The 288358-nt window shown below is 46.0% G+C and overlaps 2 protein-coding genes and 2 pseudogenes across 4 annotated transcripts in view; all 4 read right to left on the bottom strand.

Moving 5' to 3' along the window:
* The window catches only part of LOC147453724 (uncharacterized), a 3685-nt pseudogene extending 1570 nt beyond the window's left edge, over nucleotides 1-2115 (bottom strand).
* The window catches only part of LOC147453722 (ran-specific GTPase-activating protein 30-like), a 101955-nt gene extending 17596 nt beyond the window's left edge, over nucleotides 1-84359 (bottom strand). Inside the window, exons 1-10 of one of the 3 annotated variants that reach the window (XM_086515828.1) lie at nucleotides 84062-84359; nucleotides 63191-63229; nucleotides 63035-63097; nucleotides 62816-62896; nucleotides 62359-62417; nucleotides 29138-29246; nucleotides 28848-29030; nucleotides 28698-28764; nucleotides 28532-28599; nucleotides 28246-28281 (exon numbers count right to left, since the gene is read on the bottom strand). In XM_086515828.1, coding sequence (XP_086371954.1) covers nucleotides 28246-28281; nucleotides 28532-28599; nucleotides 28698-28764; nucleotides 28848-29030; nucleotides 29138-29246; nucleotides 62359-62417; nucleotides 62816-62896; nucleotides 63035-63097; nucleotides 63191-63229; nucleotides 84062-84193 — 837 coding nt within the window. In that variant the 5' untranslated portion in view covers nucleotides 84194-84359. Of the gene's footprint in view, nucleotides 1-28245; nucleotides 28282-28531; nucleotides 28600-28697; nucleotides 28765-28847; nucleotides 29031-29137; nucleotides 29247-62358; nucleotides 62418-62815; nucleotides 62897-63034; nucleotides 63098-63190; nucleotides 63230-73048; nucleotides 74429-84061 lie in introns of those variants that run through there. The other 2 variants (XM_086515826.1, XM_086515827.1) reach the window with 2 other exon arrangements.
* On the bottom strand, nucleotides 69871-70636 carry LOC147453723 (chlorophyll a-b binding protein 1B-21, chloroplastic pseudogene; annotated as a pseudogene).
* A 43015-nt stretch (nucleotides 84360-127374) lies between the features above and the next one.
* LOC147453721 (acetyl-CoA acetyltransferase 2-like) lies at nucleotides 127375-281576 on the bottom strand. Its single transcript, XM_086516962.1, has 11 exons — nucleotides 281444-281576; nucleotides 281287-281348; nucleotides 275132-275269; nucleotides 274780-275047; nucleotides 258389-258495; nucleotides 222033-222099; nucleotides 170915-171159; nucleotides 170660-170803; nucleotides 170399-170581; nucleotides 170197-170307; nucleotides 127375-127914 (listed from the first exon to the last, which is right to left on the bottom strand). The coding sequence occupies exons 1-11, from the start codon at nucleotides 281574-281576 to the stop codon at nucleotides 127654-127656; spliced, it is 1719 nt and encodes a 572-aa protein (XP_086373088.1). The 3' UTR covers nucleotides 127375-127653.
* Nucleotides 281577-288358: the final 6782 nt, after the last annotated feature.

Below are 288358 nucleotides of genomic sequence, written 5' to 3'. Positions count from 1 at the left end.
AGGTCATGCCCCAGGTCTTTGCCCATTCACTTACCTTGTCAGGCTCGTTTGTAGGCTTTCAGGAGAGTCAGCAAGTAGAACCAGGTCGTCAACAAAAAGGAGTCCTTTAATTCTCTTGAGGAGGTTAGGTACTCCCAAGACCCATGTTTCCCCATCTGCGTCTAAAATATCGTTAATGTATATATTGAATAGACAGGGCGATCCCGAGCATCCTTGGCGGACTCCCCGCTGCACCGGAATCGAATCCGACAGTTGTTCCACGTGTCGGACTTTAACAGAGGTGGACCTGTAGAGCGCTTGGAAAAATCTAAGTGCTCGACCTTGCAGGCTAGCCACAACGAGCTTTAGGAACAACGCCTCGTGCGGTACTATGTCGTACGCCTTCTTGAAATCAATGTAGGCCACATAAGTTGGTTTCCCATCCTTATGACGGAGTTTCACGATCTCCTTCAAACATGCAACTTGCCCTATGCATTCCTCATTAGTACGGAATCCTGCTTCACCGGGATTGAAGAAGTTCCTCTTTTCAAGTATCTTAGTGATCCGCCTAATCACAACCGTAGTGAGGACTTTTATGGCAACGGAGATTAACGCGATCCCGCGATAGTTATCAGTATTGGTCAAATCGCCCTTCTTGGGGATTGACACAATCACTGCCTCGCTAGCGCCGGCCGGGATGTCTCCGGTGTCGTAAATGCCATCAATCATGTGCAAGTATGCCTTGCCCATCTCTGATCGTGGCTTACGCAGATCCGACCTAAGCCCCTTATCTTTCACAAGCAGCTTAAAGAATTCGGGTGGTAAAACATTGCCACCCGCTGCCATGTGCCTCTTCAACCGCCGACAGGCCTCCCGTACTTCATACCAGTTCAACGGGTCACATACCTTGGGCATACCAGGCCAGATGCGCACGTGTTTGTCATACCATGCAAGCGGATCCTTGTTGGTACCGTCCGTATCGGCAAATACCTTGGAGTAGTGACCCTCCCATACTTGTAATTGCCTCTCTGGTTCCATTACTAGCTCCCCATTTGTGTTCAAAGGTTGATTGGCAATAGTTCCTTGCCCCTTCCCAACTATTTTCTTGAGGTGGGTAAATAATTTCTTCATTTGACCCTCCCTCAGGAGCTCATTCCCTTTTTCCACGAAGCGCTCGAAGGATCTTTCGTTACTGTCACGGACAGCGGCCTTCGCAGGAAGTGCTATTGCCTTGTACTCCCTAACCGCTTGCCGGCCAGCCCTAGTGTTCGCAGCTTTGTTCCTCACCTTATTCAAGGCTTTTCGGCGCGCATTAATGAGTTTCCGAGCTCGAGGTTCGAGTCGACAACCTGACCTTGGCCTCGGCGGGGGCTTCGTGGTAAGAGCTCCTGCCTCCTTGGCAATTGATGTAGCAACGGAAACAAACTTGTCATAGCATTGTTGGGTCGCACGTCCGTCCTCATGCTCGAGGTGCAGCAGAGTATTCCATCGATTGTCATCGAGGAACAACCTACAATTCACATCCCTCTTACATGTGTCCAATTTGGGTACGGATGGCAAAGTAGCTTTGGCTGCTACTCCCGAATCCACAGAATGTAGGTGGCACACTAGTGGCCAATGGTCTGACAAGTCTATCCCCCTTTGTACTGTATTGTTGAGAAGTTGTCTCGCGGTGGACTCGTTCACGATAAAGTGATTGATGTCCGACTTTCCCTTCCCCCACCTGGAATGGTATGTGAGGTTCGAGCCTCGAACCTTTAAGCTCTCGAATCCTCATCCGCATCTCAGTAGCCACTTCTTCAGTGCCCCCGTCTTCATGTTGAAGTCACCTCCAACAATTACCAGTAGGTTTTTGTTCGAGATGGCCCCCAACGTTCGGGCGAGGGTCTTCAAAGCGAGTGTCCTGGCTTCGCCCAACTGGCACTGTGGAATGTACACGTTTCCATGAACCCAAGCCCCTGAACCTTTGGGAAAAAATTGTATGAAAATCTGATTCAGGTAAGAGAAGTTGAGCTCAAAGAGCCTGAGCTCAATTGCGACTAGAGACGCCATTCCATGTTTTCCTAATTTTGTGGTGCCTAGGACATTAAAGACCACGTGACCGGGGAGTCTAAGAGGCCAACATCCTTGGAACATTCGGGTTTCTTACACCCCGACAATGTTCCATTTTCCGGTTCCCATCAACGATCCAAGCTCGCTCCTTTTATGTCTGAGTCCGTTAACATTGAAGGTGGTTACCTTAACGTGGTTGACGGACTGGTCCCCGACGGCGGAGGTGGAACTTGGTCTACGCGCCAGGTCTTGGTACGGTCTCGACAGTCTGCATCTCCATCTGCTGAAGCGCTGTTCTGCACCTAGCTTACCTACGAGCGCTTCAGTTGCGCTAAGAGAGTGGGTATAGAGATCAAAGCGTACACTCCTACATTACATGCTGGTAACTTTTCTAACTTTGATCACACTAGCTCTCACTCTCGCAATCTCCAACTGCCTCCAAAAGCTGTGGACACTATGATTGTCTGCTCCCCAAACACATGCTAAACCGAATTCACCAAAGGCTACCCCACGTTACAACGATGCCAGTGTCAGACGTGTCATGCACACTCTTTCCATCCGTCTGATGTCACTGGCTCGGGCCTCGCGGGGTGGTCTATCCACCCCAAGCGTGGGGGGTCCAATCCCCCCACTCGAGGCAGCCTCAACGGAGGCTAAGGTAAATTCCCCCACCCTATGCAATGATTTGATCCCCTTGCTTGAGGTGCTTCGCAAGGTAAGGTCCCCCACCCTGCGGGGTGGTCTATCCACCCCAGGCGCAGAGGGTCCAATCCCTCTGCTCGAGGTGCTTCGCAAGGTAGCAACTAACTCACCTGATTGTTCCCGGGGTTCGTGCCTCTCTGGTACCCTACCTGATTGCCTCTGAGGTTCGTTCCTCCCAGTAGGCATTGTCCATGCTTGCGCTGGAGTTCGTTCCTTCCAGTAGAGGTGTGCAGTGTGCTCATAGCACTCACTGAACACAAGTTCTTCATCGCTTTGAGAGTATGGATAGCTTTGAGAATAGTTGAGAAATTTGGAGAATTGAAAGAATGAGCGCTAGAAAGTAAGACGTTATATAAATGGTTGTACTTTCATGGGGGGTCCCCTAAATACTCTCTCCCGTGGGGGTTGGGAGAGAGACCACTTGCTTCCCATCCCCTCGTGGTGCAAGGGTGGGCGCCAATTATTCTCATCCCCTTGTATGGCCGGCAAAGGGGAGGTTTACACAACATACCCCACTTCCGCACTTCGAAAAGTGGAGTTTGGATCTCACCATGGAGTGAGTCCTTTTACTTTTTATGGTTTACGACACACCCCCCTTTCGCACTCGATTGGGGGGTACTGCTCGAGACTCATCCCTGCGCAGCTCGAGGGAGCCGCCACTCCTCCCCCTCCCCCCGTGGCCCTAAGGGGGAGCACCTCTGACCTAGGTCTGGGGAGAGAGAGGCTTTTCCACCTCTCTCCCAAGCACCCCGTGAGGTGGGCCCGAGATGTCCAAAACCCTCCCCTACGGGGCTCTTCGCCAACTTCAGGAAGGTGAGCTGCCCCACCCTCCTGAAGTCCTCAAGAGACTTATCTTTAGCCCAGGCACAAGGCGTAATGCATTCCATACCCATAGGACAAAGATCCGGTGTAGTGCGCTCAAAAGCCACAAGGGATGAGTTACCTCATCCGCTCGGAAGTTAGATCTTCAAGGGTTGGGAACCACCCCATCCGATGGAAGATCCCAAAGAGACTTACCTTTAGCCTAGGTACAAGGCATAATGCGTTCAATACCCTTAGGACAACCTTTGGGTGTAGTGCGTTCAAAAACCACAAGGGACGAGTTACCTCATCCGCTTGGAAGTTAAATCTTCAAGGGTTGGGTATCACCCATCCGCTAGAAGATCCCAAAGAGGCAATAGAGAGTTCTTAGTTAGAATCTAGTCCCGCCACGTGGAGGCGAGTGTCATAGGACATAGGTGTCGAGAAAAAATGCACTACGTGCAAAAAGAAATGTACTGAAAAAAAAACCAAACTTCAGTTCGCACACAAATGCATTTTGATTGTAAAAATTAACTGTTCAACACACCATGTAATCTGTTATGCGTGTCTCTCCCCAAGCATCCACTATTTGCGCTGTGAAATTATTGATTACAAACTTTAAGGTGGATATCTCATAATCATTGTTGTAGTGCTTTACCCACTATTTGTTCGATAGGTACACCTTTCACAGAGTTGATTGTAACTTTGTCACCCTTACTATTACCACTTTTGACTTGCTGGCCTTTGCACCTTTGCTCTTAGTTCCCATTGAGACTTTACTGTGGCAGCAATAAAACCAAACTTTAGTTCGCACACAAATGCATTTCGACTATAAAAATCAACTGTTCAATACACCATGTAATCTGTTATGTGTGTCTTCCCCCAAGCATCCACCGTTTGCGCTGTGAAACTATTGATTACAAACTTTAAGGTGGATATCTCATCATCATTGTTGTAGTGCTTTACCCACTATTTGTTCAGTGGGTACGCCTTTCGCAGAGTTGATTGTAACTTTGTTACCCTTACCCTTACCGCCTTTCAACTTGCTAGCCTTTGCACCCTTGCTCTCAGTTCCCATTGAGACTTTACTGTGGCAGCAATAAATGCATGAAAAGAGGGTCATTGCACCTCGCTTGCACCCTAATATACACTTGAGTGTTTTCAAGTCTCCTGCCAAATGCCACTCAACTTGGAACGTTCCAAGACCTGAAACATGGAATCTCTGTCCTTCTTGTTGTTGTTGAATGATGTCAATAATTGCGGTGTGTTTGAAATACCATTTCAGGGCCTCATGTGTCTCATGTGGCAGATAAAAAGCAGCCAGCCACCAAATATTCTTCCCTAACTGAACACCTAAACACGTGTTTCCCTTCTCATTGGCATTTAGCTCAACATCGACACCTGCCAAGGCCCTGGTCATCAACGTAACGCTTACCCTTTCAAGCCGTTGACCTTTAACAACCTGGCACTCATCAAGCTTCATAACAAATATCACTTTGCCATCACACTCTTCAACCCATAAAATCTTATCATTGACTCTTGGAGCTTCAACAAGTCAACATACACATTGTTGAACTCGTTGTACCATAAGGATTTGTTGTCTTCTAATGGCATGTCATCCTCCACATACTGAAATCCGCCCAACAAGCTTGCAACATCATTATTGACGCACTTTTTTGCAACACTGACACTGTAAGGCGTTGCCAAAAACCTAAACAAACCTTTTGTCCGATGACCGAGTATAACACTTCTATACAAAGCTTCATAGGCCTTGAAGTTTATTCCTGCATTGTCACACACCTCCATCATCTCTTGAGGCGACACAATGCTCGTTAGCTCACTGAAATACTTCTGCCACAAAACATTAGCAATGCCAACATTGGATGGATCATCCAGTAGCTCAACCAACTCCTTTGGCTTGATGATATGCTGCAGCAGAGCACGTCGTGTCGTTTGAGCATCGGAAACGATTCCCATTATCATTCGAGCCAAGTTCCTGCATATTGAATTAATGTTACACCAACCTGCAGAAAATGTAGAAAATCGGAAGCTTGTATCCGTATTCTTACCGAGTTTAACGGACAGGTTTCTTTCAAGCTCCACCACTTGAGGATAGTAACGACATCGCTTGTCTCTTGTGCTTGCAAAAGAGGTAGCTGAGGGGAACGTGTGTGAGATGATCGATTCGCCGACGCATATTCCGTGAAGTGTGCTGTAGTTGAACATAATTGTCTAGTCGACGCTCCTGCTCTTCTTTTTGCTATTGTACTTTTTGATTGAGATTCGTCATCTCATCGTTCAGTTGCTTCATCTTCTTGTTGGCTTCGTCTCTGACTTGTTGTAGATCTTTCGCGAACTTCTCTTGCAATGATAAATAGGCAGCAAAGAGATGTTTACTTGCTTCCCTTTCATTGACAAAAGCTAAATACAATCTCCAACAGTAGCCAAACAGTCCGTCTCTTCCATCTTTAATAAAACGCAAAAGCTCAGTGACATTACGAAAGAGTAGTGGTGCATTGGTGATTGGATCACCAGGATAAATGTGGCCATCGATCCATAAGTTGATTGCCTTGCACCCAATGCTCCGTAGCAGATCTGCAGCATTAGGATTCGATGTGCCAAGTCGCACAACAATGTACTCCTGCTTCAAATCAACATTTAATTGATATCGTTTTGGCCTATTAGTAATGTCTTGCAATGGAGGTGGATTGAATGACATGTTTGTTAGCTAATCAAGCAAATTAGAGAGAGAATGTGTAATGGTGACTGCTGCAAGCAAGGAAAGCTGGCTATGGAGGAAAAAAGTGGAGAGTACTAAGAGATAGTAGAAAAGGATTATGTTGTGGAGGGAAGAAAGAGGAGTGCAACTCAATCATCTTCGAATTCAAATTGTTAATCATAAGAGCTTTAGAGAGAGAAACACTGCTACACACACAGGTAATGGAGTTTTCCATTGCTCTCACCTAGAGCTGGAGAGGGAGCAGCATGAGAGAGAGAGAGAGAGAGAGAGAGAGAGAGAGAGAGAGAGAGAGAGAGAGAGAGAGAGAGAGACATTAAAGAAAGAGAGTGGGAGAGAGTAGATCTGCAACCTTGGAGGATCTGCACTTTTTGTCAGATGTAGGCAGCATAGAATGTCCTCTTAATGATTGGGAGGTGGAAGTGACGAGAGAAAAGGGAGGGAAAAAGAAAGAGTTGGCTCACATTTTAGAGAGAGAATGCAATGAGAGAATATACAAAATCTGCTTTTTTGGCAGGGGGGAGCTGAAAAGTGATTCTTTTAATGAGAACTAAGTGAGAGAGAGTGTTTTATATGTTGTAGAGAGAGGAGAGAGATGGGAAAAAGACATTTTAAAATTCAGTTACCCACCTCTCTTTTGGATTAAATTAGCCTATTTTCAAATACAAAATATACAAATGGTATTTTAAAAATTTTCAGCATACGCCATTTTGCCCTCTCTTTTAGGCTTGGTCAAACTTGGCTTAAGCTTTAAGCATTTCCTTAAACTGCCAAATAAAGAGACCCTCCTATACCCCATTCACTTCCTAATGAACTCATGTGTCGGTTGTATCCATGTGCTCTTAGTATCTAGATGAATCAAATCCTGACGTATGAGTCTAGTGATCTCTGTCCGTGTGAGAGATAGGGAGGGTGCATCCAAGGAGTATCGAAACGGAGGCAGTCTATCCATGTGACTGAAACCATGATGTCATCTGCCCATACCAACATGTTGTGTCCCCCTGTAGTGCTAGCTGTTGAGATGACTCAAGGCCTAGCCGAGCATATCTGTCTCTGGGAAGGTCCCATAAATTATGCATGAAGGACAGTAAGGGCCTCGACCACCAGAGGGGGGCAGCTAGCTCGCCTCGAATAATCTCATGTGGCACTGAGGCCTTAGCCCAAATCATCCGAGAGACCATACAGACTAGAGGCCTCTCCATACATCTCCAACCATTAGTGCTACCAGACCTGCCATGGTGGTCCACCAAGGGTCCCCAAATCTTAACCCCATAAAGCAGAGCTTATGCAGCCTTGGAAGGACTGGAGAAGATGTGTCGGCAGAGTGTCAGAAAGCCACAACTTTTGTCGAGGTTCCTGAAACTGAACCTAGTGGCTTCAGCTTAGTTTTCTACTACTCTCCTCAATGAAAACAACGGTCTATTGAAGACTACCCCAAGTTAGGTGTATGCATCTGTACACTCCACCATCTCCTCGCCATATGTAGAAGTGGGTACTGACCTCCTAACCCACTGTGGTGTGGTGTTAAACACCATAACCTTGGTTTTCCCTAGGTTAACAGACAATCCACTATCGTGGGCAAATGTGTACAAAGCATCTAAATGCGTTGCATCCCCTCCAAGGAGTCAGAAATCAACACCAATATCATCAGCATATAACAATAGTGGGATCCATGTCCCTGCCAACTGTGCTCCTCTATCACCATCCCTCTCAATGTAGAGCAACCTCATCCACATACATGCCAAATAGTGTAGGAGATAGCGGGCAATCCTGTTTCACCCCAATAGTGGAGTAAACCAACTCAAAAATCCCCTCTAGAGTACGTACATGCCCCACTAGTGACTTATATAGAGCCATGATCCCCCAAATCAACTCTTTGGGTACCCCCATCTCCTACAGTCTACGCATCAATCTAGCTCTGCGCACTGTATCGAAGGCTTTGCGGAAATCCACAAAGCAACAATAGAGCCGTCTCCCACGTGATCTCCCCTCCTCAATAATGGCTCTGAGTGTCAGAATATGATCAAGAGTAGAGAAATCTCTCCTGAAACCCGCCTGTCCTGCTGCCCGTACACCCACTCTCTCTGCCCATCTACTCAACAACTGCTCAAGGATGAATGTGTACAACTGTGCCAGAGTGTGCCCAATCATAATAGTGCAGTAGTTCCCAGACTCCATGGGATCCCCTGACTTGAAGATAGGTACGATAGTGGACAAAATCCAGGTATCAGGTAGACCCTCGCACATGGCACGATTGAACATCACTACCGAGAGCTCTGCAAGCAGATCTCTGGCATGTATAAAATGCTCTGCTACTAGGCCATCGTGATCATATGCTCTCCTAGTCTTCATCTTGTCAATGGCTTTCTTTACCATCTCAGCGGTAAAGAAAGCACGTGTGTGTGGGCATGGCTCTGGCGGATCTGGAAGAGGTGGCTGCCCCGAGACTGTGAAGAGGGATTATGCATACTGATCCCATACCTCTGTAGAAGTGATGACTGGTGGGGGAGAGTGCTCATGGCAGAGCCGCCATGCCTCGCCTGAATCCTGACGCAAAAACAATTGATATAAATCCTGGTCTAGTCGAGCTAGAAACGCCCTCTTCTTTCGTCGTACCAAACGCCGAGAAGCAATCTGTAACTGCATGTGAGTAATGGCTCCTAGAAGTACCTTCCTCTGACATCAAACTCTGGTCTCTTTGCACTACTCATAATACCAGCTATTCTGGGGTATGCTCTTAGAATGTAGTCGCTGTCCAGGCTCACTGTGGGTATGCCTCCGCTGCTGCATCCTGTAGTGCCTCTGTCAATATATAAGTGAGCTCCCCTAGAGGTCTCCCCGGATCCTCTGTGCATAAGCGTCTGTAGATACCATCTATGTAGACAGAATCAATCTCCGAAGTAAAAGTGTATCGGGTATGCATAGATCTCTATGCCAGTTGAGCTGTGCTAAACTCGAATGAGACGGTAAACGTCATGATCTACTGCTACCGCCATAGGCCTGGGCCAGATTGTAAAGTCATGTATAGAGGGTATGAAACTGGGCTGATCCAAAACATAATCCACTATGCTAGCCCCATGCGTATGAGAAAAACAAGTGAACCCACTCAACATTCGAAATCTCTGGAGGCCATTCAAGATGGCCAGTCCATGTATAGTCCCCAAATCTGTCAGATATCCCGCGTATCCAATGTGCTCTTCATCCTACGAACACATGGCCAATCCCATATTACTAACATCCAATTCTCCCAACATTTCCTCTAAGGTATCGTAGAAAGCTCTCTGAGACTCGCTTGTCCCGGCATTAAAGTCTCCCAAAAGAATGACATCTCCATCCCTAGAGAACTTCCATATGTCCTCATCCAAATCATGTAGGGTGACTATCCCCTAGGCGATACATAATGAGATGTGCTGGAGGCAAAACAACATATTGCAATGTAGAGTGGCCTCCCTGTCTCCGCTCTCACTCTGACCCACATATATCTAGCTGCTCATCTCTCCGAACAATACGAATGAGGGGTTGAAGCTCCTCACTAAATAGGACTGCCACACCTCCTGACCCCCGTCCTAGAAGTGTTGATCTCATATCTTGCCTACAAGTAGCCTCCCAATGGTATCCCGTCACTCTAGGTAATGTGCCGCCAGGAGTCTGATGCACTTCTGAGTAAAAAATAATGTCTCTTCCATTAAAGCTATCCTCAAATGCGCCTACATCCAACTTCATTGATCTAGTACAATTCCATGCTTCCATTTTAAGGCTGGTCCCATGCGGTGCGCTTTTTCAACTCCACTACTCTCCCTCCCCTGTCGAAAGCAATTTTCCCTTTCTCCCTCGCCACCTTGATCTCTGACATCAACTCTTGCATGTGTGCTACCTGTGTTAGAGTGAGGTCATCACCCAAAAATATCCCAGTTTTCTTGATGTTAGGCGCAGCGTACAGAGCAGCGCAACAAGTAGGCACACTCCTAGCAGGTCACGAGAGAGAGAGAGAGAGAGAGAGAGAGAGAGAGAGAGAAATTGTTTTTGCCTGTTGCAGAAAGCTCTTGATGTCGGGCGCCCGTGTCTGACTCTTGTCACACGCGTTGTTTTAATTTCGCCTTGTAATCTTATGCAGAAGGATTATTGTGCGTAAGGTAGCTGCACGTTGGTTCCGCAAAGGTTAGCTGCATTGCCATAAAAATGTTGCCCTCACCAGCTTTCCCTCGCCACAACGTGCCTTCGGGTCATGCGATACGAGAGAGAGAGAGAGAGAGAGAGAGAGAGAGAGAGAGAGAGAGAGAGAGAGAGAGAGAGAGAGAGAGAGAGAGAGAGAGAGAGAGAGAGAGAGAGAGAGAGAGATGAAATGATATATTAACGTCTTCAAAAGGCCATATTGACCTATGGGACAAAAAAGTTTACAAATGGTGAATCTCACACAATGTCTGTGTAAAAGATTGACAAACTGAAAACTGAAACTGAATTGAGCTAAAGCGAAATGGAACGAAAAGGAATGGGATGAAATGAAATGAAATGAAAGGTTGAGATGCTCGAATCAAGATCCTATCTTATGATATCCAACATCAGTCTTTGGCGGAGTTCATCAATGTCCTCCTCAGTGAGTACTCTGACTGGGCGTCTCCCATGTCTGGCCAAAATAGTCCGGACCCTCTGATGGAGCTTGTCACAAAGTGATGACGTGGCTGCCCGCTGTTGGAAACCCTAATTGCAAAAACCCTTATTGCAAAAACCCTAACCCTAACTGGAGAAATGACACGTGGCAGCCCGTGAAACACGGAATTTCTGTACACTTGCTAACGTGGCAGCCCGCAAAACGCGGCGGAATTTTCGGCAATCTTTGGCAGCTTTTTGGAACTGCTTTTTCTGCGCAATTGATGGTAGAGAGAGAAAAAAAAAGTCTCTCTACTTTATCTTAGCGAGAGAGAGAGAGAGAGAGAGAGAGAGAGAGAGAGAGAGAGACTCTTTGCTTTAGCAAGAGAGAGAGAAAAAAAAGAAATTCCTGCTTTATTTTTTAAAAGCTTTTGAGCTTTTGATTTTCAGCTTTTGGGGCTCTGCTTTTGGCATCCCTTGTAACCTTTAAATACGCGGGTTGGCCTCTCACAACTCAGAGCATTTGGATGCAGAGTCTACGTGTGAGCGCCTGCCCGCACTTTTGTACTTTGAACTCAGATTAATACAAAAAGAAATACCGAAAGAGGCGCCAGTCTTTGGGGCCAATATGTCTAGGCACGGCGGGCCAGTGTTGAATCAATTGTGAACTGTGAACTGTTTTGAAGTAGTTATTTGGTGCTGTCGCGGTCGATTCTTGACTTGGAGTGTCCAAGTCTATTACAGTGGTATCAGAGCACGGCCGATTTCTCTTCTACGGGAAATCCGATCCCAATTTTTTTTTTCCGCGGCACCTATGGCTTCACGCAAGGATCAGTCGACTCCCTCTGCATCCGGAGATGCGGGAAGGGATCACAATGAAGATTCTGGCAAGGAGTATGGCCCGCCTCGGCCTACTCAGGCGGAGCGTCGAGAGATGAAGCATCGTCAATTGATCGGCGATGCAACAAAGATGATGCTCAGTTTTGTGAAGGACCCAAAATTTGCAAAATATATGAGCGAGACTTCTTTTCAGGAGGTGCACGAGCAGTGGCAGAAAACCACAACACCACCCCCAAAACCGCTCTCAAGAAACCTACTGCTCACAAGAAATATTCAGAAAAGGAATTAGAAGAGGTGGTTGATGCACGGACTGCTCAGCTTTTTGACGAGCAAAACAAAGCTAAAAGGCACGGCAAAAAAGGAGAAGAAAGGCACTAACTTCCCGGGCTATTTGGGTCGTCAGTTGATATTTGAAAAGGCAAAGAAACAGAAGAAGCGTGTTCGATTTGAAGAAGTACCCAGTTCTTCTTTTTCTTCTTCTTCTTCTGACAGTTCTTCTAGCTCATCTGGCTCGAGCGAAGAAGACCGAAAAGGCAAAAAACGAAGAAAGAAACAACGCTTCAGAAAGGGCAAGAAAAAGGCAAAGAAGTCTAAATCTCCCCCAGTGAGTGACAGTTCTACAGAGGACTCGTCTACAGACAGTTCAGACTATGACGACATCAATTTTTATGCAAAGAAGAAGAATTTTTACAAAGCCAACCAATATGACTTTCTCGAAGACAAAAGCAAGAAAGTCCAAGAGTTTAAGGAAGGTGGACAGTCAATTAAATTTGACATGTTTTCGGGATATACAGATGCTTCGAAGGCTTTGCCTTCTGTACAACAGTTTGACATCGCTTTCGCGGGAGGACGTTACTCAGCGCACTCTAAGATTCGGAGAGCTGCCTCTTACTTTAAGGGGAATGCTCGAACTTGGTGGTCCACGCTTCTATTAAGCAAGACTGCGCCAGTTAAATGGCTGAAATTCAAGAGGCTTTTTATTTCTTCATGGATGACTCGAGAGTATGAACGTGATTTACGGAACTGCTTGGAACCATCTTCGGATGACCAAGAAAGATACAGTGGACGCTTATTGCAAGAGATTCTAGAGCTCTTTTCTACCCGCCTCTTCATTTAAGAAGATCTCGTTCAAGGAACAGATTGAGCCGTTTACCTTGGGTCTACCTACAGAGATCCGAGATCACTGCTTGGAACAGAAGTCGGACTTCCATTCAAGAGTTGATGAGTCATGTGAAACGGGGTTTTGCTATTCACTCTGGTAGTTTGACCTACCCCACCGATGAGATCATGACACAAAGAGCCGAACAGACTTCGACAAATGAAAGTAGAAAGAGAAAGAGCAACCCAAAAAAGAAGGATGCACGACCCAAGCTTACTCCTCAATAGCGGGCTCGCTATATCAGGGAAGGGAAGTGTTTTGGATGCGGGGAAACTGGACATATCTCCGCGAAGTGCCCTGACAAGGCACCGAATGAATAGGATGAAGAAAGGCCAGAAAGTTCGAAAGCAGTTGAGCGACGTGGCAGAAAAGGCAAATAAAAGCAGATCTGGTACCACATTGCGTGGGACCAGAACCGAATTAAATAAATGAAAGTACAAACTTTGCCGTTTTTAGGGCAAAAGGAACGATCAGAAAGCTCTTTTGAAGGAGCCAAGGCCAACTTCTTGATTTGGCGGCTCGATTTGGAATTACGTTCGATAGGCTCAGGCCATAGGCGGAGGTAGTTCGAGTGGCACCCGGACGGGATGTTGCCATTACACCGAGCATTGGCAAACTTCGTTTGCAATGACAGGAATGTTTGGGGCAGGAGGAGTTTTACGTATTTGCCTTGGAAGGTTGTGACGTTCTACTCGAAATCCCTTGGTACCACAACAACAACACCGTGGTTGACTACCGGGCTGAGAAAGTGACTTTGACAAATGAAGGGCTCAGAGATTGTACTTGATGAACTTCAGTTTCTTTACTCACTTTTTGGGAGAGAACTGAGCGATGGATGAAGGTCGAATATGTTTTGACCTGAACAAAAGAACGCCAAAATTTTCTCCGCACTCATGCCGATTGCTTCTTAGATGGCCTGCCAGGCGAGTTACCACCTACTCGTCCTAAAGATCATACCATTGATCTGATTCCTGGAAGCACACCACCAAACTGGCCACCTTACTGTGTGAGCCGAGAACAAAATGAAGAGATTATAAACCAAGTGAAAGACCTCTTCGAAAAGGGTCTTGTCCAGCCTAGTACTTCACCGTATTGCTCTCCAGTGTTGTTGGTTTTGAAGAAAGACGGATCTTGGAGAATGTGCAACGATTATAGAGCTCTCAACAAAATCACCATCAAGAACAGATTTCCGATTCCTAGGATCAATGATATACTCGACAGATTACAGGGATCCTCGTGCTTTAGCAAGATTGATTTGAAGAGTGGATATCATCAGATCCGAATTGCATCGCGAGACGTCTACAAGACAGCCTTTCGGACGACTTTTGCATTATTTGAGTTTTTGGTGATGCCTTTTGGCCTAAACAATGCTCCTGCAACATTTAACCGGATGATGGACATGATTTTTCGAGAGTACAGGCTATTTGTTGGCACTTTCTTTGACGATATCATTGTTTTCTCCAAGAATGAGGCAGAACATAGAGATCATCTGCTTCAGGCTATTCAGGCATTACGACATCACAAGTTAGTGATTAATGCGAAGAAAAGTGAGTTTTTCCTACCAGAGATACACTTTTTGGGACACATTGTCTCAACAGCAGAGTGCAAATGGATCCGGCCAAGATAGAGACTATCCGTGATTGGCCCGATTTGAAGAATGTCCATGAAGTTATAAGCTTCTTGGGATTGTGTTCGTACTATAGGCGGTTCATTCGAAAGTTTGCAAAGGTTGCTTCCCCTTTGCATATCTAGAAACAGAAAGGAGTCCCTTTCTCGTGGGGACCCACAAAGGTGGCTGCCTTTCGAACTTTGAAAGAGAAATTGACTACGGGACCAGTTTTGACTTTGTCGGACTTGCAGAAGTCATTTGAAGTATATTGTGATGCTTGTGGTCGTAGTTTCGGTGCAGTCTTAATGCAAGAAGGCCATGTCATTGCTTACGAGAGCCGATTGTTCTCAAGGCTGGAATTGACAGCACAAATTTATGAGAAAGAGCTTTAGGCGGTTAGCCATGCTCTTACTCAGTGGCGGTATTACCTACTCGGAGCGGATTTTATTGTCTTTACAGACCGTCAGAGTTTACGCTACTTCTTGTCACAGAAGTAGCTTTCGGAAAAGCAGATGCGATGGGCGAATATCTTATCACAGTTTCACTTCCAGATTGTCCATGTTCAAGGATAGAAGAATTTGGTGGCAGATGCTTTGTCTCGAAAGCCGTTGGTTCTGGCTATTTCCGCGATACATCATAGGAGCTTCGAGGATATGGTCGACCAATATACCACAGATCCAAATTTTGCAGACGTTTTAACACGGATACGGGATAGGGAAACAATAGCGGGATATTCCATTCGGGATGGCTACTTGATGAGAAAAACCATGTTGTGCGTTACACAACCGTTGAGGGAAAAGGTTATGACTGAATGCCACTGTCCACCCTTTACGGGTCACTGCGGCATTGCTACAACCATGAAAGGGGTAGAGAGATACTTCTTTTGGCCGAGACTCAAGAAGGATGTGGAAGAGTTTGTGCGCAGTTGCTTGGTATGCCAAAAGGTCAAGTTTGACAGGCATAAAGCACAAGGATTGTTACAGCCTTTGCCCATACCCACCCGCCCTTGGAAAAGTATTGCAATGGATTTCATTTTTTATCTCCCGAGAACACAGAGTGGTCACGATGGTATCTGGACTGTTATTGACAGATTTAGCAAGCAGGCTCATTTCATTCCAGTGAAGAAAATAGTCAAGCCGGATCACTTAGCGAGCCTGTTTGTGGCCCAGATTTTCAGATTACATGGCATGCCTAAGACGATCGTCTCCGACAGAGACCCCAGATTTACGAGTTTGTTTTGGAAGGCAATTTGGGAGAACATTGGCTTGCGGTTGCAGTTCTCGTCATCCTTCCACCCGCAGACTAACGAGCAATCTGAGATTGCCAATTCAGTGGTTTTAGATTTATTGAAGTCTTATATCTCGGATCAAAAGACTCAATGGGAAAAGTATCTACCATTGGTGGAATTTGCCTACAATAACACAATACACTCTTTGACGGGGAAGGCTCCATTTGAAATTGTTGGAGGTGCTGCGAAGGTTCCACCATTCCTAAGCACGAAAGATAAGATTTTTGAAGCGGATGAGTATACGCGCGACTTAGACACGGCTGTTGCCAAGGTCCGCGAGGCTTTGCAGAACTCTCAAGAACGACAGAAAAAGGCGGCGGATCGCCATCGTCGCGATTTGAAATTGAAGGAGTGTCACAAAGTGATGATGTGGCTACGGACAGCAGAAACCCTACTTTCTGCCAGAAACCCTAAAATTCCTGCAAACCCTAATTTTTGCCAAAAACCCTAATTTCCGGAAATCGCGGAGGCTTGTTAAAAAACAAAACAAAAACAAAAAAAAAATTATAGAAAGATGAGCGACACAAATTTTGCTTTTTCTCTACCTAATGAGAAAGAGAGAGAGAATGCTTTTGCTTTCAAGTTTTGACTCTTTGTGAGAGAGAGAGCAATTGCTTTTGATTTGAAGCTTTCGGGGCTCTGCTTTTGGGCATCCCTTGTAACCTTTAAATTAGTGGTGAGGGCCTCACTTCTAAGGACATCTGGATGCAGAGTCTGAGAGTGAGCCACTCTCTTGTACTTTGATGATTGATTAATACAAAAAGAAATACCGAAAGGGGCGCCAGTCTTTGGGGCCAATATCTCTAGGCACGGAACTCCGCCGGGCCAGTGTAAATCTATTGTGATCTGTGACTTGTTTTGAAGTGGTTATTTGGTGCTGTCGCGGTTGATTCTTGACTTGGAGTGTCCAAGTCTGTTACAGTGGTATCAGAGCACGGCCGATTTCTCTTCTACGGGAAATCCGATCCCCAAATTTTTTTCCGCGGCACCTATGGCTTCACGCAAGGATCAGTCGACTCCCCCCTGCATCTAGATATGCGGGCTGGGATCACAACGAAGATTCTGGCAGAGAGTATGGCCCGCCTCGGCCTACTCAGACGGAGCAAAGAGAGATGACGCGTCGTCAATTGATCGGCGATGCAACGAAGATGATGCTCAGTTTTGCCAAGGACCCGAAGATGGCAAAATATATGAACCGGACCTCTTTGGAAGAGGTACAGATGGAGTGGCAAAGAACCACAACACCACTCCCGAAACCCGCTCTCAAGAAACCTTCTGCCTCCAAGAAATATACGGAGAAGGAACTGGAGAACGTGGTTGATGCATGGATTGCTCAGCTTTTCGACATGCAAAAGAAAGGCAAAAAGCACGGCAAAAAGCAGAAGAAAGGCACTGACTTCCCGGGATATTTGGGTCGTCGCTCGACATTTGACAAGGCAAAGAAATTGAAGAAGCGCGTCAAGTTTGAAGACCTACCCAGTTCTTCTTCTTCTTCTTCTGACAGTTCTTCTAGCTCTTCAGACTCGAGCGAAGAAGACAGGAAAAGCAAAAAGCGAAGCAAGAAACAACGCTTCGGAAAGGGCAAGAAAAAGGCAAGGAAGTCTAAGTCTCGCCCAGTGAGTGATACTTCTACAGAGGACTCGTCTACGGACAGTTCAAACTCTGACAACGGAAACTTTTATGCGAACAAGAAGATTTTTTACAAAGCCAACCAGTATGACTTTCTCGAAGATAAAAGCAAGAAAGTCCGAGAGTTTAAGGAAGGTGGCCACTCGATCAAGTTTGATACTTTTTTAGGATACTCGGATGCTTCGAAGGCTTTGTCATGCGAAGCGGGGCTTTGCCATTCACTCTGGCAATTTGACCTACCCCACAGATAAGGCCATGACACAACGAGCCGAACAGACTTCTGGGAATGAAAGTAGAAAAAAAAGAGCAACCCAGAGAAAAAGGATGCACGACCCAAGCTTACTCCTCAGGAGAGAGCTCGCTTCATCAGAGAGGGGAAGTGCTTTGGATGCGGGGAACATGGACATATCTCCGCGAAGTGCCCTAAAAAGGCACAAAAAGAACAAAATGATAAAGACGACGACAGGCCTGAGAGTTCAAGAGCAGCTGAGGAATGTGGCAGAAAAGGCAGATAGAAAAGCAGAACTGGTACCACATGGCGTGGGACCTGCACCGAATCTAATGAATGAAAGTACAAACTTTGCCTCTTTTGGGGCAAAGTGAAGGATCATGAAGCTCTTTTGAAGGAGCCAAGGCCAACTTCTTTTCACTTGGAATTGGCGGCTAGATTTGGAATTACGCCCGACAGACTGATGCCACAGGCGGAGGTAGTTCGCCTGGCACCCGGATGGGATGTTGCCATTACACCGAGCATTGGCAAACTTTGTTTGCAATGACAGGGGTGTTCAGGGCACGCGAGTGACGTTCTACTCAGGATCCCTTGGTACCACAAGAACTACGCCGTGGTTGACTACCGGGCCGAGAAAGCGACTTTGATAAATGAAGGGCTTAGAGATTGTACTTGATGAACTTCAGTTTCTTACTCATTCTTTTGGGAGAGAACTGAACGATGGATAAAGGTTGAATATGTTTTGACCTGATCAAAAGAACGCCAAGATTTTTCTCCACACTCATGCTGATTGCTTTTTAGAGGGCCTGAAGATCAAACCATTGATTTGATACCTAGAAGCACGCCACCGAATCGGCCACCTTACCGTGTGAGCCGAGTACAGAATGAAAAGATTATGAACCCAGTGAAACACCTCTTGGAAAAGGGTCTTGTCCAGCCTAGTACTTCACCGTATTGCTCTCCAATGTTGTTGGTTTTGAAGAAAGACGGATCTTGGAGAATGTGCATCGATTATAGCACTCTCAACGAAATCACCATAAGGAACAGATTTCCGATTCCTAGGATCGATGATATACTCGACAGGTTACAGGGATCCTCGTGCTTTAGCAGGATTGACTTGAAGAGTGGATATCATCAGATCAGGATAGCGCCAGGAGATGTCTACAAGACAGCTTTTCGGACGACTTTTGGGTTATTTGAGTTTTTGGTGATGCCTTTTGGCTTAACCAATGCTTCTGCGACATTTAACCAGATGATGGACAGGATTTTTCGAGAGTACAGGCTATTTGTTGGCACTTTCTTTGACGACATCATTGTTTTCTCCAAGAATGAGGCAAAACATAGAGATCATCTGCTTCAAGTCTTTCAGGCATTACGAGATCACACGTTAGTGATTAATGCAAAGAAAAGTGAATTTTTCCTACCAGAGATACACTTTTTGGGACACATTGTGTAAGCAGCAGGAGTGCAAATGGACCCGGCCAAGATAGAGACTATCCGTGATTGGCCCGATTTGAGGAATGTCCATGAAGTTAGAAGCTTCTTGGGACTTTGTTCGTACTACAGGCGGTTCATACGAAAGTTTGCAGAGGTTGCTTCCCCTTTGCATACCCTGACACAGAAAGGAGTACCTTTTCCGTGGGGACCCACAGAGGTGACTGCCTTTCGAACATTGAAAGAGAAATTGACTACGGGACCTATTTTGACTTTGCCGGACTTGTAGAAGTCATTTGAAGTATATTGTGATGCTTGTGGTCGTAGTCTGGGTAGGGTCTTGATGCAAGAAGGCCATGTCATAGCTTACGAGAGCCGTTTGTTCTCTAGGCCGGAGATGACAGCACAGATTTATCAGAAAGAGCTTTTGGCGGTTATCCATGCTATTACTCAATGGCGGCATTACCTACTCGGAGCGGATTTTACTGTCTTTACAGACCATCAGAGTTTGCGCTACTTCTTGTCACAGAAGCATCGTTCGGAAAAGCAGATGCGGTGGGCGAACATCTTGTCACAGTTCCACTTCCAGATTGTCCATGTGCAGGGACAAAAGAATGTGGTGGCAAATGCTTTGTCTCAAAAACCGTTGGTTCTGGCTATTTCCGCGATACATCATAGGAGCTTCGAGGATATGGTCGATCAGTATGCCACAGATACAGATTTTGCAGATATTTTCACACGGATACGGGATGGGGAGACAGTAGCTGGATACTCCCTTCGGGAAGGCTACTTGATGAAAAAGACTATGTTGTGCGTTACACAGCCATTGAGGGAAAAGGTTATGACTGAATGCCACTGTCCACCTTTTACAGGTCACCGTGGCATTGCTACCACCATGAAAGGGGTAGAGAGATACTTCTTTTGGCCGTGACTCAAAAAGGACGTGGAAGAGTTGTGCGCAATATGCCAGAAGGTCAAGTTTGACAGGCATAAGGCACAGGGATTGTAACACCCTTTACCCATACCCACCCGCCCCTGGGAAAGTATTGAAATGGATTTCATTTTTGATCTCCCGATTACACAGAATGATCACGATGATTTTCCGATTACATGGCACGTCTGAGACGATTGTCTCCAACAGAGACCCCAGATTTATGAGTTTGTTTTGGAAGGCAATTTGGGAGAACATTGGCACGCGGTTGCAGTTCTCGTCATCGTTCCACTTGCAGACTGACAGGCAATCTGAGATTGCCAATTCAGTGGTTTTAGATTTATTGAAGTCTTGTATCTCGGATCAGAAGACTCAATGGGAAAATAACTTACCTTGGTGGAATTTGCCTACAATAACATGATACACTCTTCGGCGGGGAAGACGCCATGTGAGATTGTTGAAAGTGATGCGAAGGTTCCATCCTTCCTAAGCACGAAAGATTAGATATTGGAAGCGGATGAATATTCGCGAGATTTGGATATGGCTTTTGCCAAGGTTCGCGAGACTTTGCAGGAGTCTTCGCGAGACTTTGCAGGAGTCTCAAGAACGACAAACAAAGGCAGTGGATTGCCATCGTCGCGACTTGAAATTGAAGGAGGATGGTTGGGTGCTCTTACATTTTGAGAAGGCACGCCTACGAAAGAAAAAGGGAAAGGAGAGGCTTTTTCCAAAGCTTAGTATGCGATACTACGGATCTTTCCAGATCACTGACAAGATAAATGATGTCTCCTTCCATTGAAACTACCAGATACTTGGAGGATTCACAATGCATTGCATGTGAATCTCTTGAAACCTGTTAAGGGTGATGTGCTTGATGATGGGGAGCCTGATGAGCAACCCGGAGTGGAAGAAAACGAGGAGATCCTTGTTCCTGAATAGATTTTGGCACATAACGATACGAAGAAAGGTAAAGTCCGAAGGCGGTTCTTGGTTAAGTTCAAGAACTTTCCTGCATTTGATGCGAAGTGGATGGAGGAGGAGGACCTAGCAGATACTCCTCGGATTGTGAAACTTTACCTCGATGTATTGGTTTAGCATAGTCTACTCCAAACGAAACCCAGAAATTCAGCTTGGCCGAAGATCTGGTGCAGTGGGATGCACAAGAGGGGAGTTACTCCGCTCCTTTGTCAACAGATGCCTTGATTTTGATACTAAAGTCACTGATGTCTCTTTGAGCTTCAGGGATACTGAGAGCTGACAGTATTCTGCTGGATGACTTTATGAAATGGAATTCGTGATAATGATACTGATTTGTTCTCGACTTCTTGTGAGTGCAGGAACTGACAAACGAAATGACTGCAACATTTTGGTCTGATTGATCTCGAATAGACATGATTGCAATAGGGGTTAGTCAATCGAACATCGATGAGGTCCCAATTGGACCTAGATGTGATTGCTAGCTACATTGCCGATAAACCATGCTCTAAGATCCGAATGAATGTTGAATGTCATGTGATGTCCTGTGATGTCTGGTGATGTCGTGTGATGTGACTGTCGATTTCGTACATGTGCTAGATGTGTGTTCCTAGTACGTAGGTACTAACAGTCAGTGTCTGCTAAGACGGTTTATGGCTTTTGTCGGTTTTGCAGGCGTAATCGCCGTGGATTACAATGCTTTCAAGAGGGGGGTATGTCACAAAGTGATGGCGTGGCTACGGACAGCAGAAACCCTAATTTCTTCCAGAAACCCTCAAATTCCCGCAAACCCTAATTTCTGGAGGCTTATTGAAAAAAAAAAATTATAGAAAGATGAGCGACGCAGATTTTGCTTTTCCTCTACCTAATGAGAAAGAGAGAGAGAATGCTTTTGCTTTCAAGTTTTGACTCTGTGAGAGAGAGGGAGAGCAATTGCTTTTGATTTGAAGCTTTTGGGGCTCTGCTTTTGGGAATCCCTTGTAACCTTTAAATTAGTGGTGAGGGCCTCACTTCTAAGGACATCTGGACGCAGAGTCTGAGAGTGAGCCACTCTCTTGTACTTTGATGTTTGATTAATACAAAAAGAAATACCGAAAGGGGCGCCAGTCTTTGGAGCCAATATCTCTAGGCACGGAACTCTGCCGGGCCAGTGTAAATCTATTGTGATCTGTGACTTGTTTTGAAGTGGTTATTTGGTGCTGTCGCGGCTGATTCTTGACTTGGAGTGTCCAAGTCTGTTACAAGGAGGATGATTAGGTGCTCTTACGTTTTGAGAAGGCACGCCTGAGAAAGAAAAAGGCAAAGGAGAGGCGTTTTCCAAGCTTAGTATGCGATACTACGGACCTTTCCAGATCTCTGAAAAGATCAACGATGTCTTCTTCCGACTGAAACTGCCTGACACTTTGAGGATTCACAATGCATTTCATGTGAGTCTCTTGAAACCTTTTAAAGGTGATGTGCCACATGATGGGGAGCCCGATGAGCAACCCGAAGTAGAGAAAACGAGGAGATCCTTGTTTCTGAACAGATTTTGGCACACAAGGACACAAAGAATAAAGGTAAAGTAAGAAGGCGGTTCTTGGTTAAGTTCAAGAACTATCCTACATTGGATGCAAAGTGGATGGAGGAGGAGGACCTAGCAGATACTCCTCAGATTGTGAAACTTCAACTCGAAGCATTTGGTTTAGCATAGTCTATTCGAAATGGAACCCAGAATTCAGCTTGGCCGAAGATCTGGTGCAGTGGGATGAACAAGAGTGGAGTTACTCCGCTCCTTTGTGAACAGATGCCTTGATTTTAGAATACTAGAGTCACTGATGTCTCTTTGAGCTTCAGGGATACTAAGAGCTGACAATATTCTGTTGTATGACTTTATGAAATGGAATTCCGGAATACGAAACTGATTTGTTCTTGACTTGTTTTAAGTGCAGGAATTGATAGACGAAATGACTGCAGCATTTTGGTCTGAATGATCTCGAATAGACATGGTTGCAATAGGGGTTAGTCAATCGGGCATCTATAAGGTCCTGGCTGGATCTAGATGCGATTGCTAACTGCATTGCCGATAAATCATGGTCTAAGATCCGAATGAATGTTGAATGTCATGTAATGTCCTTTGATGTCGTGTCGATTGGTATATGTGCTAGATGTGTGTTCCTAGTACGTAGGTACTAACAGTCAGTGTCTGCTAAAACGGTTTATGGTCTCTGTCTATTTTGCAGGCGTACAATGCTTTCAAGAGAGGGGTGTGTCACAAAGTGATGACGTAGCTGCCCGCTACTGGAAACCCTAATTGCAGAAACCCGAACCCTAACCCTAACCCTAACTACAGAAATGACACGTGGCAGCTCGTGAAACGCGGAATTTCCATACACTTGCTAATGTGGCAACCCGCAAAACGTAGTGGAATTTTCGGCAGACTCTAGAGTCAACAAGGCTCTCTCTCTCTCTCTCTCTCTCTCTCTCTCTCTCTCTCTCTCTCTCTCTCTCTCCCTCCCCCCGTCCCTCCCCCCTCAAGCTCTCAAGTCTATACGACACACGTTGGCCATAGCAAGGTTGGGTCTTCAAATCAAGTTTTTTGTGAGTATTAGAGTCAAAGGACTCTGACACTACTATTGTTCAATCACAGAGAGCTTAAAATTGCATTATTTGGGTGTTTTTATGCCTCCCATTCCGTGCCGTTCCCGTTCCGAACCCCTCACCGTTCCCCCGTTCCACAGGGGATCCCGTCGCCGTTCCCGTTCTGCACATACCCGATACACATATACCCGATACAGTTTCATGTCAAAGACTGATTCTGTCTACATAGCTTTCTGTGTGTTTCGCTTTCTTTGAGCTTTGAAACGAAACGTTTCAGAAACCTCGAAACCTCGAAACGCTTCATGTCACACTGGCCCGGATGCTTTATACAGTGAGGCCCCATGGCCTCCTTATAAACAACACAAGGGTTGCCTAAAAGCAGAGCCCCAAAAGCAATCAGTTCAATAGAACTAAACCCTAAAAGCATCTGCTCCTAAAAGCTAACGCTAGAAACTTAAAGCAGCCAACAAAAATTGCGGAAATCCGTACAGCCTGCCACGTGGTATCAGCAACACAAAACGCAGAAAATCCGTCTTGTCCTGCCGCGTCATCGTCCGTATGGACTACCACGTCAATATGTTAGCGCATTTTATGGAAAACCTCCTCAGAGTTCAAGCTTTGGGCTTTTAGGGTTTTAGGCCCCACGGTCGGTGCTCAAAAGTTCTTTAAGTTGGTCGGCTCAGTTTCTCTTGTCCACTTGGCCATTTCTCTTCCAGTTGGTCATGCCACGTCATCACTTTGCGACATTCCCTCCTATTAAAAGAATTGTAATCGCCCATGATTACGCCTGCAAAAACAACCAAACGACAAACTTTCTTCAGTAGACAGTGACTTTATGCATGCACCAGACTTTATGTATTTATGTCAGGTGCAGCAGAAGTGTTTAAGGATTTAGCTCGGATCTAGTACTCCGCACAAACACAAGGTTACTTTACTTTACTTGAAAAGAGAAACTGACCTGAACACAAAGAGAGAGGCAAAGAGAGACGACACCCCATGTCGGGTCCCAACCACCCTTAGGGGCCCACTTGCTCTATTGCCAGAGCAAGTACTTGCTTTATTACTTGCACAAAATGCTAATATAATGATGCTAATGCTAATAGGTACTTGCTGTAGATGCTTGATGCTACGATGTTAAGGCTGAGATGCTTACAACGCTAGACTGACTGGATAAAGTCTCCGACTACGACGAGGCTATGGACTGATCTACTATCGCCGGTGGCGGCGATGGGCTGAAAACTGAAAACACTGGCTGATTTGAGGGCTGAATGCTGATGACGATGCTAGGGCCGAACTGCTGTAAAAACGCTAGGTACTGATACTGGCTGATCTAGGAAAACGCTAATGCTGAGGTAGGCTGAGGAAACGTTGGCAATCTGGGCTGATTGCTGAAAACACTGATGAGGTATGATTGGAAACGCTGGTATCGAGCTGCAAGTACTTTGGTGCTTGGTACTGTGGATCTTGACTTCCGGTTCTTCTGCTTCTTCTTGCCGCAAGCAATGACCCACCAGATCACTTATGCAGTAAAATGATGCTGGGTCGAGCAATATAATCCTAGCCCCCACCATTTGGAAAATAATGCCAAGAAGTCACTTATTGATAAATTGACTGTAGGGGCTATTCCCACGCCTGAATGCTTAAATGATTGTACTGTGCAAGAGAGGGCATGCAATTACGACCTGCCTGGACATGCACGTCCTGCTAGAGGCTCACAAAGTGCCAAGCTAGATCCTAAGCTAAACCAGGATTGACGACTGTAGCCGTAGCTTGTCCACGTGGCGCAACTGCAGTGCGCACATCACATCCCCCCCTGTTAAAGGTGAGACACAATTGTTGACCTTCCACCTTTGGATACTTTCTGTACTTCTGATGTTAAATGCTTCTGATGCTTGTGGATGCATAAGCCGATGAAAACTCCTCCAAACTTGTGGATACTGCGGATGTAGGTACTGCTACGATGTAAACACCAACCATACGAGTTACTAAGTAGCCTTACTATTGTCGCAGAATACTAGCCTTGATGTTGACTCTGCCCTGCGAGCAAGTACTACCACTCGAATAGCCCTATTATGAAAACATTGCGGGTGAAGCTGAAAGGTAAGGGTGCTCGGAGGTATTTCCAAGGGTTGTCGGTCGACGGAAGTGGATGCACATTACATGCGAATGAGAATGTAGAAGAGGGTTAGGAATCCTTGTACCAACTCCTTCCAAGGAGGCAAGTAGATCTTGGTACTCGGGATCTAGATTGTCGTGTATCCGATGTTGATCTTTGTTCAAAGACTTAGCGATGAAGACGGGAGCGTGCCCGATGCGCGATGGACTAAGGGGGGAGTGGCTAATAAGTCCGGGATCGGGACACGAACATTCTTTGAGAAAAAAAAATTGAAAGAGGTTCTTTGGGTTCTTGGTTTTGCTTGAGTTCTTGATTGAAGATTCTTCCCTTGAGTTTGCGAAGCGGAAGCACGCACAGAGCTCTCATACCAATGTCAGTTGCAGCGGAAGTGTTTAAGGATTTAGTTCGGATCTAGTACTCCGCACAAACACATAGTTACTTTACTTTACTTGAAAAGAAAAACTGAACTGAACACAATGAACGAGACAGAGGCAGAGAGAGACAAAAGAGAGACAACACATGTCGGGTCCCAACCACCCTCAAGGGCCCCCTTGCTATGTTGCCAAAGCGAGTACTTGCTTTATTACTTGCACAAAATGCTAAGATGCTAATGCTAAGATGCTGATAGGTATTTGCTGTAGATGCTTGATGCTGCGATGCTAAGGCTGAGATGCTAAAAACGCTAGACCGACTAGATGGAATCTGCGACTGCGATGGGCTATGGGTTGATCTGCTATCGCCGGTGACGGCAATGGGCTGAAAACTGAAAAACGCTGGCTGATCTGAGTGCTGATTGCTGATGACGATGCTAGGGCTGAACTGCTGTAAAAACGCCCGGTACTGATACTGGCTGATCTAGGAAAACGCTGATGCTGAGGATAGGCTGAGGAAATGCTGGCAATCAGGGCTGATTGCTGAAAACACTGATGAGGTATGGCTGGAAATGCTGGTACTGATCCTGCGGGTACTTTGGTGCTTGGTACTGTGGATCCTGACTTCCAGTTCTTCTGCTGCTTCTTGCCTTAAGCGATGACCCACCAGATCACTTATGTAGGAAAATGATGCTGGGTCGAGCAGTATAATCCTAGCCCCCCGGATTTGGAAAATAATGCCAGGGAGTCACTTATTAAGAAATTGACTGAAGGGGCTGCTCCCACGCCTGAGTGCTTAAATGACTGTACTGAGCAAGAGAGGGTATGCAATTATGACCTGCCTGGACATGCACATCCTGCTAGAGTCTCACAAAGTGCCAGGCTAGATCCTAAGCTACACTAGGACTGACGACTGTAGCAGTAGCTTGACGCAACTGCAGTGCACACGTGACACTTTACGAATCCAGCACTTCTACAAAGACACAAAAGCTGAATTTTTTAAGTTAAAAACATTTGATTTTTTTATTTGTTTTTTGAACAACATGTCTTATACTTCTTTTAAGTGTTCAAAATGCACCCTTGGATGGTATCAAACATTGGAGGCCAATAATGATCCTGAACTCAGCCTATAAAACCTGAAAGCTCTGAGTTTGAATATCCATTTACTCCTTGGAAACTTGATTCATGCTCAAACTCGTTTTGTCAACGAGTACAGTATCCTAAACAATGTCATCAACTAGCTTTGGCTCATATGCGCGATGAGGATCTGATGGTATTGCTCAGAATGCTTACGATCAGGTGGGTTGGAGCTTTCTAGACTACGCTGAGGATGGGCTTTGCACTGGGGCATGGACCAAGCTTTGTATCGTCTAGATCTGTCAGATAGGGCTGTCCTCTTGCGCCTTTCCTACTTTTTTCTTCAGAGGCACTGAATAGCTATCTAACAGCTCAAGCTATTTGGCTTGGACGATGCATATGCCTATTTGTGACAAGGAGTAGTTAGATGAGGAGTTTGCTGATGACACTGTGCCATATTTGCATGCCAACAAGCTCTTGAGAAATTTTGTGTGACATTTTATGAGGCCAATTTACAGAGCTTCCAGCACGCTCTTGAGACATTTTGTGCCTTCGGGCACGCTGATCAACTAGCGCAAGATGGTTTCTTTTTGGATTGGTCAGTCACCACCCCTGATTTGTCTTCTGGAGAGGGTTTTCGTTGGATCCCTCCTAGGACATCTGTCCAATACTTGGGCTGCAAGTAGGCCTTGATCTGACACTGGAGCAGCAGATTGCACCCCTCCTCTCGAGCATTAGGAGGAAGCTTCTTGGCTGGAGCTCACCACACATCGCTCTCACAGGAGGATTTTGGTGGGCAACCAGGCGCTCTTGGCAATGATGTAGTACATAACACCTTCTTGAATTTTTTCGAGCTCCTATAAAGGTCAGAATGCATCCGCCAATGGCTCCCTCCTATGGTAGAGACTAGGCCCCCAAATCTCCATACCATGTCATTAGCATATTATGATTTAAGTGAAACATTATCTTTATTAACATCCCCAATGCTGAATAGAGAAAGTCACTTCTACACTTTTGGTACTGCACCTTAAATTAAATTAGCAAATTAAAAACGGAAAAGAAAATACAGATTGACAGAAATAAGACTGCCAGTAGGCATCATGCTTCTCAATAACTTAACAGACAAGGCATGAAGAGCTTATAGCTTACTTGCAGCGCATAATGTGATAGTTTTTGTGAATTGTCCTGCAAAACAGAAGCTGTAATTCTAAGGAATAGGTGTTTACACATTCAGAACAAACTTGATCATTGAATAAGCCTATCAAACCATAAGGACATACAAGCAAAACTAAGAACATGTGAAGTGAGTGATTCGGAGTACCATCTGCAATTACAATAAACAAGTGTCAATAAATTTCTGGTAAGTTCATACATCCATTTAAGGTTTTGTACTTAGGGGCTTTTCATTGTTTAAGAGTTGTCGCAAGGGATGTACCAGATCAAGAAGCAAGACACCCTCGAGATTGTGCTCCCCAAGTCCCAATACATGCAGAGTTGATGACCCTACAATTTAGAGAAAAGCAACATCAAATCCCATCCAATGCAACTAGATTATCAGCTAGATATGCTAAGACGGAAAATGACTTTTACACGGTCCTAACCTATAGCTGCTATTTTGTCCACTGAAAAACTTAAGAGCCGCAAATCATCCTCCTCTGATGATTTTTCCTAAAATTCAGTCTTGTAGATAAGAATCGACCAAACAGTAGAACAAATTCCTAAGTTTTCAAGCTTAATAAAACAAATCTTACATCACTGAAGAGAAGATCAAACTCATCGATTTTATTGCCTACAGTACTCGCAGATTTTCGTAAAGAGGTATGACATAAAAGCATTTTCTCTTGCCATCTAGGCAATGTCAGCCTGGTCTCAAATTTATGAAGCTTAGAAGTCATGCTCATTACTAGCCCATCCTTCTCTTCTGCACAGCGTATCTGGATTAAATTGAACATGTTAGCATGCTTGTCAGGTAATAAAAGTGGAGTGTGATACATAAAGCAAATTGGTACAAACTTCAAAAGGAGAGCAAAAGAATACATGCCAGATGACTGGCTTCCATCAATCTCGAGGGCGACAGCTCCACATGAGCTGTTCTAAGAAGTGATACAGCATTCACAGCTAATGCAAGATATGGTAGGATTGAGTCCAATCTGCAATTGAAATACAGGAACAGACCAATAGCAATTAGTCTCCTCTGAATATTTTCTAAAAGGCTTCAACACACCAAAGACCTACTTGATATTTTTTTCCCCAATATAGATCCTCCTTTTATTTAAAACACTGCCAAGCAGGCTACATCAACCCCACCAAAGAGGAAAACATGTCCTATTCACGAGAGGCTAAAGAAACTCTTGGGGACCCCTCTCAGCTCAGTCTAAGCCACCCTGCATGTTATCATACTGTCCTCTGAGAAAAATGGATCAATTCAAGCCGGAAGGCTCAAACGGTCATTGTTGGTGACTTGAGTCGCTCCTCAAAAACTTGGAACCTTTGAGCCCTCCAAATAAGCCAGATGGCAAAGCTGTTCATCAGCTGCCATCATAAATCTCTCTCCTGGTCCATGACTGTGGAAAAAGTCTAACGTGGGGCATTGCAGAAGACGCCAATCCTAGAGCTGGATGGCCAAGCTGCCCGGCTCAGTCACGTATCCAAGTGCTGGGCCAAGAGAGCTCACCAAACAGCTACTCCCCAAGTATAGGTTTGTTACAGGCTTGGACACTCCAAGCGAGAAATCAATAGCAACACACGAACAAAAACTGCAAATAACTGAAATGAACTTGAGTAGAGAAATGAAAGGAAATGTTATATTAACGTCTTCAAAAGGCCAAAGTGACCTATGAGACCAGAAAGTTACAATGTGGTGGATCTGATACAAAGTCAGAGTAACAAAAATAACAGCAATAACAACATACCTAACAAAATAAATATACTATGGAATCCTAAGCCGCTTGATGTGAACTAAGCAGCTGGGTGGGATAGCTAAATAGCTAAATCACAGGAGATCCAGCATCGGTCGCTGGCGGATCTCATCAATATCCTCCATGGTCAATAGTCTGACCGGGAGGCGTGCATGCCTCGCCAAAGTGACTCAAATCTTCTGATGTAGCCTCCATCGATGCTGTGTAGTCCTCCATGGTCGTGGGCGTCTGGATCTCCCCAGCTCAATCGCTCAACCGATCAGTATGCCTCTGGTGTGAGACAAATGTGAGCTCTGTTGTGGTAGTAACTCCTCCGGCTGTCCAGTGTCTGTTCTAAAGAAACCTGTGATCCGTCTCTGAGATTGGCTAGCCTCTCCTCTCATAAGGCTCTCCCTTTGTCTGCGCAGCTCGAGCAAAAACAAACCCACGCATCTCTGATCTTCGTACCCCATGACTCTAGAGAGTGGTCCAAAACCCTCTCTAAACAAGCAATAGAAGCGATCTCGTATCTCGTAGTAGACGGGGCAGCGGCATGTGTAGTGCAACTCTATCTCAGGCTCCATGTCACACAAGGGGCATGTCCTGGCTTCTGGCGGTACTCCGCTGTATCTCCCAGTCTCAATCCGCAGCTGGTGTGAAGACGTGCGTATTTGGCCAATAGCACATCATATCCCATGAGATAGGTGGGTGTCCATGTATCTGCGTCTCGTCACAAAACCATCCTCCGTAAGCTGGAGAAGGTACTCTCTGTAGAAAGCCATCTTCGTGCCTAGCTCATGTGTTGGTTGTATCCATGTCCTCTTGGTGTCTAGCTGAGTCAAGTCCTGGCGGATGAGCCCGGTGATCTCGGACTATGTAAGAGTGAGAGATGGTGCATCCAGTGAGTACTGGAAGGGTGGCAGTCTGTCTATGCTGAAACCATGTCGTCATCTCCCCGTACCAGCACGCGGTATCTCCCTCCGTGGGCTAACTGTCGAGAGGACTCAAGTGCAAGGCGGGTATATTTGTCTCTGCGAGGTTCCCACATGCGGTGTATGAAGGAGTCTGATCTGGTGAGCGCCTCAACCACTAGTTGGGGGGCCGCTAGCTCTGCTCGAATAATGGCACGTGGTACTGAAGCCTTGTCTCTAATGAGCCGCGAGATCATAGAGAACAGAGGTTTCTCCATGTCCCCCCATCCATCAGTGCGACCCGACCTCCCGTGATGATCCAATGAAGGTCCCTATATCTCAACTCCATAGAGCAATGCAGAAGCCACCAAAGTGTCAAAGTGTAAGGATTCTAGGTACTAATCCTTAATTAAGTACTTAAACTCATGATTAAGACTTAAGAAACTTGAACTGAACTTAGAAACAAGATTCAGAAGACTCTGTGTTTGGTTGATTAAAAGTGTGATACAAGGGCTCCTTATATAGGAGACGAACAGGTACATATAAAAAGGTATGACCCTTCACGAAGAGACACATCCTTTAGGCAAATAGACATGTCTTTAGGCGAATGGACACATCCATTTGATGAAGAGACGCAACCATTGGTCGAAGGGACATGACTGGTCGTCAAAGGAGTGTGGCTGTTGGTGAAGAGGTATGACTTTTGGGCGAAGGGTTGTGACCGTTCGAGAACAGGAGTCCTCCCAAGTTGGTCACACTTTGCATTTGCATCTGTGATGAATCAAGAAGAGTGTAGCAAGTCACAATCATGACATTCCCTCCCTTCTAAATTAAAACCCCGTGTTCAAAATGAAAGTCATCCGCTTATCAAATAACTCTTGAAGAAGGTTTGGGTACTGCTACATGTCTTCATCCGTCTGCCAAGTTGAATCTAACTCATCAAGATCCATCCACTTAACAAGAAAATCTGTTGTGATCTTTCGTCTCGTCTCTTTTTGTCGAACATCAAGAATCTTTTTTGGAACAAGAATTATGTGTTCATCCTCAATTTCCGGCACATAAGAAGATAAGTCGGGAATTGGCGAATCTCCTTGTATGTATTGTTTGAGCCAAGAAATGTGGAAGGTTGGGTAAAGTTTTCCCCATGAGAGTGGAAGCTCCAACTTGTAACTGACAACTGAATACTTCTTGATTATTTTGAAAGGTCCATAGAAGCGAGGGTGCAACTTTGGAAAGACCGATTTCACAGTTTTGTAGCGATGAGGTGCTACATATAACAAGACCAAATCTCCTTCTTGGAAATCTACATGTCGTCGATGCTTATTGGCTTATTTTTGGTACTTTTGTTGGACATGAACCAAATTGTCACGTACTTGAATAAGTACATCTTGCATTTCTTGAACCAACTAATCTGCTAAGCTACTTTGTGTTGAAGAACAAAGCATTTCTTCCAAAATTTGATTCACTCTTTCTGTCTGACCATCACTTTGAGGATGGTATGCTGAGCTGAATAGCAAATTTGTACCAAGAGATTTGAAGAGAGATGTCCAAAAATACCCTGTGAATTTTGGATCTCTATCTGAAACAATAGACTTTGGTAATCCATGTAATCTGAAAATGTGTTGCACAAACAATTGCGCAACGTCTGGGGCCGAAGCAGCCTTCTTGCAAGAAATAAAATGCGCCATCTTCGAAAACCGATCAACCACTACGAGAATCTGTGCATTGCCTTTTTGGGAACGAGACAAAGTAGTGATAAAATCCATGTTGATACTTTCCCATCTTTCTTGAGGTATTGGTAAAGGATGAAGTAAACCTTGAGGAAGTTGTCGAGAAGCCTTCATTATTTGACAAGAATGACAAGCTTTGACAAACTTGATAACATCTTGCTGCATTTGTGGCCAAAAATATGTTGCGGATAACAATCTGTATGTCTTGTTGATGCCTAGATGAGCAGCAAAAGAGACTTCATGATTCTCTTGGATCAAAATCTTCCTCAATGGCGCATTGTGTGGGACACAAATGCGATCAATGTAATACAGCAAGTCATCAACAATGGTGTAAGCTGCAAACATATTCATCTCTGCAAAAGTCGGAGTAGAGGATTTAAGAGCTTGAAATGCATCTCCAAAATCTCTATCTATCAAATACTCATGCTTGAAACAAGCAGGTATTTCCATCTGCACACAAGAAATGGCAAAGTTGATAGCGCGAGGCATGCGGCTTAAGGCATCTGCAACTACATTTGGTATTTCCATTTGCACACAAGAAATCGCAAAGTTGATAGCGCGAGACATGCGGCTTAAGGCATCTACAACTACATTTGCAAGGACTGGCACGTATTGAATAATCATATGAAAATTTGCCAAGAACTCAACCCATCGTCCTTGACGAGGATTCATCACTGGTTGAGTAAAAATGTATGTTAATGAATGATAATCTGTCTGCACCATAGAATTTGAGCCAAGAAGATAGTGTTTCCAAGTGCGGTAAGCATGAACAATGGCCAAGAATTCCTTGTCATAAACTGGGTATCTCATTTGAATGGCTGAAAATTTGCGGCTGTCAAAAGCAATGACACGCTCATTCTGCTTAAGAACACCTCCGGAAGCACGATCTGATGCATCTGTCATTACCTGAAAAGGTTAGGTGGGATCTGCAATAGCCAAGACTGGAGTTGTCGTCAAGGCATTTTTAAGGGCCTTGAACGATTGTTCTGCTTCTTCAGACCATTGAAGTTTATCTTGCTTGGTAAGCTCAATCAAAGGAGCTGCAATATACGAGAACTTGTGCACCTTGGCATGATAGAAATTTGCAAGTCCCAAAAAAGAGCGCACATCTGAGATGGTGAGCGGTGAAGGCCAATCCACAATGACCTGTATTTTCTTGGGACCAACTGCAACGCCATTAGCAGAAATAATATGACCAAGGTATTCCACCCGATTCTTCTTGTTGATGTATAGCACATTGGTTCGATGAATTTGGAAGACAAGCTGCAAATGTTCCTTGTGATCAGCCATCGCTCGACTGAAAACCAGAATGTCATCCAAATATAAGAGATCACAAACTTGTCCAAGTAAGGACCGAAGATTTCGTTCATCAACGTCATGAAAGAGGCCGCGGCATTGGTTAACCCAAATGGCAATATCAAAAATTTATAGTGATCGTACTTTGTGTGAAAAGTTGTCTTGTACTCATCACCAATGTGAATGCGAATTTGGTGATACCCTGACTTTAGATCAATTTTGGAGTAGATCTTTGTACCCAATAATTGATCAAATAACTCGTCGATGCGAGACAAGGGAAACTTGTTTTTTATTGTCAACTTATTCAAAGCACGATAGTCGATGTAAAGACGCATAGACCCATCTTTCTTCTTGACCAACAAGACGAGAGCTCCAAAGGGACTTTGCTTGGGTGAATATTACCTTTATCCAGCAAATCTTCTAGCTGCCGCTGTATCTCTTGAGATTTTGAGTATGAAACTCGATAAGGGACTTGAATTGGTGGAGGTTGGCCGGGGATCAAATCTATGGGATGATCCACAGGACGTCGAGGAGGCAAAGTTGTTGGTAGCTCGTCGGGAAACAAGTCCAGATGGGGTTGAAAGAAGGGTTGTTGCAAATAAGCAATGTTTGACGAGGATTTAGCTTCTTCTTCTTCTGCACCGGGTTTGACATCTCGCAACATGATTAATGCAGTAGCACAATCACGTTTTTGAACCAACCGTTTGACTTGTAAAGCAGAGACCAATATAATGGGGTTGGTACTGAAAAGACCACGAAGCTCCATTTCCTATTGCTTGTGAAAGAGCCGAATTGAGTGATCTCTGAAATAGATTATTGGATCATACTGAAATAACCAAAATTGGCCAAGGATCAAGTCGTAATGTGACAAGGGCATAACTGAAAAACCAAGCTGATCCTAATATCCTGAATCTGAAAATCCAGCTTTTCAATCCTTTTGTTGCACTCGAGAAAAGAACCATCAGCAAGTTCTACTTGGTAAGCCACCTCACTAGGTTGTGTTTGAAGGCGAAGTTTAGTAATCAAGCATATGCTGACGAATTAGTAGAACACCCACTATCCACAAGAACATTGATTGGCTGCTTGCCAACAAAGCCAAGGAGGCTAAGCACCTGATTCCAAAGATCCGCTGGAGCAACGACATGATTTCGAGCATTTAACATTAAGGCACTCACCACCTTAGAAACTAAAATACAACGTGCTGCTTGCTTGCCTTTGTTTGGGACAGGAGGGTGGTTGTGGATAGGTTCTGAAATTGTGGTCTCCATGTGAGAATTCTGGCGAGGATTTGAAGGGTTTGGCTTCTTGGGACACTCATACCACCTGTGCTGTCCATTACAAATTGTGCATAATCCTGGACGGTTGGAGTGGGAGGTTGAAGGAGCCGATGAAGAGGCTTGCTGCCCAGAAGAAGTATACTACCAAAAATAACGACGACCATTCCTTCTATGATTGGGACGATTGTGTCGTCGATTCTGATTATTTGCAGAAGATGAGGATCTGGAAGTGGCTTCTTGTCCAGAAGATTGGGGTCGAAAAGAATTTTGTCTAGCAGAGTATTGTCTCAAAGACTGAGGTCCTGAGAAAGAACGCTCTCAGTCCTGAGAAAGAATGCTGGTTCTGACCACCTTGTCCTTGATGATTACGCTGTGAAGAGCCTGCAGAATTGGAAGCTCAATCACCAAGAAGGAAACTTATGAATGGGCGTCGATTATCGCCGAGACGCTCGACATGAGCAATTGCAACATCAAGTGTGGCAGGGTTAAATTTATGGACATCATCTCGCAGGGAAGGCTCAAGTATCGCCGTCAACAAAACTATGGCCTCAGAGTCTCTATCTCAAGAGTTAGTTTCTGAAACTCCGAGATGTACATGGCCAAGGAACCAGTTTGGCTGAGGCGGCGGAGACCGAGCGTGAAAATCTACATTTGCACTCAGAAGCCTTGCAAAGGACACGCCGGAATTTGTCCCATGTAGCAGTGATCTTTCCATCTTTAACTCGTCGACGCCACCAAAGGAATGCAGTATCCTTTAGCACGGAACTTGGCAAAGCAACCTTCTTACTTTCAATGACATCGATGTTTGCGAAATAAACATCCATCTTGAAAAGCCAATGGTCCAGCACGCCTTATCGCGGCGACCGTTGTATGGCTCGAACAACTTTGCATCAATTTTCTTTTTCTGTGTTGTGTTTCTTTTTTTTTTTTTCCGAGAAAAAGATCCTTCTATTAGTTAATGAAAACTGCCCATAGGGCTACATCCACCTCTGCAAGAGAGGGCTACAACAAGCATGCTGGGGAGACCCTCCCAATGAAAAAACAGCATATATACAATGGGGCTAAATCAAAGGATGGGAGGAGGGAAGAGCCACACACGTGGACAGTAGTGCCATCTGAGCACCCCCTGGACCATGGTGTAGAAAGGCCCAGGGCGCCAGAGTCAAAGGAAAGCCTCGCGGCGCTCCCGCATGCGGTCGGAGCTGCCCTGTAGTCCCTCAACTGTCCTCTGAGAGTATGAATCAGCTCTAGCCAAAAGTCACAAACAGTCTCTGCTGGTGGCACAGGGCGAGCCTCAAAGATGCGGAAACAACGGGCCCACCAGATGAACCAGAGAGCTAGGCCGCTGATGAGCTCCCAGCACTCCTCTCTCTCACTGCACCACTCCTGTGGAGTAAGGTCTGTAGCACGCTGGAGTGTAGGTCGCCCCCCCTATATCACTATCATCCTGCTGGTGGAAGATAGCTCAAACTGTAGTGCCGAGCCCGTGAGGGTGGACCAAGCCGCTGCCCCCCAAGTGTACTGTCGAGCCGTGGAGAGGGCAGGCATCAGCCAAAGAACTCGTAGCCACACCTGCTGGGCCGAGGGACAGTCCCAAAGACAGTGTCGCTGACTCTCCACCAACTGGTCACAGGCTGTACATGCGGCCGAGAGACCACTATGCACAAGCCAGCTCCCTACTGCTGTGGCTCTGTGTGCAATCAACCACTGGAACAAAGTGACGCGCCTCGGCTGTCTGGAGTCCCACAGCCTCTGCCAAAAAGCTGCCAAGAACTCAACTGTGAGACCCTCCTCCTGCCAATGCCGTGCTGCAGCGGGGCGGGCCTCTCTCTACACTGCAAGTATATGACGTCCAAGCCGAACAGTGTACTGAAAGAAAGGGACTCCTGGGCGGTCTGCAGAAGAGAAGGGGTCCCTCCAAAGCCACTCACCAGGATCCCACTGTACTCGTGCCAGTGGACAACACTCCCAAGCCCATAGCCTCCAGTGTCCTGACTCGAGAGCTGCTGGGTCAGGGTCTATGACGCAAGTCCTCCCACAGATGCCCACAACTCGGATCCTCTGGAAACAGCACTCTGCTACCTGTGGGGCCTCTACTGTAACTCGCTGTAATCGTCCCCCACCTTGAAGCTCGAAGAACAGGGCTGGGACAATCTCTGAACAAGCCCTGACTGAGATGAGAACCTCCAGTCGTGTGAAGGCTCCCATCCATCAGGGTGCTATTGGCTCGAGAGGCGTGAGCCACTCAGCTGGAACTGACTATGAGATGTCCTGACACATGCTCTGAACCCCTCTCATGCCCTGTAGATGGACACCTTGCACCTCCTCTGACAAACCTGTGAACTCTAGCCAGTCACCTAGAGAGCGAGCTGGACCTGCTGCCATGGGACCCCAAGAAACATGAGGCCTACTCCCAACCAAGTGGCCTCTCTGAGTGCTAACCATGGGGTTCCAGACGAGGGGCTGTCGTAGGCGCTCCTCCGTGCATGTCGGCTGTCTCTGCTCTAGGCCACGCCGTAAGAGCTCCCAAGAGCGAAGCAAACTCACAGCGAATCGGTTCTCCAGTCTCCTGCTCAAACCAACTCGGCGCAACTCTGTAAAGATCCATCTGGTCGAAGGTTGCCAAGGGCCTCCTGACTGAGGCACCCTGGCACGAAGCCTCTGCAGCAAGAACTCTTTCCAGGGCTCCTCGCCTGGAAGAAGTCCTCTGACGACGAACTTCCCAAGAAGGGCTCTGCTCTGCTGTGCTGGATCAATGATCCCAAGCCCTCCCTAAGAACAACGGAGTGTGATGACCGACCAAGCCACCTTGGCTCGGGCAACCTGAGTGTCACGACCTGACCAAAGGAAGTTCCTGCCTCTCTACCTGGCTAATACAAGAACTCGAGAAGATCCAGCAAGAAGTGATGTACCACATAGTTGCCAACAACACCTGGTTGGCAACTACTACTCTACCAGCCAGCGAAAGTCGTGCTGAGCTCCAGTGTAACAACTTTCTCCTGATGGACAGGAGAAGAGGAGCAATCTGCTGCTCGGGGGACAAATCCAAACCAACCTGACAACCCAAGTATCGAATTGCAGTCCCTAGAGGAATCCACCTGAAACCCTCTCCTGGCATCCACTCTGGCATAGGAGCACTGCCAACCGAGAAAGCCACTGTCTTTCTCAAGTTGATCAGTGCGCCCGATGCACAGCAGAAGGTCTCTAGAGCCTGCCCACTCCTGTGTAAATTGGCCTCCTGGCCCTCTAAGTACAAGGCTGAGTCGCCGGCAAACTCAGCGTCCAGAAGCTCATCTCCCCGTATAGGGAGTGCTAAGCCCCTTAAACCAACCTGCTGTGACACCAAAAATTTGCTCATCGCCTCCGCATAGAACAGAAAGAGAAAGGGGGCAAGAGGACAACCCTGTCTGACCGATCGTGTGAGCATGAAGCGCTCACCTCTACCTCCTGCCAAAAGCACCTGACTGTGAGCTTGTCTGTACAAAGCTGACACCCCTCTAATCCAAGCATCTGAAAAGCCCATCCTGCGAAGCGTGCCCTCTAGAAAGTCCCAATCAACTCTGTCGTATGCCTTCTCAAAATCGACAAGAAGAATCACAAGGTCCTCCCCACGGAGACGTGCCAGGGCAGAAGCCTCCCAGAAAGTGAAGATGTTGTCAAGGATACTGCGTTCCTTGACAAAACCTGTCTGAGTCCCATGTATAAGGCTCTCCAAAAGTGGATGGTGATGGGGCGCCACTGTCGAATCTCATCCAAGGAGCCACCCTCCTTTGGAATGAGGTAAATCAGGTCCTCACTCATGCTATCCGGCATCACTCCTGTGTGCAGAATGTACTGAAAGGCACTACAAAGATCTGGGCCAAGCAAGTCCCAGTACTCCAAGAAGAAGCTGGGAGTCAGCCCATCCTCACCTGGACAGCTACCACGAGGAAGGGCCCTAAGAGCCGTGTGCAGCTCCTCAAGCTGAAGAGGTATCTCCAGCCTCTGGCGCATCTCCTCAGTCACAAGACAAGGCATCTGCGCCCAAACCTGCTCCCTGCATGCATCCCGTCTCTCTGACTGGGGCTCAGCCGACAGTAGCTCACGGTAAAAGTCAGTAGCAACTGCACGCATATCCTCAGGCTCACAAGCAACTGACCCATCGGGTCTCCTCAGCTGATTGACCTTGGCATGCGAGTGCCGAGGTCCTACTGTCTCAAAAAAAGCACCTGTCACTCTGTCACCTACCTGAGTCCACTGAGATGCCTGTCAGTGAAAGGCAAACTCATGGCGCCTCTCCTCTGTGCAAGCAAGCTCCTGTCGAGCCTGCTGTAACTGCTCCTCCAACCATGGATTGTCTGGATGCTGCTCCTGCATCCTCTGTAGTGAAGCAATGCCTCGTCTGAGACGCTGCTCCACCTCTCTCGCTGCAGCCCGTCAAGCCAAAGACTCCTGGAGAAAAAAGTGGCTAAGCTGAGCTAGGCCTAAGGCCACTCTGTTTGCCGGTAGAGCCTGGCTGTCCATGCCCTCTGTCCAAAGAGCCTCTACCCTCTCTCTGAGTGCTGTGTCCAACAAGACCCGCTCTGGGATGCGAAGCATCGTGCTCCCACTCCTCTACCTGTCTGCCACTGTGAGGATCACTGGTGCATGGTCCGAGAAGGATGTCCTTGCCAGGATGCCCACTGATCCCCCCAAGTCACTGAAGTGGTCACTAGTGTAGAAGCGATCTATCCGCGATAGATTCACTCCTCCCACTCTGCGGTCTGATCTAGAGAAGGCAAGACTCTCTGGAGGCCTCACAAAGCCAGAATGCTGCCATGTATCCGAGACCCTCAAAGTCATACACAACCTCTCCCAAGCTGCTAACTCGACTCCATGCACAGTAGCATGGCTGCCTCCGATCCTGTCAGAGGGGTCCTCCAACATGTTGAAGTCCCCTCCTACACACCAATGGTCAACCTGTGGCAAAGACTCGACAATCTGTGACCAAAACTCTGCACGAGCACTCGCCACATTGGGCGCATAGATGTTCAGGAAGCCCACAAGGCCACCCTGAACCTGCACAGTAATCCACCGAGCCCTGCCTGGCACAATAATCCCTCTGCCCACAATGGCCTGCTGCAATGAGTCCGCAATAGTCATACATACCCCACCCTGGATGCCTCCAGGTCCAAAAGCAGCTGACCAAAAGGTATCATAACGTCCATGCAAAATCTGACCACATCGCCGAATGCGGCTCTCAGACAAATGGTGCTCCTGCAGCATAAGGAGATCAATCTCTCCTCCCACAAGGCAACGCTGAAGCTCCTGACGCAATCGGCCCCGCTGTCGCTGAAACTGGGGCCCACCTAATCCCTGCACGTTCCACGAGACGATCCTCATGGGGAGTGAGAGAGAACAGATGCTGCCGCAGCAGCAAGACGGGCTATCTTCGAGGCAGGCTTGGATGGGGAGTAATCCGCATCCGAGCGTCCTCTAGATAAGCGAGCCTGTAGTGAGTGCCTGGCCCAAGCCCAAGCAGAGCAAGCCGTGCGTAAAGCAACCTCCTCTGTCCAGGAGTCCTCATGTATGTATACATAGCAAGGCAAACACTGTGTATCAGCAAAAAAGTACACCACAATGTGCCGACATCCTGCTGAGTCTGGGGGTGTCACCGCAAACTTGGCCAGTGGCCACAAAGTCTGCAGCAAATCTGTAACTCCAAGTTCTCCCATGTGGTGAGAGAACTCGAGAACCTGTGTATGCAACCATCCCACCACTGAGTCGAGGGACCACTCTGTCTCGGTCCTACCACAGAGGGGAAAGGAGAAACCAACTGCTGAGTCCAAGGCCTCTGTCCCCCTAGCGGCGAGGAACAGAGCGTGGACCCTGAAGCAGGCTGCCTCGTGGTCTGCTGCGGAATCGCCGAGAAAGCGAGTGAATCCGTAATCGAAGAAGTCCCAGCGGCGTCGGAGGTCAATGCTCGTCAGACCATGAGGGATAGCTGCAAGGGAAGATGTCTGAATCTGCAAAGGGGGCCGCAAGAAGGGCTGGCCCTCTCTCGCTAGGCGACTCGTGGCAAAAGCGCTGCCAAGAGATCTCCTAGCCGCCGGCGAGGGACCAGTCTCCTGAGTCGACTGTGGAACTGAAGCAGGAGGAGGGGGAGAAGCAGCTGGGGGGGGGGGGGGGACGGAGGAGAAGAGAAGCGGGGCGGGGCGACAGAGACAGGGGGGCGAGGTGAGGAGTGGGCGGGAGCAAAGGGCGGGGGAGCAGATGAGGAGGAAGAGGGGAAATCTAAAGGAGGGGGGGTTGGCGAGGGTGAAGCGGAAGAGGAGGTTGGCGTAGGGGGCTCCTCTTGCTCAAGAGGACCAAAGCGGTTCCCCGTGGGAACCCACTGCTGCTGAGTAGGCACCTGAGGGCCACTGTGAGTGCCAGGCTGTCGCTGTGGCCCCTGGCGTCGACGGCCACGGGCCTGCTACCACCCCTCCTCCGCTGGAGCCCCAGGCTCGGAGGGTGGCTCAGAATCTGTGCGCTGTGTCGCTGGCTGAGGCTGCGGCCCAGCCTTGGCAGGCTGGGGCTGAGGCTGAGGTGCAGGTCGTGGCCTCCTCCGTGGACAGGCCTTCGCTAGGTGGCCCATCTGTCTGCAAATGAAGCACTGGTTCGGGAGACCCGAGTACTCCACACTCTGCCTAAACCAACCCCCACTCACCCGAGGCAGAAGGATGACCTTCGGGAGCGTGTGGGTATCTCTGACCAAAACTCGAACTGAAGGGATGCCGGCCGCCTTGGCAACTACTGATGCTGCCGTACGAGGTGTCTCCAGAACAGTCCCGATGGCGGAGCCAATCCTGGAGAGCAGTGGAAGGTACTCCCTCCGTAAACCCAGAAAGCAGACTGAGATGGGGATGTCTGCCTCCTCTACTAGCACATCCGAAGTCGGGTCAAAACCGTGTCGCCACTGTCGAAAGTGGGCGCGTGATGCTCGGATAGCCAGTGGACTCATAGCTATGACCTTGGAGGCCATCTCGGAAGTCTCGAACTCGATCTGGTAGTACCCCCGTCCGAGGATCTGGACATCCAAAATCTTGCCCACCTCTGCGAGAAGGCGGGCCTGGAGAAGGTCTCGCAACTCTCCTCTGCTAGGACGAGTGCCTCTGCGGCAAGGCTCACTTGCTCTGTCGACGAAAGAGCAAGTCGAATGGTGGGCTCAGCGGGGTCGGGCGAGGGGGCTTCAGGCGAGTCCCTCTGTGGCGGAGCTGGAGCCTCCATCTGTGTCTACTGCTGAGTCGAAGAAGCGGACGGAGAAGAACAATCTGCAACCGAGAACGCCGAACACTTGTCCGAAGAAAAGGTGTTGCAGAGCCAGGCGCAGAAAACCCTTCGGAGATAATGCGGACAAAAAAAGGGGGGGGATGGAGGGAAGGAAAGGAGGCGAGCACGGGTACAGAAGGCTGCGGGGGGGGCGGGAGAAAACAGCCAAGGAGTGGGGGGGGCAGCGGGAGGGCTAGGGGGGGAGGGCGGCGGGCAGCAGGGGGCAGGAGGTGGCGGGCTGGGCAGGGTGGGGGAAACAGCGCGAAGGCGGGAGGAGGGAGGGGGTGCAGCGCGAGGGCGAGGGGGGGGGGGGCAGCGCGGGGGTGGCTGAGGGCAGCGCGGGGGTTAGAAGGAGAAGGGGGGTGAGGGGGAGCGATGGCGCAACGGGGGGGGGGGGAGGGTGCAGCAGCAGCGAGCTCAATCGCCGTGTATCAACATTTACTTATGGAAAGGTGAAGCATGCTGATCTCGTGTTTCTTATTTTAAAAAGATACTTTATGTCACCAACCTGTGACTACTATCTATCCTTTTTGTTGATTTCTTTCTTATTATCTATTTACTTTCACTTTTTGGAAACACCCCTCGGGAAATCTAACTGCCCTGCATTGCATAGCTAGTGTGGAACTGTCCAGAGGGAGTCCAGGCCTGAGGGCAAGAGAGCACTAAGGTTGGACAAGGACTATGGTTAGCCAAGTGGGGTCATTGACTAGCCAAAGTGGAATCCTTTGCTACAGAGGCTACATTTCAGTTCTGGATGTGGGCACAGTGTACAAAGAGGGTCGGATGACCTAGTAAGATACAATGGCAGCAGCTCCTAAAATTTAGGGAACTGCTATTTTGGGACCTGAAAATGTGTTGGCGTCATTTCCTCCGGAATGACAAGGGGAGCATTTTCTTACTCTGCCGTGAAGTCAACTGGGCAGCCGGCTGGGATATTTTTAGACGGCAACCCCGAAACGGGAAAATGCTTATAAATGTGCCAAGTGGCACCTTCTGGTGCACTTGCCTCATGCAACAAGAAGTGGCGCTGAATTTAGGAGGGGGAGAGCCTCATTTTCAGTTTTGTCACAGGTTAAGAGCTATGGAGTGCTTGCTTTCCCTCTTATGCACAGTGCGGTGCCAGGAGTGATGCCCTGCACGCTACGCACTGCCCTCTCTCTCCCCTTTGGCAGTATGTTATGCCCCTCTAGTGGGCTCTTCATTTGACCAATGTACAGTTGTGTGGGTTCATGCGCGATTGCCGAGGCAAGAGCCTCTTGCACAGGTACTGGATTAGCTAGCGGCTAATTCCCCCGTAGGTACAGGTGAATTCGGAAAGGTTTCACGCCAAAAATCTCGTCCGATTCAAAGGGCAAGTAGCCCTTCCAGACACAGGGAATTGCAATTATGGCTGACAGACCAGATGATGTGACTGAAGAGGTTTCCTCTTCACAGGGTCAACAGACACATGAAGTGGGTGAGTCCTCAAGACCACCACAGACGGATGATGATATATTCAGGACCCAGTTGGCTACTGCTGTGGCTATGTTCACACAAGTAATGCAGAATCCGAGGTTTTTAGCCTTTCTGCAACCTCCTGTTCCGTCTTAGCAAGTTGGGATTGTCTCCCTTTGGTTCCGGAGACTCGACTTGCTCAGGAACTAACTCTGCTACATAGGAAACCGAATGTCTAGCTAGCCAGGCGCAGAAAACCCTTCGGAGATAATGTGGACAAAAAAAGGGGAGGGATGGAGGGAAGGAAAGGAGGCGAGCACGGGTACAGAAGGCTGCGGGGGGGGGGGGGGGGGGGGGGGGGGGGGAGAAAACAGCCAAGGAGTGGGGGGGGCAGCGAGAGGGCTAGGGGGGAGGCCGGCGGGCAGCAGGGGGCAGGAGGTGGCGGGCTGGGCAGGGTGGGGGAAACAGCGCGAAGGCAGGAGGAGGGAGGGGGTGCAGCGCGAGGGCGAGGGGGGGGGGGGGGGGGGGGGGGGGGGGGGGGGGGGGGGGCGCGGGGGTGGCTGAGGGCAATGCGAGGGTTAGAAGGAGAAAGGGGGTGAGGGGGAGCGATGGCGCAAGGGGGGGGGGGGGGGGGGGGGGGCGTGCGGCAGCAGCGAGCTCAGTCGCCGTGTATCAACATTTACTTATGGAAAGGTGAAGCATGCTGATCTCGTGTTTCTTATTTTAAAAAGATACTTTAGTTCTGGATTGTCTCCCTTTGGTTCTGGAGACTCGACTTGCTCAGGAACTGACTCTGCTACAGAGGAAACCGAATGTCTAGCTGGCTACGTCCTCGAAGAAGAAAATTCCTGTAAGACATCCAAACAGGATGCCATCGATGCAAGACCGTTGGAAAGGGCCTCCTAGAGGACGGACATCTGCTCTCTGAGGATGACTATCGGATCGTCGGGCGGAACAGGAGCACTGCCTGCCTGTGACATTCTGACAGCTCAGAGGGAATATCTCGGAGAGGCTGGAGAGGTGTGGTTGCCGTAAAAAGGCGAAGCTGCTGCTGATGCTGCGTCGAACTCCTCCAAGAAATCTGCTCCAAGGTCCGAATCCTCTATATCTTCCACCTTATTGATAGGAGGTGTGTCGTCTGGGGTCAAAGGTGTATAATCCGGAAACTGCAACTCGCTGTGAACCCGAACTAGAGGCCGCTGTGAGATGATATCGTTCACTGTATCCGCTCGGCACTCCGTCAGAGAATAGGCCAAGTGAGGGTACCGTCCCAGAATATGCTCGAAATGTGGCAAATGAAGAGGTCCGCATGTAACAAATATGTGCCACACCACCCAAACCTGTAATCGAGAGGCGCGGCGATGGGTAACATACACCAGATAATTTTGCGGCAAAACTGCTGGCTGTAATGCAGGAACAGGAGAAGGTGCAGGCGCCGGAACGGATTCGGGAACCGGTATCTCTTCTAGAACAAGTGCAGGTCTTGGAGATGGGGAATCCGAAATGATAATCACTTTCAATTCGTGTGCGGGTTCCGGTTCCGGGGTATCTGCAATGACGATCACTTCGTGAACAGGAGTAGGATTTTCCGGCAAGATTTCTTCAAGGACCTCGTCTATGTATGAGATACAGAGAGGAAGTGCAGGCAATCCGTTGTCAACCATCATGCGTGCACCAGGTGACGGCCAGAAAAGCGCTGGACGTTTGCAGAAGAGCATTCGGCAGCAATTTTTTACATTGGTTCCTCATTGCGCTGGCTTGCGTGGAGTTTTTAATTTTTTGTACCAAAAGGGTGCCCACTTGCAATTATTAAGCAGCCGGCCAAACCCTTTAATAGATTAATGGGTGGACACTTAAAAACTCCAGCGCTGGCTGATTTTAATAAAAACGCTACGCTGCTGCATTGCCTTGCGTAGAATAATTTGCGAAAAAGATGCCAGCATGGGCTACAACGCAAGGGGTGCCCGGTGAAGAGACATGCCAGGTGCACATGCCAGGGCCGGATACCGCAAGGGGGGTGCGACTCTTCATGGTAAAAGGCGCAACCCGTCCACGCGAAGGGTACATGTGCTCGAGATACTAGAGGGCTATGTGATGAGAGGGTACATGCCGACACTCAATTGTCGAATGGATTTAAGAGTGTGATCAAGCATAGTTGTGCACGATATTCTTTGTTGGGTATACCATGGAACCATGTAATACGTTATCAGAAACCAACACAAGATTGATCTGTCAATGTGATACACTTGAGTACCTCTTGTACAACAAACCAACTCACTTGACACAAACCATCACTGGATTGAATCGTTGACGTGTCCAAACCTGTGTTCTATGTTTTGTGGAGTATCTGTGCCCAGAGATGAATGATTGCAGCATTCTCTCTTCGTCAAAGCTTATGTTCTAATGATTGAATTCGTTTCAATGAATGCATTGGCATGGGGGAATAATGCTACCACAGTTGGTTGAGCTTTTGTGTGCACGTGTAATTGTCCTAAGTTTGTGACATGGCATGACCAGAGGGTTAGGGTTTATTAAACCCAAACCTCCCCAACTTAAAAAGATTCTAGGCGAGGGGACCAAAGGGTTAGGGTTTACTAACCTAATCCTCGCAACTAATCAGAAGATGGCTGAGGGGCCTAAACCCTAAAAATAAAGCAATCACGTATCAGCTGCTGACATGGCACCTCCGTACGGATAGGCCCGCAAATTGTGTAGACAGCTTATGTGGCAGGTACGGACACCCATGCAGCCCTAAGGGCGCAAGTTTTGGAGCTTTTGGAGCCAAAGCAAATTTACACAAGCGTTGCTTTTGGTCCAGAGGCCACATGGCCTCCTCTAGCAAATTAGCTTGGGACCAACTGCAGAGAGAGAGAGAGAGAATCCTTGGACATCGTACCTTGTGAAGCATCAATAAGAAAGAAATACAAAAAGGGGCACAAGTCTTTGAGGCTAGCGCATCTAGAAGCGGAGCTTTGCCTCTCTCTCTCTCTCTCTCTCTCTCTCTCTCTCTCTCTCTCTTCGGAATAAGAGATATGAGACCTGAACAAAGATCCGGATGCATATATCCTGATGCAAAGATGTCCTGACAACCGCGAAGCAGTGGTATATGCAATACATCCCAATATGTCAAAAAGAAAGCTCTAGTGAGGCCATCCTCTCCTGGACAGGAGGATGGATCAAAACTCTCGATAGCAGCATGGAGCTCTGCAAGTGTGAAGGGTGCCAACAAGATCTCTGCCATAGTGTCTGTACAACGGTGTCGAGTGTGATGCCAGATCTGCTCACGGGCAAGTAAAACCTCAGTAGTGCATACATCAGCATGACCTTAGACGAAGAGCAAAGGAGAAAGACTAGAGCTTTACATGTACGAGTATCCAGTCTATAAGACCGTGATGATCTAGAGGGGGAAGTCAAAGAACTTCTCTTCATAATAAGTAGTGAGGCTACTCACACAAAGGCATGGGGGGTGGGGAAGAAGAGAGAAGGAAATGGGGAGACTTCGAAGGAGAGAGCATTGATCATTCGTTTGCCTCTCCATGGAAGCAAAGGACTTCTTGAAGAGGCGTCCTACACTAAAGAAAACCGGGATATTTCTTGGGGATGACCTCACACTCTCTCACAGCTTGTCAGTATGAACTAAGTTACGCCCGAGATAAGGACAGCTCGAGAAAAAGGGAAATTGGCCTTCTATAGAGATGGAAGAGTGGTTATTATGGAGAGGCGCTCCGCATGACTGCGCGAGACCTATGGGGCCACACTCAAAGTTGCTACTTGGAATTGTAATGGATCTTTGCCCCTTTTGCAGGTGAATTTGAGAATGGTTTCACTAAGAGAGACATCTTCTATTCTTGAGACACATCAAACCCCTGGGCAGTCCATGCCACATGTTAGCAGATACACATGGGAGACAGCTTGCAGACAGGAGACTCGATCAGAGCATAGAGGACGGGGCTCACGAGGAGTGGCACTTTTATTTAGAGAGGAGTTGCAGCCATTGATACGCAGGGATGAGCATGCTAGGTACATGTGGGTGAGATTGTGTCACAAACTGATGACATGACATAACCTACTGACAATAAGTTGTTCCCAACTTATGAGACATTGCCGAGGGGACAAAAGGGACACAAAGAAATTAGCCTGCATAAATACTGCTGACGTGGCTGGCTGTACGGACGGCACAGATTGTGCTCGCTACTGACGTGGCTGGCTATACGGACGCTGCAGATTGCGCTCGCTGCTTACGTGGCAAAACGTACGGATTTCCGCAGATTGCGTTGACAGTGCTGACGTGGCACAGCTGTATGGATTTTGCAAACAACGCTGGCTGCTTTTGGGCCTTCTCCTTTTGAATTAGAAGCTTTTGAGTTACTGTTTTTGGAGCTTTGCTTTTGGCATCCCTTTGTAAGGATAGAAGGAACCCAAGGGTCTCATTTTGTAGGGCATCTCGACGTAGAGCCTAAGAGTCGAGGACCCACGGGAGTTGTACTTTGCTCAAAGATTAATGCAAAAAGAAATACCGAAAGGGACGCCAGTCTTTGGGGCAAATCTCTCTTGGCATGGAACTATGCTGGGCCATGTCACTTCAATTGAATTGTGATTTTTCTGTGAAGTGTTTTAAGTGAATCTCCCTCTCGTGTCGAGACAGATTCTAGATTTGGGGTGCCCAAGTTTGTTACAGTGGTATCAGAGCACAGCCGATTTCTCTTCTACCGGGAAATCTATCCTTCTTCTCGCGACACACATGGATTCAGGCAAGAATCAGACGACTCCTCCTGCCACCTCGGAAACGGGAGGCGGTATGGAAAATTCAAGTGGACTAGCAGAGACCAAGTACGGGCCACCTCGGCTCAACCCATGGAGATGCAACGTCAACAGCAGCTTGATGAGTGTGCAAAGCAGATGCTCCAAGTTGCCAAGGATCCACAGTATGCCAAATTTTTGACCCGGCACCCGATGAATGAAGTGCATACTCAATGGCAGAAAGCCATTGAGTCACCAATTAAACCCGCAATCAAGAGACCTCCTACTCCAAGGATGGTCACTGAAGAAGAAGTCAATGATGTCATAGAAAACCAAATTAATCAACTTCTAAACACGAAGAAGCCATTGAAGAAGCAGTTGAAGAAGCGGAACAAGGGGACTGACTACCCCGGTTACTTGGGCCGTCAATCTTCTTTTGCAACTGCATGAAAACAGAGGAAGCATGTACGTTTCGAAGGACTACCCAGTTCTTCTTCTTCTGACAGTTCTTCTAGCTCTTCCTCTTCCGACTCGAGCGAGGAGGACAGAAAGGGCAAGAAGCGAAGCAAGAATGAAAGTTTTGAAAAGAACAAAAAAAAGGCAAAGAAGATTAGATTCCGACCCGTTTCTGACAGTTCTACTGAGGAGTCATCCGCTGACAATTTGAACTCCGATGATCACATGTTTTATGCAAAGAAGAAACACCTTTACAGAGCCAACCAATATGATTTTCTCGAAGACGAGTAAAAAGACTAAGGAATTTAAAGAGGGTGGACAATCAGTGAAATTTGAGTCCTTTTCCAGATTCCGAGATGCTCCCAAGGCTTTGGCTTTCATTCAGCAGTTTGATATAGCGTTCTCTGGAGGGCACTTCTCATAGCACTCCAAGATCAGGAGGGCAACATTGTTCTTGAAGGGAAATGCACGAACATGGTGGAGAGAAGCCCCGACCAAGTGGTTAAAGTTCAAACGGCTCTTTATTTCTTCTTGGTTGACCCAGGAGTACGAACGAGATGTGAGAACCACTTGAAATCATCTTGGGATGACCAAGGGTGACACTTTGGATGCTTACTGTGAAAGATTTTGGGATTCTTTTCTACCCACGACCTCGTTTAAGAAGGTCACTTTCAAGGAGCAGATTGAGCGGTTTTGCTGCAGAGTCCCCAAAGAGATCCAAGATTACTACCTTGAGTGAGTCCATACAACAACTCATCGGACATGCTAAGCAGGGATTCTCAATACATTCGGGTAACTTGACCTTCCCCGCTGATGAAGAACTCAACAAATGACAATAGAAAGAAGAAGAACTTCCAGAAAAGAAGGATGCTGTCACAAATGGGAGCATAGCAATATAGAATATACTCGGATAAATAGAATTCGTCACTTAATATTGAAGCCAGAGGATATATAGAGAGAAATAGATGGAGAGAGTGAGAAGATCGACACAGTACTGGGGACCAGAAAATGGGCTGATCCCCCCCCGTTAATAGTATCTTTATTACTGAGGAGAAGTCTATACAAGCACTTGAACCGAACGTATTACCACGTTCGTTCTAGAATAAGACTTGATGGCTCCTGGAAGCCTCGGCTTCCTATTCCTAGGGCAGAACGCTATTCCAAGGAACTTCCGTTCCTTATTCCAAATCCTCGAGAACCAAGGTTCTCGCCTCTGGATCTCACCTTCCAGACTCAAGGTATAGCATCCCTGCAACTCTTTTCCGAGTCTGTTCCCAGAGTCCTCCTCTTGCAAAACAACTCTGCTTTTCCCGACAAGAAGTCCTTCCCTTGGGAATTTCAACTTCCGGATCACATCTCGAGAGTCTACCACTCTCGGATCCATGGACTCGTGATCTCTTGCGTCTTCTGGCGGCAGAGTATCCTCTTATAGCTCCCTGGCCACTGTAAGAAAAGCTGAGCGCTCGTTGCCCGCGTAGAGATCGCGGTCGTTTTTTTTTCTTTTTGCTCTTCTCCCAGAAAGAGAGAGAAATCGCTGGCTGGTTTTTGCTGCTTTATTTACCAGGTGGCTGCCCACTTATTAAGTGGGCAGCCGGCGTATTTTAAAAATAGTCTAAATCTGCCCAGAAACTCAATAAAACCTTATAAGTTGAAAACAATGCTTTCTCAGCACTTCCCAGACGTCCCTGGATGCAATCACATGCACAGTTGCAATGCAAACATAGACTTCCGCGCGGAAAAGCATTTGCTTTCCCGAAAAGCAACCTGCTTTTGCAGAAAGCAATTGTATTTCCTCAAAGTTTCCTCTGAACCCGTCTTCATTCAAGTGCTTGCTCTTCCTTGTGCACAATTCTAACACAGTTCGGAATTTCCTCCTGACTATGGATATTCCCTTTCCGATGCACTCGTCACCCACCTTGTGATGCATCAAGAATACCCATCACCTAGTCCTTTCCTACCGAACTACGGTACAATCTACTTAGCGATGCTCTCTGTCACCCATCCTATGACACATCAGAAGATGTCCGTTCCCGGATGGTCGAATACTTCTTCACGATGCTCCCTATCACCCATCCAATGTGACACATCAAAAGTACCCGTTCCTCGTGGCCTTACCGATATTCCCTTTCACAGTGCTCCTGTTATTACTCTGAATGGTGCACTAGGAATACTCTGTACTCAGATGTCTCCAATGAGAAAAACCCTCTCACTTAAAATTCCAATAATTCATTTAGAATTATTTTTCTTGGTGTTCCAAGCGAGAAAACCCTCTCACTTATAAATCCAATAATTCATTTAGAATTATCTTTCTGTCAAATAAAGTCAATTTAACAAGAGATGCACGACCCCGATTGACTACGGAACAGAGAGCTGTCTATCTCAAAGAGGGGAAGTGTTTTGGTTGCGGGGAACAAGGACATATCTCCGTAAAGTGCCCCAAAACGGCACAGCCAGAACAATCAAAAGAAAGGCTAGAGAGTTCCAGAGCAGCAGAAGAACGTGGCAGACAAGCCAAGATGAAAGCATGAATGGTACCAGATTGCATGGGGACCGACCCAGGTCAGATGGACAAAAGTACAGATCTTTGCCGCGCATGGGGCAATGTAAAAGATCAAGAAGCCCTCATTTTGTTTGATGGAGGAGCAGAGGGCCAACTTCATTTCACCTGAATTGGCGGCTCGACGTGAGATTATGCACGACACGATGGGACCATCGGCAGAGGCAGTTCTAGCGGCACCCGGACGGGATGTTGCCATTACACCTGTCATTGGCAAACCGAAGTTTGCATTGTCGGGGGTATTTAAGGCACGAGGACTTTTACATCATGCCTTTGGAAGGGTGTGACGTCCTCCTAGGAATCCCTAGGTATCACAAGAACAACGTCATGGTCAACTATCGGGCCAAGAAAGCGACTTTGACGAATGAGAGGGGCACGAAAATTGTACTTGATGTAAAATTGAAGGGCGAGTCCGTCCCTATTGTATCGGCTACGGCCATTTCAAAATCGTCAAATGAGAAGGGCAGGAAAATTGTACTTGATGTAAAATTGAAGGGCGAGTCTGTCCCTATTGTATCTCCGATCAGTATACGAGGGACTTGGACATTGCTTTTGCCAAGGTTCGAGAGGCTCTAGAGAAGTCTCAAGCATGGCGCAAAAAGGCAGCGGATCGACATGGACGCGACTTGAAGTTGAAGGAAGATGATTAGGTGCGTTTACTTTTGAGAAGGCATGGCTAAGGAAACGAAAGGGAAAGGAGCGGCTTTTTTCAAAGCTTAGCATGAGATATTATGGCCCTTTCCAGATTAAAGAAAAGATAAATGATGTATCCTTCAGACTTAAGTTGCCAGATACTTGGAAGATCCACAATGCATTTCATGTGAGTCTGTTGAAACCCTTTGAGGGTGAGGTGTCAGTTTATAGGGAGCCAATGAGCAACCCGAAGTGGAAGAGAGCGAGGAGATACTCGTTCCAGAACAGATTTTGGCACATAAGGAAAGAAAAGTGAAAGGTGAAGTGATTCGGCGGTTCTTAGTGAAATTTAAGAACTATCCGCCATTGGATGCGAAGTGGATGGAGGAGGAGGCCCTGGCAGATACTCCTCAGATTTTGGAACTTTACCTTGAGGCTTTCGATTTCGCTGCGTCTACTCCAAAAGATCCCGTGGATCAGCAAGGTTGAATCTGGGGAAAACGGGATTGCATAAGAGGGGAGTCACTCCGCTCCTTTGTCACAGATTACCTGGATAGAATAGAGTCACTGATTTTTCTTTGGATTTCAGGGATACTACTTTGCTGACAGTATTCTGTTATATGACTTTATGAATGATGAAAATGGGAATTCCCGCACATGAATGATTTGTATTCTCTCATGTGACTTGTTTGAGTACAGGAGTTGAAAGACAAAATGACTGCAACATTTTCGTCTTGAAAATCTCTATAGACATGATCGCAATAAGGATTAGTTAAGCCAATTCAGTGAGGTCTGGGATGGATCTAGATGCGATTACTAAATACATTGCTGACAGTCATAGTCTGAGATTTGGAATGAATTTTTCTGGATTGATTTGATCTGTCATGTGATGTCATGTGAAGTGATGAGACTCTCGTCTTTGTACAAGTGCTATATAGTGCGTCGGTACTTAAGAGTCAGTGTCTACTGACTTGGTTTATGGCCTCTGTCTGTTTTGCAGGCGTAATCGAGGGCGATTACCATTCTTTCAAGAGGGGGGTATGTCCAAACTGATGACGTGGCATAACCTACTGTCGATAAGTTGTTCCCAATTTATGGGACATTGCCGAGAGGACAAAAGGGACACAAAGAAATTAGCCTGCATAAATATTGCTGACGTGACTGTCTGTGCGAACGTTGCAGATTGCGCTGGTTGCTGACGTGGCAAAATGTACGGATTTTCTCAAATTGCGCTGACAGTGCTAACGTGGCATAATTGTACCGATTTCCGCAAACAGCACTGGTGCTTTTGGGCCTTTAGCTTTTGAACTACAAGCTTTTGAGTTACTGCTTTTGGGGCTCTACTTTTGGCATCCCTTTGTAAGAATAAAAGGAACCCAAGGGTCTCACTCTGCAGGGCATCAGGACGCAGAGTCTGAGAGCTGAGGACCAGCGGGAGTTGTACTTTGCTCAAAGATTAATACAAAAGAAATACCAAAGGGATGCCAGTCTTTAGGACCAATCTCTCTTGGCACGGAACTACGCCGGGCCATGTCGACTCAATTGAACTGTGAAGTGTTTTAAGTGAATCTCTTGGTTGTGTCGTGACAGATTCTAAACTTGAGGTGCCCAAGTTTGTTACAGACAGAGGGCAGAGACAAGCAGATACCTCTACATTGCTATTTGTTTTTTTCCTCCTAGTATGTCAGTGTATGCATCACCTAGAGGACAATCCCCCTTTTCTATTTTGGATGATGACATATGGGAGTTCTCCAAGGATGGTGACATTCTCATCTTGGGGGACTTCAATGCTCGGACTACCCTTTACCAGACAGTATTCCATGATACTTCAAAGGAGATGCTGAGGGAGCTTGATGTCACAGAGATGGGCCTATCTTGACTCTCACAAGAGGAGCACACTGAGTACGGATGATACTTGATAGGCATGGGGATTTCGCATGGATTGGCCATTTTGAATGGCCTACAAAGATTCCTCGCAATGGGAGGTTTTACTTACTTTCCACATCGACCTGGTGCTAGTACAGAGAAAGACAAGATAGCATGATCAACTGCTACTCCAATTGGTCTGGGGCTCACCATGAAATCATGAAAAATTGGAATGAGACCTAGCTGGGCACTCTCACGTTTCAATTCAGGACAACTCCATTAGGAGAGGTCTCCACACACACTCGGTATACCTTCACAAGGGAGACGGACTTTGTATACACACACGGCTGGGCACTCTCACGTATTAGTTCAGGACAACTCCATTAGGAGAGGTCTCCACACAACTCGGTATACCTTCACGAGGGAGACGGACTTTGTACACACACATGAGATATACACACCTATGTACTCAGCAGCCAGGGTTGTCATTAGATGAGCTCACTCATATACTGACAGAGACCCTTCATGATGCAGCATCGAAGGCATATCCCCACAGTCAACCTACACTAAGACGATCTAGGAGCATACCCCATAACAACTGGTATGATGAGGAGAGAGACGAGGATCAGAGTACAGAGAGAGGTGCTCATGGGTATCACCACACATAGACAGTCACAGATTATCTTTCGCCGCCTAGTGCGACGAAAGAAGAGGGCCTACCTATCTCAGTTAGAACGGGATCTGTACCCACAGCTATTTATGACTCAGGATTCAAGTGAGGTATGGAGCTTATTCCATGAACACTCACCACCACCCGCCATCACCTCCATAGAGACATGGGAGGAATATGCCACATCTCTATACACAATGTCAAGGCAGTCACAGAACGAGCACGGGATCATGATAGTTTGGTAGCAGAGCACTTCATTCATGCCCAAGATGTGCTTGCAAAGCATCTTGCTATGATGTTTAATCGAGCCATGTATGAGGGTTTTCCTGAGACTTGGAGTATGTCCACGATTGTGTCTATCTTCAAGTCAGGAGATCCCATGCTACCTCGGAATTATCGCATCATCATGGTTGGTCACACATTGACTGGGTTGTATGCATCTATTCTTTAGCAAGAGTTGAGTAGATGGGCAGAGAGAGAAGGCATACAGGCATCAAGGCAGGCAGGGGAGAGGTTTCTCCACTCTTGACCAGATTCTGACACTCAGAGCTATTATTGAGGAGGGTAGGTACCATGGCAGGAGGATCTATTGTAGCTTTGTGAATTTCGGCAAAGCTTTTGACACAGTGCCGAGAGCCAGACTTATACGCAGACTACACGACATGGGTGTGGCCATAGAGCTGATATGGGGGATCTTGGCTGTATACATGGCGGATGGAACTGTAATGGTTCCTTGTGGACACATCCAAGGAGACTAGAGAAGGTGATGGAGGATCCAGACATCATACTCCTCACAGAGACACATGAGAGCTCGGAGAGAGGATTGCCAAGAGTACAAGGATGTGTGTGGGGAATCCTCGCATAGGAAGTGTAAGCGCCACCACACTTCCAGAGGTTCAAGGGGAGTAACAGTTATATATCAAGAGCTACAAAGCAGGATGCAGATCTTGGCTACAAACCTAGAGGCACAATTCATATGGATCAGCGTGGAGCTACATGAAGGACTTTCATCTACATTGCCTTATGCTATTTCGCCCCATCAAAATCTAGAGTTGCTACACATAGAGGATCGGGAGAGAGACGAAGAGGCAGAGCGGGAGACACTCTCACCTTATGCATGCCTGACACACGAGATCATGGAGTACTCTAGCCTCGGTGAAGTCTTCCTCATGGGGGACTTCAATGGGCGAACACAGAGCAAACCGTGTGAGACATATGACTTGGAGGACTTCGAGCTTCTACATCCACTAGATGAGGGAGGAGTAGCGAGGACATTAGCAGACATAGCAGTCCCCACAGCTTATGGGAGGCACCTACACAGACTAGGTTCACAACATCAGTACCATAGGGGGGGAGCACAGTGTCACGGGACAGGCACCACGTGCCAACGGAAAAGAACAGACTTAACAACTTTAAGCAATTCAAATAACAACTGAACTGAAAGAGATCCACGACACGAGACGGGAAGTGGCGGAGTTCCACCCCAAGAGAGCATTGGCCGCAAACCTTGGCGCCCCTTTCGGTATTTCTTTATATTGCTTGAACAAGGTACAACGCTAGTACTCCATCCTCTACACCTCCACAGGGGAGCCTGCCAGAGTAAGAGCCCATGGCACATATTTAAAGGCCCTTGGCCTATAAAAAGCAATTACATGAAAAGCTTCAAACTCAAAAGCATCTTGCCCAAAAGCAATCAGCGCGTTTTGCGGAAATCCGTAGAGTTGCCACGTCAGCATTGTCAACGTTACGAAAATCCGTACAACTGCCACGTCTACAATGTCAACGCGAAATTAGGGACTTCCGTACAGTCCTGCCTTGCCATGAGCTGGTTGCAAATCTTCTGTTTATGTGTGTGTGTGTGTGTGCGCGCGCGCGCGTGCTGGTCCTGCTTTATTATCCCCCACCTCCCCCTGTCGCCGCCCCCTCCCCTCCCATTCCACCGACTAGCCTCCCTATTCCTGCCCCATAGCCAGCTTAGGGGCTAGGACCTTGATCGTCTCCCAGGAGGTCTCTTGGCAGCGCTTTTTCAAAAGCCGCTTGGCGAGAGAGGAGAAAAATTTCTTGCGGACCCCCCCTTCTGGTGCAGACGTTTCCCTTTGCCGCAGTTCCTCGAGGATTGACGAGCTTCGACATCCGTCGCCAGTGGGACTTCTTTGCCTACGACTTCACACGTTTCCTCGACGACTCTTCACCAAGCTTTGAGACGGCTTGCTTCAGAGTCCATGTACTGTTTCTTGCAGCTAGAGGGATAGAGGCCCAGGACACAGCGGTTGGTTTCTCTTTTCCTCTGTGTGGCAGGGACCAGTCTGGTGTACTCTGGACTCCATGATGGACTGGCTTCAACCTTAGGCTCTTGAGTTATCTCACCACACGGGAGATTTGGGGGTTATAGATTTGGTACAAACTCTGTGGCCGTTGGCCAAGTTCTCGGTGACACCTCCGGACACAGCAAGATGTAGACACATTGTGGTCCACTTTTTTGCTGACATACAGAGCCAACCATGCTATGTATATATACATGAGGACTCCTAAACAGAGGAGATAGCCCGATGGACGGCACGCTCTTCTTGGGCTTGGGTTGGACAATCTTTACAATCACGCCTATCTCGGGGTCCCTCAGATGCGGATTACTCCCCATCCAAGCCGGCCTCGAAGATAGCAAGGTTGGCTGATGTTGTAGCATCGGTTTTCTCTCACCGACTCCATTAGGATTGTCTCATGGAATGCGCAGGGATTAGGAAAACCCCAGTTTCAACACCAGCGGGGTCGGTTGTGCTAGTAGCTTCAGCGATGCCTTGTGGGTGGAGAGATTGATATTCTTATGCTTCAGGAACATCATCTTTGTGAGAGCCGCATTAGACGATGTGGTCAGATCTTGCACGGTCGCTATGAGACATTTTAGTCAGCTGCATTTGGACCTGGTGGTATCCAGGGAGGGATATGTATGACTATTGTGGACTCATAGCAGCATGCCATTGTGGGCAGAGGTATTTTTGTGCCAGGCAGATCTTAGTGGATTACTATGCAAGTTCAGGGTTGCCTCATGGGCTTCCTGAACATATATGCGCCCAATGTAGCAAGTGCGCGAGCAGAGTTTTGGTCTCATATTGTAGAGTCTCTGCCACATGCAGAGCAGTGGTGTGTTGGGGGAGACTTCAACGTACTGGAGGACCCCTCTGACAGGATTGGAGGTAGCCATGCTACTATACACGGGGCTGAGTTGGCAGCTTGGGAGGGTCTATGTATGACTTTGAAGATTTTTTATGTTTGGCACCATTCAAGCTTTGTGAGGCCCCCAAACAGCTTGTCTTTCTCTCGCTCTGACCGCAGAGTAAGAGGAATGAATCTATCTCGGATAGATCGCTTCTACGCCAGTGGATCTTGATTTGTGTGAGCATTGTGTGTATAGTAAGCATCCCAAATCGGCCCGTTCTAGCTTGTCATGAGAAGAAAAAGCTTGAGAAGTTGAATCTAGTGCATTCACATGTGTGGATCGGAATCACTAAGTGGTGGTACATATTTTCTCACTTTGATAGATGATGCCTCGCAAGGTTTGGACATATCTAGTAAATCATTAAGATAATGCCCTTCGTATCACTCATTCATTTGTACAAAATCAGTCACACAAAAAGCTTAAGTTTATGCACTGATAATGGTGGAGAGTACATCTCCAATAACTTCCAGAGTTTCTATGATACACATGGCATTAGAAAAGAGCTTATTGCTCCTCATATATCTTCCCAAAATGCAGCTGCTAAGGAATGAATCGCATGATTCAAGAGAAAAATTGCAACATGTTATCCAAGGTGGAACCAAACGTAAAATACTGTACGTATTCGGTACGTAAGGTACGCAGTCCTGTATGGATTGAGGTTTAAGATATGTAAAAATACGCACTATTGGTAAAAAACCCTTAAAAATTAGAAAAAACATTTGAAATTTCACAAAAGAAGCCTACAAATATATAAACTATCAATCTATATGGCTAAATGAAAAGGCCTACCTGCATTAAACATCAATCAAGTGACCTACCATGGTCCATGATACGAACATGGGACACAATACCAGATTTCAGTAATAGTATGACAGACTCGATACCATAATCTTAACAGCAACATAGCATTGTAAGGTAAGAGACAATGTACATCAATAATCATACAAGAGTGAAGATCCAAAGCTCGACTAATGATGATCAAAATACTGCAAATACAAAACTCAACACTACAATCATCTCGGCATGAAAATGACATATCAATCATGACCAATGAGAATGACATAGCAATCATGACCAATGTCTGATGCCAACTACAAAAGCTCATAAACTAGCAAGGTGCAAATGCCAAAAGTTAAAACTAATACATAGCATGAATAATACTAGAAAAAACCCAATGGAGTCCTCAGTCAAGAGACTCAAGTCTCTCTCTCTCCCAAGACAACTAGCCTAGAACTCATAATCGGACGCCTTACGCGTTGCCAAAATAAATTTAAAAAAAAAAATGCACCGTACGGATGCAATCCATACGGTATGGATCCGTACTGTACGGACGTACCGTACGGATGTCATCCGTACGTACGTACGGTACAACCTTGATGTTATCTCACGCTAAGTTGTCAGGTCACTTTTGGGCTAAAGCTCTTAGACTTCAATTCATTTGATCAATTGATTCCCGCATAAAACACTTGATGATGGCATTCCAAAAGAAGCATGGAGTGGACCAAAGCCATCATATGATCATTTGGGAGTCTTTGGTTGTGAGGCATTTGTTCATGTATCCAAGGAGCTTAGAAAGAAACTAGAACCAAAGTTTACAAAGTGCATTTTCATTGGCTATCGAGAAAGTGGTGAAATGGGTTGTTGCTTCTGAGATCCAGTCTCTCATGAGGTTATCTGTAGCAATGATGTGATATTCAATGAGAAGAAAACGAACAAGAACCCTCCCAAAGAGGTTGAGGCGAGGGAAGTTACGATTCAAGACGTTACGCCACTTGTTTATGAATGAAGACTAGAGGCTGTCCATGCATCACAAGGTGTAGAAAGTGTGCAAAGTGATGCTCCCGTTAGCTCTAACCATGCAAGAAGTTGTGGCAGTAGATCAAGAGGTGCCAAAACACCAGTGGGACAATTAATTCCTCTTGCCAAGCCTCTTGCATTGAGAAGATCCAACAACAGTTTCTAGGCTATTTGAGAGGAGCCTAGATTACATTACGTTGACAAATTGTGGTGGGCCCTCTTGTTAAGAGGAGGCTATGTTACAGGATGACAAGCTTAAGTCAGAGACTACTATGAAATCAAAAATGATTCTTTGCGAAAGAATCAAACTTGAGACTTAATACCTTTTTCAAAAGGGAAGCATGCTTTGCTGTGTAAATGGTCTACAAGTTGAAGAACATACCCAATGATAGAAAGCCAAAGCACAAGGCTAAATTGGTTGCCAAAGAATTCAAGCAGAAGCAAAACATAGGTTTTGACAAGGATTTTTCGCTAGTCGTCAAAATGACTACCTTGCAAACACTACTCGCCAAAGGATTCAAGCAGAAGCAAGACATGGTTTTGACGAGGATTTTTCACTAGTCATCAAAATGACTACCTTGCAAACAGTATTTGCTAGATTGGTTGCCAAAGGATTCAAGCGAAGGCAAGTCATAGATTCTGACAAGGTTCTTCCACTAGTCATCAAAATGACTACCTTGCAAACAATACTTGCTTTGGTTGCCAAAGAAGACATGAGGCTGGTCCAAATGGATGTCAAGACAGCGTTCTTACATGGTGATCTTCATGAGGAAATTTATATACAACAGCCATAGTGTTTTGTTGAGAACGGAAAAAAGAAGTTGGTATCATAAGCCTGATGCTTTTCTCAAGGGTATAGATGGAGCGAAATTGATCATTGCATCTACACAAAGAAATCTACAAATGGTAGCCTTTTAATCTTGACCTTATATGTGGATGATATGCTCATTGCTTGGAAGAATGCTCTTGAGATAGATGCATTGAAGTCAAATTGAAACTTTGAAACGAAGGATTTGGGTGAAGCAAACAAAGGATCTTTTGATGTCTCTTGGGATTGTTTCTATGACATTAAAATATTATCTTATTCTTCTTCTACTTCTCACCTGAACTGGTCGACCCCTCTCCATGACCCCTTGACAAGTAAAGGTGAGGATCTGAGCCATAAAACTCAACATAAAAGCTACAAAAAGCACCTACAAAAGACTGGTCACAAAGAAAATAGTGGCACACAGACCCTAAGGGCACATAGCCAGCACGCAGGCCGGGCAATACTGGCATGAAACATGCCAGTGTGAGTGAAACTAACTCACATAAAGCCAATGCACCGACTACATTCTACATCATTCAGAGCTTTCTTGCAAGTATATAAAACAGAAAAAAAATTATGGTGATGTTTTGCGGTTCAAATGCTAAACCTCGGCAATTCCTTATCTGTGAGGAATAGTGTTCTAATAAGCCAATGTTTTGAGCTGAAAGAATACTCGTCCCCTCTTTCACGTTGCATTTCAGAATGTATTTATGGTTTCTAGCACAGTATAGCTATCTTTGGAAGTGCATGCAGAAAATAATGTCACCCTTCAAATGCTCCCATTCTTGGAGCTGTCTCGTTTTAACCTTGATTATCGACTATGTTCATGAGGCAACAAGCCTATTCCCACCAAGCTAATCATAATTCTCTCATTTAGCAAGCTAGTAAAAACAAGTAATAACACTAACCGAAAACATTATCAAGCTCACAATATCACGAATAATTCAATACCCCTTCGTAAGGGAAAGTCAGAAGGAACAACAGTAAAATGGGGGGAGGCTAATATTCCACTGAAGAGTCTATTGAATAACAGACACCATAGATGGGTATCATTTGAAAGGGGCATTGTTTTGGGAAAGCCCAAGATCCCATCAAACTTTTTCGACAGGTATTACAAACACATAACATGTTCATAAGGCAGCGAGCCAATTCCCGTCAAGCTATTCATATTTCTCTCATTTAGCAAGCTAGTAAAAACAAGTAATAACACTAACCGAAAAAATATTATCAAGCTCACAATATCATCAATACTTCAATACCCCTTCTTAAGGGCAAGTCAGAAGGAACAACAGTAAAATGGGGGGAGGCCAATATTTCACTGAGGAGTCTATTCAATTAACAGACACCATAGATGGGTATCATTTGAATGGGGCATTGTTCTGGGAAAACCCAAAATTCCATCTAAAACTTTTTCGACAGATATTACAAACACATAACTTTCTAGTCAAACTATATGTGTAGATGTGCAAAGCACTCGCAGAAAAGAATAGTACAGACTCTGTTGATGTAACAAATGGTGACCTCTTTTTTTCGTGTTGTTACTCCAAAAAGAACGAAAAGCTCGTCCACTGTGAAATAAGTTATGAACACAGCATCGAGACTTTGAGCACTGATCACCTTGATGCTTTAAGAATCAAAGTGCCTTGGCCAAACAAGCTATTATAGGTTCAACTAGAGCGACTGCTTCAAATTCTTTAGACTATTTACCTGGATAAAAAGCCTTCTAGGCGCTTTGCTGCTTCATTTTGTGACAGCTTCACTAAACTCTACATTGTAAGGCACACGTTAGCCTCAACATGAGTCAACTCTTCTAACCTCTCCTTCAGCATTTTCATGATTGTCTCCATTTTGGCCCACATTTCAATTCAGCAACTTGAGGGCTCCTCCCACTTTAGGTGTATATATATATACATACGTACGGATCACATTTATATACAATACTTATGATACATATAAAATAAACAGATCACACACACACACAATGTCTGCATTTATGTAAGTGTGTATATACATAGATTACGGCCATGTATGTATCTGACTGTGACATGGTATGCACTATAAGTAAAAATGTTTCTGTGTATGTAAGTATCATATATATAAGTAAGAATATCTGCCTATTATTAAGCATGTTGCATCCTACGTAAAAAAACAAATACAATACAACCTCATTGTACGCTTGAGCCTCAAGCTCCTCTTGAAAGCTAACGATATCATTGATAAGAAGAATGACCATATCCAATGCACCCTAGCAGTCATTCAAGACAACACAAAACCATATGAAGGATCATCTCCCTGTAGTTCCAAATTAAGAAATTTTGATGCTTTAAAGCAGGACCTAAACGATGTGTCAAGCAGTTTTTGCAGTACTGAGAATACAACCAACCTGAAGGGCTGTGTTTCCATGCAGCACATGTTGAATGCACATGTCAACAGGAAGGCTCAAAACCTAATTTGAAACAGCAAGGAAGTTGAGGGCTCAAGTTCCAAAGCACTCTATGCATCATTAATTCTATTTTCATATCCTGCAAAGATGAAACACCTGTAACCGAGACTCCAACTCCCTTTGCAAGGCTTGGAGCTGCATATAAGCAAAAACTTAGAAAATCAGAATTATGCCATCACATTTCCATGTAAAAGAATTGTTTGATGCCCTCTAAAATCACTTATATATTTTAGTGTAACCCTTGCGAAAGGCCTAGAATAATTGTTTGCCCTAGATATCTAGACACACACATGGGCTGAGAGGTGCCATTGGTCAGATACCAGTTGGAGATAAAGGTTGGGAGGTACAGTGAAGGGCCTCCAGAGTAGCGCACATTACAAGTCTGAATTCAGGCACCACAGACAGAGGAGCATTTTGTCTGCCTATTATGAGGTGATAGGACGTCTGGACTGCTGAGAAATTTGGGGACCACTTTCCAGAGTCACGGACTACCCACATCAGAAAAGTCTTGGCTTAGACTTGCTAGAAATTCTCAGAGGTATATTTTTGAGAGATAGCATACCCACACGAAGAGTATGTAAAGAGACAGATGACAGATAATTTCACCTCCCACGCAGGAACGCACGATACAGTCAGGGCTCCCACATGGAGCACCCTAATGGACATAGTCAGTCACACACAACGCTTTAAATGGCCTAGACTCCCAAGGGAGATTGTTGTATCGGTGCTGCTTAGAGAGGAGGGTCCAAGATATCATTACCATGAGTTGAGAGCGATAGGGCTTGTCGAAGATTGCCACTCGCCATGCGGTGGTCGACCTGCTGCTCCCTGCCAATTTTGGATGTTCAGCTGCCGTGAGGCCTCTTCCCTGCTGCCCATGTCACAAAGTGATGGTGTGGACCAAAAGAGCATGCCAAATTCCGAGCCAAGTCGTGTGAAACGGGGCCAAATTCGTGGCGCGATTCACAGACTGCTGACATGGCAGTTTTTACAAACATGGTGATGTGGCAGTTTGATGTGGGACAGTTCTTCTGCTAGATAGGAAAGCAGTAGACTTTTCTGCCTTTTGGGTGCTAGCCTTCGATAGTAGTTTCTTTTCAGGCGGCTGGAGCCACCACCGGACAGGAATCTAAACTCTCTAACAGTTTAGCCTTGGGTTTTCGCTTGGTTCCATGGTTTCTAGGCTGGGAGTATTTTTCCCAACCTTGTCTGTTTTTTCCTAGAGCCCTTTTGGGCATCCAGTGCCAGTGCCTGCTATTTTCTCCTATTTATGAGGTTGTGGGGCTGGTGGACAGCTGGCTGATCTAGGCTTCTGGAGCTATATAGGCAAGGCAGGAGCACTACGGGAGGGGGGTGTGCACATGCCACAGAGGTCCTCTACAGCGGGGTGCCCCTATTGGGCAGTCCTGGAGATTGTTTGGAGGGCACGGGGGGCAGCATGTGCTAGCGTTTTTGCTGGCTACTCCCATCCCTAGCGTTTTTCATCCTCCGGAGAGAGGCAGCAACGTCATGGGCAGCAGGGGGGGGGGGGTTTCTTGCCTTTTTCTTCTCATAGCATCCAAACAGAGAAGATGATCATCCTGATGTAGAGCACCACATCTGGGGTGCAGGCAACGGAGTGGAGATGTCCCATGCGCATCCTTGCCATGAGGCATGTCCCTCTCCCTCCACATCAATTCTCTTGCTAGGAGGCGATCCCACCAGAGCCTCCTTTTCTCATGAGGCTAGGGCAGCCCATGTGAAGACCATGTCAGTGGTCTTGTGTGCAAGAGCAGATGGTAGTAGCAGTCGCAGTTGTGTGTGTACCTTGGGTCTATCCATTGGGGCATGTCAAACCACCCTTGGTCACTTGGATGAGCAGTTGTTATCAGCATGGAGAGCCTTTGATCTCTCTCTCTCTCTCTCTCTCTCTCTCTCTCTCTCGCCGTGCTGCCCTTGCACTCCCGCCTCCCCTCGCGCCTCTCTCTCTCCCGCCTCCCCTCGTGCCAGTCAAGAGCAGCCCTTCACTGCACCCTCTGCATCACAGGTTTCGGGTGCGCGTACAGTAGGCTACTCGCTCAGTGGGGGCTGCTTTCGGATTCCGCCTCCCCTCGTGCCAGTCGAGAGCAGCCCTTCGCTGCGCCCTCTGCATCACAGGTTTCAGGTGCGCGTACAGTAGGCTACTCGCTCAGTGGGGGCTGCTTTCGGATTCCAGGCATTAACAGAGACAAGCCGCCTGAGGGGGCTGTCCATTGCACACTCAACAGGGAGCAGGGCTGCCTGCGTTCTCCTTACACAGGGAGGGGCTTTGGGCCTTACAGTTTGCAGTCATACAGAGGGGCAGCGAAGGGCTGCTCCCGCTTATCAGTGGTGCCCACATCGGGCTGTGGTGCTGGTCTTATTCGTGAGCACACAAGGGTGCAGCAGGACAGGTACACAGTGAGCCAAAGTGGCTCTGGCAGAGGTGAAGTAGTGGCCGCGAGCTGACCCAGCAAGGGGGCCGCGAGTTGTTGATTCCATCGACACGTGCAGGCGTCCGTAATCTATTACAGGGGGTTGAGCCTCTGGGCTTCGTGACTGAATATTATTTTGCGTGCCCGCAGTGGGCTGTGGATGTGAGAATACCCGCATTGGGTTGTGGGGTTTTGCTTGAGCGCCCGCAGTGGGTTGTGGCTCGTTTCCGGACGGCGATTAAGCATGAGGAAGCTGAGTGATAAAGCCGACCCCCTAGAGGATGCCATTCAAAAGTGCAAAGAGGAAATGACGGAGACTATTACCAAGATGAACCGCAATCTATTGGGCACAATAAAAATGCTCGAAGGATGCATCTTGATCCAAGAATGCAAGATAAACGCACTGGAAGACCGAGTGACGACTCAGGACGAAGAGATTGCGTCACTCAAGAAAGATCTCGCCGAAGCACGATCAAGCAACACACTGGAAGAGGGCGAATTGCAACCCTCAGTAATCAAAGAAATCAACACGATCAAGGAGCAAGTACGGGCCATCAAAGAGGGAGAAGAGCAACACAAAGAGATGACGACTTCTTGGGTGGATGTTCTTACCAAAACTCAACAGAAGGCGGATGAAGCCGAGAAATGGATTGAGGTGGCCAAGAAAGGAAAAGGCAAGGAGATAACGTCCACGTCCACACCCACTATCATTAATCAGACACTAGAGGAGGAGCAAAGAAGACGTGTGCACGCTTTACATGTGAGAATTTGCGGTCTTAAAGACAAAGGCAATGTGGAAGAAGAGGTAAAAGAACTCATGGCCTTGATGGGGGTTCATGAGCCGACGCACACAAGAGCCTAGAGAGTGGGCAACATAAAGAAAAATGGAAGCAGTGGGGAAACCTCAAAAGAAAGGGCACTCATCCTCCGTTTTCCCTCCATAGAAGCGAAGAAGTCCTTCTTGAAGAAAAGGCCAACTCTTAAAGAGACGGGCATTTTTGTCGGGGATGATCTTACCCTCTCGCAGATCGCTCATATGCAGGAAGTAATGCCGGAGATTAGAGCGGCATTACCGAGATGGAAGAGTAGTAATACTGGAGCGACGCTCCACATGACGGTGCGAGACTTATGGGACCACACTCAAAGTGGCGGCCTGGAACTGTAATGTATCCATGCGTCTTGATGTGGGTGCTTTTGAGGATAGCTTTACTGGAAGAGACATCATCTTTTACTCTGAGACACACCAGGCCCCTGGGCAATCCATGCCTCACATCAGTGGATACAGATGGGAGACAGCTTACAGACAGGAGACACGCTCAGAGCATAGAGGACGGGGCTCGGGGGGAGTGGCAGTGTTATTTAGAGAGGATTTGCAGCCATTGATACATATAGCCCGCAGGGATGAGCAGGTTAGGTACATGTGGGTGAGATTGAAAGCAGAGACAGACAGATATCTCTACATTGCTATTTGCTACTTTCCCCCGAGTACGTCGGTCTATGCATCACCCAGAGGACAGTCCCCCTTTTCTATTTTGGATGATGACATATGGGAGTTCTCTAGAGATGGTGACATTATCATTCTAGGGGACTTCAATGCTAGGACTGCCCATCACCAGACAGTGTTTTATGATACTTCAGAGGAGATGCTGAGAGAGGTAGATGTTGTAGAGACGGGCCTGTCCAAACTATCACACGATGCGGAATAGACTGAGTATGGGCGACACCTAATAGACATGGGCACCGCACATGGATTGGCCATCTTGAATGGCCTATAGAGGTTTCCTGCTTCGCGAGGCTTCACATGCTTCCCACACAGACATGGAGCCAGCACAGTGGACTACGTCATGGCACAACCGAGCCTCATCTCTAGTATCCAGGACCTCACAGTTGGACCCAGACCTGTTGGTGTGGCAGTGGATCATGCTCTTGTATCGCTGACCGTTTCTTTTCAGTATAGTGTAGCACACAGGCTACGGGCAGCAGCCCCTACTCGCTACACCTTCACGCGGGAAACAGACTCTGTTTACATAGATGGGATCTACAGACGCCTGTGCACAGAGGAGCCAGGGCGACCTTTGGAGGAGCTTACTACTATACTGACACAGACACTACATGATGCAGCAGCAGAGGCATACCCACATACCCAGCCTGAGCAGAGATGCCGTTCGGGGAACATGCCCCAGAACAGTTGGTATGATGAGGAATGCCGGGACACTAGACCTAGACTTCAGAGGGAGGTGCTTTTGGGGGATATCACTCATAGGCAGTCACAGATTGACTTCCGACGCCTAGTGCGGCGGAAGAAGAGGGCATTTTTGGCTCGCCTAGAGCAGGATCTATACCAGCTATTCTTGAGTCAGGACTCACGTGAGGCGTGGAGGCTCTTTCATGAGCACTCCCCCCCCCCCCCCCTACCATCACTTCTACACACGCCTGGGGCCAGTATGCATCATCTTTGTACATGGTTCCTGAGCAGCCCCCCCTTCTCAACCCCCCCCCCCCCCCCCCCCCCCCCCCCGATCCATGCCCACACACATGTGTTTTTTTCACCGCTGAGATGGTGAGGAAGGCCATTGACAGGATGAGGACTGGGAGAGCATATGATCATGATGGCTTAGTGGCTGAGCATTTCATGCATGCCAGAGATTTACTAGCAGAGCTTCTAGCAGTTATGTTTAACCGTGCCATGTGTGAGGGCTTGCCTGATACCTGGAGCCTATCTACTATTGTACCTATCTTCAAGTCGGGAGACCCTATGGAGCTTGGGAACTATCGCATTATCATGATTGGACACACATTGGCACGGTTGTACGCATCTATTCTTGAGCAGCAGCTGAGTAGATGGGCAGAGAGGGAGGGGATGCGCGCAACCGGGCAGGTAGGTTTCAGGAGGGGTTTTTCTACTCTTGACCATATCTTGACACTCGAGCCATCATTGAGGAGGGCAGATCGCGTGGGAGACGGATCTATTGCAGCTTTGTGGATTTCCGTAAAGCATTTGACACCGTGCCCAGAGCGAGATTGATGCGCAGATTACAACAGATGGGAGTACCCACAGAGCTCATTTGGGGGGGTCATGGCATTATACAGGTCAGTAGTGGGGCATGTACACACCACAGAGAGTCTATCCACACCGGTTTACTCCACTATTGGGGTGAAGCAAGGCTGCCCGCTCTCTCCTACTCTATTTGGTATGTATGTAGATGAGGTTTCTGAATACATTGAGAGAGATGGTGATAGAGGTGCACAACTGGCAGGGACATGGATTCCACTATTGTTATATGCTGATGATATTGTTTTGATCTCTGACTCTCCGAAGGGGATGCAACGTCACCTGGATGCTTTGCATAGGTTTGCCCAAGAAAGTGGTTTGTCCGTCAACCTTGGTAAAACCAAGGTCATGGTATCTAATACCACCCCTCAGTGGATCAGGAGGTCAACGCCCGCCTTCACATTCGGCCAAGAGAAGGCCAGCATTTTCATTGAGGAGGGCAGCAGAGACTAGATTGACCAGAGCCCATGCAGCATTGGGTAAATTGGAAAGGATGTGTTCACAGGTTCAGTTTCACGAGCCTCAGACGAAGCTCCGGCTCTTTGACACTTTGGTGGCTTTACTATATTGCTCTATGGAGCTGAGATTTGGGGACCTTCACTGGACCATCACGGGAGGACAGGCCGCAGTGATGGATGGGGGGACATGGAGAAGCCTCTGGTCTCTATGATCTCGCGGCTCATTTGGGCCAAGACTTCAGTACCACGTGCTATTATACGAGCAGAGCTATCTGCCTCCCCACTGGTGGTTGAGGCGCTCACCAGACCTGTCTCCTTCATACACCGCATGTGGGAACTTCCCAAAGACAAATATGCACGCCTTGCACTTGAGTCCTCTCGACAGTTAGCCATGCAGGGAGATACAGCATGCTGGTATGGGGAGATGACGTCATGGTTTCAGACGCATGGGTTCAGCATAGACAGATTGCCTCCTTTCCAGTACTCACTGGATGCGCCCTCTCTGACTCTTACACAGTCCGAGATCACCACGCTCATTCGCCAGGACTTGACTCAGCTAGACACCAAGAGGACATGGATACAGCGAGTACAGGAGCTAGGCACGAAGATGGATTTCTACAGAGGATGGTTTTGTGACGAGGCTAACTTTGTATCAGATCCACCACATTGTAACTTTCTGGCCTCATAGGTCACTTTGGCCTTTTGAAGACGTTAATACAACATTTCATTTCATTTCATATCTCTCTCTCTCTCTCTCTCTCTCTCTCTCTCTCTCTCTCTCTCTCTCTCTCTCTCTCTCTCTCTCTCTCTTTTTTTTTTTTTTTTTTTTAAAAAAGAAAAATTTTGTTTCATAAGACCAAAGACATCTCTATACAGTTTACAACACACTTCGGGGAATTACAATTTCTGCAATGTTTTTGTGCCATGGGTCGGCAAGATGGGTGAAGAGGTTCTCCAAGGGCCCAGTCCCAGGGAGAGCAGCAGCCTGCACTGAGAATCCCACGAATGCAAGAAGTGCCAAGCGACCATTCTTCAATTCCTTGAGCTTGTATTCCTCAAACTTTTTTGGGTTCTTAGAGAAACCGAGCGGATCGAAGGGCCCACCAGGGTACTTCCGCTTCTCTGGGTCCTTCTCATAATTTCTCTGTGCCTCAGCGAAGGCAATAGCAAAAGCCTCCACTGCAAGAATTACTGGCAGATTGCCCCATGGTACAGGGTTACCCAAATACGTAGAATTTCTGGCATCCACCCAGTTGCCCAGACCAAGTGCTTCTGGGAGTAGCACACCAGGCACAGCAAGCATTGCCCATCTGCAGTGAATGAGCTCTGACTCCTTGTATCGCTCAAAATTCTCAGGCACCTCTGCAAGGCCTAGAGGATCAAAGCCAAAGTCCCCGGGGGAAGATCCGTCTAGATGAGCGGGGCGGGGCTGCCCAGGCAGCCACTCTGCCAACATGGAGAGGCGTGACCAATTGGAGGTAAATGCGCCGGGTGTGAAGGCAGGAGACCCCAAGAACTTCGACCTGGTGAGCGGTAGGGAGAGAGAGGGAACGAGCTGCGCAGAGGAAGCAACGGTGGAGGTCGCCATAACTCTCTCTCTGATTTCACACTCTCGACCTCCTCACACAAGCGCTACTTTGCTACTCACCTTCTCGATAGCTGCACTGGTGCTGCATGATAAGCCCACGAGATAGGGCCATCTCTCTCTCTCTCTCTCTCTCTCTCTCTCTCTCTCTCTCTCTCTCTCAGGCAGGTTTCAGGAGGGGTTTCTCCACTCTTGACCATATTCTGACACTCAGAGCTATCATTGAGGAGGGCAGGTCACATGGGAGACGGATTTATTGTAGCTTTGTGGATTTCCGCAAAGCATTTGACATGGTACCGAGAGCTCGACTGATGCGCAGACTGCAGGAGATGGGGGTGCCCACAGTGTTGATTTGGGGGATTATGGCTTTATACAGATCAGTGATGGGACATGTACGCACCCCAGAGGGGATATCTGACTTAGTTCACTCCACTATCGGGGTGAAACAGGGTTGCCCATTGTCTCCTACTCTATTTGGTATGTATGTTGATGAGGTGTCTGATTACATTGACAGAGAGGGTGATAGAGGTGCCCAGCTGGCAGGGACGTGGATCCCATTGTTGTTATATGCTGATGATATTGTCTTGATCTCTGACTCACCAGAGGGTATGCAGCGACAGTTGGATGCATTACACAGTTTTGCAGAGGATAGTGGATTGTCTGTAAACCTTGGTAAAACCAAGGTCATGGTGTTTAACACCACACCGCAGTGGATCAGGAGATCGGCACCGACCTTCACGTATGGTCAAGAGATTGTGGAGTATACAGATGCATACACTTACCTTGGGATAGTCTTCACTGGGCCGAGGTTTTCTTTGGGGAGAGCAACAGAGACTAGACTGACCAGAGCTTATGCGGCCTTGGGAGGCTTGGAGAGGATGTGTTCGCAGGTTCAGTTCCAGGAACCTCGGACAAAGTTATGGCTCTTTGATACTTTAGTAGCCTCAGCTATGATGTATGGGGTACAGGTATGGGGACCTTCTGTAGGCCAGGATGGTTGGAGACGTATGGAGAGGCCCTTGGTATCTATGATCTCCCGATTGATTAGAGCCAAGGCCTCCGTACCTCACGCGATCATTCGAGCAGAGCTAGCTGCCCCCCCCATGGAGATTGAGGCGCTTACCAGATCAGTGTCCTTTGTGCACAGCCTATGGGATACTACTAGAGACAGATATGCTAGACTGGCCCTTGAGTCTTCCAGACAGTTAGCTCTACAGGGGGACACTTCATGCTGGTATGCACAGATGACTTCATGGTTTCAGACGCATGGCTTCACCATGGACAGGTTGCCCCCTTTCCAGTATTCTCTTCAGGCACCCTCGTTGTCTCTTACACGGGTGGAGATCACTAGACTCATTCGTCAGGACCTGATCCAGCTCGACACCAGGAGGACATGGATAGAGCCGCCTCAGGAGTTGAGCACGAAGATGGCTTTCTATAGAGAGCATCTTCTCCACCTCACAGGAGATGGGTTTGTGATTCGACCCAGCTACGTGGACACACATATGTCTCATGGTTTGCGTTGTGCCATTGGTCAGATACGCACATCCTCACATCAGCTCGAGATTGAGACTGGTAGATTCAGAGGGATACCAGCAGACAGCAGGATATGCCGATTATGCCAGAGAGAGCCAGAGACAGAGTTGCACTACATATGTCATTGCACAGTGTTCTATGAGATACGGGGGCGTTTCCACTGCTTATTCAGAGAGGGTTTTGGTCCTCTATCTAGGGTCATGAGTTATGAGGATCAGAGATGTATTGGACTATATCTACTTGAGTTACACAGGTATAGAGACACTTTACTGGGGAGAGCTAGAGAGAGGCAGTCCCAGAGACACATTACAGATTTCTTTTCACTAGATATGGGACAGCCAGAGGAGCAGCCACCACTGCAGAGCTTGTCCCACACTCATTCGACCACTACTGGCACTCTCATCGACCGAGCATTGGAGCTACAGAGATAAAGACGACCGCGACTGAGGAGAGGAGCTACACAGCATCGACGGAGACTACAACAGAAGATTCGAGCCATACTCTCTCGACATCCAGAGTGCAGATGAGGATGGATCCTCACCATTTCTTCCATCTTTGTTTCACACACTGTTACATCCAGTTTACCGGGTACCTATTGTATCAGCTGCTACACCCACGTAGTTTTAGATTGTAGTAGTAGTAGTAGTATTTTGTTCCACTTCTAGTTCTTTTCTAGTTCTTTTGTACCCAGACATGGTATTAGATTCACTATTTTGTAACTGATTGGTCTCATAGGTCATTTTGGCCTTTTGAAGACGTTAATATAACATTTCATTTCATTTCATTTCTCTCTCTCTCTCTCTCTCTCTCTCTCTCTCTCTCTCTCTCTCTCTCTCTCTCTCTCTCTCTCTCTCTCTCTCTCTCTCTCTCAGATGTCCCGTCTCTTTCTACCTGAGTGATCTCTCTTCTCCACAGGTGCCTTCTTCAAGTATGTGGCATTGCAGGTGTTCTAGATTGGAGTTGAGGTGTCCACCGGATCGCGAGCCAGTTCTTGTCTTCATTGCATCTTCTGCTTCCTACTTTGACATGGTATCAGAGCCCTTGGTGATACGACCACTTTGCATGCTGGGATTTGGCTGATCCGGTGCCGTTTCAAAATGGTTGAGAGAGAAGAAGCTTGTTGTTTTGTTCTTGGGTTTTTTTTCTAATTTGGGACAGATTTGGGTATGTGGAGGCCTTGGATCCTCGTCTACAACTTCCGCGTCTTTACCCTTGATTACCCTGACCTCTATTAGTCGAGGGTAACCCCATGGAGTAAATAGGATGTGGACATTGCTGAATTGTTCCGGTTTTCCCAGATGGAGATTTGTGGTTGTGCCTTCCCGTAAGGGGAGCATGCATGTGGCATTCGGATCCAGCGGGGGACCATTTCATTTTCAGCCTTCTTCTTCTGAGACAAGTGTTTGGATAGTAGTAGGATCCTCTTTCACACTTTTGGAGCAAGTTTCTATGGCTTTCTTCGACAAGATGGATTGGCAGAACTTTTGTGCCTTTTGAAAATGCACATCTTTCTTGGAATTGTCAACAAAGCTACCTATCTGACGGGTAGTAGGTTAATGATCCAGTTGCACTTTTGTACTAGATTGTGGATTATGGATGACAGAGGAGAATCTCTATCCTTCTAGAAGCAGAGGATGTTATTTGATTTTCTTATTTTCCATCTCAGGATGGAAGTTCCAGTTCCAGCTTCAGTAATCTCTTGTTCATCTGCCGGTATACAGAAGATCAGGTGCATGTTTCAATGCATGTGTTGGAGTTGGCTTTGACAGGCAGAGGGGTATACTTCTATCTCCAGAACCACCTCTTGGTTGATCATCGGACTCCTGTGGATGAGGTTTAGAGGTGGAGCATGTGGTGTCAAATGCTTAGCCAACAATGACAACAGTTTGAGGAGGAGTTCTTGGAGTGCGGACTACTCCTATCTCCATGTTGCAAGAATAGTAGGTTCCTTAGCGTTTTGTTTCCCAGCTCTCTAGCATTTTTCAAATCAGCCCTGACATTCTTCATGGGCATGTTGCAGTTCCCCTCAACAATTCCTTTACTCCTTCCTTGAATATTGGTCTTATGTTGTGTATTGGATATTGATTGCACAGTTCATTTGTGAGTATACTCTCTTCAACATAAGTACAAAGGACAGTTTTGGTGAACACTTTAAGGAAGAAAGTTACAACAATGGGAGTATATGTGTTCTTCCGAATCTGTATGTACTATGGAGTTTGGCATATGGTATTGAATTGTACCTACAGGTTTGATCTTGGCAGATGCAGAGAAGTGTTGGACATTTGTTTTGATCTTAGAGAGTTTGCTTGAGTAGCTAGGTCCGGTTGGATCCCAACGGCTTCTTTGGCAAATACGATCTTCAGGTGATGACCTTTCAGGTCTTCCTATTCTTTAGCAATCCGAGTTTACCAATCGTGGGATTCTCTTTCTCGAGTTCTATGAGATTCAAGTTTGCTACTCAGTTACAGAGGAAGTAGTTTTACTCCAGGTTGTCTCAGATTTCTTTTTCGTGGTACTCATTCTCTTTTCCACGATTGAGCGGGAAGGGGGCTTCCTATCTTGAAGGGAGCTCTCGGCTTAAGCTCTGGAACTTTCTGTGACGGTGTTTGCTCTGTTCCGACATGGGGTTGAGTCAGTTGTTACCTCAGAGCGTATTTTTGAGGATACTTCTCTTTCAGAGGGGGCTTCCAGGTTATTATCTTCCGTCGACTACCGATGCTCCACAGTGGAGTGCCATGCACAGTGTTTTCTAGTGCTTGGTTTCCTTGCCCATTTCTTGTGGCTTTGGATCGTGTGCTATAGCCCACAGTGCGTTTAGTATCTTGGCGGATGTTTCTAGAGCCACTTTAGTGGTTGCTTGGTCTTTTGGATTTGTGGTATGACGGTTGCTCTTCTCAATGCATGCAAGTAGTAGTTCATGTGCCTTGTCTTCCAGATTGATCCTTGGAGACTGTACCATTCAGGGCACACCTATTTCCATTATCCTTAGACTTGCATGTTGTTCCGTACAGGTGGATAGTGGTCCTCCTTGGACTAGGAAGCAGTTACAGTTAGCCGGCATGCTTCAAAGTGGGGATATGTTCTTCTCGATTCTCCCAGATTTAGTTTAAGGTTCCATGGGTATATTTTCTTTCGGATTCACCTATCTTGGGTGATCCAGTTACACAAGTAGAGACTGTTGGAGAGTTTTGGCAATCATCCATGGTCCAGTTGTTTTCTCTTCAGAGAGGGGTCTGGAGCCAAGGGTCTGGAGCCAATTTAGATTCCACAAACTCTTCCTGTCAATTCCAGTGGTTCCATGTGCAGCAAACAGAATTGACAGTCTTTGTGGTGGCTTTCCATGGTCTCTTGATCTTGCCGTATTAGTTGCAGTCTCAGTATTGATGTGTGTTCCTTTCTGTTAGATCTTTATTCCCCGATTCACTCTGAGAGTGGGGGTGATAATCTCTTAGCATGTGTTCCAGACACATGAAGATCACTAGCAGTTTTCACTCTCAATTCACATCAAGTTCCTTCAGATACAGTTTGCAGTTCATTGTGATGTGTGTCAAAGGTGGCAGTGGAAGATGCAATGAAGACGAATTGGCTCGTGATCCAGTGGGTACCTCGACTCCGATCTAGAACACCTGCAATGCCAAACACATGAACAAGGCACACCTATGGAGAAGAGAGATCACTGAGGTAGAAAGAGACAGGATATTTGAGAATGAGAGAGAGAGAGAGAGAGAGATGGGAAAGGCTCTCCATGCTGATAACAATCTGCTCATACAAGTGACCAAGGGTGGTCTGGCATAGAACTGACATGCCCAATGGATAGACCCGAGGACACACACAGCTGCAACTGCTACTGACAGTACCAACTGCTCCTGCACTCGAGACCACTGCCACGGTCTTGTCATGGGCTGCCCTAGCCTCCTGTGGAACCGAGGCTCTGACAGGATCTCTTCATGGCAAGAAGGCTGATCTAAAGGGAGAAGGAACCAGGTCGGGGCTGCCCTATGGTGTGGCTGCCCCATGACGAACATTGATCTGCTCCTCTCATATGCCTGCACCATGATGGAGGTGCTCTGCATCTGCCAGATCATAGCGCCTCCATGAATCTGCCTCGGGAAGGAGAAACGCAAGGAAGTACCTGCTGCCCATGACTGCATGCTGCCCTTGCCTCATGCCCAAAACTCTGAGCTGTTGCTCGGCAAAAACGCTAAAGGACTGCCCTACTGCATGAAAAACGCAAGGGAAAGGGGGAGCAGAAGCGTTGTCCATCCCCTCCCCTCTGGCTGCAAAACGCTGGCTAAAAAGGGTTGCCCATGAGGGCGCCCTGCCTAGCCTGCTCACACCACGCAAGAAGTGACTCCCCCCTACCTGCATATATAGGGATGTCCTCAGCCTGCCCGACCCACATATCCAGCCCCACGACCTTGGGAAGAGGGGAAAATAGGAGAATAATGGGGAGAGGGCTACACATGCCCATAGGCTCAGGGGGAAAAATAAACCAAGGCTTGGGAACAACCACAAAACAGCCCTCACTCCCTAATCTGCTCTTGGGAGGAGATACCAGAGCTACCACCAGACAGAAAAATGAACTCTAACACCCCCTCTCAGATCCTAGACGGGAAACGAGTCCAGGGAGCTGGAGTGAGCAATCTGCAACTGTAAAGAGAGGGTTTTGTGGACAAGGATATCTGCTATAGAACTCTGAGGTTGAATAGTACCTCGCCATTCCTGCCATCCAACAACTACCCCTGAAAGACGTCCGGGAAGTACAATGTTGTCTCGCTAAAAGTAAATCCAGCTCTATCAAGAATCTCCTCAAGCTAATCAACTCGTAAGTCGCATAACCAGCATCTACAGAAGGTACTGCTACTGACCACATTCAAACTGAGGGTAAAAGGCATAAAAAGACTGGTATTCAGATCATTTCCCAACTCTAAAGTGCTCCACCCTCGAGGAAAGAATAGGAAATATGCACCTCCGAGCATATACCACATGCCAGAAAATCCAAGCTGCTACGGAAGTCAAAGGAAAGGGACAACCAAGGCTACTAAGAAACTATATGTTCGATGACAAAGAACCAGACAACTGCACCAACCATCATTTAGAATGATGAACTGCAAACTGTATATGAAGGAACTTCATCGGAACTGAGAGTGAAACAATAACTAATCTTCAGCTGTCTAGAACACCACCCGAGAGAATATTACCCCACTCTCAGAGTGAATCGGGAACAAGCATCCAGCAGAAAGAAAACACACATCAATATTGAGACTGCAGCTAACACGGCAATATCAAGAGAAGATCCTACTCCCAAGCTCTGCAAAAGAAGAACAAGGTGTTGTAGAAAGCCACCAAATAGACTGTCAATCATGTCTATTGCACATGGAACCACAAGAATTGTATGGAAGTAGTCCCGAAAACTGACTCCCAAGTTCGCTCCATATCCCCCTTTGAAGTAAGGACACCCAAACCATGGATAACTGTCATAACTCTCCAACAGTCTCTGCCTATGTAACTCGATCACCTGGGGTAGGTGAATCCGAATAGGAAAGTAATATACCTGTGGAACCTGGAACCAAATCTGGGAGAACCAAGAAGACTGTCTCCCCTCTTTGAAGAATGCCATGGCTAACTATAATTGGTTCCTAGTCCGAGAAGGACCACTATGCACCTGTACGAGAGATAATATGCCAGTCTAAGGATAAGGGAAGTAGGTGTGTCCTATATGGTACAGTCTCCAGGGATCAATCTGGAAGATGAGGCATAGGAACTACTACTCGGATACACTGGAGCAACCATCACACCACAAATCCGAAAGACGAGGCAACCGCCAAAATGGCTGAGGAAGAGCATACGCCAAGATAATAACTGCATTGTGGGCTCAAGCACAACATCCAAAGCCACAAGAAATGGGCAAGGGAAACCAAGGACTGGAAGGCACCGTGCATGGTACTCCGCTGAATGGAGCACCGGTAGTCGACTCAAGATAATAACTTGGAAGCCCCCTCTGAAAGAGAAGTATCCTCAAAAGTACACTCCGAGGTAACAACTGCCTCAACCCAAGTCGAAACACAGCAAGCATTGTCACTGGAGGCTCCAGAGATGAAGCTGAGAACTCCCCTACATAGAAAGTCCCCCTCGCGCAATCCTAGGAAAAGAGAATGAGTACCACCAGAAAGAAATCTGAGACAACCTGAAGTAAAACTGCTTCCTCTATAACTGAATAGCAAGACCGGAATCTCATGGAACTCAAGACTCAAAGAGAATCACACCATCGGTAAACTCGGACTGCTAAGAATAGGAAGACCTGAAAGGTCGTTACGTGAGGATCATGTTTGCCAAAGAAGCCGTCGGGGTCCAACATGACCTAGCTACTCAAGCAAACTCCCTGAGATCAAACCAACTGTCCGCCGTATCTCTACATCTGCCAAGATTAAAACCTGTAGGTACAATCCAATACTGTCACAATCTTGGTCACCTCCAAGGCGAGAATCCAACATGACACACGAGAGAATGACTTAAAATATTTCACAACTTTAAAAATCACAGTCCACTTTGGTCAACACGGCCCGGCGTACTTCAATGCCAAGAGAGATTGGCCCCAAAGACTAGTGCCCCTTTCGGTATCTCTTTTATATTGATCTTTGAGCAAAGTACAACTCCCGATGGGTCCTCGCCTCTCCGGCTCTGTGTCCAGATGCCCTCCAGAGTGAGGCCCTTATTCTTACAAAGGGATGCCAAAAGCAGAGCCCCAAAAGCAATCAAACTCAAAAGCAAGGGATCCCAAAAGCAACTAGTCCTCAAAAGCTGCCAAAAAGCACCAGCGCAAATTGCGAAAATCCGTACAGGCTGCCACGTCATCGGCCATTGCAAAATTCGGATTTTCCGTACAGTCAGCCAACGCATTTTGCGAGAGCCCGTACTGCTGCATGTCGTACTGCCACGTCAGCATGTCTGTGTCCAGGTAGTGTTGCCACGTCATCAGTTTGTGACATACCCCCTCTTGGAAGAATTGTAATCACCCTCGATTACACCTGCAAAACAGACAGAGACCATAAACCAATTCAGTTGACATTAACTCTAAGTACCAACGCACTAAACGACACAAATCCAACACTTATACAGAGACGACAGTCACGTCACATCACGTGACATAACAAATCAAATCAATCACAAAAAAATTCACTCCAAATCTCAAACCATGACTACTAGCAACGTATTTAGTAATTGCATCTAGATCCATCCCGAACCTCACTAATGTTAAATTAGTAAATTCTTATTGCAATCATGTCTACAGAGATTTTCAAGACCGAAATGCAACAGTCATTTCATCAATCATTCCACTCAAGCACTGTCATGTGCGAGTAATTATTTCCGAGAATCCCATTTCGAAGTACTTCTTTCATAAAGTCATCCAGCAGAATATTGTCAGCACATCAGGATCCCTGAACTCCAAAGGGAAATCAATGACTTTATTCCATCCACGTAATCTGTGACAAAGGAGCGGAGCCACTCCCCTCTTGTGCAGTCCCGCCTGCACCAAATTCAACACGCTCACTTTCGAGAACTCTTGGAATAGCCAATGCTAGACCAAAAGCGTCAAGGTAAAGTTCCAAATTTGAGAAGTATCTGCTAGGTCCTCCTCCTCCATCCATTTCGCATTCAATACCGGATGCTTCTTATCTAAGAACGACCGTTCACTTTTTCTCTTTCTTTTCGAGTATCTGTTCCGGAACCAGTATCTCCTCGTTTTCTTCCACTTCACGTTCATTCGGGAGTTGTCACTGCTCCAACGTCATCATCGTCATCTCTTCACAAATAGCAAGTTCTTTCATACAACATTAGTTTTATTCAAAATTCAAAATCATCTTCCAAAAAAGTCTTATTTCATAAATTCATAAAGCAACATAATGCTAGTTGATCCATAATTTTCTATCTAAAATCTGTTCTAGAACGAGTAGCTCCTCGTCCCACAGTCCTTTCAATCTGTCAATCATCCTTATTCTTGTGCCTTTTTTAGGCACCGTGCGGCGATATGTCCTTGTTACCCACATTCAAAACACTTTCCTGCTTTGAAATATTCCTCTCTGGTCTTCTATCAATGCATAGCGAATCCCCGCTTAGCATGTCCCATCAATTGTTGAATAGACTCTGACTTCTTCTCAAGACAGTAGTCTCGAATTTCTTTGCGAAGTCCACAACAAAACCTCTCAATCTGCTCCTTAAAACTGATTTTCTTGAAAGAAGACGTCGGAAGGAAAGCATCCCAAAATCTTTCACAGTAAGCATCCCAAGTGTCACCCCTAGTCATCTGAAGGTGGTTCCAATCGGTTCTCATATCTCATTCATACTCTTGAGTCAACCAAGAAGAAACAAAGAGTTTCTTGAATTTCAACCACTTTGTCGGTGCTTGTTTCCTTAACAAAAGAGTGGACCACCATGTCCGTGCATTGCCTTTCAGAAAGGATGTTGCCTGTCTGATCTTGGAGTGCTTGTTAGATTTACACCACTCCACTGCTTCACACAGGTCTAGGGCACTTCCTTCTATGGCTAGTGTCTCCGGGCTGACCACCCATAGCTCCTTGTCTGGCTGCCCAAGTTTGGGGCCGGCCACCCACTTGAGTTGGATGCCCACCTTGGGCACTCATAAATATGGAGCCAAGGGGGTACACATTTCATTATCATTTGATCATTGTACGGTCTCATGCTCATGGTAATCATGGGGGGCTGATCACCCCCTCTTCAACATATCTTGCGCTTGTGGTCTATTGTCTCTCTCTCTCTCTCTCTTTCCTCTCTCACGCTTCCGCACACGCGCTTCACGCTCTCCATGAGACCAACGCTTCACCACCAGCATGAGGATCTCCTCCCAAGGGATCACATCAGCCAGCATTTTTTTGCAAGATCTGCGTTTTCTTATGGGCTGCTTTGAGTTTTTGCATTAGGCTGCCAGCGCTTGCCTTTTTGGGCAATTTCATTACCGGAAAACCCTTCCCCTCTACCTATGTTTTCAGCCAGATCTGCGTTTTTGGCATATCTGTGTTTTGGGACTGAATTGCCAGCGTTTTCTAGACAGCAGTTCAGCGTTTTCAGAAGAGGGGGGCAGCACTGGGCCTTGGCCCATTGGATCTTGCTATTCCTACCCGGTTTTGCATCCGGTGCATTGCCGGCGAGATTCCTCTTCATTTGCTTCAGATTTCAGCCATACTTTCTTGCTATTTTCTCTGTTTACAGCCCATCAGGGGCGGTGACTTTGATTCACCACCATCTTCAGACCCTCTGCACCGCTCTGGACCCTGCCGGGAGCGTACGAGCACGTTGAAAATCGCTAGACACAGCATTTTCATCACCTCACAGTTGCGTTTTTGGGTGGACAGCAGCCACATGGCTTTTGTTTATCACAGAGGATGAAGTTTACCTCCTGCTAGGACACCATCCGATGGTGGTCTGTGCGGTCTCTCAGTGACTGTTGCAGTACACGATATCTTCGACATCGGCTTGATCATCTACGGGTGTAGGATCCTTGGGAGATCCATTCATTCCAGCCATCATTCGGCGGTTGCACACTCCAGAGGGGGTGGCAACTTTTGTTTGCTATAAAAACACCTATGCACTATTAGGTTATGCGGGAGGAGTGTTTATCGATGGCTCTATGTTTCTATGTCTTGTAACATGCATATGTGAGCATTTGTGTTGCATTGTGATATGCCAACCGCTGAATATTCCTTATTGGATGAGATACTTTTGGGAAGTCAACGACCCAAGATATCAAGAGTTTCTATTTGGAATGAGACTTTATTCAATGAGATTCTTCTGGGAAGCCAACAACCTAAGAAATCAAGAGCTTCGATTTGGAATGAGAAAACTGATTGTCCCTCGGAAATTTTTGAGCTAACTTGAGTTGTTTTGCAGATATGTTGTAATCATGGACAATTACTTTCTTTCAAGAAGGAGGGATGTCACAAGTGCAAAAGCAGGAACCCGTATAGCTTGCCACGTTAGGAGCTAGTGTGAAACGCAAAAATCCGTACAATCTGTCACGTCAGCAAGTCAGTGCAAAATGCAGAATTCCGTACAATCTGCCATGTCAACAGGCCATCGTAAAATTTGAAAATCTGTACAAAAGCTGCAACGTCATCAAGCTACTCGCTTTTTGTATGTGTGTGGGCTGCGTTACTCTATGCCCCATGCTGCTTCTGTTGCTTCTCTTAGGGTTTAGGCCCCTCGGCCGAGATCTGCAAGTCGGCTCCGTTCTCCAGTGGCTTGATACGCCAGCAATTGGCAGCTTTTGAGCACTTGCTTTTAAAGACAAGTTGCTTTTGAGTTTGACAGATTTTCATGTAACTGCTTTTTATGGCTAAGGGCCTTTAAATATGATCCAAGGGCTCATTCTCTGGCATGCTTCAGTACAAAGGTGCAGAGGGTGGAGTACCGGCATTGTACTGAGTTCAAGTAATATAAAGAAATACCGAAAGGGGCGCCAAGGTTTGGGGCCAATACTCTCTGGGGTGGAACTTCGCCACTCCTTGTGTCGTCTCTCTTTCAATTCAATTATTAATGAAGTGCTTAAAGTTGTTCAGTCTGTTCTTTTCCATTGGCACGTGATGCCCGTCTCGTGACACTCTCTCTCCCCAACCCACACACACTTTGAGCAGCCCACACCCACACAATTGAACCCCATGCACATGCACAGCAGCCCACTCTCCAGCTCACCAGCCCACACCCATCCATACGCTACTGTCTGTACAAACTCGCAAAGTATTAACGCTATCGCTATCATACGGTAATCCTTTTGCTTCAATGGCTAATTAATGATTATTAATTAATCAACAACCAAAGGGGCGCTTAAGGATATGGGCAACTTAAGCAGAGGGCTAGCTTGCTCGACAGAGGCAAGCAAGGGTGGTGCTTGTTTACAACCTCACAATCGGACAGTGTGCACGAGAAGGCAGCGGCCAGGGAGTGGGCTGCTGGGCAGAAGGGGTCACTTTGGCAGCAAAGGTTGTATGCTCGTTGAGGACATGTATAAGTGTTGAGGCTCCTATGCAATCATATACACGTCAAAGTAAAATGGCCAAATATGGCAATACTTGAAACCATGTAGACAGAGTTGCAGACATGCACACCAAAGAAAGCTTGTTGATAATAAAGAAGATATGCAAAGCGCATGAGCAAAATATTCATGTATTACAAAAAGGGGTGGCAGACTTGGGCATGTATGCTCGTCTTCAAGAAAAAATGCATGCTATCATGGAAAAGAACTTGGAGGAATGGGTTAACATGCAACAAGGCAATAAGATAACAAAGTTGGAAGAGGAATGTGCTACATTAAATTGAGGGTATAGAAGCAAGAAGAGGAGGTTACTTGTCTTAAGAAATACAAGGATGACATGCCCATAAGATCAAACTTAAGAGGAGGGATAAATAGGAGAATTTCAGCCCTCCATCAGGAGGATATTGACGAGATCCGTTGTTTTTTATTGTCAAGGCTTCGGAGCCCGAGAGAGGAGGAGATTGATGCCTTAATGCAATGGTCCATGAGAGAGTTTATGTGATGGTACTACAATGGACGCCCACTCAAAAAAACAAGTTATGCTGCGAGCTAGCTTACTCGCTCTTATTTGTTAACTTCTTTGTTTACATCATTGCTTAGTCTTTTGTACTCTTTGTTGAAATATGAAACTTTCCAATCTCTTAGGCCTTTTAGACACGCAAATAAACGTTTCATTTTATCTTCCCCACCCCCCGCCGGCCCCTTCTCTCTCTCTCTCTCTCTCTCTCTCTCTCTCTCTCTCTCAGTGGCTTAAATACATCACACCGGGCTTTAATGACTGGACGTGAGTTCGTGCTGGCACACGCATGTGTGTGCGCGCGCGCGCGCCTTCTTCGGTGTGTATAGGGTGGTTTTACCTGGTCCTGACCACGGAAGCGCGCTTGCAGAGTGGTGAAGATTGAGGAGAGCGACCTTTGCGCTACTGCTTCGAAGGTCTTCCGCAAAACTATAGAGCCTGCGTAAAGAGCTGCAGCTGAACCAGCATCCATTTTGGGAGAGGGCGAGAGAGAGAACGGAGCTGATAATTTGGCAGGCGGGAGTAAAACAATCCGCCGGCACTGCCAAGCCTTCCCTCACGACTAAGTAACACTGGTTATTGAATGATGTGCGAGCCGTGGGATGGACTGTCGGGGTATTGAATGATGTGGGAGTCGTGGGATCGACGAACGAGAAGTGAGATACGAACATCAAAAAGACGTGCAACCGTTCGATGTGTTCAAATTTACTTTTTGTGTCCGAGTTTACTTTACAGCATTTTTGTTTACTTTATATATTTTTGTTTTGCCTACTTGGACAACCAAATGCACGTGCGCTCGTGGTTAGGGCACCAACCTCTCAATGTGGCCGTTGGGTTTGGAACCCATTTCGTGCAACTCGGCGTTGACCTTTTGCCTACCGTCCGTCACCCTTGAGATTCCCCCCCTTCAACGTCCGTTGATCCCACCGCTCGGGGGTCATTAAAGACCCCGTGTTACTTGGTCCCATGGCAAGCCTCCGGTGCAATGGCTGCCTCATCTCTTGATCTCAAATTTTGGGATAAAAATTAATTTCGAGATATCGAGTATGTCGTACCCATTTCGGAAAAAGGCTTAATAAGTCGAATCTCGTAAAATACTGCTCGCAAGTAGCGAGGCAGTTGGAAATGCGCGACAAGCACGCAGATGGTACATGGGGGGGAGATTGCTTAGAACAAAAGTTGCATAGATGTGTTTTGACGGAACGAGCAAGGCATACCACAACTGCATGTGAGAGTTTTTTTTTCAATTTACTCAGTGCAGATCGTATCATGCAATACATTCACCTATATGGCTTAGAGCAACGATTATCATCGCTGGTTGCGCGCGTTCGAAACCTTTAGTGACACCTTCTTTTTACAAGACAACTTTACAAGAGGTAAAGAGGAAAATATCTTCATATAGAGATGTAATATTCATGAATATTGAATATGTCTGGTCGATCTTGATAAAATCATTGTAAATTGGAATCTCGCGACTATACTTTCTAAGTAAAAGTGAGAATCAGCTTGGGCAAGTGGCCCGTGAAGGATGGGTGGAAATTGTGGCCATGGTGGCTTTGGAGGATTCTAAGAGGTCTAATCTCTGTATGTGTGGCTATCATGCCATCCTTCTCTCTCTATGCCCCCCATGTACAGCACCGCCTCTCTCTCTCTCTCTCTCTCTCTCTCTCTCTCTCGACCACGACGTTAAAAATTCTATTGTTCTTCATCTTTTGCTTCTCTCTCGTGTGCGCTGTGTAAAGTCCAGGGTAGCGGTAGCTCTCTCTCTCTCTCTCTCTCTCTCTCTCTCTCTCTCTCTCTTGCATGTCTGCAGGTCAGTGCTAAGAGCGCTCTGTGTGTTGTCAGCAGGTTAGTGTTGAGCATATGTCTTGTGTCCGTAACTCTACACTGAGACAATATCGCACGTGACGGGAGAGTGGGAGGAAGGTGTCAGGGGGGGGGGGGGGGGGGGGGGGGGGGGGGGGGACACACACACACACACACACACAAAGAGAGAGAGAGAGAGAGAGAGAGAGAGAGAGAGAGAATTTGGGCGAGTCAAGGGCCTCTCTCTCTCTCTCTCTCTCTCTCTCTCTCTCTCTCTCTCTCTCTCTCTCTCTCTCTATGGAGATGAGCACGTGGGGAAAGCAAGGGTGAGGCCCGAGGGATAGAATATTTGTAGGTATCTCCTTAACTAATGGGTTTTAAAATTTGGGAGCCAGTATGTATCTCTCCAATAAAGAAAACCCGATTCATTATTGGATACCCTAGAATATCCCCATGTCCACGTTACCCCCCCTCCAAAATGTATGCAGCACGCGTAAACCCTCATCTCTGCAGCGCGTTGTCGCCCTCCCCTGCTCCTGCCTCTGCCACACACCAAACAATGCTCATGTATCACACCTTCTCCCCACATGCTATCCCCATTACCCACATTAGTGTATGCATCAAATCTCTCTCTCTCTCTCTCTCTCTCTCTCTCTCTCTCTCTCTCTCTCTCTCTCTCTCTCTCTCACACACACACACACACACACACACACACACACACACACACACACGCACGCACACATCTCTTTGTAGGCATTGCGACTCTCTGTCGCTCGCCTCCCTCATACACTTGACATTCCTCTACAATCAAGGCAATGACACTGGAAAGACGTACACACACACGGAGACACACACACACATAGAGAGAGAGAGAGAGCCCTTCAGGTTTCGTTGCTTGCCATAGCTTGCACAACGAGAGAGAGAGAGAGAGAGAGAGAGAGAGAGAGAGGAGTTGAGTTTGTATTTTGAAATTAGCATTTTTGGATTTATAACCCTGCGATCCCACATCTAAAACAAGATGACATGACACATGCGGATGTAATGGTTAGGACATTGGGCTCCTACTGTGTCGACGAGGATTTAAATATCAAGCGCGAGGGGGTGGGATGTCTCTCGAAACTAGGAATTGCATTCCAAGATTAGTTTTCCTCTGAACTAATTTCAAAATTATGAGATTAGTTTTTAATGCACAACGATGCAGGCTCTCCGTGTCCCCCCCATATTCAACCTCCATCGTCAACCATGCATCTCCCACCCTAAAGCTGAGGCCAATTGGCGTGGCAACATTGTGGAAAACTATGTAGCCTCAAGTTTATTATGTTAGGAAATAGGACATAGCTAAGTAGATATTAGAGTAGTTTACTTAATGGAGAGATAATCTTCACACACGAGAAATTTTAGAGTAGAAAGAGAGAGAGAGAGAGAGAGCACACACGATATACGTGGTTCACCCAATGTGAGCTACGTCGACGAGAAAGCAGCCACTCAATGGCTTTAGTACTTCAAACTAGAAGTAGGTTACAAAGGAATTATACCCTTAATAGAGCTCCCGCCTTGCTTCACTCTCACCACCTCACATACACCTTGTTTCATCAACTTCACAATGCACCACAATGCATTTTGTGTATAGAAGAGGCCTCATTTTATAGGCCAAAAGCGATGCCCTCTCTCATGAGAGGCAACCATGTGTAGCCGCCCTTGTGTAGACAAGTCGAGTTGAATTCTCCAATGCGCCCATGTGTACCCGCCCTTGAGAAGACAAGCCAGAGGCCAACCGACCAATCGACCGGCCGTTTTCCAATCACTTTCCGACCTATGTCCGGTCATAATATTTTGACGAAAAGGGAATATTTCGAGCTCGAGACTGGGCGTGAATTTTTTGTTTTTTGGTGGGTGGTTTTTCTCGCGCACGATGGCTTCTCCTCATAACGAGAACCTTATAAATGTGCATTTTTTAGACTAAAAGTTACAAGGGATAAATCATGCTCCATACTTAACAATCTCCCACTTGGAAATTGATCTCCACACAAACCTCTGACTGCCTTCCATCCTGGCTTCTTATCTTTGAATGCCGATTGAAGATGAGCAAAAGCTCAACTTCTCCTTGTTGACCACCTTTATAAACATGTCCGCAAGACTTTCACTTGTGTGTACCTTTCCTAACTTTAGTTGTCTCTCTTCCAAAAGAGTAGGTATAAAGTGATATCTCACCTCAATGTGCTTTGTCCTTGAGTGAAAGTCTGAATTCTTTGCAAGATGAATGGCGCTTTGACTATCATTGTACAGGACACAATTGTATTGCTTGTATCCAAGTTCCTCCAAGAATTTGTGAAGCCACATAATTTCTTTGCTTGCTTCCGTCATTGCTACATATTCTGCTTCCGTGGTAAAAAGTGAGACCACTTTCTACAACTTTAAAGCCCACCTTACTATTGGCCTCCAACTATAAAGACGCAGTCACTAGTGCTCCTTTGATTGTCTTTGTCACCTACCATATTTGTATCAGCCTCCAAAATACAAAGCATTTGTTGTTGTCCCTTTCGGATACCTAAGTATCCACTTCACAGTTTGTCATTGCTCTTTACCTGGATTATCCATCAACCTACTCACAACTCCCACTACATGTACAATATCTAGCCTTGTCCAGACCATAGCATACATTAGAGAACCTACCACTGCAGCATATGGAACTTTAGACATATAGGCGATCTCCTCTCGTGTCTTTGGACACATATCTTTGGTTAGTTTAAAGTGACTAGCCAACGGTGTAGAAACCGATTTTTCATCTTGCATTGCAAACCTTTTTAGTACCTTCTTGGTGTAATCCTCTTGAGATAGCTTTATTGTCTTCTTCGTCATGTCCCTTGATATCTTCATACCAAGTATCCGTTTTGCAGCACCTAAATATTACATGCTTGCTTTAGACCATGCAAGCTCTTTTTTAATCTACAAACCATTTTCTCCTCACCCTTTACTTCATACCCCTTTGGTTGAAGCATGTAAATTTCCTCCTCTAAGTCACCATGAGGGAATGTCGTATTTACATCCATTTGCTCAAGATTTAAGCCATGAGCAGCCACAAGGCTTAGGAAAAGCCTAATTGAATTCATTTTTACAACAAGAGAAAATATTTTATTGAAATTAATACCTTTCTACCCTCTTACCACAAGCCTGGACTTGTATCTTTTCTTCCCACCTTCTTCTTCCTTTAACTTGTACACCCATTTGTTCTGCAGTGCCCGCTTACCTTTAGGCAATTCAACCAACTTCCATGTTTGGTTGCGATGTAATGAGTCCATCTCCACTTGCATGCATTCTTCTTTGGATTCGTGTTGCATAGCTTCTTTGTGTGATTCCGGCTCTCTAGAATCTGAGACCAAGAGATGGTTGAAGGAAGAAACAAACCTTTCTGGAGGTCTACTTGCTCTCGTAGATCTTCGGGCATAGGTTGAGGCTCCTCATTTGGTTGAAGTTGTTGCACCTTGTCACTGCTTGCACTCCTTGGGTCTTCACCATCCTCAAGCTCCATGTACTCATCACATGCATCTTTTGTTTGTTTTCTTTGTACATATTTTGTTCGTTGAAAATTACATCCCTACTTCTAAATATTTTGCCATCTTCGAGATTCCATAGGCGATACCCAAAGTCAGCCTCTCCATAGTCAATAAAGAAACACTTTTTGAACTTTGCATCTAGCTTTGGCCTTAAGCTTCTATCTATGTGCATAAAAGCCTCACATCCAAACACTTTGAGAAATGCATAATTCACCAGTTTATGTGTCCATGCCTCTTCTGGAACTCCCCCATCCAATGCTGTTGAGGGTGACCGGTTGATTAAGTACACATATGTACTTACTGTTTCCACCCAAAGCTCAAGCGCTAGGCCTGCATGTAGTCGCCTGCTTCGTGCTTGCTCCATGATTCTTTTGTTCATCCACAAAAGGTTTTCCACTTTTGAAATATGAAAAACACATCGAATTTATTCTTCACTACATAAACCCATGTTTTCCTAGTTGCATCGTCTATGAATGTTACATAGTACAACGAGCCACCAAGGGATGGTATACTTGCAGTACCCCAAACATCAGAATGAACCAATTCAAGTTTTTTATTTTTTCTTTTATTTCCCGCCTTTTGAAATTTTACCCTCTTTTGTTTATCGTAAACAAAGTCTTCACAGAACTCTAAGTCCACTTCTTTCAAATTTGGTAGAAGCATATTTCATTGAAGGATTTGCATTCCTTTGGCACTCATATGCCCAAGCCGGTAGTGCCACACCGCACTGTCAACTTCTGTCGCCATTTCACAGGTTAAAGATTGCGTGCTCACAATACACCCTTTGAGATCTTCCACCATTTGTTCCCAAATGCAATTTTGTGACCTTCATCATCCAATTGTTCTATAGAGATCAAATTTTTGCAAAGAGAAGGAACATGCCTAACATCTTTGAGGTTCCATTCATTTCCATTAGCAGTTTTGATACAAATTGTACCTTTGTCGATAATTTCACACGCTTCATCATCTGCCAAGTATACATATCCAAAATTGCCTTTGGTGTAATCTTGGAAATGCTGCTTGTGCGGAGTTGCATGGAATGAAGTCCCACAGTCTACTATCCAGGAATTAGACACATTGTCTAATGAAAGAATTAGAGCATCTTGCTCTACTTTACCTGCCACATTGGCCTCCGATGTTGGCTTGTTGTTTTGAGACTCCGAATCCTCCTTCTTCTTGGACTAGCAATCCTTCTTGATGTGACACTTCTTGGCGCAATCCTAACATTCAAGAATTGTCTTTGTGCGTGACTTGTTCTGCCTTGAGCGATCACGAACCTTTTGGTTTATAAACCTCTCCTTCGATCTTTCCCCCTTTTTCGTATGACAGTGCATCACTTATGACTCACTTGTGCTTCTCCTTTGCATTTCATCCCTTGGGAGAACACCCACAATATCATCAAACTTAAGAGTCTTTGTGTCAGAGACAGAGTTACTTACAGCCATCACAAGGCTGTCTCCCGTAGAGACGATAGTATAAGGAGGGCTTGCCCTTTGTCGTCGAAATTGACCTTCGCCGATTGAAGTTGACCTATGTTGGTGTTCAAGTCGTTTAGCTGTTCTGCAACTGAACCACTCTCTGCCATTTTTAAGTTGAACAAGCACTTCATGAGAAATACCTTATTGGATGCCGATAGTTTCTCGTAGAGGCCGTCAAATGACTTCATCAAGTCCTCCGTGGTCTTCATGTTTGAAACTTTGAAGGCCATTGTTGATGCCAAGATTAACCACATTGTTCCTAATGCCTTTCGGTCAAGGACAATCCATGCTTCATCTGCCATCGTTGCGAGCTTCTTCGCAAGACCGCTTAGTGGCAAATAAAGGTCCTTCTGGTAGAGATAGTCTTCAATCTGCATCTTTCTGTGTTGATAGTTTTTGTCATTGAACTTCTCGATCTTGAGCTTACCTTCCTCTACCATTACGCCCACTAAATTCAAGGAATCCTTTCCTTGAGATACTTTAGCTACGAGCTAACCTTGCTCTGATACCAATTGTTAGGAAATAGGACGTAACTAAGTAGATATTAGAGTAGTTTACTTAATGAAGAGATACGAGCTAACCTTGCTCTGATACCAATTGTTAGGAAACAGGATGTAGCTAAGTAGATATTAGAGTAGTTTACTTAATGGAGAGAGATAATCTTCACACAGAAGAGATTAGAGAGAGAGAGAGAGAGAGCACGCGATATATGTGGTTCACCCAATGTGGGCTACGTCCACTAGAAAGCAGCCACTCAATGGCTTTAGCACTTCGAACTAGAAGCACGTTACAAAGGGATTATACCCTTAATGGAGCTCCCGCCTTGCTTCACTCTCACCACCTCACATACACCTTGTTTCATGTAATGGAAATGGCCTATGAATGTTGAGAATAGCGAAATTAAGAGATCTATAGTGATCATTTTTATGAGACTTCTTTGAGAACATAGAGGGTGAACTTGATTAGCGGTAGCAACATAACCATTATACTTAATTAACTTGGCATGAACAATAGAGAGAATTAGAGAACTTGACAACAGTTGAGGACCAGATTTATGTGGAGCCGGTCCCCCCTCCAAAAGGCTTTTGTATTATAATTTCTCCCATGAAGAGAGACTTGTTACAATACAAGCTTTATGTTCCTTAAGACCGTGATGGTGCAATGAAGATAGAAAGCTTTATGCACCACTATTATGCTCATTCCTTAGCTAATTGAAAGCATTAACTTGTCCCCAACCTTAGTCCCAAGACCTCAAACACCTTCAAAGGTGGAGAGAGCTAGCAGGGAATGAGGGTAGGGAAGAAGAAGAAGAAACATTCATATGAGAAAGAAATAGTTCCTCACTTATCATCACTCTTCTTGCTTAGCATAGCATAATAGCATAGTAATGAAGATGGAGAATATGGAAGCTTAAGCATTGAAGCATGGCTCTTGGTTAGATTTGCATTCCATAGCCAAGAGTGTTGATGTAGGCTCTCAACTTCTGAGTGTGTGTGTGAGAGAGAGTATACCCCCCAACCACACCCCTAGCTTGCTTTGGTCGAACCCTCCTTGTATCTCAAGCTTGCATTTGATTGGACCCCTGCAATCCTAGCCAATCACATGCATAGTGCATATCAAGCAACCATGGTAGCATTTGGACAAGTGTCCTCCTTTCCCTTTTGAGAGAGAGGAATTGATAAATGATTAAACAATTAATTTAATTAGCTAAATCCTCATTGGACCTTTCTAAGGGTCAACCAATAGACTCTAGGCACCTTATGAGGGCAACATGGAGAGAATCTTGACATGTGTCCTTGTTGCCTCTTTAGACTAGGCTTGCCTTGAGTGAGGGTGTGTGTGTGTGTGTCTCATGCCCCTACGTGTAGGGCTCACCCCCCCATATGTAGGGATCATTGTTGAATTTTGGAACACCTTAAGCCCCTCAAGTACCTTTGTCATGAAGCACTTCAATCACCTTAGTCAGCAAGCACGACAAGCACCTCAAGCTTGGGCCGGGTTCCCACTTCAAGCACAACCCTATCTTGTCGGTCTAAGGACTTTCTAACAGTAACCTTTGGAGGTCTTTAATGAAGCTAACCCTAAGGTCTTTCAAGATCCATTAGTTGGCATTGCTCTTTGACATACCATCTCTCATTTGGACTCATTGACTTTGGCCCCGTGTTGAGATAGATCCATAAGCATACGTCTATATTCTAACTCTTGTTCCCATTTATTCTCCCACATTAAATGATCAATTTAATATGAGAAAATCATTTGGCTTAGTTAGATATTAGATTTTATGACATTACGTGAAATCATAGTCGACTATGAGGTAGAAGAGATAAAGCCTTATCATTAGTCTATGTCTCTTAGTGGGTAGAGGATCCCTTTTTACCCTACAACATCATTCCAAGATGGATGACTAGTCCATTTGGGGCTTGGGAGGCTTAGCTGCTGCAAGCATGTTTGCTCTTTAGTCCATGTCATAGTTCCAAAGTAGAGTGACAAATTCTACTTGGTGTTTGAGAGACGTCATATACAAACATGATTCTAAGCATGCATACTACTTAAATTTGTGCACAATAAAAAGAGAATTAGTCTTATGAGACAATTACATTGATCATTTAAAAGAAACATTTACATTTGCTTACTCTAATGTAGCATTGTAAGCATCTACAAGGTTCATACTATCCTTAAGCTGTATTCCTTGCATCCATCTAGCATCTTCAAAAGGATAATTTTTAAACTTAATAAGATACCGTCAAATAATCTTACCATGTTGTAGTACCTTGTCCTCATGCCGAAGGATAGCTTCGGGTTGTAGCACCTCTTCTTGGTCTTTGTTTTTTGGGGGTTCTTCAATAATTGGTTCTCTTGGTGGCTCTCCTTTGTAGGGCTTATGTAGGCTCACATGAAAATCATTGTGTATGAGCTAGTGGTTGGGAAACTTGAGTTGATAAGCCATATCATTGATTGGCTTCAAGATTTGAATAGGACCGTAGTATCTCTTTGCTATTTTAGCATAATACTTTTTATGGCCTGTAGGATTTTTGCTCGTCGTTTGCCTCAATTGAGCCTTGGGAAACTTGAGTAAGACCCAATCATTTTCTTTGAACGTTAAAACCCTTTTGTGCTTATTAGTAGTAGGTTTTTGCCTTTGTTGAGACATGGATATAGCCTCCTTAATCTTTTGGAACGATTCTTGTAGGTCACGGCTATACTCATTTGCAGCGAAGGTCTTCCCATGTACTTTAAGTAGCAAGGGACTTCTAGGTCTTCCCTCTATGATCTCAAAAGGTGTCTTTTCCATAGTAGTATGGACAATATTATTGTATGCATACTCACAAGGGGTAAGTACTTCTCCCATTATGAGGATTGATCTACTTCTGTAACATAAGTCTTTAGTAGATCGAGTATCGTAAGATTGGCTATCTCAGTTTGGCCATCTATTTGTGGGTGATAGGCTGAAGAGAAATTCAATCTTGTACCTAAATTTTCAAAGAGACCTTTCCAGAAATTACTGGTCATTCTAGGATCTCTATCTGACATGATGGATGCTGGTGATCCATGCTGTTTGAAAATCTGAGATATGAAGAGGGTTTCCATTTAGTGTGCCTAAATAGTTTTTTTGACAGGAATAACGTGTGCTTGCTTGCTAAACCTGTCGACTATTGTCCATATTCCAATATTCCCATGGATAGTAGACTTGGGTAATCCAAAGATAAAATCTATGGATATACTCTCCCATGGTGAATTAGGGATTGGCAATGGCTAGAGTAATCCAGATTGCTTCCCTCTATCATACTTGGTCTTTTGGCATACCGCACATTTTGAAACATAGTCTTGTATGTCTACTTTCATGGTAGGCCAATATAAACACGTCTCTACTCCTCAAAGAGTAGGTTGAATGCCTCTATGCCCCGCATAGGGAGGAGCATGGGATTCGTACATGACTTTCTCACGAAGGGAGTGGGTAATACATAGCCTATTGCCATGGAGAAGATAACCATCCTGTAAGGTGAATGGTTCTTCTTTCTTCCCCAATGCAAGGGCTGACATTATGTCTTTAAAGTCAAGGTCAATAGCATACTCATCTATCATAGAAGATAGATCTTGTGAGTTACTATAAACACCGCATTGACTCTTGATCGTCGTGAAAGTGCATCAGCCACTTGATTATGCTTACCAACAATGTAAGCAATATGAAAATAAATTTGCAAAAGAAAATTTTCCCACCTCATTTGTTTGTAGAAAAGCTTGGTTTGCATCATGAAGTACTTGAGACTTTGGTGGTCCGTTCGCAAAATAAATGGAGTTCCAATCGATAGTGCTTCCATGTTTCTAGGGCATATAGAGCAACTAAAAGCTCTTTGTTGTATATGCCCAAGACCCGTTCATTGGCATTGAGCCTTTGGATCTCATATGCTATGGCATACCCTTCTTGAAGGAATACTGCTCCAAGGCAATCACTACAAGCATCATATTGGACCTCAAATGGTTTTGAGAGATCTAGAAGCATAAGGACTGGTTGGGAGGTAAGCTTCTGTTCGAGCTTGTCAAAAGCATTTTGCCCTTTAGCAGTCCATGAGTACACGTTCTTCTTTGTTAAGTCATGTAATGGTCCTGCTATTTGAGAGAATTTTGCTATGAAGCATCTATAGTATGCACACTACCAATAAAGCTTTCTAGCTCATGTAGATTCCTTGGATTAGGCCATGCGTTTATTAACTCCAACTTTGATGGATCCATACAGATACCATCTTGAGAGATAATATGACCTAAGTATTGAATCTCTTGAAGGAAAAATTCGCTCTTCTTTTGATTGATAAGCTTTTTTCTCCCTCAAAGCTTGAAAAATTACCTGAAGATGTTGCTTGTGCTTCTCCAAAGACTTGGAGTAGATGATGATATCATCAAAGAACACTCCAGTGAATTTATGGTAGGGTCTAACGATTTTCTCCATTAAACGATTGAATGTGGCCGGTGCATTTGTCAAGCGAAAAGGCATGACTAGATATTCATAAAGACCAAACGTTGTACGAAACAAGATCTTTACGATATCTTCATTTACTATCCTTATTTAATGATATCCACTTTTAAGGTCAATCCTATTGAAGTAGGTAGAGCCTTGTAGCTTATCAAACAGACCTTTGACCCGCGGTATGGGAAATCGATTTTTAATAGTGATATGGTTTAGCGCTCGATAGTCCACACACATGCAATATGTACCATCTTTCTTTTGCACTAAAAGGACTGGAGAACAAAAGGAGGAGTAGCTAGGACTCACCATCCCTTTGTCTACCAATTCTTCTACTTGCCTCATGATATCCTCTTGTTGAGCTTGGGAAACTCGATAAGGAGGCTTGTTAGGCGGTGAGCTTCCTGGTAGGAGCTCAATTTGATGGTCATCATCCCCTCTTTGGAGGTAAGTCCATAGAGATATCATTGATAAAACATTTTGAATCCATTTAGAAAATTAGACAAGTCTAACTCTTCTTGATTCCTATCATTTTCATTTGATAAAACATTAGGACATTTTATGGATTCCTAATGGCTTCAAAAAAATTAAAAGGTCAAAAACTCAAAGATTCCAAAGAATTCAAAAAACCTAGGTTAGTATAATCCCACCTACAAATGGTGGGATCACACTAAACCTACAAAGAGGAGTCCTACGGATATGATTCCATGACCTTACATAGCACAAGAAAACTCTACCTACATAGTCCAAGGAAATTCTAAAGAGAAGAAAATGCTAAAAGAAAGAGAATGGAGAAGGAATGCGCTCGACCACTTCTTTTATATGGAGATGAAATGTCTTTTGACTTTACATTTTAATGGGCTTTTCATTTCCTATGTCTTTTCATTTTCATGGGACTTTTTGTTTCCTATACTTACCCTTCACTTATGCATTTGAAATGTTTTGGAAGAATTTTTATTTTTCTGAGATTGGGGGCCCCTATTGGATTGTTTGACAAAAATCATGTACGGAGAAACTGAGCTTTTTATTGCTTTGTCAAAAGCAAAGAATTTACAAGGGGTATGGTACGACCAGGCTCATTAGCATCTATGTACATGTTCTTTTTCCTGTACTTGAAATACAACATTCTTTCAAGGAACTTTACATTAATAGCCATACGGTCAAACCATGGTGCCCCTACGATGAGATCTTTATGTTTGAGAGGAAGATGAATAAATATTCTTTGTCAACATAACCTTGGACATGAATTTCCCAATCAAGGGAGTAACTGCGGCTTCTTGCCCCTTGAAGGCTCCATCGGCTACAACAACATCTCCCATCTCATGAGCTTGAAGGCCTAACTTGGTGGCCAACTCGGTTGATATGAAATTGTGAGTAGATCTAGGGTCAAACAAGATGAAGGCATCATGCTCCCTTACCTTTTCCCAAGCATAGGAGAGAGATGATCCCTTGCAATGAGCATCCTCTTTTAGAGCTTCGATCGTGGAAGCTCTAGGAGTCTCATTGCGGGCATTTCTTTTGGGGCAAGAACGATAGCCATGTCCTTGCTCCCCTTACTTAAAGCATTTGTGGTCCTTATGAAAAGCTTCTAGCTCTTCAGGAGAGAGTATATTTTTACCTTTGTAAACTCCCTTCTCCTTGGACCGATTGTTGTTGTTGTTGTTGTTATTGGAATTGCCTTGGAAAGAGTTTTGGGCATTGTTCTTCCCTCTTGATTCATTTTTGTCTTTGTTTTCCATAGGCTTAGCATTCCTTTTAGTCTCTTGTTGGAAATTGATGTGCGAATCAACCATAGTGTGGTGGATAACTTTGGTGATAGAACCAGGCTATTGGGAGTTGACGTACTCGACCATTTCTTCAAGTAATCGTGCACAAAATTATTGCTTTTGCTCGGCCAAGTCTATCTTTTGAAAGACAGTAGCCTTGAGCTGTAATTCCCAGAACTTGTCAACATAGTTGTGGATAGACTCGTTGAAGAGCAACTTCAAACTTTGCCATTCGGTAAGCACTTTGTCCTTTGCATCGCTTGCAAGGAATTGCTTCATGATGAAAACTCGTAGATGATGGAAACTCGTAGAGTTTTCCATATCTTTGGGGCTTCGTCATTGCCACAAAGGCTAGCCCACCATTGATGAGCAGATTTCTGGAAGTGCATAGATACATGACGTAGCTTGGAGGACTTTGTGAAGCCTTCATCTCCAATGGCTACATCAAATTGTTGGATGAAGGCCAATGCTTTGTCAGTAGCACCAAAGGTGCCATCATAGGTAAGAAAAGAGATACTCTTTCCTCTCTCTTTGAACTTCTTAAGCTTTTGGGACCTTCTCTGAGCAGGATAGGATTTGCAATGTCCTCTCCTCTTGTATTCTCTAGGGGAATAATCGCTACTTTCGTTGAAAAAGGAGGAAGATGAAGAAGAAGGAGAAGAGGGTGACCTCTTCCTTGCCTTTTTCTTCCTTTCTTTCCTCTCTTCCCTTTCGGAGGTGACAAGGATAAGGACTATAGGATGATCTTTTCCTCTTGGGAGAAGTTGGGGATCGTCAAGACCTCCGTCTTTGTGGAGCCACATATTCAAAGGAATTCAGGGATTCACTTCTTGCTCGTTCATTGGATTCCTCCTCTTCTCTTATCGGAGAGAGTCTTCTTTTGGGAGTCTCAAAAAGAGGCTTCCTAAGCTCTCTCTCTTCTTGGAGAGGAAGGGAAATCCCATAAAGACGAAGCTGTTGGGTAACTTTGGCTTGCAAAACAGGGTTGCCCATAGCTTGTTGCAACCTAGTAGCAAGATACTTAACAAACATCGGGGCATCATCAATAGCACCTTCATATGCAAAATCAAAGTTTGTAATATTCATTCTACTCTCATGATTATTGTCAGCCATGCTAATTAAACTTATGTATAAATTACTTTGTGCTTTGGTACCCTCAAAAACCTTAGTCACTACTCTTCTTTACCTTTGAAAATTAGTTCTCAAGCAGCCACACCCGTGGTTTAAAGACTGTTGATTGCAAAGACTAATGGAGAGGGTCTAACATTTCTCCATTGACTATGGTTCATGTTGAGCTTGCTAGTAGCTCAATAATGGTTAAGCCAAAGGAAAGCCCCGAGAGACTTCATTATTAAGAGTATAGTTTCCAACAGTGTACCTCGAACTAAGTCTTTATCAACCAAGATAATAGACCTTGTCCCACTTACCCTATTGCAATGAACATGTCCAACCTTTCATGGACAACTTAAGGACCTCTCTTCTTAGGCAAGAAAAGAGAAACCGAGACTACTTTGAGAACATAGAGGGTGAACTTAATTAGCGATAGCAACATAAACATTATACTTAATTAACTTGGCATGAATGATACTTTTGGAAGAGATAGAATTAGAGAACTTGACAATAGTTGAGGACCGAATTTACATGGAGCCGGTCCCCCCTCCAAAAGGCTTTTGTACTATAATTTCTCCCATAAAGAGAACTTGATGCAATACAAGCTTTGTGCTCCTTAAGACCGTGATGGTGCAATGAAGATAGAGAGCTTCATGCACCACTATTATGCCTGTAACTTAGCTAATTGAAAGCATTAACTTGTCCCCGACCTTAGTTCCAAGACGTCAAACACATTCAAAGGTGGAGAGAGCTAGCAGGGAATGATAGTAGGGAAGAGGAAGAACAAACATTCATATGAGAAAGAAATAGTTCCTCACTTATCATCACTCTTGTTGCTTAGCATAGCATAATAGCATAGTAATGAAGATGGAGAAGATGTCAAGATTAAGCATTGAAGCATGGCTCTTGGTTGGATTTGCATTCCATAGCCAAGAGTGTTGGTGTATGCTCTCAACTTCCTAACAAGCTTGGAGAAGGAGATGGAGTTCTTGCACTTTCACCAAGTGAGAATGAGCATGTGAGTGTGTGTGTGAGAGAGTATACCCCCCAAGCACACCCCCAACTTGCTTTGGTTGACCCCTCCTTGTAGCTCAAGCTTGCATTTGATTGGACGCCTGCAATCCTATCCAATCACATGCATAATGCATATCAAGCAACCATGGTAGCATTTGGACAAGTGTCCTCCTTTCCCCTTTGAGAGAGAGGACTTGATAAATGCTTAAACAATTAATTTAATTAGCTAAATCCTCATTGGACCTCTCTAAGGGTCAACCAATAGGCTCTTGGCACCTTATGAGAGCAACATCGAGAGAAGATTGACATGTGTCCTTGTTGCCTCTTAGACTAGGCTTGCCTTGAGTGAGTGTGTGTGTTTGTGTGTGTGTCTCATGCCCCTACTTGTAGGGCTCACCCCCCCATATGTAGGGATCATTTTTGACTTTTGGAACATCTTAAGCCCCTCAAGTACCTTAATCACGAAGCACCTTAAGCACCATAGTCATGAAGCACCTCAACCACCTTAGTCAGCAAGCACGAGAAGCACCTCAAGCTTGGGCCGGCGGGTTTCCACCTCAAGCACAACCCTAGCTTGTCTAAGGTCCTAGGTTTAAGGACTTTTTAACACTAACCTTTGGAGATCTTTAATGAAGCTAACCCTAAGGTCTTTCAAGCTCCATTAGCTGGCATTGCACTTTGACAAACCATCTCTCATTTGGACCCATTGACTTCGGCCCCGTGTTGAGATAGATCCATAAGCACATGTCTATATTCTAACTCTTGTTCCCATTTATTCTCCCACATTAAATGATCAGTTTGATATGAGAAAATCATTTGGGTTAGTTAGATATTGGATTTTAGGACATTTCATCAACTCACAATGCACCATAGTGCATTTTGTGTGTAGAAGGGGCCTCCTTTCATAGGCCAAAAGGGTTGCCCTCTCTCATGAGAGACATGCCCCATGTGTGTCCGTCCTTGAGAAGACAATCACCCAAAAATTGGCCATCGGCCATTGAATTCGGCAATCGGTCAAAGACTTCTAGAACCGGCCATTGACTTTTTGGCCACCGGCCAACTGACCAACCGATCGACCGTTTTTCGATCACTTTTGGTGACCATAATATTTGGCAAAATGGGAATATTCCGGGCTCGAGTCTGGGTGTGATTTTTTGGTTTTTTGGCAAGTGATTTTTCTCAGTACGCACGATGGCTTGTCCTCATATCGGGGGCCTTACAAATGTGTGTGTTTTGAGACTAAAAGTTACAAGGGGTAAATTAGGCTCCATACTGAACATATTAACAATAGTTTTGAAAGACTCAATATGTCCCATCATAGCAGCACTGAAGTCGCGGAGCGGAGCGTGGGTCGACTCTCTCTCTCACACACACAGTGAGCTTACACAGTACAGTACGCAGAGATCTGTTAGAAGGGTTATCTCCCAAATCCTTAGTATTCACAAAGAATATGTTAGTATATACAAAGAGTTAGAGGTAAGTGAGTTAGGCGGGCGGCCGGCCATATCCGCATAAGAGGCCACTTGGGCTTTAATCCCAACAACCTCCCACTTAAAGTCCAATGTGGCACTTTAAGTAACTGTAAATCTATGAACATAAATGTACAAAGATTTACATGGCTGCCATCTATCCAATGCCCAATAACTCACGACAATGCACAAAGCCCTCTCCTGGAAGTCCCTTTGTGAGTAGATCAGCAGGATTGTCCTTGGTGTGGATCTTCAGCAGTTGTATCTGCTTGTCTTCAAGTACTTCCCTAATGAAGTGATACTTCACATCAATATGCTTAGTCTTCGAATGGAACACTGGATTCTTTGCCAATTGTATAGCACTTTGACTATCACAATATAACTCTGGCATATCTGCATTGATTCCCAAGTCTGCAACCAATCTACCAAGCCAAATAGCTTCTTTGCATGCCTCATTTGCTGCAACATACTCAGCTTCTGTAGTAGACTGCGTAACACAATCTTGTAATCGAGATCGCCATGATATGGCACCTCCAGCCAATGTAAAGACATAGCCTGATGTAGATCTCCTCTTATCCAAGTCTCCTGCATAATCTGAGTCAGTGTATCCTCTGACACTCAAATCCTGACTACCATAGCATATGCGCATACTCTTTGTATGTTTTAAGTATCTCATGATACCTTTCACTGCCTCCCAATGTTTCTTGCCGGGATTTGACATATATCTGCTAACCACTCCCACTGCAAATGCAATATCCGGACGTGTAGCAATCATTGCATACATCAAACTACCCACTGCAGACGCATATGGAATCTTATCCATTTCAACCTTTTCTTCCTCAGACACAGGACAATCTTGTTTGCTAAGTTTCACATATGGTGGCAATGGAACACTCAATGCCTTTCCCTTCTCCATATTGAAACGTTGCAAAACCTTGTCAATATACTCTGTTTGAGATAACCAAATCAACTTCTTTGATCTGTCTCTCTCAATGCGCATACCAAGTATATGACTTGCCTCACCCATGTCTTTCATGTCAAACGATTTTGCCATCTTTGACTTCAAAGCTGAAATTTCTTCCAAGTGTTTGCCAGCAATCAACATGTCATCCACATACAAAATAAGGATCAGCCAACTGCCATCCTTAGCCTTCTTCGTATATAGACAGTGATCGAACTCACTACGTTTGTAGCCTTGAGAAAGCATAAACTGGTGAAACTTATGGTACCATGCCCTCGGTGATTGTTTTAAGCCATAAAGACTCTTTAACAACTGGCATACCAAATGTTCCATGCCTTTCTCAACAAACCCTTCTGGCTGCTGCATGTAAATTTCCACATCTAAATCACCATGCAAGAACGCTGTCTTGACATCCATTTGGTGCAACACCAAATCCAATATAGCAACCAATGCAAGAAAGCATCTCAATGTAGTCATCTTGACCACTGGAGAGAAGACTTCATCAAAGTCAATGCCTTGTTCTTGCTTAAAGCCCTTGGCAACAAGCCTTGCTTTGTACTTTGGCTGACTATCATGAGCGGTGATCTTATACCTGTAAACCCATTTACAAGGTAGAGCCTTTTTGCCCTGTGGTAATTTAACCAACTTCCATGTCTGGTTTTTATGCAGAGCTGTCATCTCTGACTGCATGGCCAACTGCCATTTTTTCGAGTCAACCACTTGTAATGCTTCCTTGTAACAAGATGGTTCTCCGCAATCTGTGAGCATGACATAATTTAGAGATGGCACATAACGATCAGGTGGTTTGGAGACACGCTCAGAACGTCTCACCACAACTGATTCTGCCTCTCTAGCCACTATAGGCTGTTCCTGAGCCTGACCATGCTGTCTTGATGTGCTAGCACTAGGTCCATCTTCCCTGAAGACAACTCTTCTGATCTCCTCTGTCTTCTCTGGCTTAGCGTGAAACTTGGCTTCATTGAAATGCACATCATTGCTACGAATAAGCTTTCTGGACTCAGGATCCCAAAGCCGGTAACCCATCTCGCCCGATTCTCCGTAGCCAAGAAATATACACTTCTTGCTCTTTGGTTCTAACTTATTTCTGAACTCCTTAGGAATATGGCTATAAGCTTCACAACCAAAGACTCTGAGATGCTTATACGAAGGTGCCTTGCCTGTCCATAGCATCTCGGCCACTGCACTCTTATCCAGAACCCTACTAGGAGACCTGTTGATCAAATGGACTGCTGTAGCCACTGCTTCCGCCCAAAATCCATCAGGCAACTCAGCATTTGACAACATGCTTCTGACCTTCTCTTGTATGGTCCTATTCATACGTTCTGCAACCCCATTCTGTGAAGGATTATATGGTGCAGTAAGTTCCCGCTTAATCCCTTTTTCTTCACAAAAGTCTTGAAAAGCTTTGGAAACGTACTCTCCACCATTGTCAGTTCTCAAGCACTTCAGCTTCTGACCACTCTGATTCTCCACCAGCTGCAAGAATGTCTTAAAGACCTTGAGCACCTCATCCTTGTGCTTCAAGAAGTAAACCCATACTTTGCGAGAATAGTCATCTATGAATGTACAAAAGTACGCTGCTCCCCCTAGTGACAAACTAGGCATTGGTCCGCATAGATCACTGTGTACAAGAGCTAACCGTTCGTCCCTACGATTCCTCTTTGATCTGTGCAGTTCCTGTGTTTGCTTACCATAAACACAATGCTCACAAAACTTGAAATCTTGAAATGAAAATCCAGGCAAATAACCATAATGAGAAAGTATTTCCATTCCTCTTTTTGACATATGTCCCAACCTACGATGCCACAGTGACACACTTGGCTGCTCAATCACATTAATTACATGGTTTTTAACCTCTGAAACATGTAAAGTGTACAGAGTTCCTGACTTGCTGCCATGTGCTACAGTCATCGAACCTTTGGAGATCTTCCAAGCGCTGTTCCCAAAAACTGTCACATAACCCGCATCATCCAACTTCCCTGTACTAATCAAGCTCTTTCGGATTGCTGGAACATGTCTGACATTCTTGAGCCATAAAGAAGAGCCATTCTGAAACTTCAACTGCACATCTCCCACTCCAAGTATGTCACAAACCTGCTCATTGCCAAGTCTGACATAATCTTTAGTAGCCACATATGATGTAAACCACTCTTTGTGCGGAGAAACATGTAAAGATGCCCCTGAGTCGATAATCCAATCACTCATAGCATGTCCATCCTCTGCAGTCAAGAAAACAGAATCAAGATTGCTTGTAAGGAAGATGTCACCAGCTCCTATACCAAAATCACTGTCTGAACCAGATCCTGTGACATTCACCTCTTCAATCTTCACTGAACTCTTCTTTTCATCTTGCTCAGAACTCTTTGTTTTGCCTTTTTCTTGTTTCCACTTCGTACAGTCTCGCTTCATGTGACCCTTCTTGCCACAATGGTAGCATTCTATGTCATCCTTTGACTTCGAATCACGAGACTTACTTCGGTTTTGTGCCTTCTTACCCTTCTTCTCTTTAAACTGTTGTCTCCCTCGAACGACCAAAGCACTATTGCCTTTGCCTTTGTCAATGTTCTTCCTGTTCACTTCCTCTGTGAGCAAGCTGCCTTCTACATTGGCACTCGTAAGACCTTCTGGCGCGACAGAATTACTTAACGCTGTACGAAAAGTATCCCAACTGTCTGGCAAAGTGATTAAGAGAAACATAGCCTTCACTGAATCTGGAAAGACTATCTCCTGTGCTGTTAACTGGCTGAAAATTGAGTGAAATTCATTCAGATGATTTGACATGGCTGTCCCTTCCTTCATCTTCAAATCCACCAATTTCTTGAGCCAGTAAATCTGAGAAGCAGCACTTTGTTTCTCGTACATATCACATAGCTTTTGCCATACGCCATATGCTGTAGTCTCTTCTGCTACGTTGAAGTAAACATTTTCTGCCAGTGTCAGCATGATTGTGGAACAAGCTAACTCGTCAAGCTCTTCCCACTCATCTTCAGCCATACCTTCTGGTCTCTCCCCTTTGAGCTTCAGTGGCTTCACTTGTTTTTTCTGCACCAAAACCTGCCAAATCTGCTTCTTCCAGAATGGAAAGTTTGTGCCATCCAGCTTCTTTATGTTGTAAAGAGTCTCACTTTGAGAAGAAGTCATATCTGCCAAACTGTTTACTCCTGAGAAAAATCCGGCAGAGTTTCCCCTGTAAACTGGCCTCTGTACACAATAAACAAGCTGTAATCAACAAGCTGAACACCTCTCCTCAGGAACTGTCAGTATTTTGAAAATTTTTGACAGAGTCTCCCCTGTAAACTGAGCTCTGGGAACCAAAAGATAGCTCAAGAAACAATCATAAATAGCTGACCAGTGACAAATCCTGTAAGCATACACTGTCTCCTCTCTGGGCGATGACAGAACCTGTATCTGTCTCAAGACTGAACCCTGAACAATGCCTCAACGGCCTGACGCATAAGATGCAATCCAGTGTCTACACAAAGTCATACATCCTAAGGGATAAAAGTCGCCGAAGAGGATGCGTGTAGAGGGGAACTCCAGCAACCTAATCCACCTCACACTGGGTAACCCAGCCCCCAGTGCTTGGCTTCAAAAAACCTCACACACGACCCTCTCAGATGGCTCAGCAAACTGCCCAGAACTAGCATACATCCTATAATAGACCAATCACTGTCCTATGACCGCTGCGACGGTCTGTCTGCTAGCGTGACTCACAACTAGCAGACCCACAATCACAGTACATCAATCTGCAATACATGCCAGTGGTGTCAAGCCGTCGTATGGCCACACCTCCCCTGGAACCTGGCAAGCACAAGAAGTAGCAATGCAGACTGCAATATATATATCTGATGATATATATGTGTACCTGGTCTATAGATGATGCTCTGAAGACGAATAAGTGATGTATGTCGATGTCGATATTGATGTCGACCACCTCCTGCTTGCCAATCTACACAAGACGGATTTCTTTGTGGCTGAAATCTATCTTCTGCTGTAGTGCTCAAAACGAAATTCTGAGGGCATAAACGGCTTTGAAAGGGGGGTAAAACCCCAGGTCGCCTGGTGGAAACGCTCCCGGAACGCCGAGTGTGAATTTTCGAACTCCGGATCCAAAATCTGCCGGAAAAGTGCGCGCGCGCGCGATTGCGCAAATCCGCACTGAACCAAGGCTCCAAGGCTCTGATACCAATTGAAGTCGCGGAGCGGAGCGTGGGTCGACTCTCTCTCTCACACACACAGTGAGCTTACACAGTACAGTACGCAGAGATCTGTTAGAAGGGTTATCTCCCAAATCCTTAGTATTCACAAAGAATATGTTAGTATATACAAAGAGTTAGAGGTAAGTGAGTTAGGCGGGCGGCCGGCCATATCCGCATAAGAGGCCACTTGGGCTTTAATCCCAACAAGCACCAATTTCATATGATGGCTCTTGGATATACCAAATTTTATCCTTTTGAATCGAAGCGTGTGAAGTTAGTTGGCTCCCCCATAGCCCCTTTAAAGGTGACTCTCAAGGGCATTACAAAAGCCACCTATGTACCCCATACCTATTATGGAAATGACGAGATCAATAGTATGATCAACTGTGATGTTATGCAACTTTTTCGCTAGGGGTGCCTCAACCACCCTCCACACAAGCCAAGGAAAAAATGCTCCTAAAACAAGAGAAATAAGTGCATGGATGGTCCTAAGTGTGTTCGCACACATTACTACCATGGTATGGTAAAAATACCCCCTAGAAGTGATGCAATGAACATAAGTTAACACTCCTTTATAGGGAAGTGCCATACCCTACATGATAGTTCACAAAGGGGACGAAGCCCAAAGCTTCACAGAAAGCTTCAAACTTCTCACGAGGAAAAGCCTTTGTGAAAAGATTCGCAAGGTTGCCTTGCACATGCACATAATCTAATCTGACCTCTCCTACATAGAGTCCCTCCCTAACATAATGATGATGCACTTCAATGTGCTTTCTATAAGCATGGAACATTGGGTTCATTGCAACTTTCAAAGTACTTTAACTGTTAGGGAAGATCATGGTGGCAGAGGGGTGGCAGACTGCTTTTCAACATTCAAGTTAATCAAAAGGCATATGAGCCAAACACACTCAACAATAGCTATGGAAGCTCCCATGTACTCAGCCTCACAACTAGAAGTGGCCATTATAGGTTACTTCTTGCTTAACCAAGATATGCATGATCTGTCGAGCATGAAACAAAAACCACTAGAGAACACTTATGTGTCATAGAAACCAGGTTCTAAAAATGTTCATAAGTAGGAGGTAGTGATCTCATAGCTTAAGTCAAATGGAGCCAGCTATCATAGGGATAGTTTCCACCTAGAATTCCCCCCTTCGGCTCATAGGTGGAGCTAACTTAGGAGATGACAATCTCCTAAAAAATGACTAAAAAAATGGAAAGACAGTGAGCATGGACTCTGAATGATTTAGAGGTGGACCATGTCAACATAACTTTAGTTAAATTAAACATGTATGGCTCAAATTTAGAGATGAGGCAATGCTACTTGGTTGTGCCATGTATCCTAGAGAAGGATAGTGCATACTATAGAAGCACTAGATGCACTTATAGCCATGGTTTGCTAGTAATGGTAGATTTATCAAACCTTGATCCTTTGAGTGCTTTGAAAACTATTGTTACTTGTGGATAGCATGATTATGGCCAATGTAGTTGTCCTTTTTACATATTTTGTGTACTTCATCACACTTTGAAATCCCATTGTTTAATCTTAGAATTTTCTTTCTAGAGGGTCCACATAAATGACAACTTCAGGCTCTAATTCTTTAAAAGAAAATAGTTCACTTTGTTCTTGAGGTAAATCACATACTATTGTTGTATTTGTCTTTTGTTGAACACCTTAAGTTATAATAGACCCTTGAAATCCGTGACAATTCGTTCACTCGCTTGATAAAAGGTTTGGCCACCGAGAAGGTAAGTATCCCACAGTAGAGCTTTGGGTACACCCCGAAAGTGTCTGTTCTCGCATACGGATGTATCGATATCATTACAGTAAGATGCTTTGGGATGAAAGTGTTCCCTGGATAACTATTGTCTTTTATGGTTGTTACTATCGTTGTAATCACTGGTGTAAACACCTTTGGCTTGGTGTACTTTAAGATTCCTTTTGTACGGTACATTGCCTGCTAAAAACACACTAGTTTGGGCGACCCTATGGCACTTTTTTTACACTACATATTGACACCTGGTTTTGATAAAAACAGGAAAAAGCAAAACTTTATTTGCATTCACCACTTGATGGGAGTTTGTAACTTGGAAAAAGTAGGAAGGATCGGATTACTCTTTAAACTATATCAGTTAGGAATTTATACTCGTTTATAGCATGTTTTTACAGATGGAGCTCCATTAATTTACTCAAAGTTGTTACCATTTGAAGTAATTGGGGGTATGACCCTCTATGCTAAGACTAAAATACAAAAAAACTTTTGAGTCAATAAAAAATTATATATAAAATGAATATAATTACTTTGGACTAAGCTACAATGTTTTTAAAAAAATGTTCAAAGACGGACATGCAGGATAACAACTCGTATAGTCCATTGATACCTTTAAAACACATCCAAGGCTAACGTATCTGTTGTTTTGTTTGGATGGATGCAGGTAAGGACTCTATCTTATCTTGGAAAGTTTTTTTGGCTTTTAGTAGCTGTCCAATACATGATTACACATACACCTACTGCAAGGGAAGTAATTCTAATATCTGTATACTGGAATGAGGCTTCATTCTTACAAACATTGTACAAAGATAATTCTAAGACTGAGTTGTTTTGTACTTATCATTTCCCTTACTCTGGAGCCAGTTGTCTTTCGAATGTAAAAGTTCAATTATGTCTTATTAATTATGATAAAAAGCTACACACACATCCTAAACATAAGGTTTTTTCCTTTTTATGAACAAATCGAGACGCTGGCTTTGCAAACTAATTCTGAAACTTAGTTCTATGATGGACCCATAGTTTGTAATCCCTTGTTTGGCTGACTGGTGTTAGGTGGTCCTTCATAGACTATTTTTCTGGTCTCCTGCCCACGGATATTATAGTCTTTGACTTTGCCGGTTTAAGGTTTGCAGGCCCAATCTATAGTAACTAATCCTATTTATGTTTATATATTTCCTTTTAGGACCACAAACATTTTAGAATGACAGCCCGCATGAGTGTAAAACACAACCCTGAGAACCACACAAAGATTCTTGAGTAGATTAAGTCGTACCTTAACGACCATAAACCAAAAAATACCCTGGCAGTTATTAGAACCCGACCTTTCTTTTCTAGGAAGGCCAAGCATTGTATTACTTACTACAAAAAGGAGTCATAAGCTCATTAACTTTTTTGATATATTGTAGACCCTTGTTCTCTTGCAAGGATTGGAATTGACCTCTGAACCCCTCTCTGTGGCTACATTTCTTGTCCTTAGATGTATTAGCAGCTTGGATGCATCTCAACTAATATATGACTTGGCTCTTACCTCAGATAAAAAGATGTCTATCTTACACATGTAATCTTTTAATGATTGGGTCAAAGTTTTGGATACCTTAGACAAGGATTCCAAAGAGGGTGTGAATTTGATTTCCTTAGTACATAGCTCAGATTCCCATACTCTCTTTACAATACCAACAAGAGCTTGCCCTATTCTCTTCTTCTGGGACTGATCTGTCTAACTTTTTGGAGAAACTATGCGGCCTCAATCCATCTTTTATTAGTACCCCGGCTACCCCTACTGTCCCTCAAACTGGTGGTTTCTTTTGTAGGGATAGTGCAACTCTAGAAGCCGTCAAAGAATTTCAGAGTAATCTTTGCTCCCTCAATGACTCTAACCTCTTGGAAATGGTACCGAAAATCTCTAAAGTATTTCCTTTCTTACCTATTAGGCATATTGAAATCGAGTCTTTTGGGGTAGGCCATTAGCTTTGGGTCTTACCTAACAAAGCTTTTTTTATCACCAATTTTGAGTGAAACCTGAGTTTACCTTGGTAATCTCCCTGCTCAACTGTAGAAGACTGCAGACTAAAAAAAAAGACAATTCCTGGACAAAGGGGAACTCATAAAAGCCCCCTTCAACCTCAATCTCATTGATCATTCTCAATGACCTTCCAATACTGGCCTCTACATACGTACAAAGCGTAACATGGAGTTTGTCAAAATCAACCCAGATTTCTATGCAGAATCCATTTGGAATGTTTTTCAGCCATATGTTAAATGTGCCTGCAAATTTCTTGACCCTAAATCCTCTTGCGAATCCAGCATCATGTGGTTTGATCATGCCATTTGGTAAATTCTCAACCATCCTGACCTACTCTTCCCTGAAAAACTCGTGGACTTTCACCTCTCCCTTATTTGCTCCTTGTTGGGCGGCCAAGCAAAATAGATAGTAATTGCTCAGATTGCCTTTAACATCTTTTGTGGACTAATGGTGGATATCTTGAAGGAACTAAAATTTGATGAACCCGGTATCTATCTAACCACTTATGCTAATTACAAAGGTGTAAAGATCATCACTAGCTTACTCAAGCCATGTATTGATGATGATGATTCCCCTTCTCTAAAAAGACAAAATTCTCTTACTACTCCGAGCTATTTCACTTCCTTTTTGACACCTAGCTCTTCCTCTAATCGAGGGAAGTCTCATAGCTACACTAGGGGAAGAGGCAGAAACTCCCCTATCAGGAATTTTCTTGAAATGTAATCCTTGATGAAAATGTAGGTTGCTGCGAGCCCTTGTGGAAGAAGGTTTCTCAACAAAAAAGCTCCAAACCAAGACCTCATCTACGTACACTATCTCTTCCATAATGTACTTCTCAACTGGATACAACCTAAAGCACTTTTCTGTGAGTGATTTGACCTACTTTTTGGTAGTCATAAATTACTCGATAATGTACTTATTGGTTGGATGTATCAACAACCCATTAAAAACTTAGTCTACAGTAATGATTTTCTTTGGCACGAATCGGTTCCCGAATGTAGATGCAGACAATTTATCACATTTTGCAAAAACTTTGATACATATGGTATGCATGTTTGTACTTGTGATCTTAGCATCATTGGAAACATCAAAATACAAAGAATCTTGGCCAATGGGCTCAATCACATACCTAACTTCCAAAAACCCATACTCGCTCTATCAGCTGCTTAACTGACCTTGTCAGTGCTCTCCAACTGGAGAAGATAGCCCTACTGGACTTGACAAAAGTTATGGAAGAATGTTTTTTTCAAAAAATCTCACAAATATCTAGAAAATGGTTATCTACTGATAACTCCTGGTTAACACCACAACTTGCTCATGATTTTCAAAAATTGGTTAAAGCAGTAATTGTCCCACTCTTATATGCAAGAACCTAGCTTGGAAAGCTGCTTTGTTTCAGGTTTTTGAGAAAGAATTCTTTAAGATTAACACATCCCTACAAACAGTTACCAATAACATCTCGAGACACTTAAAAAATTTAGGCTATATTCTACAGGACATTAAACTACCAAAACTATTTCCCACCTATAAAATACATAAGCATAAATTCAGATGGATATCTGATGCTTCTAATGGTATCTTTACTGATATCACCAAGGATATCACTCTGTGTCTTGACCTGATATTAGTTGAGTCTGAACTTATTTGTGTCTCTAAGCAAAAGATCTGCCACGACTTTTTACAAATACAATACAACCCCTTTTGGATAACAAAAAACTCTACTGAAGTTTCTCTTAACCTCCCTAAACAAATCTTCCATATTTTTTCAGCATATATTACTCAGTGTTATGAAAACATTCCCTTAGAAGGTGATATGGGCCTTCAAAATGTACTAGCAAAGGTTATTAAAATTGATTTTTCCAATGCTAGTAAGAAGAGTCTTTTCTACATATCCCTTTCCAAAAAACCTAGATGGATTAAAAAGACATACTCATTACACCCCTTACACTTCAATGAAGAGAAGCTATGTCTTTACATATCATGGTTACTTGATAACTGTACTATCCTCTCTGGAGGACAATGTTTTAACCAAAGCCTGGGCATCCCCATGGGGTTCTCCTGCTCTCCACTTATGTGTAATATATACCTTGCCTTCTTCAAATACAAGTGGTTTTTCACAGCCATGGAAAGCAAAAACAACAACTTTCACTATTTGGACACACTTAGAGATATATGGATGACTCACTAAGCATCAACAATAAGGCCTTCTTAGATGAAATCTGCCATATCTATCCTAACTGCCTAAAAATTGAACCAACTTCTTTACAGGAGTTCGTAACACCTAAGATCAAGGTTGGCACCAACAATCGGTTTCAAATGAAGGCTCCTGATAGAGTTATAGACATTTTTGGCCTCTCTTTCAATTGATGACCACCTCAATCCGTAATCACTCTCGAAAGATAGCTGATGCATTTGTTTTACAAAACATCTTAATTTGTAAGAGGTTTCACATATCTTTGTAGGTTAAAGGAGTTAGCTCAGTTACCAGTTTGCGAGATTTCCAAACTCTTCACCTCAGTAAGATCACTTGAAGCCATAGCCCATAGAAAGTACGTCTTCTTTCGCAGAGGGAGGTTTGTACAAGGCAATCCATACAATTTCTCTTCTTGAACCACTTTGGTTGGGAGTTCTATTCGATTGTTTGCAATGTCCTATAGGTCCTTAGTTAAAACCAAAGTCCATAATAGTATATGCATTCCATAAAACTAGCAATCATAACCGACATCCACCAATCATCTCCCAAATCTGGGCCAACAATGGCCAAAGCATGTTTTTTCATGCTTCTTGAAGGGCCATCTTTTAAAGAACTCTTTTTTGTATTAGGCCTGAAACTTTGACAGGAGAATTGATTTTTTTTTGCCATAATATTCTTTAAAGCAAGAGTATACTTGTCCTACACAACACACATCAATGTTTCTTTTAATCACCATCAAATGTTTCACATGGTTTTTGAGGTCTCTTATAGACAAAGAAAGATTTCACTTACCGAATGTAATAACTGTGACATTAGATCCACGGGAACATTGTACCATGCCTTTTTTCCAATGCTTTTGTCTATGTTGGTTTGCATCCAGCTATAGACAACACACAACAACTTAGCCATGAAAGCTTCCTTGCTTGGAAGCTAGTCCCATTGCATGCACCATCCACAACATGTATGTGTAAGACGTGGCAATAAAACTTGTGTTGTTCAATCTGCAACAATAAAGTGGAAATCAACGACAAAGTAATATATTACTCTCCTAACTGCAAACAATGTTTGAACAAACAAAGGGTGACATACTTGTTTATATGCACCACTATGCTTAGCATGTCTTCCTCATTCAAGGAGTTCACAACATGGATTTAATGATTACGTGAACACGTGAAATTTCTTGTAATTACAAGTGTTATTACCATATTATCATAATCACAATTAACATAATAAAGGCGACCTGGTAACCCACAAATAGCCTACTGGGCTTTTTCCTTTTTTTGGCGGGCTCGCCGGGTATCAACATTTTACCGCCGGGCCCGCAAGGAAAAAGAGAAAGCCCTGCAAGCATGCAATTTAATAAAAATGCGGGTTGCGGGGTGGCATTGCTTGAGCCTGAGAGAGAGAGAGAGAGAGAGAGAGAGAGAGAGAGAGAGAGAGAGAGAGAGAGAGAGAGAGAGAGAGAGAGAGAACGACCTCTACAGGGTGAGGAGAGAGGGAGTGAGGGGATCATGTGGAGCGTGCTTTGCATTGTAGTGCATGACAGTAGTAGAGTCTCTGACCACACAAATCATGTGTTTATGTTATGTGTGCATTGTGTGGTAGCATGCCTTATGTCATATTGTGCAACAATAACAAGGTACCTTATCACTCAACGTGGGTGTGCACGTTAGCTATTCTATAGAACAATCCTTACCATGGGGGCATCACCTCGATAACGGGGAATATGATGTCCTTGTAGTAACTATTGACTCATTATATGGGTACTATGTTGATAATGCTACGATATTAGTATCATTATGATGAGTCAACTTTCCTTCCCCATGCAAAAGAAACATATGGGCATCGGTCGGTAAGGCGGCTATATGATGTTTGTATTCAGACTATTTTTACTGTTTATATTTGAGCGGTAACTCAAACATGTCTTATGTTGCATGTGTACAACATTCTAAAACTCTATTACATAAGGTGAATATGTAGCTACGATTGTGGATGCATTTCTTTGAGTGGAATCTTAATGGATTCTTCTCTGCCTTCGAGGCAAAAAGGAGGGAAGGTGGCACGTGGAGAGAGAGAGAGAGAGAGAGAGAGAGAGAGAGAGAGAGAGAGAGAGAGAGAGAGAGAGAGAGAGAGCCAGTCCGAGGGACAAGTAGGATTCTTTGCCCAGGTTTGATGTATCGATGTGAGCTCAGACACTGCAGGAAGGTACGCTTGTGAGGTTGCGTCTGTGTGTGTGTGTGTGTGTGTGTGTGTGTGTGTGTGTGTGGCATGCATAGGGGCTGTAGGTATGTGGAGGGGGAGAGTGAGTGAGGTTACTCTGCATGGAGCCTGGGGGGAGCTCACGAGCGGCTTCAAGTGTGGATGCCCTGCATCAGGATGTGAGCGCAAGGACCGAAGGTATGTGGAGGGGGAGAGTGAGTGAGGTCACTCTACATGGAGCCTGGGAGGAGCTCACGAGCGGCTTGGAGTGTGGTTGCCCTGCATCAGAATGTAAGTGCAGAGAGAGAGAGAGAGAGAGAGAGAGAGAGAGAGAGAGAGAGAGAGAGAGAGAGAGAGAGAGAGAGAGAGAGAGAGAGAGAAGTTTTGCATACTCAGGCGGTTTTTTCTTGTTGTGCTTAGCTCTCCTCGGGATGGCTTCATCTCTACGTCCTGCTAAGTCCAATGGTGCAACAGAAGAGGTATATCGAGGGTGGCAACAAGGGCAGCACGATGGATCTCCACCTCACGTGGGAGGTGCAAGGTGCAAGAGAGGATATGTGCATAACCAAAGATGGAGCGAGAGAGGGGGGGGGGGGGGGGGGGGGGGGGGGGGGGGGGGGAGGTGTAGAGACTTCGTGCGCAGGCAAGTTGCAATTTGCATAGCGTTCATCTGTGTGTGTGTAATGTCACGTGCACGAATGAGCAGGGCACGCATCTTTGAAGCTCGTACAAGAGCACGACAACGTTTGGCAAAGGGGGGGAAAGAGAGGGAATCTCTTTATATTCGAGCTATTAGATACCACTTGATGGTTATGCAAGCCATGCTTATTGGTTTATGCCATATCCCACAAACTACGCATGTTGTAACTTTCACTTATCAAAAATTAGTTTTAGTCCACTTCTGGATTTTTTAATGTGTCTCACATACTTCTTAAGGACACAATTAGAAAATTCATATAAACACTTTCATTAATTGTTCATGGCAATGTTTTCTTTCAAGAAAGTTCGCACTATAAAATGGGTTTAAATTACAAGATGCTTGTGAAAACTCTTAGAGAGAGAGATTGAAAAGTCTTACTAAATCGTCTTTTAACCATGCAATGAAGCTTTTCTCTGTCTTTTTCAAAGTGTTTATTTCCACGTTCATCGACGGGACATGAGGAAAACGAGCATCCTTGCCATCGTATACTTCAATGACAACAACAAAATAGCAACCATATGGAAATAGCACCCACTTAACACGAGAGAGAGAGAGAGAGAGAGAGAGAGAGAGAGAGAGAGAGAGAGAGAGAGAGAGAGAGAGAGATTTTATTATCGTCCTCGGAGGTCAAATATGACCTATGGGACCAAAGTTACATGTGCTGAAGTATGTGTGTGGTTGATGAGTGACTCTTGATGCTCCAAAATTGTGGTGATGAGAGTCGCAATGGAGAGCCTACACTGTGGTTGTTGGGAGAAGAAAGCGTATAGGTCTAAGTCATGGCTAAAAATGTGAGGTAAGCAAGTTCAGATGTGACCAAAAGCTGAGCACTCTAGTAGTATGTGGTACTCAGACTCTCAAACTTGCAGTGAGCATAATGTGCACAATCGATTTGACTCTTCTCCATTGCCCCAACACCGTGTCTCACATCATCTAAGGGAGTGGGAGCTTAGCTGAATGGCTGCAATAGTTCGTATCACCGACAAGGGGATAGGCTCAAGCATGTAAGTGTGAGTACGGTTTCCCCTTTCAGCAAAGAACATGGTCTTGTAGTTGGGAGCAATATGGGTGGTGTAATGTATAAAGCGTGACCCATCGGATTCCTCCCAAGCCATAATACATTGGCATTGTAGAAAAGCTTCATTCACTTGCGAGTCAATTGAGGCATCATGTACCAAGTGTAATGCATCCCATCTACCAAACCACTTCTTTATGTCTTGCATCCATCCTATGCTCAAGATCTTGCTTTTATGAGTCTTTTGAACTTTTTTTTTGCTTCTTATGCAATTGTAGGAAGTCGATGTGAGGGGTTTTGACGCATCTTTATCATGTACTCCACAACCCTTTCCATGCCCATAACCTCAATTGGAAGAGATCTCGACTCAATAAGTAGGAGCATATATGGTGTTTGTGTATTAACTTGGAGAAAGCTTGTAAGAAAAGGCTTTTGGACATTCTCAAACTCTTTCCAAGTAGACTTTGAGATGCTCCCACCCCACACTTCAACTCCATAAAGTAGAACCGGTGTCACCAATGTGTCTAAAAGGTCCTTCTTGAGAACCCAACACTTGATGTTTCCTGCATTACACATGTTCTCAAATGCATAGTATGCTCTCTTTCCCGCTTCCAAACGACACATAGCATATTCATGCCAATTGTGATTGGCCGGAACCTCAAGGCCAAGGTACTTAAAGCTCTCAACAACTTCAAGTGTCTCATTGTTGTATACAATGCATGGCTTCTCCTTATGGTTGGTTTTCACAAGCATGACCTTTATTTTGGATTCATTGACAATCAGCTCTATATGCAAGAAACATTTCTCAAGGACAACCATAAGCTTTTGTACATCTTCTAAAGTGTGTGCTAGAAGCACTACATCATTTGCATATAACAAAAGCATGATTACCGCTTCAATGCCTTCTTCTTGCATAAAGTCAAGTACCATTTGTTCCAATTGATAGATGCATAGACCAAAGAGACTTGGTGACAACGAACATCCTTGTTTAACCCCAATAGTACTTGCAATTTTTTTTGAAATTCCTCTTCCCATCCACAATTGACATCACCTTCTCATAGATCCGAGAAACCGCGAGCATAAACTCCCTTGGCACTTAGAGTTCTTTCATCCTTCTCCACAAATTGTTACATGGAATCATATCAAAGGCTTTCTTAAAGTCCACAAAACAACAATACAATCGCTTGCCTTTCAACCAACTTTCCCCCTCCATAAGAACATGAAGAGTGACAAGATGATCAATGGTGCTATGGCATCAACGAAAACCCGCTTGTCCTTTTGCACGCTTGTCATTCTCTTCAGTCTAATCACTCAGTTTCATGATCTCCATTATGCACCCAAATTACTTTGCTATAAGAGACCCAATCCTTAGGGCCCGGTAGTTGTTTACATTCTTTACATCCCCTCCTTTATGCAAAGGCTTGACCCAATTAGTACTTTAATCATAAGGCATACCATGTTGAAGTGCAAGGTCGAACATGTCACATATCCACTCATGTGTAAAATTTCCCGTCCATCTAATCATCTCTGGCTTGATACCTTGAAAATCTCTCACTTTGCAAGTGGTAAACTTTTCAAGCCCACCACATACATCCTCAATAGTAAAAAAAGAGGGTATACATGGGAGTGAACCATAAAATGATATTTTTTCAGCATTTGGTTACTCATATCCACAAGACTCAAGTTACCAAAATTCTCAACCCGCTTGCCCCTCAAGTTTCTCCAAAATCTTGTGCCTTTTCTTGGACTTGAAAAAATTGTTACTTTCCATCTTCTTTCTCTTCTTTTGAATCAATGCCTTGTATGTATGCAAATGACTTTGATAGTTGTCTTTGTCCATAGTTGCATCAAGCTTTATCAAGGACTTTTGAGCATCTTGACATTCTTTATCAAATCACCTTTTGCGTGATCTATCTTTGCTGATACCATGGTCATGCTTTATGGAAAAGTATTCTTCGGCACAATAACAAATAACTTTCTTGAAAGATTTCCATTTAGTTTCCAATGGTGCGTCATATTGAAGCTTTGTCATCCATAACTTTTGCTCAACCATTTCAATGTACATTGGAGCCCGTTTGAAATCCATATATAGTCACAACTTCTCTTTCTTTGGCTGAGATTATCATGCTTAGTTGCTTCTCTACATGCAAGGTCAATACATAAGGTCCGATGGTATGATACCAGGGTCCATTGGCCAAACATAAAACTCTTTATGTGATACATGATGGCTTTGGAGAGTAGCATATAGTCAATCACACTATCCCCGTTATGTTTTCTACATGTAAATCTATTGGTTCCACTCTACAAAAATACACCATTGGCAATGATCATACCCATGCTATTATACATGTGTAAAAGTAACTTTCCATAGTGATCCGGCTCTTTCTCTTCCATTGAAGTACAATCATACAAGTGAACTTCCTCCAACTCCCTTGAAATGGATGGCATATCAAATTGTGCAATGTTTTTGTGAGAGCATTCATATCCCCAAAGACAATAACATCACATTCACCTTTAAAATCAGCAATGTACTCTTCTAAATAAAAAAATGACTAATCTATATCCATGCAAGCATAAAAGGGGGAATCATGATGAGGAATGTAGCAATCGGCTACAAAAATGGGTGCTCTTTTTGGTGTTGGAATTTTCAACCATACATAACGTTTGTACTTGTCACCTTTCACAATTGATACAAAATCTTCCAATCCTTTCTTAACTATACATGCTATCCCTCCTTGCCCTCTTCGTTGCTTGAGATTCTTTGACCACATCAATAAATGTACATTGTAATCCTCCAACCCGTTAATCCTTTGTGTATCATGATCCCAAGTTTCAACCAGAAGTACAACATCGGCTTTGCTTGTTAGTTAATCAATGCTAGCCCCCGCATTCCATGGGTATCCATTGCAATTCCAAAAGGATAATCTCAATTGTAACTTGGTGTCATAGGTCATGCATTCATATTTGCTCGAGGGACTTGCCTCCTCCTTGGGTACATTTTCTTCGTGAGAGATCTCCTTGTTTTTCTTATTCCTCTCTTCATATGCCTTGCAATGCATATTTTGTTTTTTAATAATGCAATATTCACATACAAAACATTTTGTATGCCTCAAATATATCCAACTATTATCAAGGATAATCTTTTGTTTGGTTTCATCTGGCATGGTGCATACAATTGGCCGTTCTCCCGAGCAAGGAGCTCCTTGCTTACCCACTCTATGTGCTCCATAGACCATAACTCCGAACATGTCAAAGTGGGTTTTGAAAAAATCTTCGATAACAATGGCAAGAAAAGGAATCGTCTCTAACTTCTCTTCAAGAATTCCACGAATAACAATGTTCTTGGAATGTCGCTCCCGTTCCTTCAACTCCTCCATATCCACATTCTCAACATTCTTTGTTTGAGCCATAGCTTGCATAAGGGAGGAATTAGGAACCACATTGCTACTACATACATTAGCCCAAGACTTGTTTGTGCATACATTTTTCATGCCACATACATCTCGGCTCATGGTGCCAAATTTCTCGTCTTTCAATACATGGTCAGGCTCTGTTTTTCTCATACGCTCCTTCAAAGCATTCAAGTCAACAAGAGAGCGTTTACATTTCTTGACTTCCTCTTCAAGTTGCATTAAACGTGTTATTTGCATCTCAAGAGTCCTCTTGAGATTCTCATTCTTAACCACAAGAACCCTTAGCATGCTATTCTCCATTACGTAAGTCTTTACTTTATTTGTTTACGGTCTCTTGCAATGATATCAAGTATGCCATGATCATGGTTTTCAATGTTATTGGCTGAGTGGTTGTGTTGCTATCTCCACACTTGAAAGATTTTGGATCATTTTCTACAATGGTTGTGGACCTTGTTGAAGAAGAAGAACCCTTGCGAGTGCCGGAAGACATTGTATGTAAGATAACAGATGAGAGTCAACTTTCTTGAACTTGTTCACTTCAAAAATGCTGCTATAGAAATGCCTTCCATAACTCTCAATTTTTTTTTCTTTACATCAATGTGTAGAGGGCGTCGTGTTCTTTGATTGAGGCTATTGATCACCCAAATATGACGATGGAGACCGACGTTGTCAAGGGGGACAATGAGGACCCATCGGATGACGACGATGAGGACTATGACCTAGCTAACCCTACCAACATCTTGACAAAGATGGAGCTCTCTAGCGGGATGTTTACGTATTTTAATGAAAAATTGACCGCCTTAGAGAAGGTCCATGCTGACGTAGTCACGATGTTACAAAGTATCTCCATGCACCTAGATGCATTGACAACCACTTTGGTAGGCTTTCCTCTTCATTGTAGTAGGATGACTCTTGTGGCACTAGTGAGCTTAGCCTCACCCGTAGTATGCTCTGTTGTTCTTCATCTTTGATGAGGCCATTTCTCACCTTAGGCCTTCTTTAAAGGTGATACCACCTTGGTTTTTGTAAAAATTATGGTATGGAGCTTTGCTAATCCATTGGCTCTTTCCCCATCTGACTTAATGAGGCTTGAAGGGATCTCTACATTCACTGATATTCCTTGGACTTTGGAATTCCACTCCCCCTAGTCTTGTATGGCTTTCCCCCATGCTCATTTACTATATTCTAATGTAGGTACTTGAAATCTTCACCAAAACTTGTAGACTTTTGCTGTCATAATTGATTCTTGCTTGAAATTAAGGGCTGAATTTGTACAATTTTTGGAGGGATCTGCCGATTTTTTCTAGCTTAGACCTTGGGCATTCTACTACTTAAAGGTAAGGGTTACCCTCACTTAGCCTTGAGATCTTATCTTCTAGATGTATTGTTGTGTTGTGTGCTCTCTTGGTGTTTGACTATGCACTTGTTGCAAGAACTCAAGATCTCTTCTTCTCTATCTCTTTACTATTATGGTAATTGCAATTATATAAGTATGATTGTTTATATGGTTGACATGTGGAATCGGGTCTCTACCATTAAATTGCCACTCAAATAAGAAATTTGAGATAGACAAAAATAAATAAAACTACTAAAACCTCTAACAAATGAGAGAATAAGTCTAGGTGGATAGAAAAAAAGTTTTTTTTTGGCAATTTTCTCGCATCGACATCCTTTGCATATTGCTCATCATATCATTCATGAGCTTAAGCATGTCTTCAATAACATTCACAGAAGCTTCCACAGTAGGTCCTACTTGTGCTAGCACAGTAGACATGGTTCGCTCACTCTGGTTGTCATTAACAGTGCTTTCTTTATTGAAGATTTCATAGTTATCTCCCAAGTTTATTGTATCCAGGCTGCATGCTTCCCAAGTTGTATGCTTCTTGCTATACAAAATGGCATGCAATTCTTTGTTGAGTAAACCTTCAAGAAACAATGACAAGTCTTTCTGCGGTTGGAATGTCCAACTCCGGACAACTGTTCCTGTATTGCCTAATTTGACTCATAAAAGTGCAGATGTGTGTGTGTGCAGTGCGGTGCGTACGTGCAGGGAAGTGGAGAAGCAAGAGTGCACGACAGTGTGGGTGGAGCACACCTCTAGAATGAGAGGAGCCCCTTATTCTTTGGTATATGAAGAACTCCTAAGCTGAGGGCAATAACCACCTCCCACGACCCAATGGGAAGCGGTTGAAGGTACTCTTAGTGGCAGTTCCCACCGGATAGGCACCCTATAGAGGTTTAAATGTGGAAAGCATCAAGGAGATGTGTTTTTATGCAAAGGGAAAAAAAGAGAGCAAAAACCCAAGATTACAAAGAGCAATATACTTTTTGAAGGGCAAGTAAGTTCAGTAGAGAAAATACCAATATGTAGAGCCAGAATAGGTGGGAAAGAGAGTATCAAAGCCGAAGTATGAGGGCCATTTTTGTAGCATAAGTATCTGTTTCATGGTAGTGAGCACGATCGATAGATCCAATAGAGGAGGGTACTTTGATAGGCCACATGCCTTTCTTAAAGCTCCTTTCTCACTGGATTACATATATAAAGCTATCAAATTTGGAGAGAGTGTAGATGGAGCAAAACTAGGTAAGCATCAAACATAAAGATAGAAACCATCTCACATGATCATTTTCACTTCAATTGAGAGCAGTTTTTGTTGGCTTAGCTAGCCATAGTCATGACAGGAGATGAAGTGCAGAGCACAAGCACGAGCATAGGAGGAAGAAACTACATACAAATAAATAGACCATAAAAAATGGTTGTATTAAACCAAAGGTTACCTTTAAAGAACCGAAGCATCCAACCACTTTAGTTTGCATGTACTCCTAGACTTTAAACCTGCTGCATGTTTCAAGGGATGGATCACACATTGGGGGTAAATTTGATTATCCAGCAACAATCCCCCATATTGTGTTATCCACTTTTGATTTAGTGGCTCACATAAATTTTAGGTAGGTTGCAGATTGTTCGAGTTTTAGAAATTGAGGTTTCCCCCCTTAAAGGGACCTTTCTATGAAGGCTTCATCAAACATGAGCTTACACTAGAAGGATGGATCTACAAACATTTGTTGAAATGGATATATTGTGTAGTGAAGGTGGTCGTAGCCCATCATGGAACCAATGTCTTCACTTTTACAACTTGAGAATGATGCATTACTATATGCATTTATAGAAAATACATGTAACTCTATGGATGCAATTTTTTTGGCTATTGGCAAGTTTACATAGATTCTCCATGAGCTTTAGCAATTTTTGTACCAATCTCCTTGGTTGAAAACATTCTTTGATCTTGACTAGGTTGGAGGTTCTTGACCGATCCAAGACCAACCATTTACAAAGTAAAATTGACGTGGATAACAATAACTCTAAGATGAAATCTTGATTTTGATATCTTTAGTTTGAAGCCCGAACATATATTCATGGTTGAAAATATATGGTATCTTCTTTAATGTGAACGTGATCATCAAACGATTCTCTTCAAGAAGAAACTCGAGCTTGATACAATCTTCTATGCATTCACTGCCATTGAAGTTTCTCCATAGACTTGTCGATGTTCTTTGTTGACTCCTTTAAGACTCATTGACTACTTGTATAGTTTCTTTGTCTTCATTCTTGTTAGGCTTAAGCCAGTGCAACTTGTGAAAAGTTATCTCTGATACCATCTTGGCTTCGCTAGCCACAGCCATGAGAATAGATGTAGGGCATGAGCATGAGCATAGGAGGAAGAAGCTACACACAAGTTAATAGACCATAAAAAAGATTTTTTACATATAAAGAACCAAAGAGTCAAACCACTTTAGTTTGCATATATTTCTAGCCTCTAAATCCGATGCATGCTTTAAGGGATGGATCCCACATTGTCGAAAACATGATTGCAACTCTCCATTCATTGGCTTTGAAGGTAAAATGGATGATTGTGGTGGAGTCAAGGGACAAAGCAACATAGGTAGGGAAGGTGTGGGAGTCCCATGTGTAAAGTTAGAGCCATGAGGTAGAGATTTTTGGGAATAGGAGATAGTGGAGGTGGAGGGATTCTACTAGGGATTGTTGATTCATGTGATAAAGTCAAGGGACTCTTGAGGGGACACATGGGTGTCCCTCAAGTGCCCTATATGGGTCGTGCATGAGGAGTACTATTGACCAACTAGCTTAGCCTAGTTTAGATCAGACTTGCTAAGTAGATGTGGTAACTCTATCTGGGTAGACCAGCTTGGGCAACCAACCTGCATGGTGGAAAATCGACCTACTTGAACTAGTAGACTAGTTGCACTACTATGGTTGACAAGGTGGAAAGTGGAGAGTTGACTATCTTGAACTAGTCCAGCCAACCAAGTGGAAAGTGTAGAGGTCAACATGCTTGAACTGGTCTAGTTGACAACTTTGGCTTGAGCTAATTAGCCAACTTGACTAGTCAACCAACCTACTTGATAAGCTTATACTAGTTAGCTGACCCAAGTTAGGCACGCGCACACACACACATGCGCCCACGCGCACGCGCGCGCGCGCACACACACACACACACACACACACACACACACACACACACACACACACACACACACACACACACACACACACACACACACTCACACTCAAGAGGGACCCATCGAGGTCCCATCAGGAGTGCAAAAAATGAGAGCACCTCTAGAAGGAAAGGTGAATCATGCACTTTGTTCTTAGTGGGTATACCTCAATGTAATATAGAAGAAGCCTCACTCACACCTAACTGGTGCACAAACACTCGACGACTAAATAACAATTAAGAAAAGACAATTACTAAACAACACAGGCACAAGGTGGCGCTTGATGTTCAAGTAAACCCATCAACTCATAAATCTACATAGATTGGTTAGCACCATGCTAAGCTCGATACCTAGACCCACAAGGTGTTGACGCTCAACAATGCATGCAATGTGTAGTGAGACTAGGTGCACCGATTCTCGAATTAAAAAACTTGACCAAGACTACGAGATTGATATCAGTTGACAACTAATGGCTGATAACAACATGATATATATAAGAAAACTATTTTTATGAGTTGGCCAAAGTAAATAGCCCTAATGGAATGATAGTATGAGGAAATTGAGGTAAGTAGCAGAGGCAACACATGTGTAGTGGTTGCCACACCCATCAAATCTTGCCAAATGTTAGTCCCTACTCCAATCATGTCCACCAAGCCTGGGCAATGATTCCATCTAGACCATAACCTAGTCTAACTATCTAGTCCACGGCATGTCCCACTGGTAGCAATGTAGTGGGGCTACACATGAAGCGTAATATGAGTTTTGAAGTTTGTGAGAAGTTTCTCCAATTGCATGGATCATGGCTACAAGAGCTCAAAGACCTAATATGAAAAGGGGGCTTCCATGTAGGCCGTGGAAAATATCTTTAAGGTTGCTCTTCAAATGGATACTTACACAAGTGTAGTGTGTGACTGTTCTCTTAGAAGAAAAATAGGTCTAGAACATAGCACTACAACACACGTGGTTAAAGAAATTGCTAATAAAACTAGAAAAAAACAACCCTACAAATTCATGGGAAAGGCCTTCTAAATTGGTTAAATCATTGGTCTTTGCTCTCATGCGTGCCGTGTTGATTAACAACGCACATGCAACTTGTTTTGTGGATATCCATGGGAATGGCCCTCGAATCTTGAAAAGGTTAAGCATGGAAAAGCTAAAAAAATTCCTCCTTCAAATCTGTCTCCTTGCTTATTTGAACCTTTCAAGCGACGGTGCTCATCATGACAAAAATAGAAAAATAGAAGCAAGCAATTTGAGGCTTGAATTCATGGAGCCCAAGTCCAAATCTTGCCTGTCTACCTTCTTTGTCCAAAGAGTCAAAGCAGCTATTTATTCGATCTTTTTTAAAGATTTAGGTGGCAATTGGCTCAAAAGCATAAAAACTTGGGCTTGTTTCAAGGTGCTCAAAGAGACCATGATATGTGCCTAATTTCTTGATTGAATAGAAAAATATAAGTTATACACAAAAATTGAAGGGCTTGATGAGCTTGAGATGGAGCAATGAAGAACTGGCTTTGAAGAGGGCTTGGAAGGAGCTTCACACATACTACAAATGTGAACTAATGCCCAATACAGGAGGACCAATAATGGTTGAAGATAATGAAAATGTGGCTAATTAAATATTACACAAACATACACACTAATTAGTCATGCTGAGAATACATGGCCACACCTAGGGTGATGCGATAGTGCACATTAATTATTACCTTAATAGATTAATAATGTAGTGGCTCCGAGAGATTGGTTCATGAACATGTATACATTAGCTAATTGGATGCTAATTAAGCTTTATGAGTGAAAATGCAAGGGCTAATGAAGAGATTAGACAAGTTAATCCAGATGTATAGGACTAGGAAACACTAATCTCTTATCAACTCTGATTGCATTGATGGCAAGTGTTGTGAACTAACAAGAGGACCATCCATTATGGCCCAAAAAAATGCTTGTATAAACTTGAAAATGTGTCTACAAAGAAGCCCCTTATTACATATGTATAGAATTGGGTGACATCAAAGGGCAAGAAATGACTATAAAGAAATAAGCCAAGATGTTGTGAAAAGGCAATCACCTAGAAGACCTCAAGAAGAGATAGCCTTGAAGATGATATGCCAAGATGATAAAAAAAAGCAGTCACCTAGATCTCCTCTCCACGAGACGATCTTTGAAGGTCTAGCATACATGTGATAATAGCACATGAACTTACAGCGCTTTGGCAGAGTAAAGTAACGATTTGTTCAAAATAAAGAAAAACCATTACCACAATTTTAAAAAACTAAAAAACATGTATATCTGATGTAATTGCTAATGGAATCAAAATCATGATTTGTCTTACTGAAGGGTGTCTCAATCAGCCCAAAGACAAGTGTAGTTATTGGATATTGCAAGGAGCTACAAGTGTGTTTTGACTTGAAACATTCATATTTTCTCGTGCAGTTGTTGCCCATCATGTAGGTCAACAATTACAATGTGATCAGGCTTCGAGAGTCAAAATTGATGTGGGTGATCAATGAACTCATGAATCAGTGTGTGTTGTATTGTTTGAAAGCCAAGAGAAGTTTTGGGCCTTTTATAGGGCTTAACATTTTCATAGAACCATAACAGAGCTATCATGATAATAAAAGGGCATAATTCAAGAACCAGTAGGAAATTTCAAAGATGCACATCCATAATTGAGGATCAAGCAAGGAAGGAAGAGTTAGAAACTATTTAAGTTTATAGCAGTACAAAGACTAGTACTAGTTGAAGGAAGATCTTGGGAGAGCATTGAATGAAGTGCGTACACTATGCGATTGGATGAGCCACAGAAGTCAGAAACCAACTGGATATGTATGTCTGCATTGAGACAAGAGTTTGTTCTGCCCAGGGACCTACTGGGTTAGGAAAATACCTAATGCGTTCCCCCACCGGAGAAATTATTTTTGGGGGCGAAACAATGCGCTTCTGGGATCTTCGTGCTCCTTGGTTAGAACCTCTAAGAGGTCCAAATGGTTTAGATCTTGGTAAGTTGAAAAGGGATATACAGCCATGGCAGGAGCGACCCTTTAGTTCAGTACGGTAGAACGCGGGTCTCCAAAACCCGATGTCGTAGGTTCGAATCCTGCAGGGCGTGCCTACTGCTAGGGATTGCTTAAGCGATACGCCCCAAAATAACACTTTTCTATCTCAAACTTGGACAAGAACTAGCAACATATTTTGTCGTTTTTGGAGCCTCCTCCAGCTATTTTACTCCCAATATCCATGCATAATTTTGAAAACTGAACATTTACCAGCTTTGAATTTTTCGCATTCAGCAAAAGAAAAGAAGCAGCTACTCATTAATGGTCCATGCCTTGCAATGAGAAAGCTTATTCTGAGTGGCAATATGAGAGTGAAAAAACACCTACAATCTGAGTGGCAAATACGAGAGTAGCAAAACAGCCTCTATCAAACATCAAAAAGGTCTAAATTCTAATAAAACCAGTGACTGCCCAATACATAATTACACCAACAAACAAACGTGACACCTTCCTTTTGCTGTGTCCAAAGAATCAATGGAGTTTACATAAAAGACTATTTACAAAACATTAGAGAAAAGACTTTTGTACAGCCTCTATCAAAAGCAAAGCATGAGTTCTGTACAACCCATCTTACAACCTTACAACCCCTAACCTTGAGTAATCAAGTCTGCAAGTGCCAGCATCCTTGAGAATAAGTTTATCTGCAATATGACCTCCAAAAGAGTCTGTTTTAGCTTTTATACTTGCAATATCTTCTCTGCTTAATGCTTGTGACCAATTTCATGCTCATATAACCTATATTTTTTCTCTCTTTCAATGACTATGGCTGAAGCTCCCCCACCCCCATTACAGACGGCAGCAACTCCACGATCTAAACCCTTCTGAGCAAGACCTGATATCAGACTGATGATTATTCTGGCTCCTGAGGCCCCAATGGGATGACCAAGAGAGACCGCTCCGCCGTGAATATTGACCACTTCAGATGTGAGACCCAGTAGTCTTTGATTTGCAAGGTCTACAACCTGTCAAACAGAAATTAACGAGTGATCAAGCAATTACGAATATCTTCACTAGTCCAGACAGGAAGGGAAAGACTGCCACTTTGTCAATTTTTGTCAAGCATTCAAGCACCAGGATGAACTGCCCAAAGACCGCCACAGTTACATGTTTTTTCCTACCCCAGGCCCTTTAAGGGCTTCCACCTACTATAATAATGTGTTGCAAAAATTGTGCACTAAGGAGCGAGGGGTTAGTGGAGGTTGTCTTCTTTCCACAGGAAAGAAGTAGATATGTTACTCTTGCAGAAAGACCCTTCTATTGGAAACAATGGTCGAAGTCCCTAAATTAGGGCTTCTACACCACACAGATAGAAACGGTGTATACTTTGATGCGTAAAGACTTACGGGACCTGATCAATGTTGTGGATGCCACAAAGGAAAAAGATTAAGATCAGAAAAGCAAAAACAACATAAGCATCGGGTTAATCACCATGAGACTCGATAATGAAACCATTTAGGGATAACCAAAGCAAAAGGTGCATGCAATGAGTTAATTATGATATTTGGTACAGGTGCCAAAAGGTAACTTAATCATGGAGAAATTTTCATGGTTTAACATAAAACTGCATGAATCAAATAGTACAACGCATCAATAATCATAGTGTGTGTGCATCTGTACCACGTCACCGGCAGAGGCCTGATATCTATGTCTTTGCTTGCTTATTTCTTTGCGTGCGGCCCATGGAGATTTCCAGAGACACCTTTGAGGGGTGGGCCACTATGTGTCAATATGTTTCCCTACAATTGTTTGCAGAACGTCAGATTTTTCTCGGTCCAGAGAGATCACCTATGATCAGATTCAGATTGCGGACATTACATGATATCTCTCATACGAGGGAGACTGTCTACGATATCTTACAAGAGCAAACGATGATGAAGGCCAGCTATTACATGGATATTGGACAGTTTGCAGATTTGTATGAGAGCCAGATTAATGATGCCTTGGGTTTGGTTAGAGAAATGCGCAACTTGGTACCTTCCCTTGCCTTTTGTGATGGAGGACAAGTGGGTTCCTCCTTCCTCTCTTACAGTTTGGTTGTGCTGGAGATTTGCATCTTATTTGGGAGTTAACACATCTAGAGATGATGAAATGGGTGCCGATGATTTTGGAGGCACAGGAGAGTTTTTCAGTCCCTAGGCTTCTATGAGCTACTACAGGAGGTTTCTTACAATGGATACTTCATATCATTTTGGTAGCTAGCATTGGTCTATGTGGTTTCACTACAACGCCAGAGGCGGGGAGAGATTTTGGCAGATTTGTGTAGGCTTCCTACAGCCAGACAGAGCTTCTTTACCACTCCATGATTGAGTATCTTATCTTAGGATGTATCTTGTGGTTCTATGGGTAACATCATTTGCTGAAAGAAGTTTGCCCGGGAAGAATATAATAAGTGCCGCTTGCGATAATTTCTTCAATGGAGCCAGGATGGAGGGTACTTTCATCGTGTATTTGACCGTTGGCACTGCTTTGGTCCCCCTTTTTTTTCGCCAGTAGCTGGTGTATCTACAGCCATGGATCCTTCTTCTTCCTCAAAGACTTTTTCGCGCAGAGAAAAACAACCGGAAGCAAAAAAGCAGCAAGTAGATTTTTTTTCTCCTCTTCTTCGCGAATTGCCTAGCATATAGTATGTACAGGAGACTCTTCAGCATGATTTTCAGGCTAGCCAGTCCCAATGGGGAAGCGATGATAGAGAGAAAATTACAGAGAAAGAGCATTGGTCGCTAATTCACACAGGTACAGCCTGGTTTTGTCCGGACATCAATTGGCTAGGAATCTCCACTCCTTTTGTGGTATGTTCTCTTTAAATTGGTAGTTGCCCTTGGGCTTTTAGTCCTCATAAAATTCCTCTCTTAGGGGGGCCTGAATTTTCTCTCCCCCTTGGAAGCATACCATGCAATAAATCCTCTCCCCCACTCTCTGCGTAGTACCCGTTTATGTCGCCACACTCTGCTCACGACCATTCTCATACACACACACACACACACACACACCACCACAACCCCCCCCCCCCCCCCCCCCTTTGGGTTAATGTGGCGGTTGCCGCTGGAGCATCCTCTCATGATAACACAGTGGTCACGATTCGCTGTGAATATTACTCCTCAAAACATGTACCAAAACCGGTATTTATAAACCAAGTGAGGGTTTACCCCTTACTTAGCCTTGGTGCTTGTTTTTTTTGTGTGTGAGTGCATAAAAAGTGAGCTCTTCTGAGTGCTTGAGCAACTGCGTACTATGTTGCAATGGAGATGGTGGAACACAAGGACGCATCTCAGGTTGGTTAAAAAAAGGCTATTTTTTTGCAATACTTTACAAAGCATGCTTGAACTTAGTGGTTATGGGTGGTTACGTCCGTTTACTATTTGGATTAGCAGTTCGTCTGTGTCATCTCTCTGACATGGGTTTGCACCACTGATTCCTGTCTCACTTGCAGATTTTTACACCTTCTGGCTTGATAAAAATCCCACATTAATGATGTTTTGGCTCATAGGTTACGCTATTTTCGTACTAGCCATCTTGGCGCTGTATTTTTCAGGTTTCTGCCAAACACTCTCTGTCAATGCTTTATGCTGCCATAAAACTGGTGGGTTTAAACCTGCAACTGTATATACGCCAGCTACTGGCGAAAAAAAAGGGGGGGGGGGGAAGCGATGATAGAGAGAAAATTACAGAGAAAGAGCATTGGTCGCTAATTGATTTTTGCAGAGGCGCTAGGAACACACACACACACACTCAATAACCGACAAGGTTCTATTTAAAGCCTGATGAAGCAACCTCGAACAACGCTAATCTCTCTCTCTCTCTCACACTTTTTTTTTGTAAATCTGCTTTGATTAATTTACAAGTGGGAAACCTCAAAGTGAGGAAAACCCACGAAAAGAAAGGGATACAAAAGACGGAGCACTAGAAGGCTCCGAAGGCTAGAAACAGTCAAAGTAAATCCTGTAGGCATCAAGAGTGATGTCTCCAGCTTCATAGGCAAAATGCAGCGCTTGACCAAGAGATAATTTGAAATAGGGAAAGGGGTCAACAAAAGTGCCCTGGAACATTAAGGAGTTCCTATGATGCCAGATGGCCCACATAGTCCAAAATCTGACCCAGGTGAAGAAGACCGCAAACGGAGATTGTGGTGACCGAAGCACCCCAAAAAGCCAAAATCGTCTATGAAAAGAGCCGGAAGGAAAATGTAGTCGAAGAGCAGCTGACACTTGCCGAATGAAGGCTCTGGAGTGACGACAACACCACAACAAGTGTGGCACGGTCTCCTCAGCTTCAAGGCATCTAGGGCAGCGGGAAGGCGCAATATGCCGAGCATGCAACACACTGCCAACAGGTAGAGCTCCCACCAAGCACTGCCACAAGAAAACACGTTCCTCCAAAGGCAGATGACTCTGCCAAATGCGAGACAATGCGTGTTGCCACCACAAGGATGACTCGGAAAGCGACTACAGCTGATTACCCCGATGCATAATCCATACATAAGACTGAAGAATGGCATAGACATTGGCAGCTGAGATGCAGTCCAATCTGGTAGTAGCCAGATTCCAATCAGAGAAGCGAGAGTCTTCATCCAACGGAGGAATGGGCGAATGAGTAGCAAGCATGTTTTGAATCTCCCGCCAGAGAGGAGAATAGTGAAGACCCAACCGAAAGCGGGAGACGGCATCAGCAAAAGAAAGAACATAACCCGAATCATCAACCACCTGATGCACCTGACAGATTCCTTTTTGGGAAAGAAAATACGCTTGGAGAGGGGACCGTTGAACCAAAGTCGAAGTAAAAACCCTGCTCCAATGCAGACTCTCCAAGCGAAGAGAGTTACCCCTAGAGGATTTTCGACCATCCCAAGCCAAATGTGAAGCGACCACCTTCCAATCATCAATTAGAGAAGAAGTAAAGGGACATCCATGAATGTGTCCTTCAAGCTTGCCAAACACATCATCCCAATAAGTCAGTTGCCAATGACCAAAAGAAGGGGTGACAATGTGCGCACATAAATGTGTGACCATGAGAGCCCAGGGTTGCTGCTGCTCCACCAAAACTGGCAACAACATAGCTTTTCGAGCCAGAAGATGACGTCTCAAGTCCAAAATATGCAACCCTCCAAGCCACTTGGGAGAACGCAGCTTGTCCATAGATAAAAGCCGAATGCCCCTCTTGGTAGACGAGGTCCGCCAAAAATGTTCTAAAATATTGGACATGAGAGATTGCAAGCGCAACCGAGGCCACGACAACAAAGGCAAGTAACACTGCACATAAGCCACAAGGATGCATTGGACAATCCTGATACGCACATGAAGTGGCCACGTGGACAATTTCCAATAATTCAACTTGGAATGTAGATGTTGGACCACCCAATCCGTTTTCTTCATAGCCGATACATTCCAACCCAGTAGATAACCCAAATGGCCAACCAGAACATGGGGAGGATGGCCACAATATCCTATGCCAGTCACACTCTTTCAAAGGCAATAGGTTGGATTTGCAAAAGTTAACTTTGAGACATGTTGCCAATCCAAACAAGTGAAGAGTATGCATAATCCGTTGTACATCATCATAATTATTACGACGCATGAACAAAGAGTCATCCGCATAAGCCTGACTAGCAAACTGTCGACCAGAAGGTAAAGTAAGGCCATGCAGCCTACCAGTGGAGGTCAAGGAATCCAAGTACATAAACAAGGGATGGGTAGCGATCGCATAAAACAAAACACTCAGAGGGCAGCCTTGCCGTACCGACCGTCCCAAAGGCCAAGATTCTGAGAGAACCATCCAGCAAGCCTGCAAAAGTACTGTTTGTATACAAGAAAAGCACGACACGGGATAGCCTAGGCCCAAAGCCCAAATGTCGCATGGTATCCGGAATGTAATCCCAAAGAACAGTATCGAATGCCTTTTCAATGTCAACCTGCATGACTAATACATCCTGTCCAGTATATTTTGCATATTCCATACCAACAATGACATTTGCGAGGTTATCAGTAATTTGACGTATCGGAATGAAGCCGTATTGAGATTGATGCAAGCCTTCATGTAGAAAGCATTTGAGTCGGTTAGCAAGCATTTTTGCCATTAATTTATATACCACAGGCATAAGTGTAATGGGCCGCCAATGTGAAAATTCTTCACACAATGCATGCTTAGGGATCAGCTTGAGCAAACCTTCTTTCCAAGAGGAGGGTAATTCCTGTTGTTCCCAAGCTGTATTCATCATGAATAATAGAGGCAACTTCAAATAATCCCAGAAAGACAAGAAGAATTCCACAGAGAGACCATCCCAACCAGGAGCTCTCCATCGACCTAAATCAAGCAAGCTGGCATATAATTCCGACTCAGTGAAAACAGTTTCCAAGTCTTGAGCCTGCCGCAACGAGAGAATGGAAGTAACATGCGATAGAAACACATGACGCGCTTGGCGAGCTTCTCTCGTGGGAGAAGAAGGGGCCTCAAAAATCTTGCCATAATGAGAGCGTAGGGCTAATGCTAGCTCTCGAAGAGTGGAGGTACACTCCCCTGACGGTAATTTAACTCTCCGTATAGCTTGAGACTGCCTGGAGTGATGCAAATGCTTAAAGAATTGTTTAGAAGCACATCCTTTATCTGCAAAAGCTTGTTGACGAGCTCGAGTCTGCCATTTGGCCAATTTCCTCTCATCATTGTGCCTTAAGATTGCACGAGCAGAGAACAACTCAGTCATTTGAGCATCAGCAAGAGAAGAATGATTAGCCAAGTGCATTAATCGGCTACAATCATCCTTTGGCTCGTTAACTTGTTCCCTTAATTGTGACAAATAATCCCTGCCATAATCCGGTATACCTGATTGAACACGCATAACAAAACGAAACCATGCTATGTCGAAGTCAACATACATCTGGGATAGCAACGGCGGGATGATATTCACAATCATAGTGCGAAAAGGCTCATGCTTGAGATAAGCATTATTGACATGCAAAAGTCTTTTCTTGGGTAGGCGATCATTGACATCAAGAGAGCCAAAACGAAGTTTCAAGCATACGGGAAAATGATCTGAGAGACACATAGCATAATCAATCGGCATCTCGCATACAGGGTCATCATATTGTTGCATGTGAAAAAGATACCAGCGATCCAGCCGAGCGCGATACATGGATTGAGCATTATGCTGAAAAGTAAAGCCAGGATTAGTCGCATGCAAAAAGGGTCACAAATCAAGCCCATTACAGGTCGACATAAATTGGTCCCAAGATTGCCGTTCCATATGAAGCATGTGAGAATGGCGAGTAGTATTATTCGCAAGGTTTGGTGCATTATTAAAATCCCTACAGAGAAAGGCATTGGAACGCCAACAATAAGATGAAATAGCACTCCACAACCGTGCTCTATCTGCACAAGTTGTGTATGCATATAATCCTCCAAATTCGAAAACTTCTCCATTAATAATACATTGGATGACCATCCATCTCCCAGCCGGGTCATTAAAGACCATGGTCGGGAAGAGTTCATGTTGAACAAGCATAAGCACTCCAGAATGGCCAGCTGATCGTGCATAATAAGCTATCCAGTAGCCCGCAAAGTAAGAAGTCTATCCTGCAAATTGATGCTGATTAAGCTCTTGAAGAACCACGATGTCTGCTTTACATGTATGTTACATAGTGACAGGTAAGCCGCCACTTGTCGTGATTGCATAACCCACGCACATTATAGGAGATGCAATTCAAAGAACTATGCATTCTATATGGTATATTCAATGGACGAGAAAACAGGGAAAGAAAGGGGGGAATAAAACTCAAGTACCAGTGCCCATCAACACATCCTCCCCAGTTGAAGGTGCCTGAGAAGGCGGGTCAATACCTGGACCTGGATAATTGAAAGGAAATGCACCTTGTGATGAAGAAGCTTCTCCAGTAACAACCTCCTTGTAAGAACGAACTACCTTGTCCCAAGCTTGAGCCAAAGAAGGGTTGTCATTACAATGGAGTTTTTTCTGAGCAACATTCTTCAAGGGAGGCACATAATTACGAGAAGATGCCATAACACGAGGTTTAGCAGCTTTGATTGGTTTCTTGGGCACTATCCAAGTTTGAGAGGTCGAAACCTGTTCTTTTCCCTTGTCTTTAATATTTGGAGAAGCCGTAAGTGCAGACAATTGTACTGGTTTCCCCTTTCCTTTAATGGCCCCAGCTGAGGGGGAGGAGGTTGAAACTCCTTTAGTTTGAACCTCAGTAGAAGGTTTCGAAGGTGAGCGAGGTTGAGGAGTAGGGACGGCTGAAGGAGGTGGTTGCAGATTTGGTTCCGGACATTCGGACTGCATATGACCAAATTTGCCACATCGGAAGCAAGAATTCGCAAACTTGCCCCATTTAAGCTTAAAAGGGCGCTTTCCAACCACTGTATCCCCAGAATCGATCGAAATACCTGCTGGTGTGGGAATATCCGTGTCCCACAAAATACAAAAACGGTTTGTGTTTGCCTCCAGCTTAGGAGGGCAAATGACTTTGCCTAACCGAGCAGCCAACAAAGGAAGAAAATGACGCCAAGTGCGAGGAAAGTCGACCACCTCAACCCAGACGGGACACTTGTGACGAATGAGACTCTGAGAGTCCTTGGTAAGAGCCCAGGGCAGCACATGAGTCATCTGCGTAGTGAAGAAAAGAGGAGACATTTCAAGCAGAGCATCCCGAGCATCCATGTCAGCCAGCAAGACTTCGTAGAACCCTCGTGCACCAAAGTATACCCCTTGGACTGCTTGCCGTTTGAGTAGGAAATCAACCCATTGGCCTACATCCTGTAAGCATTCGACCCGGGAAAAAAAAAATCACAGCGTTAAGTGCATATTGAGCAACAAGATCCATGAGCTCCTGTATAGGGATGCGCACTTCCATAACAGGAGCGGATCCTTCCCAGGCTTGACGTGCATCCTCGAAATCCTCATGCAAACATTCTTTGATAAGACTCAAAGCATCCATCTCCGAAGATTCCATGGCTTTCCGACGCTTATATATACACTGATCAGTGGAATCCATGCGAAGCTCTCACACACACACTCTCTTCTTTTTTTTGGGAGTTTTTGATATATGACTGCTATATACACAGGCAGACACACACACCAGCTAGCTGTAAAAAAACACACACCCCTCTCTCGCACACAAGACGACGGAAGGACCGCGTGCAGGCGAAATCAAACTTCCACCCCCGACGCGCTGTGAAGGGCCTGCACAGGGTAGATGTTGTGTAGAACAATGTCGCGCGACAGACGAGGCCGAAGGATTCACCACACACCCAAATCCCCCACAAGCGTACACACTCTCTCTCTCTCTCTCACACACACACACACACACACACACACACACACACACACACACACTTTTTTTTGTAAATCAATTTGATTTAACTATCTATGGGAAACCTCAAAGAGAGGAAAATCCACCAAAAAGATGTACAAGGAAAGGAACACAACAGTGTTCGGCTGTACAAAATATCTAAAAGCATTCATAAGAAAGCTGATGTATCTCTGCCGTGATAGCACCAACTTCCAAGGCAAACCGCAAAGACTGCCGAAGGGAAATCTTGAAGAAATGTAGGGGATCTGTATGAATGCTATGGAACATATAGCCATTATGCTGTCGCCACAGGCTCCAGTATGCCCAAAACCTGACCCACATGAAGAAGGCTGCAGAGCATTGCAACGCCGGCGAGAAGATACCAAAAACCCAAAACCGCTTATGGAAGACCGTCGTGGGAAAACGTAGCCGCATACACGCAGATACCCGACGAAGGAATTCTCGAGTGACACATCAATCCCATAAGAGGTGACAAATATCCTCCTCGGCAGATAAGCAACGGACACATGATGAAGGGCGGATACGGCGCTTCCTAAGAAAGGTACCCACTGGGAGCACACCAAGTAAACATCGCCAAAGAAACAAACGCTCTTTCAACAGAAAACGGCTTTCCCATATTGCAGATATAATCTTGCGCCACCAAATATCTGATTTATGCATGTGCCAAAAAACGTTGCAATGATCAGCAATCCATGGACGAGGCAGAAGAAGAGCATATGCCCGGCCAGCATATAACGTTGGGGAAATGGCATTTCCCCAAGCTTCCAGTCAGACATTCGATCACCATCAGCCAAAGGTGAAACGGGCAAAAAACCTGTCAACATTTGCTGTAATTCTCTCCAAAACTCGCGATAGTGCATGCCCAATCCAAAGGGGTGAGCGGCAAATGGAAACTCGAAAGTAAAACCAGCTGCATCCACTACATCCTCAACCACTCGAATGCCACGGTAGGAGAGGAAATACGCTGGGCGAGGCGAGCGGTCAACCAAAGTAAAAGAAAAAGCCCGACTCCAATGAAGGCTCTCCGCACGAAGTGAGTTTCCTTCCCTCCGAGCATTCCATGAGAGATGAATCGTAACCTGTTTCCATGCAGAAAGCAAGGTGGAAGAAAGCGGGCATCCAGGAATATGACCATCCATCTTACCAAATACTGCCTCCCACATGGATGATTGCCAGTGACCAAATGAGGATGTAACCACATGCTGACTCAAGTGTGCAAACATAAGAGTCCAAGGCTGAGATTGTTGCACAAGTGTAGGCAAAAGCATAGCCTTCCTAGCAATGACATGCCTACGCAGGTCCAAAATATTCAAACCACCAAAGCGCTTTGGTGTACAAAGTTTTGCCATCGATATCAAGCGCAAACCCTTTTTGTGAGCACGCGTTCGCCACAAATGAGACAAAATGGCCGACATGAGAGAGTCAAGACAATGACGGGGCCAATGCAACAATGGAAAAAAAAACTGAACATATGCCATGAGGATACTCTGAACAATTCGCAGGCGAACATGTAGCGGCCAGGTAGAAAGCTTCCAGTAATGCAATTTAATAATTCAAGTGATTCATAACCCAATCCACTTTCTGCGTGTGAGTAACATTCCATCCAATTGGATAACCCAAATGCCTAGTGATTACATTTGGAAGAACAATCTCTCTTGGCCACAACAGAGCATGCCAATCACAAGAACGAAGCGGCAGAAGCTTTGATTTACGGAAATTGACTTTAAGACCAGCCGCAAGCGCAAACAATTCCAAAGCGTTCATAATCTCTTGGACATCGTTTTGCTGATTGCGGGGCATAAATAGCGAGTCATCTGCATAAGCCTGCCCAATAAAAGTATGACCCGATGGTAGCTACAAACCATGAAGACGCTGCGCAGAGGTCAAGTGATCAAGATACATCAACAAAGGATGAGAAGCAATTGCATACAGCAAAGCACTAATAGGGCAACCTTGCCTAACCGAACAATCAAGCGGCCACGATTCTGTCAATTCCCCGTCCAGGATTCCCGAAGACGTACTACAATCATACAAGAAATAAACCACATTGACCAACTTAGGACCAAACCCTAGACTTCTCATTGTGGCAGCAATGAAGTCCCAGTGCACAGTGTCAAAGGCCTTTTCAATATCAACTTGCATGACCAGTGCATCTTGTTGCGTATACTTAGTATATTCCATGCCAATCATAAGATTGGCCAAATTGTCCATGATTTGACGACGAGGAATGAAACCATACTGAGCCTGATGAAGTCCTGTAAAAAAATAGTCCTTGATGCGATGGACTAACATTTTAGCCAAAATCTTGTATATCACCGGCATCAAAGTTATGGGCCGCCAATGAGAGAACTCCTCGCAAAGCGCTTGCTTGGGCAACAACTTAAGTAAGCCCTCTTTCCATGAAATTGGTAGATCCTATTTTTCCCATGCCACATTTATCATGAAGATCGGGGGTTGTTTAAGAGCATCCCAAAATGAGAGGAAAAATTCCACAGTAAGTTTGTCCCAACTAGGAGATCTCCACCAGCCCAATGCAAGCAAGGCACCATGCAATTCGGCGAGACAGAGAAAGGATCCTCAAGGCAGTGTGCCTCCTACGAAGACAGGATCGGACGAACATAAGAAAGCAACAATTCACGTGCTCGACAAGCTGCCGAAGACGGCTGAGATGGAGCAGCAAACACCTTACGGTAATGTGAAACCATAACCTCAGCAAGTTCCCGCTGCGAAGAAGTCCAAGCACCTGAGGGAAGCATAACCCGTTTAATCGACTGTGAGACTCTCGAATGATGCAAATGCTTAAAAAATTTCTTCGAAGCACAACCTTTATCCATAAAGGCCTGTTGACGTGCACGCGTGTGCCACTTACCAAGCTTCCTCTTATCATTTTGCTGAATACACACTTTAGCTTCACATAACTCCGTCATTTCAGAGTCACACAATGGGCGGAAATCAGCCAACTGTTGTAATCGTTGACTAACCTGTTTCGCATCACCGACATTCTCCCGAATACGCTGCATATACTGCCTACCATAGTAAAAAATCACACTTTGTATTCTCATGACAAAACGATACCAAGCAGCATCCAAATCAATATGCATTTGAGCCAACAGCGGAGGAATAATATCGGCAACCATGTGACGAAAAGCTTCATGAGTAAGATAGGCATTATTAACATGCAACAAACGTTTCCTCTGAAGAGGCCGATCACAAATAGACTGTCCAAAATACGACGACAGCAAAAGAGGATAATGATCCGATAGCTGCAGAGCATAATCTGTCCTCATGTCACACACAAATTCTTCATACTGTTGCCCATTAAGCAAATACAAACGATCCAATCGTGCTCTATAAGAGGAATGAGCAGTATGCTGAAAGGTAAAACCAGAGGCATCAGGATGCAAAGAACGCCATATATCAATCATTTGAGCAGAGGCAACAAAAAGATCCTAGTCGTGTTTCTCCGCAAGCAGCATATGCAAATTTCCTGTGGTGCTGTCCAGCAAATCATGAGTATTATTGAAATCTCCACACAGAAATGCATTCGATGTCCATGGGCGAGACGAGATTTCCCGCCACAAAGCAGCTCTTTGCCCAGAGGCCGTATATGCATATGCACCTCCAAATTCATGAACTCGACCGTTCAACAAACACTGTACAACCATCCACTGACCATGCGGATCATTGTATAACAAAACAGGCTGAAGCTCATGTCGAATCAGCATCAATACACCAGAGAAATCTTGCGAGGCAGTATACGCAATCCAATATCCGGCAAAATAGGAACACTGACCAGCAAACTCGTGCTCATTGTGCTCTTTGAAGGAGTACGAGCGGAAGTGCAACGCGAGAAAGAGTGCGAGAAGAAGAGCACGACGATATGGTGAACTCGCTCTACTGTAATGTGTAGAGCATAGTGAGTTCTTATTAGGTTTTTACAAAAGAATATGTGTACATACCTGGCGGCCCGCCCACTTACCTGGGCGACCACATTGGGCTTTATACCCCAACAACCTCCCACTTAAAGTCCAATGTGGTACTTTAAGTGTGAGAGAAGCTACTATACAAGCTAATATACAAGAGATGTAGAGAAGTGATGTACTACCCTACACCTAACTGCTTGCGAAAATGCGCAAAGCTCTCTGAGGGAAGTCCTTTTGTAAGTAGATCAGCAGGATTTTCTGTGGTGTGAACTTTGACAAGCTGAAGTTGCTTATCCTCGAGCATTTCCCTGATGAAATGATACTTCACGTCCACATGCTTTGTCTTTGAGTGATAAACTGGAGTGCGAGCCAATTGTATAGCACTTTCACTATCACAATATAACACAGGCATCTCTTCTTTGATTCCCAAATCTGTTACTAGTCGATTAAGCCAAATTGATTCTTTGCATGCCTCTGATGTTGCAACATATTCAGCCTCTGTAGTAGACTGAGTAACACAATCTTGTAATCTAGAACGCCATGATACTGCTCCACCAGCCAATGTAAAGACATACCCTGACGTAGACCTTCGGTTGTCTAAGTCACCTACATAATCTGAGTCTGTAAAACCCTTTACACTTAGCTCCTGACTCCCATAGCATATACGCATACTCTTTGTAGCTTTCAGGTATCTCAATATTCCTTTCACTGCCTCCCAATGTTTCTTGCCTGGGTTTGACATGCATCGACTTACTACTCCCACTGCAAATGCAATGTCTGGGCGAGTAGCAATCATTGCATACATCAAACTACCCACTGCAGACGCATATGGAATCTTATCCATTTCAGCCCGTTCTTCCTCAGACACAGGACAATCTTGTTTGCTAAGTTTCACATATGGTGGCAATGGAACACTCAATGCCTTTCCCTTCTCCATATTGAAACGTTGCAAAACCTTGTCAATATACTCTGTTTGAGATAACCAAATCAACTTCTTTGATCTGTCTCTCTCAATGCGCATACCAAGGATATGACTTGCCTCACCCATGTCTTTCATGTCAAACGATTTTGCCATCTTTGACTTCAAAGCTGAAATTTCTTCCAAGTGCTTGCCAGCAATCAACATGTCATCCACATACAAAATAAGGATCAGCCAACTACTATCCTTAGCCTTCTTTGTATATAGACAGTGATCGAACTCACTACGTTTGTAGCCTTGAGAAAGCATAAACTTGTGGAATTTATGGTACCATGCCCTCGGTGATTGTTTTAAGCCATAAAGACTCTTTAACAATTGGCATACCCAATCTTCCTTGCCTTTCTCAACAAACCCTTTTGGCTGCTGCATGTAAATTTCCACATCTAAATCACCATGCAAGAACGCTGTCTTGACATCCATTTGGTGCAACACCAAATCTAATATGGAAACCAATGCAAGAAAGCATCTCAATGTAGTCATCTTAACCACCGGAGAGAAGACTTCATCAAAGTCAATGCCTTGTTCTTGCTTAAAGCCCTTGGCAACAAGCCTTGCTTTGTACTTTGGCTGACTATCATGAGCGGTGATCTTATACCTGTAAACCCATTTACAAGGTAGAGCCTTTTTGCCCTGTGGTAATTTAACTAGCTTCCATGTCTTGTTTTTATGCAGAGCTATCATCTCTGACTGCATGGCCAATTGCCAATTCCCGGAGTCCTTCATTTGCACTGCTTCCTTGTAACATGAAGGCTCATTGCAATCAGTCAACATGACATAGTTCATAGATGGAACAAACCTATCAGGAGGTCGCGTGACACGTCCAGATCTACGCACAATAGGTGGCTCAGGCTCAGCCACAACCTGTGGTTCCACTCTATCCTATCCTTGCTCCTCTTGAGCCCTGACATTTTGTCTTGCACCTGCAGGTCCATCTTCTTGGAAGACAACTCTTCTAATCTCCTCAACCCTTTCTGGTTTAGAATGATATTTGGATTCATTAAAGTGAACATCATTGCTGCGGACAACCTTTCTGGATTCGGGATCCCAAAGTCTGTACCCCATCTCACCAGAATTACCATAGCCTAGAAAGATGCACTTTCTACTCTTTGGCTCAAGTTTGTTCCTAAATTCCTTTGGAACGTGAGTATATGCCTCACAGCCAAAGACTCTGAGATGCTTGTATGAGGGCATTTTGCCTGACCATACCATCTCTGGCACTGAATCCTTCTGCAAAACCTTGCTAGGAGATCTATTTACAAGATGAACAGCTGTTGATACAGCTTCAGCCCAAAACCCGTTTGGCAGCTGTGCATTAGACAACATACTTCTGACCTTCTCTTGTATGGTCCTATTCATCCTCTCAGCAACACCATTTTGAGGAGGATTGTAAGGAGCAGTAAGTTCACGTTTTATACCTTTTGACTCACAAAAGTCCTGAAAGGCCTTTGAAACATACTCTCCACCATTGTCAGTGCGTAAGCATTTAAGCTTCTTGCCACTCTGATTCTCCAAAAGTGTCACAAACGTTTTGAAAACACTAAACGCTTCATCCTTGTGCTTGAGAAAGTAAACCCATACTTTCCTCGAGTAATCATCTATAAATGTCATAAAGTAAGAAGCTCCCCCTAGAGATAGGTTAGGCATAGGTCCACACAAATCACTATGAACAAGTGCCAACTGTGTATCTCTTCTACTGCTTCTATGCTTATGTCACAAACGTTTTGAAAACACTAAACGCTTCATCCTTGTGCTTGAGAAAGTAAACCCATACTTTCCTCGAGTAATCATCTATAAATGTCATAAAGTAAGAAGCTCCCCCTAGAGATAGGTTAGGCATAGGTCCACACAAATCACTATGAACAAGTGCCAACTGTGTATCTCTTCTACTGCTTCTATGCTTATGTGGCTGCTGTGTTTGCTTACCATACAGACAATGTTCACAAGTTCAAAATCATTAAATGAAAAGCCAGGCAAATAACCAGAACGAGACAAGATTTCCATTCTCTTCTTGGACATATGTCCTAACCGGCTATGCCACAAAGAAACGTTCGGTTGCTCGGTTACATTGATTACATTTTTAGAGACATTTGATACATAAATCAAGCCCTACGGGCTTTCCCACAAGATTTGGGGCCGTGTCTTTGCCTGTCGAATTTCACTCCAATCTGAGCTGGTGACTCTAGCCTCCTGCAGTGCTGCCCCGAGCTTCGATCTGAGCTCTGATACCAGTTGAAGGAGTACGAGCGGAAGTGCGACGCGAGAAAGAGTGCAAGAAGAAGAGCACGACGATATGGTGAACTCGCTCTACTGTAATGTGTAGAGCATAGTGAGTTCTTATTAGGTTTTTACAAAAGAATATGTGTACATACCTGGCGGCCCGCCCACTTACCTGGGCGTCCACATTGGGCTTTATACCCCAACACTCTTGCAATACAACTATGTCTGCCCTACATGTATGTACATAGTGCCAAGTCAGCCGCTATTTGTCAAGGTTGCATAACCCACGCACATTGTATGAGATGCATTTAATATGACTTTGCATTGGAAACATATGTACAAAAAGCAACAAGTATCAAAATCAAGTGGAGGTGCCCATAGACACGTCTCCATCCACTGCATCCGTACGAGGACCCAGCCTCTGAGTCAGGGCAGGAAACGTGTCCACAGTGTTCACATGAGATGTGGAAGCCTCACCAAGGAGTACATCTTTGTAAGAGTGCATCGCTTTGTCCCATGCATCAATCAGCGTGCGATTGTCATTGCATGGAGTTGCTTAAATGATGCATTCTTGTTAGCAATAACAGAAGGAACGTAATTACGAGAAGAAAGTGGCATGCGAATCTTCAGTGCTTTTTTCGGCACCACCCATGTATTGACATCAGCAGGTCCAACATTTTTGCCTTTAGTAGCAGTCCCATTCCCAAGATCAGTAACTTGCTGTACCTTGCCTTTCCCTTTGTCCACATTCGAAGCCACTTTAGCAGTAGAAACTCCACTTTGCTTGGCTTCACTTGTGGGTTTTCCAATAGGGATAGAGGTGGACAAAGGAACAACAGATGGAGGGGGTTGCAAGACCGGCTCTGGACATTCGGATTGCATATGACCAAACTTGCCACATCGAAAACATGAATTCGCAAATTTTCCCCATTTAAGTTTAAAGGGGCGCTTGCCTACCCATGGATCACCTGAGTCAACCATAATACCATCAGGGGTAATCTTGTCCGTGTCCCATAGAATACAAAACCTGTTGATATTCGCATCCAATTTTGGAGGACAGATAACCTTTCCAAGCTGCGCAGCCAACAACGGCAAGAAATGTCTCCACGTGCGGAGGAAATCAACAATTTCCACCCACACCGGGCATTTGTGACGAATAAGACTCTGGTAGTCTTTAGTGAGTGCCCATGGGAGAACATGTGTCATCTGCGTATTAAAAAAGAGGGGAGACATCTCAACCAAAAGATTTCGAGCTTCCATATCTGCGAGCAAAACTTCATAAAAGCCACGCGCCCCAAAGTAGACACCACGGACAGCTTGTCGCTTAAGGAGAAAATCGACCCATTGGCCGACATCTTGCGCAGTAGGCATTTTCCCCGGGAAAAACAGAATAACTTCATTCATAGCGTACTGCGCAACTGGGTCCATGAGGTCCTGTACCGGAATGCGCACCTCAAGAGCAGGCGCCTGACCATTCCATGCCTGTCGAGCCTCCTCAAAGTCCTCATACAAGCATGCCTTGATCTCAGAAGCTGCCTCCGACGTGGGTTCCATCGCTTTCCGACGCTTAAAGACGCACAGTGAGTCAAACATAAATTAAAAGAAACCCCTTCTTCAAACAAAACCGATTGTTGAGAAAATTCCGGAATCTACTGTGAAGAAAACCTTGCAAATAACAGACTAACCACAGCTCTGTACATACTTCACAGAAAGCAGCAACCTAAACCCACAGTGCTATATACATCTGCTGAATTCTGCCCAAAGAACTGGAGCTTGACTGAGACTCTAACTTGTATACAAACTGCCCTGCCAGTCCTACAAACCGAGAGCCAACAGAACAGCACTGGCCCCCACTAGGCGTGCAAAACCTGCTGCACTGCCACTGACAGACTTGCTGGGCAATACTGCACTTCTCAGCAGCGACGAGCAGGAGGGCGCGCTGGGTAAAAAACGCGCAGGAGCAGTCACGCAGGGGCAACAATCACCCTCGCTGGCGAGACGACAGAGGGCTGCTGCTGCGCGCAACGTGCAGGAGAACTTCACGACAGAGGAGCAGGTTCGCGCACAGAGGAGCAGTCCCACACACACCCAAAGGCGCTGGCACAGCAAGCCGTAGCAACGCGCAGGAGAATACCACGATAGAGCAACAGGAGGGTTCGCGCGCAGGCCCCTAGAGCTCTCCATTGCACGCACGCGCGCGCACACACACACACACAAACACACATGCACGCACGCGCACAGACATTTTCACACACACTTTTTTTTGTAAATCTGCTTTGATTAATTTACAAGTGTGAAACCTCAAAGCGAGGAAAACCCACGAAAAGAAAGGGATACAAAAGACGGAGCACTATAAGACTCCGAAGGCTAGAAACAGTCAAAGTAAATCGTGCACGCATCAAGAGTGATGTCTCCAGCTTCATAGGCAAAATGCAGCGCTTGACCAAGAGATAATTTGAAATAGGGAAAGGGGTCAACAAAAGTGCCTTGGAACATTAAGGAGTTCCTATGATGCCAGATGGCCCACATAGTCCAAAATCTGACCCAGGTGAAGAAGATCGCAAACTGAGATTGTGGTGACCGAAGCACCTCAAAAAGCCAAAATCGTCTATGAAAAGAGCCGGAAGGAAAACGTAGTCGAAGAGCAGCTGACACTTGCCGAATGAAGGCTCTGGAGTGACGACAACACCACAGCAAGTGTGGCACGGTCTCCTCAGCTTCAAGGCATCTGGGGCAGCGGGAAGGCTCAATATGCCGAGCATGCAACACACTGCCAACAGGTAGAGCTCCCACCAAGCACCGCCACAAGAAAACACGTTGCTTCAAAGGCAGACGACTCTGCCAAATGCGAGACAATGCGTGTTGCCACCACAAGGATGACTCGGAAAGCGACCACAGCTGATTACCCCGATGCATAATCCATACATCAGACTGAAGAATGGCATAGACACTGGCAGCTGAGATGCAGTCCAATCTGGTAGTAGCCAGATTCCAATCGGAGAAGCGAGAGTCTTCATCCAACGGAGGAATGGGCGAATGAGCAGCAAGCATGTTTTGAATCTCCCGCCAGAGAGGAGAATAGTGAAGACACAACCGAAAGCGGGAGACAGCATCAGCAAAAGAAAGAACATAACCCGAATCATCAACCACCTGATGCACCTGACATATTCCTTTTTGGGAAAGAAAATACGCTTGGCGAGGGGACCGTTGAACCAAAGTCGAAGCAAAAACCCTGCTCCAATGCAGACTCTCCAAGCGAAGAGAGTTACCCCCAGAGGATTTTCGACCATCCCAAGCCAAATGTGAAGTGACCACCTTCCAATCAACAATTAGAGAAGAAGTAAAGGGACATCCAGGAATGTGTCCTTCAAGCTTGCCAAACACAACATCCCAATAAGTCAGTTGCCAATGACCAAAAGAAGGGGTGACAATGTGCGCACATAAATGTGTGACCATGAGAGCCCAGGGTTGCTGCTGCTCCACCAAAACTGACAACATAGCTTTTCCAGCCAGAAGATGACGTCGCAAGTCCAAAATATTCAACCCTCTAAGCCGCTTGGGAGAACACACCTTGTCCATAGATGAAAGCCGAATGCCCCTCTTGGTAGACGAGGTCTGCCAAAAATGTTCTAAAATATTGGACATGAGAGACTGCAAGCGCAACCGAGGCCAGGACAACAAAGGCAAGTAGAATTGCACACAAGCCACAAGGATGCATTGGACAATCCTGAGACGCACATGAAGTGGCCACGTGGACAATTTCCAATAATTCAACTTGGAATGTAGACGTTGGAGCACCCAATCCGTCTTTTTCATAGCCGATACATTCCAACCCAGCGGACAACCCAAATGGCGAACCAGAACATGGGAAGGATGGCCACAATATCCTATGCGAGTCACACTCTTTCAAAGGCAATAGCTTGGATTTGCAAAAGTTAACTTTGAGATCTGTTGCCAATCCAAACAAGTGAAGAGTATGCATAATCTGTTGTACATCATCATAGTTATTACGAGGCATGAACAAAGAGTCATCCGCATAAGCCTGACCAGCAAACTGTCGACCAGAAGGTAAAGTAAGGCCATGCAGCCTACCAGTGGAGGTCAAGGAATCCAAGTACATAAACAAGGGATGAGTAGCGATCGCATAAAGCAAAGCACCCAGAGAGCAGCCCTGCTGTACCGACCATCCCAAAGGCCAAGATTCTGTGAGAGAACCATCCAGCAAGCCTGCAGAAGTACTGTTTGCATACAAGAAAAGCACGACACGGGATAGCCTAGGCCCAAAGCCCAAATGTCGCATGGTATCCGCAATGTAATCCCAAAGAATAGTATCGAATGCCTTTTCAATGTTAACCTGCATGACTAATACATCCTGTCCAGTATATTTTGCATATTCCATACCAACAATGACATTTGCGAGGTTATCAGTAATTTGACGTCTCGGAATGAAGCCATATTGAGATTGATGCAAGCCTTCATGTAGAAAGCATTTGAGTCGGTTAGCAAGCATTTTTGCTATAATTTATATACCACAGGAATAATTGTAATAGGCCGCCAATGTGAAAATTCTTCACACAATGCATGCTTAGGGATCAACTTGAGCAAACCTTCTTTCCAAGAGGAGGGTAATTCCTGTTGTTCCCAAGCTGTATTCATCATGAATAATAGAGGCAACTTCAAATAATCCCAGAAAGAGAAGAAGAATTCCAGAGAGAGACCATCCCAACCAGGAGCTCTCCATCGACCTATATCAAGCAAGCTGGAATACAATTCCGACTCAGTGAAAACAGTTTCCAAGTCTTGAGCCTGCCGCAACGAGAGAATGGAAGTAACATGCGATAGAAACACATGACGCGCTTGGTGAGCTTCTCTCGTGGGAGAAGAAGGGGCCTCAAAAATCTTGCCATAATGAGAGCGTAGGGCTAATGCAAGCTCTCGAAGAGTGGAGGTCCACTCCCCTGACGGTAATTGAACTCTCCGTATAGCTTGAGACTGCCTGGAGTGATGCAAATGCTTAAAGAATTGCTAGAAGCACATCCTTTATCTGCAAAAGCTTGTTGACGAGCTCGAGTCTGCCATTTGGCCAATTTCCTCTCATCATTGTGCCTTAAGATTGCACGAGCAGAGAACAACTCAGTCATTTGAGCATCAGCAAGAGAAGAATGATTCGCCAAGTGCATTAATCGCCTACAATCATCCTTTGCCTCGTTAACTTGTTCCCTTAATTGTGACAAATAATCCCTGCCATAATCCTGTATAACTGATTGAACACACATAACAAAACGAAACCATGCTATGTCCAAGTCAACATACATCTGGGATAGCAACGGCGGGATGATATTCACAATCATAGTGCGAAAAGGCTCATGCTTGAGATAAGCATTATTGACATGCAGAAGTCTTTTCTTGGGTAGGTGATCATTGACATCAAAAGAGCCAAAACGAAGTTTCAAGCATTCGGGAAAATGATCTGAGAGACACATAGCATAATCAATCGTCATCTCGCATACAAAGTCATCATATTGTTGCATGTGAAAAAGATACCAGCGATCCAGCCGAGCGCGATACATGGATTGAGCATTGTGCTGAAAAGTAAGTCCTTGTGCTGAAAAGTAAGTCCTGGATTAGTCGCATGCAAAAAGGGCCACAAATCAAGCCCATTACAGATCGACATAAATTGGTCCCAAGATTGCCGTTCCATATGAAGCATGTGAGAATGGCGAGTAGTATTATCCGCAAGGTTTGGAGCATTATTAAAATCCCTGCAGAGAAAGGCATTGTAACGCCAACAATAAGATGAAATAGCACTCCACAACCGTGCTCTATCTGCACAAGTTGTGTATGCATATAATCCTCCAAATTCTAAAACTTCTCCATTAATAATACATTGGATAACCATCCATCTCCCAGCTGGGTCATTAAAGACCAAGGTCGGGAAGAGTTCATGTTGAACAAGCATAAGCACTCCAGAATGGCCAGCTGATCCTGCATAAGCTATCGAGTAGCCCGCAAAGTAAGAAGTCTGTCCTGCAAATTGATGCTGATTAAGCTCTTGAAGAACCACGATGTCTGCTTTACATGTATGTTACATAGTGCCAGGTAAGCCGCCACTTGTCGTGATTGCATAACCCACGCACATTATAGGAGATGCAATTCAAAGAACTATGCATTCTATATGGTATATATAGTGTACGAGAAAACAGGGAAAGAAAGGGGGGAATAAAACATCCTCCCCAGTTGAAGGTGCCTGAGAAGGCGGGTCAATACCTGGACCTGGATAACTGAAAGGAAATGCACCTTGTGATGAAGAAGCTTCTCCAGTAACAACCTCCTTGTAAGAACGAACTACCTTGTCCCAAGCTTGAGCCAAAGAAGTGTTGTCATTACAATGGAGTTTTTTCTGAGCAACATTCTTCAAGGGAGGCACATAATTACGAGAAGATGCCGGAACACGAGGTGTAGCAGCTTTGACTGGTTTCTTGCGCACTATCCAAGTTTGAGAGGTCGAAACCTGTTCTTTTCCCTCGTCTTTAATATTTGTAGAAGCCGTAAGTGCAAACAATTGTACTTGTTTCCCTTTCCTTTAATGGCCCCAGCTGAGGGGGAGGAGGTTGAAACTCCTTTAGTTTGAACCTCAGTAGAAGGTTTCGAAGGTGAGCGAGGTTGAGGAGAAGGGACGACTGCATATGACCAAATTTGTCACATTGGAAGCAAGAATTCGCAAACTTGCCCCATTTAAGCTTAAAAGGGCGCTTTCCAACCACTATATCCCCAGAATCGATCGAAATACCTGCTGGTGTGGGAATATCCGTGTCCCACAAAATACAAAAACGGTTTGTGTTTGCCTCCAGCTTAGGAGGGCAAATGACTTTGCCTAACTGAGCAGCCAACAAAGGAAGAAAATGACGCCAAGTGCGGGGAAAGTCGACCACCTCAACCCAGACGGGACACTTGTGACGAATCAGACTCTGAGAGTCCTTGGTAAGAGCCCAGGGCAGCACATGAGTCATCTGCGTATTGAAGAAAAGAGGAGACATTTCAAGCAGAGCATCCCGAGCATCCATGTCAGCCAGCAAGACTTCGTAGAACCCTCGTGCACCAAAGTAAACCCCTCGGAATGCTTGCCGTTTGAGTAGGAAATCAACCCATTGGCCTACATCCTGAGCAGTAGGCATTCGACCCGGGAAAAAAAGAATCACAGCGTTAAGTGCATATTGAGCAACAGGATCCATGAGCTCCTGTATAGGGATGCGCACTTCCATAACAGGAGCGGATCCTTCCCAGGCTTGACGTGCATCCTCGAAATCCTCATGCAAACATTCTTTGATAAGACTCAAAGCATCCATCTCCGAAGTTTCCATGGCTTTCCGACGCTTATATATACACTAATCAGTGGAATCCATGCGAAGCTCTCACACACACACTCTCTTCTTTTTTTTGGGAGTTTTTGATATATGACTGCTATATACACAGGCAGACACACACACCAGTTAGCTATAAAAAAACACACACCCCTCTCTCGCACACAAGACGACGGAAGGACCGTGTGCAGTCGAAATCAAACTTCCACCCCTGACGTGCGGTGAAGGGCCTGCACGGGTAGATGTTGTGCAGAACGGTGTCGCGTGACAGACGAGGCTGAAGGATTCACCACACACCCAAATCCCCACAAGCGTACACACACACACACTCGACATAGACACACATACACACGCAGGCGGCTGTGATGCCACACACCACACACACTACAAACCTGACCAGCACGAAGGTGACTACTTCACCCACACTCACTCTCACCCTAAAACACACACAGTGGCGAAACCATTACAGAGCCAGCGAGGGCTGGCTGCGCCAAGGAGAAACAACTGCGACGAAACACACACAGACACACTCACACACCCCCATGCAAACTGACAGGAAACCCTTGCTGAATCCTGCTCGCTGCTGAGGCTCTCGTCATCTTTGATGGGCCACGTGCAGGCGAGGGCAAACTGCAGCCACTGGCTCACTGTGTAGAGGCTGCGCAGGGCAAAACTGTGCGACAGAGGAGCAGCAGAAGGGTTCGCGACACCTCAGAGATTCTCTCTCTCTCACACACACACACACACACACACACACTCACTGGTGGACCCTCTCTCACACACTTTTTTTTTTGTAAATCTGCTTTGATTAATTTACAAGTGGGAAACCTCAAAGCGAGGAAAACCCACGAAAAGAAAGGGATACAAAAGACAGAGCACTATAAGGCTCCGAAGGCTAGAAACAGTCAAAGTAAATCCTGTAGGCATCAAGAGTGATGTCTCCAGCTTCATAGGCAAAATGCAGCGCTTGACCAAGAGATAGTTTGAAATAGGGAAAGGGGTCAACAAAAGTGCCCTGGAACATTAAGGAGTTCCTATGATGCTAGATGGCCCACATAGTCCAAAATCTAACCCAGGTGAAGAAGACCGCAAACTGAGATTGTGGTGACCAAAGCGCCCCAAAAAGCCAAAATCCTCTATGAAAAGAGCCGGAAGGAAAACGTAGTCGAAGAGCAGCTGACACTTGCAGAATGAAGGCTCTGGAGTGACGACAACACCACAGCAAGTGTGGCACGGTCTCCTCAGCTTCAAGGCATCTGGGGCAACGAGAAGGCGCAATATGCCGAGCATGCAACACACTGCCAACAGGTAGAGCTCCCACCAAGCACCGCCACAAGAAAACACGTTCCTTCATAGGCAGATGACTCTGCCAAATGCGAGACAATGCGTGTTGCCACCACAAGGATGACTCGGAAAGCGACCACAGCTGATTACCCCGATGCATAATCCATACATCAGACTGAAGAATGGCATAGACACTGGCAACTGAGATGAAGTCCAATCTGGTAGTAGCCAGATTCCAATCAGAGAAGCGAGAGTCTTCATCCAACGGAGGAATGGGCGAATGAGCAGCAAGCATGTTTTGAATCTCCCGCCAGAGAGGAGAATAGTGAAGACCCAACCGAAAGCGGGAGACGACATCAGCAAAAGAAAGAACATAACCCGAATCATCAACCACCTGATGCACCTGACATATTCCTTTTTGGGAAAGAACATACGCTTGGCGAGGGGACCGTTGAACCAAAGTCGAAGCAAAAACCTTGCTCCAATGCAGACTCTCCAAGCGAAGAGAGTTACCCCTAGAGGATTGTCGACCATCCCAAGCCAAATGTGAAGTGACCACCTTCCAATCAACAATTAGAGAAGATGTAAAGGGACATCCAGGAATGTGTCCTTCAAGCTTCCCAAACACAACATCCCAATAAGTCAGTTGCCAATACCAAAAGAAGGGGTGACAATGTGCGCACATAAATGTGTGACCATGAGAGCCCAGGGTTGCTGCTGCTCCACCAAAACTGGCAACAACATAGCTTTTCCAACTAGAAGATGACGTCTCAAGTCCAAAATATTCAACCCTCTAAGCGACTTGGGAGAACACAGCTTGTCCATAGATAAAAGCCGAATGCCCCTCTTGGTAGACGAGGTCCGCCAAAAATGTTCTAAAATATTGGACATGAGAGACTACAAGCGCAACTGAGGCCAGGACAACAAAGGCAAGTAAAATTGCACATAAGCCACAAGGATGCATTGGACAATCCTGAGACGCACATGAAGTGGCCACGTGGACAATTTCCAATAATTCAACTTGGAATGTAGACGTTGGAGCACCCAATCCATTTTCTTTATAGCCGATACATTCCAACCGAGCGGATAACCCAAATGGCGAACCAGAACATGGGGAGGAAAAATCTTCCCAGGCCACAATATCCTATGCCAGTCACACTCTTTCAAAGGCAATAGCTTGGATTTGCAAAAGTTAACTTTGAGACCTGCTGCCAATCCAAACAAGTGAAGAGTATGCATAATCCGTTGTACATCATCATAGTTATTACGAGGCATGAACAAAGAGTCATCCGCATAAGCCTGACCAGCAAACTGTCGACCAGAAGGTAAAGTAAGGCCATGCAGCCTACCAGTGGAGGTCAAGGAATCCAAGTACATAAACAAGGGATGAGTAGCGATCGCATAAAGCAAAGCACTCAGAGGGCAGCCCTGCCGTACCGACCGTCCCAAAGGCCAAGATTCTGTGAGAGAACCATCCAGCAAGCCTGCAAAAGTACTATTTGCATACAAGAAAAGCACGACACGGGATAGCCTAGGCCCAAAGCCCAAATGTCGCATGGTATCCGCAATGTAATCCTAAAGAACAGTATCGAATGCCTTTTCAATGTCAACCTGCATGACTAATACATCATGTCCAATATATTTTGCATATTCCATACCAACAATGACATTTGCGAGGTTATCAGTAATTTGACGTCTCGGAATGAAGCCGTATTGAGATTGATGCAAGCCTTCATGTAGAAAGCATTCGAGTCGGTTAGCAAGCATTTTTGCCATTAATTTATATACCACAGGCATAAGTGTAATAGGCCGCCAATGTGAAAATTCTTCACACAATGCATGCTTAGGGATCAGCTTGAGCAAACCTTCTTTCCAAGAGGAGGGTAATTCTTGTTGTTCCCAAGCTGTATTCATCATGAATAATAGAGGAGGGTAATTCCTGTTGTTCCCAAGCTGTATTCATCATGAATAATAGAGACAACTTCAAATAATCCCAGAAAGACAAGAAGAATTCCACAGAGAGACCATCCCAACCAGGAGCTCTCCATCGACCTAAATCAAGCAAGCTGGCATACAATTCCGACTCAGTGAAAACAGTTTCCAAGTCTTGAGCCTTCCGCAACGAGAGAATGGAAGTAACATGAGATAGAAACACATGACGCGCTTGGCGAGCTTCTCTCGTGGGAGAAGAAGGGGCCTCAAAAATCTTGCCATAATGAGAGCGTAGGGCTAATGCTAGCTCTCGAAGAGTGGAGGTCCACTCCCCCCTATGTCTCTCACACATACACAGACACACACACACACACAAAGTATTTTCACACACACACAGAGAAAATCATCGTACTGATACGAGCTAAAGAATGCTGAGGCTGCTTCATTTTTGCGCTGCACACATAAGCTCTTATGCTGTTTGATAGTAAGAGTCCGCATTAATCGGATATGCACTACAATTTTACCATACAAACACACACACGCGCGCGCGCACACACACATGAGCAAGCATATTCGCAACTATTCATAGAATATGAAGCAAGTTCTGAAGCTTGATTATGCCGCTATCTGCAATACTCAGTAAAATCGAGCCTCCACACTAATACAGGGCATATTGGAAGGAGTTCTGAAGTACTCAATTGACATCGTACAAGCACTATCAAATACAATCACTTACATGGCAGAAAATTCAATCGCCAATGATGCTAATGCATCTGCCTCTGCACCCAGCTTTACTTCATACAGTAGATATTCTGATGGGACCGAGTATAAAATGCCCCTTTAGTTGGGGTTTTTGCAAGTTTAAGTAAGAAAATTTACATTCCGTGCTGATTGTAGCATTATTTTAGAAAAGTGACAAACTTATACAAAAAGTGACGATTTAATTCTAAGCTTGATCCCTCTCTTTTACTTCTGCTTCGTTAATTGATGGCATAATCATAAGTCAACAATGAAATTCAATATAGTTAATTGGTCATGGTGACCCATAATGAAAATCCCTTTTACAAAAGTTACAAAACTATACTTAAGCCACTAAATTGGTTAGTGACTCATTACATATTTTGTGTGTCACCCAAAAATTTAGCCATCCTTTATTAATTCCAAACTAATTTAGGATTTTATATCCTTACTGACAATTTTTTTTTTAATGAGTGACACAATTGCGTATAGAAAACACCGTCTGCAGAAAAATATAGCAGAAAAGAAGTCTTTTTTTCTAACACATAGTATTGAGTGATTTTCTTTAAGCTCCCTCTTAAATATTACTCATAATAGAATTACTTCAAAGATAATTATCTTTCTACTCAATGTTCAATTCCTAGCCTTGTCTAGATTTACCTCCCTAACCGATAGCACATTAAAAGAAATGTTCAGGAGGGCTACCCTAAATAGAATGCAGACATTCATAGCAATAGTTGTTTAGAGCTATTTTTATTGCCTACCGACATGTGAGTAACAATAGGTTGGTCAAGTTGTTTACTAACCTTACTATGCTATAATCAATTCTTTTTTTGGAGAGAGAGATTGATGGGCAAAGAAGGCACTAACCCCCTTTAACATAACACGCAAGCATTAAAATAAACATTTTTTCAATGCTTGTTACTCAGTTTTAATTTATCTTCTCCATAACCATGAGTAATTGTCAATTCATGTCCTTAACACTATGCTTAACTTAACCAGACACTATGTCATTAACTTAGCCAAACACTATGCTTGAAAAGTTTGTCTCATAGCCATGAGTGATAGAGTCTATTACGGATCTTAACCTACCTATGAACTATGCCTTGGAATTTTTTTTGTTTATTTATACATCACATACCAACAAGACTAGAGTATTTACTTTTGGCTGCCATAGGCATACATGGATCTAGACAAGAATTTCATGTCATCATTGAACATATTTGAATGCATGGATAAGAGGGACATGGATGACAACTGCTAAGTCCGTCCTATACCTGCATTCCATGCCTAAACAAAAATACTGATGATTTTTTTGTTTGCATGATGGTTGCAGGTAAGGACTCCGACTTCTGTTATCTCTGGATTCAAAGCTGTTCAACCTTCTAAGTACAAAATGTCTACTATTGATACTTCACTTTTTTGTCTTTTAGATGTAGTTAAAACATAAAAATTTATTTTCATATGTACATATATTAAATGAAAAAAAATGTATATACGCATTTTTACTTACCTTTGTCAATTTCATTTTTGAATCGTTTGGTTCAAGTTGTGTATAAGATATATAGATTAATACTCCAAAACACACACACACACACACTTTTTTTTTTTGTAAACCTGCTTTGATTAATTTACAAGTGGGAAACCTCAAAGCGAGAAAAACCTGCAAAAAGAAAGGGATACAAAAGACAAAGCACTATGAGGCTCCGAAGGCTAGAAACAATCAAAGTAAATCCTGTAGGCATCAAGAGTGATGTCTCCAGTGTCATAGGCAAAATGCAGCGCTTGACCAAGAGATAATTTGAAATAGGGAAAGGAGTCAACAAAAGTGCCTTGGAACATTAAGGAGTTCCTATGATGCCAGATGGCCCACACAGTCCAAAATCTGACCCAGGTGAAGAAGACTGCAAACTGAGATTGTGGTGACCGAAGCACCCCAAAAAGCCAAAATCGTCTGTGAAAAGAGCCGGAAGGAAAACGTAGTTGAAGAGCAGTCGACACTTGCCGAATGAAGGCTCTGGAGTGACGACAACACCACAGTAAGTGTGGCACGGTCTCCTCAGCTTCAAGGCATCTGAGGTAGTAGGAAGGCGCAATATGCCGCGCATGCAACACACTGCCAACAGGTAGAGCTCCCACCAAGCACCGCCATAAGAAAACACGTTCCTTCAAAGGGAGATGACTCTGCCAAATGCGAGACAATGTGTGTTGCCACCACAAGGATGACTTGGAAAACGACCACAGCTGATTACCCCGATGCACAATCCATACATCAGACTGAAGGATGGCATAGACACTGGAAGCTGAGATGCAGTCCAATCTGGTAGTAGCCAGATTCCAATCAGAGAAGCGAGAGTCCAGATCCAGAGGAGGAATAGGTGAATGAGTAGCAAGTATCCTTTGAATCTCCCGCCAGAGAGGAGAATAGTGAAGGCCCAACCGAAAGCGGGAGACGGCAACAATGAAAGAAAGAACATAACCCGAGTCATCAACCACCAGATGCACCTGACAGATTCCTTTTTGGGAAAGAAAATACGCTTGGCGAGGAGACCGTTGAACCAAAGTCGAACCAAAAACCTTGCTCCAATGCAGACTCTCCAGGCGAAGAGAGTTACCTCCAAAGGATTGTTGACCATCTCGAGCCAAATGTGAAGTGACAACCTTCCAATCAACAATTAGACAAGAAGTAAATAGACATCCAAGACTGTATCCTTCAAGCTTCCGAAAAACATCCCAATAAGTCGGTTTCCAACGACCAAAAGAAGGGGTGACAATGTGTGCACACAAATGTGTGACCATGAGAGCCCAGGGTTGCTGCTGCTCCACCAAAACTGGCAACAACATAGCTTTCCGAGCCAGAAGATGACGTCTCAAGTCCAAAATATTCAACCCTCCTAGCCGCTTGGGAGAACACAGCTTGTTCATAGATAGAAGCCGAAGGCCCCTCTTGCTAGACGAGGTCCGCCAAAAATGCTCTAAAATATTGAACATGAGGGATTGCAAGCGCAACCGAGGCCAGGATAACAAAGGCAAATAAAACTGCACATAAGCCACAAGGATGCATTGGACAATCCTGAGACGCACATGAAGTGGCCACGTGGACAATTTCTAATAATTCAACTTGGAATGCAGACGTTGGATCACCCAATCCAGTTTCTGCATAGCTGATACATTCCAACCCAGTGGATAACCCAAATGGCGAACTAGAACATGTGGAGGAACAATGTCCCGAGGCCACAATATCTTATGCCAGTCACACTCTTTCAGAGGCAATAGCTTGGATTTGCAAAACTTAACTTTGAGACTTGCTGCCAATCCAAACAAGTGAAGAGTATGCATAATTTGCTATACATCATCATAGTTATTACGAGGCATGAACAAAGAGTCATTTGCATAAGCCTGACCAACAAAATGTCGACCAGAAGGTAAAGTCGGGCGATGTAGCCTACCAGTGGAGGTCAAGGAATCCAAATACATAAACAAGGGATGAGTAGCGATTGCATAAAGCAAAGCACTCAGAGGGCAGCCCTGGCGTACCGACCGTCCCAAAGTCCAAGATTCTGTGAGAAAACCATCCAGCAAGCCTGCAGAAGTACTGTATGCATACAAGAAAAGCACGACACAGGATAGCCGAGGCCCAAAGCCCAAACGTCTCATGGTATCCGCAATGTAATCCCAAAGAACAGTATCAAATGCCTTTTCAATGTCGACCTGCATGATTAAGACATCCTGTCGAGTATATTTTGCATACTCCATACCAATGATGACATTCGCGAGATTATCAGTAATTTGACGTCGCGGAATGAAGCCGTATTGAGATTGATGCAAGCCTTCATGCAAAAAGCACTTGAGTCGTTTAGCAAGCATTTTTGCCATTAACTTTTATACCACAGGCATAATCTTCACACAATGCATGCTTCGGTATCAGCTTGAGCAAACCTTCTTTCCAAGAGGAGGGCAATTTCTGTTGTTCCCAGGCTGTAATCATCATGAACAATAGAGGCACCTTCAAATAATCCCAGAAAGACAAGAAAAATTCCACAGAGAGACCATCCCAACCAGGAGCTCTCCATCGACCTAAATCAAGCAAGCTGGCATACAATTCCGACTCAGTGAAAACAGCTTCCAAGTCTTGAGCCTGCCGCATCGAAAGAATGGAAGTAACATGCGAGAGAAACATGTGATGTGCTTGGTGAGCTTCTCTCGTGGGAGAAGGGGCCTCAAAAATCTTGCCATAATGAGAGTGTAGGGCTAGTGCTAGCTCTCGGAAAGTGGAGGTCCACTCCCTTGACGGTAATTTAACTCTCCGTATAGCTTGAGACTGCCTGGAGTGATGCAAATGTTGAAAGAATTGTTTAGAAGCACATCCTTTACCTGCAAAAGCCTGTTGACAAGCTCGAGTCTATCATTTGGCCAATTTCCTCTCAACATTGTGCCTTAATATAGCGTGGACAGAAAACAACTCAGTCATTTGAGCGTCAATAAGAGAAGTATGATTAGCCAAGTGCATTAATTGGCTACAAGCATCCTTTGCCTGGTTAACCTGTTCCCTTAATTGTGACAAATAATCCCTGCCATAATCCTGTATAACTGATTGAACACGCATAACAAAACGGAACCAAGCTATGTCCATGTCAGCATACATCTGGGAGAGCAAAGGCGGGATGATATTCACAATCATAGTGCCAAAAGGCTCATGCTTGAGATAAGCATTATTGATATGCAAAAGTCTCTTCTTGGGTAGGCGATCATTTACATCAAAAGAGCCAAAACGAAGTTTCAAGCATACAAGAAAATGATCCGAGAGACACATAGCATATTCAATCCTCATCTCGTATACAAAGTCATCATACTGTTGCATGTGAAAAAGATACCAGCGATCCAGTCAAGCGCGATACATAGATAGAGCATTGTGCTGAAAAGTGAATCCTGGATCAGTTGGATGCAAAAAGGGCCATAAAATCAAGCCCATTACAGGTCGACATAAATTGATCCCATGATTGTCGTTCCATATGAAGCATGTGAGAATGGCCAGTAGTATTATCCGCAAGGTTTGGTGCATTATTAAAATCTTCACAGAGAAAGGCATTGGAACGCCAACAATAAGAAGAGATAGCACTCCACAACCATGTCCTATCTGCAGAAGCTGTGTATGCATATAATCCTCCAAATTCGAAAACTTCCCCATTAACAATACATTGGATGACCATCCATCTCACAGCCGGGTCATTAAAAACCAAGGTCGGGAGAAGTTCATGTCGAACAAGCATAAGCACTCCTGAATGGCCAGCTGATCCTACATAAGCTATCCAGTAGCCCGCAAAGTAAGAAGTCTGTCCTGCAAATTGATGCTGGTTATGCTCTTGAAGAACCACAATGTTTGCTTTACATGTATGTACATAGTGCCAGGTAAGCCGCCACTTGTTGTGATTACATAACCCACGCACATTATAGGAGATGAAATTCAACACACACACACGCACACGCACACGGACATGCGCGCGCACGCACACACACACACACACATGGATACAGCTAGCCACAAGGGCAATTAAAGAACTTAAAAAAGGCCCGTAGAAAAAACCTATTCTAAAGACAAGTAAAAGTGCCCTAGCCACCTACAATGGAGAGGACAACTTCCAACAACCTCTGAAATAGCATACACATACACAATGATCTCCAAGGGAAGCAATGACAACAATCAATGAAGGTTGTAAGAGTTTGAATCAAAGAAAACAACAATCCACAATCTGGGGAGAAGCATCAAACTAACATCTGCTACTATCAGTAACCAAAGGCCAACCAAAGAGAAAAAGGAGCTGATGGGGAGGATGAGCGAACATAAGCTGCAGGGAGACACCAAGAGCCTCCAACCAAGTCTCCAAAGGATGAAGCTCCAATATCTCCAGCTAGAAGAACCTAAGAGGAATTCTCACACATTGAAGAGACCAGTCGACTTGCTGAATGTGGCACCACAGAGTTGAGCACATCTCGACTAGGAAGGCAGAAGAGGAAACCGCAGCCAAGTCGAAAGGAAAAGAAGTTGCAAGGTAGCTTGGCAGAGATGAGATAGGATAGAGACCCACCTACAAAAATCACTCACATACACATGCAACACACACACACCAACACACACAAACGATACACCCACACACACCCAACATATACACGCAAGCAAGCCCCCCCCCCCAAAAAAAAAAAAAAAAAAAAAAACACACACACACACAACTAACAAACGAGGCAATACACACAATGCACACACCCAAGAGCTTGCACAAGCATTGAGACACACACAAAACACCCGAACGGTCACAGCTAAACACCTAGCGCGCACACACACACACACAGACATCCAAACATAAACACATATGCATGCAGCCAAGCAATGCACATACCCAACACATAGCACCACATACAAACATACCAAGCACAAGGGAAAGGGAATGGGAGGAAGGGGGGATATCAGTGATGACGCTGCAATTGGATGACATCAGCGGAAACAGTGCAAAGGCACGGGAACAATGAACCCGAGCCCCTAGATATGCTTCACCAGAGGGAGGCTTCAACCAGCTCGTGCACAGGCAGCCCACTCAATGAATAGAAAATGGACGCGGAGGGGAGGAGAGCCATGACTGCAACTGTTACCTGCAAAGAAGGGTAACAGGTGGGTGTAATGTTGGCGCAAGAGGGCGACCCTGCCATGGGGAGGGGACTGCATATAGGAGGCTGCTGGGGGTGTATGGACGGCTGAACAGCAGTAAGGTCAATTGACCAAAGCTGTACGGACGAGTGGGATGTAGAAATGGGCTGACATGGCACTAAGTACGGACACCTGTCTGCTAAGGTGGCCAACCCTCAGCACTAAACGGCGCCACTTTTGAGAGGTGGGAATCTGGATCGACGGTCCACAATCTTTGAACCATCTGACTGTCTGATTGTTTTTGGGAAAAAGAAAATTGTGTCCCCGTTTTTGCCCTTGGGCCTTGAATCCACCACCCCCTACACACAACACGACTACTCTATCGCTAAGCTATAACACGTTTATTGAAAGATAGGTGAGACTATATGTCATTATTGTGAAAAATTGTCGTGAGGGGTTCACATGATGTTTACATGAGGTTCACGTTGGACTCAATGTGATCACGCGAAGCTCACTTGAAATGACTGCGTTCACTTTGTGTTAACAGTTTTCAGTTATCTTTACTTGACGTTCACTTAGCGTTCACAACGGGTTTACTTTCATGGGGTCCACTCGACATTCGCTCGGTGTTTAATCCAACATTGGACAACGCATGCCAAATCACTCCACCCCCAACAAATTGTGACCATTGATCCCACCTCCAAAAGTGGTGTCAAATAATCACGAGGGTGGCCAATTGTGCGATTGGTGGCTGATAATGTGGCACTGCGGTACGAATCGTATGAAAAAATTGCTCATGTTCCAGGGATTGTACCATAGAATTGTGGTCATGGCAAGATGCTATTAGAGGCTGCGTGTGCAAGTTGCTTTTATGGCCATAGTGCTAGTTGTACTCACTCTGAGAGTGGTCTCTTCGAGCAGAGAGCAGTAATTGTAACATACCCAAGATTTATCGATAAAAACAATTTCAGTTACTTTGCAAAAGTATTTGAGTTTCGCATTTTTGTTAAGTCATAGAGAGTTTTAACAGAACAATCAGATCAGAAATCGGACTTTGGAACTATAAATTATGGCCCTTATTCACTTGGGAAGAATAAGTTGCTAAGGTTAGGAGCAATTTAATGCCCTAAGACTATAATTGAGAATAAGAGTTGATCTATGAGAAAGATAGAAAAACTTTTGGCTAATTTTTAGCAAAGAAAGAGTAGTTTTAGAAAATGAGTATTTTTAGGAAAGGAAAAGTATTTTTAGAGAAGCAAGAGAAGTCAAAATTAGAGCTTCTTTTCTTCTTTTTTAACAAGCTTTTCCTAAAATTAGAGTCTCCAAATTACGCATTGAAATGCGCCAAAAAAAAAAAGCCGCGAATGCACACAAACTTTTCTTCTTGCTTTTCACTATTCTTAGCTCCTTCCTCTTGGCCTTTGAGAGCCTATATAAAGGCCCCTCTTCTCTCCGCATTAACACACACACAGAGAAGCGGAAGCTCTCTTGCCTTGACGCCGGAGTTACCTTCTCTCCCTCAAACTCACACCCTCAACCCATTTCCATCTCCAACTTCAACTCCAACTCCAACTCCAACTCCCTCTTCTCTATTTTGATATAATGGCCCCGAAGCGAGTGACACGAAGCTCCAAAGATGCTCATGCCATTCCACCTCCAAAGAGGGTACAAAGGAAGGTATCAACTACTCCAATTGTAGCTCAAGCGGAGGCATCGGCTGCAGAAGAAGTAAAGTCGCCCAACCTCCAACACGAGAGGTAGTTGAACATGTTGCTAATCCAGTAAGACAAATTTATAATTTTGCATTGTTATACATGCTGACCTGGCAAGTCAAGCGTAAGAATTCCCTTAAAACGACCCAAAAAAGTGATTGTATCACAAAAAACAAGCATATGATTCCGTAGAGTAGTGAAAGAATTGTCTGATAAATTGTTGTTGTTTGATAAATTGTTACTGTTTGATATTAAGAGTTAGTGAATCATGTTTGAAGAATCACTTAAAGAGAAAAATTGTTGAAGGAATATCTTGTTTCTAGATGGAACTTGCGATTAGAGGAGATTAAGACGAGGTTATTGGCTCTCTTTTTGTTTCTTGCGGTTAGCGAGATGCATTGCGGTTAGCAAGATGCCTCGCGGGTAGCGAGATGTCCCTGCACTTAGCAATTGGAAAAGTTTGCACATTTCGCGGTTAGTAAATAAGTAAATTCTTTGCAACGACTCTGTTGGTTAGACACAGAAAGTCCAAGGATAGTGACAAACTCATAAGAAAAATTGGATATTCGTTTTGTTGAAATATAGGATTGTCGTCATTAGTCCCTGCTTGAGGAAAAATTGTTTTGGTGATGTTTGAAGGGCTGCATGAAAGAACCTGTACCCGCAATTAATAAAGGAACACTGTTTGTACATGTAAAACAATGTGGTAGTAATTAAAAAACAAGAGGAACTGGTGAGTGTGGTGTAGAAAGTGAGAGATTAGTATCCTAACGGAGTTATATCTACGGACGGGTGGACCCGATTAGTCGAGTACTTTTCACAAGATTACTAGTTAGTTCATAATAAGTCTCATATCACATTTAGGACTTATGAATGGCGGCCGTGCCTCTTCAACGTGGGGAAAAAGGCAGCGTTTATGGATCCTAAGTATGTTAATGAGATTTTATCTTTATGATATAGAAGTTAGTTCACATTAGAGTCCTTTGATTTTTCGACTTGGTTTGTGGTGTATGACCCTTATAACCACGTTCACGATGGATAAAGGACTTCCACTTGAGAATAAAGGAAGGCCATCTATCAAGTCGCCCCAATCTTCTGGGTTGGGAACCTCACAATTGTAATGTTGTTTGTTTGATATCACCAAAATAAAGAAATATCACTGATAACGTTCTGACGAACTCCACCTCTCATGTATCTCTTTCAGTTGTTCTTTTGTGCAGGTTTCTCAATTTCCAGTTGTGTTTAAAGTTTCTATTGGACCTACTCGCCTATTTGGCTCGTCGCTTATTATATTCATTTCTCCACTTGATTCCTTAAAATCCCAATGAGGACTTCCCTTAGGTGGATCTTTCCATTCCAACATTCCATTACTCAGTAAAAGGGTTATAACAGACTCGACTCGGACCCTCAAGCTTGTATAACCACTTTATCACTCTCGCAACCACGTGCATCGAGTTGTGAGTAACGATGATACGTAAAGTTGAAAAAAGAAAACTCTACGAGCTCAGCTCCAAGCTCCAGGGCACAGGGCACCCTCACAAGCACTACTACTCTCCCCGGAGGCGGCCCTCGACCTCTAGAGTCGGTGCACCCCTTGCTGCTCTTTCCCCTGCTTCGCGCAACATCTTAGACTTGCTGCATCTCGATTGATTCACATTTTTTTTCAATAAACTCCAGTCGGTACCTCCTACTACCGATATTAAAGCGTTAGTTGGTTTCACCTCCTCTATATGGAAAGCAGGTCAACGTGCTCGACATTGATAAGGACATGGGAGATGGAGTTATTGTTAATTTGTGAATCATTTGACATGGTGCCTAGAGCCAAATTGATCCGTAGACTATAGGAGATGGGAGTGCCCATTGAGTTGATTTGGGGGATCATGGCTCTAAATAAATTAGTGGTGGGACATGTACATCCTCCAGAGGGGATATTTGATTTAGTTCACTCCTCTATTGGAGTGAAACAAGGTTGTCCATTGTCTCCTACTCTATTTGGTATGTATATAGATGAGGTTTCTAATTATATTGACAAAGAGAGTGACAGAGGTGCCCAGCTGGCAGGAACATGGATTCCATTGTTGTTATATGCTGATGATATTGTGTTGATCTTTGACTCACCGGAGGGTATGTAATGACATTTGGATGCATTACATAGCTTTGCAGAGGATAGTGGATTGTCTGTAAATCTTGGTAAAACCAAGGTTATGGTGTTTAACACCACACCAAAATGGATTAGGAGAACATCATCTACACTTTGCGGAGGATAGTGGAACCTTGGTAAAACCAAGGTTATGGTGTTTAACACCACACCACAATGGATCAGGAGATCAGCACCTACATTCACTTATGGTCAGGAGACTGGGGAGTAACACATGCATACACTTATCTTGTAGTAGTCTTCACTGGGCCAAGGTTTTCTTTGAAGAGAGCAACATAGACTAGAGTGACCAGAGCGTATGCGGCCTTGGGAGGATTGGAGAGGATGTGTTCGCAGATTCAGTTCCAAGAACCCCAAAGAAATCTTTGGCTCTTTGATACCTTGGTTGCTTCAGCTATGCTTTATGGGGTTCAGGTTTGGGGACCCTCTGTGGGTCAGGATGGGTGGAGAGGTATGTAGAGGCCCTTGGTATCTTTGATCTTTCGGCTGACTAGAGCCAAGGCCTCCGTGCCACACAAGATCATTAGAGTAGAGTTAGCACCCCCCCCATGGAGATAGAAGCGCTTACCAAATCAGTCTCCTTTATGCAGAGGTTGTCAGATACTATGAGAGGCAGATATGCCAGATTGGCCCGTGAGTCCTCCAGACAGTTAGATTTACGGGGTGACACATCATGCTGGTATGCACAATTGTCATCATGGTTCCAGATCCATGGCTTCAGCATGGACAAATTCTCTCTCTCTCTCTCTCTCTCTCTCTCTCTCTCTCTCTCTCTCTCTCTCTCTCTCTCGCTCTCGTGCAACCGGTTTTGACCTAATAGACAGGAGTTCACTCTTTTGATAATAACTTCTTCATCCAAAGTCCGATTTGGGTGATCTATAGCCTCAATCAAAGAGCACAACACTGCTGCAACCAAAATTGGTCCCACCTGGGAAGTGTGCAATGCTAGGCTATGGGTGTTTACAGGTGCATGGCAAAGTGCTAAAGTAGGTGCAAAGGACCCGAGCAAGTAGGTGATAGTTGAAGTGTATGCTTGATGGGTTTTTTTAGGCCAAAAGGGCTTCAAAAGGGGCCAATTGGGATGACAGCTCCAAGTGTTTGAGGTGTTGGGATAGTGCTCTGGAATGTGGAGTTCAAGAGGAAGGATTTGTGACGAAGCCTGGATACATGGATACACACTTATCTCATGGGATACGGTGTGCTATTGGCCAGATACGCACATCCTCGCATCAGATTCAGATTGAGACTGGTAGATTTTGAAAAGTACTAGCAAAGGCCAGGATATGTCATGTATGTCATATTGAGCCAGAGACAGAGCTGCACTACATATGTCGGTGCCCTATGTACTATGAGATCCGTGGTCGCTTTCACTGCTTGTTCAGAGAGGGTTTCGGACCACTTTCTAGAGTCATGAGATACCCAGACCAGAGATGCCTAGGCCTGTTTTTACTGGAGTTAAGGAGAGCTTGCTGAGGACATCAGGGGAGAGCCAGTCTCAGAGGCCGATCACAGATTTCTTTACACTAGACAATGAGCAGCCAGAGGAGTGCTCACTCAACAAAGCTCAGCTTCAGATCACACCCACACCAGAGGTACGTTGATTAATCGGGCGATTGAGCTAGGGAGATCCAGACGACCACGATCACGGGGGGCTTCACAATAACGAAGGAGGCTGCAGCAGAGGATCCGGATCACCATAGCTCGACATGCGAGGTGCCCAGTCAGAGTACTGACTATGGAGGATATTGACGAGATTCGCCACTGACCGATGAGGGATTTCCTCTGAAAAACCCCCCCCCCCTCCCTTTTTTTAGTTATACTCAGACATTGTACTAGATTCACCACTTGTAACTTTTTTGTCTCATACGTCACTTTGGCCTTCTGTAGACGTTAATATATCATTTCATTTCTCTCTCTTTCTCGCCTATTTCGAGGCAAGCACAGAGTGCCACCGGACATCATCAAGGCAGAGCTTGCCACACCCCCCCCCGGTAGTGAAGGCACTCTTCTAGACGGTCTGCTTCATCCAAAGAGAGAGAGGTCCCGACCGACAGACTCACACGGCAATCATTTGAGTCAGCTATATAGATATCAGAGGCAGGATACAACAGAGCATGGTACACACAGATTAGAGCATGGTTCGGAGCACATGGCCTTGACCTGGATAGTTTGCCACCTTTCCAATACGACCCCAACTCTCCTCAGCTTCATCTCTCAGTAGTGTGTGAGAGAAACATAGTGATCTGACAGGATCTTTGGAAGCTCTATATCAAACAGACTTGGATCACATCTCCCCTAGCGGAAGATGTCACACTACAGAGACCATTTTCTTACCATACTGGAGGATGGGCTCATACAGCGACCACGCTATATGGACACCTACATGCCACACAACTCACGGGTGGCGATTGGTCAGCTCAGAGTGTCATCACACAGACTAGAGATCGAGGTGAGGCGAGCTCATGAAATTCCCAGAGAGGAAAGAGTGTGTAGAGTATGCAGAGAGGAAGTAGAGAGTGAGAAGCATTTTGTTTGCAGATGCAGAGCTTATGCACATATCAGAGGCCGATACGAGCTCTTATTCAGAGGGCAACCTACCTTTCGAGATATCATGCACTCTCGAGATCAAAGACAGCTAGGGCGCTACTTGCTAGAGATACAGAGGCATAGGGACACACTTTTGCAGCCACCTACAGAGACGAAAGAGATAGTCACAGCTTACATATTTCTTTCAAAGAGATACACCCCTTCCACTCCCAGACCCACTGAGGGGAGTGACCCTTCAGCAAGCTGAGGTGAGCCGGGCTAGATGACGCCCGCGGGCTACCAGAGGCCACGCCCCATGACTCCACCGCAGATAGATCGAGGAGATCCGGACCCAAGCACATCGAGCTGCTGAGGAGAGACGAGCCCAGATGATGGCTCACCCGGAGGCATTTATTAGGGCAGCCCTTGCTCCGGACCCTCCCATGTGCTACATTTTACACCCTGCCATTAGCACAGGATGGAGCTAGCTAGATTGATGCATTTGCATGGTCGTACTACCCTCAGCATATAGACATACACATATCCCTAGTACTAGAACTCAACCCATCCCCATAGATCTCATCACCCACCAGACGTCCTTCTCTCTTTTACTTTGTACTAGTTTGAACTATTTTGTCTTTTCCGATAGATAGAGGACATACACATATGTATACTTGATTTGTCTCATAGGCCCGACTTCGGCCTCACATAGACGTTAGAAAGCTCTCTCTCTCTCTCTCTCTCTCTCTCTCTCTCTCGTATGTTGATATTAGAGGCCGATACAAGCCACTATTTAGAGGGCAGCGTACCCTCCGAGAGATCATGCACTCTCGAGATTAGAGACAGCTGGGGCGCTACTTGCTAGTGATACAGAGGCACAGAGACACGCTTCTGCAGCCACCTACAGAGACCGAGGTGGGGGGGGGGGAGACAGTCACACCTTACACACTTCTTTCAAAGAGCTACACCCCTTCCACTCCCAGACCCACCGAGGGGAGCGACACTTCAACAGGCTGAGATGAGCCGGGCCAAACAACGCACGCGTGCTACCAGATACTAGGCCCCATGACTCCACCGCAGACAGATTCCGGACCCAAGCACATCGAGCTGCTGAGGAGAGATGAGCCCAGATGATGGTGCACCCAACTGCATTCATTAGGGCAGCCCTTACATCCCCCCATTAGCACAAGATGGAGCTAGCTAGATTGATACATTTGCATGGTTGTACTACCCTGAGCATATAGACATGCACTTACCCCTAGTACTAGAGCTCCATACATCCCCATAGATCCCATCATGGTTGCATGGTTGTACTACCCTGAGCATACAGACATGCACTTACCCCTAGTACTAGAGCTCCATACATCCCCATAGATCCCATCATCCACCAACAATTCCTTTTCTTTTTATCTGTACAAGTTTGAACTATTTTTGTCTTTTCCGATAGACGGAGGACATACACACATGTATACTTGATTTGTGTCATAGGCCGACTTCAGCCTCATATAGATGTCTCAAAGCTTCGGCTCATTTGTGGGAAGCACTTGCTATAGAAGGTAAGCATAAAGCAGAAATATCAGCTCTACAGCCTCCACCAACCATTGGTGTTGCCACACTCATCTGTCATAGCTGCTCATCTCGTACATAGAGTTTTAGCATACACACTGAAATTAAAAGCATAATGATCAAAAGGGCTTTGGTCCCTGCTATGGATTAGTAGAGTGGCCTTTTTTATTCAACTTGGCAGCCACTTTATGCTGCTCCCTCAATATGAAAAGCAGGTTGAAGCGCTTGTATCTGGCAATCTGTCAAGCCCATGAAAAAAAATGAGCCTGTGATCTGGTCAAACACAAAAATCTGCCTCCTATATAAGTCCTGATATCACCTAAGCTCCCAAAAACTTCGTATTCCTAAATCTTCTTCATGAAACCCCATACAGCATGGATCGTACATGTCATACACCTGTGTCTCCCTCTCCTGAGCCAAGGGGACATGTGAGGACAGCTGATCAACATTCTGCAAGGTCCATACAAACAGTTTCAGACAGGATGCAGCCATATGGGAGGCCTTTTTTCAGGCCCCTACAAGAAACTGGCAAATTCATCTGTTGGAAAAATAGGCTGGCTGCTTCATGTTTCCTTATTTTATCACCTTAAATAGTGAGAGAGTAAGTGTCTTGTATTTCAGCAATGTCTCCTAACCCCGTTTTATAGTTGTGCTCCATACCAGTGAATAGAGAGGTAGCATATGGGCAGATTTTAACATAACAAATGCCATCATCATTTGCAGATATACAAGAAAAACTAAACCCATAAAAGTGACTACACATAACTTGACTACTCGACACATAAAACAACAAACTACATATTAACGAAGCAAACACACACACACACACACCACTACAAATTTTTTTACGTATTTGAGTTTTACAACTAGATCAGGGCCACAGTAGCATACAGAGAAAGCTTCATTGATCTCAAATAAATCGATGTCTTTGAGGTGCAGGCCAGCTTGCTGCAATGCAAGAGGGATCGCCAATGAAGGGCTTGTAGGAAACTTTTCAGGTGCCTACAATCAGAAACAAAAATACAGTTAACCGATTCCCGCTTGTAGCAGAGTTGCTTTTTGAAATAAATTAATAACCTATGACAACAAGCACCTGCTCAGCATCGCTAAACCCCCGTATGTAAGCTAGAATTGGAAGCCCATGCTTTTCAGCGAACATAGTAGATGTCAATAGAAGGGCAGCTGCTCCATCACTAATCGACGAAGCATTTCCTGCGGTAATGGTGCCATTAGATTTAAAAACTGGTGGTAGGTTCTCAAGTTTGTCCGGATCAAACTGCAAGAAGGATGATTTTAAGTGCCAAGGAAATATTAGCAATTTTCATTCCATCAATACATTTAACATACAGTACACCTTGGAGCATTCCTCATCAAAGTCCACGACATTGATCTGTTTTCCCTTGTTCCCTGAAACCGTCACTGGCACAATCTCTGTCTTGAAGAGACCTGTTGCTTGAGCAGCAGTTGCTCTCTCAAAACTTTTGATTGCATGATCATCCTGGCATCAAACCATCAACCCCTTTTAAGTACAGAAGCTACTTGCAATCCAGAATACATAGTAGTCAGCATAGGTTCCAACTCAACAAAGAAGTTGAGTGAAGAAGTGTACCTGATCTGATCTCGAGATACGCATGTCTTCCGCACACATTTCTGCAAATATGCCCATTGAGACATTCTTCAGAGGATCTTTCAATCCGTCATGCACCAAGCTATCGATTAAGTTAAAGTCGCCAAGGTGCTTTGTAGAGCGTACTCTTGGGAGAAGAAAGGGAGCATTTGACATGCTCTCCATCCCTCCGGCTACAACCACCTCACGCAAGCCTAGCATGATGGCTTGTGCTCCAAGCATAACAGCTGAAGACCAGCCAATAACACAAGGAATTACAGAAACATCAGAACTTTGCAACCAGAGTTGTAATTTAAGTCCAGTTGCATTCAAGAATGCCAACTTTTCAAGAGTTGAATGGCGGGTGCATGAGTTTGCATTCATGATAAGAAACTTAAAACTTGAGAGCTGAATTTTAAAATTAAAACTCCAAATCAAAGCTTACATGATAAAATCAGCCACAGATGCTTGAAAGCTAGTACACCAACACACTATCAAAACTTTAAACTTCAAACAACCAAGTGCAATCATGCCTGTAGTCAGGGAAATTGGACTCAAGGCTCAAGTGTGCAGAAACGTACTCACATTATGACCATCAGAAAGAAGAACCAGTGTCTGAGTACTAAAGATTGTAGGTGCGAGCCCAAAAGAAAAGCATTAACAATCGTAAGGTTTGCATGACCGTTACAGGTAACTATGCATTAATGGTACCTACATACTTGACAGCAACTTGTTTGGTGCTCCCTTGTTACGATTAAAATTTGTTTGGTGCTCCCTTGTTGAGATCACATCTCTAGCACTCCCAGAGGCATGTTTATTTCTTCGGAACTTGAAATTGCACTTGCAAACTTGAGTTTTCTGACTTGGAGAACACAAGGTCTTTCCTGATGAAAAGGAGAAGAAAAGATCTACCTTGATGGGGACCCCAAAGTGGCCCAATGAACAGATTGAGAGAAATGCATGCTCCGCTCCTTTGGGAAGCCCTCCACCATAGCTCTGTTAAAGATATCAACGGCGCTATGACGTCAGATGTGCAAATAAGGTGCTCACTCTGTAATCCTGTGTGGTCAGCAGATCTGCGATGCTGTAGTCGGTATATGGCTTGTGTTACCATATTTGTGGTGAAGCAAGTGGAGATGGTAGGTCAAGGCTCAAGTGGCTCTTGGATCGGAGGCCACCAAGGGACATTATACAACCTCTCTACATAATCATGCCATGCCTGTGGGTTCTCAATGCGTGTGGTCAGGTGGGGCTCTCTAGGAGTCCATCATGCTGTTGCACTATCAATACTCATGAATAGGTGGTAAAGCTCAAGCTCCTCTGCCTCCTCGCAAGCTCAACGCTTGTAACATTCATCTATCGTCTGGCATCCTGCTCTGTAATCTTCCCTAGAGCTCTTTGTGCTTGTAGGGTGTGGTAGAGCCCTCTGCGCTCATCATCATACCAACAGTTATGTGGCATAGTCCCGGAAAAAGGAAGGGGGGGGGGGGGGGGGGGGGGGGGGGGGTACGTCCGGTGTGAGTAGTGTGCGGAAAGAAGTTGAGGGCTGATGTGTGCAAGACAGATGAGATGTGGGAGGTGAATGTGGACAATGATGCAGATAGATCAAGCCAGAAAAGGAACCTCTGCTGAGTATACAGGGGCTAGTTCTCGTGTGAAATGGATGGTAGAGTGTGGAGTAGGCATAGCAGGTGCATGGCAGATGGTGGCTCGAGTGAAAGAAAGAGAGAGCTAGGTATGTTCATCTCTGATGGGGATGGGTGGGATGGTGAAAGAGCTAATGAGATGTATAGCCTCCCAAGGTGCCATAATATATTCACTGTACTCCCCCTCCCGTCTGCGACTATGTGGCATGCATGTTAGACCTCTAGACTTAGGCCAAAGAGCCATCCCGTTATATAACGAGACGGTGGTGGGAGCCCAACCTGAGTAAATGGCGTCCATAGGCAAGGGGGTGGGCTATGTATGTTGAGACTTAGATGAGGTTCTCCTCCTCCTGAGTATGTTATATTTATTGGTCCTTGAAAGCATATGTCTCACACTAGCGGTTGCATGTCCGGGCATTGATGTCTCCCATGAGAAAAACTTACCCGGGTGTAGAGAACTCCATATTCCCCTCCATCAAACACATGTATGCTGACTCTTCTCTTCCACCCTCCTCCTAGTCACTGGTAGCGGATCTGGAGCATGTGGGTGCAAAGCATAGTTACTGGGAACGCCCATTTTGGGGGGGGGGGGGGGGGGGGGGGGACGCCAGAATAGCGTTCCCGGGATCCAGTCAAGCAAGGAACGTTTCGGAACGGCTGGCCGTTCCGGACAAGCAGTTGATACCGGAACGGACGATTCAGAACTTTTTTCAGATTTTGCTCTTGTAAGCCAAATATTCAGGTTTTGGTTTTCTATCTTCTGAGCCTTTGGCTTATAAAATGCCCCTCCCCCCACCCCTTGCCTTCACAATGCACACAAGGCTCAAGCTTTCAAGGGCCAAGCCTCAAGCTCTATCCTCTCGAGTCTCGACTCTCAAGCTCTAGCCTCTTTCAAGCTCTCAAGTCTACATAGTACAAGCTCTCTCCCTATATCTCTCGAGCTCTCCCTTTGTCTCCCTCTCCCTCTCCCTCTCCCCCTCTTGCCCTCTCAAGCTCTCAAGTCTACACGTGCCACGTTTGCCGAAGAGGAACAGGGGGGCAAGAGGGTAGCCCTGTCGAACCGAACGTGTGAGCATGAAGCATCCCCTACCAACACCACCTGACTGTGCACACACTTATAGAGAGCTGACACTCCCCTAATCCACGATTCTGTAAACCCCATCCGGCACATAGTGCCCTCATGGAAACCCCAGTCAACTCTCTCATATGCATTCTAAAAATCGAAGAGGAGTACCACAAGATCCTCTCCTCGGAGCATGCGAGGACAGTAGCCTCCTAGAAGGTGAAAATGTTGTCAAGGATGCTGCACTCCTTGACAAAGCCCGTATGTGACTTATGTATAATGCTCTCAAGTAGCGGCTGAATTCTCAAACTCAGAGCCTTTGCTAAGATTTTGTAGGCTGAGTTGAGAATGGTGATGGGACGCCACTACCGAATCTCGACCAAGGAACCTTCCTCCTTGAGGATAAGATAGATCAAACCCTAACTCATGCTGTCTGGCATCTCCCAAATGTGCAAAATGTGTTGTTAAGCACTACAGAGGTCTCAACCAAGCACCACCCAATACTCCAAGAAGAAACTCACATTCAAACCATCCTCCCATAGGCAGCTACCCTGGGGGAAGTGCCATAAGGGCCTTGATGCTCCTCTAGCTGGGGAGGGCGCTCAAGGCTCTAGCACATCTCCTCAGTGACTAACCAAGGCATTTGTGCCCACATCTGCTCTCTGCATACATCTCGACGCTCTGATTGTGGCTCGGCTGAAAGCAACTCACGGTAAAAGTCAGTATAGCAACTAATATCCTCGGACCCTGTAGCAACTAACCCATTGGGTCTCCTCAGCTGACAAACACTCGTGTTCGCATGGAACGGACCCCACAATCTCAAAGAACTTACCAGTACCTCTATCGCCCGCCTGAGTCCATTGACATCCCTGACGATGGAAGGCAAACTTGTGGCGCTCCTCCTCGATGGTGATCAACTCCTACTGAGTCTGCTGCATCTGCTCCTCCAAAAGCTCCTTGGGTGACGTTCCTCTTTTCGCTGTAAGGAGGCAATTCGCTGTCGGAGCCACTTTTCCTCCCTGGTCGCAGCCAAGCGAGTTGCAAATTATTGGAGGAAGAAACCACTAAGCTCCACAAGGCCAGTGGCGGCTCTAACAGCACGGTCCCCCTACATGTCTAAACTATCTATCCAGAGCGCCACAACCTACTCTTTGAGCTCTACATCAAGCAAAATCCTCTCTGGGATGCGCAACGTGACACTGCCACTCCTCTGTCTATCTACCAAAATAAGAATTACTGGCGTATGATCGGAAAAAGTAGTCCTTGCAAAAATGCAATCTGATCCTCCCATGTCACAAATGTGGTCACTAGCATAAAAACAATCTATCATGAATAGATTCACGTCCCCTACTCTGCGGTCAGACCAAGAGAAAGAGAGGCTATCTGAGGGCCCTACAAAGCTTGCATGCTGCCATACATCTGAAATCCTCGAATGTATGAATAGGTTCTCCCAAGCAGCCAGCTCAGCGCCATGAACAGTAGCATGGCTGCCTCCAATTCTATCCGAAGGGTCCTCTAGCATGTTGAAGTCTCCCCCAATACACCACTACTTTGTGTGAGGCAAGGACTCCACAATATGTGACTAAAACTCAGCCCGTCCACTTGCATGATTGGGCGCATAAATGTTCAAGAAGCCCACAAGGCTACCTTGAACCTGCATCGTGACCCACTGGGCCCTACCTGGCACAATAATAACTCTGCCCACGATGGCTTGCTACCATGAGTCTGCAATAGTCATACATACACCTCCTTGAATACCGCCAGGCCCAAAAGTAGCTGGCCGAAAGGTCTAATAGCGGCCACGCAAGATTTGTCCACAATGCCGAATACAGCTCTCACAAAAGTGGTGCTCCTAAAGCATTATGATATCTATCGCGCCACACACAAGCATCTCTGGAGCTCCTGTCGCAATTGACCCCTCTTGCGCGTAGAAACTAGGCCCTGCACATTCCATAAGACAATCCTCATGGGCTTAGTGAGAGAAGACCGATGCTGTTGCGCCAGCCTTGTAATCTTCGAGGTCGGCTGGGATGGGGAGTAATCTGCATCCGAATGACCCCGAGAGAGGCGTGTCTGAAGTGACTATCCAACCCATGCCCGAGAAGAGCGTGCAGTCCATAGGAATGCATTTTTTTTTCCTAGGCCTTTCATGTACAAATACATTAAATGGAGCATTCTAAGTAAGTGCAAAGAAGTGTACAACAATGTGTCTACATCCAGCTACATTAGGTGGCGTCACACTGAACTTGGCTAGCAGCCAAAGTGTTTGAATCAAGTCTGTCACTCCCAGGTCCCCTGTGTGGTGCGAGAACTCAAGAGCCTGGACCTGGAGCCAATCTAGTACTTTTACAGAGTCCAAATTATGTGATCCTTGTCACACAAGGGGAGACCGGTAGCGGCAAGGCTGAGGTGGAAGGAGGCTCCTCAAGATATCTTGCTGTAAAGGGTCAAAACGGTTCCTTGTAGGAACCCAATGCTCCTCGTCTGTCATAGGTCGGCCACTAGGGGGGGCAGTGTGGCGAGCTCGTCCTTGCTGGCGGTGGCCGTGAACCTGTTGCCAACCATTAGCTGGCTAGTCACCCTCTTTTGTAAGGTGCCAGCCTGTGCACTTTGGGTCTCTGTCTACTATGCATGACCAGCCTTGGGAGGTTGATCATGCGACAAGGGTCGAGATCTCCTACGAGGACACGCCTTCGCAAGATGGACCACTGGTGAGGGAAAAAAACTGCATCCAAAAGCATCAAGGAAGCACAACGACCCAAAACCTGCAAATTTTTGAACCTTGGCTGAACATTTTTTAGCTTTTACATGAGTTTTAGTTATATACAAGTCTTCACTTCCAAAAACTCACTAACGGGCACTTACAGTAACCCGATAGTTGGCGCTACACTAGCGACTTGCCTTGCATGTACATGTGCTTGCTAAACCCACAAAAAGAAAGTCCACACACTTTTGACATCGCGCATCATGTACATATGTACAAATTTACAAAAAACGGGGTGTCGAAAATGCGCCCAACATAGTTTGCTACCCCAGCCTGCTAGATAATTCATGATCACCAGCAAAAAAGAGATCCTGTAAACCACATGAGGGAGTCTTCATTTCATCTTCAACTTCAAAGGCAAGTGGCTTTTCCATAGGGCAGAGAGAAGCTTCCGCCACAAGGTATCAGATTTATGCATGTGCCAAAGGGCATTACAATGGTTAGCAAGCCAAGGTTGCGGTAGAAGAAGAGCATAAACTCGACTGGCAAAAATATCTTGAAAAGGCGTTTGCCGAAAATTCCAGACATGCAACTACCATTAGGCAAAGGTGAAATGGGCAAAAAATCAACCAGCATGTGCTGAAGTTCTCTCTAGAACTGACGGTAATGCATGCCCAATCGAAAACGGCGAGCGGCAAAGGGAAACTCAAAAGTGTATCCAGCTTCATCCACCACATCCTCAACCACACGGATGCCACGGCAAGAGAGGAAGTATGCCTGGCGACGCGAGCGATCAACCAAAGTAAGAGAGAATGCCTGGCTCCAATGAAGACTCTCCAAATGAAGCAAATTTCCTTCCAACCAAGCATTCCATGATAGATGAATCGTAACCTCTTTCCAAGAAGAGATTAAAGTGGAAGCAAGAGGACATCCAGGAATGTTCCCTTCCATCTTACCAGATACAACCTCCCAAATAGATGGTAGCCAATGGCCAAATGAGGAAGTAACAACTTGCTGATACAGGTATGCAAACATAAGAGTCCAGGGCTGAATTTGTTGCGCAAGTGTAGGCAACATCATGGCCTTCCTAGCAAGAACATGCCTGCACAAGTCCAAGATATTGAGACCACCAAAACGTTTAGGAGTGCAAAGCTTCTCCATCGACATCAAACGCAAGTCTTTTTTGTAAGCATTAGTTCGCCACAGATGAGACAAAATGGATGACATAAGAGAATCGAGACAATGACAAGGCCAATGCATCAATGGCAAAAAGAAATGAACATAAGCCATTAGAATACTTTGAACGATTCGCAGGCGAACATGCAATGGCCAAGTATATAATTTCCAATAATGCAATTTTATTTTATTTTTTCCGAGAAAAAAGATCCTTCTATTAGTTAATAAAATTGCCCATAGGGCTACAACCACCTCTACTAGAGAGGGCTACATCAACCATAAGGGGAGACTCTCCCAATGAAAAAAAGCATATGTACAATGAGGGCTAAATCAGGAGATGGGGGCAGGGAAAAGCCACACAGGTGGACGGTAGTGCCATCAGGGCACACCCCAGACCATAGTGAAGAAAGGCCCAGGGTGCCAGAGTCAGAGGAACGCCTCGCTGTGCTCCTGCATGCGATCGGAGCTGCCTTGAAGTCTCTCAAACTGTCCCTTGAGAGTATGGATCAGCTCCCGCCAAAAGTCTCGAATAATCTCCGTTGGTGGGACAAGGCGAACCTCGAAGATGCGGAAGCAACGGGCCTGCCAAATGAACCAAAGTGTCAGGCCTCAGACGAGCTCCCATCACACCTCTCTCTCACTGCCCCACTCCTGTGGGGTAAGCTCTGTAGCAGGCTGGAGTGTAGGTCGACCCCCCTGTATCACTATCATCCTGCTGGTGGAAGATAGCTCAAACTATAGTGCAGGGCCCGTGAGGGTGGACCAAGCAGCTGCCCCCCCCGGTGTACTGTCGCGCTGTGGAAAGAGTTGGCATCATCCGAAGGACCGGAAGCCAAACCTGTTGTGCCATAGGGCAGTCCCACAGACAGTGACGCTGACTCTCCAAAGGATGGTCACAAGCTGCACATGTTGCCGAAAGGCCACTATATACTAGCTAGCTCCCCACTGCTGTAGCTCTATGTGCAACTAGCCACTGGAACAAAGTGACTCGCTGCGGCTGTCTGGAGTCCCACAACCTCTCCTAAAAGGCTCACAAGAACTCAGCTGTGAGACACTCCTCCTGCCAATGAAGTGTTGCAGCAGGACGAGCCTCTCTCCGTGCTGCCAATATGTGACGTCGCAGTCAAACAGTGTATTGAAAGAAAGGGACCCCTGGATGGTCGGCTGAAGAGAAAGAATTCCTCCAAACCCACTCTCCAGGATCCCACTGCACTCCTGCCAATGGGCAGCTCTCCCAAGCGCAAAGCCTCCAATGGCCTGCTGTCTCAAGAACTGCCGGGACAGGATCTATGACACGAGTCCTCCCAGAGATGCCCACTACTCGTATCCTCTGAAAACAACACTCTGCAACCTGTGGAGCCTCTACTGAGACTCTGTGTAGTCGACCCTCACCCTGGATCTTCAAGAACATGGAGGGTACAGTCTCTGAGCAAGCTCGATCTGCGATGAGGACCTCCAGTCGCGTGAAGGCCGCCATCCATTGGGGGGCTGCTGTCTCTAGAGGTGTGAGCCACTCAGCTGGTATCGCTGCTGTGATGTCCTGACACAGGCTTTACACCCCTCTCATGCCTTGCAGCTGGATGCTCTGTAACTCCTCTGGCAAACCTGAGAACTGAAGCCAATTGCCTAGAGTACGTATTGGACCCTCTGCCATGAGACCCCAAGAAACATGAGGCCACCAACCAAGTGGCCTCTCTGGGTGCTGACCATGGGGTTCCAAACAAGGGGCTGTCTCAAGCACTCCTTTGGCAAGTGGGTTGGTGCTGCTCGAGGCCACTCCGCAGCTGCTCCCAAGAGCAAAGAAGGCTCGCAGAAAAACGGTCCTCTAGTCTCCTACTCAGACTAACTCTGCGCATCTCTGTCAAGATCCATCTAATGGAAGGTCTCCAAGGGCCTCCTGCATGAGGCGCTCGAGCTCTAAGCCGCTGAAGCAAAAATTCCTTCCAGGGCTCCTCCCCTGGAAGCAGTCCTCTGACAACAAACTCCCCAAGGAGGGTTCTGCTCTATTGTGCTAGGTCTATGATCCCCAACCCCCCCAAGAACATGGTAGAGTGATGACTTGCCAGGCTACTTTGGCCCCTGCTAGCTGAGTCTCGCACCCTGACCAAAGAAAGTTCTTGATCAGCCTCTCTATCTAGCTGATGCAGGAGCTTGAAAAGATCCAACAAGATGTAATGTACCATATAGTAGCCAACAACACCTGGTTGGCCACTACAACTCTACTTGCCAAAGAGAGTCGTGCCGAACTCCAATGTAACAACTTCCTCCTGATGGACAGGAGGAGGGGAGCAATCTGCTGCTCAGGAGACAAGTCCAGGCCAACCTGAAAGCCCAAGTAGCGAACTGAAGTCCCTGGGTGAATCCATCTAAAACCCTCGTCTGGCAACCGATCAGGCATAGGAGCACAGCCAACCCAGAAAGCCACTGTCTTCCTCCATTTGATCAGTGCGCCTGATGCACAACAAAACATCTCTAGAGCCTACTCACACCTATGCAAGTTGGCCTCATGACCCTCCAAGTACAAAGCTGAGTCGTCAGCAAACTCAACATCCAGTAGCTTATCGCTTCGAATAGGGAGCGCTAAGCCACGCAGACCAACCTGCTGTAAAACCAAGAATCTGCTCATCGCCTCAGCATAGAACAGAAAGTGGAAGGATGCTAGAGGACAGCCCTGTTTGACCGAGCGTGTGAGCATGAACCAGTCTCCTCTACCTCCTACCAAAAGCACCTGGCTGTGTGCACGTCTGTAGAGAGTTGACACACCTTTGATCTTAGCAGAGTACCCTCCAAGAAGTCTCAATCAACTCTGTCGTAAGCCTTCTCAAAATCGAGAAGAAGTATCATCGGATCCTCACCTAGTAGGCCCGCAAGGGTAGACGCCTCCCAAAAAGTGAAGATGTTGTCAAGGATACTGCACTCCTTGACAAAACCTGTGTGGGTCACATGTATAATGCTCTCTCGAAGTGGCTAAGTCCTCAAACTCAGAGCCTTGGCTAGAATTTTGTAGGCTGAGTTGAGGATGGTGATGGGCCACCACTGCCGAATCTCATCCAAGGAGTCACCCTCCTTGGAAATGAGGTATATCAAGCCCTCACTCGTGCTCTCAGGCATCTCTCCTGTGTGCAAGATGTACTGAAAAGTGCTACAAAGGTCTGAGCCAAGCAAGTCCCAGTACTCCAAGAAAAAACTAGGAGTCAAACCATCCTCACCGGAAGAACTATCTCGGGGAAGTGCTCTGAGGGCCTCATGGAGCTCCTCTAGCTGAAGAGGCAGCTCAAGCCTCTAGCGCATCTCCTCAGTCACAAGACAAGGCATCTGAATTCTGTGCCCAAACTTGCTCTCTGCATGCATCCTGACGCTATGACTGAGGCTCTGTTGACAGCAGGTCACGGTAAAAGTCAGTAGCAACTGCACACATATCCTCTGGCTCTGAAGCAACTAACCTGTCGGGTCTACTCAACTGGCTGACACTGGTGTGCGCATGACGGGATCCCATTGTCTCAAAGAATGCTCCAATCACTCTGTCACCCACTTGGGTCCACTGACACGCCTATCGATGGAAAGCAAACTCATGGCGCCTCTCCTCTATGCTGGCTAGCTCCTGGCGAGCCTGCTGCAACTGCTCCTCCAACCAAGGACTGCCAGGGTGCTGCTCCTGCATACTCTCCAAGAAAGCTACGGCCCATCGAAGACGCTTCTGCTCCTCCCTCACTGCAGCCAAGCGAGCCGTAGACTCCTGGAGAAAGAAGTGACTAAGCCGAGAAAGTCCAGAGGCCACTCTGCCAGCAAGGGAGTCCTGCGTGTCCAAGCCCTCTGCCTAAAGAGCCACAATCGCTCTCTGAGCTCTGCGTCCAACAAGATCCTCTCAAGGATGCGTAGCATCATCCTCCCCCTCCTTTGTCTATCTGTCACAGTGAGGATCACTAGCACATGGTTCGAAAAAGATGTCCTAGCCAAAATGCAAATAGACCCACGCAGTCATAGATGAGGTCACTGGCATAGAAGCGATCTATCCAAGATAGATTCACTCCTCCCACTCTGTGGTCCGAGCGAGAAAAGGCCAAGTTGTCTGGGGGCTTCACAAAGCTAGAGTGCTACCAGACATCTGAAACCCTCAAAGTCATACATAGCCTCTCCCAAGCTGCCAACTCAGCCCTGTGCATAGTAGCATGGCTACCTCCAATCCTATCACAGGGTCCTCCAGCATGTTGAAGTCAACCCCAATGCACCATTGCTCTGCATGCGGCAGAGACTCTACGATGTGAGACCACAACTCTGCATGTGCACTTGCCACATTGGGCGCATAGATGTTCAGGAAGCCCAAGAGGCAGTCTTGAACCTGCATAGTAATCCACCCAGCCCTGTCTGGCACAATAATACCTCTGCCCACAATGGCTTGCAGCCAAGAGTCTGCAATAGTCATACATACCCCTCCCTGGATACCCACCAGGTCCAAATGCACCTGACCAAAATGTCTCATATCGACCACACAAAAGCTGACCACATCGTCTAATGCCACTCTCACAAAGATGATGCTCCTGTAGCATAAGAAAAGCAATCTCTCTGCCACAAGGCATCGTTAAAGCTTCTGACGTAATCGACCCCGCTGGCGCTGAAACTGGTGCCCACCTAATCCCTGCACATTCCATGAGACAATCCTCATGGAGAACGAGAAAGAAACGATGTTGCAACAACAGCTAACCGCGTTATCTTCGAGGCTGGCTTGGATGGGGAATAATCCACATTCGAGCGTCCTCGAGATACGCGTGACTGAAAGATTGTCTAGCCCAGGCCCAAGAAGAGCGTGCCATATGCAGGGCAGCCTCCTTTATCCAGGAGTCCTCATGTATGTATACATAGCATGGTGGGCTCTACGTGTCAGCAAAGAAGTGTACCACAATGTGTCTACATCCTGCCGAGACTGGAGGTATCACAGAGAACTTCCACAAAGTATGTTAACCCCAAGTCTCCTATGTGGTGAGATAACCGAGGGCCTGTGCCTGCAGCCGCCGCTGCCGCTCCCCCCCTCGCACCTGCACTCCCCTTGCGCTACCCCCCCCATGTCGCCTGCTCCCCCCTCTTGCGCCTGCCCCCAACCCCCGCTGCCCCTGCGTCACCTGCCCCCATTGCGCTGCCCTTGCCCGGCCCTCAGCCCCGCTGCCCGCTGCCCCCCCCTCACCCGCCGCCCTCTCCCCACGCCACGCGCTGCTTTCCTGTCCCGACCTCCCCGACCTCTCTTCACTCTCTGACCCCCCCCCCTCAACCCGGCTCATTTGGTTCTACCTTTCTCATGCCGAGGTTCTTCTGTCGATTGGCTCTGGCAATGCTGGTTCTTTGACAACGCTTGTCGGGGTCCTTGTGCAGAAAAATTGCTTTACCCACTCTTTCTCCGCCACAGCAGCAGACACAGATGGAGGCTCAAGCTCCGCCACAGAGGGACACCACTGAAGCCCCTTCGCCCAACCCCGTTGAGCCCACCATTCGACTTGCTCTATCACTGACAGAGCAAGCGAGCCTAGCCGCAGAGGTAGAGCGCCTACAGGCGACTTCTGTCATCTGCAAGATTCTCCGCACCAGACCCAGCAGAGCAGAGCTGCATGATCTTCTCCAAGTCCACCTTCTTGCAGAGGTGGGCAAGATCTTGGACGTTTAGATCCTCGGACGAGGCTACTACCAGATCGAGTTCGAGACCCCTGAGATGGCGTCCAAGGTCATCGCCATGAGCCCATTGACCATCCTAGCAGCTCGAGCCCACTTTCGACAGTGGAGACATGGTTTTGACCCTGCTTCAGATGTTCTGGTAGAGGAGGCAGACATCCCCATCTCCGTCTGCTTTCTTGGTTTGCGGAGGGAGTACCTACCATTTTTGTCCAGCATAGGCTCATCAGCGATTGGGACTGTCCTGGAGACACCTCGCACGGCAGCCTCAATAGTTGCCAAGGCGGCCGGCATTCCCTCAGTTCGCGTTCTGGTTAGGGACACTCACACTCTCCCGAAGGTCATTCTTCTGCCTCGAGTGAGTGGGGGTTGGTTTAGACAGAGCGTGGAGTATTCGGGCCTCCCGAACCAGTGCTTCATTTGTTGACAGATGGGCCATCTCGCAAAGGCCTGTCCACGGAGGAGGCCTCGACCTACACCACAGACTCAGTCCCAGCCTGCAAGGGCTAGCCAGCAGCCACAGGCAGAGACACAGAGACACAGAGCACACATGCAGAGCCACCCTCCGAGCCTGGGGCTTCAACGGAGGAGGGATGGTAGAAGGTTCATGGTTGACGACGGCAGGGGCCACAGCAACAGCCTGGCACTCAGAGTGGTCCTCAGGCGCATGCCCCTTCGCAGGATGAGGTCCCTGCTCTAGCCCCCACCTCAGCTTCACCCTCGACAGCCCCTGCTCCCCTAGAGTTCCACTCCTCCTCCTCATCCCCCCCCCCCCCCCCCCCCCCCCCCCCCCCCCCCCCCCCCCCCCCCCTCTTCCCCTCGCCCCTCTATCTCCCCGCTCCCCCCCCCCCGCTCCTCTTCTCCCCCTCCCCCCCCCCCCCCCCCCCCCCCCCCCCCCCCCCCCCCCCCCCCCCCCCCCCCCGCTCCAGTTCCACAGTCGACCCAGGGGGCAGGGCCATCTCCGGTTGCTAGGAGATCTCTTGGCAGCGCCTTTGCCACGAGTCGCTTGGCGAGAGAGGGACAGCCTTTCTTGCGACCCCCTCTACAGGTACAGACGTCTCCCTTTGCAGCAGTCCCTCGTGGTCTGACGAGCTTCGACATTCGGTGCCAATGGGACTTCTTTGACTACGACTTTACACGTTTTCTCGGCGACCCCTCAGCAGACCATGCAGCAGCCTGCTTCAGGGTTCATGTTCTGTTCCTTGCAGCTAGGGGGATAGAGGCCTTGGACTCAGCGGTTGGCTTCCCTTTTCCCCTTTGCGGAATGGACCAGACTGAGTGGACTCTCGACTCAGTGTTGGAGTGGTTGCATACACAGGTCCTAGATTTCTCTCACCACATGGGAGACCTAGGAGTTACAGACATGCTCTAGACTTTGTGGCCATTGGCCAAGTTTGTGGTGACCCCTCCAGATACAGTAGGATGTAGACACATTGTGGTTCACTTCTTTGCCGATACGCAGTGCTTGCCATTATGTACACATTCATGAGGACTCCTGGACAGAGGAGGTTGCTTTACGTACGGCTCGCTTTACTTGGGCTTGGGCCAGGCACTCGTTGCAGTCACACCTATCTAGAGGACGCTCGGATGCGGATTACTCCCCATCCAAGCCAGCCTCGAAGATAGCACATTTAGTTGCTGCGGCAGCATCTGTTCTCTCTCGCTCCCCATGAGGATCGTCTCATGGAACGTGCACGGACTTGGTGGGCCCCGGTTTCAGCGTCAGCGGGGCCGTCTGCGTCAGGAGCTTCAGCGCTGCCTAGCGGAAGGAGAGATTGATCTCCTTATGCTACAGGAGCATCATCTGTGTGAGAGCCGCATTAGACGTTGTGATCAGCTCTTGCGTAGACGATATGATACTTTTTGGTCAGCTGCTTTTGAACCTGGAGGCATCCAGGGTGGGGTATGTATGACTATTGTGGATTCTTTGCAACAAGCCATTGTGGACAGGGGGATTATTGTGCTAGGCAAGGCTCAGTGGATCACTATGCAGGTTCAGGGTTGCCTTGAGGGCTTCCTGAACATATAAGCGTCCAATTTGGCGAGTGCACGAGCAAAGTTTTGGTCACAGATTGTTGAGTCTCAGCCGCAAGCAGAACATTGGTGCATTGGGGGTGACTTCAACATGTTGGACGACCCTTCTGACAGGATTGGTGGTAGGCATGCTATTGTGCATGGAGTTGAGCTGGCAGCTTGGGAGAGGTTTTGTATGACTGAGGGTCTCGGATGTGTGGCAACACTCTAGTTTTGTGAGGCCCCCAGACAGCCTGGCCTTCTCTCGTTCGGACCGTAGAGTGGGAGGAGTGAATCTATCACGGATAGATTGCTTCTACACTAGTGACCATTTCAGTGACTTGGGTGGGATAGTTGGCATTCTGGCAGGGAATTCCTTCTCGGACCATGCACCAGTGATCCTCACAGTGGCAAACAGACAGAGGAGGGGGGGCACGATGCTTCACATCCTTGAGAGGGTCTTGCTAGACTCTGCACTCAGAGAGCGAGTAGAGGCTCTTTGGACAGAGAGCTTGGACATGCAGGATTCTCGTGCTGATAGAGTGGCCTCAGGACTTGCTCATATTAGTCGTTTCTTTCTCCAGGAGTCTTTGGCTCGCCTGGCTGCAGCGAGAGAGGAGGAGCAGCGTCTCAGACGGGGAGTTGCTTCCTTGCAGAGGATGCAGGAGCAGCATCCAAACAGTCCTTGGTCGGAGGAGCAGCTACAGCAGGCTGGCCAGGAGCTTGTTAGCATAGAGGAGCGATGCCATGAGTTTGCTTTCCATCGACACGCATCTCAGTGGACACGGGTGGGTGACAGAGTGACTGGTGCTTTCTTCGAGGTAGTGGGACCTCGGCATACGCATGCCAAGGTCAGTCAGTTGAGGAGGCCCGACGGGTCAGTTGCTTCTGAGCCAGAGGACATGCGTGCAGTTGCTACTGACTCTTACCGTGAGTTACTGTCTGCAGAGCCTCAGTCAGAGCGTCAGGATGCATGCAAGGAGCAGGTGTGGGCACAGATGCCTTGCCTTGTGACTAAGGAGATGCATCAGAGGCTTGAGCTGCCACTTCAGCTTGAGGAGTTGCATACAGATCTTAGTGCACTCCCCCGTGGTAGCTGTCTAGGTGAGGATGGCTTGACTCCCAGTTTTTCCTTGGAGTACTGGGATTTGCTTGGCCTAGATCTCTGTAGTGCTTTTCAGTACATCTTGCACGCAGGAAAGATGCTTGACAGCATGAGTGAGGGTCTGATCTACCTCATTCCCAAGGAGGGTGGCTCCTTGGATGAGATTCAACAGTGGCGCCCCATCACCATCCTCAACTCAGCCTACAAAATTCTTGCCAAGGCTCTGAGTTTGAGAATCCAGCCACTTCTAGAGAGCCTTATACATGGGACTGAGACACGTTTTGTCAAGGAGCGCAATACCCTTGACAACATCTTTACTTTTTGGGAGGCTTCTGCCCTTGCGCGGCTCCGTGGTGAGGATCTGGTGATTCTTCTTCTCGATTTTGAGAAGGCCTACGACAGAGTTGGCTGAGACTTTCTAGAGGGCACTCTACGCAGGATTGGCTTCTCAGATGCTTGGATATGAGGGGTGTCAGCTTTGTACAGACCGGCACACGGTCAGGTACTGTTGTCATGAGGTAGAGGTGATCGTTTCATGCTCACACGTTCTGTCAGACAGGGCTGCCCTCTTGCCCCCTTCCTCTTTTTGTTCTCTTTTTGTTCTATGCTGAGGTGATGAGCAGGTTTTTGGTGTCGCAGCAGGTTGGTTTACGGGGCTTAGCACTCCCTATTCGGGGAGATGAGCTACTGGACGTTGAGTTTACTGACGACTCAGCCTTGTTCTTGGATGGCCAGGAGGCCAACCTTCACAAGTGTGAGCACGCTCTTGAGACATGTTGCGCATCTGGCGCACTGATCAACTGGAGAAAGACAGTGGATTTCTCGGTTGGTAGTGCTCCTGTGCCCAACAGGATGCCAGGCGAGGGTTTCAGGTGGGTTCCCCCAGAGACTGCAGTTCGATACTTGGGCTGTTAGGTTGGTTTGGACTTGTTTCCCGAGCAGCAGATTGCTCCCCTCCTCCTGTCTATCAGGAGGAAGTTGTTACGTTGGAGCTCCGCAAGACTTTCTTTGGCTGGCAGAGTTGTAGTGGCTCACCAGGTGTTGTTGGCTACTATGTGGTACATCACTTCTTGCTGGATCTTCTCGAGTTATTGTATCTGCCAGGTAGAGCGGCTGATCAAGAATTTCCTTTGGTCAAGGCGACACTCTGACAACCCAGGCCAAAGTGGCTTGGCAGGTCATCATTCTTCCTTGTTCCCAGGGAGGGCTTGGGATCATAGACCCAGCACAGCAGAGCAGAGCCCTTCTTGGGAAGTTCATCGTCCGAGGTCTTCTTCCAGGTGAGGAGCCTTGGAAGGAGTTCTTGTTACAGTGGCTTCGTGCTAGGCTGCCTCAGGCAAGAGGCCCCTGGCAACCTTCAACCAAATGGATCTTCACAAAGATGCGTAGAGTTGGTTTGAGCAAGAGACTGGAGGATCGCTTCGCTGTGGGGTTGCTTCGATCTTGGGAGCACTTGCGGCGAGGCCTGGAGCAACGTCGGCCTACTTGCACGGAGGAGCGCCTACAAACAGCCCCTTGTTTGGAACCCCATGGTTAGCACTCAGAGAGGTCACTTGGTTGGTAGTCGGCCTCATGTTTCTTGGGGTTCCATGGCAGCGGGTCCAACACGCTCTTTAGGTGAATGGTTGCAGTTTTCAGGCTTGTCAGAGGAGCTACAGGGCTTTCAGCTACAGGGCATGAGAGGGGTGTAGAGCATGTGCCAGGACATCTCAGAGGCACTACCAGCTGAGTGGCTCACGCCTCTCGAGTTAGCAGCGCCCAGATGGATGGGAGCCTTCACGCAACTGGTGGTTCTCATCTCTGATCGGGCTTTCTCAGAGATTGTTCCCTCCCTGTTTTTCGACCTACAGGGTGAGGGACGCTTACAACGAGTTGTAGTAGAGGCCCCGCAGGTGGCAGAGTGCTGTTTTCAGAGGATCCGAGTGGTGGGCATTTGTGGGAGGACTTGTGTCATCGATCCTGAGCCAGTTGCTCTTGCGACTGGACATTGGAGACTGTTGGCTTGGGAGAGCTGTCCACTGGCACGAGTACAGTGGGATCCTGGAGGGTGGCTTTGGAGGGACCCCTTCTCTTCTGCAGACCACCCAGGTGTCCCTTTCTTTCAGTACACTGTTCGACTGGGACGTCACATACTGGCAGCACAGAGAGGCTCGCCTTGCTGCAACACCTCATTGGCAGGAGGAGGGTCTCACAACTGAGTTCTTGGCAGCTTTTTGGGAGAGGTTGTGGGACTCCAGACTGCCGAGGCGAGTCACTTTGTTTCAGTGGCTGGTCGCACACAGAGCTACAACAGTTGGGAGCTGGCTGGTGCATAGTGGCCTCTCGTCCGCATGCACAGCTTGTGACCATCTTGTAGAGAGTCAGCGTCACTATCCCTTGGCATAGCAGGTGTGGCTTCGTGTTCCTCGGCTGATGCCCGCTCTTTCCACGGCTCGGCAGACACTTGGGGGATAGCTGCTTGGTCCACTCTCACGGGCCCGGCACTTCGGTTTGAGCTATCATCCACCAGCAGGATGATAGTGATGCAGGGGGGCGACCTACACTCCAGCCTGCCACAGAGCTTTTTCCACAGGAGTGGTGCAGTGAGAGAGAGGTGTGTGGGGAGCACATCAATGGCCTGACACTCTTGGTTCATCTTGCGGGGCCCGTTGCTTCCGCATCTTCAAGGCTCGCCCTGTACCACCAATAGAGACTGTTCGGGATCTTTGGCTTGAGCTGGTTCATACTCTCAGAGGACAGTTTGAGAGACTCCAGGGCAGTTCCGACCACATGTGGAAGCGCAGAGAGGCTTTCCTTCGACTTTGGTGTCCTGGGCCATTTTTCACCATGGTGCAAGGTGTGCTCAGATGGCACTACCATCCACCTGTGTGGCTCTTCCCTCCTCCCATCCCCTGATCTAGCCTCATTGTACATATGTTGTTTTTTCATTGGGAGAGTCTATATATATATACCTAGATGAATCCAGGATAAGCCCAGATTCACACTTGAAGGAAAGTAGTTTTTTCATTGGGAGAGTCTCTCGATCATATGATTGTTGTAGTCCTCTCTTGTAGAGGAGGTTGTATCCCTATGGGCAGTTTCATTAACTAATAGAATGATCTTTTTCTCGGAAAAAAAATTCCATCACCGAGTCTAGAGTCCACTCAGACTGGTCCCTGCGAGAGGGGAAAGAGAAGCCAACCGCTGTGTCCAGGGCCTCTACACCGCTAGCTACAAGGAACAGTACATGAACTCTGAAACAAGCTGCCTCAACGCCTGGTGAAGAGTCACCGAGAAACCGTGTGAAGTCGTAGGCAAAGAAGTCCCACCTACGACGAATGTCGAAGCTCATCAGTCCACAAGGAACTGCTGCAAAGGGAGACGTCTGCACCAGAAGAGGGGTTCGCAAGAAAGGTTGTCCCTCTCTCGCCAAGCGACTCGTGGCAAAAGCGCTACCAAGAGATCTCCTAGAAGTCGAGGAAGGTCCTGGCTGACTGTGGGGTAGGAGCGGGAGCAGATGTGGAAGCAGGGAGGCTAGTAGGAGGGGATGGAGGAGGGGGGGGGGGGGGGGGGGGGGGGGGGGGGGGGGGGGGGGGGGGGGGGGGAGAGCGGCGGAGGCAAAGGGGGGAGGTGGGGAGGAGCATGGAGGCGGGGGGGGAGGTGAGGAGGAGGACTCAGGGGGAGGAGGGGCTGTCAAAGGTGAGGCTGAGGTGGAGATGGGGCCTCATCCTACTGAAGAGGGTCAAAACGGTTTTCTGCGGGAACCCACTACTACTGGCCTAGAGTCTGGCGACCACCCGGAGGGCCAGGCTGACGTGGTGGCCCCTGTCGCTCGACGCCGACCACGGACCTATTGCTAGCCCTCCTCTGCCTGAGCCCCAGGCTCGGAAGGTGAGTCTGCCTGAGTCTCTGCTCATGTTGGCCACCCTTAGGGGGTTGGGGCTGAGTCTGAGGTGAAGGTCGAGGTCTCCTCCGTGGACAGGCCTTCGCAAGATGGCCCATCTCTCGACAAATAAAGCACTGATTTAAAAGGCCCGAATACTCCACGCTCTGGCGGAGCCAACTACCGCTAGAATGACCTTCAGGAGAGTGTGGGTGTCCCGAACCAGAACACATATTGTGAGTATGCCAAGGCAGCTACACAGGCTGCTGTGCGAGGTGTCTCCAGGATGGTCACAATCTCTAAGCCAATCTTGGACAGGAGCAGAAGGTACTCCCTCCTCAGGCCAGGGAAGCAGACTAAGATGGGAAGGTCTGCCTCCTCGACAAGAACATCGGTAGCTGGGTCGAAACCATGGTGCCATTGTCAAAAATGAGCTCGAATTGATCAGATGGCCACGGGATTCATCGCGATGACCTTGGACGCCATCTTGGGGGTCTCAAACTCTATCCGGTAGTAGCCACGTCCGAGAAGCTGAGCGTCGAGGATCTTGCCCACCTCTGCTAAAAAGCGGGCCTGGAGGAGATCACGCACCTCTCCTCTGCTAGGTTGGGTGCCGATGATCTTGCAGATGACGGAGGTCACCTGGAGGCGCTCCCCCTCTGCTGCGAGGCTCGCTTGCTCTGTCAGCGAAAGAGCAAGTCGGATGGTGGGCTCTGTAGGGTCTGGCGAGGGGGCTTCTTGAGAGTCCCTTTGGGGTGGAGCATGAACCTCCATCTGTGTCTGCTACTGTGTAGGAACGAGAAACGAAAGGAGACGACCCTCTAAAAAAGCCCCGACAAGCAATGTCGGGAAACCAAACCCTTCGGAGCAGATTGAGAGACGCCTTCAGGGGGAGAGGTGGAAGCGAACAAAACAAGGGGGGGAGGACAATGCCTGAAGGGGGGGAGTGGCAGGCAGGATGGTAGCGAGCGGGAGGGGCAGCGTGAGGAGACGAGGGAGTAGCACGGGGGGGGGGGAGGGGGGGTTGTTAGAGCGAGGGGGAGGGAGCACGGTTGCGCGAGGTGTCACAAGGCGGGTTCCACGTGCCAATAGAAAAGAACAGACAGAGCAGACTTTTAACACTTCAATAACAACTGAACTAAAAGAGAGAGACGACACACGACATAGAGTGGCGGAATTCCACCCCAGAGAGTATTGGCCCCACACCTTGGCGCCCCTTTCAGTATTTCTTTATATTGCATCAACACAGTACAAGCCGGTACTCCAGACTCTGCACCTTCTCCAAGAAGCATGCCAGAGAATGAGCCCTAACCTCATATTTAAAGGACCTTGGCCTGAAAAGGAGTTACAATGAAAAGCCTTCAAAACTCAAAAGCATCTGGTCCAAAAGCAATGCTCAAAATCTGCCAGTGTAAATCACCGAAATCCGTATAGCCTGCCACATCATCAGCCAACGCAAAACACGGAAATCCGTACAACATGCCACATCATCATGTCAGCGCAATTTTCGGAAATCTGCCACGTCATCAGTTTTTGCGTGTGTGCGGGTCCTGCTTTATTTTAATCCTTTGTCACTTGGGACCCCATCGAACGGGGTCCCCATAAGTTGGGTGGACTTCTTCTATTACTTGTTCTTCTTAGGGTTTAGGCCCCTCGGCCGACATCTGCAAGTTGACTCCATTCTTCAAGGCTTTGACACGTCAGCAGTTTGTTACATCTCCCCTTCTTGAAAGAGAGTAATCGATTACAGTTAGCTAAAACAAATTTCCGAGGGACATTCCGAGGGACAATCAGTTTGCTCTTTTTATTAAGGAGTTAGCTTCTCCTTTCTGCTCTTTCGATCAAGGACTTAGCTTCTCCTTTCGGCTGTTTTGATCAAGGAGTTAGCTTCTCCTTTCTGCTATTTTGATCAAGGAGTTAGCTTCTCCTTTCGTCCAGATCGGAACTCTTGATATTCCGGCGTAGTAAAATTAGACATCGCACCCAGACCACCGTACTGATCTTCCACGGGTGTCTTGATGCACTAAAATTACATACCCAGGCAATCTCATCCAATTAGGAATTTTCAGTAATTGGCACATCACAATGCAACAAAAATGCTCACATATGCATGCTACAAGACATAGAAACATAAAGCCGTTGATGAACACTCCCACAGCAGATAACCATCCAGGTCCGGGCCATGAGCTGTTCAACGACTCCCTCATCACTCCTTCCGCAAATAACCTAAAAAGGTCCAAGCCATGAGATATAGAGGCCGTTTACAATCAAACGCCCCCAGACCACAGCCTGCGTGGTTTGGAGGTGCTGAGAGTAACCACTGCTCAGACTTCTTAATACTCCTCCCGCATAACCATCCAGGTCCGGGCCATGAGTAACAACAACAATACTCCCCCCGTAAATAACCACAAGGATCTGGGCCATGAGCAAAAACAGTACTTTTCAATCATTCAATACTCTTCCCGCAAATAACCACAAGGGTCCGGGCCATGAGTATGAACAAGCATTCTCAAACATCATTTCTCACTACTCCACCCGAGAGTAAAATCACCAATCATTGAAACCATTATTAAAACCAGAGTCAAACAATTCAAATAGGCACCAAGACAGGTTCAAAACAGATACCATCCATTTCAAACAAATTCCAAACAGGATCACCAAACAAGTCCTCAAACAAATTTCAAACTTAAAAAGCAATTTCGACATCAGTCGAGCTCGAAAAGTCGACTGACTTTCCATCCTGAAACCTGCACCAAAATTAGGGTTAGGTTCATTCCATAAGGTCGTAGCCGAGCACAGCATAGTCCATCAGCTCTTGGACAAACAATGTTTCTTTGATGGCGATGGTAGTCCCAAGATAGCAATCGCACTGGATCTCCAAGGTCATCTGCTCGTGAAGAGACATCTACTGAGAGATGTTGAGAAATTTCAAGTTATAATCTGCTAGGGTTTCCATGGCAAGCATTTCAGGATACCCCACTCTGCCAGAAGTTGCACTCCGAAGAAAGATGTCAGAAACCATATAACTTTGGGCAAATATTTTTTCTTGAAAGCTTGCCAAGTACTTGGAGTATGCTGCTTGGTAGCTGTAGACATCAGCATCTGCATGGCAATGCTTCTGAGAAAAACAGTGACTTGAAACTAATCTGGGTCCTTCTCTCTCAAGTGATCTTAATTGGCTTATGCCCTGTAAGACGAGCGGTGAAGACGGGAGCGCGCCTGATGCGCGATGAAGTAAGGGTGGGAGTGGCTAATAAGTCCGGGTTGGAGGGCGAAGATCCCTCAAATAAAATTCCAAAAGCTCTCTCTACTCTTTTGTGGGACCGGTTTGCTTTCAAAAAAGCACATGCCTGATGCTCTAATACCATTGTCACAAGGCGGGCACCACGTGCCAATAGAAAAGAATAGACAGAGCATACTTTTAACACTTCAATAACAACTGAATTGAAAGAGAGAGACGACACGCGACACAGAGTAGCGGAATTCCACCCGAGAGAGTATTGGCCCCAAACCTTGGCGCCCCTTTCGGTATTTCTTTATGTTGCATCAACACAGTACAAGCCAGTACTCCAAACTCTGCACCTTCTCCAGGAAGCATGCCAGAGAATGAGCCCTAACCTCATATTTTTAGGCCCTTGGCCTGAAAAGCAGTTTCAGTGAAAAGCCTTCAAAACTCAAAAGCATCTGGTCCAAAAGCAATGCTCAAAAGCTGCCAGTGTAAATCACGGAAATCCGTACAACATGCCACGTCATCAGCCAACGCAAAATGTGGAAATCCGTACAGAATGCCACATCATCATGTCAGCGCAATTTTCGAAAATCTGCCATGTCATCAGTTTTTGCGTGTGCGGATCCTGCTTTATTTTAATCCTTTGTGTCACTTGTTGCCCCATCGGACGGGGTCCCCATAAGTTGGGTGGACTTCTTCTGTTACTTGTTCTTCTTAGGGTTTAGGCCCCTCGCCCAAGATCTGCAAGTTGACTCCATTCTTCAGGGCTTTGACACGTCATAGTTTGTTACATTGTTGGAGCGAGGGGGAGGGAGAACGGATGCGCGAGGGGAGGGGCTGGAGCGAGGGGGCAACACGAGAGGCTGGAGTGAGGGGGGGAGGGACAACAGCAACGAGCATTTTCTGTAAGCAATCCGAAACTCGGTATTTTTGTAATATTATTCCAGTAATGCAATTTGACATTCAAACGTTGCATAACCCAATCCACCTTTTGAGTGTGAGTGACATTCCATCCAATTGGATACCCCACATGCCTGGTAATCACATTCGGAGGAACAATCTCACCTGGCCACAATAGACTATGCCAGTCGCAAGAATAAAGTGGCAGAAGCTTCGAGTTGCGAAAGTTGACTCTAAGACCAACCGCAATCCCAAACAATTTCAAAGCGTCCATAATCACTTGGACATCAACTTGCTGGATTGCGAGGCATAAACAATGAGTCATCCGCATAAGCCTGCCCAATAAAGGTATGACCCGAGGTTAACTGCAACCCATGAAGACAATTAGCGGAGGTCAAACGATCAAGATACATCAACAGGGGGTGAGTGGCAATAGCATACAGCAAAGCCTAACCGAACACAGCCAAGAGGTCAAGATTCCGTCAATTCACCTTCTAGGATCCCTGAAGATGTACTGCGAGCATACAAGAAATAAATTACATCGGCCAATTTAGGACCGAACCTTAGACACCTCATCGTGGCAGCAATGAAGTCCCACTTCATAGTGTCAAAAGCCTTTTCAATATCAATTTGCATAACAAACACATTTTTGTGGGTGTATTTTGTATGTTCCATGCCAACATTAGCCAAATTGTCCGTGATTTGGCGATGTGGAATGAAACCATACTGAGCTTGATGAAGTCTTGTAAGCAAGTGATATTTAATGCGGTTCATTAACAACTTACCCAATATCTTGTAAACCACAAGCATAAAAAATTGGCCGCCAGTGAGAGAATTGCTCGTAAAATGCTTGCTTAGGCAACAATTTTTTAAGATAATGGCAAATCTTGTTTTTCCCATGCCACCTTTAACACGAAAAGCAAAGGCTGTTTGAGAGCCTCCCAAAAGGAGAGGAAAAATTCCACAGTAAGAGCATCCTAGTCAGGAGATCGCAAACGGCCCAATGCAAGCAACGCACAATGTAATTAAGAATTAGTGAATGGATCCTCAAGGCATTGTGCATCTTGCGGAGAGAGGATCAGATGATTATAAGAAAGCAACAACACTTGACGAGTAGCTGAAGATGTCTGAGAAGGTGCAGCAAATACCTGTCGATAACGTGAGACCATGGAATCAGCAAGTTCTTGTTTTGAAGAAGTCGAAGCACCCGAAGGAAGCATAACACACTTAATTTCTTGTGAGACCCTTGTATGATGCAAATGCTTTAAAAATTGCTTTGAAGCACCGCCTTTATCCATAAAAGCCTGTTATGGGCAAGTTTTCCCTTATCATTATGTTGAATACGCGCACAAGCTTCACACAACTCTGGCATTTCAGGGTCAAACAAAGGCCGCGAATCACCTAATACTTGCAGCCGTTGACAAACCTGTTTCGCAACATCGACATCCCCCGAATGCAATGCATGTAATGCGTGCCATAATTGAGAATAACACATTGTACCCTCAGGAATCATGTCTCGAAAGACCTCATGAGTGAGATAAGCATTGTTAATATGTAGTACACGTTTTCGAGAAAGAGGCCGATCACAAAGAGACTGCCCAAAGTACAAAGTCAACAAAACATGAAACTACAAGGTGTAATCCATTCTCATATCACATACAAAATCATCATACTGTTGTGAATTGAGTAGATACGAAAGATCCAACCGTGCGTGAGAAGAAGAGTGAGCAGCATGCTGAAAGGTAAATCCAGAAGCATTTGGATGTAAATACCGTCATAAATCAACCATCTGTGCAGAAGCAAAGAGATGACCCATTCTTGCCTTTTTGCATTCGTATCAGGGGTATTATTAAAGTCACCACAGAGGAATGCACTGGAGATCCATGGGTGAGAAGAGATGTCTCACCATAAGGCGGTCCTTTGCCCAGAGGCTGTATATGCATATATGCCTCCAAATTCATATACCTGACCATTCAACAAGCATTCCAACAGCCACGCGGATCGTTATGCACTAGAACAGGCTGAAGTTCATGACGAACCAGCATCGATAAACCCGAATAATGAGCCAGCATACTCAATCCAATAACCCGCAAAATAAGAACACTGACTAGCAAACTCATGCTGATTACGTTCTTGCAAAACAACTATGTCTGCCCTACATGTATATACATAGTGCCAGGTCAGTTTCCATTTATCAAGGTTACATAACCCACGCACATTGTATGAGATGCATTTGATGCGATTATGCATTGGGAATCATACATACAAGAGGCAAAAAACCAGAGGAATCAGTAGAAATGCCCATAAACACATCTCCATCCACCACATCCATACCAAAACCCATCCGTTGATTCAATGCAGGAAACGTGTCCACAAGATTTGCATGAGGGGTGGACGAGTCCATCGCTTTTTCCCATGCATCAATCAACGTGCGATTGTGTCACAAACGGGTGACGTGGCTGCCCATGTGTACACACACTGGCATGGACAAGCCGGGGAATGCAGTCTGCTGCAAGTAGGCATCGGAATTTTGCGCAGCCTCTTGACGTGGCACTACCGTACGGAATCCTGCCATTTACGGCGGATTTTCCGGGCTGCTGACGTGGCACTTTGTGCGGCAACTTTTACTGCTTTTTGGCTACGGAATTGCAAGAGAGAGAGAGAGAGAGAGAGAGAGAGCCCTTTTGCTATATTCCATGCAAGAGGTTCAGAGAGAGAGAGAAGCCTCTCTTGCTTTATTATTGAAGAGCTTTTGCTTTATTTTTAAAAGCTTTGATTTTCAGCTTTTGGGGCTTTGCTTTTAGCATCCCTTGTAATCTTTAAATATGTGGGCAGGGCCTCACAACTTAGAGCATCTGGACGCAGAGTCTGAGTGTGAGCACCTCCCTACACTCTTGTACTTTGAACACAGATTAATACAAAAAGAAATATCGAAAGGGGCACTAGTCTTTGGGGCCAATATCTCTAGGCACGGAACTCAGCCGGGCCAGTGTCGAATCAATTGTGAACTGTGAACTATTTTGAAGTGATTATTTGTGGTGTCGCGATAGATTCTCAACTTGGAGTGTCCAAGTCTGTCACAGTGGTATTAAAGCGCGGCCGATTTCTCTCCTATGGGAAATCAGATCCTTTTTACGCGGCATCTATGGCTTTAGGCAAAGATCAATCGACTTCCTCTGCATCCGGAGATGCAGGAAGAGGTCACAACGAAGATTCACGTGAGGAGTACGGCCCGCCTCGGCCTACTCCGGCGGAGGGTCAAGAGATGGAGCGTCAACAATTGATCGGCGATGCAACAAAGATGATGCTTAATTTTGCGAAGGACCCGAAATTTGCAAAATATGTGAGCCAAACTTCTTTCGATGAGGTGCATGCATAGTGGCGGCAGTCCACAGAGCCACCCCTCAAACCGGCCCTGAGGGAACCTCCTACTCCGAGGATGTACACGAAGCAAGAATTAGAAGAGGTGGTTGATGCATGAATTGCTCAGCTTTTTGACGCGCAGACAAAGCTAAAAAGCAGGACAAAAAGTAGAAGAAAGGCGCTGACTTCCCGAGTTATTTGAGTCGTCAGTCTACATTTGAATCAGCAAGAAAACAGAAGAATCGTGTTCAATTTGAAGGAATACCCGGTTCTTCTTCTTCTGACAGTTCTTCTAGCTCATCTGACTCGAGCGAAGAAAACAGAAAAGGTAAAAAGCAAAGCTTCGGAAAGGGCAAGAAAAAGGCAAAGAAGCCTAAATCCCGCCCCATGGTTGACAGTTCTACAGAGAACTTGTCTAGTTCAGACTTTGATGACAACAGCTTTTAAGCAAAGAAGAAGAATTTTTATAAAGCCAACCAGTATGACTTTCTGGAAGACAAAAGCAAGAAAGTCCGAGAGTTTAAGGAAGGTGGACAATCAATTAAATTTGACACGTTTTCTGGTTATAGAGATATGCTTCGAAGGCTTGGTCTTTTGTACAACAGTTTGACATAGCTTTGTTAGGAGGGTGTTACTCAGAGCACTCTAAGATTCGGAGAGCTGCCTCTTATTTTAAGGGGAATGCTCGAACTTGGTGGTCCATGCTTCTATTAAACAAGACAGCGCCAGTTAAATGGCTGAAATTCAAGAGGCTTTTCATTTCTTCTTGGCTGACTTGAGAGTATGAACGCAACTGCTTGGAACCATCTTCGGATGACCAAGAAGGATACAGTGGACGCTTATTGCGAGAGATTCTGGAGCTCTTTTCTACCCGCCTCTTCATTTAAGAAGATCTCGTTCAAGGAACAGATTGAACGGTTTACCTTGGGTCTTCCTACAGAGATCCGAGATCATTGCTTAGAACAAAAGTCAGCTTCCATTTAGGAGCTGATGAGTCATGCGAAACGGGGTTTTACCAATCACTCAAGCAGTTTGACTTACCCCACAGATGAGATCATGACGCAGAGAACTGAACAGACTTCGGGAAATGACAGTAGAAAGAAGAAGAGCACCCCAGAAACGAAAGAAAAGGATGCACGACCCCAGCTCACTTGTCGAGAGAGGATCAGCTATATCAAAGAGGGGAAGTGTTTTGAATGCGGGGAAACTCGGCGTATCTCCGCAAAGTGCCCTAACAAGGCACCGAATGAACAGGATGAAGAAAGGCCAGAAAGTTCCAAAGCACTTGAGGGACGTGGCAGAAAAGGTTGATAAAAAGCAGAACTGGTACCACATTGCGTGGGGCCCGAATCAAATCGAATGAATTAAAGTACAAACTTTGCCACTTTTAGGGCAAAGTGAAGGATCAAGAAGCCCTCTTTTTCTTTGATGAAGGAGCCAAGGCCACTTCTTTTCACTTAAAATTGGCGGCTCGATTTGAAATTACACCCGACGGGCTGAGGCCACAAGTGGAGGTAGTTTGAGTGGCACCCGGATGGGATGTTGCCATTACACCGATCATTGGCAAACTTCGTTTGCAATGATAGGGGTGTTTAGGGCACGAGGATTTCTACGTAATTTCCTTGAGAGATTGTGATGTCCTACTTGAAATCCCTTGGTATCACAAGAACAACGCGGTGGTTGACTACCGGGCCGAGAAAACGATTTTGACAAAAGAAGGGCTCTGAGATTATACTTGATGAACTTCAGTTTCTTTGCTCATTTTTTTTGGGAGAGAATTGAACGATGGATGAAGGTCGAATATATTTTGACCTGAACAAACGCCAAGATTTTCTCCACACTCATGCCAATTGCTTTTCAGAGGGCCTGTAAGGCGAGTTGCCACCAGCTCGTCCTGAGGATCATACCATTGATCTGATACTTGGAATCCCACCACCAAACCGGCCACCTTACCGTGTGAGCAAAGTTGAGAGATACACCTGTTTGGGACACTGTCTCAGCAGCATAAGTACAGATGGACCAGGCCAAGATAGAGATTATCCGTGATTGGCCCGATTTGGAGAATGTCCATGAAGTTGAAAGCTTATTAGTCTTATGTTCTTCCTACCGACGGTTCATCAGAAAGTTTGCAGAGGTTGTTTACCCCTTTGCATTTGTCGACATAGAAAGGAGTCGTAGGGATCCACAAAAGTGACTGCCTTTCAGGAATTGAAACAGAATTTGACTGCATGATTAGTTTTTTACTTTTGCCGGATTTGCAAAAGTCGTTTGAAGTATATGGTGATACTTGTGGTCGTAGTCTGGATACGGTCTTAATGCAAGAAGGCTAATGTCATTGCCTATGAGAGCCGATTGTTTTTCAAGGCCGGAACTGACAGTACAGAAATGTGAGAAAGAGCTTTTGGCGGCTATCCATGCTCTTATTCACTGGCGACATTACCTACTCGGAGCCGATTTTACGGTTTTCATAGATGATGGGAGTTTACGCTACTTCTTGTCACAAAAGCAACTATCGGAAAAGCAGATGCGGTGGGCAAACATCTTGTCACAGTTTTCCTTCTGGATTGTCCATGTGCAGGGACATAAGAAATTGGTGGCAATACTTTGTCCCGAAAGCCGTTGGTTTTGGCTATTTCCGCGATACATCATAGAAACTTCAAGGATATGGTCGGTCAGTACGCCACAGATATAGATTTTGCAGATGTATTCAGTTGAATACAGAAAGGGGAGATAGTAGCGGACTATTCCATTCGGAATGGCTACTTGATCAAGAAAACCATGTTGTGCATTACACAGCCGTTGAGGGAAAAGGTTCTACTGTCCGTCTTTTATGGGTCACCGCGGCATTGCTACCACCTTGAAAAGGGTAGAGAGATACTTCTTTTGGCCAAGACTCAAGAAGGATGTGGACGAGTTTGTGCGCAGTTGCTTGTTATGCCAGAAGGTCAAGTTTGACAGGCATAAAGCGCAGGGATTGTTAAAACCTTTACCCTACCCACCCGCCCCTGGGAAAGTATTGCAATGGGCACGAAGGTTTATTGCCCAGATCTTCAGATTACATGGCGTGCCTGAGACGATTGTCTCCGACAGGGACACCACGTTCACGAGTTTGTTTTGGACGGCTATTTGGGAGAACATAGAGGCACGCGGTTGCAGGTCATCGTTCCACCCGCAGAACGACGGGCAATCAGAGATTGCTAATTTAGTGGTACTGGATTTGTTGAAGTCTTCTTCGTGGTATCAGAAGACTACATCAAAAAGGTTTTTACCTTTGGTGGAATATGCCTACAGAAACAAGATTAACTCTTTGATGGGGAAGGTGCCATTTGAGATTATTGAATTTACTAGGAAGGCTCCACTTTTCCTTAACACGAAAGATAAGATTTTTGAAGGCGATGAGTACACACGCGACTTGCACACGGCTTTTGCCAAGGCCCGCGAGGCTTTGCAGAAATCTCAGGAAAGACAGAAAAAGGCAGCGGATTGCCATCGTCGCGATTTGAAATTGAAGGAAGATGATTGGGTGCTCTAGATCTCTGTAGTGCTTTTCAATACATTTTGCACACAGGAGTGATGCCTGATAGCATGAGTGAGGGCTTGATCTACCTCATTCCCAAGGAGGGTGGCTCCTTGGATGAGATTCGACAGTGGCGCCCCATCACCATCCTCAACTCAGCCTACAAAATTCTTTTGAGTTTGAGGATTCAACCACTTTCTAGACAGCCTTATACATGGGACTCAGACAGGTTTTGTCAAAGAACGCAGTATCCTTGACAACATCTTTACTTTTTGGGAGGTTTCTGCCCTAGCACGGCTCCGTGGTGAGGACCTAATGATTCTTCTTCTCGATTTTCAGAAGGCATACGACAGAGTTGATTGGGACTTTCTAGAGGGCACTCTACGCAGGATGGGCTTCTAAGATGCTTGGATTAGAGGGGTGTCACCTTTGTACAGACAGGCTCACAGTCAGGTACTTTTGGCAGGAGGTAGAGGAGATCGCTTCATGCTCACACGTTCGGTAAGACAGGGCTGTCCTCTTGCCCCCTTCCTCTTTCTGTTCTATGCGGAGGTGATGAGCAAGTTCTTGGTGTCGCAGTAGGTTCGCCTACGGGGCTTAGCACTCCCTATTCGGGGAGATGAGCTATTGGACGCTGAGTTTGCCGACGACTCAGCCTTGTACTTAGATGGCCAGGAGGCCACCCTTCACAGGTGTGAGCAAGCTCTGGAGACCTTCTGTTGTGCATCGGGCGCACAGATCAATTGGAGAAAGACAATGGCTTTCTCGGTTGGTAGTGCTCCTGCGCCCGATTGGATGCTAGGAGAGGGTTTTAGGTGGATTCCCCCAGGGACTGCAGTTCGGTACTTGGGTTGTCGGGTTGGTTTGGACTTGTCTCCCGAGCAGCAGATTGCTCCCCTGCTCCTGTCTATCAGGAGGAAGTTGTTACATTGGAGCTCAGCACGACTTTCTTTGGCTGGCAGAGTAGTAGTGGCCAACCAGGTGTTGTTGGCGACTATGTGGTACATCACTTCTTGCTGGATCTTCTCGAGTTCTTGTATCAGCCAGGTAGAGAGGCTAATCAGGAACTTCCTTTGGTCAGGATGTGACACTCAGATAGCCCGAGCCAAGGTGGCTTGGCAGGTCATCACTCTTCCTTGTTCACAGGGAGGGCTTGGGATCATTGACCCAGCACAACAGAGCAGAGCCCTTCTTGGGAAGTTCATAGTCAGAGGACTTCCTCCAGATGACGAGCCCTGGAAGGAGTTCTTACTACAGCGGCTTCGTGCTAGGGTGCCTCAGGCTAGAGGCCCCTGGCGACCTTCGACCATATGGATCTTCACAGAGATGTGCAGAGTTGGTTTGAGCAGGAGACTGGAGGACCGCTTCGCTGTGAGCTTGCTTCGATCTTGGAAGCTCTTGCGGCGAGGCCTGGAGCAAAGACAGCCTACTTGCACGAAGGAGCGCCTACGGCAGCCCCTTGTCCGGAACCCCATGGTTAGCACTCAGAGAGGCCACTTGGTTGGTAGTCGGCCTCATGTTTCCTGGGGTCCCATGGCAGGGGGTCCAGCGTGCTCTTTAGGTGACTGGTTAGAGTTCACAGGCTTGTCAAAGGAGGTGTAGGGTTTCCAGCTACAGGGCATGAGAAGGGTGCAGAGCATGTGCCAGGACATCTCAGAGGCAGTTGCAGCTGAGTGGCTCTCGCCTCTCGAGCCAATAGCACCTAGGTGGATGGGAGCCTTCACACACTGGAGGTTCTCATCTCAGTCAGGGCCTGCTCAGAGACTGTTCCATCCCTTTTCTTCGAGCTTCAGGGTGGGGGACGCTTACAGCGAGTTGCAGTAGAGGCCCCGCAGGTGACAGAGTGTTGTTTTCAAAAGGATCCAAGTAGTGGGCATCGGTGGGAGGACTTGTGTCATCGATCCTAACCCAACATCTCTTGAGACTGGACACTGGAGGCTGTGGGCTTGGGAGTGCTATTCACTAGCACGAGTACAGTGGGATCCTGGTGAGTGGCTCTGGAGGGACCCTTTCTCTTCTGCAGACCACCCAGGTGTCCCGTTCTTTCAGTACACTATTCGACAGGGACATCATATACTAGTAGCACAGAGAGAGGCCCGCCCCACTGCAGCACCTCATTGGCAGGAGGAGGGTCTCACAGCTGAGTTCTTTCAGCCTTCTGAGAGAGGTTGTGGGACTCCAGACAGCCGAGGCAAGTCACCTTGTTTCAGTGGCCGGTCACACACAGAGCTACAACAGTTGGGAGCTGGCTAGTGCATAGTGGTCTCTTGGCCGCATGTGCAGCTTGTGACCATCTTGTGGAGAGTCAGCGTCACTGTCTTTGGGATTGTCCTTCTACAGAGTAGGTGTGGCTTCAAGTTCTTTGGCTGATGCCTGCTCTCTCCACGGCTCGAAAGTACACTTGGGGAGCAGCGGCTTGGTCCACCCTCACGGGCCCGGCACTTCAGTTTGAGCTATCTTCCACCAGTAGGATGATAGTGATGCAGGAGGGGCGACCTACACTCCAGCCTGCCAAAGAGCTTACTCCACAGGAGTGCTGCAGTGAGAGAGAGGAGTGTTGGGAGCTCATCAGTGGCCTGACACTCTGGTTCATCTGGCGGGCCCGTTGCTTCCGCATCTTTGAGGCTCGCCCTGTGCCACCAGCAGAGACTGTTCGCGATTTTTAACTGGAGCTGATCCACACTCTCAGAGGACAGCTCGAGGGACTACAGGGCAGCTCCAACCGCATGCGGGAGTGCAAAGAGGCTTTCCTTCGACTTTGGCGTCCTGGGCCTTTCTACACCATGGTCTAGGGTGTACTCCGATGGCACTACCGACCACCTGTGTGGCTTTTCCCTCCCCCCATTTCTTGATTTAGCCCCATTGTACATATCCTGGGTTTTTTCATTGGGAGAGTCTCCCACCATGGTTGTTGTCACCCTCTCTTGAAAAGGTGGTTGTAGCCCTATGGGCAGTTTCAGTAACTAATAGAAGGATCTTTTTCTCGGAAAAAAAAGGATGATTGGGTGCTCTTACATTCTGAGAAGAAGGGAAAGGAGAGCCTTTTTTTTTCCCAAAGCTTAGTATGAGATACTACGAACCTTTCTAGATCTCAGAAAAGATCAATGATGTCTTCTTCCGACTAAAGCTGCCAGAATACTTGGAGGATTCACAATGTTTTTCATGTGAGCCTCTTGAAGCCTTTTGAAGGCGATGTGCCTGATGATGAGCAACCCGAAATGGACAAATACGAGCGATGTGACTGTCGATTGGTACATGTGCTAGATGTGTGTTCCTAGTGCGTCGGTACTAACAGTCAATGTCTGCTAAGATAGTTTATGGCCTCTGTCTGTTTTGCAGACGTAATCGAGGGCGATTACAATGCTTTCAAGAGGGGGTTATGTCACAAACCGGTGACGTGGCTGCCCCATGTGCACACACATTGGCATGGACAAGCCGGGGAATGCAGTTTACTGAAAGTAGGAATCGGAATTTTGTGCAGCCTACTCACGTGGCACTGACATACGGAATACCGCGATTTACGGCGGATTTTTCGGGTTGCTGACGTGGCACTTTGTGCGGCAGCTTTACTACTTTTTGGCTACACAATTGCAAGAGAGAGAGAGCCCTTTTTCTTTATTTCACGCAAGAGGTTCAGAGAAAGAGAGAAGCCTCTCTTGCTTTATTATTGAAGAGTTTTGCTTTATTTATAAAAGCTTCATTTTCAGCTTTTGGGACTCTGCTTTTAGCATCCCTTGTAATCTTTAAATATGTGGGCAGGGCCTCACAACTCAGAGCATTCGGACACAGAGTCTGAGTGTGAGCGCCTACACTCTTGTACTTTGAACACAGATTAATACAAAAAGAAAATACCGAAAGGGGCGTCAGTCTTTGGGGCCAATATCTCTCCGCTTGGCCAGTGTCGAATCGATTGTGAACTGTGAACTATTTTGAAGTGATTATTTGTGGTGTCGCGGTAGATTCTCGACTTGGAGTGTCCAAGTCTGTTACAAATTGTCAATACATGGAAGTTGCTTGAACGATGCATCCTTATTAACATTCACAGGGGAACATAATTACGAGAGGAGGATGGGGTGCAAATCTTCACTGTCTTTTTAGGCACCAGCTACGTGTTAGCATCACTAGACACGACGTTTTTTCCTTTCACAACATTCCCATTCCCAAGATCAATAGTAGATTGAGGAGTCTTGTTTTTTTTTTCGTTTTCCAAGAAAGAGATCCTTCTATTAGTTAATGAAACTGCCCATAGGGCTACAACCACCTCTACAAGATAGGGCTACAACAATCATGATGGAGAGACTCTCCCAATGAAAGAACAACATATGTACAATGAGGCTAAATCAAGAGATGGGAGGAGGGAAAAGCCACACAGTTGGATGGTAGTGACACCTGAGCACACCCTGGACCATGGTGAAAAAAGGCCTAGGGCGCCAGAGTCGATGGAGAGCCTCTTTGCGCTCCCGCATGCGGTCGCAGCTACCCTGGAGTCTCTCGAACTGTCCTCTGAGAGTATGGATCAGCTCTAGCCAAAGATCCCTAACAATCTCTGCTGGTGGTACAGGGCGAGCCTCGAAGAAGCGAAAGCAGCGGACCTACCAGATGAACCAGAGTGTCAGGCCGCAGATGAGCTCCCAACACTCCTCTCTCTCACTGTACCACTCCTGTGGAGTAAGCTCTGTAGCAGGCCGGAGTGTAGGTCGACCCCCCTGCATCACTAGCATCCTGCTAGTGGAGGATAGCTCAAACTGAAGTGCCGGGCCTGTGAGAGTGCACCAAGCAGCTGCCCCCCAAGTGTACTGGTGAGCTGTGGAAAGAGCTGGCATCAGCCGAAGAACACAAAGCCAAACTTGCTCTGCCAAAGGACAGTCCCAAAGACAGTGACGCTGACTCTCCACAAGATGGTCACAAGCTGCACATGCTGCCGAGAGACCACTATGTACAAGCAGCTCCCAACTGCCGTAGCTCGATGTGCTACCAGCCACTGGAACAAAGTGACTTGTCTAGGCTGTCTGGAGTCCCACAACCTCTCCCAAAAAGCTGCCAAGAACTCAGCTGTGAGACCCTCCTCCTCCTGCCCATGAGGTGCTGTAGTAGGACGAGCCTCTCTCTGTGCTGCGAGTATGTGACGTCCCAGTCAAACAGTGTACTGAAAGAAAGGGACACCTGGATGGTCTGCTGAGGAGAAAGGGTCCCTCCAAAACCACTCTCCAAGATCCCACTGAACTCGTGCCAGTGGACAGCTCTCCCAAGTCCACAGTCTCCAGTGACCAGTCTCAAGAGCTGTTGGGCCATGATCTATGACAAGTCCTCCCGCACATGCCCACCACTCGGATCCTCTGAAAACAGCACTTTGCTATCTATGGGGCTTCTATTGAAACTCGGTGTAAGCGTCCCTCACCCTGTAGCTCGAAAAAAAGGGAGGGTACAATCTTTGAGCAGGCCCTAACTAAGATGAGAACCTCCAGTCGCGTGAAGGCCCCCGTCCATCTCGGTGCTGCTGACTCGAGAGGTGTGAGCCACTTAGCTGATACTGCCTCTGAGATGTCTTGACACATGCTCTGCACCCCTCTCATGCCCTGTAGCTGGATGCCCTGAAGCTACTCTGACAAGCCTGAAAACTGTAGCCAGTCACCTAAAGTACGTGCTGGACCCTCTGCCATGGGACCCCAAGAAACATGAGGCCGACTACCAACCAAGTGGCCTCTCTGAGCGCTAACCATGGGGTTCCAAACAAGGGGCTGTCTCACGCGCTCCTTCGTGCAAGTAGGCTGACGTTGGTCCAGGCCTCTTCGCAGCTGCTCCCAGGATCGGAGCAGACTCACAGCGAAGTGATCCTCCAATCTCCTGCTCAAGCCAACTCTGCGCATCTCTATGAAAATCCATCTGGTCGAAGGTTGCCAGGGGCCTCCAGCCTGAGGAACTCTAGCACTTAGCTGTTCAAGCAAGAACTCCTTCCAGGGCTCCTCTCCTGGAAGAAGTCCTCTGACGTGATAAACTTCCCTATAAGGGCTCTCCATTGCTGTGCTGGGGCTATGATCCCCAACCATCCCTAAGAACAAGGAAGAATGATGACCTGCCATGCCACTTTGGCCCGGGCTATCTGAGTGTCACGCCCTGACAAAAAAAAATTCATGATCAGCCTCTCTACCTGGCTGATGCAAGAACTCGAAAAGATCCAACAAGAAGTGATGTACCACATAGTAGCCAACAACACCTGGTTGGCCACTACAACTCTGCCTGCCAGAGAAAGTCGTGCGGAGCTGCAATGTAACAACTTCCTCTTCATGGATAGGAGGAGGGGAGCAATCTGCTGCTCGGGAGACAAGTCCAAGCCAACCTGACAACCTAAGTATCGAACTGCAGTCCCTAGGGGAATCCATCTGAAACCCTTACCTGGCATCCAATCAGGCATAGGAGCACTACCAACCGAGAAAGCCACTGTCTTTCTCCAGTTGATCAGTGCGCCTGATGCATAATAAAAAGTCTCAAGAGCCTTCTCTTGATAAAGCCACTGTCTTTCTCCAGTTAATCAGTGTGCCTGATGCACAACAAAAAGTCTGAAGAGTTTGCTCACACCTGTGAAGGTTTGCCTCCTGGCCATCCAAGTACAAGGCTGAGTCGTCTGCAAACTCAGCATCCAGTACCTCATCTCCCCGAATAGGGAGCGCTAAGCCACGTAAACCAACCTGCTCATCACCTCAGCATAGAACAGAAAGAGGAAAAAAGCAAGAGGGCAGCCCTGTCTCACCAAACGCGTGAGCATGAAACGATCACCTCTACCTCCTCACAAAAGTACCTGACTGTGTGCCCGTTTGTACAGAGCTGACACACCTCTGATCCAAGCATCTGAGAAGCCCATCCTACGTAGAGTGCCCTCCAAAAAGCCCCAGTCAACTATATCGTAGGCCTTCTCAAAATCGAGAAGAAGTATCACTAGATCCTCACCACGAAGCCGTGCGAGGGCAAAAGCCTCCAAAAAATTAAAAATGTTGTCAAGGATACTACGTTCCTTAACAAAACCTGTCTATGTCCCATGTATAATGCTCTCTAGAAGTGGCTGAATCCTCAAACTCAGAGCCTTGGCAAGAATTTTGTAGGATGAGTTGAGGATGGTGATGGGTCGCCACTGTCGAATCTCATCCAAGGAGCCACCCTCCTTGGGAATGAGGTAAATCAAGCCCTCACTCATGCTGTTAGGCATCTCTCCTGTGTGCAGGATGTACTGAAAAGCACTGCAGAGATCTGAGCCAAGCAAGTCCAAGTACACAAAGAAAAAGTTGGGAGTCAAACCATCCTCACCTGGATAGCTACCACGAGGGAGTGCTCTAAGAGCCGCTGTAGCTCCTCTAGCTGAAGAGGAAGCTCAAGCCTGTGGCGCATCTCCTCATTCACAAGACAAGGCATCTGTGTCCACATCTGCTCTCTGCATGCATCCTAATGCTTTGACTGAGGCTCTGCAAACAGTAGATCACGGTAGAATTCGGTAACAACTGCACGCATGTCCTCTGGCTCTAAAGCAACTGACCCATCGCGCCTCCTCAACTGACTGACCTTGGCATGCGTATGCCGGGGTCCCACTGCCTCAAAGAAAGAGCTTGTTACTCTGTCACCCACCTAGGTCCACTGAGATGCCTATCAATGGAAAGCAAACTCATGGCGCCTCTCCTCTATGCTGACGAGCTCTTGGCGAGCTTGCTGCAACTGCTCCTCCAACCAAGGATTGTCTGGATTCTACTCCTGCATCCTCTGCAAGGAAGCAACGCCCCATCGGAGAGCTGCTCCTCCTCTCTTTGTGTAGCGAGGCAAGTCGAAGACTCCTGAAGAAAGAGACGACTAAGCTGAGCAAGTCTTGAGGCCGCTCTGTCAGCTGGAGAATCCTGCATGTCTAAGCTATCTGTCAAAGAGCCACCACCCGCTTCCTGAGCGCAGAGTCCAGCAAGACCCTTTCAGGGATCGTGCTCCCCCTCCTCTGTCTATCAGTCACTGTGAGGATCACTGGTGCATGGTCCAAAAAAGAAGTCCCAGCCAGAATGCCAACAGTCCCACCCAAGTCACAGAAGTGGTCACTAGTGTAGAAGCGATGTATCCGAGATAGATTCACTCCTCCCACTCTGCGGTCCGAACGAGAGAAGGCCATGCTGTCTAGGGGCCTCACAAAGCTAGAATGCTGCCACACATTTGAAACCCGCAGTCATACAAAACCTCTCCCAAGCTGCCAACTCAACTCCATACACAGTAGTACGACTACCACCAATCCTATCAGAGGAGTCCTCCAACATGCTGAAGTCACCCCCAATGCACCATTGCTCTGCCTGTGGTAGAGACTGAACAATCTGAGACCAAAACTATGCACAAGCACTCGCCACATTGGGCGCATAGATGTTCAGGAAGCCCACGAGGCAACCCTAAACCTGCATAGTGATCTACTGAGCCCTGCCTGGCACGATAATCCCTCTGCCCACAATGGCTTGCTACAAAGAATTCGCAAGTCATACATACCCCGCCCTGGATGCCTCCAGGTCCAAATGCAGTTGACCAAAAAGTCTCATATCGTCCACATAAAAGCTAACCACAACGTCGCTAAAGCTCCTGACGGAGTCTGCCCCTCTGACGCTGAAACTGGGGCCCACCTAATCCCTACACATTCCATGAGACGATCCTCATAGGGAGCGAGAGAGAACTGATGCTACAGCAATAGCTAACCGTGCTATCTTCGAGGCAGGCTTCGATGGGGAGTAATCCGCATCCGAGCGTCCTCGAGATAGGCGTGACTACAAAGAGTGTCTAGCCCAAGCCCAAGTCGAACGAGCCGTGCGCAAAGCAACCTCCTCTGTCCAGGAGTCCTCATGTATGTGTACATAACATGGCGAGCAGTGCGTGTCAGCAAAGAAGTGAACCACAATGTGTCTACATCTAGCTGCGTCTGGAGGTGTCACAGAAAACATGGCCAGCGGTCATAGAGTCTAAAGCGAGTCTGTAACCCCTAGGTCTCCCATGTGATGAGAGAACTCTAGGGCCTGTGTCTGCAGCCACTCCAACACTAAGTCTATAGTCCACTCAGCCTGGTCCCTGCCGCATAGGGGAAAAGAGAAGCCAACCGCTGAGTCCAAGGCCTCTATTCCCCTAGCGGCAAGGAACAACAAATGAACTCTGAAGAAGGCTGCCTCAAGGTTTGGTGAGGGGTCACCGAGAAACCGTGTAAAGTAGTAGGCAAAGAAATCCCAACGACGACGAATGTCGAAGCTCGTCAGACCATGAGGAACTGCTGCAAAGGGGGACATCTGCACCAGAAGAGGGAGTCGCAAGAAAGGCTGTCCCTCTCTTGCCAAGCGACTCGTGGCAAAAGCGCTGCCAAGAGATCTCCTAGCAGCCGAGGAAGCCCCTGCCCCCTGGGACGGCTACGGACTGGAGAGGGAGGAGATGAGGGAGTAGGGGGAGAAAGGGGGGTGAGGGGGAGTGGCAAAGGGAGGAGGGCGCGATGGAGAGGCTAAGGGGGGGGGGGGGGGGGGGGGGGGGGGGGGAACTCAAGGGGACGAGGGGCTGTCGAGGGTGAGGCTGAGGTGGAGGCTGGAGCAGGGACCTCGTCCTGCTAAGAGGGTCAAATCGGTTCCCCATAGGAACCCACTGTTGCTGGGCAGGAGCCTGGGGACCACTCTGAGTGCCTGGCTGGTGCAGTGGCCCCTGCCGACGTCGACCACGAACCTGCTACCAGCCCTCCTCCGCTTGAGCCCCAGGCTCTAAGGGTGGCTCTGCCTGCATATTTTGTGACTCTGACTGTTGCTGCTGGCAAGCCCTTGAGGGCTGGGGCTCGGCCTGGGCTTGTGGTGTAGGTCGGGGTCTCCTCCGTGGACAGGCCTTCGCAAGATGGCCCATCTGTCGACAAATCGCACACTGATTCGGGAGGCCCGAATACTCCACGCTCTATCGGAACCAACCCCCACTCACCTGAGGAAGTAGGATGACCTTCGGGAGAGTGTGGGTGTCCCTAACCAGAACATGTAATGAGGGGATGCCCGCCGCTTTGGCAGCTACCGAGGCTGCCGTGTGAGGTGTCTCCAGGAGAGTCCCAATCTCTGAGCCTATCCTGGAGAGAAGTGGTAGGTACTCCCTTCTCAAACTAGGAAAGCATAAGGTCTACCTTCTCTACCAGAACATCTGTAGCTGGGTCAAAACCATGCCTCCACTGTCGAAAGTGGGCTCGAACTACTCGAATGGCCAAGGGGATGACCTTGGACGCCATCTCGGAAGTCTCGAACTCTATCTGATAGTAGCTGCATCCGAGGAACATCCAAGATCTCACCCACCTCTGCGAGAAGGCGGGCCTGGAGAAGATCACGCAGCTCTCCTTTGCTGGGTCTGGTGCTGAGAATCTTGCAGATGACGAAAGTCACCTGAAGGCGTTCCACCTTTGCAGCTAGGCTGCTTGCTCTGTCGGTGAGAAAGCAAGTCGAATGGTGGCCTCAGCGGAGTCGGGCGAGGGGACTTCATTGGAGTCCCTCTATGGCAGAGCTTGAGCCTGCATCTGTGTCTGCTGAAGAAAAGGCGGAGAAGCGTCGGCAAACGAAGAACCTCCTACTGGACCGAGCACATCGAGAGTGCTGTCGAGGCCAGTCAAGCAGGATTGGAGAGGCGAAGGATTAGGGACAGTGTGCAGGCGGGCGGGGCAACGGGTAGGCAAGGCAGCGGGCAGCGACGGGGAGCGGCTAGGCAGGCAGGCAAGTGGACGGGCAGCGGGCAGCGGGCAGCGGCGGCAGGGCGCGATGGCGAGCAGGGGGCGGGAGGGGAGCAAGGGGCGATGGCGAGCAGGGGGCGCAATGCGAGTAGGGAGCGGGGGGGGAGAGCAGCAACAACGAACGATACTCCAGGAGTCTTGTTGTTTCCCTTTTCCACATTGGAAACCACCTTAGTAGTAGAGACTCCATTTTTCTTAGCTTCATCGATAGATTTGCCTATTGGGATAGGGGTAGACGAAGAAAGTGCCAAAAGAGGGGGCTACAAGATTGGTTCTAGACATTTAGATTGCATGTGACTGAATTTGCCACATCGGAAGTAGGAATTTGCAAATTTGCCCCATTTAGGTCTAAAAAGACGCTTGCCTACCCATGGGTCCCCTAAATCAACCATAATTCCTTCAGGGGTTTGTTTGTCAGTATCCCAAAGAATGCAAAATCTATTGGTGTTCGTATCCAGTTTCAAGGGGCAAATCACCTTACCAAGCTGCACAGCCAACAACGGTAGAAAATGTCGTCACGTGCGAGGAAAATCAACAATTTCTATCCACACCAGGCATTTGTGACGGATAAGACTTTGATAATCTTTAGTGAGTGCCCACGGCAGAACATGAGTCATTTGGGTACTAGAAAAGAGGTGAGACATCTCCAACAAAGGTTTTTGGCTTCAGTATCTTCCAATAACACTTCATAGAATCCATGAGCACCAAAATAAACGCCACGGATAGGCTCACGTTGAGAAGGAAATCAACCCATTGTCTGACATCTTGCGCAGTAGGCATTTTTCCCGGGAAAAACAAGATGATGGCATTCATGACATACTGCACAACTGGGTCCATAAGGTCTTGCATCGGAATACACACCTCGAGAGCAGGTGCCTGACCATTCCAAGCCTTCCAGGCCTCTTCGAAGTCCTCGTAAAAACACGTTTTGATTTTAGAGGCGGCCCTCGAAGAATTATTCATAGCTTTCCGATGCTTGAACACACACGAAAACTCTGACATGCAGTAGCAAAACCCCAACTAAAGAACAAAGCCTAGCGAAACGTGCACTGCAAAGAACTGTGCTTTGATTTTTGTCTACTTAAAAATATGTACAGAAACCCCAATACTATATACCTCAACTACAAAGGGCATACATCTGCAATCGAGCACTACCTTGATAACCTCTACCGTCCGATGGCTAGAGCAGAAGACACCTAGAACTGAGCAAGGTTGTGCTGAAATCTGCTTGCAAAACTGCCACAGAGCCGTGCCGAGGCCTGCGCATGGAATTGAGTAGCGTGCACAGAGGCTGCAGCGAGGGCAGGTCGTATACTGGACGGCGCACGGAGGCAGAGGGCGCAAGGCTTTAGGCTGCGCGCAGAAGCCAACAGTGTGCAGGGGAGGGCTTTGCGCAGGGTAGAATCTCGTTCGTCTTCCATACACACACTTTTTTTTTTTTGTAATGTCAGATTGAATTACAAGTGGAAAACCTCAAAGCGAGGAAAACCAATAGAAAGTATTACAAGCTGTAACTCAGAAACAATCAAGGTAGAGCTGGTAATGGCTAATAGGGAGCTCATCCAAGTCATAGGCAACTTAAAGAGACTATCTAAGAGATATCTTGAAGAAAGAAACATATTCCACTTGAATCTGCTGAAACATGAGGGAATTCCGTGCTTTCCACACTGTTCCATACACACACACACACACACACACACACACCACACATCACACACTTTTTTTTTTAAGTAATGTCAGATTGAATTGATGGGAAACCTCAAATCCAGGAAAACTCATAGAAAATATTACAAGCGGTAACTCAAAAACAGTCAAAATAGAGCTTGTAATGGCTAGAAGCGAGCTCATCCAAGTCAACGGCAACTTTAAGAGACCGTCGAAGAGATGTTTTGAATAAGGATACATCCTCCACTTCAATCTGCTGAAACATGAGGAAATTACGTGCTCTCCACACTGTCCAAAGCACCCTAAATCTAACCCAGCTGAAAAAGTATGCATACGGCTGAAGTGATGGCGGAAGGACTCCAAAGAGCCAAAAAAATCATCCAAAATGTATCCGAGGGAAACGCATACGAAGAGATGTAGAGATGCAATCCATAAACTCTCGCGTACGAGAACAAGACCACAATAAAAGTGAAATATTCTCAATGCTTGCACCACAACGAACACATCGCGAGGAGGGTAATCTTTTGAAACACAAAAATTTACCAGTTGGGAGAACCCCAACAATGCATCTCCACATACATAATCGCTCCTTTAGGGGAAGCTTAGCATGCCATACTTTTATAACTTTACTTTGCCACTATGTAGCACCCTTATTCATATTCCACACCTTATTACAGTGTTCTTGTATCCAGGAAGATGATTGAAATGGCATACACCTTCATTGCAAACATAGAGCAGATCAAAGAACCAACGTAATGCCAATCACAGATGTGATCCTCCGCAACTAGCAACGGAATAAGAAATATGGAGTCAACCAGATCCTTAATGGTACTCCACATATGTCTATAGTGCATTCCAAGCCCAAAAGTAAAAGCAACCTGTCTAAATGAAAGCACCTGTTCGTCAGCGTCGATCACAATTGATATCCTTTCAATACCTGTCTAGGAGAGAAAGGAAGCCTGTCTCGAAGACCGCTCAATAAGAGTCTTATCAAAAACCCGCCTCCAATGCAAACTCTCTATTCTGAGTGAATTGCCACTGGCGCCATCTCGACCGTGCCACAACAATTCCTTTGTGACTATTTTCCAATCAGCTACAAGATTCGAAGCAAGGGGACATCCAGGTATTGTGGCTTCAAATTTACCAAAAACTACATCCCGATATGAAGGCTGCCAATGGCCAAAAGCTGGTGTAGAAACCGCATGAGAACATACAAACACAAGCATCTGCGTCCAGGCCTGTTTTTTTTTCCCGAGAAAAAGATCCTTCTATTAGTTACTGAAACTGCCCATAGGGCTACAACCACCTCTTCAAGAGAGGGCTACAACAACCATGGTGGGAGACTCTCCCAATGAAAAAACCAGCATATGTACAATGGGGCTAAATCAAGAAATGGGGGGAGGGAAAAGCCACACAGGTGGTCGGTAGTGCCATCGGAGTACACCCTGGACCATGGTGTAGAAAGGCCCAGGACGCCAGAGTCGAAGGAAAACCTCTCTCGGCGCTCCCGCATGCGGTCGGAGCTGCCCTGTAGTCCCTCGAGCTGTTCTCTAAGAGTGTGGATCAGCTCTAGCCAGAAATCGCAAACAGCCTTTGCTGGTGGCACAGGGCGAGCCTCAAAGATGCGGAAGCAGCGGGCCCGCCAGATGAACCAGAGTCCCAGGCCACTGATGAGCTTCCAACACTTCTCTCTCTCACTGCACCACTCCTGTGGAGTAAGCTCTGTAGCAGGCTGGAGTGTAGGTCGCCCCTCCTGCATCACTATCATCCTACTGGTGGAAGATAGCTCAAACTGAAGTGCCGGGCCTGAGAGGGTGGACCAAGCCGCTGCTCCCCAAGTGTATTGTCGAGCCGTGGAGAGAGCAGGCATCAGCCGAAGAACTTGTAGCCACACCTGCTGGGCCGAGGGACAGTCCCAAAGACAGTGACGCTGACTCTCCACAAGGTGGTCACAAGCTGCACATGCGGCCGAGAGACCACTTTGCACTAGCCAGCTCCCGACTGCTGGAGCTCTGTGTGCGACCAGCCACTGAAACAAGGTGATACGCCGCGGCTGTCTGAAGTCCCACAACCTCTCCCAAAAAACTGCCAAGAACTCAGCTGTGAGCCCCTCCTCCTGCCAATGAGGTGCTACAGCGGGGCGGGCCTCTCTCTGTGCTGCTAGTATATGACATCCCAGTCGAACAGTGTACTGAAAGAATGGGACTCCTGGGTGGTCTGCAGAAGAGAAGGGATCCCTCCATAGCCACTTACCAGGATCCTACTGTACTCGTGCTAGTGGACAACACTCCCAAGCCCAAAGCCTCCAGTCTCCAGCCTCAAGAGCTGTTGGGTCAAGGTCTATGACAACGGTCCTCCCACAGATGCCCACTACTCGGATCCTCTGAAAACAACACTCTGCTACCTGCGGGGCCTCTACTGCAACTCGTTGAAGGCGTCGCCCACCCTGAAGCTCGCAGAAAAGAGCTGGGCGGTCTCTGAGCAGGCCCTGACTGAGATGAGAACCTCCAGTCGTGTGAAGGCTCCCATCCACCGGGGTGCTATTGGCTCGAGGGGCGTGAGCCACTCAGCTGGAACTGACTCTGAGATGTCCTGGCACATGCTCTGCACCCCTCTCATGCCCTGTAACTGAAGGCCCTATATCTCCTCTGACAAATCTGTGAACTGTAGCCAGTCACCTAGAGAGCGCGATGGACCTACTGCCATGGGACCCCAGGAAACATGAGGCCGACTACCAACCAAGTGGCCTCTCTGAGTGCTAACCATGGGGTTCCACACGAGGGGCTTCCGTAGGCGCTCCTCCGTGCACGTAGGCTGTCTCTACTCCAAGCCACGCCGCCAAGTGCTCCCAAGATCGAAGCAAACTCACAGCGAAGCGGTCCTGCAGTCTCCTGCTCAGACCAACTCTGTGCATCTCTGTAAAGATTCATTTGGTCGAAGGCTGCCAAGGGCCTCCTGCCTGAGGCACCCTAGCACGAAGCCGCTGTAGCAAGAACTCCTTCCAGGGCTCCTCACCTGGAAGAAGTCCTCTGACGATGAACTTCCCAAGAAGGGCTCTGCTCTGCTGTGCTGGATCACTGATCCCAAGCCCTCCCTGTGAACAAGCAAGAGTGATGACCTGCCAAGCTACCTTGGCTCGGGCTATCTGAGTGTCACGTCCTGACCAAAGGAAGTTCCTGATCAGCCTCTCTACCTGGCTGATACAAGAACTCAAGAAGATCCAACAGGAAGTGATGTACCACATAGTTGCCAACAACACCTGGTTGACAACTACTACTCTGCCAGCCAAAGAAAGTCGTGCTGAGCTCCAGTGTAACAACTTTCTCCTGATAGACAAGAGAAGGGGAGCAATCTGCTGCTCGGGAGACAAGTCCAAACCAACCCGACAACCCAAGTACCGAACTGCAGTCCCTGGGAAAATCCACCTGGAACCCTCTCCTAGCATCCAATCTGGCATAGGAGCACTACCAACTGAGAAAGCCACTGTCTTTCTCCAGTTGATCAATACGCCCGATGCACAACAGAAGGTCTCCAGAGCCTACTCACACCTGTGGAGGTTGGCCTCCTAGCCATCTTAGTACAAGGCTGAGTCGTCGGCAAACTCAGCGTCCAGTAGCTCATCTCCCCGAATAGGGAGTGCTAAGCCCCGTAGACCAACCTGCTGCAACACCAAAAACCTGCTCATCGCCTCCGCATAGAACAGAAAGAGGAAAGGGACAAGAGGACAGCCCTGTCTGACCGAGCGTGTAAGCATGAAGCGATCACCTCTCCCTCCTGCCAAGAGTACGTGACTATGAGCCTGTCTGTACAAAGCTGACACTCCTCTGATCCAAGCATCTGAGAAGCCCATCCTGCGTAGAGTGCCCTCTAGAAAGTCCCAGTCAACTCTGTTGTATGCCTTCTCAAAATCGAGAAGAAGGATCACGAGGTCCTCACCACGGAGCCGTGCCAGGGCAGAGGCCTCCCAAAAGGTAAAGATGTTGTCAAGGATACTGCGTTCCTTGACAAAACCTGTCTGAGTCCCATGTATCAGGCTCTCTAGAAGTGGCAGAATCCTCAAACTCATAGCCTTGGCAAGAATTTTGTAGGCTGAGTTGAGGATGGTGATGGGACGCCACTGTCGAATCTCATCCAAGGAGCCACCCTCCTTGGGAATGAGGTAGATCAGGCCCTCACTCATGCTGTCAGGCATCACTCCTGTGTGCAAAATGTACTGAAAAGCACTGCAGAGATCTGGGCCAAGTAGGTCCCAGTACTCCAAGAAAAAACTGGGAGTCAGCCCTGGACAACTACCACGGGGGAGGGCCCTAAGAGCCGTGTGCAGCTCCTCAAGCTGAAGTGGCAGCTCAAGCCTCTGACGCATCTCCTCAGTCACAAGACAAGGCATCTCTGCCCAAACCTGCTCCCTGCATGCATCCTGACGCTTTGACTGGGACTCTGCAGACAGTAACTCGGGTAAAAGTTAGTAGCAACTGCACGCATATCCTCGGGCTCAGACGCAACTGACCCATCGGGCCTCCTCAACTGACTGACCTTGGCATGCGAGTGCCGAGGTCCCACTGCCTCATAGAAAGCACCAGTCACTCTGTCGCCCACCTGGGTCCACTAAGATGCCTGTCGGTGGAAAGCAAACTCATGTCGCCTCTCCTCTATGCTAGCAAGCTCCTGTCGAGCCTGCTGTAACTACTCCTCCAACCAAGGACTGTCTGGATGCTGCTCTTGCATCCTCTGTAACGAAGCAATGCCACAACTGAGACGCTACTCCTCTCTCGCTGTAGCCCGGCGAGCCAGAGACTCCTGGAGAAAAAAAACGACTAATTTGTGCTAGGCTTGTGGCCACTCTATCAGCAGGAGAGTCCTGCCTGTCCAAGCCCTCTCTCGAGAGAGCCTCTACCCTCTCTCTGAGTGCTGAGTCCAACAAGACTCTCTCTGGGATGCGAAGCATCGTGCTCCCACTCCTCTGCCTGTCTGCTACTATGAGGATGACTGGTGCATGGTCCGAGAAGGAGGTCCCTACCAGGATGCCCACTGTCCCTCCCAAGTCACTGAAGTGGTCACTAGTGTAGAAGCGATCTATCCGCAATAAATTCACTCCTCTCACTCTGCGGTCCGATTGAGAGAAGGCAAGGCTGTCTGGGGGCCTCACAAAACCAGAGTACTGCCAAGCATTTGAGACCCTCAAAGTCATACAAAGCCTCTCCCAAGCTGCCAACTCAACTCCATGCACAGTAGCATGGCTACCACCAATCCTGTCAGAAGGGTCCTCCAGCATGTTGAAGTCCCCCCTTATGCACCAATGCTCTGCCTGCGGCAGAGACTCAACTATCTGTGACCAAAACGCTGCACGAGCACTCGCCACATTGGGCGCATAGATGTTCAGGAAACCCACTAGGCCACTCTGAACCTGCATGGTAATCCACTGAGCCCTACCTGGCACAATGATCCCTCTGCCCACTATGGCTTGCTGCAAAGAGTCCGCAATAGTCATACATACCCCACCCTGGATGCCTCCAGGTCCAAAAGCAACTGACCAAAAAGTATCATATCATCCATGCAAGAGCTGACCACAATGTCTAATGCGGCTCTCACACAGATGGTGCTCCTGAAGCATAAGGAGATCAATCTCTCCTCCCACAAGACAACGCTGAAGCTCCTGACGCAGTCGGCCCCGCTCACGCTGAAACTGGGGCACACCTAGTCCCTGCACATTCCATGAGACGATCCTCATGGGGAACGAGAGAACAGATGCTGCCGCAGCAGCTAGACGGGCTATCTTCGAGGCTGGCATGGATGGGGAGTAATCCGCATCCGAGCACCCTCTAGATAGGCGTGACTGCAACGAGTGCCTGGTCCAAGCCCACGCAGAGCGAGCCGTACGTAAAGCAACCTCCTCTGTCCAGGAGTCCTCATGAATGTATACATAGCATGGCAAGCACTGTGTATCAGCAAAGAAGTAAACCACAATGTGTGTACATCCTGCTGAGTCTGGAGGTGTCACCGCAAACTTGGCCAATGGCCACAAAGTCTGGAGCATATCTGTAACTCCTAGTTCTCCCATGTGGTGAGAGAACTCTAGTACCTGTGTGTGCAACCATCCCAACACTGAGCGAGAGTCCGCTCTGTCTGGTCTCTGCCGCAAAGGGGGAAGGAGAAGCCAACTGCTGAGTCCAAGGCCTCTGTCCACCTAGCGGCAAGGAACAGAACATGGATCCTGAAGCAGGCTGCCTCACGGTCTGTTGAGGGGTCGCCGAGAAAACGAGTAAAGCCGTAGTCGAAGAAGTCCCATCGGCGCCGGATGTCAATGCTCATCAGACCAGGAGGGATAGCTGCAAGGGAATATGTATGTACCTGCAAAGGGGGCCGCAGGAAAGGCTGTCCCTCTCTCGCTAAGCGACTCATGGCAAAGGCGCTGCCAAGAGATCTCCTAGGCGCAGGAGAAGGCCCTGCCCTCTGGGTCGACTGTGGAACTGTAGCAGGAGGGAGGGGAGAGGGAGATGGGGGGAGCGGTGGAGAAGAGGGGCGGGAAGGAGCGACAAAGTTACAAGGGCGGGGGAAGAGGCGGCGGGAGCAGGAGGCGGGGGGGGGAGGATGAGGAAGACGGAGGGAACTCGGGGGGGGGGGAGGGGTTGTCGGGGTGAAGCTGGGGAAGGGGAGGGGCTGGCGGCTGGGACCTCATCCTGCTCTAGAGGACCAAAACGGTTCCCCGTGGGAACCCACTGCTGCTGAGTAGGTGCCTGAGGACCACTCTGAGTGCCAGTCTGACGCTGTGGCCCCTGTCGTCGTCTACCACGAACCTGCTGCCATCCCTCCTCCACTGGAGCCCCAGGCTCAGAGGGTGGCTCTGCCTGTGTGCGCTGTGTCTCTGGCTGTGTCTGCTGGCCAACCCTCGCAGGCTGGGGCTGAGGCTGTGGTGTAGGTCGAGGCCTCCTCCGTGGACAGGCCTTCGCTAGATGGCCCATCTGTCGACAAATGAAGCACTGGTTCGGGAGGCCCGAATACTCCACACTCTGTCTGAACCAACCCCCACTCACCCGAGGCAGAATAATAACCTTCGAGAGCGTGTGAGTGTCTCTGACCAAAACGCGAACTGAGGGAATGCCAGCCGCCTTGGCAACTACTGAGGCTGCCGTGCGAGGTGTCTCCAAGACAGTCCCAATGGTTGAGCCTATCCTGGATAGAAGTGGTAAGTACTCCCTCCGCAAACCCGGAAAGCAGACAGAGATGGGGATGTCTGCCTCCTCTACTAGAACATCCGAAGCAGGGTCGAAACCATGTCTCCACTGTCGAAAGTGGACACGTGCTGCTCGGATGGTCAGTGGACTCGTGGCGATGACCTTGGACGCCATTTCGGAGGTCTCAAACTTGATCTGATAGTAACCGCGTCCGAGTATCTGTACGTCCAAGATCCTGCCCACCTCTGCGAAAAGGCGGGCCTGGAGAAGGTCACGCAGCTCTCCTCTGCTAGGTCGAGTGTCAAGAATCTTGCAAATGACAGAAGTCGCCTACAATCGTTCTATCTCTGCGGCTAGGCTCGCTTGCTCTGTCGGCGAAAGAGCAAGTCGAATGGTGGGCTCAGCGGGGTCGGGCGAGGGGGCTTTGGACGAGCTCCTCTATGGCGGAGCTGGAGCCTCCATCTGTGTCTACTGCTATGTCGAAAGACTGACGGCGGGGAGAAACTGCAAATAGGTGCGCCTAGCACTGCCCAAAGAGGTCAATGCGGCTCAAGCCAAAATGCAGAAAACTTCAGGGGAACAAGGAGAGCGGGGGGGGGTGTATAGGCGGCAGTGGGCAGGCAGCACGAACGGGGAGCTGCAGGCAGCGGGCGGGCGAGTAGGGGCAGTGGGCGGGTAGCGTGAGAGGGGTGGGCAGCAGGCGGGCGAGCAAAGACAGCGGGGGGGGGCAGCAGGGGCGGGAGGCTGCGCAGGGGGGGGGGGGCAGCGATGGCGCAGCAAGGGGGGGTGTCGAATAGCAGCAACGAGCGCTCGGTATCTCGGTGTCTGCCAAAGGTTTAGCACACTCTCCTCTCTTTAAACACCGTCCAGGCCTGTTTTTGCTCAACCGATACCAATAACAAGGTGGCCTTCCTTGCAATCACATGAGAACACAAATGTAGAACACAGACCACCACAACGCTTTGGAGTACATAACTTATCCATATCAAGCAATCGCAATCCTTTTTTCTGAGAGCAAGTAGACCAAAAATGCCCCAAAATCCAAGACATAAAGGCCCATAGACCACAGGGTGGCCAATGCAATAATGGCAGAAAAAACTGCATATATGCCACCAATATGGACTGGAATATTCAGAGTCTTACATGCACTGGCCAAGTAGACAGCTTCCACACCATACATCACACACACACACACACACACACACACACACACACACACACACACACACACACACACACACTTTGTGGGTTGAAAAAACTTCATTTGTATACCATACATACCACAATTGAGAAGATCTAAATTTATTCAAGCATACCTTTCATTCCAGAAGAGCAAACTTTATTCACTGTTGTACAGACGGCACTAGGTAGCAAACCAGCTTCCTGTCACATGGAAGAAAAGAAAGAGTGAAACATTGCCGACAACATATCTATCACATAGAATAAAAGAAAGAGTCAAGCTTTGAAGACATCAAGTGCAAGCATAAACCTTTCTTCTACCATATACTTCTATTCAATATATTATGTCTCAAAATCTTCCCTCCCACCTTTTATCCTTTCCTCCCCCCCACCCTCTCTCTCAATCTCCTCATTGTTTGTTGTGGTGTGTAGCAGGGCTACAGTGTCACTGGCACGGACAGGCAGTTGGTCTCAATTGGCCAGGTTCCACACTAGACATACTCTCTTGCCGGGTCGGTGACACGTGGTAGGGATACGGGTGGTGGTCCGGTCGACACCGTGGCCAATGCACCACCACCACAGTTCAGAGATATGCTTAGCTGGATTAGATATTGGTGAGCCATTGGTGCTCTTTATGGTTGTATATATCCGTAATTGTTTGTGTTTTATGGATCATCTGCTTTTGTGTGGTCAGTCATCTAGAGTCTCTCATCTAGAGTTGTACACAGCACGTCTGCACCATCCCTGCACAGTTGAGCCTCGACACCCCCACTGTACCTATGAGATCTGGGCTGGAGTCTGTATCGGTTTCTTTGAGTTTGTCGATGTTCATGCTGTTCATGATCTGCTGAGTCGTATTGTTGTTGCTCTGTTGTTCTTGCTATAATTGTTCTTTCGGCCCGGCGTAGTTCCCTTCCCAGAGAGATTGGCCCCAAAGACTGCCACCTCTTTCGGTATTTCTTTTATATTAATGTTTGAGCAAAGTACAACTCCCGAGGGGTCCTCTACTCTCATGCTTTGAAGAGTGAGGCCCCTTGGGTCTATTTATCCTTACAAGGGATGCCCCAAAAGCAGTTAACTCAAAAGCAAATAGTCCCAAAAGCAACCGGTCCCAAAAATTGGCAAAAAAGCAGTCAGCACAATTTGCGAAAATCCGTACAGGCTGCCACACCCGCACCTGTCAGCGCAAATCGTAGAAGGCCGAACTGTCTGCCACGTCGGTATGTCAGCGCAGATTCCGGGATTCTGCCACGTCAGCGTCCTCTGTCCACGGGTGGTCATGCCACGTCATCATTTTGTGGCATACTCCCCTCTTGAAATAATTGTAATCGCCCTCAATTATGCCTGCAAAATCAGACATAAGCCATAAACCAGTTCAGTAGACAACGCACTAGACGACACAAATCCATCACTTGTACAAAGACGACAGTCACATCACATCACATCATGTTCAAATCATATCACATAGAATCTAAGACCATGATTCCTGGCAACGTATTTAGCAATCGCATCTAGATCCGCACCGGACCGCACTGATGTCGGATTAACTAATCCCATATTGCGATCATGTCCATAGATTTCGTTCTAATCTATGACCATGATTCCTAGCAACGTATTTAATAATCGTATCTAGATCCATCCCGTATCTCACTGCTGTCGGATTAACTTATCCATATTGCGATCATGTCCATAGATTTCTCGAGACCAAACTACTCCAGTCATTTGGTCAATCATTCCATCTACACTCAAACACTGTCATGTGTGCATAATCATTTCCGGGAATCCCAATCCATCAATCTGACACTGAGTTTATACTGAACAAAGTGTTTCAATCATTCAGTCCTAGTTGTGTGGCCATCTCATCCCGCGGGAACTCTTAATGCACTCACGACAGCTCCATTGAATCATTCATGATTCTTTTCATTATCAGGTTCATTTTGGAGCTGTCATTGCTCCGAATTTGTCATCATTTCAATGTCGATTTTCACTTGTTATCTGCACACAAATAGCAAGTTCTTTCAAAAACATTAAATTCATACATAAATCAGAATCATCTTTGGAAATTCCTATTTCAAAGTTCTTCATTCACACACTTAGTTCATACTAAACACAGTGTTTCAATCATTTAGTCTAGTCATCTCATCGGTCCGGAAGTCTTGATGCACCTAGATCCTTGTGTAGCCATCTCATTCGGCACAAACTCTTGATGCGCTCACCATAGTATCCAATCATCTCATTCATATGGGAATCTTGAAGTATTAGAATCATTCATCATCATCATTCAAAGTTCATGATTTTTATCTCGAATCGTGATCGGGTTTATTCTGGAGCTGTCGTCGCTCCCAATTCGTCATCATCTTATTCTTGATTTCACCTGCAAAACATGCAAAATTTTAAGCAAATGGTTCACCTCGTTGCAAAAGAGTCGAGGTCCAATTCCATGTTTCCAAATGCTTTCATATGCATGTTCCTCGCTCTTATTATTTATTTGCACACAGACAACAAGATATCAGTATCCCTTTCGATTTCCTTTCTAAAATCTGTTTTGGAGCGAGTATCTCCTCGCCCTGTAATATCTCCTCTAAGAGGTGTTATCTCTGTCAGATTCTCCACAAGAACCCATGTGTAATCTGGGATTCTTTATGGCTTATGCCGTGTAAGACAGAGAGATGAAGACGGGAGCACACCCGATGCGCGATGAAGGGTGGGAGAGGCTAATAAGTCCAAGGTCAAGACACAAAAACTCTTAATTAACAATTTCCAAAGTGCCTTGTCTCTCTTTGATAGGACCGGTATGCTTTGAGAAAAGCACACGTCTGATGCTCTGATACCACTGTCACAGGCTTGGGCACCCCAAGTCGAGAATCGGACATGACACACGAGAGAGTCACTTAAATACTTCATAACTTTAAAATCACAGCTCAATTTGGTCGACACAGCCCGGCGTAGTTCCGTGCCCAGAGAGATTGGCCCCAAAGACTGGCACCTTTTTCGGTATTTCTTTTATATTAATGCTTGAGCAAAGTACAACTCCCAAGGGGTCCTCTGCTCTCAGACTCTACGTCCAGATGCTTTGAAGAGTGAGGCCCGTTGGGTCTATTTATTCTTACAAGGGATGCCCCTAAAGCAGAGCCCCAAAAGCAGTTAACTCAAAAGCAAATAGTCCCAAAAGCAATTGGCCCCAAAAACTGGTAAAAAAGCAGTAGCGCAATTTGCGGAAATCCGTACAGGCTACCACGCAAGCACGGAGGCCGGACTGTCTGCCACGTCAACATGTCCGCACAGATTTCGGGATTCTACTAAGTCAACGTCCTCTATCCGCGGGTGGTCATGCTAGGTCATCATTTTGTGACACTCATGTGATATTGTTTGAGTGCATGATTGAAAGACAAAATGACTCCAGCGTTTCGGAATTGAAATTCTATAGAAATGTTTGCAATAAGAATTAGCTAATCTGCCATCGGTGAGGTTTTGTGTGGATCTAGATGCGATTGCTAAATACGTTGCCAGGAATCATGGTCTTAGATCTGCAATGAATTTTTATGTGATTGATTTGGATATGATCTGAATGTGCACTGATTGAGTCGTCTTTGTGTAAGTGCTAGATTTGTGTTGTCTAGTGCGTCGCTACTTAGAGTCAGTGTCTACTGAACTGGTTTATGGCCTGTCTGTTTTTGCAAGTGTAATCGAGGGCGATTACAATTCTTTCAAGAGGGATGTCACAAACTGCTGACGTGTCAAGCCACTATAGAACGGAGCCAATCTTCAGATCTCAACCAAGGGACCAAAACCTTGAGAAGAAGAAGCAGAAGAAGAAGAAGAAGAAGTTTTACACACTTACAAAGTCTTGAAGAGTGGCCTATTTTTAAAGAAGAGTTCCCACCAACTTACGGAACCCCGTCCAATTGGGCCCAAGTGACATAAAGGCAATAAAAATAAAGCAGAACACACTCAAAAGACCTTGCACAACAAAATATGATGACATGGCACTTGTCCGGACATTCCATAATTCGCGGCAATTTTTAGAAAAAAATCCAAAATTTTAGGAAAGTTTTTTTGGGGTCATCTTTTCATATTTGATGCTTTTAGGGTTTGGGCCTTTAAATATGAGCCTTGGGGGCCCTCTCTGGCACTCTTCAGCGCGCAGATTACAGAGGAGGTGCTCCCCAACTGTTGTACTTTGCAAATCAACAATAATAACGAAATACCGAAAGGGATGAAAGAAGTGTGAGGGTCGTCGCTCGCCGCTGCTATCCGCTTCCCTCCTCACCATCGCTATCCCTCCCCCCCCGCCCGCGTAGCTTCGCCCCCGCCCTACAGTGCGCAACCCCCCCCCCCCCCCCCCTCCTCGTCCTTTGCCCTCGCGCACCAGCCCGCTCCCCCCCATCCCGCTACCCCATCCCGCTACCCCAACCCGCTTCCGCCACCGTCCGCCTCTCCTCAGACCGCAGCCCTCTCAACCCGCCTGCCGCAGCTCTCCATCTCCACCCGCCTCCCCTTTGTGCACCTTTAGCCCCCCCCCCCCCCCCCCCCCCCCCGAAGGCCTCACTTGTTCAACCCTGCAGTGGAGTTCTCGCTGGGACTTTTTTCGTGGAGTTCCGCAAGTGTCAGCTTCACGCCCCCTGAAACCGGCCAGTTCAATCCAAAAAGGGCGGTAGACTTTACTTTAAACCTTGATTTAGCTTTCACCCATTATTAGTCGTCTATTTTACCTGTACTTTCAAGACACAACAAAGGGGAGAGGGATACAGGCTGCTAGATTGCACCTGTATGAGTAGACCGACACCAGATTGGCCCCTAACTTAGGCGCCCCTTTCGGTATTTCTTTATTGTTCAAAAGAGGGAATAAACGCTGTGGATCCCTACACGCTGCCCCGCACAAACTCGGCTGAATTTCCACTGTTCCAGCCCGATTTCGGCAACATAACTGTACTAGAACCCTTCATAGTCAGTATTCCCACGCATTGACTGACTTTCCCGACGCATACGGGCACTTTGCAAAACCTGGCAAGAATCTGCAGCACGCTGAATTCTCTGTTTTCAGCCCCGAAAATGCGCCAGATCACCTGTACAGCGGTCCCCTCGCGTCCCCGAACCTCCTGGGGGTATTAGGGTCCGTTTAGGGCCAAAACCCTAAACCTGCAAAAATACACAGCAAGCTGTAATTTACTGTTTCGGGCTCCGTTTCGCGTGCCGGTCGCATCCGTAGCAAGTCCTCGAGCTCCCGCACCTGTAGGGCTACTTGCCCTTTGAATCGGACGAGATTTCTGGCATGAAACCTCTCCGAATTCACCTGTACCTGCGGGGGGGTTAGCCGCTAGCTAATCCAGTACCTGTGCAAGAGGCTCTTGCCTCGGCAATCGCGCATGAACCCACACAACTGTACATTGGTCAAATGAAGAGCCCACTAGTGGGGCATAACATACTGCCAAAGGGGAGAGAGAGGGCAGTGCGTAGTGTGCAGGGCATCACTCCTGGCACCGCACTGTACATAGGAGAAGCACTCCATAGCTCTTAACCTGTGACTAATTCTGAAAATCAGCCTCCTCTCTCATTTTAGGCGCCCCCTCTCTGGCCAGGAGTAGCAGAATGCTCACAGAGTGCCACATGGCACATTTTCCGACTTTGGGCATTCCCGGCTAAAAATATATCAACTGGTGCATCAGTTGACTTTGCAGCAGAGCAAGAAAATGTTCCCCTTGTCATTCCGGAGATAATGACGCCAACACATTTTCAGGTCCCAAAATAGCAGTTCCCTAAATTTTAGGAGATGCTGCCATTGTATCTTTCTAGGTCATCCGACCCTCTTTGTACACTGCGGCCACATCCAGAACTAAAATGTAGCCTCTGTAGCAAAGGATTCCACTTTGGCTAGTCAATGACCCCACTTTGGCTAACCATAGTCCTTGTCCAGCCTTAGTGCTCTCTTGCCCTCAGGCCTGGACTCCCTCTGAACAGTTCCACACTAGCTATGCAATGCAGGGCAGTTAGATTTCCCGAGGGGTGTTTCCAAAAAGTGAAAGTAAATAGATAATAAGAAAGAAATCAACAAAAAGGATAGATAGTAGTCACACGCTGGAGACACCCCCCCTCTTGAAATCTCAAACGTCCTCGTTTGCATCTATGTCGTCCATGCTCACGGTCAACACTAATGTATTCAACACCTGTCGACACATGTGTTGGGGTATAAAGCCCAATGTGGTCGCCCAGGTAAGTGGGCGGGCCGCCAGGTATGTACACATAATCTTTTGTAAAAACCTAATAAGAACTAACTATGCTCTACACATTACAGTAGAGCGAGTTCACCATATCGTCATGCTCTTCTTCTCGCACTCTCTCTCGCGTCGCACTTCCGCTCGTACTCCTTCAACTGGTATCAGAGCTCAGATCGAGGCTCGGGGCAGCACTGCAGGAGGCTAGAGTCACCAACTCAAATTGGAGTGAAATTCGACAGGCGAAGACACGGCCCCAAATCTCGTGGGGAAACCCAAAGGGCTCGGTGTTGTCAGAATTTCATTCTGAGGTCATCTCGGCCACCGTTCGGCTTCGACAAAGGTCTGCGCAGGCCATTTTCGACTACGTGGTCTCGACGGGTGCAGATCCGACTCTACAAATTTGGGGTTTTTCGGCCTACGACTGCAGGTGCTGAGGATATCGACACTCCCAGAGTGTTGATTTGTGGCTGTCTACACATCGAAGGACAGCTCACAGTTCTTGGAGGCGTGTCACATACGACACAGGCGCATCTACACAGACTGTAGGCGACATCCACTAGTTCATCAGGTAGCTTGAGTTTGCTGCTTGATATTCCAGATTTCATCCTTACATTGCAGGTACTTCCACATGGGATGTATTGTCAGAGATGATGTATGTTTGTTGAGGGTTTGCTGGCTGTGAGTCACGCAGCAAACAACCACCGCAACGGTTACAGCATATAGTGGGAAATTTGTGGATGTATGACTTTGTGGGAAGTCTATGTACTGTCAAATTTACTGTAGCCTTTGTTGAGGGTCGAGTGAGGTTTTATTGAGCTGGGGGATTCTCGAATGTTGAGATCCTTTCGGTGATACAGGTCTTGGAGAGATCCCTCGATCACCCTTAGATAGGCAGCTAGGATGTATTGACTGTGAGTTAGACAGTTGGGATTGCAACTTTGCTTTATTGCCGTTGAGGCATTGTCGCAGTCTATGCTTACAGGACAATGACAGGACAGCCAGAGACAATACAGGTGCAGGACAGGTTTACCCACAGCTTACAGTGTCAGAGAGACAGTGGTTTTTGGAGCTGTTTTTTGGTCTGTTTTTAGTACACCAGAGCCATTTTACAAAGGAGACTCTACCAAAATTTCTGCAGAATCTGAAGCTTTCTTGGTTCATTTGACAGGTTGATATTGGTTCAGAGGTCAGTTTACAGGGGAAACTCTGCCGAATTTTTCCCACGAAAGTAAACTACTGTGAAGCGTAGCTATGGCCGGATCACAGGACACTGCTCTTTACAATATCAAGAAGCTGGATGGAACCAATTTCCCATTGTGGAAGAAGCAGATTTGGCACGTGTTGGTACAAAAGAAGCAGATAAAACCTATAAAGCTCAAGGGGATAAAACCAGAAGATATGGACGAAGATGAATGGAGCGAAATGGTGAATTGGCACTTTCTACCATTATGCTGACTTTGGCAGAAAGCGTTTACTTCAATGTAGCAGGCGAGATGTCGCCTTATCAAGCATGGTTAAAGCTGAGTGATCTTTATGAGAAGCAGAGTGCAGCTTCACAGGTATACTGGCTTAAGAAGCTAGTTGACTTGAAGATGAAAGAAGGGACACCTATGTCCAATCATCTGAATGAATTCAACACAATCTACAGTCAGTTGTCAGCTCAAGGTGTCAAGTTTGATGAACCTGTTAGAGCTATGTTCCTGTTGATCACATTGCCAGAAAGTTGGGACACTTTTCGCACAGCTTTGAGTAATTCTGCAAATCCAGATGGTTTGAACATAGCAGGTGTAGAAGGAAGTCTGCTTACTGAAGAAACCAATAGAAAGACAATGGACAAAGGCAAAGTAACAGCCTTAGTTGTCAGGGGAAGGACCAAAGAAAAGTACAAAGGTGGAAAGAGGAATCAGTCTCATAGCAAGTCCCGCAGTGCTAAAGGCAAGAGTGACATAGAATGCTACCATTGTGGCAAGAAGGGTCACATGAAAAGAGACTGCAGAGAATGGAAAGCAGAAAAAGGCAAAGAGAAAGCTGAAGACCATGGTGAGAAGAACAAGTCCTCAGTGAAGATTCAAGAAATAAATGTGACAAACACTGTTGCAGAGGATGACAGTCTAGTGTCAGGAGACATCTACTTCTTGAAGAATACAATGGACTCAGCTCTTCTTACAGCATCTGATGGAAATGCACTGAGTGACTGGATTATAGACTCAGGGGCATCACTTCATGTGTTTCCAAACAAGGAGTGGTTTACCTCTTATGTGACCACTAAAGATCATGTTCGGCTAGGCAATGGGCAGACATGTGAGATCTTAGGTGTTGGAGATGTTCAATTGAAGTTTCAGAATGGCTCTTCTTTCACGCTGAAGAATGTGAGACATGTTCCTGCAATTACCAAGAGCTTGATCAGCACAGGTTTACTTGATGATGCTGGCTACGTCACCACTTTTGGACAGAACATGTGGAAGATATCCAAGGGTTCTATGACAGTAGCACATGGAGTAAAGTCTGGAGGACTTTACATGATTTATGTATCAAATGTCTCTAAAAATGTAATCAATGTAACCGAGCAGCCGAACGTTTCTTTGTGGCATAGCCGGTTAGGACATATGTCCAAGAAGGGAATGGAAATCTTATCTCGTTCTGGTTATTTGCCTGGCTTTTCATTTAATGATTTTGAATTCTGTGAACATTGTCTGTATGGTAAGCAAACACAGCAGCCACATAAGCATAGAAGCAGTAGAAGAGATACACAGTTGGCACTTGTTCATAGTGATTTGTGTGGACCTATGCCTAACCTATCTCTAGGGGGAGCTTCTTACTTTATGACATTTATAGATGATTACTCGAGGAAAGTATTGGTTTACTTTCTCAAGCACAAGGATGAAGCGTTTAGTGTTTTCAAAACGTTTGTGACACTTGTGGAGAATCAGAGTGGCAAGAAGCTTAAATGCTTACGCACTGACAATGGTGGAGAGTATGTTTCAAAGGCCTTTCAGGACTTTTGTGAGTCAAAAGGTATAAAACGTGAACTTACTGCTCCTTACAATCCTCCTCAAAATGGTGTTGCTGAGAAGATGAATAGGACCATACAAGAGAAGGTCAGAAGTATGTTGTTTAATGCACAACTGCCAAATGGGTTTTGGGTTGAAGCTGTATCAACAGCTGTTCATCTTGTAAATGGATCTCCTAGCAAGGTTTTGCAGAAGGATTCAGTGCCAGAGATGGTATGGTCAGGCAAAATGCCCTCATACAAGCATCTCAGAGTCTTTGGCTGTGAGGCATATACTCACGTTCCAAAGGAATTTAGGAACAAACTTGAGCCAAAGAGTAGAAAGTGCATCTTTCTAGGCTATGGTAATTCTGGTGAGATGGGGTACAGACTTTGGGATCCCGAATCCAGAAAGGTTGTCCGCAGCAATGATGTTCACTTTAATGAATCCAAATATCATTCTAAACCAGAGAGGGTTGAGGAGATTAGAAGAGTTGTCTTCCAAGAAGATGGACCTGCACGTGCAAGACAAAATGTCAGGGCTCAAGAGGAGCAAGGACAGGATAGAGTGGAACCACAGGTTGTGGCTGAGCCTGAGCCACCTATTGTGCGTAGATCTGGACGTGTCACGCGACCTCCTGATAGGTTTGTTCCATCTATGAACTATGTCATGTTGACTGATTGCAATGAGCCTTCATGTTACAAGGAAGTAGTGCAAATGAAGGACTCCGGGAATTGGCAATTGGCCATGCAGTCAGAGATGACAGCTCTGCATAAAAACAAGACATGGAAGCTAGTTAAATTACCACAGGGCAAAAAGGCTCTACCTTGTAAATGGGTTTACAGGTATAAGATCACCGCTCATGATAGTCAACCAAAATACAAAGCAAGGCTTGTTGCCAAGGGCTTTAAGCAAGAACAAGGCATTGACTTTGATGAAGTCTTCTCTCCGGTGGTCAAGATGACTACATTGAGATGCTTTCTTGCATTCGTTGCCATATTAGATTTGGTGTTGCACCAAATGGATGTCAAGACAGCGTTCTTTGCAGCAGGCCATTGTGGGCAGAGGGATTATTGTGCCAAGTAGGGCTCAGTGGATCACTATGCATGTTCAAGGTTGTCTCGTGGGCTTCCTAAACATCTATGCGCCCAATGTGGCAAGTGCTCGTGCAGAGTTTTGGTCTCAGATTGTTGAGTGTCTGCCGGAGGCAGAGCAATGGTGCATAGGGAGAGGGGGGACTTCAACATGTTGGAGGACCCCTCTGACAGGATTGGTGGTAGCCATACTACTATGCATGGAGTTGAGCTGGCAGCTTGGGAGAGGTTTTGTATGACTGCGGGTTTCAGATGTGTGGCAACACTCTAGCTTTGTGAGGCCTCCAGACAGCCTGGCCTTCTCTCGTTGAGACCGCAGAGTGGGAGGCGTGAATCTATCTCGGATAGATCGCTTCTAAACTAGTGACCACTGTGGAATAGTTGACATTCTCGCAGGGACTTCCTTTTCGTACCATGCACCAGTTATCCTTACAGTGATAGATAGGTAGAGGAGAGGGAGCACGTTGCTACGCATCACTGAGAGGGTCTTGCTGGACTTAGCACTCAGAGAGCGAGTGGACGCTCTTTGGACAGAGAGCTTGGACATGCAGGATTCTTCTGCTGACAGAGTGGCCTCAGGACTTGCACAGCTTAGTCGTTTCTTTCCTCAGGAGTCTTCGGCTCGCCTGGCTGCAGCGAGAGAGGAGGAGCAGCGTCTCCGACGAGGAGTTGCTTCCTTGTAGAGGATGCAGGAGCAGCATCGAGACAGTCCTTGGTTGGAGGAGCAGTTGTTGCAGCAAGCTCGCCAAGAGCTCGTCAGCACAGAGGAGAGACGCCATGAGTTTGGTTTCCATCGACAGGCATCTCAGTGGACCCAGGTGGGTGACAGACTGACACGCACTTTCTTTGAGATAGTGGGACCTCGGCATACGCATGCCAAGGTCACTCACTTGAGGAGGCCCGATGGGTTAGTTGCTTCAGAGCCAGAGGACATGCGTGCAATTGCTACTGACTTTTACCGTGAGTTATTGTCTACAGAGGCCCTATCAAAGCATCAGGATGCATGGAGAGAGCAGGTGTGGACACAGATTCCTTGTCTTGTGACTGAGGAGATGTGTTAGAGGCTTGAGCTGCCTCTACAGCTAGAGGAACTGCACACGGCTCTTAGTGCATTCCTTCGTCGTAGCTGTCCTGACGAGGATGGCTTAACTCCCAGCTGTTTCTTGGAGTACTGGGACCTGCTTGGCTCAGATCTCTGTAATGCTTTTCAATACATCCTGCACACACGTGAGATGCTTGACAGCATGAGTGAGGGCCTGATTTACCTCATTCCCAAGGAGGGTGGCTCCTTGGATGAGATTCGACAGTGGCGCCCCATCACCATCCTCAACTCAGCCTACAAAATTCTTGCCAAGGCTCTGAGTTTAAGGATTCAACCACTTGTAGAGAGCCTTATACATGGGACTCAGACAGGTTTTGTCAAGGAGCGTAGTATCCTTGACAACATCTTATCTTTACTTTTTGGCAGGCTTCTGCCCTCGCGCGGCTCCGTGGTGAGGATTTGGTGATTCTTCTTCTCAATTTTGAGAAGGCCTACGACAGAGTTGACTGGGATTTTTTGAAGGGCACTCTACGCAGGATGGGCTTCTTAGATGCTTGGATTAGAGGGGTGTCAGCTTTGTACAGACGGGCACACAGTCAGGTGCTTTTGTGAGGAGGTAGAAGTGATCGTTTCATGCTCACACGTTCGGTCAAACAGGGCTGCCCTCTTGCCCCATTCCTCTTTTTATTCTTTGCTGAGGCGATGAGCGGGTTTTTGGTTTCACAGCAGGTTGGATTACGTGGCTTATCGCTCCCTATCCGGGGAGATGAGCTACTGGACGCTGAGTTTGCAGACTAATCAGCCTTGTACTTGGATAGCCAGGAGGCCAACCTTCACAGGTGTAAACACGCTCTTGAGACTTTCTGTTGTGCATCTCGCGCACTCATCAACTGGAAAAAGACAGTGGCTTTCTCGGTTGGTAGTGCTCCTACGCCCGATTGGATGTCAGGTGAGGGTTTCAGGTGAATTCCCCCGGGGACTGCAATTCGATACTTGGGCTGTCAGGTTGGTTTGGACTTGTCGCCCAAGCAGCAGATTGCTCCACTCCTCCTGTCTATTAGGAGGAAGTTGTTACATTGGAGCTCCACACGACTTTCTTTGGCAGGCAGAGTAGTAGTGGCCAACCAGGTGTTGTTGGCTACTATGTGGTACATCACTTCTTGTTGGATCTTCTGGAGTTCTTGTATCAACCAGGTAGAGAGGCTGATCCAGAACTTCCTTTGGTCAGGGCGTGACACTCAGATAGACAAAGCGGCCTGGCAGGTCATCACTCTTCCTTGTTCTCAGGGAGGGTTGGGGATCCTAGAACCAGCACAGCAGAGCAGAGCCTTCTTGGGAAGTTCATCGTCAGAGGACTTCTTCCAAGTGAGGAGCCGTGGAAGGAGTTCTTCCTTCAGCGGCTTAGTGCTAGGGTGCCTCAGGCTGGAGGCCCCTGGCGACCCTCAACTCGATGGATTTTCACAAAGATGCGTAGAGTTGGTTTGAGCGGGAGACTGGAGGACTGCTTCACTTTGAGTCTGCTCTGATCTTGGGAGCAACTGCGGCGAGGCCTAGAGCAGCGTCAGCCCACTTGCACGGAGCAGCGCTTGAGACAACCCCTTGTTTGGAACCCCATGGTTAGCACTCAGAGAGGTCACTTGGTTGGTAGTCGGCCTCATGTTTCCTGGGGTCCCATGGCAGAGGGTCCAGCACGCTCTCTAGGTGACTGGTTACAGTTTTCACGCTTGTTAGAGGAGCCTCAGGGCATTCAGCTACAGAGCATGAGAGGGGCGTAGAGCATGTGTCAGGACATCTCAGAGGCAGTACCAGTTGAGTGGCTCACACCTCTCGAGTCAGCAGCGCCCAGATGGATGGGAGCCTTCACGCGACTGGAGGTTCTCATCTCAGTTCGGGCTTGCTTAGAGACTATACCCTCCCTGTTTTTCGAGCTACAGGGTGAGGGACGCCTACACCGAGTTGCTGTAGAGGCCCCGCACGTGGCAGAGTGCCATTTTCAGAGGATCCACGTGGTGGGCATCTGTGGGGGGACTTGTGTCATATCCCGACCCAGCAGCCCTTGAGACTGGCCACTGGAGACTGTGGGCTTGGGAGAGTTGTCCACTGGCACGAGTACAATGGGATCCTGGGGAGTGGCTTTGGAGGGACCCTTTCTCCTCTGTAGACCACCCAGGTGTCCCTTTCTTTCAGTACACTGTTCGATTGGGACGTCACATACTAGCAGGGCACAGAGAGGCTCGTCCTGCTGCAGCACCTCATTGGCAGGAGGAGGGTCTCACGGCTGAGTTCTTGGCAGCTTTTTGGGAGAGGTTGTGGGACTCAAGACAGCCGAGACGAGTCACTTCGTTCCAGTGGCTGGTTGCACACAGAGCTACAGCAGTTGGGAGCTTGCTTGTACATAGTGATCTCTCGGCCGCATATGCAGTTTGTGACCATCTTGTGGAGAGTCGGCGTCACTGTCTTTGGGACTGTCCTTTGGCACAGCAGGTGTGGCTTCCTGTCCTTCGGCTGATGCCAGCTCTTTCCACAGCTCGCCAGTACACTTGGGGGGCAGTTGCTTGGTCCACTCTCACGGGCCCGACACTTCAGTTTGAGCTATCTTCCACCAGCAGTTTGAGCTATCTTGAAGAGTGGCCTATTTTTAAAGAAGAGTTCCCACCAACTTACGGAACCCCGTCCAATTGGGCCCAAGTGACATAAAGGCAATAAAAATAAAGCAGAACACACTCAAAAGACCTTGCACAACAAAATATGATGACATGGCACTTGTCCGGACATTCCATAATTCGCGGCAATTTTTAGAAAAAAATCCAAAATTTTAGGAAAGTTTTTTTGGGGTCATCTTTTCATATTTGATGCTTTTAGGGTTTGGGCCTTTAAATATGAGCCTTGGGGGCCCTCTCTGGCACTCTTCAGCGCGCAGATTACAGAGGAGGTGCTCCCCAACTGTTGTACTTTGCAAATCAACAATAATAACGAAATACCGAAAGGGATGAAAGAAGTGTGAGGGTCGTCGCTCGCCGCTGCTATCCGCTTCCCTCCTCACCATCGCTATCCCTCCCCCCCCGCCCGCGTAGCTTCGCCCCCGCCCTACAGTGCGCAACCCCCCCCCCCCCCCTCCCCTCCTCGTCCTTTGCCCTCGCGCACCAGCCCGCTCCCCCCCATCCCGCTACCCCATCCCGCTACCCCAACCCGCTTCCGCCACCGTCCGCCTCCCCTCAGACCGCAGCCCTCTCAACCCGCCTGCCGCAGCTCTCCATCTCCACCCGCCTCCCCTTTGTGCACCTTTAGCCCCCCCCCCCCCCCCCCCCCCGAAGGCCTCACTTGTTCAACCCTGCAGTGGAGTTCTCGCTGGGACTTTTTTCGTGGAGTTCCGCAAGTGTCAGCTTCACGCCCCCTGAAACCGGCCAGTTCAATCCAAAAAGGGCGGTAGACTTTACTTTAAACCTTGATTTAGCTTTCACCCATTATTAGTCGTCTATTTTACCTGTACTTTCAAGACACAACAAAGGGGAGAGGGATACAGGCTGCTAGATTGCACCTGTATGAGTAGACCGACACCAGATTGGCCCCTAACTTAGGCGCCCCTTTCGGTATTTCTTTATTGTTCAAAAGAGGGAATAAACGCTGTGGATCCCTACACGCTGCCCCGCACAAACTCGGCTGAATTTCCACTGTTCCAGCCCGATTTCGGCAACATAACTGTACTAGAACCCTTCATAGTCAGTATTCCCACGCATTGACTGACTTTCCCGACGCATACGGGCACTTTGCAAAACCTGGCAAGAATCTGCAGCACGCTGAATTCTCTGTTTTCAGCCCCGAAAATGCGCCAGATCACCTGTACAGCGGTCCCCTCGCGTCCCCGAACCTCCTGGGGGTATTAGGGTCCGTTTAGGGCCAAAACCCTAAACCTGCAAAAATACACAGCAAGCTGTAATTTACTGTTTCGGGCTCCGTTTCGCGTGCCGGTCGCATCCGTAGCAAGTCCTCGAGCTCCCGCACCTGTAGGGCTACTTGCCCTTTGAATCGGACGAGATTTCTGGCATGAAACCTCTCCGAATTCACCTGTACCTGCGGGGGGGTTAGCCGCTAGCTAATCCAGTACCTGTGCAAGAGGCTCTTGCCTCGGCAATCGCGCATGAACCCACACAACTGTACATTGGTCAAATGAAGAGCCCACTAGTGGGGCATAACATACTGCCAAAGGGGAGAGAGAGGGCAGTGCGTAGTGTGCAGGGCATCACTCCTGGCACCGCACTGTACATAGGAGAAGCACTCCATAGCTCTTAACCTGTGACTAATTCTGAAAATCAGCCTCCTCTCTCATTTTAGGCGCCCCCTCTCTGGCCAGGAGTAGCAGAATGCTCACAGAGTGCCACATGGCACATTTTCCGACTTTGGGCATTCCCGGCTAAAAATATATCAACTGGTGCATCAGTTGACTTTGCAGCAGAGCAAGAAAATGTTCCCCTTGTCATTCCGGAGATAATGACGCCAACACATTTTCAGGTCCCAAAATAGCAGTTCCCTAAATTTCCACCAGCAGGATGATGTGATGTAGGGGGGTCGACCTACACTCTAGCCTACTATACAGAGCTTACTCCACAGGAGTAGTACAGTGAGAGAGAGGAGTGTTGGGAGCTCATCAGTGGCCTGACACTCTGGTTCATCTCGCGGGCCCGCTGCTTCCGCATTTTCGAGGCTCGCCCTAAACCACCAGCAAAGACTGTTCGGGATCTTTGGCTAGAGCTGATCCATACTCTCAGAGGAAAATTCGAGAGACTCCAGGGCAGTTCCGACCGCATGCGGGAGCGCAGAGAGGCTTTCCTTCGGCTCTGGCGTCCTGGGCCTCTTTTCACCATGGTCTAGGGTGTACTCAAATGGCACAATCGTCCACCTGTGTGGCTTTTCCCTCCTCCCATCTCTTGATTTAGCCTCATTGTACATATGTTGTTTTTTCATTGGGAGAGTCTCTCCATCATGATTGTTGTAGCCCTCTCTTGTAGAGGAGGTTGTAGCCCTATGGGCAGTTTCATTAACTAATAGAAGGATCTTTTTCTCGGGGGAAAAAAAAAAGAAACACAGAAAGGGACGCCAGCATTTGGGGCCAGTGCTCTCTTGGGGTGGTACTTCGCCACTCCCCATCTCGTGTCGTGCATCTTTTTCAATTCAGTTGTTATTTGAAGTGCTTAAAGTTGTTCAGTCTGTTCTTTTCCGTTGGCACGTGGTGCCCATCTTGTGACATTGGTATCAAAGCATCAGGCGTGTGCTTTTTTGAAAGCATACCGGTCCTGCAAAAGAGCAGACAAAGCAAACCGGCACTTCCAAAGTCTATTGGAATCTTATTTGAAGTATCTTTGGGTCCCGACCCCGGAGCTATTAACCACTTCCACCCTTACTTCATCACCCATCAGGCGTGCTCTTGTCTTCACCGCTCATGTCTTATAGGGCATAGGCCATTAAGATCACTTGCAATAGAAGGATCAAGATTTGTTTCGAGTTGCTGTTTTTCTCAGATGCAGTGGTGGTTGTCTATAGTTACCAAGCCGCTCACTCCAAGGACTTGGCAAGCTTTCAAGAAAATTTTTGCCCCGCCCCGAAGTTATATGGTTTCTGGCAGCTTCTGGCAGAGTGGGGTATCCTGAAATGCTTGGCATGGAAACCCTAGCAGATTATGACTTGAAATTTTTGGACATCTCTCACCAATTGTCTCTTCTCAAGCTGATAACCTTGGAGGTCCAATGTGAGTGGTATATCTTGCGGCTACTATCACCGCCACAGGAACACTGTCTGTCGAGCCTCGTTTCGACTATTCAAGCGCTTATGGACCATGCTGTGGTCGGCTACGACCTCGTGGAAGGAACCTAACCCTAATTTTTGGTGCAGGTTTCAGCATGGAAAGTCAGTTGACTTTTCGAGCTCGAACTGATGTCGAGATTTCTTTTTAAGTTTGAATTTTTTTTGAGAATCTGTTTGAGAACTTGTTAGGTGATCCTATTTGGAATTTGTTTGGAATGGATGGTATCTGTTTTGAACCTGTCTTGGAGCCGATTTGAACTGTTTCACTCTGGTTTGAATATTGGTTTCAATGCTTGGTGATTTACTCCCAGGTGGAGTAGTGAGAAATGATGTTTGAGAATGCTTGTTCATACTCATGGCCCAGACTCTTGTGGTTATTTGCGGGGGGAGTATTGAATGCTTGAAAAGTATTGTTGTTGTTACTCCCTTGCCTGGACCTGGATGGTTATGCGGGAGGAGTATTAAGAAGTCTGAGCAGTGGTTACTCTTAGCACCTCTAAACGACGCAGGCTACGGTCTGGGGGGCGTTTTGGTTGTAAGAGGCCTCTATATCTCCCCGCCCGGACCTTTTTAGGTTATGCGGGAGGAGTGATGAGGGAATCGTTGAATATCTCCCGGCCCGGACCTTGTTAGGTTATGCGGGAGGAGTGTTCATCGGAGATTTATGTTTCTATGTCTTGTAACATGCATATGTGAGCATTTGTGTTGCATTGTGATGTGCCAACTACTGAATATTCCTAATTGGATGAGATTGCTTGGGTATGTAATTTTAGTGCATCAAGACACCCGTGCTTGACGAGTAGCCTATTTTTTAAGAAGAGTTTCCACCAACTTACAGAACCCTGTCCGATGGGGTCCAAGTGACATAAAGGCATTAAAAATAAAGCAGAACACACTAGGAAGACCTTGCACTGCAAAATATGATGACGTGGCACCTGTACGGACGTTCCGTTATTCGCGGTGGATTTTTAGAAAATTCCCAAAATTTTACGAAAGTGTTTTTTTGGGGTCAGCTTTTCATATTTTATGCTTTTAGGCTTTGGGCCTTTAAATATGAGCCTTAGGGGCCCTCTCTGGCACTCTTCAATGCGCAGATTGCAGAGGAGGTGCTCCCCGGCTGTTGTACTTTGCGAATCAGCAATAATAAACAAATACCGAAAGGGGCGCCAACGTTTGGGGCCAGTGCTCTCTTGGGGTGGAACTTCGCCACTCCCCGTCTCGTGTAGTGCATCTTTTTCAGTTCAATTGTTATTTGAAGTGCTTAAAGTTGTTCAATCTGTTCTTTTCCATTGGCACGTGGTGCCCGTCTTGTGACAAGGGGGTATGTCACAAACTTATGACGTGGCATGCCTAACGGATAATAACCAACTTTATAAGTTGTCCCAACTTATGGGTACCTACCGACAGGGCCCTAGGGACATTAGCGAAATTAACCAAAGCTGGTGGGCTGGCTGTACGGACCGGAAATCGCGCTGACAAGCTGTACGGACGGTCAGATTTTATGTTGGCAGTGCTGACATGGCAACGTACGGAGTTCCGTAATTTGCGCAAGCTTCTATTAGCGCCATCTTTTGGGGGAAACTGCTTTTGAGATTGAAAGTTTTGGGGCCAATCTCTCTAGGCACGCAACTACGTCGGGGCGTGTCGACTCAGTTGAACTGTGATTTAAGTGTGAAGTATTTTAAAGTGATTCTCTCCCGTGTGTCGTGCCAGATTCTCGACTTGGGGTGCCCAAGTCTGTTACAAATTTCATAAAGAGGATTGAGAAGAAGAGAGAACACAGATGCATCCAACAACTAGAATGTCATTGTGCTCAAGAAGACTGATACCCTGTAGGCCCCAAAGCCCCTTTCACTATTTCTTTATTTTACTGAAACCAACCGATCTGAACACTTAGACCAAACTCCCACCAAGCTGTCCAAACCTGTCAAGGGCTGAAATTGTAGGTTCTCGACCCAATTTCGGTAACATAATAGTGCCAAAATCTCTGTAGGTCGAAAGTACAAGCCTGGGACGGGTTCCCTTGCATTTTAGAAGCCTGCCGGTGAGCTGTAAGTAGATTTTAGCGAGCTGTAATTTCCTGTTTTGGTCATTGACAGGTGCCCAAACTCCTGTATAACCACCCCAAGGCTTCCCCAAAGCTTCCCCGGTGTTATCTTGCAGTTTAGGTGCAAAAACCCTAAACCTGCAAATAAACGCAGCAAGCTGAAATTCTCCGTTTTCTATTGTTTGGAGTGGAGCAAACACATCTATGCGTGTCTCAAGAGCTCCCTCGTGCGATGGACACTTCCCTTTTGATTTGAACAAGTTTTCACGCGAGAAAATGTTTTCGCGATCTATCACGATGGAACTGTGCGTACCTGTGGGGATTAGCAATTAGCTAATCCGGCCATAGTTACCCGGAACGGGAAACGGGGAACGGGAATGGGAGGGTCCGGAACGGGACGGGAACAGGGAGGAGGAGGGGGGCTTGGAATGGGAACGGGGCTAGAACGGTCAACCTAAAGTAAGGATTGAATTACCTCCATTAAGCTTAGTCCCAAATAAACTCCTAAACAACCCCAAAACTGCCCCCAAATCTGCCCCCATCCTGTCCTCAAACTGCAACAAATATGTTCCCCAAACAACAACAAATCTGTCCCCAAAAGCCCACTTTTTTTCCCCCAAATGCCTACTTTTGCCTGTTTTACCGTTCTGCCTCATGTTCCGTCCATTCCGGAACACCATTCCGGTTACACGTCGTTCCGGAACGGCGTTCCGTTCCCATCTCTGTTTCGGGAACAGGACTTGTCCGGAACGCCGTTTTGGAACGTTTGGGCTGTGTTCCCCCCGAACCCTGTTACAATGAATCCGGCTCTCAGGCTCTTGCCTTGGCAAATGCGCATAAAACCCACAAGATTGTACATAGTCATCTGGGGAGCCCAACTCGTGGAACATTACCATATGTGTAAGGGGGAGAGAGATGCACGAGACCGGAATCATCACGCTACATAAGACAAGGGAAAAGGCGAGCTTTCCATTAAAGCTGTGAACCTGAGAAATCCACTCACAAAAGCCAAAAACAGTCCTCCTCTCTCAATTTGGGTGCCCCCAAGCTAGGCCTGAGCTCCCAAGTGCTGAGTTGTCTAGCAGGTAGCTCTCCTACTAACATGTGTCCACTAGGCCCCTTATGGTTCAACTTCCTGACCCCTCCCAACTTAAAAAGTTGTCAGTGAGTTGCCCCGTGGCCCAAATTCCATGTAGGCGCACACATGCTTCCATACTCAGCATTCAATGTTGATTGGCCCACCAATCACCGACTAACTGACCTAGATTCTTGAGGTGAGAAACCTGTTTGGCTGTAGCCATTTCACACTGGCCATGTAATGTCCACCTTTCAAGGGTTTCGAAAAAATAAGCAAAAATAAAGAGTAATACATATTTAAAGAAGGCATTAGGAAAAATACACCTCCTGGTGACAGTCTCTCTCCAAGTTTGCACTACAATAAGTTCGGTAGCTCTTTCTCCACTCACCTTAGGGCCTTAGAGGGAAAATATGCCAAAGTGAATCACACACCACTTTCACTCAACTACATACAACCCGCGGACACTAAAACAACACTGACTATGATTTGTCTATAAATAGATAAAAATCCTTCTTTAGATAAAAAGTATCTCATGTTCACAAGTCTCTTGTAGTGCATGCTCACATGTAAAAAAGAGGGGAGGTTCACCGCTTCTTCTTTGAGTTAAAAAGCTCACATGGGAGGCTGGACCTCACATTCACTTTAAATTTTCCTTCTCTTTAAATTTTATTTTAAGTGTTTTAAGTGTGTATTTTGAAAGGGCCAAACAAGTTGCATTTCAGCCTAATACTATATACACGTAAGGAGCACCAAAATGTTTACCAATATAGTGCAAGCTGAGTCTCCCCTACCATTGCCACCGGGGTCTCGACCTCAAGACTTCCACGTTCTTCACTTGTCAGCATGATATGTAATGCAACTGATAGACTACACACAGATAATACATGACAACGATGGTCTAGTTACTAAGCATTTATGCTACGCCCAAGACGTATTTAGCCTTCGTTGGTACACATGTTTAATAGAGCTATGTGAAGGCTATCCTGAGAGCTAAAGTGCTAACACTATTGTGCCGATATTGAAAACTGGGGATCCTACGCTTTCTACTTACTATTGCACCATCATGATAGGCTACACTATTGGCCAAGCTTTATGCTTCTGTGCTTGTGCATGAGCTCAGTCGTTCGGCAGAGATAGTAAGAGCACGGGGATTCTAGACAAGATTCTCTTTATCACATACTTTGAGCTATCATTGAGAAGGGTCCAGCACATGGACATTGAAAACATAGCTGCTTTGTGGATTTTTGCCAAGCTTTTGATATGGGTGATTGATCGTACCTGCAATGAGGTTAGTTTCACTAGAACAAGCATCAACTAAACCATCATCCTTGTGAACAATCACATCTTTATCATGCAAATCATTATCCTTGTGAATAAACACATCTTTATCATGCAAATCATGTGTGTCGTGCTTTGGAGAAGAAAAGACTGAGAGAGTCTCCTTCTCCTTTTTCTTTTCAAACTTCGCTTGCACATTAGAAATGAGAGGTGAAGAATGAACAACTTTCTCCCCACGAATAACAATGGGAGAGTCACTTTTGGCATTGAAAGTGAAAGTACTGTCCGCCCAATCAATGAGAGGGTTATGCTCACGAAACCATCGAATGCCAAGAAGCATATCACATCCTAAAAGAGGAGACACTACAAATTTCCTGTGGCACTCTCGTGTAATGAGAGAGTCCATACCAGGAGCGAAGCCCGACACCTCGAAAGGAGATGTCTTGCAAACCTCCAAGGTGCTCTTTCGACAAGAGAGTCACTAATCACATCATGCATACTACCAGAATCAAACAAGACCACTATGTGTTGACCATTCACATGACCATAACACTTCATGAGAGACTCATCAATGATAGGATCATGAGAAACTTGGGACACACTAGTGTGCTCATTTATGGCATTAATAGAGGATGTGGGTTCACAGAGGATGTGGGTTCTGTGGGGTCTTTAGATTCGTTAGAATCAATCTTAGGACATGTTTTCTTTATATGACCCTTGACGTGACAAGGATAACATCGACCTTCCTTAGAATAAATGACTTGGTCTTCTGACGTGATGTATCCTCCTATGATTCCTTGTGCTGCTTTTTCATCTGGGGTGAGGTTAGGTTTAGCAAGTGTCTTAGCTTTACCCTTAGATTTATTTGGAGAGTTCTTTTCCGAAACACTAGTGGAAGATTGGTTAGAAGAGTTACTGTTCTTACCGTTCTTGTCACAAAACGGGAGCGTACACGAGCACTTGGAAAATCTGAAAATTATAATTCTTTGAAAACATGAGAGAAGGGAGAAGATCGACACAGTATTGGGGACCAGAAGATGGGCTGGTCCCCCCCCCCCGTTAAGAGTATTCTTTTATTCAGGGAGAATTCTTATACAAGCACGAGAACCCGAGGAAACCCCTCCGTTCTGTAGTCTTAGATCCGAAGGTCGTGCTTTCCCATAAAGGGCTTGGGCACAAGGCCGTTCCTTCCCGTGAGGGACTTAGGCGCGAAGCCATAATTTCCCGTAAGGGACTTAGGCGTGAAGCCGTACTTCCCGTGAAGGGCCTTCCCGTAAGACGGGAGATTCCTGCAAAACAAACCACACAAACACGCGACAACAATTCGTATGGCGAATCCACAATAGATACCTGTCGCTCTTGCGCGGGAAAAAGCGACTTCCGTGCTTCGTAGTCTCGCGATCTCTTGCAGCAGAGTCTTCTCTTGCTGACGTTTGTACCCCCTTTGAGTGAGGGCATGTGGTGCTTTTATAGCTCCTTGGCCACGGCACGAATAGCTGCTCGCGTAGAGATCGCGGCCGTTTTTTTTTTTTGTTTTTTTTTTTTTGCGATGTTCTACTCGAAATAAGGAGAGAGAATTTGTTGGCTGGTTTTGTTGCTTTATCTTCTAAGTGGCTGCCCACTTATTAAGTGGGCGGCCGGCATATTTTAAAATTGGTATGAACCTACCCAAAAACTCAATAAAACCTTATAAGTTAAAACCAATGCATTTCACAACACTTCCCAGGCGTCCCTGGATGCAACCACACGCACGAATGCAATGCAAACATAGATTCCTCGCGGGAAAGCGTCTGCCTTCCCGCGATTGTTCCTGCTTTTCGTAAAAAGCTTCATTGAACCCATCTTTATTCTTGTGCTTGCGTTCTTACGCGTATTTTCTTACTCAGTTCGGATTTCCTCCTTAGCCTACAGAATGCCCCCTTACTGATGCACCCGTCACCCATCATGTGACGCATCAGAGGCACTCGTAACCCGGCCCTTTCCACCGAACTTACGGAAACTCCTTCGCGATGTTTACCATCACCCATCAAATGACACATCAGAGTTGTCCGTTCCTGATGGCAATTCCTGTAGCTACAATCTTTTTAACAGTTCTTAGTGCACATAATAAAATATCCTAAAAAAGAAATTTAATCATTAAAAATAAGAAATAGTCCAATTAGCAACATCCCTCTGGCTTCTAAACAGTTGACCTCAACTGTAGTGCTTGGACATATACCTCCAATATCTCGGAATAAGCTGCTAATTCCTCCTGAGTCATCCACTGAGCATCTACGTTCGAATAATTCTTGAACTTAACCAAATACTTCCGTGTTATCTTTCCGGACTTAAGGGGCCGCTCCTGATGACTTACAATCTGCTCCGGTTGGAGTATTTCTTCTGTTTCCTCAACCTCAGGAGGTTCCTCAGCACTTGACTAACTCGGAGGCGGTCCCACATACGGCCGGAGTAAACTGACATGGAAAGCATTGTGGATCCTCCAATTAGGCGGTAACTCTAATCGGAATGTAACATCATTCACTTGCTCAGTGATCTTAAACGGCCCATAATAACGGGTAGAAAGTTTTACCACCTTCCCCTTATGAGACTCTTGTTTCTTAAGTCTTGCCTTCTCAAACTTGAGTAAGACTAACTGCCCGACCGTTAAGTCGAGATTCCTCCTGTGCTTGTCTGCAGCTTTCTATTGCTTTTCTTGAGAGCGTAGAATAGCTCTCCTCACTTGCCCGTAGGCTGTGTCCAAATCCTAGACAAATTCGTCAGCTGCGAAAATCTTATCCTTAGTTAAAAGGATAGGTGGAAGCAAAGGCTTACCATAAAGAATCTCAAAAGGTTCTTTCCTCGTCGATGAGTGTATGGTATTGTTATACGTATACTCGACAAGAGGCAAATATTTCTCCCAGTCAGATTGCCGGTCTGACACATAAGCTTTTAACATATCCAATACTGTGGAATTGGCTATCTCACTTTGCCCGTCCGTTTGAGGATGGTACGCAGATGAAGAATTCAGCTTTGTACCAAGATTATCCATCAAGGCACACCAAAAATTTCCTGTCATGCGACGATCTCGATCACTCACAATTGACTTAGGCATTCCATGATGCTTAAAGATCTGTGCTAGAAAGACCCTAGCCATATGATCTGCTTTGATCGTTTTCTTGACTGGTATAAAGTGTGCTTGCTTGCTAAACCGGTCCACAATGGTCCAGATCGCGTCATTTCTAGTCTGAGTTCTAGGGAGGTCCATGATGAAGTCCATGGCAATACTTTCCCAGGGTTCATTAGGCACAGGCAAAGGTTGCAGCAACCCAGGCGTCTTATGCCGATCATACTTCACTTTTTGGCAAACCAAGCATTCCCTGACATACTTATCAATGTCTGCTTTAAGACTTGGCCAAAAGAAATATCTTTCCATTGCTAAGGTCAAAAGGAGAATACCCCGATGACCCGCATAAGGCGAAGCGTGTGCTTCATCCGTGATCTTCTTTCTTAATGGTTCCGCCACACATATGGCCTGATGGTGGTAGAGATAACCGTCCCGAATGGAATAGGGAAACTCATTCTCTCCATGATGTAGCTTTCCCCAAATGGTGAAGAAGTCTGGATCATTCGGATACAGATCTGGTAGTGCTTCTAATTCTTGGTGATACACCGAAGTGATAGCGTTCACCCTTGGCCGCCTAGACAATGCATCTGCGACTACATTCTTACTCCCAGCCGTGTGAAGGATCTGGAAGTGAAAAATAGACAAAAAGTTTGCCCACCTCATCTGCTTCTCAGATAGTTTCCTTTGCGTAAGAAAATACCGCAAACTCTGGTGATCAATCTTGATCACAAAATCCGCTCCTAGAAGATAGTGCTTCCAGTTGGATAAGGAGTGAATCACAGCCGTGAGTTCCTTTTCGTAGATTGATGCATGCAACTCTGCATCCTTAAGCCGTCTGCTTTCGTATGCCACTGCATGGCCTTCATGGTTTAACACTGCTCCGATGCAATCACCTGAAGCATCGCAGTGAACCTCAAATGGTTTCCTTAAGTCAAGCACTATCAACATAGGTCCATGGCTTAGCAAGTACTTGAGCCGATCAAAAGCTCCTTGTTGTCTCGATCCCCATCTGAAAGGAATCTTCTTCTTTGTCAAGTCATGAAGTGGTTCTGCTACATGAGCAAATCCTCGGACAAACCTTCGATAATACGAACATAATCCCAGGAAACTACGTACATCATGTACCGTAGTGGGAATAGGCCAATCTTCTACCACTCGGATCTTGGCAGGATCCATACTCACTTGATTGTGAGAGACTATATGGCCGAGATAGTGTATCTCTGAGAGAAAGAACTCGCTCTTCTTTGCATTCACATTCAACTCATGCTTTCGCAATTCTTGAAACACTAAGTCTAAGTGCTTCCGATGTTCCTCTTCTGACTTAGAGAAGATGAGTATGTCGTCAAAGAATACTCCCGTAAAAGCTCGATACGGGCTGAAAATGCGGTCCATCATGCGATTGAATGTCGCAGGAGCATTGGTCAAGCCGAAAGGCATTACCAAAAATTCATATAGTCCAAAGGTTGTGCGGAAAGCAGTCTTATGGACATCCTCAGGGGCGATCCGTATCTGATGATACCCACTCTTTAAGTCTATGCGACTAAAGACACTTGCACCCTGCAACTTATCAAGTATATCATCAATCCAAGGGATCGGAAAGCGATTCTTGATTGTGATCTTGTTTAAAGACCTATAGTCTATGCACATTCGAAACGTGCCATCTTTCTTCTGCACCAGTAGAACTGGAGAGCAGTAGGGTGAAGCACTTGGCCGTACTAACCCTTTCTTTAGAAGCTTGTTGACTTGCTTCAAAATTTCCTCTTGCTGAGCAAGACTTACCCGATAAGGGGGTTGATTGGGAGGCGAGCTACCCGGTATGAGATCTATGCGGTGATCTTCCGGGCATACCGGAGGGAGTTCATCAGGAAGTGTTTCCGTGAAACAATCCTTGTACTTTTCAATAAATTGAAGACGCTTAATTTCCAGACTAGAGAGAGAGTGTCCCTACTAGTTTTATCCTTTGCAAAAATCAAGCAAGCAGAAACACACTTCTTCATTTCTTTCTTAATGGAGATATGGCTTACAATTGGGAACTGCCAATCTCCTGCATCAGCTTGAATCTTTATTTTCTTACCCCCATGATCAAAAGTGAGGGTCTTTTCCACATAATCGGGAATAGGTGTCATGTGAAAGTGCCATGGCATACCCAAGATGATATCACATCCCTCCATGGGTGCCATCAAAAATGATTCGCGGCCCTTGTACTCGCCAATCCGAAGATTGAGCTGTCCTTGCACGGGAGTTGCATTGGTTGTCAACCCCTCGAATGCCGATCCGGATGTAACCGGTGTGCCAAGTTGAGACCGTGTGAGGCACAAACGTTCCGCAGTATCCAGGGAGATGAAGTTATCCGTGGATCCTCGATCATAAAGAATCAGTACTCGCTGGTTGTTCAAAGACCCCCAGCCCTTCAGAAGTTGACGCTTTCCTTTCTCCGTTTCTGTGTTTCCTTGAACATCTGGAATTGAGTTCGAGCTTGGCGGTGCGGGTTCCTTCCTTGCTTTTTCTTGCCTCGCAGAAGCTTGTTCTTGCCGTTGCTGCTTTAGAGGGCATTCCGGTTTCATATGTCCTTTCTCGCCACAGTAGAAGCATCTTCCTTCCTCTCTGAAAGTTTGGAGTTGAGTAGGAGAAAGATACTTAGTTCGCTTGCCAGTGCCCTCTGGCTTCTTAGAATGATCATCGTCTCTAGATGGAGGACGTTTTCTTCCTTGGCCCCCTTGGTCATCGTAGACCCCTCTTTGTCTTGCACGGTAAGTGCTATGCTCCATCTTTCTGGGCGTCCCAGTTGAGTGCAAATCCTCAGCAATGATTGCTCACTCCATCATCCTTTGAAGAGTATCATGCAGATACACCTTCATACTCTTTCGAAGCTGCGGTTGGAAACCCGCTTCGAACTTTCTTTTCTTTTCCTCGTCGGCAATCTTCATGAAGGGAGTGACCTTCAGAAGAACCAACCAATACTTGTCCACATAGGTCGTTACTTTTTCATGTTCCTTCTGGGCAAGCCAGTCCCATTCCTTCCGTATGTCCTGCTCGAAGTCAGGTGGAAGAAATTGTTCATAAAATTCAGATTTAAAGCTCTCCCAAGTTCTGGCCTGAGAACCTTCCAGAATCTTAGCTAGCCACCAATTACTTGCCGTTTCCTTGAGGTGTATCCCCACATGGCGTAATTTGGATCTTTCTATGAAGTGCCCATTGGTAAAGGCGACTTTAAACTGTCTGATGAAGGACAGTGCTTTGGAGATGTCTCTCCGTCCATTGTAGGTTTCGAACTTGATGTCCTTGTCGCCCGATTCGAAGACTCTCATGCGATGTTGAGACTTGCGACCATGCTTCTTGAATCGAGGCTTATCTTTAGGTTGATGAAGAGTAGTAGTAATAGGGCTTCCTCCTTCTGACGAGATGATCGAGAAGTAGACGTATAATCAGGAGAGTAAGATGGAGATGAGATAGAGATGTCCTTGCTCTCGTCTAGCAAAGAGAGCGCTTTTTCCTGGCCTTTCCTTGGAGTAGGCCGTTCATTACGATCCGAAGATCCTTTGTGCACCTCGGCACGTTCTTCTTCTCTTGCCTCCTGTGGTCTCAAGCCAACAGTGTTGTCTGGATGCTTAACTGCATCAGTTCCATTCGTTTTCTTCATTCCGCCCAAAAGCTTTTGGACGTCTGGCAACAATAAGATTTGTTGCAAATCCGCAAGCTGATCTTGCACTTGTTGAAGCTCCTCTTCAACGCTTCTCCCTTGGCTTGACATGGTTCTTCCCGTTCTTCCCGGAATCGTCCTTCTTTGCAGAGAAAGAGAGGAGTCCGAGCTCTGATACCACTGTCACAAAACGGGAGCGTACACGAGCACTTAGAAAATCTGAAAATTATAATTCTTTGAAAACATGAGAGAAGGGAGAAGATCGACACAATATTGGGGACCAGAAGATGGGCTGGTCCCCCCCCGTTAAGAGTATTCTTTTATTCAGGGATAATTCTTATACAAGCACGAGAACCCGAGGAAACCCCTCCGTTCTGTAGTCTTAGACCCGAAGGTCGTGCTTTTCCGTAAAGGGCTTGGGCACAAGGACGTTCCTTCTTGTGAGGGACTTAGGCGCGAAGCCGTAATTTCCCGTAAGGGACTTAGGCGTGAAGCCGTATTTCCCGTGAAGAGCCTTCCCGTAAGACGGGAGATTCTTGCAAAACAAACCACACAAACACGCGACAACAATTCGTATGGCGAATCCCCAATAGATACCTGTCGCTCTTGCGCGGGAAAAAGCGACTTCCGTGCTTCGTAGTCTCGCGATCTCTTGCGGCAGAGTCTTCTCTTGCTTACGTTTGTACCCCCTTTGAGTGAGGGCATGTGGTGCTTTTATAGCTCCTTGGCCATGGCACGAATAGCTGCTCGCGTAGAGATCGCGGCCGGTTTTTTTTTTTTTTTTTTTTTGCGATGTTCTACTCGAAATAGGGAGAGAGAATTTGCTAGCTGGTTTTGTTGCTTTATCTTCTAAGTGGCTGCCCACTTATTAAGTGGGCGGCCGGCATATTTTAAAATTGGTATGAACCTACCCAAAAACTCAATAAAACCTTATAAGTTAAAACCAATGCATTTCACAACACTTCCCAGGCGTCCCTGGATGCAACCACATGCACGAATGCAATGCAAACATAGATTCCTCGCGGGAAAGCGTCTGCCTTCCCGCGATTGTTCCTGCTTTTCGTAAAAAGCTTCATTGAACCCATCTTTATTCTTGTGCTTGCGTTCTTACGCGTATTTTCTTACTCAGTTCGGATTTCCTCCTTAGCCTATGGAATGCCCCCTTACTGATGCACCCGTCACCCATCATGTGACGCATCAGAGGCACTCGTAACCCGGCCCTTTCCACCGAACTTACGGAAACTCCTTCGCAATGTTTACCGTCATCCATCAAATGACACATCAGAGTTGTCCGTTCCTTCCTGATGGCAGTTCCTGTAGCTACAATCTTTTTAACAGTTCTTAGTGCACATAATAAAATATCCTAAAAAAGAGATTTAATCATTAAAAATAAGAAATAGTCCAATTAGCAACAGTTCTTACCGTTCTAAGGATTCTAAGGAGTCTGAGAGGTACTTTGAGAAGACTTATTCTCCTTAGGCTTTCCCTTATTGTGCTTCATCTCTTGTGCGAGAGCAATCGCTACCACCTTGTTGAGATCCATTGGATCGAGTACCTCGACATCATACTTTATATACTCGTCCAATCCATAAAGGAATGCCTCCTTGATCTCATCATCCGATTTGCGTAATTGGGTGCCGAGCTCCAAAACACGATTAGAGAAAGACATAACTGGCATACTATTTTGCTTGAGACTGCACCAATCGTCTTTCAACCGTGCTAGGTACTGGGGTGGCATAAACTACGCCTTGAGCTTGTCTTGGAAGTCGGCCCAATTGAAAGAAAGGGGCACGACTTCTTCGGCTTCCTCTAGGTGCGCACTCAACTGTGCCTCTTGCCATGCGTGGTACCAATTAATGACATCACCAGCAAGGCACATGGCTGCCGTCAAAACCTTGCTATTTCCTGTCTTCTTAGTTGTCGCAAAATAAGCATTAGATTGATGCAACCAAGAATGAATAGCACTAGCATCCATCTTACCGTCATACTTACTGAATGTGATCTTCTCTGTGACGGGATTGTTAGAGTCCGAGTCTCTACTTGTGCTACTTGATGAACTACCAACGTCTTTGACTGACTCGGGTTTCAAGGTAAGTACCTGTAGGACCAACTCTTGCATGCGTTTCTCTACGCCTCACGCTCTAACTCCAAGGCTGCTCGTCTGTCTTCAGCCGCCAAGCGCGCTTGCTCGCGCTCACGCTCCAAGGCTAACCGTCTTTCTTCGCGCTCGCGATCCAATTCTGCCTTTCTTTCTTTGCGCTCGATCCAATTTTGCCTTTCTTTCTTTGCGCTCGTGATCCAATTCTGCTTTGCTTTCCTCTCCCGCCAAGCGCGCTTGCTCATGCTCGCGATCCAAGGTTTCCTTTCTTTCCTCGGCCGCCAAGCGCTTGCTCACGCTCGCAATCCAAGGCTGCTTTTCTTTCTTCGCACTCACACTCTTAAGGTGGCGTGTTGCACTTCTTGCTGTAACATCATGTCCATCATCGTCTTGACCAAAGCCTCGATAGGATTTGGTGCAACCCTTGGCGTAGATGGGGAGGAGGGACGGTCGGAAAAACCTCGTGGTGGGGAAAATTCTTCTTCGCCACCTCCATGTTCATCACCTTCACGCAAAGTATCCATTCTGCTACGGGTGATGACCATACACTGAGCTCTTGGTACTTAAGTCCACGGAACCTGGGTTCTTGGGTTCTTGAGTTCTTGAGGTTCTTGAAGTCTTTCTTTAGCTTGCAATCTGTGTTAGAGAAGGATCTTCTCTTACCTGCGCTCTACTCTTTCCTGCAAGCGCACCCCTTGGCGGCCTTGCGCTCACACCAAGGTTTCTTTTTCCCACCTCACGTCGATTGGCCAGCCGCTAAGTGCACGGTTCATTCTCAATGAGTGAAAAGAGGAACGAGGGGAGGCCGCACAAGCCCTTCTTTCTTGGGTTTCCTATCACTCTTCAAAAACACGATTAGGAATCGACAGGCCCAAGTGCACCTGGGTTACGTGCGACCGCAACAAGCGAAAAAATTTCTTATGGTTCTTTCCTTGAGTGATACAGAACATTGCCAAAGCTCTGTTACCAATGTAAGGTGCAGCGGAAGTGAATGTTGAACTTTGCTCAAGATGAGTGCTCCAAACTGTGCTCAAGGGTTCCTTTTACTTACGGAAGGGAGAGCCTTCCGTTCCTTTAGTGAGAGAGTGCAAATGATCACAAACAAAGTGTGAATGAAGGTGTTGAGACTGCGAGATAGAGAGAGAAGAATACGACACCAAAATGTTGTCAAACCCTACTCCAAGGACCCCACACTCTCTATGGCGAGAGAGGTCTATGCTATTGATTGCACAAATCAGGTACAATCATCTAGATGCAATGGACTTGCCTATGATGTCGACGACGAGACGGGCTGAAATTTGAAAACGCTAGGGGCTAAAATCTGCAAATCTTCTATCTGTTGAATTCTGACTCTATGTCGGTGACGACGGCAATGACGACGGCGCAACGACGATGCGCTGAAAACGCAGATGCTGAAATCTGCGAATAGCGGCTGAAACTGCAAACGCTGGCTGATTTGACCGTGCGACGAGGATCTGTTGCGGCAAGTGAGATCTGCAAGGTTTGCGACTTGATTTGCGGTGTCGAAGTGCTGAAAACTGAAAACGCTGATGCTATGTGCTGATCTGTCGCCGGAAATCTGCAAGACGCTAGGTATCTGCAAGATGCAAAAATGCTAGGCCTGATCTGTTGCAAAAGCGCCAGGCTGATTCTGTGATCTGCTAACGCCAGGGCTGATCTGCAAACTGCAAAATGCTAGGGCTGATCTGCTGAAAAACGCTAGGCTAGTCTTGAGCCAAAACGCTGGTCTTGATCTGCTGTTGGCTGGAAACGCTAGGCCTCTTGCCGGTCTTGTTGAGAAGGTGTCTGTGAGTTGGTGGACTCCTGCTGCCTCTTCTGCCAGAAAGTGCTAGCGCTAGGTTTCTTATATATTAACTTACCAACTTTGCCCTACCCAGTTTCCCAACTAATAATAAGTGAAAAATGGCTAAATTAGGGAAAATGGATTCTGTGCACTATAAAATGCTCATGATGGCTACTGACTCTAATTCTAATGATCATGTTGTGTGCAACCAGAGGATATGCAACTACTCTAAGTACCTGGACATGCACGGCCTGCGCACAAGCTCACAAAGGTGCCAAAACACTTCCTAAGATGACATGAACCCTAGACCTGAAGTAGCTTGTCCACATGCACATAGGGTTAATTGTGCACGTGACAATTAGCTTCACTTGATTGAGCAAAATGTTTCAATGCAAGCATGAAAATGTTTCACCCTCCAGGTCTAACAAAACACGTTTCATGGTAACCATAAATTGCAATTCAATACTCGTTTTCTCAGTAGTACTGAATAAAATTAAGTCAAACTCACACAAGTAAAGCTACATATGTATTCTTCTTTTGCATATCATGTATACTGATGCATCTAAATTGATGGTATAAAATGCACATATTGATCAAATAACAAGTGATACATAAGATTCAGGCTTTAGATTATTTAGAGGTCCATTATTCAGCTACTCTCTATTTTCCACTCGAAAATGAGTGATTTGTTTTTTCGAATAACCTCTACATTCTAGTTAACTCTCCCAAAGTGACATTCCCAGTTGGCAGCTCTACTCAGTGTCACAGATACCACCAAAACAAGTCAGATGAAGTTGTATGTACAACAAGTCTGTACAAGTGTATGTAGAAGGCATTGTTGTATATTTTTCTGATAGCCGAATTTTTTTATCATCTGAGAAAAGTCCCGATCAACCAATTAACACCAATCAAACTAGGCATGACACAGCTTCCCAGAGAAAACTTGTGAACACGACAGGAACGGTTAGTGATCGCATGAAGGAGCACGAGACGCGGGCTACTATTACACCACTAAGATGGGTGAGGTGATAGCAAGGGGGTCTACTAAACAAAATTTGTGTGAGGTGAAACTGGAAGGCTGCTGCACGAGGGCACAGGGACGGCAAGAGTGGTAAGTTGAACAGAAGCAACAAAAGAGGCAAAAGACGATACGCTCCAAATTGGAATAAATTTTTTCCAAAAAAACACCAAGTTCATATGAGTGGAAGTAGAGGAGAAAAGAAAGACAAATAGACATCTGGCCCTGAGCTGCCAATTTCAGTGTCCCTAAAGGTATTTCTTAATGCTATAGAGAGAGGACGTTGTACAACTTTAGAGGAGTCTAAGATGTGGGCTCCTAAGCTTGTGCTCCTGTAGTGCGGATAATGTATCGTGCTCTCTACAGTGGGTGCTCCTCAGTGCAATGTGCGCGACAATCTCACTCAAAACAGATTGAAAATATAGGAACAATAGATAACAACTGACCACACACAGACACAACAGCAGACCAGAACATATGACTCGACTATCTCAAAGAACCGATAGACTCTGGCGTGGCAGCACACTCAGCTCCAGCCCAGGACTCACAGGTACAATGGGGTGTCGAGGCTCATATGTGCAGGGATGGTGCAGACGTGCTGTGTATAGACTCGCTACTCAAAACGACAACGCTGGACCATATAAGAAGAACATGATCTCTATGACCCAACAGCTACTACTCATGTCCCACCATAAAGAGCCATCAACGGCTCATAAATGTCAGCCATCTAAGTCTATCTCCAGACGGAGTAGTGGTGATGACCTGACCACGATGTCCACTAGAACCAACGTCGTATCCCTGCCACGTGTGTCGCTGCCCAGCCCAGAGAGTCCGTCCAGTGTGAACCAGACCAGACCAACTGTACTAATTGTGTCCTGTGAAAGTGACATTGTAGCCTACTACAGGTGGCAGTAAACCCGAAGGGGGCATTCCTGTGGAGGGTGCCCTGGAGAGCGGCATGAGCTACACCAAACCACAGCCTTAGTCTCCTGCTGAGACTTGAGCTCTTCTAGCTCGCGGTTGATCTATTCCAATGCCTCGTGATGTGGAGGCTTCTCCTGTCTAAGAGAGAAGGACCTCTCCTCTTGAAGAGCTCGTTGTAACTTTAGGGCTTCCAATTCCCTGCGTAAAGAAGTTAAAAGGATCAGAAGGACTTTCCAAAAACACTGAAGGGGTCTCTACTTGAGGAGAGCTGGTGAACAGCTTCCTAGCTCCCTCTATCCTAGTAGCAGCCACGACAAACTCTTCCAGAGTGGCGTTGGGTCGGAGACTCTCTCGGAGTGTTTGCTGAGAAGTTTGGGAAGAGCCTTCTCCACCCACTTCTTAACCATAAATTCACCAGGTTGTTGGGGAAGCTTGGCAACCAGAGACTTGGTTTTAGTCATGAGTTCTACAAAAGTCTCCTCTGGCTGGAGCACCATGTTGGCCAACTCATCCAAAACCTTTTTCTGGTAGTCACCAGGCCTGAATGCTGCACAGAATTGTTGTCTTAGAGCTGCCCAAGTTGCAAAATGGTTCTCTGCAAACTGAGTGTACCATTTGTTTGCTAAGCCATCCAAGGTAGATGGAAAGAGTACCAAATAAGCATCTTCTCTATTAAGACCACAACCTCTACAGAGAGATACAAACCTCCTTGCATGGTCGTCTGCATCTTCTGAAGAGAGTCCCTTGAAGGTAGGAAACTTGATGTTTACCTTGGCCAAAACACTGGTCAACGCCTCCATGGCCGCTTGCTCAGGAGCCCGTTGCTCAATAGCTTGCTGTAACAAAATGGGAGAGAGCTTTATTGGGGAAGGTGACCCGGAAGATGTAGAACCGGATGGAGCCGTATGTGGAGGTATGGGTGATGAGGTTGGTGGACTTCTACTTGGTACCAAGGGTTGACGTCTTCTGTTGTAGTGCTTCAGAGGACTCAGTAGTGCGCTTTGACGCTCTAATGAACCCCTTGTATGTGTCATGCAGTGACCACAAACCCAACCAAGCTTTGGGCAAGAAGACCTTTAACTGGCTGAACACGGGTCTAGACTATACTAGACCAAGGCGAGTGGCTAGACCACCTGGCTGGACCAGGGACGAGGAGGGACTAGACCAGGGACGAGGAAGGACTAGACCAAGGACAAGGAAGCCCTAGACCAGGACGAGAGCTGGTTGGACCAGGGCGAGAGAGGACCAGACCAACAGGCTGCACAATGCAAGGCAAAGTAGGCGAAGCTAGGTAAAAACCAGCTAGCTCCTCGATTTGTACCTCAATAGAGAGTGAGACTTCAGTTGAGGTCCCATCGGGCGTGCCAAAAATGAGAGCACTTGTAGCACGGATAACGTGTTGTGCTCTCTACAATGGGTGCTCCTCCATGAAATGTGTGCGACAATCTCACTCAAAACAAACTGAAAACATAGGAACATTAGATAACAACTGATCACACAGAGGCACAACAGCAGGCCAGAACATATGACTCGACTATCTCAAAGAACCGATACAAACTCTGGTGTGGCAGCGCACTCAGCTCCAACCCAAGACTCACAGGTACAATGGGGTGTCGAGGCTCAGATGTGCAGGGATGGTGCTGACGTGCTGTGTGTATAGACTCGCTACTCAAAACGACGACGCTAGACCATATAAGAAGAAGATGATCTCTATGACCCAACAGCTACTACTCATGTCCCACCATAAAGAGCCACCAACGGCTCATAAATGTCAGCCATCTAAGTCTATCTCGTGACTGAGTGGTGGTGGTGGTGACCTGGCCACAATGTCCACTAGAACCACCGTCATATCCCTGCCACGTGTGTCGCTGCCCAGCCCAGAGAATCCGTCCAGTGTGAACCAGACCAAACCAACGGTACTAATTGTGTGTCCTGTGAAATTGACACTGTAGCCTGCTACAGCTCCACATGTATACTACTGTAGAGATCTAGAACTCCTACCAAACAAATACACAAAAAAGTAAGTCCTTAGGGATATGAGAAGCCAACACACCAAAAGCTGGAGATTGAGCAGACTGAAAAGGGAGGCGCAAAAAGAGAGGGCAGAAGGGAAGGCAGGGGTGTGTGTATGTTTGTGTTTTCTTTTCTTATTTTTTGGGCGTGGGGGGGGGCTGGGGTCCATATTGATGAAGTCCCTATATACAAACAAATAGACCATGCTAATGCATAATGTATTTCTATAAACATTGAAGTATATGTAGTCATATTATACATTTTATACAAGCATGCACAATGCCAAAAAGATGAACATTGATAAGAAAAGATAAACACCAATAAAAAATGTAGCCAATTCTTATACAAACCAATGCAGCTTGCCGTGCAGGTGCTTGTCCCAGTCCTCCACTTAGAACATTCCCCATGTAGACCTCTTCAATAAACTTGGACTGTATCTTTGCATCTTCCAATGCACCTAGTAGTGACACAAAAGGAGTATATCATCAAACAAAAAAAAATGGCAATTGCTTAAGCGTAAATCTATTTGGATTCTCTGTGCTAATACAAAAAAGGGGTAAGAAAAAAAGACAGCTTAAGTACCTTCACATGTTAAAGATAAAACAAAACATATCATAGATAAGGGTATGATCTTTAAGAAAGTACACATGCATCCATGACTTCGATGACCTATATCTCGACCGTATGCATCTCTCACGCCGGTTGCCCGACTACACCTTGTACAACCTTTTTGTGCAAGAAGGTTATGTAAGGGTTCCAATTAGGGATCTATCCGGACATGCTAGTCTTTCAAACAGGCTCACAAGGCTTCCAGTATACAATCCCCTAGATTACCTAGACTACAGATTCGCTCTAGGTCATAGTACCATGTCCATGTGGCCCATCGAGCCCATGTGCACAAGCTTCTTCCAAGGTTTCTACAAGCCCATCAGCCCTACTCAAAGATATAGATTAGTCTGTATGAGAGAGAGAGAGAGAGAGAGAGAGAGAGAGAGAGAGAGATTTGGGAAAGGCTCTCCATGCTAATAACATACAAGTGACCAAGGGTGGTCCGGCATAAAACTGTGTGAAATCTCTGGCATGTGTGAAATGCTCAGCCACTAAGCCATCATGATCATATGCTCTCCCAGTCCTCATCATGTCAATGGCTTTCCTCACCATCTCAGCGGTGAAAAAGACACGTGTGTGGGCATGGATGGGGGGGGTCGGGAAGGGGGGGCTGCTCAGGAACTGTGTACAGAGATGATGCATACTGGCCCTAGGCCTCTGTAGAAGTGATGGCAGGGGGGGGGGGGAGTGCTCATGAAAGAGCCACCATGCCTCACGTGAGTCCTGGCTCAAGAATAGTTGGTATAGATCCTGCTCTAGGCGAGCCAAAAATGCCCTCTTCTTCCGCCGCACTAGGCGTCGGAAGTCAATCTGTGACTATCTGTGAGTGATGTCCCCCAAAAGCACCTCCCTCTGAAGTCTAGCTCTAGTGTCCCGGCATTCCTCATCATACCAACTGTTCTAGGGCATGCTCCCCAAACAGTGTCTCTGCTTAGGCCGGGTATGTGGGTATGCCTCTGCTGCTGCATCATGTAGTGTCGGTGTCAGTATAGTAGTAAGCTCCTTCAGAGATCGCCCTGGCTCCTTTGTGCACAGGCGTCTGTAGATCCCATCTATGTATACAAAGTCCGTCTCCCGCGTGAAGGTGTAGCGAGTAGGGGTTGTTGCCCGTAGCCTATGTGCTACACTAAACTGAAAAGAGATGGTCAACGACACAAGAGCATGGTCCAATGCCACACCAACAGGTCTGGGTCCAACCGTGAGATCCTAGATACTAGAGATGAGGCTCGGCTGTGCCATGACATAATCCACTGTGCTGGCTCCATGTCTGTGTGAAAAGCATCTAAAATCCCCCGCAGCGGGAAATCGTTGTAGGCCATTCAAGATGGCCAATCCATGTGCAGTCCCCATGTCTATCAAGTGTCGTCCATACTCATTGTGTTCTCCATCCTGTAATAGTCTGGATAGGCCCGTCTCTGCAACATCCATTTCTCTCAGCATCTCCTCTGAAATATCATAAAATATTGTTTGATGATGGGCAATCCTAGCATTGAAATCCCCTAGAATGATGGTGCCACCATCTCTAGAGAACTCCCATATGTGATCATTCAAAATAGAAAAGGGGGACTGTCCTCTAGGTGGTACATAAACTGACGTACTCGGGGGAAAGTAGCAAATAGCAATGTAAAGATATCTACCTGTCTCTGCTCTCAATCTCACCCACGTACCTAGCTTGCTCATCCCTGCGGGCTATATGTATCAATGGCTGCAACTCCTCCCTGAATAACGCTACCACTCCTCCTGAGCCCCGCCCTCTGTGCTCTGATCGTGTCTCCTCCCTACAAGCTGTCTCCCATCTATATCCACTAATGTGCGGCATAGATTGCCCAGGGGCCTGATGTGTCACAGAGTAGAAGACGATGTCTCTTCCCGTAAAACTAACCTCAAAAGCACCCACATCAAGGCGCATAGATCCATTACAATTCCAAGTGACAACTTTGAGTGTGGTCCCATAGGTCTCGCACCGTCATGTGGAGCGCCGCTCTACAATCACCACCCGGCCATCTCTGTAGAAGGCCGTCTTTCCCTTCCATTGCTGCTTGAATCTCCGGCATTACCTCTCTCATATGTGCAAGCTATGTGAGAGTGAGGTCATCTCCAAGGAATATGCCCGTTTTCTTTAGTGTAGGGCGCTTCTTCAAGAAGTCCTTCTTTGCCTCCATGGATGGGAAACGCATGATTAAAGCTCTCCCTTTTGAAGTCTCCCCATTGCCTTGTGTCTTCTTCCCTACCCTCCATGCCTTTGCATGAGTAGCCTCACTACCCATCATGCGGAGAAGTTCTTCGACTTCCCCTTCCACATCATCTCGGTCTTTTAGACCAGTTACTCTTATATGCAAGGCTCTAGTTTTCCTTCGCTGCTCTTCTTCTAGAGTCATGTTCATGTTGAGAGAGAGAGAGAGAGAGATTTGGGAAAGGCTCTCCATGCCAATAACATACAAGTGACCAAGGGTGGTCCGGCATAAAACTGACATGCCAATGGGTAGACCGAGGACACACACAACTACGACTACTATTGACACTGCCAACTGCTCCTGCACACGAGACGACTGGCACGGTCTCGTCATGGACTGCCCTAGCCTCCTGTGGAACCGAGGCTCTGGTAGGATCTCCTCCTAGCAAGAAGGCTATCTGAAGGGAGAAGGAACCGGATCGGGGCTGCCCTATGGTGTGGCTGCCCCATGACAAACATGGATCTGCTCCTCTCGTATGCCTGCACCATGATGGCGGTGCTCTGCATCTACCGGATCATAGTGTCACAAAGTGATGACGTGGCTACGGACAGCAAAAACCCTAATTTCTGCCAGAAACCATAAAATTCTTGCAAAACCTAATTTCTGCCAGAAACCCTAATTTTCAGAAATCGCGGAAGCTAGAAAAAAAAAAATGATGAGCGACACAAATTTTGCTTTTTCTCTACGCAATGAGAAAGAGAGAGAGAATGCTTTTGCTTTCAAGTTTTGAGACTCTGTGAGAGAGAGAGAGCAATTGCTTTTGATTTGAAGCTTTTGGGGCTCTGCTTTTGGGCATCCCTTGTAACCTTTAAATTAGTGGTGAGGGCCTCACTTCTCAGAGCATCTGGACGCAGAGTCTGAGAGTGAATCCCGACCCACTCTCTTGTACTTTGAACTGATTAATATAAAAAGAAATACCGAAAGGGGCGCCAATCTTTGGGGCCAATATCTCTAGGAACAGAACTCCGCCGGGCCAGTGCAAATCTTTTGTGATCTGTGAATTGTTTTGAAGTGGTTATTTGGTGTTGTCGCGGTTGATTCTTGACTTGGAGTGTCCAAGTCTGTTACAAAGGTATCAGAGCACTGCCGATTTCTCTTCTATGGAAAATCCGATCCCCAATTCTTTTTCCCGCGGCACCTATGGCTTCACGCAAGGATCAGTCGACTCCCTCTGCATCTGGAGATGCGGGCAGGGATCACAACGAAGATTCAGACAGAGAGTATGGCCCACCTCGGCCTACTCAAGCGAAGCAAAGAGAGATGAAGCGTCGTCAATTGATCGGCGATGCAACAAAGATGATGCTCAGTTTTGCGAAGGATCCGAAATTGGAAAAATATATGAGCGAGACTTCTTTTCAGGAAGTGCATGAACAGTGGCAGAAAACCACTACACCACCACTGAAACCTGCTCTCAAGAAACCTTCTGATCACAAACAGTATTCAAAGAAGGAATTACAAGAGGTGGTTGATGCATGGATTGCTCAGCCTTTTGACGCGCAAAAGAAAGCCAAAAAGCACAGCAAAAAGGCACTGACTTCCCGGGATATTTGGGTCGTCAGTCAACTTTTGATAAGGCAAAGAAACAAAAGAAGCGTGTTCGATTTGAAGGAGTACCTAGTTCTTCTTCTTCTTCTTCTGACAACTCTTCTAGCTCTTCAGATTCGAGCGAAGAAGACAGAAAAGGTAAAAAGCAAAGCAAGAAACAAAGCTTCGGAAAGGGCAAGAAAAAGGAAAAGAAGGCTAAATCTCGCCCAGAGACTGACAGTTCTACTGAGGACTCGTCTACAGACAGCTCAAATTCTGATGATAACTTCTATGCGAGCAAGAAGAATTTTTACAAAGCCAACCAGTATGACTTTCTCGCAGATAAAAGCAAGAAAGTTTGAGAGTTTAAGGAAGGTGGCCACTCGATCAAATTTGATACTTTTTCAGGATACTCAGATGCTTCGAAGGCTTTCTCTTTTATACAGCAGTTTGACATCGCTTTCGCGGGAGGACGCTATTCAGAGCACTCCAAGATTCGGAGAGCTGCCTCTTACTTTAAGGGGAATGCTCGTACTTGGTGGTCCACGCTTCTTTTAAACAAGACTGTGCCAGTTAAATGGCTGAAATTTAAGAAGCTTTTTATTTCTTCTTGGTTGACGCTAGAATATGAACAAGATATACGAGCTGCTTGGAACCATCTTTGTATGACCAAGAAAGATACAAATCAATGCTTACTGTGAAAGATTCTGGAGCTCTTTTCTACCCGCCTCTTCATTCAAGAAGATCTCGTTCAGAGAACAGATTGAGTGGTTTACCTTGGGTCTACCTACAGAGATCCGAGATCACTGCTTGGAACAGAAGTCAGCTTCTATTCAGGAGTTGATGAGTCATGCGAAGCGGGGCTTTGCCATTCACTCTGGCAGTCTGACCTACCCCACCGATGAGGCCATGACACAACGAGCCGAACGGACTTCTGGGAATGAAAGTAGAAAGAAAAAGAGCAACCCAGAGAAAAAGGATGCACGACCCAAGCTTACTCCTGAGGAGAGAGCTCGCTTCATCAGAGAGGGGAAGTGCTTTGGATGCGGGGAACATGGACATATCTCCGCGAAGTGCCCTAAAAAGGCACAGAAAGAACAGAATGATAAAGACGACGACAGGCCTGAGAGTTCGAGAGCAGCTGAGGAACGTGGCAGAAAAGGCAGATAGAAAAGAAGAATTGGTACCACATGGCGTGGGACCTGCACCGAATCTAATGAATGAAAGTACAAACTTTGCCGCTTTTGGGGCAAAGTGAAGGATCAGGATGCTCTTTTGAAGGAGCCAAGGCCAACTTCTTTTCACTTGGAATTGGCGGCTTGATTTGGAATTACGCCCGAGATTGACGCCACGGGCAGAGGTAGTTCAACTGGCACCCCGATGGGATGTTGCCATTACACCGAGCATTGGCAAACTTCGTTTGCAATGACAGGAGTGTTCAGGGCAAGCGAGTGACGTTCTACTCAGGATCCCTTGGTACCACAAGAACTACGCCGTGGTTGACTACCGGGCCGAGAAAGCGACTTTGATAAATGAAGGGCTTAGAGATTGTACTTGATGAACTTCAGTTTCTTACTCATTCTTTTGGGAGAGAACTGAACGATGGATAAAGGTTGAATATGTTTTGACCTGATCAAAATAACGCCAAGATTTTTCTCCACACTCATGTTGATTGCTTTTCAGAGGGACTGAAGATCAAACCATTGATCTGATACCTGGAAGCACGCCACCGAACCGGCCACCTTATCGTGTGAGCCGAGTACAGAATGAAAAGATTATGAACCCAGTGAAAGACCTCTTGGAAAAGGGTCTTGTCCAGCATAGTACTTCACCATATTGCTCTCCACTGTTGTTGGATTTGAAGAAAGACGGATCTTGGAGAATGTGTATCGATTATAGCGCTCTCAATGAAATCACCATCAAGAACAGATTTCCAATTCCTAGGATCGATGATATACTCGACAGGTTACAGGGATCCTCGTGCTTTAGCAGGATTGACTTGAAGAGTGAATATCATCAGATCCGAATCACGCCGGGAGACGTCTACAAGTCAGCCTTTCGGACAACTTTTGGGTTATTTGAGTTTTTGGTGATGCCTTTTGGCTTAACCAATGCTCCCCCGACATTTAACTGGATGATGGACAGGATTTTTCAAGAGCACAGGCTATTTGTTGGCACTTTCTTTGATGATATCATTGTTTTCTCCAAGAATGAAGCAGACCACAGAGATCATATGCTTCACAGATACATTTTTTTTGGGGACACTTTGTCTCGGCAACAGGAGTGCAAATGGATCCGGCCAAGATAGACACTATCTGTGATTGGCCCGATTTGAAGAATGTCCATGAAGTTGAAAGCTTCTTGGGACTGTGTTCGTACTACAGACGGTTCATTCGAAAGTTTGCAGAGGTTGCTTCCCCTTTGCATATCTTGATACAGAAAGGAGTCCCTTTCTCGTGGGGATCCACAGAGGTGACTGCCTTTCAGACATTGAAAGAGAAATTGACTACAGGACCATATTTGACTATGCCGGACTTGCAGAAGTCATTTGAAGTATTTTGTGATGCTTATGGTCATAGTCTGGGTGCGGTCTTGATGCAAGAAGGCCATGTCATTGCTTACGAGAGCCGATTGTTCTCTAGGCCGGAGATGACAGCATAGATTTATGAGAAAGAGCTTTTGGTGGTTATCCATGCTCTTACTCAGTGGCGGCATTACCTACTCGGAGCGGATTTTACTGTCTTTAGAGACCATCAGAGTTTGCGCTACTTCTTGCCACGGAAGCAGCTTTCGGGAAAGCAGATGCGGTGGGCGAACATCTTGTCACACTTTCACTTCCAGATTGTCCATGTGCAAGGACAGAAGAATATGGTGGCAGATGTTTTGTCTCGGAAGCCGTTGTTTCTGGCTATTTCCGCGATACATCATAGGAGCTTCGAGGATATGATCGATCATTATGCCACAGATACAGATTTTGCAGATATTTTCACACGGATATGGGATGAGGAGACAGTAGCTGGATACTCCCTTCGGGAAGGCTACTTGATGAGAAAGACTATGTTGTGCGTTACATAGCCATTGAGGGAAAAGGTTATAACTGAATGCCACTGTCCACCTTTTACGGGTCACCGCGGCATTGCTACCACCATGAAGGGGGTAGATCGATACTTCTATTGGCCGAGACTCAAAAAGGATGTGGAAGAGTTGTGTAGAGTATGCCAGAAGGTCAAGTTTGACAGGCATAAGGCACAGGAATTGTTACAGCCTTTACCCATACCCACTCGCCCCTGGGAAAATATTGAAATGGATTTCATTTTTGATCTCCCGAGAACACAGAATGATCACGATGATTTTCCGATTACATGGCACGTCTGAGACGATTGTCTCCAACAAAGACCCCAGATTTATGAGTTTGTTTTGGAAGGCAATTTGGAGAACATTGGCACGCGGTTGCAGTTCTCGTCATCGTTCCACTTGCAGACTGACCGGCAATCTGAGATTGCCAATTCAGTGGTTTTAGATTTATTGAAGTCTTGTATCTCGGATCAGAAGACTCAATGGGAAAAGAACTTACCTTTGGTGGAATTTGCCTACAATAACAAGATACACTCTTTGACGGGGAAGACGCTATTTGAGATTGTTGAAAGTGCTACGAAGGTTCCATCCTTCCTGAGCACGAAAGATTAGATATTTGAAGCGGATGAATATTCGCGAGATTTGGATACGGCTTTTGCCAAGGTTCGCGAGACTTTGCAGAAGTCTCAAGAACGACAGAAAAAGGCAGCGGATCGCCATCGTCGCGACTTGAAACTGAAGGAGGATGATTGGGTGCTCTTACGTTTTGAGAAGGCACGCCTAAGAAAGAAAAAGGGAAAGGAGAGGCTTTTTCCAAAGCTTAGTATGCGATACTACGGACCTTTCCAAATTACTGAAAAGATAAATGATGTCTCCTTCCGATTGAAACTGCCAGATACTTGGAGGATTCACAATGCATTGCATGTGAGTCTCTTGAAACCTGTTAAGGGTGATGTGCCTGATGATGGGGAGCCTGATGAGCAACCGTAGTGGAAGAAAACGAGGAGATCGTTGTTCCTGAACAGATTTTGGCACATAACAATGCGAAGAAAGGTAAAGTCCGAAGGCGGTTCTTGGTTAAGTTCAAGAACTTTCCTGCATTTGATGCGAAGTGGATGGAGGAGGAGGACCTAGCAGATACTCCTCGGCTTGTGAAACTTTACCTCAATGTATTGGTTTAGCATAGTCTACTCCAAACGGAACCCAGAAATTCAGCTTGGCCGAAGATCTGGTGCAGTGGGATGCACAAGAGGGGAGTTACTCCGCTCCTTTGTCAACAGATGCCTTGATTTTGATACTAAAGTCACTGATGTCTCTTTGAGCTTCAGGGATACTGAGAGCTGACAGTATTCTGCTAGATGACTTTATGAAATGGAATTCCTGATAATGATACTAATCTGTTCTTGACTTCTTTTGAGTGCAGGAACTGAAAATGACTACAGCATTTTGGTCTGATTGATCTTGAATAGACATGGTTGCAATAGAGGTTAGTCAATCGGACATCAATGAGGTCCCGATTGGACCTAGATGTGATTGCTAGCTACATTGCCGATAAATCATGGTCTAAGATCCGAATGAATGTTGAATGTCATGTGATGTCCTGTGATGTCTGGTGATGTCCTGTGATGTCGTGTGATGTGACTGTCGATTTTGTACATGTGCTAGATGTGCGTTCCTAGTACGTAGGTACTAACAGTCAATGTCTGCTAAGACGGTTTATGGCTTTTGTCGGTTTTGCAGGCGTAATCGCAGTCGATTACAATGCTTTCAAGAGGGGGATATGTCACAAAGTGATGACGTGGCTACGGACAGCAGAAACCCTAATTTCTGCCAGAAACCCTAAAATTTTTGCAAACCCTAATTTCTGCCAAAAACCCTAATTTCCGGAAATCGCGGAAGCTGAAAAAAAAAAATTAAATGATGAGCGACGCAAATTTTTCTTTTTCTCTACGCAATGAGAAAGAGAGAGAGAATGCTTTTGCTTTCAAGTTTTGACTCTCTGTGAGAGAGAGAGAGCAATTGCTTTTGATTTGAAGCTTTTGGGGCTCTGCTTTTGGGCATCCCTTGTAACCTTTAAATTAGTGGTGAGGGCCTCACTTCTCAGAGCATCTGGACGCAGTGTCTCAGAGTGAATCCCGACCCACTCTCTTGTACTTTGGGGCCAATATCTCTAGGCATGGAACTCTGCCGGGCCAGTGCAAATCTATTGTGATCTGTGAATTGTTTTGAAGTGGTTATTTGGTGTTGTCGCGGTTGATTCTTGACTTGGAGTGTCCAAGTCTGTTACACATAGTGCCTCCATGCATCTGCACTTGGAAGGAGAAAATGCTAGGGATGTTGTGGAAAACGCTAGCCTGATCCCCTACTACCCATGAAGAAAACATTGGGCAGAGTGCTGCCAAAAACGCTGGGCAGGGAAAACGCCAGAGCTGCAGGTAAACAATGCTGGGCAGATCTGCCCCTCCTGCCCATCACCCGTGCTAGGGCTTCCCTCCTGCCCACAGGGCACTGCACACAATTACTCTCCCAATGCGCCCCGGCCCTCCCTATATACCTGACAGAGGCCAGGTCAACCAGCCCTCACGACCTGGAAAATGTATGGAAATAGAGAAAAAAATGGCAAAATATGAATCGTGGGCTCCAAGGAAAAATGCCAGCAGGGATGGGAAAAATACCCCCACCCTAGAGGAGCCTAATGATGAAACTCAGCCAAAACCCGAGCCAAACATGGCTAGACACAACCCAGCATGAGAGACCTACCTCACACTGGCCGGGCACAGCCACAAAACAGCCCACTCCCTAATCTGCTCCTGGAAGATACCGGAGCTACCACCGGACAGGAATATGAACTCTAACACCCCCTCTCAGATCCTAAATGGGAAACAGGTCCAAGGGGCTAAAGTGAGCAATCTGCAACTGTAAAGAAGAGGGTTTCGTGGACAAGGATATCTACTACAAAACTTTGGGATCGAATCAATACATGGCCGTTGTATCATCCAACCACTACCCCCGAAGTACGATGTTGTCTGCTAAAAGTAAACTCAGCTCTATCAAGAATCTCCTCACGCCAACCGACTCACAAGTCGCACAACTAGCATCTGCAGAAGGTATTGCTGCTGACCGCTCCAAGAGTATGTATCCGAACTAAGGGTAAAAAGCATAAAAAAACTAGTATCCGGATCGTTTCCCAACTCTAAAGCATCCACCCTCGAGGAAGAGTCGAAAATCTGCACCTCCGGTCATATACCACATGCCCAAAACTCCAAGCTGCGACGGAAGTCCAAGGGAAGGGACAACCGAGGCTACGAAGGAACGATATGTCTGATGACGAGGAACCAAAGAACTGCACCAACCACCATACAGAATGGTGAACTGCAACCTATATCTGAAGGATCTTCATTGGAACTGAGAGTGAAAATTGTAACGGATCTGTCTGGAACACCACCCAAGAGAATATCACCCCACTCTCACAGTGAATCGGGAATAGACATCCAGCAGAAAGGGAGACACGCATCAATACTGAGACTGTAGCTAGCACAGCAAGATCAAGGGAAGATACTGCTTCCAAGCTCTACAAGTTAAGAACAAGGTGCTGAAGAAAGCCACCAGATAGATTGTCAACCTTGTCCGCTGCATATGGAACCACAAGAACTGTAAAGAAGTAGTTTGCGCAAACTGACTCCCAAGCTGGCATATCCCCTCTAGAGGGAGAACACCCGAACCATGGATAATTGTCATAACTCTCCAGCAGTCTCTAAATGTGTAACTGGATCACCACGGATAGGGGAATCCGAAAGGAAAATATGATATACATGTGGAACCTGGAACCAAATCTAAGAGAACCAAGAAAACTGTCTCCCCTCTTTGAATGCCATGGCTAACTATAACTGGTTCCTAGTCAGAGAAGGACCACTATCCACCTGTACGAAAGATTGTTGCCAATCTAAGGATAAGGGAAGTATGTGTGTCCTGAATGGTATAGTCTCCAAGGATCAATCTAGAAGACGAGGCATAGGAACTAAGGATAAGGGAAGTAGGTGTGTCCTGAATGGTATAGTCCCCAGGGATCAATCTGGAAGACGAGGCATAGGAACTACTGCTCGAATGCACTGGGAAGAGCAACCGTCACACCACAAATCCGAAAGACAAGGCAACCACCGAAATGGCTAAAGGAAAACATCCGCCAAGATAATAACTGCACTGTGGGCTCTAGCACGCCATCCAAAACTGAAAAAATGGGTAAGGGAAACCAAGGACGGAGAGACACCATGCATGGTACTCCGCTGAATGGAGCACTGGAAGTCAACCGAAGATAATAACCTGGAAGCCCCCTCTGAAAGAGAATTATCCTCAAAACTATGATCTGAGGTAACAATTGACTCAACCCACGTCGGAATAAAGCAAACATTGTTGTTGAAAGCTCCAGGGCTGAAGCTAAGAAATCCCCCAAAGATAGGAAGTCCCACTTCCGCTCAATCCTGGGAAAAGAGAATGAATACCACCAGAAAGAAATCTGAAACAACCTGGTGTAAAACTGCTTTCTCTATAACTGCACAGCAAGACCTAAATCTCATGGAACTCCAGACTCACATCAATAAACTCGGACTGCTAAGAATAGGAAGACCTGAAAGGTCATCACCTGAGGATCATGTTTGCCAAAGAATCCGTCAGGGTCCAACAAACAAAAACCTAGCTACTCGAGCAAGCTCCTTGAGATCAAACCAAACTTCTGCCACATCTCTGCATCTACCAAGATCAAACCCGTAGGTACAATCCAATACAATATGCCAAACTGCATACAGACTCGGAAGAGTACGTATACTCCCACTCTTGTAACATGCTTCCTTAAAATCTTCATCAAAAGCTGTCCTTTGTACTTGTGCTGAAGAGCAATATACCCACTACTGAATTGTGCAATCAATATCAAATACACATCATAACTCCAATACTCAAATAGAGAGTAAAGGAACCGGCTCAGGAAACAAGCCCGTGAGGAACACTCGGGCTGATTTGTAACATGCCAAAGCTGGACAAAAGAGCCCAAGGGAAGAACCTGCTATACTAGCCAGTCGTGGCCAAATCTGCACACCGGAAGAAGGGCTGCCCCCAAGGTTGGAGTTCTCCAAAGAGATGTATGGAAGAGGCATTCAGATGTTGCTAACTGCCGGAGTAGGAACTAGATGTCCCCACCAACTATCGACACTACGTGCAAACCTGTCATCCAAAGGATCTCAACAAATCTGTTGTCGATCATCAAGAAAAAACTACCCACTGAAAGTTGTAAACCTGTCCCAAAACTGGTGCTGACAAGCTCACTAGAAGTCATAAATTGTCCCCGAACTAGTACTGACAAGCTCACTAGAGGGCAAAGAAGTGACCAAATCTGTAGGGCCACACTACCATTGGGGAAAGGAGAGAACATGGAAACAGGAGACGTCCACACCTAAGGGTCTGGCACCACATTCTCCACCTCTAAACCTCATCCAAGGGAAGTCGGATGATCAAACACGAAGTGGTTCTGGAGATAGAAGCATCCCCCTCTGCCTGTCAAAGCCAACTCCAACACATGCATTGAAACATGTACCTGAATTACTGCTAGATAACCAAGAGTCACCTGAAGCCGGAACTGGAACTTCCATCCTTAGATGGAAATGAAAAATCATGGAACATCCCCTGCTTCAATAAGGGAAGAAATCCCCCTCTGTCATCCTCTTTCCGCAATCCGGTACAAAAGTGCAACTGAATCATCAATTTGCTACTCATCAGATAGGTAGCTCCGTCGACAATTCCAAGAAAGACGTGCATTTGCAAAAGGCAAAGCAAATCTGCCAGTCCATCTCCTCGAAGAAAACACAGCCATAGAAACCTCTTCCAAAAGAGCGGAAGAAGATCCTACTGATGTCCACATACTTCTCTTTGAAGAAGAAGCTGGAAATGAGTAGCTCCCCCTCTAGATCCAGCAACCGCATGACTTCCCCCTTGCGGGAAGGCACGGTAACATGACTCCATCTAGGATAACCAGAGCAATCCAGCACAACTACACATCTTGTGATCTCCATCAGTTTCCCCACGAGGAAGAGAGGTCGGGGTAATCAAGGGTGAAGATGGGGAAGTCGTAGACAAGGATCCAAGGCCTCCACATACCAAAAGCTTCTCCGAACTTAGGAGAAAATCAGAAAAGAAAACAGCAAGCTTCTTCTCTCTCAATCATGTCCAAACCGCACCGGATCAGCCACATTCGAGCACTCAAGTGGTCGTATCACCATAGAGCTCTGATACCATGTCAAAGGTGGCAGCGGAAGATGCAATGAAGACAAGAACTGGCTCTTGATCCGGTGGGTACCTTGACTCCGATCTAGAACACCTGCAATGCCAAACACATGAACAAGGCACACCTATGGAGAAGAGAGACCATTGAGGTAGAGAGAGACAGGACATCTGAGAATGAGAGAGACACAGAGAGAGAGAGAGAGAGAGAGAGAGAGAGAGAGAGAGAGAGAGAGATTTGGGAAAGGCTCTCCATGCGATAACAATCTGCTCATACAAGTGACCAAGGGTGGTCCGGCATAAAACTGACATGCCAATGGATAGACCCGAGGACACACACAACTGCGACTGCTACTGACACTGCCAACTACTCCTGCACATGAGACCACTGGCAGGGTCTCGTCATGGGCTGCCCTAGCCTCCTGTGGAACCGAGGCTCTGGTAGGATCTCCTCTTGGCAGGAAGGCTATCTGAAGGGAGAAGGAACCGGATGGGGGCTGCCCTATGGTGTGGCTGCCCCATGGAGAACATGGATCTGCTCCTCTCGTATGCCTGCACCATGATGGAGGTGCTCTGCATCTACCGAATCATAGCGGCTCCATGCATCTGCACTAAGAAGGAGAAAACGCTAGGGACATTGTGGAAAACGCTAGCCTGATCCCTTGCTGCCCATGAAGAAAACGCTAGGTTGAGTGCTGCCAAAAGCGTTGGGCATGGCATGAGAGAAAACACCAGGGCTGCAAGTAGAAAACAATGGGCAGATCTGCCCCTCCTACCCATCACCCGTGCTAGGGCTGCCCTCTAGGGGCGCCCTCCTGCCCCCAGGACACCAGACACAACTACTCTCCCAACGCGACCTTGCCCTACCTGTATACCTGACAGAGGCCAGGTCAGCCAGCAGCCTGCAGCCAGTCCTCACGACCTGGAAAATGTAGGGAAATAGAGAAAAAATGGCAGAATATAAACTGTGGGCTCCAGGGGAAAATGCCAGCAAGGATGGGAAAAAAACCCCCACCCTGCAGGAGCCTAATGGCCATGGAACCGAGCCAAAACCCGACCCAAACATGGCTAGACACGACCCGACATGAGAGACTGTACCTCACACTAGCCGGGCACAGCCACAAAATAGCCCCCACTGCCTAATTTGCTCCAGGGAGATACCGGAGCTACCATCGGATAGGAATATGAACTCTTGCAGCCCCTACCCACCCCCCTTGCCCCTACCTACCACCTCCCCTCATCTCTCACCCCTACCCACCCCCTCTCCATCTCTCGTTACTGCCCATCCCCTTCACCGATATCCTCTCCCTCTTGCCCCTCACCACCCCCCTCCCCACTACCCACCCCCCTCCTCACCCCCTCGCCCCTACCTACCACTTCCCCCCACCTCTCGACCCTACCCACCCCCTCTCCATCTCTTGCCCCTACCCACCCCCTCCCTTTCTCTCACACCTACCCACCCTACTCACCCCTAGCCTCCCCCCATTTTCCTTTCCCCCCTCACCCCTAGCCCCCCATTTTCCCTTTTGCTTATTTGTGACTTTTTCCTCTTTGAAGAGCATACTCGGTAGCCAATGAACATCCTTTGTCCTTTTGGCTGGATTTACACTAGCTTTTAACTTTCTGAGATTTTGCTACAAACTTGGGTCTTCTTCAATTTCTATTTTTTGTACAGCCTATCTCACTGTGGCAGGGTTGCCCATACTTCTTCATCATCTTCTGCAAATACCTACTTTTCATCATTGTACCGTCCTCCTCAGAACTCAAATATCTTCTCCACTCATCAGCTTCTTCAGTCGGGTTGTGCTGCATTATTTCCTGCTAGTTTCAAGGTCCTTGCTAGTCTTAGTGTTCTCTCTCACCGATGGTGAGTGCGCTTGTGGCAGGCATCCTGCAGGGCTACATTGTCACAGGCATAGGATGGGCAGTCAATTACAGTTGGTCGGGAATTCACACTGGACGGACTCTCGCCTGGGCAGTGACGCATGGCAAGTGATACTCATGGTGATCTAGTGAACACCGTGGCCAGATCACCACCATCGCAGTTTGGAGATAGGCTTAGCTGGATTGGGATATTTTGCGAGCCGTTGGTGGCTCTTTATGAGATACATATGTGTGGTTGGTTCCTGTCATCGGGGACTACATCATCATCCACTTTGTATGGTCTAGCATCTTGAGTCTTGAGTCTAGATTCTAGCATCGCACATCTGCACCCTCCCGGCACATTGGAGCCTTGACACCCCCATTGTACCCTGTCCTGGGCTTGGAGCTGAGTGTGCTGCCAATCAGAGCCTGTATGGTTCTATGAGTTTGTCGAGTTCCACTGAGTGCTGAGTCTATTGTTGTGCTTTCAGATGTTGTTTCTGTGTGATGTTTTCTTTCTGTTGGAGTGACGTTTCTTGTATACTGCACTGAGGAGCACCCACTGTGGAGAGCACGACACGCTTTCCCTGCTACATCTATACACACTCCATCTGTCTCTCTGTAGAAGTGGTATCTTGGATGGCGATGTGCTGCATGATGAAAATCACCAATAGTGTAAGTAAAATCTATTGCAAAAGATATTTGAGCATGATCTATAGCCACTCCAACAAGTCTGGGTAAAACTGATAAGCCCTGAATGCGTGGTATAAGTGATGTGGGAGCCAAAACATAATCCACGGTGCTAGCACCATGTCTATGAGGTAAGTAAGTGAAGCTGCCCGAATTGGAGTATCTATCAAGGCCATTTAAAATAGCCAATCCATGTGCTCTACCCATCTCAATCAGATGTCTCGCATACTATGTAAATTCCTAAGCATCCTCTGAGGTCCTCAAAAGCCCCATCTCTCTAGAGTCTACCTCTCTCAACTTTTCCTCAGAAGTGTCAAGAAAGATGCCATTCTGTACTAGCATTGAAATCTCCAAGTACGATGAAATCTCCATCCCTCGAGAACTCCCAAATATCGTCATCTAGTATCATGTATGGTGGCTGCCCTATATACCCAAACAACTAAATAAGTGCATAAGCAAGATGAATTACCAAAAAATACCTTTGATAGCTATGGAGCCAAGCCTAGTAGCAGAGAGGGATGCCAGAGAACCTTGGAAAGCACCAATGGGGGTACGCCGAGCGGCAACCACACAAACTTGAGAGAAGCGATGTGGCGTGGTGGATGAAGGAGAAGGTACCGATTTCGTGAGAGACTCCGAAGAAGAAGAAGAGGATGTGCAAAGTGAGCGATGTAGCACAGGCCCCTTCTGCTTGAGTTTTAGAACGTTGCTCATCATGGCCGTGGACGTGTTGGAGTGAATGACGTCCTGAAAAAGGTGACGAAAATTACATATTAGAGGCTACCGAAACATCGGGCACAATTTAAGACGTAAAGGTGCAAAAAGGGTTACGCTGGCTACACACTGAGCGCCATATTTGTGTGTGGTATGATCTGGCGGACAGCTGGCCGTCACGTCTTGGCTCTGTGAGAAAGGGGCCGCCCAAATCTTGGGTGGCACCCACCCCCCAATCAAAAGTATGAGCAACGCCTAGGATTTGATCTATCGTCCCTTTTGCGCTTCAACCAATAAGCTATAGCCATGAAGGCATTGAAAGACATCACATCTTTTTTAAACTATTCATCTCCGAGTGAACCATAAAATGGCATCTTTCCAGGATTTGGTTGCTCATAAAGCTCCCTATAATGTGTGTGCATATCCATAAGACTCAAGTTATCAAAACTCTCAATTCGCTGGTGCTTCAAGTTTCTCCAAAATCTTCTACATGCACGCGTCTTTTCTTGGACTTGGGAAAAATTGATGCTTGACTTGCCATCTTTTGAATCAATGCCTTGTATGTATGCAAATGACTTTGATAGTTATCTTTGTCCATAGTTGCATCTAGCTTTTTTGAGCATCTTGAGACTCTTTATCAAGCCACCTTTTTCGTGATCAACCTTTGTTGATACCATGGACATGCTTTATGGCAACGCATTCTTTGGCATAAGAACAAATATCTTTCTTATGGTGCCCATTTGAAATGCATACAAAGAGATAACTTTTCATCACTTTTGCTGAGATTTTCATGCTTAGATATTTCTCCACATGTAAAGTCAATACATAAGGTCCGATGGTCTAATTTTGAGGTCTAGTGGCCAAGTGTAAAACTCTTTATATGATACACGGTGGCTTCAGAGAGTAGCATATAGTGAATCGGACTATCCCATTGTGTTTTCTACATGTAAATCCATCAATTCCACTCCATAAAGATACACCATTGGCAATGAACACACCCTTGCTATATAAAAGAGACTTTCCATAGTGATCCGGCTCTTTCTCATCCATTGAAGTACAATCGTCAAAGTGAACCTCCTCCACCTCTCTTGAAATGTATAGCAAATCAAATTGTTGTGTATCATGTTGCAATGTTTTTGTGCAGGCATTCATATCCCCAAAGACAATAACATCACCTTTGCCTTTAAAATAAGCAATGCCTTCCTCTAAATCAACAAATGATTGATCTCTATCCATGCAAACATAAAAGAGTGAATTATGATGAGGAATAGTAACCAGCTACAAAAATAGGTGCTCTTTTTTATGTCATAATCTCAACAATACATAACATTTGTGCTTGTCATCTTTGACAATTGATACAAAATCTTACAAAGCTTTCTTAATTATACATGCTACCCCTCCTTGCCCTCTTCGTTGCTTGAGATTCTTTGATCGCATCAATGAATGTACATTTTAATTGCCCAACCCATTAGTCCTTTGTGCATAATGCTCCCAAGTTTCAACAAGAAGTACAACATCAGCTTTGCTAGTTAGTTCATCTACGCCAACCCCCGCATTCCATGGGTATCCATTGCAATTCCAAAAGCATACTTTCATTAGTAGCTCGGCCTCATAGGTAACATGTTTCTATATGAGAGAGAGAGAGAGAGAGAGAGAGAGAGAGAGAGAGAGAGAGAGAGAGAGAGAGTATTGCATGCACGTCATGAAAGCTTCTCCATGCCTCCTCCCCGCCTCCCCTTCCCCTAAGTTGTGATACCACTAAAAGGCTAGGGACTATTGCATGCTCATCTCCAACCATCCGTACTCATTTTATAAGACACCTAGCCGCTCTTTAGGAGACCCCTTGGCAACTCATGCATAGCTGGTCCTACCATTATCTTGATAGTGGGCAAGGCCCATAGCTATGTGGAAAAGGCCCCTAGGGCAAACCCTTAGTCCTACCATTATCTTGATAGTGGGCAAGGCCCTAGCTGTGTGGAAAATGCCCCTAGGGCAAACCCTTCCACATGTCAAGCATGCATAGGTAAGAAGCTTCATGGATGCTATATAGAGGCTGGTGTGGTGGAGACTAACATGACAGACATCCCATGGCCTTAAACCAGACCTCTTCCTTCTAGACCAAAATCTCTAGTTTAACAATCTTGCCCAAGATCGTGATTCGACATCTGAGGACAACATCACAACCCAACATATAAATATGAAAAATGAAAATTGGATCTAGCTTGTGCTTATACTTTGATATAAACAGCACATGTAAATAATGCCTAGGTGCGGAAACATAAGTAAGAGAAGCAAGATGATATCTTGATAATTGTGTGTGTGTGTGTGTGTGTGTGTGTGTGTGTGTGTGTGTGTGTGTGTGTGTGTGTGTGTGTGTGTGTGTGTGTGTGTGATAGAGAGAGAGAGAGAGAGAGAGAGACATGGTGGGAATTATTTTATGCAATTGTGGCTTTCTAGAGTTCACCTCAGAAGGACCACTCAGTCATTCCCCCTCAAGGAAGAGCTACTTTTTGTGATTAATGTACTACTCACAAAGTGACTATAGAATATTATGAAAGGTAAATCTAGAAATCATCACTACATAAGCATCACTAAATTACACCCATTAAATGTGCCCCTTGCATTTTCTACGTTCACAACATCTATGTAGTCTAGGTGGACTTTAGTTCTTACTTTCATACTCTGTGATGCAAGCACTATAGTGGAATTTATTAATGGGTTATTGCTCTCCCTTCCGAGCATCATTATAGCACACATATTTCGAGCTCGCACTTGGCCATAAACCCCCTCAATTCACATCCTTTTTCCCATTAGCTTTAAGCTTGAAATCCCTCATTATCATGGTTTTTTTTCAAGCTTTCTTGGTTTTAACGAAAGTCTTCGAGCTCCTGAGATTTCACAACATATTGAGAATACATGGAAATTAAACTTCATGTATTACTTATAGAAATGACATTTGTATCCATTCAAAAAAAAATGAGTCGGCCCCAAGGACTTCCCCAGATACATGAAATAGAAGGGCACAACCATGTTGCAACCTTCTATTTTTGTATACCAAACAATTTTATCTATTTCTTTCCATTCAAAACCCATCCCACCTCCATTCATTGCACCCACAACCCAAGCCATTTTTAGGTATTGTGCATCATTTTTGAAGTTCATTCCTTGTGTTTTTGCTCTAAATTGCAAGCATTATATGATTGAATATTAAAGAGACACAAGAGATGAGACAGTGGAAATAAAGATAACTATATTGAGAACAGGTACGACACATGTGCTATAAACACTCTAGTACTCTTGAGAGGTACTCAACAGATACTCAAGTGGGTATGAGAGCAAAGATGAGGCTATATATATAAGGGGTAGCCATAAGTGATAAGATAGGCTAGATCTAGTAGCTAGTACAATAAGGATAGCCTTATCTAGGACTAACCATCAAAAAAATTAGGATAGCCTTATTGAGGAGGACTAACCATCCCAATTCAGTCTAAAAATTCCTCCCTTCATTTCATAGGTGGTCAACCTTTTGAGATGAACTCCAAGAGAATATAGAGAAATGCTATGAAGCTCATGGCTTTTGGTAATAAGAAAAATAGATTGGCCAACATGGCTCAAAGGAAGTAGTACATGGCTAATAGGCTCAAAGGTAACCTATTTCATGGCTCAAAGGTTGAATGACCATACTTGACCTCATAATCCCCCCTTTCAACCGAAGGAGCAATACCCCTATGAAAAGGAAGTGAAGCTAAACAAAAAAGTGAAGCATGAAAAGGGGTGAAAACTCAGTGAAAATAGGACAATTGGATAAAATCCATGCAAAAAAGGGAGGACTTGTCATGTATCAAAAGGCACAAACCATAGTCTCTAAACCCTTAGTATGCATCAATACGCATATATACATGCTTAAAAGGAAAAGCCCTTTAAGATTTATTCATGAAAATGACAAAAAATGAAAAAAATTATGGTTTTTTAAAAGATAAATTACAATTTGAAAATTTTTTAATTCAACTTGATGAGCACTTGAGTCAATTTTTGACATTCAACATTGACATTAGGCTCATCTTTATGAATCTGGTTCGGAAGCTTATAGAAATTGGGAGCATTCGTTAGTTGACTTGACATTGGTGAGTCATAGACATCAAGACTGTAAAACACCATTTTAGAGGCCAGTAATGAGCCTAATACTACTGCAACAGGAGAGTCATAATGTGATGCCTATAAGTGCCAAAGTATTGAATCGACAATGCCTCTTAATGCATCTTTCATCTAGAGTTATGTGGCTTCGTCTAAAATTATGTGGATTTCACTCACATCATAGCTTAAGTTTCTTGGCATAGTGACATCAATAAGTACTTCTCTTTATTGCCAAGTTAGCCCTTGAAGTGATGGAGTTGTCGCTTGAAGACTCCATGGATGTTTTTAATGAAGATTTAAGTGTGGAAAATCGCTTGAGAATGAAGTTTAAGAGCCTTATTAAGAATTAAAGAGCTTATGAATGTTTATTAAGAATCTATCATAAGTTTACAGAGGACTGAACAAAGTGCCAATGAGCATGAGAGGCTTGTGAGCAAGCATGAGTCAGCTGGAAGAAACGGTAGCACTAGGATTTTACAGTGGTGTTGAGGGTTGTACCAGCCATACATGTGCTTCAAGAGCATGAGGGGGCACATGAGCCATTAGATGGCCGAAACTAACAAGAGCGGAGCTGGAGGACTAACACATGAGAGAGAGAGAGAGAGAGAGAGAGAGAGAGAGTTTAATCTATTTACAAAATACATAACACATGAGACAAATTTCAAAGACCTATGTCTACAGTCTATAGTACAAAATCATGTATTCTTTTCGACTGCGTACCCAAAAAAATATGAGAGAGAGAGAGAGAGTTTAATCTATTTACAATATACATAACACATGAGACAAATTTCAAAGACCTATGTCTACAGTCTATAGTACAAAATCATGTATTCTTTTCGACTGGCCGAAACTAACAAGAGCAGAGCTGGAGGACTAACACATGAGAGAGAGAGAGAGAGAGAGAGAGAGAGAGAGTTTAATCTATTTACAATATACATAACACATGAGACAAATTTCAAAGACCTATGTCTACAGTCTATAGTACAAAATCATGTATTCTTTTCGACTGCGTATCCAAAAAAATACATCACAGTATCAGGCCATATTAGGGAAAGAAGGTCCTGATTTAGTGTTTACAGTAAGAGTGTACAGCATCACATCTCCTCAAAAAAGCAGCCAAGGAAAGGACACCCTTACCTGCATCCAAAGTAAGAAAACAACTGTTCGTTAGTTTTCAAACCGCGTAACAAGTAACTGGGGTGAACTAGTTGTCATCCATGTCACCCTAGTACTATCTTAAGAACCTGATCAAGCTGTACAAATGGAAGTAATGTGCAACAGTTTTCTCGATTTACAGAAACAAATAAATTTTAGAGTGTTAAGTCTAAAAGGTTTTACACCATATATTTTAATGCCAAGTAAAAGTTTTTTATCTTTAATATGAATTCAGGTTTAAAAATAATGGACAAAGTCAAAGTTTCTAATAGTATTCCGCCCATTCTCTAGGGCCATCCAAAACCGGTCGTCAAATGGTATCACTGACTGGCATACATTTTCAACAGCCATCACAGAGCTGCCAGCATACTTACCTTCAAAAGTCCAAGAAGGCACGTACCCAAAAAAAACTTTGTTGAGAGTCTTTCATTACATTAGTAGTTAAGTCAAACCATATACCGAGCCAAAACCTCAAAAAGAGCAACAGTATAAGAAGCCATTGCCAATACTCATACCCAATTGGTTATTCTCACCTCCAGTTGTCTTAATGTCCCAAAAGAAACCGTTTATTTTCCAACCAACCTGTTTTAAACAGCAGAAATCACAGTATGTGAACCAGTCCAGTTATCTGTACACATCGTTAGAGATAAATACCAAATCCCTTCAAAAGGCAGCAACCCATAACAGCCAGTAGGATCAGCCCGTGGTATTGGCAAGATGCCCCGGCTCCTTTAATCCTTGCAAGTCGGTGTTTACACAAGAGAAAGCACATAGATCAGTATTATGAGAAAAATACCATATTGGTTTTAGTCTTCATTTGCCGATATTGTAATCAGCCAGCCAGATTACGTATATATCCCCAACACCCACAAGCAATAGGTGAGGCTATTGCCGTATCACGCTGTTATTCTATCAACCATATGAACGGCTCCGGTCACAAATCCGGACCCATACGACAGATAGTACCTGTACATAAAGCATACGAAAAAATATATATGCAAGCTACTGGATATCTTCCTCCAAATACCCTCCGAAGCCATAATGCCTATAAACGAAGTAAAAAAGTTATCGGATATCAACAATCAATACAACCTACAAAAACCCATAGAATATACAGTATGCTAGCTATCGGATAAATACGGCCAACAGCACCCGAAGCCAGCAGATTGCTCTGTACCAAATCAAACTTTATGTCAGCAATACCCACGGTCCAGGCTGTCATAAACAACCCAGAAATAACCCCAAACAGTCCATAGTCCTCCTCAATATCCATGCTAGCAGATGTTGTAGCATAATTTAACCCATGGTCCTAAAGAAGAGAGTCCATTATCTCAGCCTGTACATAGCAATGGCAAATAGTTTGTGCAGATTTTAATCAATGCCTAGCTTAGTAAATGTCAGATAAATTACCAGGGGGCTATGTCAGTGCCTGTCATCTCAATTTAGACGGCACCACCAATGTGAGCAGAAACCAATTACTTCCATTAGCACAGCCAAGGTCAGCTAGAGAGCAACCATTCTCCCTCACACCCTAATCAAGTCCAAGTTCTAGTAGTCAAGCCACTCTTCCATAGAGTAAAGTGACTCAGGTAATTTCCCAGGTGAGCTTAGAAATGTGTTTAACATCAGGAACAGCTGGTAATTCCTCATAGATAGAGCACTAGCAGTATCTTGAAAAAATCATAAAATACAAATAGAGTGTCAATTTGCCAAACCAGAGACTTACAAATCATAAAGGTATTGCTCTGAATCAGAGTTTTGAGCATCAAATTGCAGGCTTATAAGCAATTTGTCCAACAACCAAAAGCAATTGATATGTTAATATTAGGTCACTCTGCAGTAGCATTCGATAAATAATGGAGCCAACCATTAGTCAGGTAATCCGAGAGGTAGATTTTCCAACCATATGGAGCAGTATACGGCTGTCTAGAGCTAGTAAAGGTATAGTACCCATAATGGGAGATAGGTCATAAGGCATCACAAATGGTTGGCATCTGCTCGATCACTGCTTTGATCCGCACCGTGTTTATCTTGCTTACAGGAAGATTTACTACAGACAATGACCTCCAACCGTGTTGTAGCCTGTGCATGTGTCGTCTGACAATCCGTGAGTGAATGGTAAGCGACACATCATGTCACCCACGGTACTCCCATTGTAGTATGGGAATATCGTGATCCAAGGAGCTTCGGTAGTAAACCCAATGCACCTTACAATGGAGGGGTGAAGCGTTTGCATTCCTTGCTCTGTCTGGAAGCTGTCAAATTTTGCCTCACTCCCTCCCTTGTAACATTTTTCCACATATGTAATGTGGTCTGGAAAAAATGAGATGCCTTTGATGGTGTACAATGTGCACACACCGAAGGAGCCTGCTCTAATCCTCATACCTTCTACCAAGGCTTCGTGAGGGATGCCGACAAGATGAGTGCACTTTGCATTCAAAGCAGTGCGCATGATTGTGCCGGTGCCGCTGGCATCGGATCGACCTCCCAAAGCTGCTTGCGCATCTTGGGCAATCTACAATCTCTTGGGTAAGGCTGCTTGGTCCTGCACTTTCACACATTTCATCTTTATCTTCTGTTCTTCCCACAATTTATCCCAAAGCTCTAATTTTGACATGTCGCAGACACGTGGGATATTGCTGGAAGCAACAACTCGTATTGGCCTTCAAGTCGCAACCTGTGCTCTGTGTTCTCCCATATAGTGCTAGTGAGGTCTTTGATGTAGACATCCCTTTCACTAATATGATGTATGCGATCAGCTGCACATGATGAGATTGCCAAAATACATTCTTTACGAATGGCACGCATAATACTTTTGTTTTGATCTGGTGTCATATTTGCACTGGACAATATAAAACGGCATATCAAATACAAATTCATGGTTGCGAATGACACTAACACTCTCACACTATTTCAGGTAAACCCTTAACCACCACTTGAAGACTTTAAGAAATGTGCAAGGAAATATTGATAAAAATTGAAAACAATCTTCACTTAAAATTGCAATTTGTTACATGTGTAAAATGCAGATCAAACAAGTGGTTTATAAGAATTTAATTCAGATCAAACAATACATGTTAACAGTCTGGCACATTTCAGCATATATTGAATTATTAACTTATATCTTTCTCTGTGCGCACATACTAATTCAAAAAAAGCACACACCGACTGAAAAACTTCAAAAACATTTAAAACATTGAAAGTATACGAATTGGACTAGCAAATTGTGTTCACACACTTTTTTACATAGAATTTATGTAAATACAGCAATCAAAAAGGCGGTGATAATTGATGCTCTTTAAAAAGATACAAAAGAATATTTAACATGCAAATTGTGTGCATTTAGATTTTTTACAGAGAATTTATGTAAATGAAGCATTAAACATAGCGATAATGCTTGAGAGTCCTTTAAAAGATAAAAAAAGAATATTTAACATGCAATTTGTGTGTAAATACTTTTTTACATATAATTTATATAAATGGAACATTTAAAATAACGATGATTGATGAATAAAGTATTCTTTTGAATATGATTAGCTAGTATATAATTTCAAATGGACAGTTAAAAACAACAAAATCAAACAATTCATACATTTTGTATATGAAAATACTCTTCACAGCCGCGTTACCGACCAAGTATTTCATATACTTAAAACTTAAAATTAACTGCACATGCACATACAAATTATATGACGTTCGTACGACCGGGTTAACGACCTGAACGCCACATTTATGCAAAAACAGATGCTTCTAACAAACGACACTCTATTAGCCGTGTTACCAACCAAGTGCCGCTTGAATCTAAGGAAAAACAATGGCTTGCATACGAACATCATATAGCCGCGTTACCGACCAATGCCCATATGTTTTTTGGGAAAGGGGAAGGGAAGTTGACTTACCATAAGGATACTACATTCGCCACGTTACCGACGTAGTACCCAGACAGTAAGCCAATACTTACCACAAGGACACCATCTTCCCCGCGTCACCGAGGTGATGCCCATGTGATAAGCACTATTCCGTAGAACAGCTTACACACACACTCCCATTGTGTGGTAAGGTACCTTATTACTGCCTCGTAATACGACAAAAGGCACGCTACCACACAACGCACACACACACACACACAACAGATACCCGGATTGTGTGGTCGGGTACTCTACTGTTGTTGCCGTGCATTGCGACGCAGAGCACGCTCCCACACGACCCCCTCTCTCCTTATCTCCTCTTTCCTCTCGATGTACGTGCAAAGGTGGTCGACGATCTCTCTCTCTCTCTCTCTCTCTCTCTCTCTCTCTCTCTCTCTCTCTCTCTCTCTCACACACACACACACACACACACACACATACACACACACACACACACAGAGAAGATGAAAGCAAGAAATAACACCCAGCGGGCCCGATCGGGCCCGCATAATAAAATTATGCGAGCCCGCCGGGCTTTTCAGTATTCCCGGCGGGCCCGCAGGGGAAATGAAAAATCCCGACGGGCCCGTCGGGGAAACTGAAAAGCCCAGCGGGAATTTAGTGGGTTTGCACATCACCCTTAACCGGATTCTGTGTGATTATGTTTAGTGTAATCATGTAAATGTGTCAATAAGACCTTGTGCACACAAAATTTATCATAATTACGTAAATATGAAATCCTTGCATAGAGGAAATGAGAGAGAGAGAGAGAGAGAGAGAGAGAGTCGACACAGTAAAAATAAAATGCTATGAATTGATCTCTCTTTGATAATCCTTATACATTATATATATAGGAATTGCATACGTATTTGAGCCACCATGCAAGCTCTACTTAAAGAAGTGGCTCTCACCAGTTAACCAACAATCCTAAACTTACCACTCACATGACAGAAGAGCTTTAGGTTTACTCTTAACCATGAGTTTTAGGTACTCATAAATTGTGAGTTTTAGGTTCTCTAACAACCAAGGGCTTTGGTACACTCATAACCTAGTGCTATCACAATGAAGCCCCCTTTGAACACATAGGGTGTAGGCCAAAATAGCTACCAACAGATTGATTTTTTGGTTTACTTTTGAGCCTTGTGTTTAAGGTGTACCCAATAACCTCATGATAAGTGGGACAATAGACTGAGAGCATATGTTTTTGGTAGGTCTTACCACTTATGTGTGGCATTGTCTAGCCCGTACAAATTTGTGAGACATGGACATAACTAAAAATTGATCATCTAAAACAAGGCTTTGGAAAGAGAATATAGAATAGTGTTGACAACAAACAAACCTTGAACAAATGTAAGACACTGAACCTGTAAAAAACAAATTTTTTGAATTCTTTGTTGATGTAATGAGTGCTCAAAACAAGCCGTTGGATGATTCTTCACTTGCTTTCTTTCTTGATAAGCTTTGATTTTTGAATTGCACTTTTGCTCTTCTTTGGTCTCAATATCCAAAATTGAGCTATTGACCAGCTAATCAAATTCAACATCAAACCAACATCCTCACCATGAAACAAGAAGCTTTGCAAACAATTGTCTTTGCAACACTATGACACTCTCTATTGCGCATGGTCATCATCAAGATCAACTAGGAGACCAAGAGGATGGCATATTGGGATACTATAAGATGCCATCCATAGTATAAGCAGGATAGCATTTTAAAATGCTTGCAAATTTGCCAAGCTCAGCAAAAACATTGTTGGCTTCCTCTTGTGCACTAGCTGCTATACAAACAGCATTTCAAAACGCTAAGTATATTGGTTCCCTAGCCCTCCACTACATCTCAAAACACTGTAAAAAATTTTGCTTGGGGTGCTCTTCGCCACTATGCTAGCACAAAAACTTGTAGTCTTTTAAAATGCTATGTCCAAGGGCCTATTCCCTAGAAGTGTTTTGGTATGCCTTTGTAGTATTGTCGCCTGCGATCACCTGCTTTTTGAGATGCCACTCACAAGGTCCTTCCTCACCACCTAAGCTTGTCGATGTTGTGTGCTAATGCGTTGGCTATTGCACCTTGCCAACAAAGGCCTTTTAATATGCTGCCTGCAAAACTGTGACGTCTTCAAAAGACCCAGCAAAGTGTAGTTTCTTTGACACCACTTGTTGGGAGCAACTATGGTGGGTGCCATCGAAGGATGACCATGGTAGAGATGGTGTGCAACACATAGAGGGAATGAGAGAGAGAGAGAGAGAGAGAGAGAGAAAGTAAAAAGAAAATGCTATGAATTGATCTCTCTTTGATCATCCTTATACATTATATATATAGGAATTGCATGCCTATTTGAGCCTCAGGGGGTTCACTATGTATAAGTTGTGTATATCACGTATGTTCAAGGACTATTTTTAAAACTCCTTCTCTGTGAATTTTTGACAAATAAAATATACCCTTTTCGTATTCAATTTGTAATAATTTTTTCCCAATTCCATTTTATGGTACCCTTTTGTATGTGAAAAGGTGAGAAAAAATAAAATTTAATAACCCTTTCAGATGCACTCACGTGATAGTCACATAATTTTTAAGTGACCCCCCCCCCCCCCCCCCCCCCCCCCCCCCCCCCCCCCCCCAAGATTTGAGCCGCCATGCAAACTCTACGTAAAGAAGTGGATCTCACCAGTTAACCAACATGTGTAGTTTTCCACAAATTTAATACGACCATGGCTTGGAAACCCAACCATGGCTACGAGCCAGACTCAAGTGAAGACAACTGCTTTCAGAAGGGTGACAAGGTTTGAATAATATTTATCTATTGTGCAAAGCAAAGTGCTTTGACAGACATAGAGTGAAGCAAGGCTCCTATTCCGTGCCAAAGTGTTATCCATTGAGTTGAGATCAAGGATAATGGCACACACGTTTAGTATATGGGCAATGACAAGATATAAGCTCATAGTTATGGTTGGCGCGTATGACATTTGTGCACATTGTGGAGACTGCCATTGAATCCAAGGGCTTATCACACTATTTTTTTGATACGCATGCATGGCATGCCAGTATGGTGGACTCATTCCACCAAATCATGGTTTACGCTTCCGCTATAGCATCTACTACTCTGTTCAAAAAGATTTGAGGCTAGTATATTTTCTTGTGATCGTTGTATATGACTATAGAGGCGACTAATTTCTGTGCATAAGGTGCTAGCAATATAGCAAATGCTTTATGGGGATAACAAGTAGGCATGGTGTTGCTATCTAGCAAGTAATTCATTGGACGACATGAATATACTAAGGAACCTCAAAGTAGGCGATCTCTCGTTTGTACACGCAAGAAACTTTAGTATGACTATCTTGTTTGGGGTATTGACAATTTTATCTTCTATTTATGGAGAGATATGATTTCTTCCACGTTCAATTGTGAATAAGATTCCAATTTTGAGACAATCTATGCTTAGTTATAGCACTGCTTGTGTCTCTTGGAGTAGTAATTGTAGGGGCATGACCTAGCTAATATATAATCGCTCAGTAGGTATTGAAGGTCACAGGTTGATCTCATCATAGTTATAATTTTAAAGAAATATTTTCACAATCTACCAAGGGATAGTGACAAAGTTCCACTTCCCATGTTGATTCTAAGCACTATTATACACGGTAAACAATGTTGGTCACTGTTGGCTTCTAGTTTGAGCAGTTTTTATACAAAGTCTAACCAAGGGGTTTAAGATTCCAAATTTTAACCAACGGTTCTGGCACATGTTGTCACAAGAGGATACAACATGGTCTAGGAATTCAAGGATTTTAGTTTAGCTAGTGTGGAACAAGGATAACAAGGGTCCCTCTCACTTATGTCATTGAGTGTTTACAATTACCTCCACACACAAGTACCTCTTGTACTTCATGGATGTCATTTTATTGTACATTCTTATATGAGACATAGTGCACATGTTTCAAATATGAGTCTCCAAGATTGACACTGGAACCTATCATTTTAATTCTGTGTTGTGACTAAGTCCCTAGGTGGTTGGTCAAAATCTGTTTACTAGACCATTTTGAGCACACTACATCAGGAACAATTCTAGTGGCCAAAAATTGTCAGATACTTAGTTAGACTTGTTAAGCTTACAAGTATTGTGCAACAATTTTAAAGGATGGATGTTATATTG

Source organism: Adiantum capillus-veneris, chromosome 7 (assembly GCF_014529385.1).
Source record: "Adiantum capillus-veneris isolate H3 chromosome 7, ASM1452938v2, whole genome shotgun sequence".
NCBI lineage: Eukaryota > Viridiplantae > Streptophyta > Polypodiopsida > Polypodiales > Pteridaceae > Adiantum > Adiantum capillus-veneris.
Note: the sequence above shows the minus strand (reverse complement) of the source record. Positions and strands in the feature narration are given on the sequence as shown.

What these genes read in the sequence shown, in the direction of transcription:
- LOC147453721 (XM_086516962.1), bottom strand. Translation starts at nt 281,576, where the DNA reads ATGGATATTGAGGAGGACTATGGACTGTTTGGGGTTATTTCTGGGTTG. An exon ending in TGGCTCCATAGCTATCAAAG is followed by an intron (nt 258,496 to 274,779) that starts GTATTTTTTGGT and finishes TGTCACTACTAG; the next exon opens with GTGCATTGGAAGATGCAAAG. An exon ending in TTGATGAGGAATGCTCCAAG is followed by an intron (nt 170,582 to 170,659) that starts GTGTACTGTATG and finishes TCCTTCTTGCAG; the next exon opens with TTTGATCCGGACAAACTTGA.